At 46.1% G+C, this 286,521-nt stretch overlaps 2 protein-coding genes, 2 long non-coding RNA genes and 1 pseudogene across 6 annotated transcripts; 2 read left to right on the top strand and 3 right to left on the bottom strand.

The window, feature by feature from the left end:
• Positions 1-3,666: 3,666 nt before the first annotated feature.
• Positions 3,667-16,019, bottom strand: LOC123944253. Its single transcript, XR_006818765.1, has 3 exons — positions 15,860-16,019; positions 5,780-6,066; positions 3,667-4,822 (listed from the first exon to the last, which is right to left on the bottom strand). It is a non-coding gene; the product is annotated as an uncharacterized LOC123944253 (long non-coding RNA).
• A 14,424-nt stretch (positions 16,020-30,443) lies between these two features.
• Positions 30,444-44,317, top strand: LOC123943935. Its single transcript, XR_006818705.1, has 5 exons — positions 30,444-30,709; positions 32,697-32,765; positions 33,288-33,374; positions 38,779-38,848; positions 43,942-44,317. It is a non-coding gene; the product is annotated as an uncharacterized LOC123943935 (long non-coding RNA).
• Positions 44,318-45,736: 1,419 nt separating this feature from the next.
• CHD2 (chromodomain helicase DNA binding protein 2) lies at positions 45,737-165,077 on the top strand. 3 transcript variants are annotated; one of them, XM_046008465.1, is made up of 39 exons: positions 45,738-47,070; positions 47,414-47,546; positions 70,522-70,753; positions 74,447-74,533; positions 76,240-76,301; positions 82,431-82,538; positions 84,524-84,664; positions 85,895-86,028; positions 87,889-88,114; positions 89,639-89,739; positions 90,746-90,790; positions 90,962-91,140; positions 93,057-93,181; positions 94,455-94,671; positions 96,650-96,739; positions 97,534-97,724; positions 106,142-106,330; positions 110,898-111,060; positions 111,380-111,532; positions 113,872-113,943; positions 117,118-117,267; positions 118,020-118,168; positions 119,171-119,267; positions 120,130-120,222; positions 123,590-123,760; positions 124,713-124,888; positions 129,814-129,855; positions 131,133-131,272; positions 135,979-136,117; positions 136,313-136,463; positions 137,600-137,722; positions 138,964-139,092; positions 140,004-140,144; positions 141,838-141,972; positions 147,831-148,009; positions 149,953-150,052; positions 151,067-151,280; positions 156,835-157,078; positions 161,602-165,077. In XM_046008465.1, exons 2-39 carry the CDS (start codon positions 47,485-47,487, stop codon positions 161,933-161,935), a joined length of 5,484 nt encoding a protein of 1,827 aa, XP_045864421.1. In that variant the 5' UTR covers positions 45,738-47,070; positions 47,414-47,484; the 3' UTR covers positions 161,936-165,077. The 3 variants fall into 3 exon arrangements, with proteins under 3 accessions (XP_045864423.1, XP_045864421.1, XP_045864424.1); XM_046008467.1 differs by lacking the exon at positions 140,004-140,144 and having other exon boundaries at positions 45,737-47,070; XM_046008468.1 differs by lacking the exons at positions 45,738-47,070; positions 47,414-47,546; positions 70,522-70,753; positions 76,240-76,301 and having other exon boundaries at positions 74,453-74,533.
• Positions 165,078-176,567: 11,490 nt separating this feature from the next.
• RGMA (repulsive guidance molecule BMP co-receptor a) lies at positions 176,568-221,182 on the bottom strand. The gene is made up of 4 exons (XM_046010147.1): positions 220,862-221,182; positions 202,806-202,921; positions 186,455-186,969; positions 176,568-179,004 (listed from the first exon to the last, which is right to left on the bottom strand). The coding sequence occupies exons 1-4, from the start codon at positions 220,873-220,875 to the stop codon at positions 178,282-178,284; spliced, it is 1,368 nt and encodes a 455-aa protein (XP_045866103.1). The 5' UTR covers positions 220,876-221,182; the 3' UTR covers positions 176,568-178,281.
• Positions 221,183-242,001: 20,819 nt separating this feature from the next.
• On the bottom strand, positions 242,002-242,859 carry LOC123943267 (annotated as a pseudogene).
• Positions 242,860-286,521: the final 43,662 nt, after the last annotated feature.

Consider the following 286,521-nt stretch of genomic DNA (forward strand, 5'->3'; position numbering starts at 1 on the left):
TCTCTTAGGAAAGGACCCGAGTCACTGACATGGGTTCAGTTCTCATATTCTCTTGCCTGAGGTGAAAGCTTTCGGGGACTCTTCTTGAAAAGCCAACAGCTGAATGTCTGCCTCTGTCCAGCTTTGTTCCAAGATGTCTGGCTTGACTGTCAGCCCTCCGGGAGCCCCTCCATGATTTCCCTTCTAAAAGAGACACCAACACTGGGAAGCCCCAGCCTTCTGTCCCCAAATACACTCTCCCAGGACAGATAAAAAACCTTTCCGTATATTGAGGCCGTTGTCCCTACCCTCCTCTCAACAAAAATTAGTTGAAAGTGACCAATAGAAAGCCACTGATTAGGGGCTCCTGGATGGCTCAGTGGGTTAAAGCCTCTGCCTTCAGCTCAGGTCATGATCCCAGGGTTCTGGGATCCAGCCCTGCATTGGGCTCTCTGCTCGGTGGGGAGCCTTCTCCCCCCCCCCCTTCTGCCTGCTTCTCTGCCTATTTGTGATCTCTGTAAAATAAATAAATAAAATCTTAAAAAAAAAAAGCCACTGATTCTCCCCTCCCCGCCCTATTTTTATCATGAAAATTCCAAAACATACAGAAAACTTGAGAGAATTTTGCAGGGAACTCCTTTCTATTTACCCCTTAGATGCTACAATGAATATTCTGCTAAATTTGCTTTCCTTTCTAAAATATTCTCCCATCTCTCCAGGCCACTGATGCTTGAGGTTTTTTTTAAGAGCGTGGCCTAAAAATTCGATTCATTTGCTTTTAAAACTTCAGTCCAGGAAACTTAACGCCTTGTTTAACGAATACAGAATAATTTAGTTCCATTCCCAATTGGGCTGCATGGAGGGAAGAGAGAAAGGAGGTGAGAAGAAAGTGAGGAGCGGGGGAGAGAGAGGAGAAAAGGGGCTGGGGAGGGCATGAAGACAGAGGGAAGGTCTCGGGGTCACAAATGAGCGTGGGCCCGGTCACTGGCAAGACTCACCGAGAGCCGGGGTGTAGAGGTACAGCACCCCATAGACAGCTGCTACCATTAAGGACGCCGCTGGCCTCCCCCTGCCGCAATGGGGACAGCCACATGTAGGCGTCCTGGGAAAGCGGAGCACGCTGTCATCATTCCTTGCAGACTTCCTGGCCCGGGGGCTCCAGCTCGGAAGACAGCTGTCAAATGGTAAAACAGAGCAGAGCCGGGATCTGGAGAACCGGACATCAGCTGTGAATCCCAGTTCTGTTGTGACCACCCACACGCCAGCCCTCGGACACTTCTTCAACCTCTCTTAGCTACTGTATTCTCATTTGGGAAATGGGCGCATGAGGAATAGATGCCTCGTGGGGCTGGTGGGCAGGTACTCTACACGCTTTATCTCATGCCGTCCTTGTAAGGGCTCCAGGAGTGCATTTTAGAAATGTGGGAACTGAAACGTGGGGGTGGTAAAGTCACTTCTGCAGGTGTGCAGCTGGTCACGGTGGGGACAGGCTAGGCCCCCCACTGCTCTGCTGCTCTCAGCACTGTGCCTGGTGCTAACCCTATTCGGCATGACTACACAGGCTTGTTACAGCAGGTTCTTGCAAGGTCAAGGTGGGACAACCCATGTGAAAAAGCTAGTACTTAATAATAATGCTGGGTCCTTAAAAGCCTTGCTGAATGACGGACCCATGTTGGTGAGCTCAACGAATGCTTGGTTCTTCAGCTGCTTTCCCTAATTGCTCTCCCATCCAAGTACTCACCAGGCCCGACCCTGCTTAGCTTCCAAAATCAGATGAGATCGGGTGCATTCAGGGTGGTTTGGCTGTAGACTGCTTTCTCTAATTTTTTTTTTTAAAGATTTTATTTATTTATTTATTTGACAGAGATCACAAGTAGACAGAGAGAGGCAGGCAGAGAGAGAGGAAGGGAAGCAGACCCCCACTGAGTGGAGAGCCTGATGTGGGGCTTGATCCCAGGACCCTGGGATCATGACCTGAGCTGAAGGCAGAGGCTTTAACCCACTAAGCCACAGGCGCCCCTGTTTTCTCTAATTGTTAATGCCATAGAAGCTTCCCTCTGATCAGAATAACCATGGAGGGATGGGGAATCTCCTTCATCCTGAATTATACAAATGCCAGGTTTAACAAACAAATTACAGGGAGCTGATTTTCTTTGGTTTCTGACCTCATTTGTATTAAAGCGACATTGAACCTACTATATATATATTTTTTGCCTGTGATCATACAACAGGAAAGCAGATGAGAAATCAGGATCTAGGGCAAGCCCTTCTTTCACCTGTCTATTCCAACCTGGTACTGGACTTCTCTGCTGTACCACAGGCAATCCAGTACCCAGGGCTGTCCCGGGAGAACAGAGCTGGGAGCCTCCTCACTCTCCTTCCCTTCGATAAGGCCTCTCCACACACTGGTTACTGTGGCATGCTTTTGCCTGGTGGTTGTACATCTTGTACTTGTGATGTACTTCCCTTCAAAACTTGTCAAATAACAACCCTATGAATTTATCTCTAAATGCAATGAAGAAGATACATAGACTAAAGAAAGATCATATATGGAAAAGTACTTTCAAACTTTCTTTCTTTTTTAATTTAATTTTATTTTTTTAAAAGATTTTATTTATTTATTTGACAGAGAGAGAGAGAGAACACAAGTAGGCAGAGAAACAGGCACAGAGAGGGGGGAAAACAGGCTCCTAGCCGAGCAGAGAGCCCAATGCAGGGCTCAATGCAGGGCTCGATCCCAGGACCCCAGGATCATGACCTGAGCCAAAGGCAGAGACCCCACTCACTGAACCACCCAGGTGCCCCTCAAACTTTCTTTAAAATTTCTGTACAAACTCAAGGTTTTAAAAAAACCTGCTTAATAGAGGTGCCTGGGTGGCTCAGTGGGTTAAGCCTCTGCCTTCGGCTCAGGTCATGATCTTAGGGTCCTGGGGTCAAGCACCGCATCGGGCTCTCTGCTCAGCAGGGAGCCTGCTTCCTCCTCTCTCTCTGCCTGCCTCTCTGCCTACTTGTGATCTCTCTCTGTCAAATAAATAAATAAATAAAATCTTAAAAAAAAAAACCCCAAAACTGCTTAATAGCCAAATAGAAGTAACCCAAGTGTCCATCAGCAGATGAAGGGATAAGCAAAATGGGGTACGTTCGTACAATGGGGTATTATTCGGCCTCGAAAAGGAGGGAAATTCTGACACACGCTACAACACAGATGAATTTTGAGGCTTTTATGCTGAGTGAAATAAGTCTCAAAAGGACAAACTTATGTGAGGCACCAGAGTAGTCTAGGCAATGGATCCAGAGTGTAGTAAGGTGGCTGCCAGGGGCCGGGGAGGGGAGGAAGGGAATCGAGTGACTGCTTCATGGGCACCAAGTTTCAGCTCTGCAAGATGTGCTGGGGGTGGGTTGTTGGTGATGGGTGTACAGACTAGACCTTTAAAAATGGTGAAGGTGGTATATGTTAGGAGTATCTTTTCCCCCGTTAAAAATAATTAACTAATTAAAAATAAGTTCATATGTTTTATGATGGTGATTTTTTAAAAAAAATTTTATTTAAATTCAATTAGCCAACATATGATGGTGGTTTTGTCTCATTTTTGCCTAAACCAGTTAAGAGGACACTATATCTTTCCCTTTTAGTAAGATCCAGAGACCAGAGCTGGGAAAGAGACACTCCATGAAAAGGACAAAGTCCCAGGCTCGAAGCCAGAAGTTAGGGCCCTTAGACTCACCTGGGGTCCAAAGGTGATTCCAAGGGCTCCCTGACTGCCCCTCCTTGGAGTGAGAGGAAGCAATAGTTTTGGGGACTGAGTGAGTGATGACCAACTGAAGAGTCTTAGGACTGAAGGGGGTTCACATGGCAGAGGGCCCCCCAGGTGGGACCTCAGCACCCTACTCGGTGAAACCAGGGGCTTGACACCACATGGGAACCTACCTCTCAGCTCCTTCTAGCTCTAACAAACTGTCACCATCTACAAAGAAATGACTCAGCCCATACACCTTTGCTTTTAAACAAGACCCCATTAAGCCCGTCCCTCAAGTCTCAGGGATATGCGATGTTTCAAGAGAGAGCAGAAAATCTCAAGTTAAGTGTTTACAATTCGCCTCTGTGCGTGTAAACACTCAACTGTGTTACCATTCCTCGTCCTCTCTCTGGCTCTCTCTCTGTTTGTGTGTGTGATGATGATTTAAAATATCAGCAGATCCCTACAGTCTCTCTCTCTTTTTTTAAAAGATTTTATTTATTTATTTGACAGATAGAGATCACAAGCAGGCAGAGAGGCAGGCAGAGAGAGAAGGAGGGGAAGCAGGCTCTCCGCTGAGCAGAGAGCCCGATGTGGGGATGGATCCCAGGATACTGGGATCATGACCCAAGCTGAAGGCAGAGGCTTTAACCCACTGAGTCACCCAAGCGCCCCGCAGTCTCATTTTTGTATCATGGAACAATACATCTCCTTTCAGCTTTTCATTCCCAGGACAAACTAATGCTGTTTTTTTTTTTTTTTCTTCTCTTTTTTTCCAAAGGCTAACCCTTTTAGCATGTCATTATGACCGGTTGTAATTTCCATTCCTGTGTGTTCAGGATGGATGTAAAGGAGTTAAAAGCTTTTCCTTGCCCTTCATGACCTCTTTCCCAAAGGTGAAATTTAACTTAATATTACAGCAACAGTTCCGCAGGTCACGTCCCACATGTTGATGTCCCCTTCACACATCCGCACAAGCCGACGGACCAAACCGCAGCTACCGGCTGTCCTCTTCCTGGCTGTTGAATCTCCTCCTGTGCAATCTGGAAAGGAGGGTCCTAGCCTGGCTCTCTTGGTCCACGGCTGCAGCCTCAAGCCTCCTACACCTGTACAATGGGAATAAAAGTGGACTTTGGAGTTGTAGAGAAGAGAAAATGAGGTGACCTCTTTAACCGTCGGCTCCCCACCTCTTCCTTCCAGAATTTCTTCCTGGTCTCTTTCTCCTTGTCTTTCTTTCTTATTCTTACCAAGGGAAACACTGTGGAGACCACAGTTAATAGAGCACACCCTTCAATGACAAGGCATTTGTTTTATTTTGGTTTTGTTCCCTGGGTCACTTTTCCTGATTTCTGGTCACAGCCTGGCCATTGGTAATTGGTCATTTGTCAGTTGGTGCACTGACATCTGCGTACATGGCCTACTGTCACCAGCATCTCCGTCTTTCTTCTTGAGTTTAATAACATTTTCCAATTCCTACCAGCTAGCCTAACTGCATCCCAGCAAATCTGCGGGTCTCCTTCATTAAGGAATTTTGCAGCAAAATCCCTTCAACTGGCTGGGAGGATTTTGCTCGCTTTGGTTTGCCCTGAGCTTCGTCCTTTCCCCTCTCTCATTAAGAGACCCTGTGTAGGGGCGCCTGGATGGCTCAGTGGGTTAAGCCTTTGCCTTTGGCTCAGGTCATGATCTCAGGGTCCTGGGATGGAGCCCCTCATTGGGCTCTCTGCTCAGCAGGGAGCCTGCTTCTCCCTCCACCCCCCCTCCCCACCTACTTGAGATCTCTGTCAAAAATATAAATAAAATCTTAAAAAAAAAAAAGAGAGAGAGAGAGAGAGAGACCCTGCTTACATCTACACCTCCAATTCTGTTTTCACATTGGACCAGCCCTTTTGGTGAACATTTTCACCAGTGGCGTGCCTAGGACTTCACTCAACATCAAACTGTTTCCTTCGAGTCAGAAACAAAAACGGCTCCTTTGTTCAAAAGTGCCTTCATTCTCTTCCTCAGGCTTCTCCCACCCCCACCCCCGCCCTGGCTTTGTACTTTGTACCGAAGAGCAGCTGTACCTTCTGGAACAGTCCCGAACTGTCTTATGCTGCGCAATGCAGAGAATGCACTTTCTCGTAATCGGAAGTTGCTGGCAGAGCAGAAAGAAACAAAAAACAAAAGCTGCATTTCAGGAACTTCATTTAGTGAAATATACTTCCTTTTGATAGCAGGCCAGCTAATTTCTTCAGCAGGCAATGATATTTTGAAAGTAAATGACTATGGGGGGAGGGAGGGAGTCAGTGAAGGGAATCAATAAACCAAATCAGGTCCACTTTCAAGGGATGTTGTCCATTCATTCATGAAACTGTAGGAAAGAGATAAATTCAACGGTGAATGCCATATATTACCATAACAACTTTGTTCCCTGTTTCTCATATAGAGGAGAATTAAAAAACCCCCAAAACCCACCTGTATTTGATGACAAAGGAATTGTTACAGATTACAAATGTTTTACAGGGTATATTAATATTAAAACAAATCTAATCTCTTACAAATGCACAAAATAGACCCTATATTAAAACCTTGAGATTATCTATATGTTTCCTTGCTTGATACTGAAGGGTCTTTAAATCCGTGTATTAAGATTACAAGGAGATGCATAGGAATTAAAAGGTCATTTGGCAGATGCTGGCGAGGATTCGGAGAAAGGGGAACCCTCCTCCACTGTTGGTGGGAATGCAAGCTGGTGCAACCACTCTGGAAAACAGCATGGAGGTTCCTCAAAATGTTGAAAATAGAACTACCCTATGACCCAGCAATTGCACTACTGGGTATTTACCCTAAAGATACAAACATAGTGATCCGAAGGGGCACGTGCACCCGAATGTTTATAGCAGCAATGTCTACAATAGCCAAACTATGGAAAGAACCTAGATGTCCATCAACAGATGAATGGATAAAGAAGATGTGGTATATATACACAACGGAATACTATGCAGCCATCAAAAGAAATGAAATCTTGCCATTTGCGACGACGTGGATGGAACTAGAGCGTATCATGCTTAGTGAAATAAGTCAATCGGAGAAAGACAACTATCATATGATCTCCCTGATATGAGGACATGGAGAAGCAACATGGGGGGTTAGGTGGATAGGAGAAGAATAAATGAAACAAGATGGGATTGGGAGGGAGACAAACCATAAATGACTCTTAATCTCACAAAACAAACTGGGGGTTGCTGGGGGGAGATGGGGTTGGGAGAGGGGGAGGGGGTTATGGACATTGGGGAGGGTATGTGCTATCGTGAGTGCTGTGAAGTGTGTAAACCTGGCGATTCACAGACCTGTACCCCTGGGGATAAAAATACATTATATGTTTATTAAAAAAAAAATTGGAAGGGGAGGTGAACCATAAGAGACTATGGACTCTGAAAAACAACCTGAGGGTTTTGAAGGGTCAGGGGTGGGAGGTTGGGGGAACAGGTGGTGGGTAATAGGGAGGGCACGTTTTGCATGGAGCACTGGGTGTTGTGCAAAAACAATGAATACTGTTACGCTGAAAAAATAAATAAATTTAAAAAAAAGGTCATTTGGCTTTTTCTTATATAGTTTCATCCAAGAATTCATCAATTATCTTGTTTCCTCCTCATTTGAGATTAGCAAACTATGATATACACAGTAAGTGATATGCTTTATAACACACAATTCAGCATGAAAACAATACACAGAACTGTTGATTTTAACATCTATTTTAACTAACTTCTGAGTACCAAATTACATTATTTTCTATTCAACAAATATTTTTGAGCGCCCATTATGTGCAAGCATTGCATACACACTATGGGAGAATACAAAGAAATGTAGAATAGTCCCTTCCCTTGAAGACCATTCCACATCCAAGAAGACAGGACACCTATAATGACTTGAAAACACTAAAGTCTTATTTATGAGAAATAAGGTGATGTGTGCATGACATACTTTCAAAACGTTACCAAAATCCATGAACATATTTTAAAAATTCAGGATGGTACAAGAGCACTGTGAAACCCAATTCCCCTCCCCAGTTCCCCCAGCTCTTTCCCAAAAGGCCATCTCTGCTACGTGTTCCTTGTGTATTTCCAGTGATGATATAAGCAGATACAAGTATATACATAAGCTTACGGATCACCACATTCATCACTGATTTCTTTACACAAATTTCTAACCCACATTTTAAAAGAAGGTTAACCTAGAACAACTAGCCATTGTTTAGTAATCTCAGGGGATGATCAGATCCATTCATTTGGATGGCTAAATGAAAAAACCATTCCTCTCCGGTAGGACATTTCAATTTTTTACTATATGAAATAACGCTGTGTGAAACATTTTTGTGATCCAACCTTTTTTTAGGCAGCTTTTAATGAATTAAAATTTCATATTTTAATTCATATTTAAATGAATTTAAAATTCATATCCATAGGTGAATTAGGAGGTCAAGTCCTTATAGGTATTACCAAATTGTATTCGATAGCTATTTACTCCCAGCAGCACCATCAGGGATCATTTCATTTTTTTCCACCTTTGCTAACATAATCTCATTGGTAGATGGAAAACATAATCTCATTGTTGCTTCAGTTTGCATTTCTTTGAATTAGTGAGGTGGGATGTTTTTCCAGATGTTGGCTAGTCATTGTAGACTGTTTTTGAGCATTTTCTGGTAGGCTCCTTTGCATATTTAACTGTTGGGGTTTTTCTTCCTGAATCTTATGATCTCTTTAAATATTAAAACTATTAATTCTCTTCCTCATTATTAATGAATAGTTCCCCTCATCTAGTGTTTGCCTTTCGAGTTTTGATTTAATTAGCTTATTTTTGGCCCAGAAGATGTACATTTTTATCTGTTCACTGCTATCCATCGAGTCATTCATAATTCATTTCATTACCTTTGAGGCTAGAATAACCTACTTATTACATCCTTTCAAGAACTGTGTAGAGAGGAAGGGAAGTCCACCTTATGTCTATAGCCTGTCAACAGGGGAGTTTTCTAAGCATTCACCTGTAGAGGTAGGTTGACGATTCATTCTCTCTTTAGGTCTGATGTATGTGAATCTAAGAAAACATCTTAGACATCCTTTTTGAAAGGACTTTGCCTTATGGTGCAACTTCCAGTTGGGAAGCTAATCATGTGGAGTTGTGAAGTGCCATTATCTTTCTTTTCTCTTTCTCTACGACCCAGAGTTGAAAATTGCTGTTGACTTTGTTTCTAGCCTCTCAGTGTGTTCATCTCAAATCCTTTATTCAAACAGTTCTTCCTGTTCTCTTGGCCACCATTAAAAATAAATCTGAATCTATCAATCAGTTCTTCAGAGAAATAGAACCAGTAGGACACACACACATCCTCGTCATCATCATCATCCTCACCATCATCTCTCTATCCAGACAGGTTTAATCAGTTGGCTGAGGTGACTGGTTGGGGGAGTGGTTAGCAAGTTGGAAATCCAGGCAGATTTCCATGTTACAGTCTTGAGGCAGAATTCCTTCTTTGGGAAACCCCAGTTTTTGCTCTTAAGAGCTTCAGCAGATTTGGGGAGGCATTTTTGAGAGTAATCGTTATTACTTAAAGTCCACTGATTGTAAGTGTTCATTACATCTATAATACTCCTTCACAGTGACCTCTGGGCTAGTGTTTGACCAAACGGGGCACCATAATCTAGCCAAGTTGACACATGAAACTAACCTTCAAAGTGATCCTCCCATTGGATTGATTTCTTTCTCAGTCTGTGCTTCTATGACCCTATAAGCTTATTTGTGAGTGCGTAGTCTACTAGGGTTTATTAAACCTATTATAAGATTTTGATAGTATTCATTTGTGAATACAATCATTGCCAGAATGTTTCTATGGCTGGTTCGCTGGCTATACAGATGTTCTGCTCCAAAAGCTGGATTGAATTGAATGCCATTCTAGGAATTAGGAATACATTATGTCTAGCTTTGACAATATGGTTATTAGAGACTTTTGGATCTAGTAGGACATGTGGTAAGAGGAAGAGTTGAATGTGCGGTTTTGTACACATTGTCTGGGGGTGGTATGGAGGCTCTGGCTAAAACATCAGCTCTGCCCCTTAATAGTCTTCTTCTTTTTTTTTTTTTTAAGATCTTATTTTTATGTGTCTGAGATAGAGAGAGAGTGAGAGAGAGCATGAGCAGAGAGAGCAGCAAACTCCCTGCTGAGCAGGGAGCACAGTGGAGGACTCGATCCCAGGACCCTAAGATCATGACCTGAACTGAAGGCAGCTGCTTAACCAGCTGAGCCACCCAGGCGCCCTGCACCTTAATAGTCTTGAGGGAACAAGGCAAGACCTGGGAAAGGGAGGCTAGAGGCATTAGTTGGCTGGGGTGCCACCAATTCAGAGAAAGAATACGGAGCCAGATGTGATAACCTGCAATGGCGACCACACGGGTACAGGGCGGGTGAGAGGTGGGAGCTATGCCATCCTGGTAATGGGAATGAACTAAAGCCGTAGTTGCTGCCGAGCTGATCATGGAGACGAGCTTACGCCCAAGGATTGCAGTTGAGTGAGACAAAGGCCTCTGCCACCAGCACTGGCAAGGGGGTAAGGAGATCCTGCTTCCACGTACTTGTGTGAGCAGAAAAAGTGAAGCTGGGCCGGCTTCTCCCTCAGGCTATTCAATAGGACAGGCCAGCCCCTGTTCTCCTGCAGACACAATTCCTGGGAGTAAGAACAGTCACGATCACCCGCCTAAGAAACGAAGAATCTGAGGTCAGAGTGGGTAGGTCTCTTGCACAATGCCATGTGGTTATCTGTTAAGAAAAATGTATTCATATGTGTTATTGCTTGAATTGAGTCCATCCCCCCCCCCCCTAAATTCATGTGTCAAAATCTTAACCCTGGTATCTTAGAATGAGACCTTATTTGGAAATAGGGTCATTGCAGATGTCATTAGGTAAGATGACATCCTCCTGGAGTAGGGTGGGCCGCTAGTCCCACATGACTGGTGTCCTTGTAAAAAGGGAAAACTGGGACACAGGCTTTGTGCACAGGGAGAGCACCGTGTGAAGACAATGTAGAGATTGAACAATGCTTCCGTAAGCCAAGACACAGCAAAGATTGCCAGCAACCCCCAGAAGCGAGGGGAGATGCATGGAACAGATTTTTCTAACAATCCTCAAAAAAAGCCAACCCACCGACATCTTGATCTTGAAATTCAAAACCGTGACAGCATAAATTTCTGTTGTCAAGCCATTCAGTTGGTGGCAATTTGTTACAGCAGCCCGAGGAAACTAATACAATATGAAAACATCTATTGCTCTTTTTGTTTGTTTTTAATGAAAAAACATCTTGGAAACTGATTCAACTTCTTATTTTAAGTGAGAACAGGTTTTGCTTAGCAAGTGCATAAACAGAAGTTCTTGCAATTTAACAAAAATGATGGCACGAAAATTTGGACGCCGAGTATATATGTATCCTGTAAAGAAACCAAAAGATTTCTCGATGAGATACTCTGAAGGCAAACATTATTTTCCATTTATCCAGTCACAGGTGAAGATGTTTCGACTCCCCACAGAAACTCGGAGAATCACTGAGTTAGAATCACAATCCTGGATTATTCAGAAAGTTCAGAGACTTTCTCTGTAAGGGGAGTAGTCACCCAGCATTCATCCTCAGACTAAATTATATTTGTTTGCTTTTTATTTTCCTAAGCACTTTAAAAAAAAAAGGTTTTATTTATTTATTTGACAGACAGAGATCACAAGTAGGCAGAGAGGCAGGCAGAGAGAGAGGGAGAAACAGGCTCCCTGCTGAGCAGAGAGTCTGATGCGGGGCTCAATCCCAGGACCCTGAGATCATGACCTGAGCTGAAGGCAGAGGCTTTAACCCACTGAGCCACCCAGGCGCCCCCCTGAGCACTTTTTTAAAAAACAGCAATTTTAAAACTTACACTGAAATTCCATTTGAAAGAGCTGAAAGTTTGGTTTCTTTTATTGAAACACAGTTGACATATGATATTATATTGGTTTCAGATGTGCAACATAGTGATTCAACATTTATATACATTATGAAGCGATCATCACAATAAATCTAGCTACCATCTGTTACCATACAAACTTGTTACATATTATGGACTATATCCTTCTATGCTATACATTGTATCCCTGGGTCTTATTTATTTTGTAACTGAAAGTTTGTACTTTTTAATCCCCTGTCCTTATCTTGCCAGTCCCACAACTCCTTCTCCCATCCGGCAACCGTCATATTGTTTTCTGCATCTACGAGTCTATTTCTGTTTTTGCTTTTGTTTTTTTGAGAGAGAGAGAGTTTGAGCGAGTGAGGAGCAGGGAGGGGTAGAGAGAGAAAATCTCAAGCCTATTTGGCACTGGGTAAGGGGCCGGATGTGAAGCTTGATCCCACAACCCTGAGATCATTACTTGAGCCAAAATCAAGAGTCAGACACTTAACCGACTGAGCCAAGCAGGCACCCCTATTTTTGTTTTGTTTTGTTTTTTAGATTCAACATACAAGTGAAATCAGATGGTATTTGTCTTTCTCCATCTGACTTATTTCACTTCATTCATCCAGATTGTCACAAATGGCAAATTTTCATTCTTTTTTATGATCTTTATCCATTCATTCATTGATGGACGCTTGGGTTCTTTCCCTGTCTTGACTATGGTAAATAATAGTGCCCTGGCTGGCTCAGTTGATAGAGCACATGATTCTTGATCTTGGGGTAGTGAGTTCAAGCCCCGCGTGGGGTATAGAAATGACTTAGGAATAAAATATTAAAAAATAATAATGCTGCAATGAACAGGGGGGTGTCCATATCTTTTCAAAGTAGTGGTTTTATTTTCTTTGGGTAATACCCAGAACTGGGATTGCTGGAACATATCCATGGTCCCATTTACAACTTTTTCAGGCGACTCCATGCTATTTTCCGCAGTGCTGCCCTGATTTGCATTTCCATCAACAGTGCAAAAGGGTTCCTTTTCTCCACATCCTTACCAACACTTGTTATTTTTTGTCTTTTTTAAAAAAAGATTTTATTTATTTATTTGACAGAGAGAGAGAGAGACAGAGAGAGAGAGAGGGAATACAAGCAGGAGAGTGGGAGAGGGAGAAGCAGGCTCCCTGCTGAGCAGAGTCCGCTGCGAGGCTCCATACCAGGACGCCGGGATCAGGACCTGAGCTGAAGGCAGTCGCTTAACCAACTGAGTCACCCAGGTGCCCCTTTTTGTCTTTTTGTATAGCCACCTCTGGGTGAGGTGATACCTCGTTGTGGTTTTGATTTATGGGGACATTCATTTGAGTGAAATTTTTTTTTTTTAAGCATGCTGGTTCACGGATTGAAAGAATAATTAATCGTCTTTCCATAGGGTCAGCAGCAACTATCCAACAGAAAGTTTTCCCCTAGATCCCTGGAGAGAGAGACCTTTAACGTCTTCTGTCATTACACGGAATAATACAAAAGATGCAAAACTGATAGAAATACAAACACAGCTAGAAGGAAGAATTTTTTGGTGAAATCTATTGATGGGGAAACTCAAGTATCAAGTCAAGATAGAGGTCCTGTTTTGGGGATGTCTGGCTGGCTCAGTCAGTTGAGCATCTGCCTTCAGCTCAGGTCCTGTCTCTGGTTTCTTGCTCAGTCAGTGGGGAGCTTCCCTTTCCTTCTGCCTGCTGCTCTCCCTGCTTGTGCGCACTCTCTCTCTGGCAAATAAATAAATAATATCTCCTAAAAAAATAAAAGAAGTCCTGTTTTGGAGTTTTTTTAAAGTTTTGTCTGTTTTTTGGGGTTTTGGGGTTTTGTTGTTGCTATTGTTGAAAAAAGCAAAGGGTCATAAGTAGTCAATCACATTTACAATATGTAAACCAAAGGTAATTTGAACCATTCAGAGCTACTTTGGAAGTTTTAGCCTATTCTGTTGTCCTATAAAATCCAAGGGAGGACTTTGGGCTTGAGCACTGTTTAGGGGCCGGAAATGAAAAGTCACTTTGTTTGGTTATTTACTTTTTCATCTGAAAATGAAATACCATTACTGACAATCTTGCAGAAAGAGCAGGAAGAAAAATATTTGGAGAGTATTTCCAAGCTAATGCATACCTTTTAAAATTATTTTCTAATTAGATAAACTACATGTTGTTTTAATGCATTTTTCAAAAAAGTAATTTCTGTTGCAAATATTTTCTTCATAGAATAATTGATTCCAGGCTCCACATCATCTTGGTCGTTATCACCAAGATGACTGCTAACCTGAAAATGCTTGGATGATGAGAAAAATGCCACCAAAATGCCTCAAAGGAGTGGCCATTGACTCTCATGTGTTGGAATTCAAAAGCATCCAAAATACTCTGAAAGACCAGGAAACTGAAGAAATAGGGGAAAAAATATGTGAAAGATAGTAGAAAGCAACTGAGTCAGAAGACGGACTAGGTTTCCCACCACTTGTCCTAGTGCTGGGCCCAAACACAAGTCAGCCAGCAAAGTGACTAAAACGGCATTATCTTACAATTTCCTAGTGTTGTGGGTCCACGAGACTTCCCCAAGCTTCGAAAATTTACTAGGAGGACTCGTAGAACCCAGAATATAGTCATATTCACAGCTCTAGTTTATCACAGCAAAAGGTTGCAAAACAAAGTCAGCAGAGAGGAAAGGCTCTGAACTTGGCTCAGACCCCACTTCACAAACAGGGCTGGTATCATGGAGAGAAATCATGTCTACACGGGTTTGTTTTGTTTTGTTTCGGTTCCACCCTCCGTGTTGACTTGGCTCCATCTCTTTCAAGGCCAAACTGCAGAAACATCACCTCTGTTCCACCGCCCACATCTCTTCTTGCCTCTCCTCCCCCAGCAACAATAGCTGAGTCTCATAGCTTGGAAGACACACCAGGCACGGTCTGAGGACTTTATGTATTTACGTGACTAATCCTCAAAGCAACCCAATGAGGTGGGTGTTATTACCTCCATTTTATTTTCAGATTTTATTTATTTATTTGACACAGAGAGAGAGAGAGACAGTGAGAGAGGGAATACAAGCAGGGGGAGTGAGAGAGGGAGAAGCAGGCTTCCCGCCGAGCATGGAGCCCAATGTGGGGCTCAGTCCCAGAACCCTGGGATCATGACCTGAGCTGAAGGCAGATGCCTTCAGCTGAGCCACCCAGGCGCCCCTTTTATCTCCATTTTTAAAAAGAGAGGATAGAGGCACAGAGGGTTGAGCAGCCTCTTGAGGCCTTACAGCTAATAAGCGGCACAGCCTTAATTCAAAGCCCTACAGTCTGGCTCCAGACCCAGCTCCCAGCTCCTGTATACACTGCCTCTCAGAATTAACATACCCTGGGGTGCACGCAGTCAGGCCGTCGTGGCCCTACCAGACCCAGAGAACAGCAGGAACGCTAGAGAATCAAAGCCAGCCCTCTGCTAACTGCAACTCTTTCCTTACAGTCATTTCCAAGTCTCCCAAACAGCCTTGACTAATGTTCTCAACAGTGACCAAACAAGCCACAAAATCCTGAAGTGCTTCATGAACTCTTAAAGAGCAGGTAGAACAACGTGAATGGATTTGTGACTGAACTGTATGTTTAAAAATGATTAAGGTGGTAAATCTTATATGCAGTTTGCCACAATTTTTATCTATCTACCTATCTATTTATTTTTTAAAGATTTCACTTATTTATTTGTCAGAGAGAGCACAAGCAGGGGGAGCAGCAGGCAGAGGGAGAAGCAGGCTCTCCACTGAGCAGAGAGCCCGAGATGGGACTCTGTCCTAGGACACTGGGATCACGACCTAAGCCAAGGGCAGACACTTAATGGACTGAGCCACCCAGGCGTCCCTTACTCCAACTTTTAAAAACCAGACATAGGGGCACCTGGGTGGCTCAGTGGGTTAAAGCCTCTGCCTTCAGCTCAGGTCATGATCTCAGGGTCTTGGGATGGAGCCCCACATCAGGCTCTCTGCTCGGCAGGGAGCCCGCTTCCTCCTCTCTCTGCCTGCCTCTCTGCCTACTTGTGATCTCTCTCTCTGTCAAATTAAAAAAACAAACAAACAACCAAAACAGACAATTTCATGCAAAGCACTTCTGGAATATATGCTAGCGTGTAACGGATACCCCTTCCTTGTGCATCTAAGTATTTATTTATTTAATAAATAAATACAATACTTACTTGGGGAAAGAGGGTTTAGTTTGCTTGACTCTCCGTGCTGAACTTGGGAGCTCACAGATAAAGCTGTATTTGCTAATCCCTGCTCAAAGTGCAAGTCTGCAGATAAACTATTGCTAATTATTATTCCTTTTCATGTTTGTCACACAATGCTGTTTGAAAAGTGTTCTATTCCTACGTTATCTCATCAGATGATCGGTTGTAGTGAATTGCCCTGCAAAGAAAATGTAGCAGATATAATCATCTATATTGTATGGCAGAGGAAGTGATGGGGGTGAGGCCCGGGAAGCCCTGGTCTTGAAGCTTCTAAATGGCCGAGTTGAGGTCAGAACCAAAGCCTTTTTGTTACCACCGTCCCTTTTCTCCAATTCTCTAATCCCAGGAAGGCTGGAGTGAGGGGAGCCAAGTGAGACACTTGCCTGGGGCACAAAATTTAAGAGGCACCAAATCAAGACAAATTACGGTTTAAGGTAATATTTTTATAAGTTAAAATTAATGTTAAAATAGTTCCCAATGAACAAAATACCAAAATTGTAAACGCAGACCTCTGTTTGCTTATTTTACAATCCTGCATTATTGTGCAATGGGAACAGTTGTTTCCCATCAGCCTGAGAAGTTCCCAGACCCACGAGGCCAACTCCTCCTTGTCAGGTGGTGGTTATGAGGGTGGCCAAGAGGGTGCAGACAAGTGGGTGAAGTGGGGTTCTCTAGAGATTCATGATCTTTTACTGTAGAGGAGGTTCAGAACCCGCCTGGGGTCAGATAACCAGAGAGAATGGTCAAGTTCAGGTTGGATCCCAAAGTTCATGGTGCCAGGGACCCTGTGCTTTGCTTGCTGCTGGGTTGCCTCTATCCACTCTGCCTTCCTAGTGCCTACAAGTAACAAGGTGAAAACACCCATAAAGGAGTCACTCTACTGCGCACTGAAAATTATAAGAGCCTAAGTGAAGTCCCAAGGGGTGCCCAGGACGGAGATACTTATGGTTGGCCAGTCAGGGGCGATTGCATAACACGCCAGCCATTCCAGAGATTCTATCAGAGTGCCAGGGGCAAAGAACTATTTTTTACCACCCACATACAGGGTGTGTCCTACTTTGAAGGAACTCTAATAAATGGAAACCTATATTTACATTAAAAGTACATTAAGCTGTGATTATTTACTTGGTTTAAATCATGTCAAAGCCCATTCAATATCAAGTTCTCCTAATCTATTAAGTGGAATTTGATTGTGTGGCTGATGGGTATTTCGCCAACCTGTTGGGTAATTTTAACGTAGCACATCTTCAATCAGCTGTTATTTGAGCATCTACAATTGTGCCGTGATAAACAAATGAAAGTCGAAGTCAAGGTCTCTACCTCCAGTAAAGCCACACAGAGTCTACTTAGGGAAATAGGATCCCTAAACCCACATAGACAAATATTAACGCATGATAAGAGCCCCCTGAATACTGAATAGCATAGCCATTAACTCATAGAAATTCCAAGGGGGAAGCAATCACTTTGTTTTCTGGATTTTTCTTTCTTTCTTTCTTTCTTTCTTTCTTTCTTTCTTTCTTTCTTTCTTTCTTTTTTTTTTTATTCCGGGGGAAGAGGGAGAGGACAGTTGGCATGAACTGATTCTGCAGGATGGGTACCTAGTAGGAAATATGTGCAGCATGTATTGAAGGCTGTAGGGAGGGTTGTGCAAAGGTGGGGGGGCGCCAGGTGCCAGAGAAGATCCTATCTCCGTCCTGCTGAGTAGCAGCTGTATTAAGCTAGCAAAACACCAATCCGAGACCTGAAAGTGGCCTTAGTGCAGAGAGTTATAAGCAGATGAGACGTTTTAGGGAGCCCGTCAAGACGAGCTTCATTAAGCCCAACCAGAAAGATGACTGAGAAAGAAATGGTTGAAGCAGGTAGAAGAAAGCAAGGAGCGGCAGTGTCGGAGAGAACCGGGTTCCAAGAGCTCCACGAGGTGAGTGGCCGCTGTGAAGTGCAGGACAAAGGTCACGGAGAGAACCGTAGGAGGCGGATGGTCATATTTTTAGGGAAGGGATTTCCTGTTGGCATAGCTTCACAAGGACTGCACCAGTCTGACGCTGAGCATGACCTTGACTCGGCAAACTTTTCTTCTGTTTCTCCGGCTAAGGCAGCAGAAGGGATGATTACTATGTACGTGTCACATTCAGCCATAACTGAGAACAGAAGTAGGCCAGAATGGCACAGGTCCGGGGGAAGGGCCAGAAGGGACTGTTTTGGTCCCTGTTTTGGTCTGAGCAAGGTGGGTCTCTCACCAGGTCTCTGAGATCTGGTGGTAATGGATGTTTTAGACCCATCAGACAGGTTCTAGAAGTGGGCATGTGCCCAACAATTGGCGCTGGTGTCCCTCACCTCTGGCTTTCCTTGTTTCTGCTCCGGGGGCCTCTGTGGGTGCACAAGCTAGTGGTTTACTTGGACCTCTACCTTGTCCTCTGTTCTTTTCACCTTGCCTACACATTTGCTCCTTTCTCGACTTGGCTCTCATGGTGTGGAAGTTCCTAAGATGACCCTAAGGCCAAGAGCTTTGAGCCAACAGGTAAAATGCAATCTAATACAATCTAATTCATCCTAGTAGTATGTTCCATATAATAAAAACTGGAATATCCTTGGAAGGATACTTAGGAAACTAGTTACATGAACTGCTTTCCTAAGGGGTCCTGGGTAGATGGGAACAGAGATGGGGGAACTTTTCACATTCTACCCTTTTGGACTCTGAACTTTGAATGCTCAGCGTCAGACTGGTACAGTCCTTGTGAAGCTAGGCCAACAGGAAATCCCTTCCCTAAAAATATGACCATCCGCCTCCTACGGTTCTCTCCTTGACCTTTGTCCTGCACTTCACAGGTGTTAACTACTTAAAAAACTAAAAATTTAAAAAAAAAAATGGAAGGGTTGCCTGGGTGGCTCAGTGGGTTAAAGCCTCTGCCTTCAGCTCAGGTCATGATCTCAGGGTCCTGGGATTGAGCCCCGCTTTGGACTCTCTGCTCAGCAGGGAGCCTGCTTCCTCCTCCTCTCTTCTCTCTCTCTCTCTCTCTGCCTGCCTCTCTGTCTACTTGTGATCTCTGTTTGTCAAATAAATAAATAAAATATTTTAAAAAAATAAATAAAAGACTAGACTAGACTAGAACATGTGTGCTGAAAAAATAAAGGAATGAAATAGAAACAAATGTTTAAAGAGTACAATCTTCATAGGACATTCCATCAAAAAATAAGCAAACAAGCAAACCCTTCCGTCATTTTTAAAGGAATAGCCTTCTTCAGGTAGAGTTGACACACGTAATCTGTACCTGTTTAGGTTGCATAATTTGATGAGTTTTGACATGCATTTCCACCTGTGAAACCATCAGCATAATAAAGATAATGAATATATTCACTACCTTTGAAACTTTACTCATGTCCTTCGAAATCCCTCCTCCCTTCTCTCCCCACCTTGTCTCCCATCCTCAGGTCACCAAAGCACCAGTCTGCTTTCTACTGGTTTGAATTTTCTCAATATTTATATAAATGGAATTATATAGTATGTTCTTTTTAGCCAGGCTTCTTTCACTCAAGCAAAGTCATTTTTAAAATAGGATTTTATTTTTAAGTAAATAAAATACACCCAATGTGGGGCTTGAACTCACAACCCCAAGATCAAGAGTCACATGCTCTACCGACTGAGGCAGCCAGGTGCCCCAGGTGACATTATTTTTGAGATTCATCCACGTTGCATGTATCAGTAGTTCATTCATTAAAAGTTGTTGAGTAGGGACGCCTGAGTGGCTCAGTCAGTAAAGTGTCTGCCTTCAGCTCAGGTCATGATCCCAGGGTCCTAGGATGGAGTCATACATTCAGCTCCTTGCTCAGTAGGGAGCCTGCTTCTCCCTCTGTCTGCTGCTCTCCTTGCTTGTACATGATCTCTCTCTCTCTCTCTCTCTGACAAATAAATACAATCTTTTTAAAAACCCCCAAACAAAAGTTGTTGAGTAGTATTTCATTTCATAGATATGCCCTTTGAATAAATACCTAGGAGTAGGGTCATATACTAAGTATATTAAGACTTAAACAGAAACTCTTTTGAAGTGGCTATACCATTTTGCATTTTCACCAACAAAATCTGAATGAGTGTTCCAGTTGCTCCATATCGTTACTGCCTGGCAGGGACTTTTTTTTTTTTTTTTTTTAAGATTTTTATTTATTTATTTGACAGAAAGAGATCACAAGTAGGCAGAGAGGCAAGCAGAGAGAGAGAGGGAAGCAGACTCCCTGCTGAGCAGAGAGCCTGGTGCGGGGCTCAATCCCAGGACCCTGAGATCATGACCTGAGCTGAAAGCAGAGGCTTTAACCCACTGAGCCACCCAGGCGCCCCTGGCAGGGACTTTTTCTTTCTCAACTTTCTATTATGTGTATAGTGGTATCTTGTTTTGCTTTTAATTTGGATTTCCGTAATCACTAAGGATACTGAGGATGTTTTCATGTGTTTATTGGCCATCTGTATATCCTCCTCGATGAACTGTCTCTTCAAATATTTCGCCTGATTAAAAAAATTCTGTTGTTGGGGCACCTGGGGGGCTCAGTCAGTTAGGTGCCTGCTTTTGGCTCAGGTAGTAACTACCAGGAGAGAGTCCTATACATAGCCTGAGTCCTTTATTTCTCATGACGTTTTCTCCTCCTTGGTCCCCTGGCCCATTCCTGGGACTTCTCACCTAACATTCTACAGCCATCTGATTTGGGCTGATGGATGAGGTGGTGGCAGAAGACACTGGACAGAAAGTCACGTTGGGCAAAATTAGGGGTTTTGACACTCGCCATAATTCCTAGCTCACCCATCTCACAAGGCTGGCCTTCCCCAAACACTATCTATTTCTTTCTTTTTTTTTTTTTAAAGATTTTATTTATTTATTTGACAGACAGAGATCACAAGCAGGCAGAGAGGCAGACAGAGAGAGAGGAGGAAGCAGGCTCCCTGCCAAGCAGAGAGCCCGATGCGGGGCTCGATCCCAGGATCCTGGGATCATGACCTGAGCTGAAGGCAGAGGCTTTAACCCACTGAGCCACCCAGGCGCCCCAACACTATCTATTTCAATATAAAACAAGTACCTTTGCAGGGTGCCTGGGTGGCTCAGTGGGTTAAGCCTCTGCCTTCGGCTCAGGTCATGATCCCAGGGTCCTGGGATCAGCCTCCCATCGGGCTCTCTGCTCAGCAGGGAACCTGCTTCCACCTCTGTCTCTGCCTGCCTCTCTGCCTGCTTGTGATCTGTCTGTCAAATAAATAAATAAAATAAAAAAAAATAAAACAGTACCTTTGCAGCCTGGCGGGTACTCCTTCATAGTTTTGAAAACTCATTCCTGAGTTTTGAGTTCATTAGAATTAATTGTTCTCTTGTTTTCATTTATAGTTGAAAAAAAAAAATCACCTACAGAGGTCTCCCTGACTAGTCATCATTTAGTTTTGAAAAACTGAGTTGCAAGCACACACCTAGATATAATGTTGCCGGAGTCAGATAAAAGCACCTAGAAGACAAAGGGAATGGTCCCTAGGTTATAGTCTGAATTCAGCTTCTCTGGGAATTAACAAATGTCTCCTAGGCAAAGTCATGAGTGAATCCTGGGGAAAAGAGGGTGCTGCCTAGTCAGGGCACTGGAAGGGCAATAATAATAGGAGGCTGGTGTTAGATGTGTGGCAGTTATGTGGGGGGAGGGGAGGGTGCCGCTCTGTTTTTATCTGCTTCTAGGATCCGCACAGCCCTGCGGTAGATCAGAGCTGATCAGTTCTGTGGGAGACAACATGAGTCCTCGGCTGATCTAGGGTGGCCAGGCTTATGGGGGAGAGAAAATCTTTTATCAATACATGTTCCAAGATAGGTCATGGACAGACTAGGATCTGGGTCAGTTCCACCTGTGTATCTGGTCCTCAAGTAAAAAGGAAGGATCGATGGATGGCAGCACCTGGAAACCATCTTCAGCATGTCTGTCTCTTGGGTTACACTGTCCCAGTTCTGACTGGTGGCCATCTGGAACATGGAATCTCTCTGCACCATCCATCTAGGGACCGTTTGCTTGCTTCCTGCAAGGGATCTCCTCTGTCCTCTGTCCTGTGACTTCCTCTTTTTTGGTTTAGTGTCTTGTGGAATCCATTCTCTAGCAGCTCCTAGGAAAAGCACACGTGGGAGGTAACATTTTTCGAGATTTTGCGTGACAAATGTCGTTCATTCTATCCTCTTATTACTAAATGGCTTGGCGAGGTATAGAATTTTAAGTTGGAAATCATTTTCCCATAGCATTTTGAAGATGTTACTTTACTGTCTTCTTGATTCTAGCCATGCTCTTGAGAACCCCAAAACTGTTGATTTCCAGTCCTTTGTACATGACTTTTCTTTTCTCTTGAGGCTTGTACGATCTTTTTCTTCGTTCCCTGTGTTTTGCAATTTCACAGTGATGAGCCTTGGTGTGTGTGTGTGTGTGTGTGTGTGTGTGTGTGTGTAAGCACATATGTGTTGTAGAGAGAGCATGTGTGCACGTGGAGGGGGGGTGCCGAGGGAGAGGAAGAGAGAGACTCTCAAGCAGGCTCCATGCCCAGCATGGAGCTTGATGTAGAGCTTGATCTCATGGCCCTGAGATCATAACCTGAGCCGAAATCAAGAGTTAGATGCTCCTCCTACTGAGCCTTCTGGGCGCCCTTTGGTGTTTATATTGATCTGTTGGTCTTCTTTCTTTCTTTGTTAAAGATTTTATTTATTTGACAGAGAGAGATCACAAGTAGGCAGAGAGGCAGGCAGAGAGAGAGGGGGAAGCAGGCTCCCCGTTGAGCAGAGAGCCCAATGCGGGACTTGATTCCAGGACTCTGAGACCATGGCCTTAGCCGAAGGCAGAGGCTTAACCCACTGAGCCACCCAGGCACCCTGTCCTTTCATTTTCTCTCCTATTGCCCATCTCTGTCTTTTTGTTTTACTTTCTGTGAATTTTCTCCAATTTAATCATTCTTTCTACGGAGTTTTCTATTTCTGACATAACGTTTTCGATTTCCAAGAATTCTTTTTGGTTCTTTGAAATATTTCTTTATATGGCATCTTTTTCTTTTTTCATGGATGCAACATCATCTCTTCTGCTTTTGAAAATCCTGATGATAATTTTCTAAATTTATTTTTTGGTGTCTTTTCCCTGCATGGTCTGTTTTCCCTTCAAGTTACTTTCCCCCCCACCCCCCCTGCTGGTTTTAGTCCTTATCTTTCATGTGAGAAGCTTTGTTTAGCTGCTGGGCATTAGCTGTTTGCTCATGATTAAGAGTACAGTCTAAAAGGCCATTTAGAAGTTCTGAGTGTGGGTTCAGACCTTGTTGTGTATCTTACCCAAGGTGTCCCCCAAAGCGGGACTTTGGGACTTACATGGAGGTTGTGCATTCGTTAAGCAATCCAAAAAAGCAGGAATGAGGGATAGTGGGAGGGTAAAAAGAGAGAAAGTCAAACTAAGTGTTAAATGTGTTATCCCGCTGGCCATTGCTGTAGTGACTAGAGCTCCATTCCATGGGATATTCTGAGTCTTATGGAATTAGACTGTTCCCTCAGGGGATGAAAGGGGGAAATATTTATCTTCAACGGTAGCTCCACAGACATTATCTTCCCTGAATTTCTGGGTTGCACTTGCCTGAATGCGGATGCTGAGAGCTTCTGCAGACCCACATGGATATCAAAGAAGCTTTGGGACAGAAAGCTAAGATTCAGGGCTGAGGTGAGACTTTGCTTGCTGTATTAGTGTTGTTTTTTTTAAATTAACATATAACATATTATATATATATTTTTTTACTGACAGACAGTAGGCAGAGAGGCAGGCAGAGAGAGAAGGGGAAGCAGGCTCCCCACTGAGCAGAGAGCCCTTTTTTTAAATTAAACATTTATTAAATGTTTAAGAACATTTAAAAAAAATTTTTATTAACATATCATGTATTATTTGCCCCAGGGATACAGGTCTGTGAATCACCAGGTTTACACACTTCACAGCACTCACTATAGCACATACCCTCCCCCATGTCCATCCCCCCCCCCCCAACCCTCAGTTTGTTTTGTGAGGTTAAGAGTCTCTTATGGTTTGTCTAGACTTTGCTTGCTGTATTAGTTAAGGCTCTCTAGAACAACAGAAACATTAGGAGACAGAGATAGATATGAGGAATTGGCTCATGTGATGATGCTGAGAAGTCCCAAGATTTCCCACCTGCAAACCGGAGATGCGAAGAGCCAATGGTATAGTTCCAATCCAAGTCCACATGCCTGGGACCCAAGAGAGCCAACGCCCCGGCTCAAAAACAATAAGGCAGGGGCTTCTGGGTGGCTCAGTGGGTTAAGCGGCTGCCTTTGGCTCGGGTCATGATCTCAAGGTCCTGAGATCAAGCCCCGTATCGGGCTCTCTGCTCCGCTGGGAGCCTGCTTCCCCTCTCTCTCTCTGCCTGCCTCTCTGCCTACTTGTGATCTCTCACTCTCTCTCTCTGTCTCTCTGTTTTTAAAAAAAAAAAACAAACAATAAGGCAGAGAGAAAGAGAGAGCGCGTGTGAGCAAATTTCTTCTTCTTTCACCTTTCTGTTCTATTTAGGCTCTCAACAGTTTGGGCAAGGCCCCATATTAGAGAGGGCAATCAGTTTTACTCAGTCTATCAATTCAAATGCTAATCTCATCTGAAATAGCCTCACAGACTCACCTAGAAATAGAGATTACTATCTGGACATTTTGCAGCTGGGGCAAGTTGACACATGCACTTGACTCTTGTACTCGCTCTGGGAAGCCATATGGAACTTGATGGGATGGTGGCTGCAACTGTGGGCAGAGCAAGAGGTGAGACCAAGGGGGTTACAAGTGGTGTACGCAGGGTGTTTGGCACTCTGACCCTGAGCTTTACTGAAGGGTGACTTGGTTGGATCTGCAGGGAGATTCCCCAGTGTCAGACTCCATGGGTCTTTCCTCATAGACTGATAGAGTCTTTGAGAAGGGTTTTCCTGTCTCTTATCTAGAAGATGAAGGTCACATTGCCAGCATTCTGAGAGCCACATGGTGCAAAATAGTTGGCGTCTCTGCCTTTGGTGTATATCCGGCCTCTGGATGCCCCCATTTCTGCGGTGGTTCTTATCCCCCGAGTGTGCCTGGCATCTTCTAGACCAGAGACTCTCCCTGGAGGATAAACCTCCAGTCTTCTGCTGGGATCAGGGATGGGATGTGGGATCCAACTGCTTTTCAAATTGCTTTCCTTCAGTTCTTACCTTCGCCTTCTCCTCTCCCCTCAGGCCCAGTGATCCCTGGTTCTGCGAGTTTCTGAGTCTTTTAAGGTATTTCCAGTGTAAGCCAGTTGCCGCTCGGCTTTCTCGGATCTGCTAAATCAGTTACCACTCTTCCGTCTATTTTCCAGCTTCTGAAGTTGGGTTGTTCTTTTCTCTTCTCCTGTTCTCCTTTCCTTATGAGTTTAGGACTTAAAAAAGAAGAAAGAAAGAGGGGAATAAACGAAAGAAGAATGAACGAACGAACTTAAAAAAAAAAAATCTGTGCAGAGCAGTTTTGGGCTGGAGCAAAATTAGTTGCATGCAGACCATCTGCCATCTTAGCCTGAAACTCACATGCCGTTATACACATAGCTGCCTCCTTTGTGTGCTTCCTGCTTCCAATTTAAACATCAAAGAGGCCTTTCTTGACCACTCATCTGAAATTAGGCCCCCTCTATAGCACTTATCATTACCTGGTATTTTCATATTTATGGACTTCTGCCCCATTAGAATGTAAGCTCCCTGAGACCAGGGACCCCGGCATTCCCAGCTTGTAAAACAGTACCTCCAACATGGAAGGGGCTCATTGTTGAGCACATTATTTGAACCGTGTTTGGAAATGATATTTTGAGCATCAAATGAACATCAATCCTGTGCGTGAAGTACCCTGGGAAACAGAAAGACTGCCACACGGGAAGAGGGAGTGGGGTGTGTACAGAAGTAAGACAGAGTCTGCATGTAAATCATGCAGAATATAAGCAGCAAGCAAAACTGGAGAGTGGGAGCAGAACTCCAGGAATCTGGAAAGGTCTGTATTTGAAAACTGTGTCTCTGACCTGAGTCTAGGACATCCCGGGTTTCTGCTGAGTCTCCATCATGAGCTGGGCAGATCGTCTGAGACCAAGGGGGACACAGACGATGGGAAACCGAGACAAGCTGACCTCACTGGCGTCTCTTCCTTTTTAATTGCCGCATGAAGACAGGAGGGCACGGGCGCAGGGTGAGCAGCCCTGTAGTGTGGGAGGCCAGGTTACACTGGGATTGAAAGCGGCTGCCCATTTTATGTACCAACAATCCTTATCCTCAACCAGGGACATTTTAGGTGCTGTTCACATTCCTGGAGGTACTATTGTGTGAACTTTATTTCAATTAAAAAAAAAAGGTGTTAATTGTAACAAATGCAGATGTCACAATTAAAAAGTTAAAAAAAGGGCACCTGGGTGGCTCAGTCGGTTAAGCATCTGCCTTTGGCTCAGGTCATGATCCTGGGGTCCTGGGATTGAGTCCCACGTAGGGCTCAGGGGGGAGTCAGGTTCTCCTTCTCCCTCTGCCTGCCCCTTCCCCCTGCTTGTGCTTTCTCTCTCTCAAAAATAAAGAAAATCTTAAGAAAAAAGTTAAAAACAGTTACCTTCCTAATAGTGTTTTAAAAGATTTTATTTATTTATTTATTTATTTATTTGACAGACAGAGATCACACGTAGGCAGAGAGGCAGGCAGATAGAAAGAGGTGGGAGCAGGTTCCCCGCTGAGCAGAGAGCCTGATGAGATGTGGGGCTTGATCCCAGGACCCTGGGATCATGACCTGAGTCGAAAGCAGAGGCTTTAACCCACTGAGCCACCGAGGTGCCCCCTAATAGTGTTTTTAGCTCAGTAGATTATTTGAATTTTGTTCTTTTCTTTCTTTCTTTCAGAAAGGTAACATTCACATGGCTCAAATTTCAAAAGTCACCAATGGGTTGGATGGGAAAAGTGACGTTCTGCCCCATTCTCTACCTGTGAGGTCTTCTTGGAGGTGACTAGGGTAAACAGATCTTTGTATCCTTACAGAAACATTCTCTGCCCATCCATGTTTTCATTTGGTCACAATTATATAGGACAAGAACTACTCAGAGCACACACAGAGGTTTTTCCTTTAAGCGACCCAAGACTAAGGGCTCCTTATTTTCCCCTATATAGAAACAGCAGTAATAGGAGCGAGTGTGACTGGGGGAGGGAGGGAGGGATCTCCTCTCTGTTCATTGGCAGATCACTTTGCACGAAAAGGAACAGTGCAGGGGATAAGATGGGGTCCTTCAGGTGTCAGGTGCTTTTCATTTAGGAAAGAGCTAGTCTAGCTTTAACGAGGGATGGCCAAAGACTTGGAAAAGTTATAGCAAAAGAAATCATTGTTGATGTGTGGCAGGGAATAAAGTTTCACCGTGGCAGATGAGGGCTTTCTCTGAAGAGGATGTTGTGTGGGATGGAAGCTCGGGAGAAGAAAGATGTTTTATGTAAGCGGCCCAAGGTGTATCTTCATAAAAGGAAGTCACCGCACAGCTGAGCTGTGGGGGTCCACAATCAAAGATGGAACAAAACGAGAGCTAGATCATTCCCAGGTGGCAGGTCAGGAGATTGACAGTGGCAAGGTGGGGCCCACATCTGGGAATTCAGATAGAATGGATCTGACATTTCCCAATTGGTGGGAAGCCCCATTCTGAAGGTGGAACATTGCAATGAAGTAGGGGATGGGGCAGCTGGCAAGTCAGACAGCTTGGCATGACAGAAGATGTACTGAACCTATCTAGCTAGGGGGCAGTCCTCAAAAAGAAACTGGGAGAGGCAGAAGGGAATGGACTAGAGCCAGAGCATCTGGGCTCAATCCTGGTTCTGGTGTGTCTTAGCAGTGTGAGCCTGGGCAAGTTCAACTCCTTGAGCCTCAATTTCCTAATAAAAATAATACAGAGGAATAATAATAGTCTCTCACAGGGATGCTAAGTTAACCTACAATAATGGCTTCAAACAATGCCTGACGCATAGCTAACTCAATGCTTTTCAGCTATTAATTTTTTTTAAATTAAGATTATTTATTTATTTGTTTGAGAGACAGAGTGAGAGTGAGAGTGCCAGAGCAGGGTTGAAGGGCAGAAGGAGAAGGAGAGGCAGACTCCCCACTGAGCAGGGAGCCTGACTGACCCGGAGGAGCCTCATCTGGGGGAGCTCAACCTGGGGCTCGATCCCCAGACCCTGGGATCATGGCCTGAGCTGCAGGCAGATGCTTAAACAGCTGAGCCACCCAGGTGCCCGCAGCCATTACTATTTTTAGTAAAGGCCTGTTCAGGCCTGCTTTGCTGGCCCAGAGTACTTGGAGAAGAATATGGAAAAGCAGAATCATAGATGGATTTCAGGTAGTGGTCAGAAGGGAAAAGGGGAGGGAACCATAGCACAGCAATAGCAAACCAAGAAGCATGAAGACAAGGGATTCAGGGTGGGACTATTTCAGAGAAAAAAGTCTTGCTGCGGGTCTACAGTGCTCAAAGCCAGACTGTTATAAGGGCATGTCTCTTGGAGATTCAATGCAGAAAATTTAATTTCAGTTAAAGAAGCACTCTTTCTCTGTGCCCACTTAGAGCTCAACTTATATTGCTAAGACTAGTGGCCAGGTTACATAGAAGGAACCCAGTATCTCTAAGTCAGTAGACTTAGGTTCCTTGGCTCTGCCTTACGACCTCACGCCATACTGAGCTGTTAATAGCTGTGCCGTTTTTAAAAGAAGGGCCACAACTTGTTCCTAGGCCTGATGAGTATTTAATATACTCTGAGTCTTACCTAGGGGAAGGGTCTCAAGAGAATTGAAGAGTTGCCCCCAAGAACCAGCCTCTCAAAGAAATCTGTTAAAACCAAGAGCCTCGGGTGTTCCTTTCCTTTTCCCGAGGTCCCTTGCCAAAAGAAGCAAGATTTCCAAAATGCTGGCAGTGGGAGAGAGCTACGTTTTCTTCTCTCATCCATTTCGGGAAAGTCTAGGTTTTCAGTTATTCCTATTGATTGTCTAGATTGCTTCCAGATTTAAGTTGGAAAACCTAGTGAAAAATAAAACAAACAAACAAACGTGAGTTTCTTAAAGAAAATGAAGTTTGTTTTGCCGGATTCTCTGGGAGAGGGCTGGACAGGTAGACTGTGGTTAAAATGACCTCTTTAAACAAACATTGCCCAAAAGGCTGGTATGGGGCCCAACCAGGATTATGAAACACCGATTCACTAAATTCTAAGGACAATGGACATATGAATAGGCTGTCTTACGTAAATGGGCAACAGGAAGCTTACCACCCCTCAAACAAATGGCAACTCAATTTGGATACTGGGCTAGGCGATGCGCTTTGTGGCAAAACCACTGGTCCAGACTTTGTGACTCTTAGGGAGGACCGGCTGGTTAGAAGAAAAATCTTGAATCCTACAGTCGGGGAAATACGGCTTGTTTGCTCGTCAACCTGTCAGTCATTTTCTTTTTTCTAAAAAAGGAGGACAAAAATCTGAGCTCAGAAACACTGAATTCCTAGCTCTTTCCATAAGTGAGGCCCTTATTTCTAGGTCTCTGCACTAATGATTCTAACCTGGCCTATCTGGCGCCAGGAACCACCCTCCCGCCCCTCACCAGCCAGCCTGGAGGGGTCCGCACTGCGGGGCGCGAAGCAACAGCCCACCTCCAAACCCAAAGGTTCCATCACCAGCCAATCCCCGGCTGGTGCCCCACAAGAAAACCAGAAACACCTAAGCGCAGTGAATGGCACTTAAGTCAGCCCGTCCGCACGGCGGCAGCCGAAGGGGCGGGATCAGAGTCAGCCAATAGGATTGAAGTAGTTGTTGTTAGGAGGGAGGAAGACGCCTGCGAGCGTGCGTGAGGCCGCTCCCGGGAAGGGGAGGCAGGAAGCTCTCGGAGCCAATGGCCGAGGCGGGCGGGCGGCGGTGCGCTTGCGCGCTGGGACGTGGGGCTGCGGGCGGGAGGCGGGGAGGGTGGGGGAGGGGAGCGGGCAAGAGCGCGGCGGAGGCTGCTGCTGCCGCCGCCGCAGCCGCCGCCGCAGCGAAGAGGCCATGTTGTGTGGTGTGTGGGGCGGGGGGAGGAGGAGGAGGGAGTAAAGCCGAGAGAGGAGACGGGAGAGAGACACCACACACACACGGCACAAGATGGCCGGAGAGGCAGCAGCACCCCGAGCTGTCAGGCGTTCCGCCGCCGCCGCGGGGCCCGCCGGCCGGCGGGAAGCTGCGCCCGGGCGGCTCGTAGGCCCGCGGGAGCGAATCGGTCGCGGCTGGGGCGAGGCGGGCCGCGCGCGGGTGTCGGAGCCCGAGGCAGAGGCTCCCGGGGCGGCCGGGCCCACGACGCCGAAAGCGACGCTGCGGCAGCGGCCGCGGAGGCTCCCCGGGGCCCCGGCGGCTCGACCCGACGCGGGCGGGAGGCTCGGGCGGTCGGCCTGGCGCGGAACGCGGGTGCAGCCGGCCAGGAGGTGCCGACAGCCGCGCTCGGACCCGGTGAGTGGCTCCCCGGCTCCTTTTATTGTCCTTTGTCCTTGGGAGGAAAAGCAAAATGTCCTTGAGCGCGCGAGCAGGAGGGGGTGGCGGGCCGGGCTTCACCGGCCGGCTCTCCCCGGGCAGCCCCGCCGGCGTCGCCTGCTGGCTCTCCCGGCGGAAAGCGCCGGGCGCCGCGGGGCCGGGGCCGGGGCCCGGGGGCGCGCGGGGCCCCGCAGCAGACCCCACGGGGGGCGGCCTCGCTGCCCGCAGCGGTCCGGCGGGGAGAGGGGCGGCGGCGGGTGACCGCAGGCGGGAGCCCGAAGGGGACCGCGCGAGGAGAGCCCCTTTCTGTCCGGGTGAGTTATTTTGATATTTAGGGTAAGGAAAAAAATATTCCTTTCAGATTCTCCAACGGGGGAGCTTTTTAACCTCTTTCCGGCGAGGTGGGAGCTCATCTTCGTGGTCGAATTTAAAAGAACAATGGAAGCCTGACTACGTTTTAAACAAAAATAAAACTTGCTTTTTTTTTTTTTTCTTTTGGGTGTTGGCTTTTAACTCTTTCAAAGCCGATTTTGAAAACGGCTGCAGTGTTACAGATGAGAAGGTACTTGCTGCTGATTAAAACCTCTGTGACGTTAAGGTTGTCTTTTAAAAAAAAATGCAAGTTGGGGAAGTGCCGCTGGTATTTCAGAAATTACGGAGATAAGTTTACTATACCGTCTAGGCTGTTTCATGGAAATAGGTTTTAATTTCGATGCTAGACGATGACGTTTGATTAAGATAGTTTATTTTACCGACTAATTACGCCAGGATTAGTTGACATTCTCATGTTTGAATAAGGCTTAAATAGACTGTTTGCTACTTTTTAAAAGGTCATAAGGAGCCGTTATCTGTAACTTAACCACACCTGAATGTTAGAACGTACTTGGATCAGTTCCTGGACTTCTAAAAGTTGAAGTTCATCATTTTAGTATTTTTAACAATAATGTATGTTAGCACAAGCCATGGTTGGCAAAACTTTTACAAAGGAATATTCTGACGCCAAATCTCTTTGTGAAGTTACTTTCTCGTAGTGTAAATATTAAAGTAGGACTGTTCTCGGTAATGGGAGATGAAGAGGAGCCATATTTGTTGCATTTGTTGCATGCATAAAAATCTAGATATGCTTAAAACGGAGCAGTATTTTAGTAATAAATATTGCTTTCTCGAAAATTTGCAGAGCCCTGTATAGTTGCGAGTTTAAAAAATTGAGAGGGGATGTAAGTTTTATGGTTTGAAGAACAAACGACAGATGCACAAACCTTTGTGTATTTTAGAATATATTTGTCTTCATTCTGCGGTAGCTCTTGTGTTGTAAAGGTGCAGATCTACGTAAAAATAGTGTTGGGCAGATTTACGTAGTACCTAGAAAATCAAAGTTACTGGTGTAATCCATTGTATTTCTGATGGTATTTTTGTCAGTGAAATTGTTTTATGTTCCGAATAGCATTCATACAGTGCTACATGTTACATCAGTTGCGCATATCTTGATTTTACAGAATCTTTATCAATTTTGGTTTTTCAAAACAACATTTTTGAAATTTGCGAACATTGAAAGTAGTTTTAAATGTCTATTCTGAATCTGTTTTTTTCAGGCCCTTTTTTGAATACTGAAATACAAAATAATTGCTAGCAATTTTAACCTCAGAAGATCTTTTTACGGGAGAAATGGGGGAAGGGAGAGACTGAAAATGTTCAAGACCCTGGTTTGAAATTGAATAAAGGTCATAGATACTACATGTTTTAGACTTGCTTAAAAAACAAAGCTAATATCACACTTGGTGAGATCAAGTAACTTGTGGTTTAAAAATTTTAAAGTAACCAGTAGCCATTTTAACTTCACTAATTTCTCCTGGAGGAGTTAATATTTAATTGCTCATAATTGTAAAAGGTATTTCTAGATGGCAATGGGAATTTTAAGATGATTTCAGTGTTTAAAAAAGGTAACTTTTCCTTTGTTTGGGTGTATTAACCTGGCATCAAAAGAAAAATAAAAAAACAAGGTTATAATCCTAAATCTGTCTTGAGGATGTGAATTTTCTGGAGTTTATTTAATCTCAGTGCCTTAATATCTAGTGTTTGTCCATGCCACTAAAAGATGAGGAAAACAAAGATTGATATATCATTAAGATAAGAAATTAACTGCAACCTTAAATGTAAAGGTAGTGTGTGGATGAGCCGTTCCTAAATTTGTCCATAGATCATGTATTTGGAATATTTTCTCATTGTTTCATCACACTGAAACTTTGGCCAAGAACTGTTCAAAAAATCAAAACATTGATACCATCTTTTTTTTTTTTTAAGGTAACTTACAAGATTAAAATTAAATTTGGTTGATGATGGTTCTGAACAAATACAGCTCTTTTATTTGAGGTAAGACTGGGTAAATTTTTATTACTTTCACACAAAAATAAGCCTGTTTGGTTTTTATTTTGCTCTTTGATTTTCTAGGAAGTGGTGATTATGAGTATGAGTAAACTAAATATCTGGAATAATTTTAAAAAGCCTTTAAACCTTACCATTGAATGAAGAGTATGTGTGCTTAGCCATTGTAACTTAATGTGCCTTTTGAATAGTTTAAAATACTGAAGGTCTCTTAAGCCTTTGTTTAATTTTGGGAGCAAGAAAGACTGATTTTCTTTTTAATTCTCTAGTGTACTGTACAAACTCATTTTTTAAGTATTTAAAGAAATGAATTTATTGGAAAATTTGAACTAGTTACTATTCATAGTAGTAGATTTTAGGGAAGAACGGTTTAAAAATCAAGCTTTGTGAGCATAGCTTTCAATTTTTGTTTTCAGTTATATAATAAAAGTTTTAAAACACTATTTGCTGTTTGTTTTTCCATCAATAAATTGTTTAGAATATTGGTGTGTTTCCCTCCCTCCCCCAAAGGTATGCCATTTTGAAGACTGAGAACCGTGGAGTTTTATCCTTGAGTATAAAGGAAATATTCGCAGAAGTCTCTATTTTATACAGCAAGTAAGTAAACGTTTTATTCAGCATCTTAAATAGCCACCAACATTTGAGTAGGAAAATACCACTAAAGTTTGTCAATTAAACATAAAATGTAGACTCTTTAAAAAGGAGATGAGGAAAAAAGCCCATCAAATTCCTTTACCTTATATCAAAGCACTTTCGTTATTTTATTAAAAGTTGATATACGTAACTCATATCAGAGAGTAAGACAGTACTTTTTAGTAATATGCTGCTTCAGGATTATGGTTAAGTCAGCAGTTGAGTTATCACAATCATATGTTTTTATAATCTGAAATTCTTTAGCCATTTTTTTGATGATACAGATCATGTTTTTGAAATGCCCTAGAATTTTGTATTTGCTGATCTCCAATTCTTAAAAGAACTGTATCTTAAAAAGTGAAGATACTTTTCATATTTTAGTTCTTATATTAGATTTAATACATTCATTTTACCTGTTTTTACAGTTTTCTTTTCAAATAGGTAGTAAAATGAGTTATCTTACAGGAAATTAGAATAATGCATCTGAAGAGATCTGTAATCTAACCTTGGTAAAATTGTTTCTAAAGCGTAAAAGGGAGAAATAATTTTCATTCAACATGTATGGGATACTTCGACACTTAAAACTAGATATGTGAATGAAAAAAATTTGTCTGCTGATAGTTTTTAAGAAATGTTTCTTATGAGTTAACACTGAACATGGAAATTGCTGCTAAGCTGATGCAGAGGAAATATGTATATATAGTAAGAGATATCTTGGAAAATTTTAAGAGTAGCCAAATAAGTAATACGAAGGGAAGTTTATCTTTGTCCTTGAAATGTGGAAAGTCTCTTATCTCTTGTTGTTGGCTTACTGTATTTATTGAAGTAGGTGATAAAGGTAGTACTTTATTCTATTTGTTGTAGCTTAATTTTTCCTTTTCAGTCATTTTGCAGTTTCATCAAATTTGTGTTTAGTGTGCAAAAGAAAACAATGTTAAGACTTTAGTGTTTTTAAAGATCTAACATCATACAGGAAAAAAATGAAACATTTTTCATCTTAACCTTTAACATAAATGCCAAGGTTATGGTTTCTTGTATAGAAGTGATAGGATATTAGATTATTATACAAATGTGGTTGGGCACTGTTAGAAAAATTGAGAATTGGGCCTCTTACACACAAATGTATGTGAAGTATAATGTGATTTTAAGTTTAAATCAGCAATAAATTTATAATGGGCTACCGAAGAAGGTACAGTTTGCCCCATTAAAATAAAAAATGAATGGATGAACATTAGATGTGTTAAATGATGATTTGATTTTTTTTTTTACTTCAGTATCAATAAATATGAACAAAATCTAAATGATACAGTAACTTCTAAACTGGTCCCCAATCTGATGGAGTACAGCTTCCCTTTTATCACCAATAAGATAAAGGGTTATTGCAAATCACATTTTAAAAAGGTCTTACATCTACATCAACCTTCATGATGTTGCTTAATATTCAGTGTTTTGGTATTTGCTGCTTGGGCCAAGCTTGTAAAAATGGGCAATACATTTTTGATAGACGAAAGTAATGGACATGTGAGGGCAAATATAAATGTAGATACTATTTTAAATTCCCAAATTTCTTAAAAAAGTAACTTACTAGTTTACTACTGTATTTTGCTTCAGAACTGAAGTGATACTTAAGTATTTTTATTTTGGCATTTGAACGAACTTTTGAATCATAAAAATCACCTATCGAATTGGTGACTAGGTTTCATTGCATTGTTATCATGGTACTATTAAAAAGTACCTGAAATTCCACAGAAATGAAAGCAGCCATGTGTGCCCATAGTTAATTACAAGGTTTTCATGAACTATGGTATGACACTTAGAGGCTGCGTTATATGATATAGGTAACTTTGAATATAAATTTTCTTTCAAGTTGAATTGTGTTATTTGTAGTTTTTTGATTATTTAAAAATTTAATCTGGACAACCAATTAATTTACTTTCCCTCCTGAGATTTTTTTGTTGAGAGGCTTAAGGGGAAAAAGATAATAAGAGGACATCTCCATCTTCGTTAATGAGGTGTGTGTGATAGAGTGGAAAATACAGCTGTGATTCAGCAATCAGGAGGTGAACTTGTAAATGTAGATTAGCCCTGTAATCTCGACATTCTCTGTAGACATTAGTCTCCTAATCTACAGAAAGTGTTTGGAGTGTTTCTAATCTCTTGAGAAGACACTTTAGCCCTTAATTGTGTGGTTAAAAATAACAAGTAAGGAGTATCTTAACTCCTTTATGCAAATTGGAGAATAGTTTTTGTAATTTTTGCTGTAGAAATTATGTATGCTGTTTCTGTGAAGAAGCGGGTTGGGTAACATGAGACCCAGGTGATACAGTATACCCAACTTTTTTGATGGTATGCATTCCAAAATACTAATATAAATGCAGGTGTTAGAAGGTTGATTTTTAAAAAAGTAGTTAAGATGTGAAATTGTATTTAAACAAGTGGGGTTTAGAATACTGCAGTAAAAAATTATTGGATTTTCCCCCTAATGATTAAATATACTTAAAATTTAGTGTGTTTAATGTAACATTTGCATCTGGCTATCACAGTTATAAATGAGGATTTATTATTTATGTGCTTGACATAATCGACTTCTTTTAAGAAATTTTTATGCTTCAAAGATACGTATCTTCAATTTACCAGCTACTTTCCCATTCTTAGGTTGAGTGGCTCAATACAAACTTAGAATTTTCAAATTGGCTGTTATTTCTGAATGTAATTAACCTTTACAATTGAAATTCAAGGATGTTCTGAAGTTATAAATAAAAACTATATGACTTGTTTTCATAACATTCAGGTGGCATGTTCTCTACAACCAGATGAAGTTTTGATTTGTACATTGTACAGGCTAGATCTGTGTTTTAGAAAATAATCCTTTGCTTTTTGAAATTAAGCTATTTATTTGATAATGAATATTTCCCAAACAAGCAATTTATACCCAAATGTGTACTACATAATAATCATAATCATTTTAATTTAGATGATGAATATAGTTTGCTTAACTTTAATGGTTTCTGAGTTGACTTATGAATGTTAATGACTTTATTGCTACCTTATTTATGTGGAAGGTTTTATTTCAGAGTGCTCTCAGATTTTATTAATTTAAATGTAAAAATTGTTTTAAGGACTTTAACAGGTTAAAAGTTGATGTAATCTATACTTTAAGAAAAGCACAAGTGGGCTAATAAAGATAAGAGTCTTTGCCTTTTAATATAAAAAGGTCAGAAGTCAAAATATACATTACACCTATAATATATTAAATGAAAATCTGTAATATTGCAAACTCTTAAAGATAGGTAGGAATATAAGCACAATTACCAACTTTTGTAGTCTGCTTAAGCAAAATTTGGCTCCTTCCCACCCTTTTCAAAGGAAGGCAGAGTCCTACTTTCTCAGTTTTGGGGAAGGAGATGTTACGGTAGATTACATTGGTGTCAGTAATTTTTGAAGCGGTGCAGAGTGAGATCCAAGTCCTCTTTTGTTTTTGGTAGAGTGAGGCACGTACTCTTACTCATAGGTGTAGCTTTTTAATCACATTGTCAGACCAGTGTGAAGGATTTCCCTCAGACATTCCTTTTGCCAATGGAAGTCAATTCCACCTTTCTCTTAGGAGTTAAATTAGTTTAGTTCATTTGGTTGATTTAGTACTTGTTTTTGTTAACAAGCTGTATATTCTGTTAAGGTCAGATTAAATTTGGAAGCTTAAACGTAAATAATGCTGTTTCTTGTAAATTGCTTCATTTGTTAACTTGGTAGTATATTTTAGCATCGTAATTCTTAGAGGTAATTTTGAAGCAGATCTTTGCTATATTTCTTGATTATGATTAGTCAAAATGACTGAAGGGATTTGGATTTGGTAGTAGAATCAGGAACTTGCCTTATAATTTGAAAATTTGAAATCTTAGTCATGGAATAGCGTTTGAGTAGGTAACTTAAATCCTAAACTATCCTGCTTTCTAAAAAGCCTTAAACTACTACACTTTTTTTTTTTTTTTAAGATTTTAATTATTAGAGAGAGAACTAGCACAGGCAGGGGGAAAGGGAGAGGGAGAAGCAGAGTTCCTGCTGAGCAGGGAGTGTGACGCAGGCCTTATCTCAAGACACCCCCCCCCCAATATGACCTGAATGGAAGGCACATGCTTAAACGACTAAGCCACCTAGTCACCCCAGATTATTTCCCTTCAGTATTGAACTTAGAGGTTTTTGATAGCTCTACATGTTATGGTTATTATAATTATACTTAAGAGCAGAGTGACTGAAAAAATACATACCTTTATTCAGAGGGCATTTGAAACAAACCTCATTTTCCATGTATAGTTTATGGGGCATTTTTGTCGAACTAGTGAATAGCATGGATATGAGACTTTTGTTACCAGTTACGTATTTTTAAGAAGTGTTAGTGTTGCTTGAGTAGGTCTCTACAGTTGGTAATAAAAGTAGTTTGAAATTTTGTCTAAGATTTCCTTTCTATTTATCTTAAAATAGTTAAAGTACATGATGATGTGAAATAATATGATGGCTATTCATGAGTGAGAAACATCATGGCAAGTGGGTAATGGAAATTTCCTTTTAGAAGTCTTGAAAGTGGGGCATACCTGGGTGGCTCAGTTAGTTAAGTGGCTGCCTTCAGCTCAGGTCATGATCCTGGGGTCCTGGGATTGAGCCCCATGTGGGGTTCCCTGCTTATCGGGGAGCCTGCTTCTCCCTTTCCTCCCCGCTTATACTAGCTCTCTCACCATCTCTTAAACCAGTGAATAAAATAAAAACGACAACAAGCCAACTCTTGAAAGTGGATTAGATGAACAACCAGAAATTTTAGATAATCCTATACTGTTAAGTGATTGTTGGAGGGGCGCCTGGGTGGCTCAGTTGGTTAAGTGGCTGCCTTCAGATCAGGTTGTTATCCCATGGTCCTGGGATCCAGCCCCACATCAGACTCTCTGCTCAGTGGGGAGCCTGCTTCTCCCTCTGCAGCTCTGCCTTGCTTGTGTGCGCTCTCTCTGTCAAATAAATAAAATCGTAAAAAAAGAAAAAAAGTGATGTTGGGCTCTGTTAAACAGCTAGTCCTATACCCTGATGGTCCATTAAATTAGAAAGACAAATTTTATCTACTCTGTTGGAGTTCTTGGTGAATGAGACTTAGGCATGGTTTTTACAGTAACTTACTCTACAGGTGAGCCTCCTATATAGTCAGATTTAAAATCCTTGGGGTTAGAACTTACCTTCTGCTTGGACTATTTTGTTTGTAAATACATGTATGTCTTGGTCTTCTGGTCGATGATTCTTGTTTTGAAATTCTGGAATAAATCGTGGCATTTTAGTAGTCTATTTTTATCTACTTTGCATAAAATTATATTCTTTTTGTTTCCTGCAGAAATGTGATTCCAGAGACTGAATTCTCTAAAGGGCCTGTACAACGTAGTAGATGTTGGTGGAAGCATTTAGTAAGTTTTATTTAATTTTCATGTTTAATCTGTTTTTAAATTAAAAGTGACTTTGGAAATTTGAATAATTGAGTCAGAGTTCTAGAAACATAAAGAGATTTAGTGAAGCTCAAAGCAGTACAAAAATAAAAAATGTGGTTAGATGTGTGTGAAGCTGATTAAAGTTTTGCTTGTTTATTCCAACCTGTCATTTTCTTTCTTTAAACTCTGACAGAATGCAAAGTAACCCACATATGAACATACTTCCAACATTCACCCTAGAATTAGGGGGTGGTAAAGTCGTCCCCCCATGTTTGTAAATAAAGTTTTATTGGAACACAGCTAGGCTCTTTCATTTACACATTGTTCGTGTTTCCTTTCCCACTGTAGCTGCAGAGTTGAGAGGAGTTGTAGCTAATGGTCACAAACCCTGAAGTAATTACTACCTTGTTCTGTAAAGAAAGCTTACCTGTCCTTGTCCTAGATCCATCTCTTGTGTCAGCTTAATCCTTCCTATGTAGAACTCAAACCCTTGGGTTTTCCTTTGGTGATAGAAAATACTTTTAATGGATTTCAATGTAACATTTTAAGATATAAAGTAATTCTGAACTTAAAAAAAGGCACAACAAAAAGTTCTTTTCACAGTGAGATTATACTTTGATTTTAGAAGACTTGGTTACTACTACTGTGTAACATTCTAACGCCCAACATGAGAAAAAGTGAGAAGAGAGTGTAGAAATGAATTTGGATGACTCCTCCAAAGGATTTATTTATTATTGACAGGACTTTATAGGCATGATTATTACATCCTCTTTCATAAATATTTTTGAATCACATTTGGGGATGTAGATTTTAGAAGATAATTTTGTTCCTAATTAGTACTTAACTTCCATTGTATAATGGCTACTAGGTCCCGCAGAAGGTGAAGTTTTGGGTTTTTTTGTTAAGTTTTTATGGGGATAGTGAGGCCAGAGTTGAAAACTTCCTGATGTACAATTATTGATCTCATGTCTCATATTTTAAAGAGGTTAATTACCTGGCACATAGTGGATGCTCAATAACTACGTTATTTATGGTATATCATTTCTGTTAAACATTATTTGTCAACTATTGGTTTAGGTCTAATTGGAAAACAAAAGTTAAATTCATTATTAAGATAGAAATTTTAATGTTTTAATTATTTTTAATGTGTCTGAAAATGAAAACCTTGACTCAGTAAAGAGTAAAAGGGACAAGGAACTACAGCTTTCAGTCTCTTAACATGTACATGTCAGATTTTAAACTAATAATAGGGACAATGGGAAGGATTTGATTTGATTGTAAAACTTTAGATGATTCTTTCTCTTAGTTACCATAATTGATCTTACTGTCTTGGTGATCAACATTTGGCTGGTCTTTTTAAAACAATTTTGTGGTTAGTTTTTATGCCCACCGTATTTAGCACCCAGACTTATATTGTAATTCTATTGAGGATTCAGGCTACTTTTTGTAATAGGACAACCTGTGTGAGTTCAGTATTAAATATTTTCAAGTTTAAAGACCAGCACAAAGAAGACTGTTGTCAAGTCAAGCACCAAGAATCTGAATTACATGATGGGAAGGATCAGTTTCTGCTTACCATTCTTTTACATGCTTTTTGTCCCTTTGGTTTTGCAATAATTATTTGAGTTTCAAAGTGACATACATTAACGTTAGTTTATTGGTGGCATTATTAGAGCCATCTACTTTTAAAATTAAGAATCACTAATCACTTCTTTTTCCTTGTGCCCCTCCCTATCCCCCACATTTTTTGGTGGTATTAAAAATGGGAGTTGCTGGGAAGTAGAGGTAAGGAGATGGCTTATGCTTATTTTAGCAGAGCCCCTTGTAAGCCCAGTTCAGTAATGAATCTCATTTCAGCTTACGCCACTTGCTTGCATTTCAGCTGGCTGACTTTATTTTACAATATCTTTGATTTTGGAACAAATGTACTGAATTAGAATTTAAAGAGAAGACTGTGTCCAATTTTATATTCTTAAATTTCTGGATGTACAGTATTTAGGGATTTTAAGAGATAGCCGTTAGTACCTTCTTATCACAGAAACCTTTATTTTTGCTTTTGGGAATTTTCTTAGAACAATTTTCCTTAAAAAGAAGATCTCAACTGTGAACAGCAGGGTGGAAGAATTCTACCTGTTCATAGAATAAGCTTGAAGCCTGTATGTAAAATACACAGATCATCTAGATCTGTTTGATGGTGGAATTCTAGATCAAACCATCATCATTTCAGTATGTCTGCAGTAATTCACAAGTTACTGGAGAGATGTATAGTAAGGCTTTTTTTTTTTTTTTAAGATTTTATTTATTTATTTGACAGAGATCACAAGTAGGCAGAGAGACAGGCAGAGAGGAGGAAGCAGGCTCCCTGCTGAGCAGAGAGCCCAATGCGGGGCTCGATCCCAGGACCCTGGGATCATGACCTGAGCCGAAAGCAGAGGCTTTAACTCACTGAGCCACTCAGGTGCCCCTTAGTAAGGCTTTGATATTTGAACCATACTCAGTTTTCTGTGCCATTGTTACTTTAATGCATGATTAAATTCTCTTTAAAGCAGAAAGTGTCTTTAAATAATTGACCCCATTTATCCAGTGGATTTTTCAGAGGTCTTCTTGTTACTGGAATATAAATTATTTTGATTAGTAAGTTTAGTTTTTAGATCTCCATGTACTTTGGTTATTGTTATATGGGAATAGTAGCTGAATAACATTTATTGAGGTCTTTCTATATGCCAGGTAATGTAAAGCTGTAAATGTACTAATTTAATTCTCACTACTGCCACATGAGGTAGGTACTACTATTTCTGTTTTACAGATGAAGAACTGTGGATTTTGTTACTAAGAAAAGATGCAGGCTCACAGAATTCATGCCTACTTTCTTTTTTATTTTGTAACATAAATTTGGTTATTTGCAAATTTAGTCTTTTCAAGAATTTGGAATTCCATGAAAGTAAATGGCTTACTCACAAATCCCTCATTGATTTTTTTTTAAGGTATTTTGATGCTTGACTGAGCACTTTTGCATATTAATAAAATTCTCACTTTTTGCTTTTCATTGGCTTTATAGGAGTACAAGACCGATTATGACTTTTTAATGTCACAAGAGTTGTTTGCTCTTGTAGCATTTGTCTTTTTTTAGTCGTCTTAAACATGTAACGTGATAGAATATCAATATGCTAGTATTTTCTCACCTCTTGTCACACAAACTGTTGCATTTTATTGAACAATTTTAGAATGATTTTAATGTCATTAGGTTTTCTTTTGAAATTTTTTTAAAATAATGATTTTAAAAGGAAATTTCAGTGTCCTGGATAAATTTTAGCTCTTGTCCTGTGGCAAAAGAATATAAAGCATTGGGTTTATCATTTAATGTACTAAACTGAATACATTTCGCTTATAGCCATTGAAATAATTAAAACTTGTTATCAGTACATTAGTGTCATTGTTGATCCATAATCGTGTTTATATCTCCAACTTTATTTAGAGCTTGATCTTGCAATGTAATAATAGAAATTGGGGAGAAATTATAATAAACAGTGCAAGGAAAATGATGGTACTTTTATTTTTAATACTTCTGTATAGTAATCTATGTCCTTTTTAGGGAATGAGTAGTTCAAATGGAAGATACTTCATTGATACGAAGAATGGATGAGTTGTGTAGTTCTTACTTTTGGTGGAGAGAAACCAGTAAAGTATGTTAAGGAGAAACATCTTGCATTTCATGTTTATTACTGATGTGCCACTCAATTTTAGTTGTTTTTTTAATATGAGTGGTAGTTATCAAGTAGTTTACTACTTGTTAGTAGTTATCAGGTAGTTTGTTATCAAGTCGTTTACTTAAGTAGATACTTATTTTGTGTATGTAGACAACAGATCCTAATTATAGTTTAGGAGATAAGATTTAAGTACCTGAAGAGCAAAAATGCCTTATGTTTAATAATCTAGTCACCCAGACTTTATGTATACAAATTTAGTTTGAGAACTGCAGAATTGGTGAAGACCAGAGTTAAAACTTATCTTTGCAATTACATTTGCTCATGATGGATCAGATCATTTTTTTAATAGAATATCCTGGCTTCCCACTTAGTCCCTTTAGGTCAAATTATTTAAGTAATGGATTTGTTTCTCTATGAGGAACATTTGATAACCTTGGCAACAGAAGTATTTTACTTGCACTTAATTTGAAATCTGATAGCAATTTATGGCAAATACCAAATAGGCCACATAGATATTTTACATTTTTATCATTTTTTTTTTCTCTAGTTGGCTACATATTTTTCCTGTATTCTAAAATAAGTTGCTGAAGATGGTGGCATCTCTTTTGGCCATTTGTGTTACCTAAACAGAATTAATTAACATCTGTTGAACTGGAAAACTATGCGGCTATCCACTGCTTTGGGTTTTTGTTTTTTCCCCTTAATCTCAAAATTCTTTTCCATAATTAGTTTTATTTTATTTTATTTTTTTAAAGATTTTATTTATTTATTTGACAGAGAGAGATACAAGTAGGCAGAGAGGCAGGCAGAGAGAGTGAGAGGGAAGCAGGCTCCCTGCCGAGCAGAGAGCCGGATGCGGGACTCCATCCCAGGACCCTGAGATCATGACCTGAGCCGAAGGCAGCGGCTTAAACCACTGAGCCACCCAGGCGCCCTCCATAATTAGTTTTATTTGAAGAAGTTTGGAAAGTTTTCTGCATTGAGATTTAGAATACATAGTGTTGCTATAATTCAGCTTTCCAGGATTTTGAATTTGAATTTTTGTTTTTACTTCTCAATGTTGACAGTGTAATAACATTAAGTATGTAAAATTTGACTATTCAGTGCCACTTTTTTATAGTTACATATGTATCTGTGACAGTACAAGAACTTTGTTACTCGCTTGCAGTCTTGCCATGATTCTCTCCTTGAGAAGTGTGTGTAGTACCTAGAAACTTCAATACAGTTTCATAGTTTAAAGCTGTTACAAAATTAAAACTTTGTGTATGGTAAGAGTATCTTCAAGGTGGGTGGATGTTCTCTGTTTGAAGGAATAAGATTATCGGTATTCCAACAGCATTTTTTTCTTTTAATTTTTTCATCAAGCACCCAGTCAGCTTGAAGAGTCTCAAATGGACCCTACCACTGAGAAAACAAGATGGCAGTCCACTATGGGGATTTGAGGAAAATGGATTAATACAAGAGTGCTGTGATAATACACAACCAAGACAGGGTTCTTTTAACATGGATTTCATGAAATGAATGAAGACATAGGTTTCTTACCCAGCACAAATGGACAGTGGATTTGACTTTCTAAAGACTTTTTGTATCCCTAAAACAAGTACATTTTTGACATTTGGAGAAGAAAGATGGCACAGTAACACAGATGTTAGTTTGTATGCCTGGAAATTTTTGCAGTTGGATTTGTATTAGTATGATCTTGTGGAATGTTAACTTTAATAAAATTTCTAACACTTTAAAATTTCTCAGTTTGGGCTTTTTTTTTTTTTTTTTCAAGCCGAAGTTTCATTAAATGTTCAATTACTGCCTTAACACTTTGACCTTTACAGTTCCCCAGCAGTAGGTATACTGAATAAAGCTGGTAAAATGGAAATGGTGTGCTGAAAGAGGGTTCACTTGGTTAAGATTTATCTTTTTTCACAAAGTTGTGGAAATTTGTGCATTAAGAGATGGTTGTTTGGTTGAAATGCTATTTTGTGCTTTCATGAAACATCTTGGGAAATAACTTACCAACGGGTAATAATAGGAACTTTAATTTGCCATGAGATTGTAATAAGCTTATAAAACAAAATGCATTTTGCCTCAAAATTCAGAATGAGTGATAAAATATTTTTATGAGTTATTCTGTGTTGATGGAAAAGGTCTCTCTTACCTATGCTTTTTAATATAATATTTTACAGTAGAATATTCATCTGAACCTTTAAACTGGTGCCTCTTGTTGTTTTAGTGGTTAATATCAGGAAAAGAGGTATTGGGTTTATATGGCAGTGTCCTTAGGGTATTCATAAAAGGACTTAAGATTTTGGTGGCAATAATATCTATAATACATTTTATGTAAATATGAAGGTAGGTCTTTATCTCTATTTTTCTTACTCTGTTTAGGAATTTAAACAAATCATGCCGTGTCATAGATTGTTTGAATTCTAGGTGAATGCTGCTGTTCCATTTATTGATAATTGACTAATAATACCAGTTTTAGTAACAATGATAAAAGTGGGGTAGGCTTCATTTTGATAGACTAAATGACTTATTCATTGTATTTTCCCATTATACAGATAACAAGGAAGAGTTCAGGTTGAATTTTTTTTTTTCGTGAGAAATAATCATTTTGTGTGACTAATGCCAAATACCATAGTGTACACATCTCTGATCAATACATGTGCAGTATTTATTCTCATTGACAGATTTGAGGTGGTTGGTCTGTATAAATCAAAAGTGGACTTTTGGAATTTGATTCTGGTAGAAAATTTAATGTTTTGTAGAAGGTATAGAATTGAAACTAGGTTTTGATTATGGATTTTACTACCTAGATGCAACATTGTTGGTCTTGTTAGGTATAAACCTAAAATGGGTTTCTTAAATGAGGCGAGGACATTGTTCTGGTATACTAGAATGTAAGTGAGGAGAGTTGATTTTTTTTTGGATGCGTGAATGTTTTCTTGGGGTGCTTGTTTGAGAGAAATGTGTTAAATTGTTTTTGGCATTAGTAGTTATATTGTTTCCATAGATCTCATGGTTTCGGTATTTAGGAAAACTTGCCCTGTGACATTACTTTGATAACTTGCCATCAGATAGGACCAATTGCTACTAACTTCCCATTGTTGGAATGGGTGTATATGCTTAGAATTTGATTTGAAATAAAAGGGAATGGTTGGGATATATGTGTGTTGTATTGGTTTGAAGGTGGAGTTTCTTGGGTTTAGTAGTTCCATGCTCTTGAATTTAAGAACTTTGTTTTGCCTGACTGTGTGAAGTAAATACATTGTGGTTATGAGCATTTTTTTGGTGAAGTTTGCAAGGTTATATATAATGGGTTAAAGAATTTTATTAAAGTTTAAAGAAAGATTGAGGTTCTCGGGTAAAAGCTAGTTGCATTAATTTTTGCTCTAATGCAACTGAACACTAGGGAGGCGCTGTTGAGTTGTACCCCTTTTTCCAGTTGGGATGGAAAATTCCCCCATAAACTTTGTCATTATATAATTTTTAGGCTTCATAAAGAAGGCAAGACTTGAATTTAATTTATGAAATTGAGGTTTTGCTTTTATTTAGAAACCATTTTACCCATGGGGGGGTTAATTTTTTAAAAGATTAATACTTAAGCTTAGCTTTATATTCTCTAAGAATTATCCCTCTTTCAAAATGGCTTGATAAAACACCACTTCCTGTCCAGAGAGGAAGTTATTTTAGCTCAAGGACTGAAATATTTAGCAGATCTTTAGACAAAAGGAACAAATTACATTTCTCTCTGGCTTAAAAAGGGTGCTTGAGCCAGAGGGGGTTAAGAAACCCTCCCTCCTCCCCTTGATGGGGTGGTCTGGAGGGGCAGGGAGGTGTGGGGGTAGGGGTCCTCAGGCTCCCTGGGATGGAGGATCTTTTTTTTCTTTTCTTTTTTTTTTTTTTTTTTTTTTGGTGGAGATGAAGGGGTGGGTCTATGGTACATCACCTGAGTTGTGGGGTAAATGTAGAGAGTGTCAATCAAAGGCAGAGCTCTCAGAGCTGGGAAGGAGGCTCTAGATGGCGGCTGTGCCTTAGAGAGAGCGCGCTCTGCTCCCTGCCTTCGCCTCACTTTACGCAACTTTCCCTAACTTTCGGGCAGCCTCAGGGGGCCCCCGTAGCCCCCTGCCTCTCCTAGTGACTTACTGGGGTCGATTCGAACCTTTTTAAGGGAGAAAAGCAGCTTTTAGGAGCTTTCTTTTCGTGCCTTGTTGGAAAGAAGCAGCCGTACTGAGAGCCCAGGTCGTTGTTTTTTCCAGCTTAGAAGCCATGGCGCACCTCCATTTTTGTGCGCTCTCCTAATGAGGTTTTTTTCCTTCCGGACCCGTTTTAGTATTAATTGTTGCTTTATTTTTTTGGCCAGTTAACATATTGGAGGATTATTTTATTTATTTTTCGTTTTTGTAACGGAGAATTTTGTTTTTATTTTTAATTATTTGGGATCTGATATTTTTCTACTACTAGATAGGACTCTTGCTTTGGACCTACTACATGGATCAGGTAAGTCCATGATCGTTAGTGATAATTTTAAAGATTTATATGTATAAGTTTGCTTTATTTTCTGTAAATATGAGAAATTCCTGGATGACGCAATAAGATACAGAGATTGTTATTTGTATCCAGTGTGTTACTTTGAGAAACTTTCCTTATTGATAGTGATGATTCTCCCTGTTCGGTTTATCCGTTTTTGTTTTTTTTTAAAGGAAAAAATAGAAATATTTTGTTTTTTGGTGCTTACCGCTGTTGTATTATAAGAATATCGTTACATCGTCAGGACTTTGTTCCTGATAATAAAAACCATCGATAGAAGCTGGGACCTTACCTTTCTTTCAACTTTTGACAGTAAATACCTGGGCACAGGACTTCAAAGCAAACACAGATTCCCCCTCCCCCTTAATATTTAAGAATTAAAAGATGATGAGAAATAAGGACAAAAGCCAAGAGGAGGACAGTTCGCTACACAGCAATGCATCGAGGTATGAGCTATCAACTTTCTTCCTTTTTTCTTTTTTTTGGGGGGAAACCTCAGCTTACATTGTTTACCTTGACAGACAGGGAAAGCTGTCCGTTTTATTTTAAGTATTTTACTAATTTGGATTCGTTTTTTAAAGCGTGACCTTGAGATTGCTAATATGCCACACCCTAATTTTTTGGTAGCAATTTATGAAAGTTGAGTTGTGACTTAAGGCCTCTTACAGCAGTCAAAAGGTAAGGTACCTTTATTCAAAGGGGCCTTTCCTGTAAACTACAGTTTTTCTGTTAATAAATTTCAGTTTTTAGGTTTTTGTGGTGTAGAAAAATGACCTTGTCGGTTTAGCCATTGCTGCATTGCACCATTTTACATACAAGGCAAATTTTTTCTTTGAAGAATCTAGGATACCCAAACTTGTAACTGAAGGCCATAGAGGAGCCTTGTGGTAGTAAATTATAGTAAATAGACGTTTGAGAAAGTTATATGAATGAAAAAATGTACATTTTAAAATGAAATTGCAAAAAGGACTCTTTGACTGATGCCTCTCAGTTTATATTTTTACTTGACTCTATATTTCTTTTGATACTCTTGACATTTTAGGAAATTTTGATAAGATTTATCAAAACCTTTACTCCATGGTTATAGTTCCTGCATTTATGAAATCAAACCTGTGATCGCAGAAATCCTGGAATACTGTTAATATACTTCTCTTTTGTTTTTGTTACTGTGATTATATTTGTATATTTTGCATTTAAAATATTTTAAGGTTTGCATTTATATGCTTATATTCAGACAGTGCTTTCTGGTTGGTAGATATGTAGTATCTTATTCTTGCATTTTAGTTGTAGCTGCTTTAAATTTATTGATTTATTTTGACAGAGTCGCCTGGAATGCTTTATCTTCTGAAGCTTACAAATATACTGTTTGTTCAGATCACGATTTGTTTTACATTTGTTGGAGTATCTTAGTGACTAAGTAATAAAGCTTCTTAGACATTTTGTTGTATCATCTGTATATTAATTTTCAAAAGTACATATGAATGCATTTCTTGATGTGTGTCCTTACAAATTGTCATGTTATGAATTTTAAATCCTACAGTTAAGGATGTGATTGGTTATATGATTTTTCCCCCCCAGTTTTGCTTTTACTTTTATAATTTTATAGAAGTAATATACTTTATTTACTAGGTTAGTGAATTTGAAAGTTTTGAAGTGGTTTATGACAAATGTTGAAGTTTATGTTTCATTATACTTAATCTATTTTGACTCTTCTAAATCCACATTCTTTTGCAAATTGAGTTGTCATACAGTTTGGACTGCTGTCTTTTGAACTGAATTGCCCATGTCATTACTTAGGTTTGATTTAGAACAGAAAACTTCTCCACTAATCCTGAGATGATTTTTCTGAAAAGTAATGGCAGTTTGAAGAAATAGGAATCCCCAGGTGTATTTGACAAATTATTAAAGATTCAGTACCTAAAATTGTTACTCCCTTGGGTATGTATGATTTGCATATTCTCACATAGGTTTTGGCTTTCTTATGCAAGGTTTGTGGTTAACGTCATTGATGAGGCTGCCTTCTAATTTCAAAAATTAAGCAGTGTTGCTGTTTTGTTTTGTTATTTTAAATAATTTACTCCCTAGAAAACTTACTTGGAAGTTGTCATGCATTTACCTATTGGCAGTGGGGTTATGGTTAAGGAAGCACGTACTGTACTTTTAAATGCATTTTGTCAAGTAGTTTCATTCTCATACCTGATGGATGTTCAAAAATAATCAGAGACTCCTTGAAGATGGGAGTTCAAAATTCCTTACCCGAAATTGCATACCTTAATACATGTACATAATTATGACATCACTTCCTTTAAAAATTGTAAAGCTTAATGGGATGCTAGTGGTGTTTATTGTGGTAGATTAATGTAATTTTTAGGAAGTTAAAGTTCAGGAGACTGTTCAGGTACTAGTACTTGGTTCCAGTCTTTCAGAATTTCTTTGTAAGGACCTATTTCTATGGCACAAAGTCTAATATTTAGGGAATACTACAAAAATCATTTGTAGCCTGAGCCACAAGAGAGGAAGGGAGGAGTTTGCAGGTCAAGTAAATTGTTCTGAGAATTAGTTTAGGATCTGAAAGGATTGAGTGGGAGTTTAGGTAAACCTGATACTTCACTGTTTTTGGAAATAAAGCAATGACTTTAAGTTTGTTATCCCTGTATTTTTTTGTTAATGCTTTTAAATTTGTTGTGTGTTGTATATCCTGATTTCTGAAGATTAAAAAGTTCACTTTCAAAAATACGATTTTAAATACTTGATAAATCTGTAAAGTTTTTAAATATTTAAAAGTTTTAGTGGAGGGCGTATATGGAACCATATGCTACATACTTCTTACCTAAATAATTGGCAGCTTGGGGTAACTTCAGTAATACTAAAAAATGGAGACAGAAGGGATGTGAATGGAACTGTGTGCACACAAAGAGTTCTGTGTGTTCTAGGATGCTGCGTTTGCAATTTTATCTGAAGAACTGAGACAGTTTATTAAATTTATTTCTAAATCGTCTGCCTTTGAACCAGATTTATTTTGACAACCTGCGATGCGGGCAAAATCTTCTGCTTTTTAATCAGCCTTTTAGCAGTTACTCTAAGATCGTGGGTCTAATTAGAAATGGCATAATGCAGTTGCTTGTGGACTGAACAGGCAGTTTTTAAGTGGCAGCCATTTTATGATGCTGATAATTCTTAAGAATCGGGATTTTTGAAAATACTGAATATCGAATGGATACTTGAAATATCAAAACTCCTTCCCCCCCCCCCGCACGCCTCCCCTTTTTTGGTTCTCTGACTCTAAAATAAAGGGCAGCTCGGTAGTTAGCGCAGGCAGCAGCTCTGTGAGCCCCTGGCATCTTGGTGCAGGTCCAGCTCAGTCACAAAATGGCTGTTCCTTTGTGCCGCAGCGCTGACAGACATACTGCATTGCACTGTGTACTCGCCAAACAGCAGGAAGTTGCCGTGCCGAGTTCAAAGGCCGGCCGGCGCCGGCGTCGGCGCCTGCTGCTGATTGGCTGTGCGCACGCTTGGTAACAGCGGGTCAACAGCGGCGGCCTCCGGCAGGTCCCGCCCCGCGACGTAAGGCGCGTCGCCTCGCTCCTGGGAGGAGCGAACGCAGTGACGTTGGGTTGCGTGCGCAACCAGGGTGCTTCCTCCTCTTCTAGCGAGTCAGCAGCCTTCGGGGGCGGGGGTAGGAAAAGGAAGGGAGCGAATCTCTGGCTGGGACTTTCCGGTGGGCGGCCTCTAACCTGCCGATTTCGCCTCTGACAGTGCTCTGCGTCCTTCCTGCTAGCCGTCGGCACCCTGCAGCGTGTATTCCTTTGCCCATCCTTGGGAAGGGTGTTCCTCTCAGAAGCGGCTTCTACCTTTGGCGACAGTAAAAGGCGCTAATCGGAAACCTTCAAATCGAAAACGTGCCAGTTTTTACATTTTTTTCCCCCGCTTTCCTTTCTCATATCCTAGCGGGTCTCCCCCCCTTTTTTTCTGTTCAGTGTGAGCAGATTAGTAAATTTAATCTTGTTACCATTGACCAAAACCTTTTAACTCAGAGGAGATACTTTCGTTTAAAGTGAGACGTCTAACGGTGTTAACAGCTGTTACCTAATCATGGCTCATAAACAAAGGGAAGATTGTTTGAACTTGTCCCCGTGCATTTTTACTTGGTACCATACATTTTCTCAGTTGGCATTTGATGGAGGAAAACTCAGGTCAGTATGTGCAAAGTGATTTATTTCTAAAATTACGGGGATGAGTACAAAAGAGCGTAGGAGTTTTCACTTAACTATAAGTATTGTTTAAAAATAACGATACAATATTAGGCACCCATTACTATGCAAACAACTGTTAGACAACAACTCCTTTTAAGTGTTAATAGCACTTGGCTAAGGAACTGTGACTCCCCAAAACTTGGTTGATAGTGGAATGAATTACTCGGAAGAACCTTTGGAAACCTCTCAAATCCCCGATTCTGGAAATTTTAATTCAGTCCGGGTAAACTTGTTAAAATGCTGTGGTTATGCTCATGGTCTGTCTAAGTGGGAAACCCTTGGCAAGGATTTCTGGTTTAAAAAACAACAACAACAAAATCTAGTTTAGCAATTGATGATTTCATTATTCAGTCACAGGTAATGAATTTAAGTAAGAAGAAAAGACTATTATGTTTCCTGCTGTACCCTGCCAAAAAGTACCCCCCTCCCCCCATGCGATTGGAGTATTTTAGCAGTAACAGCAGTGAGTTTTAGGTAGTTGGCCCGTCAGAAGTTTCTTATTGAATGGAATATGTTAACTTCAAGAGGTGTGTGGATTGTAGGTAGAGAGATTTGCCTGGACATTTCTTAAGTTTCTGAATAAAGCTTTAAAAAAGACGAAATTCACTGTCATGGTTGGTTTTGTATGTTCACTTAGTTTTGATTCTTTAGGAAGAATTCTTTGAAGAGTTTATGGAAACTTTAGGTGAAACTGAATTTTCAGTTTGTTTTATAGACTTGCTCATCAGAGATTTGACAGGAGATTTTTAAATTATATGCTCAGGTATAAATTATATACAATAGAATTAGCTGTAGAGGTATATACTTGCAGAACTTGACCATTAACTGAGTTTCAAATTAAAGTGCATTTAAAGCAACAAGAACAAAGTTTCTGTGTATTGAGATTGAATTCTGGTTAGTTGTATTACATTTTTATTATTTGCTAGATGCCTTTAAATTCCTAAAAACTAGGGTAAGAATTAAGTAACATTGTATTCTTGTTCCAAGGTATAGATTACTCTGTTGAAGACATTTTAGCCCAGAATAGATACCATTACTATGTGAGTTAAAGTACATATTATAACAGTAATTTATGAACTGTTTGCATGTCCCTTAGAGCCAGTGAACTTCTTAAAGAACCAGAGTAATTAGGCCTGTTCATTAAAACTTCAGTGCATTTTCCTTCTGTGTGCAAATTGGCATGAAATGGCCAGAAAATTGTTGATTTAACTTCTTTTTTCTTTGGCGGCTTTTAAAACCTAATTTCCAATTGATATTTGGCACCTTGGAAATTAACATCTGTAAAGATTAAGTCCTCACAGGAACATGTATTTGATGAAGAATTTTGTGAAAGCTTTAGCAAGTTACTGTTTGAGAGGTGAATCTGAAGCTTGGTTGACTTTTATCTGACAGTATCTGAAATTCACCGATTTTTGTTGTTTTGAAAGTCAGAGAGGGAGCAGGGGGAGGGGAGAGAGAGAGAATCTGAAGCAGGCTCCACACTTAGCACAAGACTGAGGTCATAAACTGAGCGAAAGCAAGAGTCGGATGCTCAGCTGACTGAGACCCCCAGGTATCGCTCACAGATTTTATAGTTTACCCCTCTCCCTTCCCTCCTACAGCAAATCCCTAACAATTGTGATATGATTCTTGAGGTCCCTGGGATTTCCAAACTCATCCTTTCTCCTACTTTCTCCTATAAAATGTGGTAGTAAACTTGTTCCTGACCAAAAATTGATTGACTGCTCTGTGTGACACCTAATAAATTTTTATCTGTTTATGGGCCTTCCCCCCCACCCTTTTTTAAAAGACCGTTTAAAACCCTTCCCCTTTTTTAAAAGACCTTTTAAGAAACCTTTTTAGGTTCTTTCTGCAAACCTTAGAACTGGGCTTTTTTGAGGGGTGGGGTTTACATTAGGGAAGAAAGTTGTTTTTTTTTTTTTAATCTCCTAAGAATTATTTAGTATGCAAATAAACTATGCTGGCCAGATTATGCTGGGTGCTTGTTGTTATCGCTGAGCAATTGTCTCCTGCCTTTAGCCTGCCCCAGCATTGAATTCAAATTTATACCGTAGCAGAATTGCTGTTGCTTTGGAGCTTTAGTGTTACTAATGTAAAGCCAGAACAACAAAAGTTGACTCAGTTATCAGATACCATCAAATACCAAATACCATCAAATACCTAGACTTAAAGTCTGTTGTATGTTTAATTTGTAATCAGTAACTTAGGACAATGTTGCAACATGTTGTTTATATGTCTGCTATGACCTTTTCCCCTAAACAGTTTAAACTTTAATTGGCATGGCAAGCTTGGGGACAGACCTTTCTAAAAAGTTTGAGTGCAGTTTATGAGGTGGGGAATGAGCCTTTGCTTTGTGAAATAAATCACGGAGAACCTAGGTATATGGAAGCCTTTCATGGTACATCTTGGAACAGTTCCTATTTAGTATTTTATTAAGATACTTGGTTAGGGTCACCTTTTTTGGTTAGTTCAGAGGAATCATATGGATTATATTCCATACTGAAAAGTACTTTAAATTCTCTTTATTGGAGAGATCCTGTATTTTGGGGAAATGGTGCCTACAAGCCTTGGCTAAGGCATCATTCTAAGGATGGTCCTGATTTTATAGTTTGGATTCCATCTAATGAATTATTTTGTTATTTGTGATGTGTTTAACTGTTAACTTCCATACTTGGCAGAAGCTGTGTACCTAATACACACCAGTGCAGTGTTTATGTGGATACTGAAATTTTTTTTTCACAGTATAGGCCTGTGAAGTACTCATTCTTGGACTTCCAGGTTTCTTACTTAAAGATGTGGATAATGATAATTTTCATTGGGTTAGGAAGTTAAGTAATGTAATGCCTACAAAGTGCTTTATTAGCGAAGAGCCTGTTATATTGAAAGTGCTCTTTAAATGTAAGGTGTGAGTAATATTTTACTTAAGTTTTATCTTACTTTCTTCCCCCTCTTGTACTATGTCCCTTGTTAAGAGCCAGATTGTCCCTGAGTGAGTTTGGTGTCTTGGCCTCCCACAAGAGATCATTTAGGCCTAATTTAGACCCCTTTCCCTCCAGCTGATACAGTTATATTTCTAAATCATTCTAAAATTATTTTAGAAGGCAAGTCCCCTTTTAGTTAGTTGAAACCTTGGGTGTGTTTTCAGCTAATCCTCTCCTAGAATTTCCTTTTGAGAAAGCCTGCCTTTCAAAGGGAGTGTATGATTCTTCCTGGACCAGAACAGCTTCTTGTGTGAGTCACAGCCCAACTCTTGGCAGTCATTCTTGAGTAAGGTACCTTTTACCCACCTTCTGGAGCAAGTGATTATTGCCCTGGTTTACCCGCTGCCTCATTTCCCCTCTCAAGCTGTGCAAGACTGAATAATGAAGGCAAAGAGCAGTGCTGTTTGGGTGTAGATGTAACCGCAGTAATACTTAGAGCCAGTGTCCAGTTGTTTGTGGCTGGTTCTTAGTAATCCACCCTCACTAGGGCACCATATATTTGACTTAGCATATAGTCGTAGCAGACCCTGGAGGGCATCGTAAAAATATTCCAGTCCAGAGGTGTCTGGGTGGCTCAGACGTTTAAGCATCTGCCTTTGGCCAGGGTCTCAATCTTAGGGTCCTGGGATTTGGCCATACATGGGACTCTGCTCAGTGGGGAGTCTGCTTCTTCCTCTCCTCTGTACCCTCTCTCTTATTTTCTCTCTTTCTCTCTCTCGCGTGCCTGTACTCTCACTCTCAAATAAATAAAATCTTCAAAGAATACGCCAGTCCAGCCTGGCTCCTTAAGATTGAGTTAATTTTCCAAAGCTCTCCATGCATTTCAAATGTGCATGTGTTTCTGCATGTTTGTATGTGTTTTGAATCTTGACAGAGCGCACTCTTGTTGGATTCTTTTTATAATTCTTGATGTTGCTGTTCTATGTCTCTGTGCCCCTTTAGGGCAGTTCTGTCAGCAGCTTGCCTTTGGAGGTCTGGAAGCAAGTGTGTAGGGTGCTGTTACGGGCTGTTGTGTGCTTGATGGAATAGGAACAGTTGCTGCATTAAATGTAATGCGGGGGGCGCCTGGGTGGCTCAGTGGATTAAGCCGCTGCCTTTGGCTCGGGTCATGATCTCGGGGTCCTGGGATCGAGCCCCACATCGGGCTCTCTGCTCCGCAGGGAGCCTGCTTCCTCCTCTCTCTCTGCCTGCCTCTCTGCCTACTTGTGATCTCTCTCCTGTCAAATAAATAAATAAAATCTTAAAAAAAAAATGTAATGCGGGACTCAGCAGTAGTGTGTGCTGATGGACTTTTTCGACCCCAAGATTTTTGCATTCTTGTCCTAAATGCTTTAAATTGTAGTGCTGTCACTTGTTACAATTCTCCACCTGATGCTCCTTTTACCAGCTGATAGAGGTGACTGTCTAAAGCAGTGGATGTGGGCTCTACGGTAGAACAGTTATTTAGAGGGGTGCTTATTACCCGTTGGTGGGCTGTGAATTGTCACCAGTATTAAAAAAGAAAAATAGAATTTGATAATAAACCTCAGGGAATGGCATTCCCTGAGGTTTATTATTAAATAGGCTGGTAATCTTTAATTTTGGAGTTTATTATAAAGGAAAACTGCATGTGGTAAAAATTTTATAGGAAAATACTGGAGTAGATTTATGCCTTTTTGTCTACTTATTTGACAGGCACTAAATTTTAAGGTGTTTTGTTTTTCAAATGCATATTTTGTTAAATGTGTTGGTTAGTGTAGCAGAAATGCTAGTGACCTCCTCCTGGTTAGCGATCTCCCCAGATTAGCTGCCATGGAGCGCTTCCTTTGAAAGCCTGTGGGTGGTCTTGCGACCTGCTTAGCTTTCATACCCATCCCATTGTGTTCCTTCACTTGAGTTGTATACATAACAAGGATGTGCAGATCCTTGGTTTATACTGGTTTCTCTGGCAATTTTGCGTTTCAGTAACATACTAAACCAGTGGATGAGAGGATCGTGAGATATTTCAGTGAAAGCTTAGTTGTTTGCTTTGGAAAGACGCAATATATAAGGCCTACTGTGGGCCTGGAATTTGTTAGAGCAAGTCCTTTATATGTGTTAATGTGGGTGACCCTCGCAAGCCTGTGAGGTATCCCTATTTGGCCAGTAGAAAACTGAGGCATTGTGGGGAGGGAGTAGATGGTAGAATTGGATTCAAACACTAGTAGTTTTGTTCCGGGGGTCACTTAAGCATCTTGTCAAAACTTGCCATCAAATTAGATGGCTAAGAGGAAACTGTACAGTAGGGCAAAATGGTAAAAATCTAGAATAATCCTGTAGGCGGTTTCTTAAAAAAAAACAAACCAAAACTGCTTTTAAAAAAACCCTGGAAACTCAAAAATCTCAGTGCATTGTAGGGTTGATTGATGACGGAAACTCAGTGCTGCTCTGTAAGTCATCGTTTTGCATAAAGAGTTTCTTGTTAATATGTGGCTGCTGAAGTGATTCCCATGAGGGTGCTTGGGGACTTACGAGGAAAGAAGGGTAGATGGGAGGGGTATGTACTGGAAATCTCAGAAGAACCGTGTGTCCTTTTGCTGTCTGACTCCCATTGCCCCCATACACTAAGGATTTGGCAATGGATTATGAAGACTGGGCTTCTAATTTGTTGTTCTGTTCTAAGCTGAGTTCCCATACTTACTTCCCAGATAGCTCTTGTGTGAGAATCACTTGAGGGTTTTTTTGTTTGTTTGTTTGTTTGTTTTTTTAAGGCCCCATACCTGCTTGGATTTTAGGGCTTATGCAGTGTGGCAGGGGAGATCATTGGCATTGTCCAAGTTTCCCAGGTGGGTCTGCCATGTAGCCAGGATTGGGGACAGTTCTGTAGACATGCTCTGAAAGGAAACTGCTCTTGATTGTGGTGGGTGTTGAAAATCTTGAGTGTCTTCAGTTCCAGTAGATGTTATTTGACATTCAAATAGAACCAGTGTATGACTGGTTAAGTTGTGACTTTGAGGGAGGCGAGTGATGGGTCAAATTCTCCATTTCCCCTTGTTTGATTTACCAGAAAAAATTTCCCTTTGAATTTAGCTTTATAGAGGCATATAAGTCTCCAGATTTACTTGCTAAGAGTCACTTTGAGTGCTTGTTAAACATAAACATATTCTCAGACTTCTCACCTGGAAATTTGAATTCAGTCGGGGGTGGGAGGTGCCTGGGAACCTGTATGTTGAACAACCATCATGGTTGCTTTTGTGAGGAGGCTGGTTTGGGAAATAAGGGCTAATTGGGAAAGGGATTTGGGTCTCTGATTTGCCCCCCCCCCCCCCCCCCCCGCTTAAGATTTTATTTATTGACAGAGAGGGGAAGAGAGAAATCAAGCACAAGCAGGGGGAACAGCAGAGGGGAAGGGAGAAGCAGCCCGATGTGGGGCTTGATCTGATGACCCTGGGATCATGACCTGAAGCTGAAGACAGACGCTTAACTGACTGAGCCACCCAGGCGCCCTCTGTTCTGCTTTTTAGCTGTAAGACCTTGGGCAGGAACCTCTGAGCTTGTTTCTTTTTTAAAAAAGGAGAAAGGATAGAGTATGTGTCTCTAGGGGAAGTTAGAATTGAATAAAATAATGCTTCTGAAACTAGTGGTTTCCTGTTGGGGACATCCCCCTCCCTGACTCCTGGCAGTGTCTGGAGATATTTCTGGTTGGGTCTGGGGTGCACCTGGTGTCTACTTGGTGGAGCCTAGGGATGGTGCTAAACAATCTGTAACATGTAAGGACAGCCTCTGGAGAATGAATTATCTGTTCCCAGATGTCAGTAATGCCACACTTTAGAAACTGGTCTAAATATTGAGCATAGCCCTTGGCACAGTGAATATTGTTTGTTATTAAGAAAGTTGGGAGTTGGGGTGCATGGGTTGCTCAGTTGGTTAAGTGTCTGCCTTTTGTCGCAGAGTCCTGGGATCAAGTCCTGCATCTCACTCACTGCTCAGCGGGGAGCCTGCTTCTCCCTTACCATCTGCCATCCTCTCTGCCTACTTGTGCTCGCTCTCTGTCAAGTTAAATAAAATCTTAAAAAAAAAAAAAAGTTGGGAGTGCTCACCATTCTTACTGCTTTTCTGTGGCTTGATCCTGGGACCACACTTAAGTTCTTTGACACTGGACTGAAGTCATTTACTACTGAAGTTAGCATTCAGGCTTTTTAAACCTCCTTTGAACGTTGGAATTGCTGCCTTATGGAAGTCTAAAGATCATAGCCTAAAAGTAAGGAAACAGTAGTTAAGACCCAGAGTGCTGAAAGGAGTGTGGCCAAACTAGTCCATCTGCCCTCAGTGCTCTGAAATGGTTGTAAATAAACCACGTGAGATGGTGGGATATAGGAGGAGCTTTCTCCCTACCTGCTTTCAGTACTTGGTGGCTTAGACAGTCTTAATGTTCTTACCCCTGTAGAAAACATGTCCTGTTCTTGTATGATCCTTAGTAAATTGGCAGATACAAATTGGGTAGCTATTTGTGAAATGGTTGGTTTGTACCTCACCCAGGCTTCTTGCTCTCATTCACTTTTTTCTAGTGGTTTGTGTCTGTGGGTGTCATTTGTTTGATGCTTCCTGGGCTCTTTTTTTTTTTTTTTTTTTTTCTTCCTGGGCTCTTTAGGACTACTCAGCATTAACTGGTTATGGGGGAGCAGAGATAGCATGATCAAGAAAAGAGGACTTCCGACTCCATTTGAGAACGTTAGGAGCATGCTTATTACAGTGGATGCTTTTCCCGTGTTTGCACTGAATTTCTGAGTATGGGTCGTGCTGATGAGACTCTTTGCTTTTTACCATTCGAAACAGCATTTTTTTTTAATAGATACACCTTTTTTTCTGAAAAGAGCGATGTTGTTACCAGTGTTTGAGGTAACTTCCAGAACAACTGTCAGACCCCAAGAAGGTCTGCTCCTGAATACTGATCAATTCTGAAATGTTAGAAGTAGTCCTTTTTGAGAAATTCAGAAAAATGCAAAGAATACAATTAAAAGCTCTATACAAATTAGATATCGCTAAAATTCTATGTGCCCCTTCCCTTTAGTCACTTTCATGAACTCGGCATATAAAAACTGTTGGCATTTTAAAAATTACATGGTTTGCGTAATGTTTTGTGTTTTAAAAATCTAATAGTTTTGAAATTGCCGTGTTATAGATCTAATCCATTTCTAGTCTAACTTGTAGTTGATTGCATAATATAAATCCACATTTTTTCCCTTTATTTGTTTGGTCTTTATGAGCAGAGCCAGGAACATTTTTATACTTTCCCCTCCTGCACAAATTTAATAATTTGTCAGGTTATATACCCACAGAATGAATTTGCACGATTCATATGGCTGTTTTGAGGTTTACTTGGAAATGGCAAGTTACTTTGCAAAGCCTCTGCCAATTTCTTTTCTGGTAACAGTATATGAATACCCTCTTGCCTATTTTCTCTGCATCACTTAGTAGTAGCATACATTTTAATTTCTACAAAGCAGATGAATGTGAAATAATCTGTTGTAATAATACACTTCTCAAATCACCCCTGAGGTTTAATTTCCTTTTCATAAGTTTTCCTTAGTTGGTGTCTCTGACCTCTCAGTTTTCTGTGGATTTTTCTTTGATCTGTAATTCTCCTCATCTTATATTGAAATTTCTTTTCTCCATCTGTTACTTGTCTTTTAACTTTGTTTATAATGTGTGGCGTATTCTTCAGAATGGTAGGACTTGAACCAAAGGTGGAGGTCTTAAAACAAAGGTCTTAAATGTCGTTCCATTTATTTTAAGGAACTGGATCCAGTATTCTTTATCAAGAAGAAACTCATGGTTTAACTATCTTTGCCTTTCCTGTCTCCCAAAACTGCACAGAAGTTGCTCTGCGTCATTTGTGGGTGGTTCAGTGATCTGTTTAACTGAAGAATGTATCGGGGCGGGCACAGTAGTGTGAATGCCATACTGTGGGGCTGCGGGATGAAATCATGTGTATAGACACTTGAGCTAAGCCTCTTCTATAAAGGAGGATAATTTGTCTTAGAGGGTTTTTATAAAGATTGAGAGGAAAATTTTTGCATATGCTTGATACCTAAGTGCTCCATAAATACTACCTATTAAATCATCGATAGAATTTAGTCTGGAAATAAGTTTTAAGGAATTTCAGTGTACGTTGCTTGGTGGTTTTTACCAGATTTTGCTTTCACCGAGAAAAAAACCCATCCTCTGCCAAGCAGTTCAGCCATTTTGTAAAGAAAAGAAAAATAAACTTAACCAAGTGCTGAAATGGCAGCTCTTGGGCAGAGGACCCACAGGCTTGCTTTTCTTTAAACTGAAGTGTTGCTATGCTGACCTCTTGTGGCCATTGGGGGAAACAGCTGTAAAAAGATTGAAATGGGAACAATAGCTCTTACAATGCCACTTGGCTTTCAAGGCACAGTTGTAAAATACACTTCATGACATTTTTGCAAACTTCAGAAAGGGCTTTTTTTTTAAAGATTTTATTTATTTATTTGACAGGCAAAGATCACAAGTAGGCAGAGAGGCAGGCAGAGAGAGAGAAGCGGGGCGGGGGAGGGGGGTAGCAGGCTCCCTGCCGAGCAGAGAGCCTGATGCAGAGCTTGATCCCAGGGCCTCCGATCATGACCTGAGCTGAAGGCAGAGGCTTTAACCCACTGAGCCACCCAGGCGCCCCTCAGAAAGGGTTTTGAATACATACCAAATCCTTTTCTATGCACAAGTGAAAAGAGGTGTTAAACTTTTTTTTTCCATAAGCATTTGATTTCTGTTGGAATCTAAAATTCCAGTTTGGGGGGCGCCTGGGTGGCTCAGTCAGTTAAGCATCTGCCTTCAGCTCAGGTCATGATCTGGAGTCTCTGGATGGAGCCCTCATAAGGTTCCCTGCTCTGCAGGGAGTCTGCTTCTCCTTCTGCCCCTCCTCACCCTGCTCATGCTATTTCTCTCTCTCTCTCAAATAAAATCTTAAAAAAATTAAAATTACAGTTTTGATGAGTCCCCTTCATTATTTTTGCATTGTGTTTCCCATGTAGTGATTGTTTACAAGACTTGTTTGCAAATTAGATTTTGAGTAAGTTTAATATTCACGTATTTTTTCATAAGGATTCTGTATATTTGATGGATTCCTGAATATCCCATTTTTAATTGCTTTAGCGCTACTAATGACTTTGGAAATCAGGTAATTTTATGACTTTCTTTGTTGAGGTAAAAGCTTAAAGGACTCTCCCTCTCTCCCCCCAGTAACTCAGTTTGACCCATTTACTTGAGTCTTGTGGATTTTCCACATCTCCTCGTCTAAGTTGGCATTACAAGCTGTAACTAAGTATTGATAATGATTTAGTATTATGATCAGGCATTAATAACAAATCTGGATGATATTTAATCCTTTCTTTTGAGGGAATAATCAGATTAGGAGTGCTTTAATGTGGAGGTATTTATAGTTGGGGGTTTTTTTGTTTGTTTTTTTGTTTTTCAATACTTCTTTTTTCCCCCTTTTTAAACAAATACTGCTTTTCTTTTTCAGCATTTAGAAACTTGCCCTCGGGGGCGCCTGGGTGGCTCAGTGGATTAGGCCGCAACCTTCCGCTCAGGTCATGATCTCAGGGTTCTGGGATCGAGCCCCTCATCGGGCTCTCTGCTCCGCAGGGAGCCTGCTTCCTCCTCTCTCTCTCTGCCTGCCTCTCTGCCTACTTGTGATCTCTCTCTGTCAAATAAATAAATAAAATCTTAAAAAAAAAAAAAAAGAAACTTGCCCTCGTAGGAGAGAAGCATGCAAATTAGAGTTATACCTTTATTAAGATTTTTTTTTCATCGTATAGGAAGTATATTTACTTTTCTAGTTTTATTGAGGAAATAATTGGCATATGTCACTATAATTTTAAGGCATACAGCGTGGTGATTTAATTTTCACATACTGCGAAATGATTACTGCAGTAACATTTACCATCACTCTCATACTGATACAGTAAAAAAAAAAAAAAAATTTTTCTTCTTATAGTGAAAACTTACAGGATTTACTCTTTTAACTTTCTAATATATCCTACAGCAGTGTTGGTTGTAGTCATCATGTTGTATGTTACTAGTATTAGTTACTACTAGTAGTTACTAGTGACATACTAGTTGTATGATTATCTAGTACTTACTGGTTTTATAACTGGAAGTTTGTACCTTTTAGAAATACCTTCCTCCAGTCGTCCCCACATTCAGTAACCACCAGTCTTATTTCTCTTTTTTCAATACAAGTTTTTTAAAAAAAGTTACTAGTTTATTTCTTTTTTTTGGATTCTATGTGAGGCCACACAGTATTTTTTTACGTGAGACTGTATAGTATTTAGTATTTGTCTGTCTTAGTTGTTTACATGTGTTGGCTATTGTAAGTAATGCTGCCATGAACATGTGAACATGGAGGTACAGGTATCTTTTTGAGTTAGTGTTTTTGTTTCCTTTGGATATATTCCTAGAAGTGGACTTGCTAGGTCATAGGATAATTCCTTTTTAAATTTTTTGAGTATCCCCCATACTGTTTTCCATGGTGACTGTACGAATTTACAGTCTCATTAGCAGTAGACAAGGATCCCTTTTGTCCACATCCTTGCCAACCCTTGTTTGATCTCTTGTCATTTTGGTGATGGCCTTTCTAACAGGTGTGAGGTGATAGCTCATTGTGGCTTTAATTTGCGTTTCCCTACCAACTAGTGATGTCGAGCATCTTCTCATACACCTGTTGGTCTTTTGTATATCTTTGGAGAAATGTCTCTTGAGGTGTTTTGCTCATTTTTTAAGTTTTTAAAAATTTTAAAAAGATTTTATTTTTCAGAGAGAGTGAGCAAGCACAAGCTGAGAGCACAAGCAGGGCAGCAGGCAGAGGAGAAGCAGGCTCCCTGCGGAGGGAGCAGCCTGATGCGGGACTCCATGCCAGGACCCTGGAATCAGGACCTGGACCGCCCTGGCCCGGGGGTTTCAGTCATTAAGTGTCTGTCTTTGGCTTGTGGGATCGAGCTCTGCATTGTGCTCCCTGCTTGGTGGAGAGCCTGCTTCTCCCTTTCCCACTCCCCTGCTTGTGTTCTTTCTCTCACTGTGTCTCTCTCTGTCAAATAAATAAAATCTTTTTTTTTTTTTTTAAATATTTTATTTATTTATTTGACAGATAGAGATCACAAGTAGACAGAGAGGCAGGCAGAGAGAGAGAGAGAGAGGAGGAAGCAGGCTCCCCGCCAAGCAGAGAGCCCGACGCGGGACTCGATCCCAGGACCCCGAGATCATGACCTGAGCTGAAGGCAGCAGCTTAAACCACTGAGCCACCCAGGCGCCCCAAATAAATAAAATCTTTAAAAAAATTATGTATTTATTTATTTGAGAGAAAGAGAAAGTGTGCACCCATGTGCATGAGGGGAAGCGGAGGGAAAGGGCGAAGCAGACTCCCCACTGAGTGGGGAGCCCCCCATGTGGAGCTCAGTCCCAGGGTCCTGAGATCATGACCTGAGCTGAAGGCAGCCACCCAGGGCCCCCATTAATTTGTTAATTTTTAATGTATTTGTTTTTTGCCATTGAGTTGTTCTTTCTATATTTTGGATATTAACTCCTTATCTGATACATGGTTTGCAAATTTTTTTCCCATTCTGTAGGTTGTCTTTTCACTTTGTTGGTGGTTTTTTTTTTTTGGAAGTGCAGAAGGGTTTTAGTTTGATGTAGTCCCACTTGAGTTTTTGACTTTGTTGCTGGTACTTTATTTATTTATGTATTTATTGTTGCTGGTACTTTAGATGGTAATGATCACTACTGGCAAGGAGCTTTATTTTTGTGTCTTCATCTGGGAATTTCACGGTTTCAGGTCTTACATTTAAGTTTTTAATCTATTTTGCCTTTATTTTTGTGAGTGGGGCAGGATATGGGTCCAGTTAGATTCTTTTTTTACCTAGGGTATCCAGCTATTCTAGTACATTTATTGAAGAAATAGTCTTTTCTCCATTGAGTTTTCTTGTCAAATATTAGTTGATTGTGTATGCTTGAGTTTATTTCTGGCTCTCAGATCTGGTCCACTGTTTTTTTTTTTTTTTTTTCTGTTTAAAGGCCAGTACCATCCTGTTTTGATGCCTGTAGCTTTATAGTGTAGGTTGATAGTAGGAAGTGTGATGCCTCCGACTTCATTCTTGTTTCTCAAGATTATTTTGGCTCTTTGGAGTCTTTGCAGTTTCATACAAATTTTTAAGATTGCTTTTTCTCCTTTTGTAAAAAATACCATTGAAATCTTGGTAGGGATTGTACTGAATCTATAGCTGGCTTTTTGGTAATAGTGACATTTTAACTATATTTTTCCCACTTAATGAACATGGGATACTTTTCCATTTGTGTTATCTTTTTTTTTTAAAGTTTTTATTTTCAAGTAATCTCTACATCCAGTGTGGGGCTCAAACTTACAACCTTGAGATAAGTAGTCACACGTTCCACCAGTTGAGCCTGCCAGACACCCCCCCCCCCGCCATTTGTGTCGTCTTTTATTTTTTCATCCACGTTTTGCAGTTTTCAGAGTAGTGATCTTTCACTACTTAAATGATTTTTGTAAGTTAAATCTTAAATGTTTTTGTAAGTATCTTATGTTGGTGATGCCGTTGTAAATGGGATCAATTTATTTGTTTCTTTTTCAGAAAATTTGTTTTTAGTGTATAGAAATACTGCTGATTTTTGTATGTTAATTTTCTATCCTGCAACTTTCCTGAATTCACTGATTAGATCTAACCGTGTTTTGGTTGAGTCTTTAGGATTTTCTCCATATGAAATCATGTTATCTGCAAATAGAGACAATTTTACTTCTTTTTCAGTTATGTTGTATTTCCTTTTCTTGCCTGATTGCCATAGCTAGGACTTACAGTACTGTGTTGCATAGGAGAGGTAAGAGTGGGCACTCTTGTGCCTGATCTGATTGGAAAAGCTTTCAGCCTGTTCACCGTTGAGTATGATAGCTGTGGGAAGGCTTTTTTTCTTTTTTTTTTTTTTAAGATTTTATTTATTTATTAGAGAGAGAGAGAGCAAGCACAGGCAGACAGAGTTGCAGGCAGAGGCAGAGGGCGAAGCCGGCTCCCTGCCGAGCAAGGAGCCCGATGTGGGACTCGATCCCAGGATGCTGGGATCATGACCTGAACGGAAGGCAGCCGCTTAACCAACTGAGCCACCCAGGCGTCCCTTTTTCTTTTTTTTTTAAACACCTTTTTCCCCTGAATATTATTCTAAGTGTATTATATTTAATAAGTCATTTATATTTTAAAGTCATATTTGACTTGATGGTTTAAAAAATAATTTAAGAAACAGTCTTTCACTCATATCCTTAGCTCATCTTGTGTAGGATTGGGCGTACTTCTATCCTTTGCCTTGCATTTTTTTGTTCTTTTGTCTGGGTTTAATGTGAGCCATTTTAACTGTTAAAAAGACTGATACTTACATAATGAACAGTTGCGAACTCACCACTCAGCTTCAGTCATAAAACATCACCGGTGTCATTCTCTGATCACATCTGCCTTGCTCAACCCTAGAGGTAAGTACAGTTGTGAATTTGATGTTTATTTCTGTAGAGGTTTGATTTTCATACTCCTTTTATTTGAGATTACACAAGTAGTTTATTGTATCCATTAGTAATACTTCAAATAACTCATCCAACAGAATAAACCACTGTTAACAGTTTTGTGATTAAAATGTATCTGTGCACATAGATAGGTGTTGATGGGAAACATGGCTATTTTTTTTCCTGCAAAGCGATTTGTGTACACTGTTAGATTTCTAGGGGTCACTTTCCTACACAAACACAAGCATGCAGCTGCACAAGAAGGCATATACAAGGATATTTATAGCTTGTTGGTTACAGTGAGCAGTTTGGAGACCTAAATATTCTAGTCAGAAATACAGAAATGTAGAAGTGTATCAAGGATATTTGTAGCTTACTGGCTAAGAGAACTGTTTAAGAATATCCTCAATATCTCAGGAATAGGGGACGGATTAAATAAAATGTATCCATATTATGAGGCAATTAAAGGGAGTGGGGTAGCCTACTTGTCCACGCCCGGATGTGGGTGCTGACATGGGACATTTCCATCACATCTACAGTTATCACTTTTTCAGCACAAAAGGCTCACAGGATTTCCAGTTAACTGGGCCATTCTGGTTATCTTCAGCAGACTAATGCTGCTATTTGTGGCTTTCTGTTTCTTTAAGTTGAGAGTTGAATATTTTCTGTCTTGTGGGAATGTTTTGTATTTCATGGACCATCCTATGGTCTTGTGACAGTTTTAGTTGGTGGTGATTGTCAAAATGGGATTCTAGCCTTAATCTCTTGTCTGGAGATACTAAGCTTATAGTAAGTAAAAAACTATGGGGTGCTTGGGTGGCTCAGTGGGTTAAAGCCTCTGCCTTCAGCTCAGGTCATGATCCTGGGATCCGGGGATGGAACCCCGTATCAGGCTCTGCTCACCAGGGAGCCTGCTTCCTCTTCTCTCTCTGCCTGCCTCTTTGCCTACTTGTGATCTCTGTCTGTCAAATAAATAAATAAGTAAAAAATCTTTAAAAAAAAACAAAAAACCATTTTTCAAAAAAGGGTTTTAAAAGATTGCATATTCTAGCGAAGTCAGGGAGTCCCGCCGTCTGTTCTGTTCTCTGGCGTACTGGGTACAGGGAACGTCAAAGAAGACAGTTGAGCTCTCAAGTCTGTTAGGGAGGTTGACAAGTGACCAAGTTACTTGTATAGGAATGGGACACATGGGAGGCCGAGAGGCACAGATGTTAATATAATGGAGCCCGGCTCCTCGGCTGGGATGTGTGTCATTGCTCAAAAGGAGGAGAGCCAGCGGAGCATTGGTGGTGGGGGCTCATGCCGAAACGAGGCCGCCCGTTGAGTTCCCGGGGGCACTAACTGCTGTGGCAGAGTATTACGGAAGTACTTCGTAGGCACTGAGTTTAGGACTGGAGAGGGCACAAGGAATGTTTTCCGAGAGAAGGTAATAATACCCAAGGTATTATTTATTATAGTTGTATATTATTATATATATATTACATTTTGATATATATTCTGTATTATATCTCTGGTATACACTACTAGAGATATCTGTCACCCACAGAGATTGAGCAGTCCCCGGGCTTCCTCTGTGTCCTACAAGTGGTTCAGTGTGAGGCTGGAGCAGTGGGGGTGAGGGGAAGGAGGGCCGAAGCGCTGAGTCTTGAGAACTTGTGGAGGTTGGCCAGGTTTCACAGGCACGTGGAGGGAGACTGGATGTTCCCAGTGACCGCCCGGGGCGGCTGGGGGGAGGTGGGCAGCCAGCTCCTCATCCTCAGGCCTCTCTAAGCACTCAGGCACTTGGGTATGTAGATGCAGCCTCCAGGTACATTCCTAACACCCTTCCTAGTGAGTGGGAAGGGGTTTCTTTCTAAACTCCTCTTGAGGAAATTCTGGAACTGCCTCTGTGATCGAATGGTGGAGGCAAAGGTAATAAATCCTAACTTTTGCCATAAATTGTGTGGTACTGGTTGACTCATGAGCACTAGCCGGGGAGAACTTTGTGTTAGAAGGGGCACCTGAGCTTAGATGTGAACTTCTGAAAATCCTACTAACGTTTGGGTAAGTTCTTGTCATTTACAGGGTCTTGCTGTCCTGCCTGCCATTCGGTGCTCTCATGACCTTGCCAAGGATGGCACAGGTTAAAAAGTGGCATGGCCGTGAGAGAGGAGCTAGGACAGAGACCCAAGCTGTGGATGCTGAAGCCTGCACTTTAATTTTTTTTTAAAATAGATTTTATTTTATTTATTTGAAGGCAGAGATCACAAGTAGGCAGAGAGGCAGGCAGAGAGAGAGGAGGAAGCAGGCTCCCTGCAGAGCAGAGCCCTATATGGGGCTCCATCCCGGGACCCTGGGATCAAGACCCAAGCCGAAGGCAGAGGCTTTAACCCACTGAGCCACCCAGGCGCCCCAAAGCCTGCACTTTTTACTACACTGGCCAGCCTTCCTCTTTATTTTTTTTTTTTTTTTGCCTGGTAACCACCTTGTGCTTGGTCACAGGTGGAGAGTAAGTGACTTAAGATATCTTAGCTGGATTAGGCAGCCTTTACTGTCCAAAGGGCCAATGAGGCCTCAGTATATTGAAGCCTTGGAAGTGTTGAGTCACCTGTTAAGGGATCTCTGACTGGTTTTGGACATTGTGTAACAGGGACAAGGTTTATTTTCTTTTTTTTTTTTTTTTTCTTTTTTACAGATAGAGAGAGAGAGAGAGAGAGATTACAAGTAGGCAGAGCAGCAGCCAGAGAGGGGAGGAAGCAGGCTCCCTGCCAAGCACAGAGCCCGATACGGGGCTCGATCCCAGAGACCCTGAGATCATGACCTGAGCTGAAGGCAGAGGCTTAACCCACTGAGCCACCCAGGCGCCCCTTTATTTTCTGAGTTGCTAAGGTTTTGAACCCTTGTGGTAAAATAGAAGAATATGGGCATTAGAGCCAGGCTTGAGGGTTGGGATCCCTGCTGTCTCAGGTTTCTTAGTTTCTTTCTTTTCTTTTTTAGGATTTATGTATTTACTTATTTGTCAGAGAGAGAGAAGGCACGTGCACTGCACTGGGTTCACAGGCAGGGGGAGTGGCAGACAGAAGCCGACTTCCTGTTGACCAGGGAGCCCAATGTGGGACTTAATCCTGGGACCCCTGGGCTCATGACCTGAGCTGAAGGTGGACACTTAACCGACGGAGCCACCCATGTGTCCCTCAGTTTTCTCATCCTTCATATGGGGATAATAATTCCTAATAGGATTATTTTGGGTAATAAGCAAGATAATACATGTAAAGTCCTTTGAGTAACGCTGGGTACCTATTAGATGATTAAGCAGTTAATATGTGGTTTCCCCTTCCTTTCTCCCCTCCCCAAGTTAGACTCCCCTGCCCCCCCATCCCCATTCTCATTGATTGCTCCCTCATCTAAACTAAAAGGCTCCAGGGCTATAATGTGCTTATTGTGGATCACTTGGGATTTTGGGTGTCAATCCCAGTTCCCGAGTCCTGCCCCTCTCCGTTCTGTGGACGTGTTTGTCAAGTGATAGGCCCTCATTGCTAGTTGGGAAGATACAGTGGTGGTAAATTCGAAGCCTTCTTTACCCTCTTGGGCTTCATGCCATGGGAACTCAAGGCCCCTTTTGTTAAGTTACCATTAACCCTGGGCCTGGGTTTCTAATGCACTTCCCCTCCTGTGCTCCAGCTCTAAGCAGAAGAGTTGGACTGCTCAGGTGTTTTTCTGGAGTCCATTCAGTTTAGGTCTTTCCTTTTAAAGTAACTTCACTGATACCGATGTGCCCCTGAATTGCTTTTTACTCTACAGGGAGGGCATATTGCCTGTTCGACTCCTGGGGTTGATACCCCATCTTTCCATAGCCTTCTGGTGCTTCTGTTTTGTGGCTTCTGTGGTCACCTGCCTGCTTAGGTTGCTCTTTCCTGAGGGGTGTTTGGAATGAGGAAGGAGTGGGATGTGTGGTAGCCCATAGTGGTCTTTTTTGGATTAGGCATTCACGTCACACACTTTTTAGTTTTTTTCTGTTGATTCTACCAGGGCCAGAACTCACTGCCAGAGATTGCAAGGCAGGACGTCTGGTTGGGGGTATTGTGTATGTGTTTTCATACCGCTCTCCGGATAAGTCTGATTTGCATCTATGGTTGAGAGCCAGTGATTGGATAATTGAACCAGATTGTGTTCTTACTCTTGGGGTAACTTTGCTTTGCCTTTTTTTTTTTTTTTTTTTGTTCTGCATTGGGTTTTTCGTTTGTATGTGTTGGTGGTTGTCTTGAGGAGGGAGAGAATGATACTGAACAAATGAGACTTAGTGGATCCAGACTGGTTAACCTGCGTGTGTCACCTTGGGAGACTTGCTTAATTATTTCTGAGCTTTCGTTTTTCCTCATCTGAGTGAAGGAGAAAATAATATCCCTCTTTGGGAGTTTTATTAAAGAACTAACCTATACAAATTAAGTGGTAAATGGCATGATCTAAGCACTCAGGAAATTGTAGATAGTAGGGAGGTTGGGAGTGATAATAATGACATTATTTGCAGTATAAAAATACAAATCTGAATTTGAAGATTTTGATTTTGTATTACCAGAATTAATTCTCTGCTTTCATTTTACTGCTTTTTAAAAAAACAGATTCTACAAAAACAGATTTATGTGCAGTTCTTAAATCTTAATTTTTTTTTTCCCTTAAGTCACTCAGCATCTGAAGAAGCTTCCGGTTCAGACTCAGGCAGCCAGTCGGAGAGTGAGCAGGGCAGTGATCCAGGAAGTGGACATGGCAGTGAGTCAAATAGCAGTTCTGAGTCTTCAGAGAGCCAGTCGGAATCTGAAAGTGAGTCGGCGGGTTCCAAATCCCAGCCAGTCCTTCCGGAAGCCAAAGAGAAGCCAGCCTCTAAGAAGGAACGGATAGCGGATGTGAAGAAGGTATCTGCTTTGCTATACAGAGAAAGTGTGCTGCGAGCTAGGACCAGCTAGCAGACCTCTGTTTCCCATGGAAAACTTATGAGTTAATCTGGGTAATAAAAACCGTAGCTACCTTTTGTAATCATCTGTTGCCTGTGGATATAAACAGGGACTGCTTTGTGTTCTGTTTGATATAGTAGACACAGGGCCATAAGGAAAATAATTACATGAACCGTCAAATTACAAAGCAAAAAGGCACATTTTTATAATTTTTTTTTTTTTTTTTTTGAAGAGTGAGCAAGCTAGTTGGGGGAAGGGGCAAAGGGCGAGGGGGAAAGAGAGAATCTTCAGTGGGGTCCATCCCCAGCACGGAGCCGGACACAGGGCTTGATTTCATGATCCTGAGATCATGGCCTGAGGTGAAATCAAGAATCGGACGCTTAACCAGCTGAGGCACCCAGGCACCCCTATAGTTTTGGTTTTTAACATTTAAAAAGGTAATAGTCAATACTGAACAATACTAGAGAGAATTACTGATGGATGATTATGGAATGTTAGTTAGCTTAGTGATGGATGATAACAATTCAAGAATAAGGATAGTTTTTTTGTATCTGAAGGATGGAAGAGAAATACTTCTCTTCGGAAGAAAGTTATTTGCATCTAGGCAGTGTAGGTATTATGAACATGGAAGAGTCTTCTAGCAAAGAATGCAAACAAGCCAAAATTCTAAGTGCATAGTGTGGTCTCACTGAGGCACAAACTTTGAAGTGCATTCCTTTTAGGGAAAAATTAATGAGTTGGCCTAATTAATCACAAGAATGCAGCCAATCTTTTAAAATTCCATTTTGAGACAGTTGTATTTGAATCACTGAAAATAGAAAAGAATATTCTTTTAGAAATTTAAGAATAAAATGCCCTAATGAAATAAAAAGCTTTATGTTGAATCAGTTTTTATTCTTCTAAATAGAAATCTAAGCACACGTTTTTGTAGTACAAACAATTTAAAATTACCTGCAGGTTCTGCAGAAGAGCTTCAACAGATGCGCTGTGAGGGATGGGAAAAGGAAAGCTGTCCTTGCTACTTTAGTTAACAGAGGAGTGACTTCCAGACACTCAACTACTGTACCTGTTGCCTGCTCATTGTATGGGTGAACCTTTCACAAGAGGGAATATATGTAGAAACACCTGTTAGAGGTTTTGTTCTGAGTATCACTAAACTCAGACTTACTGCCCAGGTTTGTAGCGGAAGGCTTTTCTCAGTGATCTTCAGAGTGTAGTGTTAGAGCCTGGTTTCCTCTACATCTAGATCAGGTGCTCTTTTCAGAACACCACCACACAATTTTGAGGGAAATATAATGGGTGGGAAAAGTCTGGATATGACCTTCATCTGTGCAGTGGAGATTTCTTGACTTGCAGAGAGTGAAGGGAACCATGAAAACTATTATTTAACATAGTGCTTAAAACATCATTGAGATCATGTTGATCAGGATTCACAGTGGTTAAGTTTTAAGACCTTATATATTTAATCTTATATGAAAAAATAAAGGGAACTAAGAAGGGAAATCATGACTAAGACTGAATTTCATAATGGAAGTACAGCTTCAGTCAGAAATATCAGAAATATTAAAATATACTTCCAAAGTTAAGGTGATCAATTCCAAGAAGTTAAATAGTAAGGTTAATGCATGGATGGGTGTTCTAACCAGTGAGAATGATTGGATTTTGACTTTAAGGATATTATTCTAAAATGAGAACTTCTGAGGAATCTCTTCGTTTTCTGTATACAGAGAACAATGTCCCTTTACATGGTAGCTTTTTTACTGAAGGGTGAATTAGATGTTGTGGCCCTCAAAAGGACAGAGGTGAACTCAGGATGATATTAGTATTGTACATTATGGTATAATATAGTCCCAGGAGTTGAGCCTGGATTCCTAGCATTTTAAAATGATAAAACTCATCAATGGTCTTCTCAGTGATTTAGCAGTCCGAGTTTATAAAAGCTCCTTAAATACCTGTGCTGAGTAAAGAAATTTCATAGCCCTCACACAGGTCCAAGAAGGGGTCAGGGTTGAGGTAGAGGTTGGGTTTGGCATGGCTAGGTAAACCTTTTTGTCCCCTTTCTTTCTCTTCCAGATTTGTTCAGTGTTCTGCTGCCTCTCTCACCTAGATTTCCTGCCACTGCTTGTTCCTAACTCTGGTTGGGCACTTTGTCCTCTCAGCTCTGAGATCATTTTAAGGCCATTATGGATTTGTCACCTTTATAAACTGAGAACACTAGATTCCATGATAAAATTGGATTCTTGTTCTAATATGCTTTTTCCTAGAACATCTTGCTTGTTTTCTTTGGAGGCCTTGGTTTTCTTCAGTTTACTTGGCTTTTTTTTTTTTTTTTTTTTTTAAGGCACTTTAGTAATATCCTCCCTTGCGTTAATGACATTCTGTTTTTTCTGAGTTGTCTTTCATCAGTTTTGTATTTTTTGGGGTCCACACTTCATGAGTCTCAGCCAGGGGCTTCTGTGGCTTCACTTTCTAAATATTTTCATGAGATTTGCTGTTACCCATATTTTGACAACAAACTCACATTTCTAATCTTGGCTCTTAGGCATTTCTTCTACATGTTTATTAACATCTTCATTTCAGTGTTCCCACACTCCATCCAAATTCATTTTGCCTCTGTGTAACTGATTTCATTAGAAGAACGCCATGATATACTTGGTAATAATTATCTGTGGGAAGGAGACCGAGGTTGGGGTTATAGACACTCACAGAGGTTTTGTGGGGCCTTCTACATTTTTTCTATAGATTTGTTGATTTGAGTCTTTTTATAAGATGATGTTGGTATATTGTGGGGAAAAAAAAACTGTCTCTCCAGCTAAGCTCTCCTACTTAATTAATTTTTGGTAGAAAAAGGTGGTTTTATGAAGGCACGGGAACAGGACCCATAGATAGAAAAAGAGCTGCCTACTTACTTATTTTGAGATTTTATTTTATTTAAGTACTCTGTACAAGCAACTTGGGGCTTGAACTTAGAACCCTGAGATCAAGAGTTGTATGTAACTGAGCCAGCCAGGTGTTCCTACTTTTTTCTTTAATTACTAGTGAAGATTGTTACTAAAAATCAAGTCCCCAAAACCAGGCAGAGGGTAATTACTGTTGAGAATAAAATAGAATGATCCAGAGAAAGATTGGCAGTGGTGCTCATTTCTGGAACTTCTGGCTAAGTGTCAGAAATGCCCAATATGCGTGCTTCTGGCATGAATGCATCCTGAGGAATTTAAAGAAATAGACAAATGTTCTGATCCTTATTTAACTAGAATTGTCGGGGACTTGCTTGTTTTTTGAGCTCCCAGATAGGTCAGTGTACAGTCACACCTGAAACTGGAAAGCATTAGGGACTTAAAATTCATCAGTAAAAATTTTGTCTTTAGTGGAAACCTTGCCGTATTACTCAACCAAGTTCATATTTTAATGACCATTAATCAGCATGCCATGTAGTTCGAGAGCCATTCAGCAAAGAAGAGGCATTGTTAAACTTCACTGTGTTCAGGATAATACAGGTAGCACTTTATTATCTCTAAACAAAGCTAACAAAACAACCCTTTCGATACTTAGTTACTTGAATTTTTTTTAGATGGAGATATATGTTTCAGTAATGAAAATAGTAAATGGGGGATCAAGAAAAAAGGATTCACATATGGTCTATTAATTTTACAGATGTGGGAAGAATATCCTGATGTTTATGGGGTTAGGAGGTCAAACCGAAGCAGACAAGAACCATCACGATTTAATATTAAGGAGGAGGTAAGAAAAAGAAATGGGTTAGGAGGATACATTTAAACTCCTTGTCTTACCTCATCCTTTTCAACTCTGGTGTGTATGTTCCCATTAACATGAGCTTTAGGCCTGAGAATTAAGTGACTCTGTTGCAAGCTTTCTCAGCCTAGAACTTCAAGGAAAACCACAGGTGTCTTTTAAAGAAAAGAAATTTACCAGGAAGATTGTGTCACAACGAATGTTTTAGTAGAGTGTTAGAGTATTATACAGTATTGGCCTCACATCTTTATTTTCATTTTTTTTAGTGTTTCTGGATTTCAAGTGAAGTTGATGATTGCAAGAAGTTTATCTTTTAAAATACCTAGTTTCTAAATCTCCTAGATTTTGTTAAATGAGTCACTTGCTTGGTAAATGTGATAATGGACATAGTTTCAGATTTATTTTCTGAGAAAGGAAGGAGAGTTTGTTTAACCTAAGTAATGTGTTTTAACTAATTCATCAAATTTGCTTCTGTTTTTAGTGTGCAGTATAAAATACTTCACACATATAACTCTGATCTAATTGTGAGAGATTGAACGGATTGGTGATTTTTAAAAATTGGTATTATGCACTGGGTTCTTTTGTTTCTATAGCATCAGACTTTTCTCACCTTTCTCAGTTTGTGTGGTATTTTTGTCCATTCTTACCTCTATATTGGGTTTATAGACCACATTCTGAAGAGATGCTCTTTTATGTCTCCGTGAAATGGCCCCTTTCTGCGTTCTTAGGAGGACTTTGCTATTCTTAACTATGTAACATCCTTCTGATGAAGGTGAAATGTTAATATCCAGAGGTTAGTGAGTTGGGTGGATTTTGGTAAATGTACTTTACAGATCTAATTGACTATAATATCCACATTGCCTTCATGGTGTTTTATTTTGAATGACCTCTGAGTGGTTTGCCTTAGCTTTCTTTTTCCTCGGTGTCTAGGCCTAGGTTCCTGAGCATGTTGGTTACAACCAGTCCCATAGTTGAGTCACTCTTGTCCTCTTTTGTATATAAATTAACACATTCTCGGTAGGGCATAAGACTTAACAGCAGCAGGAATATTTGCCAGTTTCCCTAAGTTTGGGGGGAAAGAGCTGTTCAGGTGTTTCTGACTATATAAACTTTCCTTGGCCTAGTGCTGTCAGGCCATACAGCAGAGCACTGTCAGCTCGTGATCGAACATGCTCTTTAATGAGTCTGAAATGGAATAGATCAGTAGGTCAGCACCTTTAATGGCACACTAAATGTGGCATTTTCACATGATATTCGAGATCTGCAGTATCCAGTATGGTTGCCACTAACATGCGGCTTTTAAAATTTGTATTAAAGTCCAGTTAAAGGAAGGATTCTGTTCTTAGCCGCACTAGGCACATTTCAGGGGCTCAGCAGTCCCCTGTGGCTGCTGGCTACTAGATTGGATCCTGCTGATACAGAACATTTCTATCATCACAGAGAATTTTATTGGGCCATGCCCTTGTAGAAGTGAAGCCGAGAGAAATATTTCCTGGTGTTAGAGGTAACTCTGTTATAACAGACAGATTAATTCAAAGGAAAAGATGAGCGCCACCGAACACAGGGTTCTTTTGTCTGAAAGCTCATGTCGAATGATGTTATTATGGAGCAGATTGTTGAATCAGGGGTTCGTGTTGTCCCTGAGAACTGTGAATTAAAGCCTGTGATCATTTCTCCCCCCTCACACACTGAAGGCAAGTAGCGGGTCTGAGAGTGGGAGCCCAAAAAGAAGAGGCCAGAGGCAGCTGAAGAAACAGTAAGTCTTTCATGGGGCACGTACTTCACACAGGGGTTTTGAGCACGTCCACTTCTGTGGGGCTGCCTTCGTCATGTGGTAGTCCACTCCGGGTCCCAGAGTCTGCTGCCCCTCCTGCTGTTGTGGGCCACTGTCTGCTGTGTCCCGCTGCCTCAGCAGCCCAGAGGCCCCATCTTGTATGTGTCCCATGTGTCTTGGGCCACAGCTTATCCCACCTGGTGAGCCCATTAGCCCCACTGTGGTTTTCTTTAAAATGTGCACAAATTCTATTGTGATTGAACAAGGAACAAATGTAGATTTGCTTTTTTTCCCTTTTCATGTGGTTCTGACTGGACACCCAGTGTAGTATGAAGTTTCTCACTGTTGTTACTATGTACTTTTAATACTGCAGTTCACAAGCCAGAAAATTTTAATTCTTGGGCTTATGTGAAATTCCTTTAGAACATAGATTATATATTTATTATATATATATAATTTATATATTTATTATTTTTAAAATTTACAAATTCTACTTAAGGTGAAAAAAATATTTTTATTTATATTTTTTAGAATTTAAAAATCATCCTTGGAGGGGGTCTGGATCTCTGACAGTCTGAATTCTACAGCCCATCTCCTCAGGGGCTGCATTTGAAAATGGAGATACTGAAATCCTGGCAGACAAATTCGGGGTTTCTCATAGTAAATAGTTGTCCATGGTGCCTATTAAAATAGAACCCCAGTTGTAGATATCTCTGCCCTAAAATATTAGTACTCCTTAATAAGTTTTTGGCCTTAGGCAAAGGAGTTTGAATTTTTTAAACCCGTTTTCTCATTTTCCAAAATAGAGTAATACTTGTTCTGCCAACCTAACAGGGTTGTTGGAAACTATGCTAGGGAAAGTCAAGTATTTCGTATTGCCCTCCCTAGGGCACTTCCAATTTTCATTTGTGTTTTAAATATTTAATTAGCGTTGGAGGAGAAACTGTAGGTAGGCCTGTACTTCTTGACATCTTAAAAGGCTTTTGTTCTACTCCAGTCCCATGGCCTGCTTAGGAAGCTCTTCTGGTCTAATGGCCTTTTGGGGGCCTTTGGGAAGTCCACGCACGTGGTCTTTTCTCCACCCTCTGGCTACGTTTAGATACCTGACTGGTATCTAAATGGTGCTGTGCTTGAAAACCTCCATAACCTACTTTAAGGGCCTTCTCTGGGTGTGCAGAAGCCCACTGGCTTCTTATTTTCCTCCAGTCATTCTGAGAGTTCTCTAAAGTTGACAGCCCTCAGTGGCCTTCCTTCTCCTGAGTAGAACTTCTTAGTTTCCTTTCAGAGGCCTGTATCTTCTGTAAGGCTGCTTCCCGGCCCCAGGTTCTTCCTTAGGAACTCGTAAGAGCTGTGGGAGTTCCTTCCCTTCATACTTGTTTGTGTGGGAGCACTGGGCTAGCCTCACTTCCTGCCATCCACTGTGCAGCTGGTGAGTACTGGGGCTTATGAGGAGCTTTTCTCCCGAGTCAGTTAATGAGCAGGATTAATTGGAGGAGGTGGTGCTACAGTGACTAACGTTGGAAGGCACAGCACTAAAGGGGGCCCTCCGAGATCTGAACAAGCTCAGTAGAACCTAGTGTGGGGGCACATGGATTTCAGAATTGACTCAGAGAGTGGAGATTTTGAGTATTAGCACAGGGAAATGCTTTTCTGAAACCCTGCTGACTCTACCTCAGATTTTGAAGTTTTATTTTTTTTTTTTTAAAGATTTTATTTATTTATTTGACAGAGAGAGATCACAAGTAGATAGAGAGGCAGGCAGAGAGAGAGGAGGAAGCAGGCTCCCTGTGGAGCAGAGAGCCCGATGCGGGGCTCGATCCCAGGACCCTGAGATCATGACCTGAGCCGAAGGCAGCGGCTTAATCCACTGAGCCACCCAGGGGCCCCGATTTTGAAGTTTTTTTAAAGGAGCTATTTTTATTAACTTTATTTTTTGCATTCAAACTTTAAAAAAGCTCTGAGAACAAAAATAGTGTAAGGAATGCCTGTGTACTTTACCCACATTTGCCATTGGTTACTCCTTTTGCCCCATTTGCTTTATTGCTGTGGGTCCTTTTCTTTGTATATATTCATACATGCACATGCACATAATAGTTTTTCTGATCCACTTAAGACTAGGATTGACACACATTGTGGCCTTTTACCCCTAAATACTGAAGTCTGGATTTCCTTAGAAGACCACTGTTCTTCCTACGTACGGGGTAGTTTTAATATAAATTGATTTAACATTGCTAAAATACTTTTGTCTAATTCATATTCCCATTTTGTTAATTGACCCAGTAATGTCTTAAAACATTTCCTCCCTCCACTGCAGGGTCCCATCTAGGGTTAGATATTTTATGTAAGTGGTCAGGTTTCTTCACAGCACTTTCACAGTGCTTTCACACTACTTTGCTTTCATGACTTTGGCATTTTTAAAGAATAGAGTCTCACAAGGGACTAACTCCCTAGAGTCACAATAATGTGAATTAGCATTTTAAAAATTCAGAATTTACACAGTGTAATGTTCCTATATAATACTGAAAACATTTTTCAAGTTAGTTGGCAATGTTAAAATTTTGAGAAATGGTACTTAAGAGTCCAGATTTCTAGCTGCTTAGAAAAATCTGTCAGTGCTGGCCCCATAACAGTGGTCTTTATAACCTGATGGACTAGGAGTTCTCCATTTGACCCCATTTACAGACCTTGCCTGGCCCAGTGGGTATTTCAGTTGTAACCCCTAACCTAGTCATATTAACCAATACAATTTTTCATTTATTTAACCCATTCCTGCTGTTTCAATCATGGAACTGTTAACCCATGCCGTACTTATTAATGTTGTCCAGATTTGTGAAAAGTTGTATAGGATTTTTGCTGACTCATGGTCCCATCAGTGCTTCAAACCACTCTAGAATGGTTTCAGAACCTTTTCTTTCAACTGTAATTTAAAAAAAAAAAATGTGTTCACTGTAAGTCACTTGAAGTTTTTCTCCTGGGATCATAGGTTTTTTTTCCCCCCAGTGCTTTGAGTTGGAACTCTGTCACAAACTCATGACACAGTGGAGGAGAATCTGTTAGCTCCAGATTTTCCTTTTTCATTGGAACTTCTTCCTGAAAGGCCTTTTTTTCTGGGAAAATGTACTGAAAATACATTAAGTTTAAGCAGCTCTTTTCTTCTTTTTGTGATCTGCCTTCTAAAAGTAGAGGAGAGAGGAACCCCCTTCTTTGGGCTTTTAATGATGATTAGTAGGACTCTTGGCCACAATTTAGGCCTGTTTTATTTATGAAGGAATTTTGTGCATTCCCTCCTTCACAGCTGTTTAGATTTGATTTGTGTCGTAGGATCTGCGTTCTGCCTTTTTCCAATAAAGGAACAAAACTATACCTCCTTAGCTTGCATTCTGACTTTTTCATGTCTATTTACATTGCCTTGGAGCCTCAGTGGCCAAATCTTAGTATTTTTCTCCCCAGTTTCCAAGATTTTGGTAAACATTTCCTTGATTCCTTCTTAGGGAATCCCGCTGATGCCCTCTTAGGGCTGGATCTGGCAATTCAAGTCTCCTTTGACATGTGAAAATTTTATCAATCATAGTCTTGTATTTTATTTTTATTTTTTAAAGATTTTATTGATCTGTCAGAGAGAGTGAGAGCACAAGTGGGGCAGAGGCAGGCAGAGGGAGAGGGAGAAGCAGGCTCCCTGCTCAGCTTGGAGCCCAGTGCAGGACTCGATCCCAGGACCCTGGATCACGACCTGAGCCAAAGGCAGATGCTTAACTGACTGAGCCTCCCAGGCGTCCCAATCACAATCTTATATTTTAGACAACTTGTAATTGTAGCCTGACTTGTAATGTATGGCTTAGGGAGTCATCATCCTAAAATTTGCATTATATATAAGAAACCAATGATCTAAGAGAGCCCTTGACATCTGCAGGGTTGGGAAGTAATCTTTTTATAGCTGATCACTCTTCTCACCTCTTCTTTATACAAAGGGACTCAGTGTCACTAATCCTTACTTACTTTTTCCCCTGTTCTAGAAAGTTCAAACAAAATTTAAAATTATCCAGCCAGTTTCAAATACATGTACAAATATAGGCCAAAAGCCTTCAGTTGTTCAGATCTCCCGGAACGTGTAGCTTGTCTTCCTGATTCTGTGGTCTTCACTGGGTTATGATTGAAAGGAGGAGGGCTGGAGGTTTGACATGGAATGCCAAATACCTTGTTCTCACCTGGGCCAGTTGTTTTGCTCAGTTATTGTACATTCTCATACTGGAAGATGCTCAGTCTTCCCAGTTGTCCATAAGTTTATACACCTGCAATTTAACTGGAAAACTCTAGCCTCAACACAAAATAAGGTTACTGCCATTATAGTCTCAGAGTTGTAGAAGTGGACCCCTTAGCTGCCTTGATTTAGGTTCTCAGTTCCTGTGGCGTTAGGTAAATTATAAGTAATATTTGACCGTGGATCTTTCTCATCTGATCTGCTCTCCCTTACATCTTAGTTGTTTTATGTTCTTTCAAGCTGTTTTCCTGTGAAACCACTTTGGTTTGGCTATGTGAGCCCCTTCCAAGGGGTAAACTGTTCTGAACTTGGTCCAAGAAAGATTACAGCCTCGTGTGCCAGTCTCCCAGTGCCTGGAGACCTCTTCCTCCCTTCCGGGCTATTCCCTTCTATTCCTTTGATTGCTTAGCGAACAGTTCTTGTACTTAGTTCTAGGGAAGGGGATTAAGTCAGGTGTCCAGCGTGTAGTGAGACATAAGGAGGTCTTTGTTTAAATGAGAGAAGGAAGGCTACTAGGCAATATTAATAGGCCTTGGTGAATTAGCAGTCTGCTTCCAAAAAGTACCCTATCTGTCTGTTAGACTGATAGGGTTCATTCTTAATTATTTCTTTATTTAACAAAGCAGCATCTCCCTCCATTTACTTGCCTTTGTGCTAAGTGTGGTGCAAAGGTGAGCAGAAGTGACCCTGCACAGAAGCAGTCATCTATGCCAGAGGAGATGGATATGAAGCAAACAGTGCCAGTGGAACTTGAGTAATGTGTTCTGTTGGCTTTTCGTGAGTCTCCACTCACTCAGGTGTTAGGGTGGCTCCTGGACTAGGAAGATTCTCAGGAATCCGTTGATAACCTTCTTGCAGTAAGCTTCCTTTATTCCTTTTACCTATTCTCTTACGAAGAATGTTGACAGGACTTCGTGATTCTCTAATAGTTGTCTTTAGCATAATCTTATTTCCTAGTCATGGGCTGGAGGTACATTGGTGATTGTTTTGTAAAAGCTCAGGTACTTGCCTGTGAGTTTGGTGTCCCCCCCCCCACCCCCGGTATTTCATGCCCAGTGGCTGTTACATGTTCCTTCCTTCTTCCCTAGAAATGAGCTTAGCCCCACATTTGGTCTTTAAACCTCAAAAACTCTGGGGTGGTAGGAGAGACCTATAAGATTTGGCTCTTTAAAGCCTTCTAAGATCTCAAGGAGCAAAGGAACATTTACTGTGTCTAATAAATAATTATTAAAGACTATATCTTTAGCTGAACAGATTATTTAGTAGGTGGTAGGTTTATTGTGCAAAATAATTTTGGGACTGTTTCATCAAATACATTCTAAACATGTTAAAATACCCAGCATAGTAGTTCTAGAATGAGTCTTTAACCAGTATTAGCATCGTCTTTAAATTTGGTAAGATTCAAGTTTTTAGGCCTCTTACTAGACTTGCTGAATAAGAAACTATGGCTGTGGTCCAAAAATTTTTAGTAAGTTTTTCAGGTGGATTCTGATCATCTTAAATTTGAGACTAGTCTAGTATATATTATGGCTTCAATCCATTCAATGATAGTAAATAAAAATAGAGTATGAGAGATTTAATAGCCTTTTTTTTTTTTTCCAAAATAGTTTAAAAAATGCTATTGTAGTATCCATTTTCATTTATTTTTGTCATCAGAGAAAAAACAGCCCAGGAAGGAACACAGCCAAAATTTAAATGGAGCTAGAATAAACCTTTTTTAGCCATAATGCCTAAAATACACATGCTCTGCCTTTTGGAGAATCCGATTGAAGTTGGCTTTGTCAGATTCTTCAAATTAAACAATCTTGCGTTCTTTTAGAAAAAAAATGATTTTGTTTTGCTTTTGATCACAGAGAAAAATGGAAACGGGAACCCTCAGAAGATGAACAGGAACAAGGCACCAGTGCAGAGAGCGAACCAGAGCAAAAAAAAGTGAAAGCCAGAAGACCTGTCCCCAGAAGGTGCAGTGTTTGCTTGAACATCTCTACTTCTGGTGGCACTTAATTTGTTAGATGGTAGATGATTTGGTGTTAGAACGACAGCCTTAAGTGATGGGATACGACATGTGGTGACTCTGGGCTTTGGAAGTCTGTGTTCACTTCTTGCCTGTCTACCTCATTAGCAAGGGATTAAATGGTGGGGATGCTTACATTTGACTGGGTGTTTGCATGGTATGTCTCACAGAGCAAAGCTTTTTCTTCCTCCATGGCGTTGTAGTTAGGAGGGGCGGACTTGTCTTCTGCTTTTAAAAAAACCTCCCTGTGTATTTGAGTAGTGTGTAGGCTCTTTTTGGGAGAAGTAATTCCTGAGTTTAAAACACTGGCTGGTTGAAAGCATGCTTCACTGCTTATTACCTCGTTCTTAGAATCTATCACGAGCAGAGAACATGATTGTGCAGAGAAGGAAGTAGGCTGAGGTGGTAGGAAACTTTGGTAATTTTTGTTCAGATGTCTGGCAGCAGGGGTACTGGTATTGAAGAAAGGAAGGTGGGAGACAGGGATCGCAGGGAAATTTACCTCACAGTAATGCTTAGGATGGGGTTGACAAGCTTTTGCCTTTGGGCCAGATGCCACTCACCACCTATTTCTGTATGGCCAAGTGTAGCTTTTATAGATAAACATTTATAGTCTGATGGTAGGGAACACTAAATTAGAACCTCAGTTAAAGAAATGTTATCCTTTCAAAAAGAATTCTGTTCTCCTTAGATGTGTATCACAGAAAGTGTACTGAGTGATGATTATTCTGAGTGTTATCAGTAAATACTATGTGAAAATTCATTTTCCTCGTTATATCAGTGCGTGGGTAGTGGCCTCAATTTTGCTTCTTGTCTGGGAAAGCTAAAAATATTTTTGCTCTGTCCATTTGCAGCAAAACATTTGCCTGCCTCCTATTTAGGACATTGTACAGCTGCCCCCACCCCAGCAGGGAAATTCACATCTGAGTTTGGTGTCCTTTTGTCCAGGTTTAAGTGCTACCTCAGCTTTCTCTTCTAGAGTTTACCTGTCATTTACTGACCCTGATCATCGGTCTGTGTGGCATTGGTTATGGAAGATAAAAGAGAGACAGGATTGTGGGTTTCCATCTCCCCCTTTCTCCTTTTGTCTTTTTATCATGGGTAGCGTATTTGGGGATTTCCTTCCGAGTGCCCAGGCTGTGGCTTTCTGCCCTGGTTGTTGCTGAGAGTCACGCACGGGGCTGTCTCTGCAGCCTGTTCGGCTGGTGTGCGGCAGCGTGCGCACGCTCTCAGGTCGTCCTCCGGGTATACTTTGTGTACACGTAACAGAAATTCATGTGGAGTGATTTCTGTCCTTTGCTCCTTCTGTATAGACAGCATTTCATGTGTCTTCCTCTGCATTTTTTTTTTCCTTCTCTGGGAAATCTTTCCTATCAAAACATGGAAACATTTTGGTGTTTTTTTGCCGGGGTGGGGGGTGGTGGGTGGGTGCTGGCTACCTAGTATTCTGTTCAGGAACTGATTCCCAGCTGGTGAAGATTTAGCATTTTCCTAATTTTTTGTTATTGCAAACAGTACTATGGTGAATACCTTATTACGCCTGTATCTGTGTATATCTGTAAGAGCGATTCCCAGAAGTAAAATTGTTAACGTTTGTGAGTTTGATATTTTCAAATTGCCCACCAAAGAGATACCATCAGCAATAGATTGCATGTGCAGTAGTCCTGAGGAACAGTGGAGAACCATTGCCTAGGAATCCACTGTGTCTCTTTATGTGATTGAGGATTCTCAGCATTAGGATCACTTTTGTGTTGAAAATACAGATTTCTAGTCAATTAGAATCTCAGCAAATGGGATCCAGGAATGTACATGGCTGACACTCCCCAGGTTAATCCTGTGTGTGTACTGCTGCTCTGGGAAATTATAAAGATTTGAAACAGATACCAAGGGATAGAGTGAAAACTTTGCTATTTTTTTCTCTTCTCATTTCAGAACAGTGCCCAAACCTCGTGTTAAAAAGCAGCCGAAGACTCAGCGTGGAAAGAGAAAAAGGCAGGATTCTTCTGATGATGATGATGAAGATGACGAAGCTCCTAAAAGGCAGACTCGTCGCAGAGCGGCTAAAAATGTTAGGTGGGTCATGCCCCAGAAGTCTTTCACTGGCGTGAGGGTGATGGTGTAGTTGGCTAGAACTTGGTCGTGGTAAGGGCAGGATGTTGCATCTGATAGGCAGAAGTAATGACCCATGTCCGGAGGCTGCGCTCAGAGATGTGACAAATGTTCTTGTAGAAGGAATGATGTGGGCCAGTGGGAATGTGGAAGGAAGAGCGGCTCATTCGAGGCCTTCATTCCTGGAAGGAAAACTGCTTCAGGTTGATGCCTTCATTTCATACCTTCCTTTCTCAGGAAAGATGTTTGGATTGTATTCTCAGTTCTAACTTGCTCCTTCAGTCAGATTCTCCTGAGGATCAGATTACATATTCGGTATAATAGTTTTATTAAGTTTACTAATAGGGTATGAAGCACTAACAGGAAATAGAAGAGGAAAGGATACATGCCAACATCAGTATTTTATTTTATAGGAGTCAAGGGCATTTCATTTTCTTCTGGAGGATACACAGGTTTCTTCTGGTCTACTTCAAGGTGGTGAAGCTAAGTCCTAGAGACACTAACCTGGCCGTGTGTCCAGTTAATGACTCCACAGCTAGACTAGGTGCCGAGTATGCTAATGTATAGTCAGCACTTTGTCCTCCTCTACCTGTTATACATTCAGGAGCGTGTTTTTCTCTTGTGTGACTCCCAGACCATTTATTGCCTCTGTATGGTGGGAGGTTACATTTTAATATTACCAGGAAGTATGTTAGTTGAAGTTTTCAACAGTTTGAGAATACTCACATTTCATCTTCTTCAAATATCACCGGGAGACAAAATATAGGGTTCAAAGGGTTTAAGTGTTTAGTCTTGGAAATACAGCTTTCTTTTTGCCTAATGAAACAGTAACTGATTTTTCATTTATTATGCATTTTCTTTGTAGTTAGTTGTTCCCTTGTTTATGTAGTCATGATTTCATATCACAAAACGAAAGCATAGCTGTGTCCTCCTGTATCTCGTTTACACAGATCACTGCAAATGTAGTCTGTTTTTATTTTAAACTGTGAGTAACCCTTCTTGCAGTTCTCGGTGAACATGCATTACTTCTTAAGTTGGATGAAAAAGAACTTTGAGCCCACTTTAACTGTGGTTGATCTTAAAACAACATGTTGGATTCAGAAGGGTATATGGTTCTTTAATGATGTTATTATTTGGTGGTGTTTAAGTCTGAAAAGGCAGTTTCTCATGTATTCAGCATTATTCCTCACGCAGTTACAAAGAAGACGATGACTTTGAGACCGACTCCGACGACCTCATTGAGATGACTGGAGAAGGAGCCGATGAGCAGCAGGATAATAGTGAAACTATTGAAAAGGTCTTGGACTCAAGGCTGGGAAAGAAAGGAGGTATGTGTCTTTGGGAAATAAATTACTACTGTTTCTTTTTTTTAAGATTTTTTTATTTGTCAGAGAAGAGAGAGAGCATGCATGTGCACAAGCAGGGGGAGCAGCAGGCAGAGGGAGAAGCAGACTCCCTGCTGAGCAAGGAGCCCAATGTGGGACTCGATCCTAGGATGCTGGGATCGTGACCTGAGCTGAAGGCAGATGCTTAACTGACTGAGGCCACCCAGGTGTCCCCAAATTACTTCCTATATGTGCTCAGTGGGGCCCAAATCTTCTGTATTTCAGCTCTGAATTTCAGTCCGTGCTTATATTGGTTGTGAAGGGTGGAAGTTTTTCTTTCTTTCCTTTTTTTTTTTTTTTTGCTTTTTCAAGTTTTAATTTAAATTTCAATTAGTTAACATACAGTGTAATATTAGTTTCAGATGATTCAACACTTCCACACATTACCTGGTGCACATCACGAGTGCACTCCTTAGTCGCCATTACCTGTTTCTACCCATCCCCGCCCACCCTGCCTCCATTCTGGTAACCATCAACTTGTTCTCTACAATTAAGAATCTGTTTTCTGGTTTGCATCTCTGTTTCCTCCACGTTTATCTGTTTTATTTCTTGAACTCCACATGAGTGGAGTTACATGGTATTTGTCTCTGACTTATTTTACTGAGCATAATACTCTCTAGTTCCATCCCTGGTGTTGCAAACAGCAAGATACCTTTTCTTTTTTATGGCTGAGTAATATTCCATTTTCTTTATCTATTCATTTATCAGTGTTTGTTTGGACTCCTTCCCTAATTCGACTGTTGCTGGTAGTGCTGCTATAAACACTGGGGTGCTTATGTCTCTTTCAATCAGTGTTTTTGTATCCTTTGGGTAAATACCTAGTAGTACAGTTTGCATGAACTGTGGGAGTTTTTTTGAGCCAGTCTCATGGTTCATTGTTGAGGATATAGGGATATGTGCAATATGCCTTTGAGACTTAAAAATTAAGATGGTAAAGATGTGTTAATCTCTTGAAAAGCAGTGATATAGCAGAGATTCTTGCTTACAAACATTAAACAAATTTACCTTCAGTTAGGTGTTTCTGAATCTCTTTGTGCAATGTATCAAACTGGCTAAATACATTTGTGGATGATAGCAGAGATTTTTTTATATCTAATTTGAGGTATCTCCTAACTCAGTTTCTTTGAGGTAACCTTCCATATAGAAAATATCAAATCTTTGCCTTTTTTTTTTTTTTCATCCAGCCTCACTTGAGGTTAAGAGAGTAAACAGAGAACTTTGGATGGGTTGGTAATTGGCATTGGGTGGTGGTGGGAATTTTTATTTTCTTAGTATTTCTGGGGAGATAGACTTGTTTTATGAGTCAGGAGGGACCAAACCAAAAGGATGCTTCTCTTCCATTTTAATTGTTTGGACAAAAGGATTTCTTTAACTTCACCAACAAGTTCTGGAAAATACTTTTTATTTTATTTTTTTTAAAGATTATTTATTTATTTGACAGAGGTCACAAGTAGGCAGAGAGGCAGGCAGAGAGAGAGGAGGAAACAGGCTCCCTGCTGAGCAGAGAGCCCTATGCAGGGCTCGATCCCAGGACCCTGAGATCATGACCTGAGCCAAAGGCAGAGGCTTAACCCACTGAGCCACCCAGGCGCCCCTGGAAAATATTTTAAAGTATAGAAATTAGGTTTGGACTTTGAAAATATTTGAAATAACAGATCTTGCCCATCCTGTATTGTTTGTGAATTTCTGCATGTTTTTAAGTCAGAGGACTTTGGTGTTTCATCCAAAAAAGGATATGTGCTTGAGAAGCTTTCAATGTCTGGTTTAATGCACTTTTTAAAGTTTACCCAAATCCTTTTGTAGCCACTGGAGCTTCTACTACTGTATATGCGATCGAAGCTAATGGAGATCCTAGTGGTGACTTTGACACTGAAAAGGATGAAGGCGAAGTCCAGTACCTCATCAAGTGGAAGGGTTGGTCTTACATCCACAGCACATGGGAGAGCGAAGAATCCTTACAGCAGCAGAAAGTGAAGGGCCTAAAAAAATTAGAGAACTTCAAGAAGAAAGAGGATGAAATCAAGCAATGGTACATTTTTGAAGCGGTGGTATATTTGCAGCGTTGAGGGAAGGGAAGGTTTTTCAGTAATGCGTGGAGCACACAGCTGTCTAAGAACTTGAATTTTGCCTTGATTATCTGAACACTGAGCCAGCTATAATTCCAGTCTATAAAATTGTGACCTGAAGACACTCTGTACTTCCTATATGGCCACCAAGTTTGTAGAGTTTAATTAATAATAAGTAGTTTATGGAGCATTTTGTGCACACAGTATTTTTAATCCTCACAATAAGCCCATGAGATTCTCTCTGTTGTACGTAACACATTTTATAGATAGGAAGAGTGAGGCACAGTGCAGCTTTTCTAGGGGGACCCAGGATTGGAACTCTGGCAGCTAGAGCTCCTAAGCGCCTTGTTACTTCCTGTGTTTTCTGGGGTAGCTTACATGTCAGGAGCTCATATTCTAGAACCGTCTGGGTTCTGGTGCACTTAATACACTGTTCTTAGTTTTATACAGTTCGCAGAAATGGTGAGACAGAAACACGTAACTTCTGAAGCTGTGATAGACTGTTGTGTTGTTAGTTTTCTTACAACGTTGAATGTGGCCGAGTTGCCTATGAGAAATAGGTGGGGACGGTAGCAGCCACAAACCTAAACTAATCATCAGGTTGAACCCTGAAGACACACCTGTCTGTCAGTGTAATGGGGTCAGGTGGTTTTGTGTTAGAACTGGGGCCAGATGGGTCCTAGTTTGCCTTTCACCACTATGCACAGGATGTTCCTTCAGTTAAATCCCTTATTTTTCCTTTGAGTGTCCTAAAGATGGGGTTGGTTGTAAAGTGGTTAGAAATTTAAAATCCTCAGAAGGGCAGTAGTATTTCATTTCAGGTTGTTCCTGTCAGCCTTCTATAGAATTTTGGTGCCAGGCATAACTAGTTTTCCGTAAAAGCTACATCGAATCATGCTTACAGTACATACCTACATGAAAAACAGGCACATTTCCTTTTAAATCTGGAGAGCAGTTTTATTGCCTATTCTGTTTAGATATATGAATTTATCACACAAAGTTATTTTTAGGTCTTTATAAAGAACAACTGGTGTGTCCTATGAGTGTAAGATTTTCCTTTTTTTTTTTTTTTAAGATTTTATTTATTTGACAGAGAGCACAAGTAAGCAGAGTGGTAGGCAGAGGGGGATGGAAAGAAGCAGGCTCCCCTGCTGAGCAGGGAGCCTGATGTGGGGCTTGATCCCAGGACCCTGGGATCATAACACGAGCCAAGGGCAGATGCTTAACCAACTGAATCACCTAGGCACCCCAGAGTTCAAGGTTTTCTAAAAGTACGTTTTTTATGAAATATCTGGCCTAATTACTCGTAAAGGGATTGCTAAAGGACAGATGGAAGTAGAGACTCAGTTTCTTTTCCTCTTTGTGACTTTGAGAGATGTGTATAGGTCTCCCAAATCTTTTTTTTTTTTTTTTAATTTAAAAAATTTTAAAATTTTTTTAGGTCTCCCAAATCTAACTAGGATGTATTTTTTCTGTCTTCTGTCTAGGTTAGGAAAAGTCTCTCCTGAAGATGTGGAATATTTTAACTGCCAACAAGAGCTGGCCTCAGAGTTGAACAAACAGTATCAGATAGTTGAAAGAGTAATTGGTGAGCACATGGAAACTTGTTTCAGCAGTGTTTGAGCTCCACGAATAATGGCTTTTGGTTTTGGGGTAATGTAAATTAAAAAATGTGTTTTGTGGGTTTACTTTTTGACACTGTATAGATACCTAGATTTATTTTGAAGGAAAAGTTAACGAGATTTGCTGGTATATTTGGATGTGGGGGATGAGAGAAAAAGGTGTCAAGTATGATGCCATGATTTTTGACCCAAGCAAATAGAATACAGGTATTATTTACTGAAATGAAAGGTTAAGACCTAGAAGAGCTGATTTTTGGAGTGGAAATCGAGAACTTGGTTTGATACTTCTAAGTTTGCTCTACTGCTTAGTTGTCTGAGTGGGAAGTATTGTGAAGGCTGTAGCACCCGTGAGCCTGGAGTGAGGTCTCTTAGCCTGTGCTGGAGATTTAAATTTGGGCATTTACCGCTGCGTAGGTAGTATTTAAAGCCCAGGATACACTGAGATTATCAGAAGTAGTATACATAGTGAGAATAGAAGTCTGAGAACATTCCACGTTCTGGAAGTCAGGAAGAAGCCACAGGAGACAAAGAAGAGTCAGTGAGATTGGACAGCGGCTGAGGGAGTATATCCTGGAAGCCAAGTGATACATGGGGCTCGGGAAGGAGGAAACGCCACTAGCCGAATGTGGTGAGGACCAAGACGTGATCCTTGAGTTTGGCCCCCGTGTGGTGCTAGTGAATTGGATCCGTGGAGTGGTGGGAATACAGGCCTGATTGGGGTGGCTTCAAGAGACAGTGAGGCAGACAGTGAGTAGGAACAAGTCTTCTGGGGAGTTTTGTTGTAAAGAGGGAACAGGAATGGGGTAATAAATCCACAGGGCTGTGAGCACAGAAGTGTTTCCCCTTCTCCCTCCCCCCGTTTTGTGATACAACATTGTAGAATATATTTGTATTCTTACTTGTAGGCCCTAAAACGTCACTCTTTTCTTGGTTATAGTGAGAATTTTTCTGTTTTATTTTCCATTTGTTTAGCTGTGAAGACAAGCAAATCTACCCTGGGTCAGACAGATTTTCCAGGTAAGCAAAAGCTCTGTTTAATAAATGTTAGCGTTTAAGAGTAGTTTGTGTTTTGCAGAGTATTCACAGGTTTGCCATGTGGCGGTTCAGTGGTTACATGTAAAACAGAATTGTCACTCCCCTTCCTTTAATGACAGATGCTAATCTGCAATTTTTTTGTGTATAAAATAGCTCATAGTCGGAAGCCGGCACCTTCAAATGAACCTGAATATCTATGCAAATGGATGGGATTGCCCTATTCAGAGTGCAGCTGGGAAGATGAAGCCTTGATTGGCAAGAAGTTCCAGAGCTGCATTGACAGCTTCCATAGTCGGAACAACTCTAAAACCATCCCGACAAGAGAATGCAAGGTGTGATTGCTGGCTTTTGTTTGTCCAGGGGAAAGAGGTATTGATAGGGTTGGTCACATAGATATTGGGAAGAGAAAAATAGTACAAAAGTAAATAATTCCCATTTTGAAGTGAAAGAAGATGAATTAACCTTGACATCAAAGTTCAATATTAAAACAAAGGGAGCGCATGAGTTGTATGATGGCTCTGCTGATCTCTTTATTCTTAAAATTCACAGACCCGGGTATGTCTGATTAGAGACAGTGTGCAGAATATTTGAAAGAATGTAAGTCCTTTAAAGAGAAGTGACAGGAAAGCGGAGAGGCTCTGAGTTCTAAGTTAGAGCCCAAATATATAGGCTTTTTCAGTTGCTAGATTGATTGTTCAGATCCTTTCCCTTCACCGGAATCCACTGCCCATGTAAAGTGGTGTGCCTCCGTAACAAAAGTCTGCCTAAGACGTGGCTCTGTCTCTGAGAAGTTGACATCCAGTTCATGGCACCAAGCCCCTGTCTGTGAAATGCAGTGTATGACTGAGGGGGCAGTGAGTATAGTAAAGAATTTGTGGTTCGAGAAGCACAGAGGTAGAAGTCACTGAGCTCCGGTAGTCCTTGAGGAGGTTTGAAAGAGTTAAAGAGGAGGTTGTATTGCATTGCCCTGGTCCTTGGAGAAGGGGTTAGTGCCTGGGAGGCAAAGGGGGGCCTGGTTTATTGCCCTTCCACGAAGGATGCAGGAGAACGCTGTTCTTTGAGTGGGAAGAGAGGAAAGTGACGTCAGCGAGTGCATTTGGGTCCGAGTTCCTTGAAGGTGCTTGAATAGGCACCTTGAGTACTGTGAAGGGTATTTTGGGCTTTACCCTGTGGGTTCAGATGTGAGAAGAGCAGCAGGATGGAAGCTGTATTTAGCCCCATCTCATAGCAGTGTGCAGGAGACTCTGGAGGCGGTACTTAAAAAGCCAGAAGGTCCAGCCAGGAATATGCCATACAAGTCCCAGAGGGAAGAACAGTGTGAGGACAAGGGAATCTGTGGAGGGATGGAAGCATCAGATGGCAGAAGCACGATGGGGAGACTTGGCAGAAGTGGATGCGGTGTTTGGGGGCTGAGCGCAAAGAGTCAGATTTGTTTACTGTGGGCTGCTCACAGAGGAGCGCTGAGATGATCTGTGACCACCTTTTCAAACAGACTTTCAGGGTGATACTTCGCATAGTAGGGTGCTAATTCCACAGAAACCTAATCTTCAAGGCAAATAGTCCCTGAAAAAAGACTTTATGGCCAATGAACGTTGGGAAGCATTTCTAAATGAATTTTCCCTATAAATTCACAATATGCACAAGCATTTTAGACTTGGAAAAGTCACTAGTAATGAAATTTATATAACTTTTATTACATTGTTTCCCAAATGGATATAGCCGTGGAAACTGTATTTCGTCAAACCATAGAGACATGGTCTTACTAGATAGACCACTCCATCCTTCACACCCTTTCATTAAGAAAACCAAACTCACGTACCTGGGGGTCCCAGCTAGATGAGGGTTGCATTTCAGAATTTGCAAATGCTATCACGGTAAAGTTCTGCTGGGTTTAGTATGTGCAGACTTTCCCAGAGGTGTCGTACGGTTTAAATGAGGGAACATAAAGATTATAGTACGGCACTCACTGCGTGCTGTAAGATAGAGACGTTATAAAACAAGTGCTGTGTAATGTTCGCAGACTGACTGCAGGACCAGGAGCAGGCCAACCAAGAACTATTTGGGATGCTTCAGGCTTTGGGAATACAGACTACAATGAAAGGAGGTTGGGCTGGGCTGGTTGGGGTTCGTGACGCAGAATTTAAACTTTTGTGCTATGGTTCAGCGTACATAAATCACGGCTAGCATTGTAACATAGGAACAGCAAGAAAGTCTTCTTCAGACCGGGGCTTTAATTTTGGTTTTTCAGGCCTTGAAGCAGAGACCACGATTTGTGGCTTTAAAGAAACAACCGGCATATTTAGGAGGGGAGAATCTGGAGCTCCGTGATTATCAGCTAGAAGGCCTCAACTGGCTTGCTCATTCCTGGTGCAAGTAGGTAGAAAAATATGAAATTTTCTTTACGGTTTCTGGCTTCTTTATTGTTAAGTGCAAATAATTGTTTTTTTCTGTTGTGTATTACAGAAACGGAAAAAGTATTGTGAGGGAAGGCTCTTCTAGGAGTTTATACGTGTGTGTAATATTTTAATCTTAAGTAAAGAGTACTTGGTTAATTAGTTATTTGGGGTAGATTGCCTTTTGCCATACATCTATTCCTGATTCCATGCCAAATGGGCTGTTTTCTATTTCCCAACATACTTACCTACTCTGGCCATTTCTTGAGAGCTTGTTTGGAGGTTCTAGCAGGGGAGCGCAGCTACTCGTATACCCTTGACCGAAGAACGGTCCTCTCCTCTATCGGGGAAGGTCGTCCTCTTCGACTGAGCGCGCAGCTTCGGGAGGGACGCACATGGAGCGGTGAGGGAGGAAGGGGACACCCGCCTAGCCAGCCAGATCAGCCGAATCAACCCTGGCGATCAATGGGGTGACAGATGTCGCAGCCAGATCGCCCTCACATCCACTCTGGCCATTTCTTTGAGTGTTTTTCTACCATCTGGACAGTCCTCTCCTGTTAGTGTCCAGTTGAAATCCAGACTGTTTCCTAGAATGGTGTTTCTCAAAGTGTGATCAAAGGAATACAGCTGCATCAGAATATCCAGAAGTGTCTGTTTAAAAGTTCCAGAACTTTTAAAGTTCTTTCCCAGATATTCTCATTTCGTAGGTGTAGGGTGGATTCAGAAATCTAACCTTAGCCTACCTCTGGTATAGATTATCCTGTATTTAAAACAAGCCACAGGCCCTGCAGCACATAGGCCTAGGGAGTGGTGTGCATAGCATTCAATAACCCAGTGGCCTGCAGTGCAGTGGGTGGGTGCTTTGGGAAGAAGCACATGATAGCCAGTTTTCCTCTGCTTTCTGGAATGGTGGAGCCCAAGGTCATGTTCCTGGACACCTCAGTATAATAAAACCTGCCTGCTCTGTTATAAGGGGTAGATGTAAAAGAAAGACCAAAATGCAAGGTAAAGAACATAGTCTGGATAGGCTCTGATGGAAACCCAAAGTTTGGCTATACTCAGATCACTTGTTACTTTGCTGTTTTATAGCTTCTACTTTGTTTATGTAGGAGAGGGAATTCGGTTGGGGCTTGGGACCAGTGCCTTGCTTGGTGAATTCTGAGGCTTTAATGTCCTTGTTCTTAGTGTGTGTCTGTGTATGTGTGTGAACTAATGATTTTGTTTTGTTTTGTTTTTATTTTTCCCTTCTGCAGAAGTAACAGTGTAATCCTTGCTGATGAAATGGGCCTAGGAAAGACCATCCAGACCATATCATTCCTCTCCTACCTGTTCCACCAACACCAGCTGTATGGCCCCTTTCTTATAGTCGTCCCTTTATCCACCCTCACCTCATGGCAGAGGGAGTTTGAAATCTGGGCACCAGAGATTAACGTAGTGGTTTACATAGGTGACCTGATGAGCAGAAATACGGTGTGTAAACAAAAAGAATTGGGATAGAATCTGTGTTATAAATGTATTTTGGAAATTGACCTAAAGCCGTTACAGTCTTTAGTAACATTATGATTCTGACACTGCCGTGCCCCCAATGTTGGGAGATTTATGTATCACAAAAATGCAACGCAGATAGTCTTTAAAACATGGTTACTATGTTAAGGGAAAGCAGTGGCAGTATATGAATGGGAATCTCTTTTAGTTGGATTGTAGTATTTTTCTTCTGTCTTTTGTATTTCTAAGACCACTTTATTTAGAGATGGAATTAATACCTCATAGAATGTTAATATTATTTTTGCTGTTTAAGCAGAGAGCTGCTGCTAAAACTGAATTCTTAAGAGTTTGTTTCTCAGCCTTTTAACATGACGAGGTTATAGAACTTGTAAGGAAGGAATAAAGAGAAAGGACAATGAGCCATGCTAGGGCTATAGAAATGAGAATTACTTGTCTGTTTTCAACCTTAACATGAGTAGTAGGAACTCAGAAAACAGAGGCTTGGTTTGCTCTTTGTTTAGCAAGTCATTTCTTTCTTTTTTTTTTTTTTTTAATTTTATTTATGTATTTGACAGATCACAAGTAGGCAGAGAGGCAGGCAGAGAGAGAGAGAGGAGGAAGCAGGCTCCCTGGTGAGCAGAGAGCCCGATGTGGGGCTCGATCCCAGGACCCTGAGACCATGACCTGAGCCAAAGGCAGAGGTTTAATCCACTGAGCCACTCAGGCGCCCCAGCAAGTCATTTCTTGATAATAATTGACTTTTCCAAAAGTACCTGTTATGTGCGAGGGCCCATGCTGGGTGCTTTGTGTATATTACCTGTAACCCCCACGATTGTCCTCGAAGTAGATGCCACTCTTTCTAACCAATTGATGAAGTAAAGGACTTTAAGAGTTTAACACTCGTTCCAGGCCAGCTAGAATGTGGCAGAGCTGGGGTCAGGACAGAGAATGGTCTGGTCCCAGACCTTCGCTCTTTCATTACTGTATGTTCATTTCATAACTGTATGTTAGAGTAAACTGTTTCTGGGGGATTGCTTATCACAAGAGCAAGCCATCAGGATTCCTCAGACCTTTGAGACATATGTTGTATATTAAATATTTTCATTCAAATTGTCTAACTAAACCCTGGCAGATTTCATGGCTCTGATTTTGAGTTTCTAAGCATATAGTCGCTCTTAGCTTTGCAAATCCATTTGTTAACTATTACAAAAGTTGAAAGAAAAAAAACCTTAGATTATGCAGAATGGCTTCAATCACTGCATTCAAATCTGAAGACCAAGTGAACTCTGAAAATTTGTGGAGTCAGAGAAGTTTTCTTTGTGAACTCCCAACATTCCTTTTCTCTGTTCTTTCTTCCCCCTTGGTGGTGATCACCACCCACACTCCTTGCCCTGTTGTCCAGTCACACTGCAGTATGAATATGGTAGTTTTTGTTTTCTTTTACATTCATTATTTTCATTCATATGAAATTACATTTATCCCATAACCTTCCGTTTCCTTTTCCTTGGAGGCCACATCTTTCTGCTCTAAATTAATGACATTTCTGACCGAGGTAGAGGTTGGGATTTGTTCTGTTTGTTGTTAATAAAAGTATTGCCCTACCAAAGAACAAAGAATACTAAAATATTCCTAAGAAAATTAACATTTTGGGGATCACTAGATAAGTTCAACTGACCGGGATTTAATTACAGATGCAGTACATGTTTTGGTCAAATATTTTGGGGCGGAGGTGGGGGAAGATGACAGTTTATTTGAATTCTGGCAGTAAAGTTTTTGCTGCTCAGTGATCTATTAATTCTCTTATGGCTCTATATTGTGGTTGCTTAGGTCAGTTTAGAATGTATAAAATAGTCATTAAATTCTAGTCAGGTTTGTTTTTTATTTGGCATGTTTATCACAAGACTACTGGTGATACAAAAGGTAAAAGTAGAAATTGTATCTTAATTACTGATTTCTCTTCTAGATACGGGAATATGAATGGATTCATTCTCAGACTAAAAGACTCAAGTTCAATGCACTTATAACAACATATGAGATCCTCTTAAAAGATAAGGTGTGTAATTTTGTAGTGTGACTTGTCCAAATGGTGGGGTCTGTGCTTCCTGCTTGCCATGTTACTTCTCTGTATTTATTTTAAAAAGCAAACAAATGAACAAACAATGCACAAAGAATATTAAGGTTGTAAATAAAAATCAGAATCTTAGAGTTGAAGGGGACGTTAGATTGCTTAGTCCAATGGAATTAAACAGGATGAAAGGGTACTGAGGCCAGTAACTTACCTGAGCGCCATCCCGGGCATTTCCCATCATATCTTTGTCAAGGAATTTCTCCACAACAGATGATGTGAACGGTCTCTGAATGAAGGTCTTTACACCATCTCCTTTCTGCAATTACTAAGAAATGTGGCAGTTGGTCCCGTTGGTGATAAGAAGTGTAAATGAGTTCAGTTTGGTGGCTCTTGGTGTTTCTGTGCTTCAGGGTTGGGGTGGAGAAGAGGCAGAGAAGAATTAATGATGAGAGACTACACGGTTGTGTTCTGTTTTTGTATTGTTTTTGCCCAGCATACCAGTTTTTGTCTTCTTGCTGTAGGGCATGCGGCAATGCCTGGCCTAAGAGACTCCCCCTCCCCCGAATACCTTTTGGATGGTGATGTGCTCTTCTGAGTAGACACCAGTCTAGCCAGAAACAGAATAAACAGAGGAGTCCTAATATAATTGAAGTCCGTGAAGAATAAATGTTTTCTATGTATACTTTGTGATGGTATTTGTACAGAGATAATTAACACTTGAAAGTACTTTTGGGTTCCCTTCTGACCTGGTGGCTCGTTCTGTTTTGTTTTTACTTTAGACTGTGCTGGGCAGTATTAACTGGGCCTTTCTGGGAGTGGATGAAGCCCATCGGTTGAAGAATGATGACTCTTTATTGTATAAAACTCTGATTGATTTCAAGTCCCACCATAGGCTCCTGATTACGGGGACCCCTCTTCAGAATTCCCTCAAAGAGCTCTGGTCCTTGCTGCACTTTATTATGCCGGAGAAGTAAGCTCCTTCCTGTGTATTTTGAAAGATGCAGAATGTCTGAAATGCCAATGCTTTTTAATTTTTCAAAAACAGACCTTAGGGGAAACAGAAGGCATGATTTGGGGAGAGCAAAACGTGAAACTGGTGCAGGAACAAAATTAGTAAACTGCTCCGTGATAAATGTGGGGAGGCACAGAATTCAGCATGATATCAAGGAGGAAAAGCCTGTTATCTATCAGATGTTGAAATCAGCTAATGCACTGGGGAAAAAGCTGGTAAATAGGAAACCTCAGACTTCTCTGTTAGAAGGTAATCAGTAATTGAAATGTATATAAGATACGGAGTGTGATAAGCATTAGTATCTTAAACCCAACCTTTGATAACAGAAGCCAGCAGCGTTAGGTGTTACTCAGATCTTTAACTGAGTAAAGAATCATGGAATGTTTTTATTGAGAAGATTTTTATGGGAGAGATGCTATGCACGTTTCCTAAAACTTAAAGTTATCCAGTGGTATTCACTGATCCTTAGAATGAAATCTGAAGTTGTTACCCTAACTTGGAGACGTGGGTCTGTGTGGCCTCTCAGAAGTCCTCTGACTCCTCCCATCCCCCTTTATTCACCACTCCTTCTGATTCAGCCGTTCTGTCATCTTTCTGTATCTGTACCCTGCCAAGCCCCTGCCGCTCTTTTTGTCTGGACTGTTCTCCCTCCTCCTCATCTTCATGTGGCCAGTCGGGTCTTAACATTTTTGCCTCAGGCTATGTGACCACCTCCTTTTTGATGTCTCCTGGGTCCACCCAACTGAAGCTGCCTGTTGGTCAGGCTTATCATCTACCCTGTCTTATTTTCTTCAGGGCACCTCCCTTTGCTCATTTCTTCCCAGTTCATCTCGTGTCATTAGATTTACGCATCAGAAGTTGCAGGGATCGTGTTCACGTAATTCATCGATGGTCCACATTGCCTAGAGTAGTTTCTGGCATGTGGTAAGCAGCCAAGGGTTGTCACATTGACAGGGAAATGCTCCACAGTTGTTTTTTTTTTAACTCAGAAAAGATTTGAGTGCCTGCTGTGTGCCATAAATTGAGCAAGGCGATTTTGATAACGAAATGAAAAACATAAAAGTGCTCCCCTCCCCCATGTGTTAACTTTTGGTAAACACTGTTGAGATACTGTTTACATACCATAAAATACACAATTGCAAGGATGCCATTCAGTATTTTTTAGTAAATTTCTTGAGTTGTGCACCCATCCTAATCTAGTTTTGGAATATTTTCTTCACCCAGAAAAGTTTCCTCTTATCTGTTTGTAGTTAGTTTCTGCTTCTGCCTCAAGCCTCAGGCAATCGCTAATTGGTTTTCATCTCTAAGAGATTTAACTTTTGTAGAAATTTCATATAAATGGAGTCCTAATAAGTAGTTTTTTGTTTTTGGCTTGTTAAATTTAGCATAATATTTTTGAGATTCCTCTGTGTCATAGAGTATATTGGGAGTTAGTCTGTTAAAATGGGGTAATATTCCATTTTATGTGTGTCCGGTCACTAGTTAATGGACATTTGGGTTGCCTCAGTTTTGGGCTGTCGCGTCTGTGTGTGGACATATGTTTTTATTTATCTTCGTTAGATACTTGCTGAAATTGCCAAATTGTTGGGAAAGTATATATTTAACTTAAGAAGCTACCAGGCTGTCTTCCATTTGCCATTCTTACCAGAAGTGTTTGAATTTTCAGTTTCTCCGTATCCTCACCAGTCCTTGGAAATTGTCTTTTGGAGTCTAGTCATTCTAGGAGGAGTGGCATTTCATTGTGGCTCAGAGTCGCATTTCTGTGATGACTGATAATGTTGAACATCTTTTCATGTGTTCATTAGCCATTTGTCTACCTTTGGTGAAATATCTGTTTAAGCCTCTTTCCTATTTTTTTTTTTTTTTTAAAGAATACTTATTTATTTAACAGAGAGTTCACAAGTAGGCAGAGAGGCAGGCAGAGAGAGAGGGGGAAGCAGGCTCCCTGTTGAGCAGAGATCCTGATGTGGGGCTGGATCCCAGGACCCTGAGACCATGACCTGAGCCGAAGGCAGAGGCTTAACCCAGTGAGCCACCCAGGCGCCCCCCCTTGCCTATTTTTAAGTTAGGTTGTCTGTCTCATGGGTCAAAGACTGACTTCCTTCCTTCCTTCATTCTTTCCTTCCTTCATTTTTTAGTATTCCAGATTCAGGTGCTGTATGTTTTGCAAGTATTTTGTCCCAGTTTGTGGCTTGTCTATTTTCTTAATGTTGTCTTTTGAAGAGCAAAAAGTTTGTAAGTTGATGAAGTGTAATTTTATCAATTTTTTAATGGATTGTGCTTAATGTCATAAAAAATTGGACATAGTCCCCTAACCTAAGGTTGCAAAAACTTTCTTCTTTCTTTTCTTTTCTTTTTTTTTTAAGATTTTATTTATTTGACAGAGATCACAAGTAGGCAGAGAGGCAGGCAGAGAGAGAGGAGGAAGAGGCTCCCTGCTGAGCAGAGTACCTGATGCGGAGCTTGATCCTAGGACCCTGAGATCATGACCTGAGCCGAAGGCGGAGGCTTAACCCACTGAGCCACCCAGGCGCCCCACTTCTTTATTTTCTTAATGGGAATTTTAATTCTTACATTTAGCTCTCTATTCCATTTTGCATTTTTTGTTACAGTGTGAAGTATGTGGATTTAAGGTCCTATTTTTTTTGCAGTGGGATTTTGGAAATTGTCCCAGTGCCATTTATTGAAAGGAATATTTTTTCTTTATTGAATTGCCTTGGTACCTTTGTTGAAAATCAGTTGAGATCATGAATATAAGGTTCTGTTTCTGGCTTCTCAGTTCTGATTTGTTGGTATGTATTTCTGTCCTTACGCTGATGCCACACTGTCTTGATTACTGAGGCTTTACACTGATTTTTAAAATGGTGAGATATAAGTTCAGTTTTGTCTTTATTAAAAATATTTTGGCTATTCTTGATCCTTTGTATTCCCATAGGCATTTTAGGATCAGCTTGTTGATGTCTGAAAGGAAAAAAAATCTAGAAGTTTGACAGGTATTATGTTGAATTTAGATTTATTTAGAGTGATTTAGAGAGAATTGAGAGAGAATTATTTTAACAGTATTGAGCTTTTTAAGCTATTCACCACAGAAAGTTTCCTGTTTATTTATATTTTCTGTAATTTTTCTCAATGGTGTTTAGTAGTTTTCAGCCCTTAAGTCTTATATTTCTTTTGTTAAGTTTATTCCTACTTACTTTGATTTTGATTGGAACTTTTTTAAAGTAGTTTTCATATTGTAATAGAGTTTTTTATAGAGATCTTGAATTATTTCCACTGTTTTTGCTGTTCTTTATTTCCTAGTGTTTTCTAGATACAGGATCACATCTCCAAGTAAAAGAAGTTATACTTCTTTTACATTGTGGATGGATGTCTCTTATTTCTTGCTCTGTGGTATTCTCTAGAATGTCTGTGTTGACTAGAATTAGGAACAGGAGGGCGCCTGGGTGGCTCCGTGGTTTAAGCCGCTGCCTTCAGCTCAGGTCATGATCTCAGGGTCCTGGGATTGAGTCCCGCATGGGGCTCTCTGCTCCGCAGGGAGCCTGCTTCCCTCTCACTCTCTCTGCCTGCCTCTCTGCCTACTTGTGATCTCTGTCTGTCAAATAAATAAATAAAATCTTTAAAAAAAAAAAAAAAGAATTAGGAACAGGATATTGGCTATAGAATTTTTGTAAATACCCTTTATTGGGTTGAGGAAGTGTTATTCTATTCCTGATTTTTGTGAGTTTTTATAATGAATGAGTGTTGGATTTTGTCACATGCTTCCCACCCCCCCTCCCCGAGTCTCTTGAGGTGACTGTGATTTTTGTTCTTTATTTTACCAATGGTATATTAGTTACTTTGTAGATGTTAAGATAACCTTTCATTCCAGTGATAAATCTGACTTAGTTATGATGTTGCATCCTTTTTGTGTTTCTGCATTCATTTTGCTAATATTTTGTTAAAGACTTCTGCATCTGTGTTTTTGAGGAATATTAGTCTCTAGTTCTGTGTTTGTGTGTGTATGTGTAATGTCTGCCTGGCTTTGGTATCAGCGTAATAGAATGAATTGGAAAATGTTCTTTCTTCCCTTATTTCCTGAAAGAATTTATTAGGATTGGTGTTTACTTCTTCTTAAAATATTTGATAGGATTTACCAGTGTAGCCATGTGAATGGGCCTAGTTTTTCTTTGTGGGAAAATTTTTAATGACTAATTCAGTTTCTAGTTGTAGACCTATTCAGGTTTTCTGTTTCTTTTTCGCTTAGTTTTGTTCATCTGTGTCTTTCTAAGAATTTGTCCATTTTGTCTAAGTTGTCTGATTTGTTGGCATAATGTTACAGTGTTTCCCTATAATTCTTTTACTTTTTGAAGAATAAATTGTGATCGCAGTAATTTTTGTTGTGGTAGTTTGTGTCTTATTTTTTTTTTTCTTGGTCATTTCAGATAAAGGTTTGACAATTTGGAGGATGTTTTCAAAGAAAACAACTTGTGACTTTTTTTCCTGTTTTGTTTTCTATTTCATGTATCTCTTTTCTCATCTTTATTATTGCCTTTGATTTAATTGTCTCATTTTCTCTTAAGGTAGAAGCTCAGATTATTGATTTAAGGCCTTTTTTCCTTTTCTCAGTATGGGTGTTTAAAGGTATAGCTTACCCTCCACAGGCTACTTTTGCTGCCTTCTCTGAATATTGATCTCATGTGTTCTGGCTTTCATTCAGTTTTACCTTTTCCGATTGCTCTTGTGATTTCTTCTTTGATGCATGGCTTTTGTTTTAAATGTGCTGGTTAATTTAAAATATTTAGGTATTTCCCTAATGATTCATAATTTATTTTTGTCTTAATATGTTTTAAATGGACTTACTGTTACTTATTATATGCTATAGTATGCTTTCTGTTTTGGAGAATGTTCTTTGTGCACTTGAAAAGAATAATACTTCGGGGCACCTGGGTGGCTCAGTAGGTTAAGCTGCTGCCTTCGGCTCAGGTCATGATCTCAGGGTCCTGGGATCGAGTCCCACATCGGGCTCTCTGCTCAGCAGAGAGCCTGCTTCCCTTCCTCTCTCTCTGTCAAATAAATAAATAAAATCTTTAAAAAAAAAAAAAAAAAGAATAATACTTTGCTTTCATAGGGTAGAGTTCTGTTCATTACATCAACTTAGTTAATAGTCTTAGTCAAGTCTTAGCTTTATTGACTTCATGTCTAGTTCTGTTATTGACAGTGACTAACATTTCGGTATTTAACTATAGTTGAATGATCTACTACTTTCGGTTCTGTGAGGTTTTCCTTCATGTATTTGAGAGGTTTGGGTGTTAGGTTTGTGCACTTTTGTAATTGTTCTGTATTCCTGATAATTGATCTTTTTATCATGAAATGTATGTCCCCCTTTATCTCTAGTAATAGTTCTTGTTCTTTAGATCTGTTTTGTGTGATATGACAGCTCTTTAGCTCTCTTGGTAACTGCATGGTATACTGTTTTCCATCACTTCACTTTCAGCTTCTTTTTATGAGTTTAAAATGTGATTCTTTTAGACAACATACGGTTCATCTTCCTTTTTCAATCTGGTCTGACAGTCTCTGCCTTTTGAGGGTTTAGTTCATTCACATGTAATGTTATTCTTGCTCTGGTTGGATTTATGTATGCTATTTTGCTCCCCCCGCCCATATGTTTTCTTTCTTTTTTGTTTGTTTCTGTTACCGCCTTTTTTTGTTTCAACGGTTATTATCTTTTTTTTAAAGTTAGTTTCTAGTGTGCCATTTGAATTCTTCTGGTTTTTTTTTTTTTTTTAAAGATTTTATTTATTTATTTGACAGAGAGGTCACAAGTAGGCAGAGAGACAGGCAGAGAGTGAGAGGGAAGCAGGCTCCCTACCGAGCAGAGAGCCTGGTGCAGGGCTCGATCCCAGGACCTTGAGACCATGACCTGAGCTGAAGGCAGAGGCTTTAACCCACTGAGCCACCCAGATGCCCCTTGAATTCTTCTGTTAATTGATTTTTTAAAGGTTATTTTCTTACTGGTTGCTAGAGTTTTTGACATGGATCTCATCACAGTCTTCTTCTGATTATTGCTTACCTATTTCTGGTAAAATATAACAGCTTTTCTCCAGTATGGCTTCGTTTTCACTTCCTTCCTTGTGTTGTAAACGCAAGAATACAGTGATAAATTTATTGCTTCATTTAGACTTGTCTACCTCCTCCCACCCCCCCGGTTTGTCTTTCATATTACACATCTATTTTATCATTTCCAGTGATCTTTATTTCTCATCTTGCCACTGGGTATCACTTCTTTTAGCCTAAATGACTTCTTTACTATTTCTTGTAAGGCAGACCTGCTAACAAGAAATTCTTTGTTTTCATTTGTCTGTGGCTGTCCTTTTTTCACTTTTATTTTTTAAGGCTAGTTTAACACTCCTCAGAAGATGAGTAGAGAAACTTGACCACTCTGAATACACTAAAATAATCTGAAATAATCTCTAAAATAATCTCTAGGCTGTGGCATGATGTCATTATTAAGGTTACTCCTATAACCCTATATCATATGTAGTATTTTAAGTTGACAGTTTTCTATTGCAGGGAACAGCAAACTTTTTCTTAGAGGACCTAATAAGAAACATTTCTAGCTTATAATAGGCATTACAATCTCTGTTACAGCTACTCATCTCTGCTGTTCAGAGGAAAAGAAATCATAGACAATTCATAAATCATTCAGCATGTATATAAAGAAATAGTGTGTCACATTAGCTTTTAATTTACTAAGAATACTAAACAAGGCAGGTGAAAATATTTGTTGCCTAAAACAGTAGGGGAAGTAAATTTTGTAAATAAAGTTCATATTGAAACTTTTCTACTAACATAGTTTTAATTCATGATGAATATTATGTGAATTGAAATAGTCTCTTGAAATTGTCACCCAGCTTTTCAGAGAATAGCCTGATACAGTGATAGTCCCTGATTTCCAGTTGCTTTGTACATTTTGTGCGTGAGGTGCTATCCCTAGCATTGAGACTGTTCAGTTGGCATTGTTCCTTTTCATCCTCTTAACCTAGTTTTAAGTACTCATTTAGTTTTGTTCCTGGAGTCATTGCTTAGCAGTGTGACAAAACTTAGGTTTATCAGTTTGTAAGCTTTAGTGATGTTTTTAGATTTCTACCCCAAACGGTCTCTTTGTCGGCTTCCGCGAAGAGGGCAGTTCACGTGTTAGCAGGTGTTACGAGGCTGGTGTTGATCCACGTCCCAGCACGTGACGAATCGCCTGGCTGTTTCTCAGTTCAGAACCGGCAGCAGACTGGTGACGCTGTTGTGCTCTGCGGCGGCGCTGGCATCCGCGCCTCACTTTCCATCTCAGAGGGCAGATGCTTTTGAGTCCTCCAGGCTCTGGGTAACGTGGAGCCATTCTGTCTTCTGGAGTGTGACTGGCCTCAGCAGAGGAGGGCCACCTGGCGTCAGAGGACAAGCGGTGGCTGACGAAGCTTCTGGTTCTAGTGTCTTTCCATGTCCTGCTCTCCCGTGCTGAGCGTCTGCACACAGGGCCCAGCTGGTTCTTCCAGGTGCTTCCCTGGCCTTCTAGTGGCAGGACAGTGCACATTATTTTCAATCATGAAAGAAGTGTCCTTCAGTCTTTTTTGTTTTTTGAAAGAAATCTGTTCCCAGTATCCTGTTCTGGACTTCTGCCATGGGTCCTGTAGTAAATCAGAGATGATTAGATTAAGATTTAAACATGAGAAACTTTTATCTATAAATTGAGGCAGAATTATTATGGTGACAGGTTTTAAAATGTATTAGTAAAATTTGTGTCTGCAAGTTCTAATACTATTAAATTGGTATCACTTGTATTGCTATTCTTATTTGGGGACCATAGTCTTACTTACTGTCATTATAATCCATTAACTTTTCATCTATGAAAAATGAGGATTTTGATGGAAATTGCGTAACAAACTTTTCATCTTTATTCAGTGACAGCTGTAATATCGCCACTAATTATTCTCTTACCTCTGAATTTGTTTTCCCAAGAAATTGCAGCATATTAAAGATGGCTTATTAACTTTTCTGCAGAATGTTTCATGACAATAACTTATTTGTACTTATGTACTCATTGCATGTCGTACTGAAATATCTTGAGAACTGTACACCTAGTCCGAGAATTGGAAACTTAATGTCATCACATTGTAGACAGATGGGATTGATTCAGTTGGTTTTTTCTCCTTTCCTTTTTGTTTTCCCCTCTCTTGTGTCCATGAGCTAGTGACTGGTAAAATTAATATTTTGTTAAAGGGAAGAGTCTTTTTTTCTTTTTTGTTTTAACAGATTTTTTTTTCCATTTAGTTAATTGAAATTTTAGTTTGAAAAATGCTTTTTTCCTCCTTCCTGGTGTAATAAATGCTGTCTTGTTTTATTTCTAGGTTTGAATTCTGGGAAGATTTTGAAGAGGACCATGGGAAAGGGAGGGAGAATGGCTACCAGAGTCTCCATAAGGTGCTGGAGCCCTTCCTCCTCCGGAGGGTCAAAAAGGACGTGGAGAAATCCCTTCCTGCCAAAGTGGAACAGATCCTCAGGGTAGAGATGTCGGCTCTGCAGAAGCAGTATTACAAGTAAGCTGTGGGCTGGATCATGCCACCGTAGGGTTAACATCTGTATAAAGAAGCCGTGAGATACACAGTTGACAAACTGCTTTTTTCATTGATGCCTCAACACAGATGTGAGTAGTAGTATATTCATGGTTAGAAAGAGGAAGTTTTATTGTTCTTCCCCACTGCGCTAAGAAGGCTATATAGAAGTTTTATTGTTCTTGCTTTCTTATTTGGGTGAGAATTTTCACAGCACTTTTCATTCTGTAGGTGGTCTGAAGTCTATGTTAAATCTCAGGGCTAATCCCCCTCCAACAGACACACATTTTTCACTCATTCATCTTTTTTTTCTCTGCTATTCATTCAATCATTTATTAAGCTTTTGCAGTGTGGTAGGCATTCTGCTAGATGCTGGGAGTATGAAGATGAGTGGAATGTGTTCCTGCCACAAGGAAGACAGAGTAGAGACAAGGGGTCAGAACAGTGTTGTTTAACAACCAAGGTGCACGCAAGGCACTGTGGGAGTAGAGAAGGAAAGGTGCTCAGCTCCATGCTGCAAGGGGAAGATGCTCTCCTTTCTGGCACTCCAAGGGGCCTGGGCAGGTTGTGGATTTGGTTTAGGTTATGATAGAATGCTGCCTTTGGGACGGGGTGGTATAGAATGTACTTTAGTTTTTGTTTTTTTGTTTGTTTTAGAATTTATTTGTGTGTGAGAGAGTGAGGGAGAACACGCACACGCACAGGCAGGGAGAGGGTGCACACAAGCGGCAGGCAGAGAGAGAAGCAGGCTCCCCTCTGAGCAAGGAGCCTCATGTGGACTCTATCCCAGGACCCTGGGATCATGACCCAAGCTGAAGACAGCTGAATAACTGACTGAGCCACCCAGGCATCCTGTGCTTTAGTTTTGATGATTTAAAGTTGAATCTGGAATGATTGGAACTAATTACATGCCATGAAAATTACAGTCTTTTACGGTTAAAGATCTGATAATTTTTCTGATAATATTCCTTTGTTGTTCTTAATGCAACTGAGTAAAAACAGGACTTTAATTTTCAAAAATTACCATCTGACTTTTTAAAAGATTTTAAAAGATTTTATTTATTTATTTGATAGAAAACGGTACAAGTAGGCAGAGCAGCAGCACAGGGAGAGGGAGAAGCAGGCTGCCCGCTGAGCTGGGAGCCAGATACCGGCTCTTTCCCAGGACCCTGGGATCATGACCTGAGCCAAAGGCAGGTGCTTAACTGACTGAGCCACCCAAGCACCCTGCCTCTATTATTTTTTAAATTGAAATATATTTGACATATACTGTGTAAATTTAAGGTGTATAACACGTTACTTTGATATATTTATTTGTAAAAAGATGGTTGTCCTGATAATTAAGCACCTCTATCAGCATTACATAATGACCCTTTGTTTTTAATGGTTGGAATCTTAAAATTCCAGTCTCCTAGCAAGGTTGATAATAATATGATATTATTGTCTGTGTTCACTATACTGTGCATTAGATATCTGGGATTATTTATTAATGCAGGTTTGTACCCTTAAACAACATCTGTCCCATTCCCCCATTTCCAGGTAACTGTTGTTTTACATTCTCTTTTTCTGAATTTGGCTTTTTCAGATTCCACATGTAAGTGATATCATACAGTACTTGTTTTTCTCTGACTTTTCTCACTTAGCATAATATGCTTAAGGTTCATCCATGTTGGAGTTTGACATCTTTAAAAGAAATGATAAGGGGGTGCCTGGGTGGCTCAGTTGGTTAAGCGACTGCCTTTGACTCAGGTCAAGATCCTGGAGTCGCAGGATCTAGTCCCGCATTGGGCTCCCTGCTCAGCAGGAAGCCTGCTTCTCCCTCTGACCCCTCCCTCTCTCATTCTCTCTCTCTCACAACGCAGAATACTAACCACTATACAATCACAGCCTCATTCTTTCTCTTTCAAATAAATAAAATCTTCTTTAAAAAGGGGATCCTTTTTTAGAGGTTTTGACCAGTGAGATTTGTTTTGGTATGATTTCCTTCTCTGACAGTTACTCTTTTATACTCCTGGTCTAATGGCTCCATTTTTAGCCAGGAGGAGCTCATTCAGGTTGGTTTTGAGTCTTTTTGACACAATCCTAGTTGTAGCTCATAGCCTTTTGCTTTCTGGAATAAAATGTTCACATTCATCTTGTACATTTCCTGCCCCACAGCAGGAGTCAGCCATATATCCAACAAGTTCTTCATACTGTTTTATTGTAAAGTGGGATTTGGAGACCTCAGACTGGGTAGGGGAGCTGTGACTTTTGACTGCACTAGACATCAGTGGACAGAATTAGGAAATTCGTTTTTGTTTTTTTTAAAATTTATTTGTTTTTAAAGATACATATCATAAATTTTTTTCAGTTAAACAGTACAAGATAGATATTTTATTTGACCTTAATGGTCTTATACCCATACTAAGAATTCCACTTCTTAACTTCACCAACCTACTTAACACCCCACACACAATCCTAGTAGTAATAGTGCCTGGATTACCATCAGCAAATGTGAATTATAAAAACAGAGTAAGGGTAAAATTCTTTAATGGCAATTTTTTTTTTTTGTTTTTAAAGGTATATTCCACTAGAAATGGATGAGTCTTAAAGTACTTTAAGATAGTTTTTCTTACCTGTGGCTAGATAGAATGGTTTATTTTATTTATATTAGTCACCAGGCAGTACATCATTAGTTTTTGATGTAGTGTTCCATGATTCATTGTCTACGTATAACACCCAGTGCTCCATGCAGTACATGCCCTCCTTAATATCCACCACCAGGCTCACCACCCCCCTCCAAACCCTCAGTTTGTTTCTCGGAATTCACAGTCTCTCATGGTTTGTCTCCCCCCCCACCCACTTCTCCTGATGTCCTCCATGTTATTTTTTATATTCCACATATAAGTGAAACCATATAATAATTGACTTTCTCTGCCTGACTTATTTCACTCAGCATAATCTCCTCCAGTCCTATCTATGTTGATGCAAAAGTTGGGTATTCATCCTTTCTGATGGCTGAGTACTATTCCATTGTGTATATGGATCACGTCTTCTTTGTCCATTCATCTGTTGACAGGCATCTCAGCTCTTTCCACAGTTTGGCTATTGTGGACACTGCTGCTATGAACATTGGGGTACAGATGGCCCTTCTTTTCACCACATCTGTATGTTTGGGATAGATACCCAGTAGTGCAATTGCCAGGTCATAAAAGTTGGCTTTGCTTAATTTTGCTTCATTATTATTTGTAATATTTGTAGAGTTCCAAAGGCAAACCTACAAAGCCTGCCATGTTCAAAGATATCTAGTATCTTTCCTTGTCCCCTTCATTCTAGTCCTTCTTTCCCTTAGGTAATAATAATGACCAGTTTTAAAATTCTTTTTTTTTTTTTTTTTAAGATTTTATTTATTTACTTGACAGACAGAGATCACAAGCAGGCAGAGAGGCAGGGAGAGAGAGAAGAGGAAGCAGGCTCCCTGCTGAGCAGAGAGCCCGATGCGGGGCTGGATCCCACGACCCTGGGATCATGACCTGAGCCGACGGCAGAGGCTTTAACCCACTGAGCCACCCAGGCGCCCCCAGTTTTGAAATTCTTAATGTTTACCTTTCCTTTATTTTTTAATTTTTAAAACATAAGCCAAATGTATTTTAACTTTTTTGCTGTCTCCTTCCTCCTACATCAGCAGCATGCCATATACATTTTTCTGTGCCTTACGTTTTTCGCTTACATTGAGGAACACTCCACAGTGGGTTATAAAGCTCTTCCTCTTCCTTTCTACAACTGTGCCATCCTCTAGTGTGGGTCTGCAGCGGAGTGTAGTCAGCTCAGCCCCCAGTGGTGGACAATTAGCTTATTTCAGATACTTCTAGAAACAGTGCTTCATTGAAAATCCCTTGAGCATTCTACTTTGAGGTAGAGTCTTGAAAGTGGGTTTGCTAATGGTGTAAAGAAATGCCATTGCTCAGAAGAAAAGGTACTTTCAATATTTTATAGTATATGGTTAAAGCTTACATGTGGATAAATATATGTATTTCTCCTTCCCTTTTTTAAAATCTGGATGTAAAACATAGTTACCGTAAGCACTTTATCATGTCAAGTGCCCTTTACTACAGTTTGTAAATGGGTACAAAGTTTTCATCTGATGATAATCTTAATTTAAGTAGTCTCATCCTGTTAGCTTACTTGCGTTTGTATGTTGTGAGAAAAGGCTTCAGTGACCCATCCTTGATTGACACGTGTGTGTGTGTGTGTGTGTATGTGTGTGTGTATAAATATTATTTCACTGTCATTCTTTCCTTCTAGTTTCTTGTGTTCAGGTTGAAATGCCCAGTAGAGCGGTGTTTACCCTGTGGTTAATATTCTGAATCAGACTGAAGATGTCAGTGGTCCCAGCTAGGTGGCAGGGGGTGAAAATACCAGATCCCTCCACGGCTTCTTAATGGTCTTAGGTCTTTCCTGTTTTTTTTTTTTTTGTGTGTTCCAGTAACACTGCTCTCTCTCACAGTCTTCTAATGCCTCCAGTTCTCTGTTCCTTCAAATTGAGTAACATCAGTACTTTCTTAAATTGCAGATGGATTCTGACCAGGAACTACAAGGCTCTTGCCAAAGGGACAAGAGGTAGCACATCCGGTTTCCTGAATATTGTGATGGAGTTGAAAAAGTGCTGTAACCACTGCTACCTGATCAAGCCCCCCGAGGAGAACGAGCGCGAGAATGGGCAGGAGGTTCTTCTGGTGCGTGGCTACCTTGTCTGTAGTTAAGTTCTCAAACTCTGGTGTCGTAGATGCTCTTGATCAGAGCCCTTTGCTCCTTCGGTGACTCTTCAAGGAGCATCAGGAGAAGCTTTGAAGAGAGGTGAGGAAGGGTCACTGGGAAAACTGGAAAGTATGATGTCGCAGATGCCAGGTAAAGAGCATTTCAGGATTTGTCAGCCAGACTGCAGGGGGCTTCCCCAAGCTGAAGAGTAATTGTCAAACTAGGAACAATTAGCAGTTAAGGGCAGATTCAAGTACGGTTTGAGTGTGATGATTGGAATGTCTTTTCAATCTCCAGTCCCTGATCAGGAGCAGTGGGAAGCTGATTCTATTAGATAAACTACTGACAAGACTTCGAGAAAGGGGCAACAGAGTCCTAATTTTCTCCCAGATGGTCAGAATGTTGGACATCCTGGCCGAGTACTTGACGATCAAGCACTATCCTTTCCAGGTAAGGATGCTCAGTGATTGGAATCCCTCCCTGTTTCCCTCCCTCCAGGTTGAATGCTTTGCTTGCTCAATTATCCTAAAGTTAGGAGACAAGTTTTCTGGCTGGAAACAAATTGAGATGAAGGTTCCAGGACAGTGTTTATATTTACATCCATACCATTAAGCCACCTATAATGAAAGTGGTCACGTGAGGTCATTCTGTTTTTCAGGGAGCAGTAAGGGAATGGATAATAGAGGAAAAGCAGACAAGAAAGGTATTTTAGATGGCTCGAAGTCTGGGTTAAGTGTAGAGAGGAAGGAGGTGTGGACCTAATTCCAGAAGCCCAAATCCTAGGAAGAAAGAGAGGCGATAGTTCTGTGCGTTCACCTCAGGGCAGGCTGACCCTGGCTGTGAGGCTGGGAACTCAGCAGGGCCGTGCACGTGAAAGCTTGCTGGGCCCTGAAGCTGGTGGTGTGGCCCCCTTGTCTCTGTAAGATTGTTACTATGGATTTTCATCTTCACTCCATTGTCTCCTACAAGATAAGGAGAAAAACAAGATAAGGGGGAAATGAGTTTCTGCAACACAGTATTTTTTCTGGGTGTTAGATTGTGTGAAACTTCTCTCTGGTTTATTTATGGATGTGTATGCTCTTTATCTTGACTTTCTGCATAACATTTTTATAGTGCTTTGATTTTTAAGATTCACTTAATAATTTTTCTATGAGCGGTTGGACTATTCACCCAACTTATGTAATTATGTTGGTATTGAAGAAACTGGGGGTCAGTGATTCTCTGCTAAGAAGGCCAAGCTTTAAACTCACTAACAGATTGTCTTTTTAAAATGCTCTGAAAGGCATTGTCCTATCCATAATATCTTACGTAGTCTTTCAGCAGCTGGCTTAGAATATGGTTTGATACTGTGATTATTTTAGGAATAAAAACAAAAACAATGGGTGCCTGGGTGACTCAGTGGGTTAAGCCTCTGCCTTCAGCTCAGGCCATGATTGAGATCATGGGTCCTGGGATCGAGCCCCACCCCGCCCCCGTGCCTGCTTCTCCATCTACTTTTGATCTCACTCTCTCTCTCTGTCAAATAAATAAAATCTTTAAAAAAACAAAATAAAAACCCAGTGCACTGCCAGAAGATTGTTGTCTCTCAGTGCCCGGAGCTCTGTGAGCTTTTCAGGTCAGACTAATCAGTTGATATCAAGTAAAATAAGAATGCATTGCTTTTCTCTGTAGGGAATATTTGGCTGGAGTCCACTCGGGTCTGTCATGTCTGCTGTCTCCTATTAATGGGAATATTAAAAGAAAGGTGTTCGGGTTTTCTCATACCGAATACAGGTTATGAACTACCATTTAAACATCTCTTTGGGCTGAGGCTCTGAGTAGAGCTGGTAGAAAGACGAAAGGGGTTTCCCTGGTATGATATGACTTGTGTTCAGGTGGGCCTGGGTCTGGTCAGCAGAGCTCTGAGATGGGGAGAGGTAGGTCCTTCTACAGATTATGTCCCCAGCCACTTGGCCATCACTGGACAGATGACATCATCTCTTGCGCCAGTTTTGCCTTCTGTAAAATGAGGTATTTTGTTCATCTCAAGATATGATCGTAAGGGGAACACATGTAAAAATGATTTTAAAGAGTAAGAAGCACTTCGTATGTACACCACATAGCTAATGATTCTCAGGTACTTATTTGATACGTGGTTTTCCATGGTGACGTTGTTTGGGACCTAGAACTGACACATAACTCTAATAAAAAATAACGAGTAAATGCCAGAGGCTTTCTTAAACATGCATTTTGATTACTTAAACACTTTGCTCTGACTTCAGAGTGTAATTTTTGGAAAAGCTGGAATATATGATTGACTTGATTTTAACACAATGTTATGGCAGAATGTTTCCAAACTTACATAACTGATTTTTTGGTCTGTGTAGCACTTAATAACTGTGCAACTTATAGTCACATTAGATAAGAAGGATCATTTTCTGCATGAGCTAATTATTAGGTGAGCAGTGGTACGGTGACCTAATCTCTCCATCCTATAGAAGCAAACATCATTTTTGAGGACAGTGTGGGTTGCCATCTTTCTCGTTACAGGTCCTAGCAGTCATTCTGATCCTTGGATAAACCTAGATAGCCCTTTGAGTCAGAAGCTTCTGACCTTGAGTTTGTAACTGGAGAGCTTGGGCAAATAGGATATGCTGCCTCAGCACGGTCTCTTGACAGCACGTTGCCAGTGCATTCCGGTTATTTTTACTAAGTGGGTGTTGGAGCGATAAAGGTTGCAAGTCTGGTGTTCTGTTCTGAATATAGCTGATCTTCCTACCTTATGATTTTCTTGTGGTCTATTTTTACAGCGTCTGGATGGTTCCATCAAGGGAGAAATCCGAAAACAGGCACTGGACCACTTCAATGCAGATGGGTCTGAGGTACACCATGCATGGCTTTTACTGTTTGGGCTGTGTGGGCGCTGTATCCAGGGGAAGCCTTTCTGGCTTCATGTATTTTGTTTCAGAAACAGTTCACGGTGAAGTTCTCCTGCTTTGGGAAGGAAATAAGAAATCACTAATATAAAAGATGCTTCTTAATTTTATTGTTTGTTATTCCAGAAAAGCATATGCATGCTTTTGTTGATCTGCCCTGGCCTGGATTAGTGGCAGAGTAGTTCTAATAGCAACTGAGTGTTGCCTGGTGGCTTCCAGATAACCAAATTTCTGGGCCTGGGAGAGCAGCAAGGCAGGAGTTGGGAAGGCTGGCCAGTAGGATTAATTTTGACATGTATGTTACATCAGAAGGTTCTGAACTGTACTTTTTTGGTGACTGAGCCTTGAAAAGTACATTGGCCATGTCTCAGTTGTGTTGGATTGCTGGTACGATTGATACAGCTTAAGTTCTACTGTCCAGCTTGGATTTGCAGTCTAAGATGGGTTTTAAGGCACACATACAAGGGGTGCTTAGGAAAAGTGAGAAACCATGGTGACATTGTAGTTGGTGCATGTCAAGCTGAGAAATGCTGGGGGAGTTGAGAGACGTGGGAAGAAGAGGTTGCGCAGAGATAACGCTGCAGCACCGTGTGCGGGTGAAGGCAGCAGTGGAGAGAGCCAGAGCAGAGCTCGTGTTTTGGGCAGAACATGAGCGCTTCTGAAGCCTGGGCCACTGCTTCGTAGGTAGATAGAACAGACCTCACCTTCTGCTTTCTGAAGGGCTTTAAAAACTCTGTGTCTGTTTCTCCAAAATGGTGGTGCATCTTCTGCCTCTAGAAATGCACATGGTGCCAGTTCAGCTGTAGCATTCTGGCTTCTTTAGCCTTAAATGTTAGTTCTCCTTGCGGAGCTTTGGCTGTGGATCTGGACAAAACTGAGGCTCTGAATAGTTCAGGAGAAGAGGAGTTGAATTACTGAAGACTGCTCACCCTCTAATTCCTTTCCCTTCGTTTTCTTGTCTGTTTCCTCCTGTAAAATCATGATAATTCGAGTACCTGCTGTGGGGATTAAATGCAGTGACCAGCACACAGCAAGCACTAGGCTCATTGCCTGGTACATCGTGAGCATGCAGTAAATGCTAGCTAGTTTTATTATTTAGTATTTACTGAAACTGGTTTTGTGTTCCCTACTCTTAGTTTAAAAAATGGTGTGAATGTTTCATATTGCCCTCTCTCAGAGAAACACTATTAAAGCTGTCTTTTCTTTATAATTCTCAATTCTCTACCCCATAGCTATTTATAGAATACATGTTCTCTACCATTAGTCTGCACATCTGAGCCTTTTTTATTAAGAAAAATTAAATACTTTATCATTGGGGGAAATACTATATGCATAATTAGAAAATTTAGGAGATAGTGAAGAGTACAAAGAAGAAAAATGGCACAATCCTCCCTCCCCTTCCTCCCATCCCAGAGACGACTTTTGCTGTTCACATCATTTGGGTGTGTTTCCATTCATAATTGCTTATTTCTCTGTGTATTCACCAAATTGGAGTCATTATGTAGTTTTTTTACGACTTGACATGCAAAATTCTGTTAAGCATTTTTCCCATGTCATTAAAGATTTTTAAAAAAATTTAGTTTCTAACGTTTCCTCGTGCTCGTACCATTTTTTTAAACCCAATGATTAAACCTAATCACTTGTTGTGTGTTAAGAGTGGTATGAGCTTTTTAAAAAGCATTTTAAAAATCTACACTGCACTAGATTTCCCAAAGCAGTTTATTTTCATTCTGTTTGTGTATGAATATTTTCATCTCACCCTTAGCAGCATTGCATTTCATGGAGTTTGTTTTCAGTTTGATAATAGACACAAATAACATCTTATAATTCACATTATCTTTGGTAAAGAGTGACAGTGAAGGGGCACCTCGGTGGCTCAGTTGGTTGAGCATCTGACTCTTGGTTTCGGCTCAGGTCATGATCTCAGGGTCCTGGGACCGGGCCCCACATTGGGCTCCCTGCTCAGAATCCCCCTGAGCTCATCCATTTCCCTCTGACCCTGCTCCCTCAAATAAATAAATCTTAAGGTTAAAAAAAAAAAAGAGTGACAGTAAAAATTGTTTATATGATTTTTCAGACCCCAGATTTTAGTTGGTTTAGGTATCTCATTCTCCGGTGTCCACTGCTTGCTTCTAGGCTTCTGTAATTTAGTGTGATGTCACTCTGTGTCTCTACCAAGGATCACAGAGTATATGTGCCTCCACATTTGTTTAAAGTTCTTCTGAGACCATTCTCCATTTTTATTTCTGTGGCAGGATGCTGGTGAGTGTGACTTGGTTAGAACGCATTGTATCTGCGTATATTAAATACACCCACTGATCAAAGCGTAACTCAGAGCTACCCGCATCTGAGCATCACTTGTGTGTCAAGAGTGTCACCTTTGACATACTTGATCACATGCCCTAAAAATAGAAATCTCTGTGGCTTTCTTTTCTTCTGGCTCATATGACTTACTCTCTGCCTCCTTCCTGCCCCCTATTTGCTGAGCTGTAAGGTGCAGGCAGGTGTACCATGCCTGCTCAGGCTCTGTTGTTGCTGAGGAAACTGGAGTATGTCAGAGCCTGAGTCTTTCCCACATGTGGCTCTTCAGCCACAGGTGCTCTGGTTTGCTCTGAGCACGTGCTGTGCTGGTCGAGGACCCCGTGCTTCCCAGCCGTCCCAGCAGGCAGTCTGTTAGTGTGGTGGTGGTGTATTCCTCACGCACCGAACAATAAAGTCCTTGCTCACACCGACTACCTTACATGGTGTGATCCACCTTTACCCAGAAAGTAAGTGTGTAGACAACTTGCTGGAATGATCCCCTTGCTATTACTTTCTGGATTTTGTTAATTGCTTGTAACACTTATTTTAGCCAGGAGAGAACACTAATTCTTTTGTTCTGGTTGACTTATCAGAATCAGCTTTACTCCTTCGTTCCCTGCACTGACTTTTTCCGCTTAATGAAATGAAAATTCCCTGTACCATCAAGTCCCTGGCATTCTTGTAGCCTCCATAAAGTTTGTCCATCATATCTCACTTTTCTTCACACCTGCAGGGGTTTCCAGGTATAAGGGCTTATTGGACTGTGAAAGTGTTTCTGAGAAGGCCACTGCATAAAGTAGTATATTGCATTGTGTACAGGACTTCTGTTTCCTGCTCTCGACAAGGGCTGGTGGCCTGGGAATCAATCTGGCTTCGGCGGACACAGTTGTTATCTTTGACTCCGACTGGAACCCCCAGAACGACTTGCAGGCACAAGCCCGAGCCCATAGAATTGGTCAGAAGAAGCAGGTTGGTGGAGACAGACATGTGGACATGGTTTGGGGGAATCAGAAAAGGAGGGGGGTGGTTATTTAGCCCTTTCAAGATGTTTGTAAAATGCTTCTTTCTTGTTTTGCTTTCATTTCCCCAAGGGTAGTGCCTGTCTGTTAACTAGTACAGAGAAGGTGTCTTTGGGGCTAAGAGGAACTTACTCGGGAACTATTCTATTTTTCTGTTTGGAAATTATGTCACCAGTGACTTTTAGGTTTACCCCAAGAAAGAGAGATGATGAATAGATTTAGAACTGGAATGTTTTTCTATTTTAATGTGGATAAGTTGTTACTAATCTAACATCATTCAAGGTGGTCTACTTTCATTATATGTGACAGTGTTAGCTCTGAGCTATGTTGGGGAAATACATGCTTGTTTCCTTCATGTGTGAATCTCAAAGTCTACTGTAGTATTGGGTAACTCCTAACTAAGTTTCATACTCGGCCAAAGGTTTGGTTTGGTGAATCTTTATTATCATGAAACTAATTATTCTTTAGCAAGATTTTTATCATTAGAATAGGCTGTAGTAACAGTTTTTTTGAGGCAGTTTTATTTAAGATTATAACCTGTTACAGTAAAAATATTGGGTTTACTTAGGCCGCCTTTTGGATGAATGGCTTATTGTCATTTCTGGTAGAAGAGAAATAAGTTCTTATTTCTCCTCTTGGTTTTAGATAGAGGTAATTTTTTTCGGTGATCAGGTATAAACATAACATTTCTTTTTTCTACAGGTAAATATTTACCGCTTGGTTACAAAGGGGACTGTGGAGGAGGAGATCATCGAACGGGCCAAAAAGAAGATGGTATTGGACCATCTGGTGATTCAGCGTATGGATACCACTGGCCGGACGGTTCTGGAAAACAACTCAGGAAGGTCCAAGTAGGTTCTAGAAAGGTGGAAGAGGTGGTCAGAGCCAAATCAGTTTTACATCAGCATTTGATAGAATTCATCCTTCTAATAGGATTCTCTATAATTGATGTTATCTGTTAATTACCTTGAAGAGGCCAGGTCAAGACCACAAGAGGGTGTCGTTTTCATTTTATCATGCTTTCCGTGTTTTTTCTTTTTTGCCTCTAAACCCTGTGCTCTCCTTCTTTCTTGGCCTTCTCTCTTGCCTTTTGCTTTTGGCTCTGCAAGTGACATTCGACACAGCGGCAGTGGCAGGTGTGTGTCCTTCCTTAGGCTTTCAGCCCGGTTTCAGCCCGGTGCAGAGTTGCCTTGAATGTATCAGTAGCAAGAATCTGCCGGATGCAGTTGGCGGCTCTTTTCTTACTACTGGTAAAAATATTTGTGTGGAGGTTACTTTTCCAGTTGAAAACAGAAGGGTGTAGAAGGAAAATAGTCCAGTTTCAGTTGACTTTATTTAGAAGCACAGCTGTTTCTCTGACCGACTTTACATTTTGACCAGACTGTTCAGTCTTCTGCAATAGTCCTGAAGCTGTGTCACAGGTAGAAATCAAATGAGCCCTTCCCTAAACCCATTCAAAAGGAAGCTAAATGGTAAAAGCTTGGTTCTTTTATTTTAGTCCAGAGTTGAGAAGGTTGAAAATTCTTGGTGAATGATAACTTCCTGAGTCAAAAGACAAAGAGCAAAAAACTTTGCTTTCATGTTGCTAATTAAGTTTCTTGCTTGCTCGTGTAATAGATGAGCCATCAGGAAAACAATTCATTTTCTAGTCTTCTGCTAGGTTAGGTTTACCATCACAGACTCATCCTGGGGATTAAAAAAAAAAAATGAAATCTTGGAGAGATCATTTTTCTTGGGGCAGAATTTATGTTTTCACCCCTCACCGCTTTATGAGGGGTGGCTATTTTATCGTAGAACTTGATGGTGGTTATTTGACATTCCTGAGAGATTATAACTACCTTTTCCTTCTATAGCTCAAATCCTTTTAATAAAGAAGAGCTGACAGCTATTTTGAAATTTGGAGCAGAGGATCTCTTCAAAGAGCTGGAAGGGGAGGAGTCAGAGCCTCAGGTAATTAACAACGAGGAAAAAACTTTTTTTTCTTTAAAGATTTTATTTATTTATTTGACAGAGATCACAAGCAGGCAGAGAGGCAGGCAGAGAGAGAGAGGGAAGCAGGCTCCCTGCTGAGCAGAGAGCCCGATGTGGGGCTCGATCCCCAGAGCCTGGGATCATGACCTGAGCCGAAAAGCAGAGGCTTAACCCACTGAGCCACCTAGGCTTTTTTTTTTTTTTTTTTTTTAGATTTTATTTATTTATTTGACAAGTAGGCAGAGAGGCAGGCAGAGAGAGAGGGGAAGGAAGGAGGCTCCCCGCTGAGCGGAGAGCCTGATGTGGGGCTCAATCCCAGGACCCTGGGATCATGACCTGAGCCAAAGGCAGAGGCTTTAACCCACTGAGCCACCCAGGCGCCCCCACCCAGGCTTTTTTGACAAGTATTTGTGAGAGTCTCAGTTTCTCTGGAAGCAGATTCTGAGTCTGTGTTAGAGGCTTTCGTAAAGAACAGTAATTACTTGAAGGATATAGTTTTTTTAAATGTATTATTTTTTTAAGATTTTATTTATTTATTTGACAGAGATGACAAGCAGGCCGAGAGGCAGGCAGAGAGAGAGGGGAAGCAGGCTCCCCGCTGAGCGGAGAGCCTGATGTGGGGCTCAATCCCAGGACCCTGGGATCATGACCTGAGCTGAAGGCAGAGGCTTTAACCCACTGAGCCACCCAGGCACCCCGAAGGATATAGTTTTTTTAACCCAAGTACTGTATAGGTGAATGGGATCCCGGGAAGGAGATTTGGTTCATTTGCATCGAGTGTTTTCAGTCCATACTGATGATTGCTGCCCCTTTACCGTATTGTATTATTGGTGTCCCTTAGGAAATGGACATAGATGAAATTTTGCGCTTGGCTGAAACCAGAGAAAACGAAGTGTCCACAAGTGCAACAGATGAGCTTCTGTCGCAGTTTAAGGTATGGAACTCACTGTGGGAGGGGGTCCTCGGCGCCGGTTCTTAACTAGCAGCCACTGATGTCTGCGAGTACTTCCTGCGCGCAAGGCGCTCTGCTTTTCCTTTACCTGACTCGCCTCCTTTCTTTCTCGTCCTGAGTTCCAAGGGTGTTGTGAGTGTAGATGTAGTCTTCCACGTGGAGGTAATCGCTGACGTGCTCTGTCCTGCCCAGAGTCAGGGGATAGAGGAAAAGTTACCGAAGAGGGAAGAGTGTGCCTCCACGGGACAGGTGGAGACCCAGATGGTGCGGAGCTCTGGGAAGCGTGGACGGTGTTGTGGGAGAGACAGTGATAGAATCAGCTGACAAAGAGGGGTCAGAGGCAGAAAACAGAAAGTGACAGTAAGCACTTGCCGACTTGGTGTTTTTTGTTTTTTTTCTTTGTGTGTGTGTGTGTTTTTAAAGGCATTATGGGTAGTATCTGATAGAATAAAATTAAATGAGATCAGGACTAAGTGCAGAAGCTGGGATGAAGAGGAGGGGGCAGCATTGAGTGTGGTGGAGGTAATTCAAAAGCTCGTAAGGAGTACAGTGAAGGTGATGAATGAGGATAGAAGAGTCAAGCAAGGCAAGGGTTTTGAAAGATGTTATAATGTCTCCAGGTTGAGGAGAGAGCTGGAGAATAGGGGGAGATTGGAGGTTCTAAGGCAAGGAGGAAAATTTGATAGTACATTGCCTTAGAAGAGACTGGAAGGGATATAATAAAACCAGGTGGCGCAGTTGGCCTGCAAATGAAAAAGGAAGGTGCACTTTAGGGAATAGGAGGGAGGAGGGGAGAGAAGATGTGGGATTCCTTCCTTCGTGACCATAATTCCTAGTCAGCAAGTAAAGTAGAAATGATTTGGGACAGCCACGGGTGGTGCCGGGAAGGAGGAACATGATAGGGAGTGAGCTGTATTTGGAAGGTAAGACTTCATGTTGGAGCTGCTCAGCAGGGTCCTATGACTTTCTCCAGCAAGTACGTGAGGTCAGAGGGACTGATCATTTCATGGTCCCAGTGTGGTCCCAAGATGGGTTTGGGAGACTAAGGAGAGTCAAATTGGCAACGGTTTCCTAATCTCAGGTGAGAATATGGTTGAAAGAATTGGCAGGAGTTTGTTCTTTATGGGTTAGAGAAGCAGGAGAGACCTGAAGGTTCCAGGGATGGTTAAGTTCAGTAGATTGTGTAGGATTGAGGGAGACATGGGTGAGGTGTTGGAAAGAAGCGGTACTAGGTCCAAGGCTGGCCACAGGTAGAAGTTGTCTCAGAGGAAGAACACAGAAGGAACTGTTGAATAGACCAGAGAGCTCTAGGATCAGAATCAGTGTGTTTGAGGTTTAAGATGAATTATTACCTTTTCAAACGGATTCCACTTCCAGGACTATTGCTCCCTTTTATTTTTTATTTTAAGATTTTATTTTTATATTTGAGAGAGAGAGAATGAGCAGGGGAGGGACAAAAGGAGAAACAGACTCCCTGCTGCAGGGAGCTTAATTCTGGGCTCTGTCGTCCCAGGACCCTGGAATCCTGCCTGACCTGAGCTGAAGGCAGACATTTAACTGACTGAGCCACCCGGGTGTCCCTATTTGCTCCCTGTTAAAGAGAAGTAATCTTCATGATAATGTTTTAGTCAGAATGTTACATGATGACTTAGGTATAAAAATGTCTGCATATTAACAGGTTAGTCGAAAGTGGTCAGCTATTGACTTTTGCCTTGCTAAAGCTCTTTTGGCTGTTAATTTTAGCACCTGGTCAAGTGATTTAGTTCACAGTAGGAGTTTTCCTACCTAGGGGCTCTTTTATTTCTGGAGTGCTTCAGCTGAGTTGACTTTGTTTTTTCCACTAATCCTTTCTCTTTTTCTTTTTCTCTTTTTTTAACTCTAACATGTTGGAAACACAGCAAAATTTTTTTTGAGATAACTTAAGATTATAGTTTTCTTAAGTAATCATAACTAATAGTCTTATCCCTTACTGTGTGTGTCAAGCCCTGTTAAAACCGTAGGATGAATCGGACATTATTTTCTTCCTTTATAAATAAGGAACCTGAGGTACAGACAGGTCAAGTAGATTTCCCAAGGTCACGCGTGTGGAATTGAGATCCCATCCTGGCGGTGGTCTGGCCTGTAGCGTGTGGCCCTTAACCATTCTGCATCCTCAGAAAAGTTCATTTCTCAACTGTGTGAACCACTAATGTATACATTTACATCATTTATGTCATTTTCATTTGGCTGTTTCAAAGGTCAGATCTAAAGTAATTATAAATACTAGTTAATTTAAGAGATTGGTCAAATGGTTCATTTTTATAAAACAAAAAATGTTTTCAATCTAAGAAATTACACCTGTTCTCTTTGTCTTGGAGTTTAAAAAAATCTGATCGTGAAGATGATGGTATCTATGATGGAAATTAGAATTAATTGTGGCCCCAAGTCATAAACTTAAGACTTCACTGTCAGTTCCAAATGACTTTGAGAATGGAAAATCCAGAAGCTCTTTGTACTTGATTGTACCCTTAAAGACTGTGTGGGAAGGAATAAAAAAGATGTGGATCCCATGCCTGGGGCCTGCCCACCACTGCTCATAAGCCAGCAGAGCTGGTAGATGTATCTGTGTGTAGCTGCAGCCTGAGTCTTTGAAATATATACACTTACGTGGTTTTCTTTCTGGGATATGCATATCTTTTCAGTTCAGATTGATGCCAGATATCAGGTATTTGGTATGTTGTAAATGGAGTATTCTTCTAGGTTTGTTTGAGTTTTTTGCATCTTAAATTCTCATTTTGATTTCTCATAGTAGAGTGTACTTTTGAGTGTATGAAATCATTACATACTTTCAGTTTCTGTACTTCTTTTTTTTTTTTTCCAAGTTTCTGTACTTCTGATAAAAATGAGTAAGACAGGTAGTTGGCTACTGATTGCTAGGGCTTTTAGTTATGCATTGTTCCAAATGAGTGCTTTTTAATAGCAATTTATAGTTTAGAACTGTAACTTCATGGTGGATTGGTATTAAGTATTCAGCATTTGAAATCTAATAAGTAAATCTAAATTTTCCAGTTAGTATCATATTTACTAGAAAATATGTATGATTTAACTTATAAGACCATCTTATCCTTATATCTGTTTCTCTAATTTTTAGTAATTTCTGATGAACTTGGGGATTTGGCAAGGTATTTGGGGGGAGGATAAGGGAGAGATGAGCAGAAAATTGATTATCTGACTGTATAACATCACAGGAATTCTGATATTACATACAGTGTCTTACTTTGATTAAAAATGCTGGGTGGGTTGGTATTTTAGCAGATGGTGTTTGGGAAACAGGGAAACGTCAGACAGTGAGTTGTCCATTTGTTTTAAGGTTGCCAACTTTGCAACAATGGAAGACGAGGAAGAGCTGGAAGAGCGTCCTCACAAGGACTGGGATGAGATCATCCCGGAGGAGCAGAGGAAAAAAGTAGAGGAGGAAGAGCGTCAGAAGGAGCTGGAAGAAATTTACATGCTTCCTCGAATTCGGAGTTCCACTAAAAAGGTGAGTGAGGGAGTTGGAAGATGGGAAAGGACTCTTAGGTTGTAAAGGTTACAGTAGTGCTGATTACTCAAGGAAGAGGCTTTGCACTGTTGCCTGGTCACGGGAGGCAGGTATTTTATAGCGAACCTAGCAGAGGAAGATAGAAAAATGTGGAATGCCCCTGAGAACACCCGTGAGACGTTTGAGCTTTGTAAATTGGCTCTTGGTGAGACAAATGGATGGGATCTGAATTTGGCAGACATTTGCATTTTGCTGTGGAGATCAGAACCTGTAATCCTAGTGGTTTGGTTCTAATCGACAATGCCTTTGACTTTCAGAGCCAGCCTCTTCTTTTTGCCTTTAAGTATTTGTGGCACTTGTTATAAATACTTACTAAGAAATTATATAACCATAGACCAAAAACATGCATATACTTCACAGCTTACAAAGCACTGTTACAAGCATGATCTCATTTGATTTTTGCCACAACATTGAAGTAGTTTAGAATAAGTTTTATCAGCCAGTTTGTTAGACCTAGCAGATTTGTCCAAGATTATAGCAAATCCGTATTCGCTAATGGTCGCTGGTATTGTTTGAGCAGTAATTGTGTGCCAGGCATAGTTGTGCTGTTATACCTGTTGACTCATTTAATCATGAAAACCCCAACAATAGGTAGTTATCCCCATTTTACAAATGGAAAACCAAGGCACAAAGGGGTAACTTACCTAAGGAAGTAAACACAAACCTACAATTCAAACATTTTATTCCATTTCACTTGTCATTATGTTGCACTACATCTGTGGGAAGATAACTGTCCCAAGCAGATCTTCCTTCTTTACGTGACACCTGCCTCCACATTGGACTTATCCAATATGATGAAAAGTTCTGAGTTCTAAGGAATTAAGATGGGCTGGTTTTAGTCCCTTGAACTCTTGCAGCTGGCCCTTGCTACAATGTGACTTTGCCTTTTTAGGCTCAGACAAATGACAGTGACTCTGACACTGAGTCTAAGAGGCAGGCGCAGAGATCCTCTGCCTCTGAGAGCGAGACGGATGACTCTGATGATGACAAGAAGCCGAAGCGCAGAGGGCGCCCCCGAAGCGTGCGGAAGGACCTTGTCGAGGGATTTACTGATGCTGAGATCCGAAGGTTGGTGGAGGCTCTGCTCGCTCTCTCTGGAGCGTGCGTGGAGGGTATGCTGCGAGCGGTGGGCCGATCGCATTCCTGCCATTGAAGACGGGGCGGGCAGAGGCTGGTACCTTAAGGCAGGCAGGGGATGGAGTCATGCCCCAAGTCTTCAGAAGATTCTGCCCTGCAGTGTTTTCCTCACTTGAGCTCGCTCTCGCATTGCCCAGCTCTTGTTTTTTTCCTGTTCTCTGGTTACTCTGAGCGATTTCACCAAAGTCCAGCCAAGACAAAAGAGACAGTTGGAGGCAAACTTGGGCTGAGCCTTTCTTACTTGTCTTTATTTAAGAATTGGAATACATACATGGAAACATACACAGAGACTTACACACCTGTCTGTGTGTATTAAAGAAAGAGTATGAATATAAAAAATTAAAATGGTACGGATAACGCTGCCCTCATACCCCTCATCTCCGCAGTTCACTGCCTGTCCGTGTTAGCACTGATACCAGTTTGGTGGTGGTTTGGTTTATGAGTCCCCAGCATACTGTTCTGCAGCCTTTTTCTCACCTCTGGTTGATTTTAGTATCTGATTGATTTAGTATCTTTCTGTGTCCGTATGTACTGCACATTGTTGGTATTTAATTCACACACAACACCCTCCCAGAAGATCTAAAATTGTTGCGTAAGCCATTTTTCCAACCACTTTGCGTGATATTTTTTATTTTAGGCTAGAAAAACAGTATGAAGGCAGCTTTCTGAGCCAATCCATATTACAATTATATGAGATAGTCTTCTAGGTCAATGTGTTTTCAGCTATGAAGTCTTTATTCTCCCCTAAATGTCACCATTGTTCTTTTCTTCTTGCTTTGTTTAATTATTAGGGAAAAGTGTAAATATATACAAACATTGACAGATGAGGGTATTTACCCCCATACTTACCATGTTGTCATCTTAACCATTCTGAATTTGTAGTGGGTCTTCTATATAGCATCCTCTCCCCTCTTACCCTCAGTATTATTTTCAAAAGAATATGTATTCTGCTCTAGATGGACACAGTGTCCTACAGATGTTTGATTCTGGGTTGAGTCTTCCATTTCCTTACTCACCGTCTCCCTGCTGGTTCTAGCCGTTATTGAAAACGGGGTGTTGAAGTCTCTACCTGTTACCATTGTGTTGTCTGTTTCTCCCTCTGCTTTGGTCAGTTTTTGCCTCATGTATTTTGGGGCTCTCATTAGGTGCATGCATTTTATAGCCGATATGTCTTCTGTCTGATGGATAGGCCCTTTTATCTTCATAAAATGTCCTTTTGTCTCCAGTAATAATTTTTGTCCTAAAGTTCATTTAAAAAATCTGATAGTATAACCACTTCAGGTCTCATTTGGATATCGTATGCACATTATCTTTTTCATTTCAGTATGCCTGTCTTTGAGTCTGGCTTGTGTCTCTTGCAGACAGTATGTAGTTCCATCATTTTTAAAAAAAATCTATTCTTTCAGTCTCTTCCTTTTGAAGACTTTATTTATTTGACAGACAGAGATCACAAGTAGGCAGAAAGGCAGGCAGAGAGAAAGAGAGGAGGAAGCAGGCTCCCTGCTGAGCAGAGAGCTGAATGCGGGGCTCGATCCCAGGACCCTGAGATCATGACCTGAGCCAAAGGCAGAAGCTTAACCCACTGAACCACCCAGGCGCCCCTCAGTCTCTTCCTTTTGATCAGAGTCTTTAATCACATTTACATTTCATGTATTTACTGACAAAATAGAATTTATATCTGCCTTTGGCTATTTATGTCTTGTGTCTTTTTCCTTTAGTCCCCTGTTACTACCATCTTTTGTGTTATGTAGGTTAGTTTTTAATATACCATTTTAATTCCCTTGTTTTTCTTTGTGTTTCTCAATTTCTTATACAGTTTCTTTTACTGTATTTTCAGAGTTATTTTCCTAGTGGTTGTCTTTGAGATGATAATTAGTACCTTAATTTGGAATTGTGTAGTTTGGATTATCATCACCTTAATTCTAATGGTATATTAAAAATTTACTCCAATATAACTTCATTCCTCTCCCCCCTCCTGTGTTATTATTGTCACAGAAGTTATATCTTTACCCTTTATAAACCTGTCAACACAGTTTTTTTTTTTTTTTTTAAAGATCTTATTTATTTATTTGACAGAGATCACAAGCAGGCAGAGAGGCAGGCAGAGGGAGAGGAGGAAGCAGGTTCCCTGCTGAGCAGAGAGCCTGATGCGGGGTTCATCCCAGGATGCTGGGATCATGACCTGAGCCGAAGGCAGAGGCTTTAACCCACTCAGCCACCCAGGTGCCCCTCAACACAGTTTTATAATAACTGCTTTTATGCAGTTTTTTTAAAAATCAGGAGAAAAGAGTTAACAAACAAAAGTACATTTATGCTATCTCTATACTTAGTTACTCTTCTTACTTCTTTGTGTGGATTTTAGCTACCTGTTTGGTGTCCTTTGATTTCTGCCTGAAGGATTCTTCAGTATTTCTTTTAGGGCAAGTCTGGTAGCAGCAAGTTCTTTATCTTTGTTTATTTGTGAATTTCTTAATTTTTTCTTGGTTTTAGAAGTCCAGTTTTTTAAGTTCAACTTTTGGACTTTCTCAGGGACTATTTTCATTGATTTTTTTTTTTTTTTTCCTGTGTATGGGTCCTACTTTTTTGTTTTTGTGTTTTTTATAATTTTTTTTTTTTTTTTTTTTTTTTTATAATTTTTGATGAAAACTGGACATTGTCAGTAGTACAGTGTGGCAGGTGTGGAAATCAGATTTCCCCGGACAGCCAGTTTGTTGTGTTTGCTGTTTGCTTTTTGTTCGTTTAGTCACTTTCCTGGACTAGTTCTGTGAAGTCTGTATTCCTTGTCATGTGGTTTCAAGTCTCTGCTCATCTAGCTTAGCCATTAGCTAATGGTTGGACAGAGATTTGCTTAAATGCCTCGAGCCAGTAAGTCTACCGGCTTTTGCTGAAGGGCTCCGTGTGTTTATCAGGGGCACGTTTTCAGTGGTCTGGCAGGCATGGCACGGCTCTGCCTTGTCATCAGTTCTTGGCTTGCACAGAGCCTGGGGCTGGTTGGAGGTGACAGGTGAACCACCTCAGGTCTTTCCTGTGCGTGCACATGCCCTTGCTCTCATGCGTGGTTTTATAGGTTTTTAGGAACACGTCAGCTTTCCAAAACTCCCTGTGGACATTCCCATCAGTTTTTCCTTTTCAGTTTTTTGGTCATCCTGTTCTTACCCTAAATTGGTTATGTTGCCCAAGTAGCTGTGGTCTTAAACCTTTGCTTCTAATTGTTTTCAGCAATGAACTATGGACCGTAATTTTCACAGAGAGGTCAAGGAAAGCAGGCCTGTGAATGGAGTTTCTCAGGGTGTTGCCAGGTCAGATAGTGTGTTCTCATGGAAAAGAGCTTTGGGGTCACTCCAGACCTGTTCTCCCTCCTCTGGGGCTGATAGGCTGCTGCTTTGGACAACTACTGTAGTTGCAAAGGTGTTGGTTTTCCAGGCTGTCATGGAGCGTGGAGAGAGGAGCATGGGAATAGAGCAAAAGTAAAATGCCAGAGAGCTTTCATTTCTTCCTTAACTGAGTTCCAGCCGTGTGCTTGAGTAAACGCCAGAGTTCTAACAAAGTCCATCGTGACAGTGTTTTGCCAGTGTTCTTACTACTTTCGTGGAGGAGCAGATTCTCAGAAGTTCTTACTCCACCATTCCAGAAATGCTTCTCCCTCCTAGGCTTACTTCGAAGTAATCCCCAAACATCGTATTATTTTATACATGAAATATTTCAGTGTATATTAAGAAGGAGAAAGGTAGAGTTGAGGAACAAGCTTCACGTTCACTTTCCCATGTAACACTTTCCTAGTCCTGTCCGTGCTCTTCCTTAGTATTGATTCCCAGCTGTGGGCCTGCTCATTCCCGTCCCCCCCCCCCCTTTTTTTTTCTAAAGATTTTATTTTATTTATTTGACACAGAGAGAGAGAGAGATCACAAGTAGGCAGAGAGGTAGGCAGAGAGAGAGGAGGAAGCAGGCTCCCTGCGGAGCAGAGAGCCCGACGCGGGGCTCCATTCCAGGACCCTGAGATCATGACCTGAGCCGAAGGCAGCGGCTTAATCCACTGAGCCACCCAGGCGCCCCATTCCCGTCCCCTTTTTTTTAGTTGCTGTGTTCTCTGTTTCCATTTATCTCCGCAAAGTATCTCACCTTACATTGTTGCCTAACCAGATGATTTTAGTGATGTGGACGAGTACAGTGATTCTCACTTTTCAGTGAAAGTGTTAGTGATTGGTTCTAAGGAGGGAAACAGATGACACGGTTGACGTACAGTATAGTTTAGGGGTAGAGACCTGTGGAAGGATTGTTTGGAGACAAGGTCGGGCAGAAGAAATCAGCAGAGTTTCCAAAGTAGTTTTGTCTAAGAAGTTTTAAATCACATGTTTATTTTACTTTGCCTTATTCCCATAAGTATTTAAGGCAGTCTTAAAAATCGTACAGTTGTGTTATGGACCAGAAAATAATAAATATTACTGTATGGAATTGATATTGACAGTCCCTGGATAGAGCTGTTAACCATGTTGGGGTCTTATCACAGGAGTTGTGGTTGAATCATTAATTACGTGTTGAACTCCATAAACTTGTACCTTCTGAAAAAGGGTACTATTAGAGTTAGATCACCATTATCTTTTACATCCCTTAACGGTTTCTTGATCAGTCATTGAGAATAACGTTGATCTTTAATTTTACTGCATCTTTAGCACTCGTTATTTTAAGTGGATCAGTTCAAAAACATTCAGCATTCTTCTGCTGAGTGGCAGTTACATGGTTTGGGCTCAGTCTGTTCTCACACAGTGTGTGCGGCATGGTCCATTCACCACAGGATACGTTGCAGTAAAGAGCCAAAGCCTCTGTTTTTTAATGTGCTTTATTGATTGTGTTCTCAGGTTCATCAAGGCATATAAGAAGTTCGGTCTCCCTCTTGAACGGTAAGCTCCTTAGTCACCTGTTTCTCATTTTTATTATGTAGCAGGCTTTTTTGGGGGGGGGGGGGGGAGATGTACTGTTTCCCACTTAGTACTAATGCTGGGAACTTTTTTTTCATCCTGGAAACATTCTTTTACAAATATTTATATCTTGTGTGATTGTACACGTCCTTTTGGGGAGGGATGCCAAAAATGACCATCTGTACAGAGATTTTGCTTGAGTGGAACATGAAGCAAGTACATGCAGAATACAGGGAAATGATTTCCAGAAGTGATAGTCAGATAATTCCATTTGGAAAAATGCACGTATTTAGTCCTTATTTAGTAATGTAAATTCGTGATTTTGTAGCCTTCTGCTTCTTAGTAGGGTGTCATGGGGATTAAATGTAAATAACATCTTGCCAGCAGGAACTTACTAGAGGGTTGGCTGACATTACTATTTTAAGGCATTCAGGAAATGAACTCAGAAGTTGGATTTTAACAAAAGACCACCTCAACTAGCTCATTATTTTGCTTTGTCCAGAATCAGCAATATAGCCCATAAATAATAGTATTGACTTGAAGGAAATAGCAGATGCCTTTCTCTTCTTCCTGATAAACTCATGGAGTGGAAGGAAATTACAGCCTGTGTGTTTTGCATTTGTCCTCTCATTTGGAGAGGAAGCCGTGATGTGTAGCGGTCGTAGCAGTGGAACCAAGAAGGTCAGGTGCACCTCTCCAGGGTTGTTGCTGGCCACCCAGGATAGAATGCTTGTCTGAGGTAGGGACCATAAAAACCACCAAGGTGTGGAAAAGTGCATCTGGCCCCTTCTGGCAGCCTGATTTTTGGACGTTGGTGTGTTTCATGCTCCATATAAGATCACTGAGACGTACTGTACTCTGCTTCTAGGAATATTGTAAAGAATGAAAGTAGGCTGGAGGGAGGAAAGTGAGCATAAGGCAGCAGATGAGTGCAGACAGCCTTGGCGCTTCTCCTACTGCCACTGTCAGGCAGCCCATCTAGTTAGTAGAGAAAGCCGGCTCCTTCCCCTGTGTTCTTTGAAATTACTTTGCGGACTATTCCAGATCACAGTTCCTGATGATGGAAAATGAGTGGGTTAGCCCTCAGTCACTCTTGGAGGCTTTCTTGCTGGAGCCTTGGAATGATCAATAAAGTCGAGAAGAATGTAATGTTTTTATTTTTGCAGGAGCAGGCTTATATGAGCCCACGGGGTATCTCATGGGACGTTAGAGAAGTGGGCACAGGGCCTTGATCTGTCCCTGTATTTGTCCTTCCTCAGGCTGGAGTGCATAGCACGAGATGCGGAGCTGGTAGATAAGTCTGTAGCAGATCTGAAACGCCTGGGGGAACTGATTCACAACAGCTGTGTGTCAGCCATGCAGGAGTATGAAGAACAGCTGAAGGAAAACGCCAGCGAGGGTAAGTTCTCCCAGACCCGGCACTTTCGGACTGGGGATTGTGCTTCTGATGGGCTTTGTTTTTGAAGAACAGGCCTCTATCCCATGCATCCCTAATCCTTTGAGGTATGTATTCTGACCTGCCCTTACGTGAGCTCAGTGTTGTAAGATCCCAGAGATCTGCTCACAAACGAAGTCGATTTGCAGAAGGTGGGGAATGGAGAGTAATGAGCGATGTGAGTGGTTTCTTCTGATGTTGCTACAGAAACCTTAGATTGGCTTGAATGATGTAAAGACTTGAGTGGGCAGAGCCGAGTGGATACATCTGTATTTTGGCTGCAGATGAGGACATTGTAGATCACAAGCATCACGAGTCATCTTGGATATACAAATACGGATTGTGTTATGGCAGACTTAAAGGATTTAGAGAATTAATTGGAATAAATAAAATATGGGGTGAATATTATAAACATTTTTGTTATAGTGAGATTCTCATGGCACTAGAATTTGTTATAATTGGGCTGGACGAGTTATACCCTCACAGCTGTCTCATTTGCAGAGGGGAAGAGCAGTGCCTGCCTCTGAGGGTTTGAGTGGTTCCTGGCTGATTCCATTCACAGGAAGTGCTTAGCATGGTGTCTGGCTTGCAGTGTTCACTGACACCAGGAAAGAATTATTTGTGCTTTAGATTTTCTTTTTAAAGATACTACTGAAGGAAGTAGAATTTCAAAGTGTCCTTAGTCAAAATTTTCTTTAGATTTATTTTTCTCTTTTTTTTTTTTTTAAGAAATTGATGTGGTTTGGACAGTGCTCCATGTACATGCTTTTATTTATTTTATTTATTTTTTAAAGATTTTATTTATTTATTTGACAGAGAGAGATCACAAGTAGGCAGAGAGGCAGGCAGAGAGAGAGGGAAAAGCAGGCTCCCTGATGAGCAGAGATCCCTGTGTGGGGCTCAATCCTAGGACTCTGAGATAAGGACCCAAGCCGAAGGCAGAGGCTTATTAACCCACTGAGCCACCCAGGTGCCCTGAGAATACATGCTTTTATATAGCATTCAGAATACACCCGAGTCAACTTTAAGTTTACCATGTTTTCATTTTTCATTGTAATTATTGTGAATAAATTTTACACTCACAAGGTTCCAAATTGGAAAACTGGTAACCCTATTTCTTGTATCTTTCTAGAAATGAGAAATTCATATTACAAAAAATGAATAGATCATGTTTTGTCCCCTTATAACACAAATGCAGCAAGCACACTCTTCTGCACCTTGCTTTTTCCATCTCATGGTATATTTTGGAGATAGTTCCTTCTTACAGTCTCCTGCCTCCCACATCCCTCTTTCTTGATGCACTTTCTTTTTCTGGATCTATCTGGCTGATTGCTTCCTCCTGCCATTGCATAACTTGTTGCCCCTACCTGTTATTTGCTATGAACTGGTCTTCAGTGTACTCTGGATCTAGGGTGGCATTTCTAATTCAGATGGAAGATTATTATTTTTTTTTTTAAGATTTTTTTATTTATTTGAGAGAGCGAGAGAGAGGGAGAGAAAGCGAATGCATGAACTGGGGAAGTGGGAGAGGGAGAAGCAGACTCTCTGCTGAGTGGGGAGCCTGATGCGGGACTTGATCTTAGGAACCTGGGATCATTGTCTGAGATGAAGATTCTTCACTGTTGAACCACGCAGGCGCCCCCTCAGATGGAAGATTATTGATAACTCTTTTCTTAAGTGGAAAATTTTTGTTCCTAAAAATGCTAACATAATTATATATTTGTCCTATCCTATATTAGACGCGTTTCTAAATATTAGTGCCAATCTAAACTTCTTGAGGTTTGAATTTTTTTTGCCTTTTTTTTCTGTCTTTAGGAATACATCCTACTAGCTCTGTGCAGTTAAAATACCATGTTTTCACGTTATTACAAGACTTTTCTCGTGTAGTTAGGCCACTAACTTAATAGATAATGCCTCCTCTTTCAGTTCCAGTTATTTTTAAGTTTTTAGGGATTGCTCTTCTCATTTTGACTTAACTCTGAAACATTTGAAGAAACTTTTGTGCTAGCATGGCCTCCTGCCCCTCCCCGGCCCCAGTCCTGCTTTCACGATTTTTATTAATTTTGGGTTTATCTTTCCACTGTTTCTTTGTGAGAATTTCGGTGCGTGTGTCCCTCTTCTATAGAAAATAACATACCGCGTATTGTGTTCTTCACCTGCATGCTTCACGTGTGGAGGTGACTGCCTACCGTGTAGACATCCTCTTTCTTTCCTTCTGTAATTTCAGTGTTCCACCGCTTGGGTAGATGTTAATTCAGACTTTCTTGTTCCTGAGTAATGAATATTTGGGTTGTTTTTAGTCATTGGCTATTATAAAGACAGCTGCAGTAGACGCGGAGTCTAATGGATATACTGTTTTGTATCTCTACGAGCATGTCTTCTGGATAGGTTTCTGGAAGTGGGACTGCTGGTCCTGGGGAAGCATGACTTGGTTGGATTTTACCAAATTTTCCAGCAGTCTGCTACCATAATTGCCACCAGCAGTGGATACTGGTACTCGTTTATAAGCCTCACAAACAGGATATTGTCAAATGGTTGGGTTTTGCCAAACTGATTGGTGAGAAATGGTGTCTTGTTTTTCTTTTAATGAGTTAGGTTGTAAATGTTTTCTAAGAGCCATTTGTGAACCACCCATTTTCTCTTCTGTCCATTTTATTAATTTTTAGGATTTCTTTTTCTAATTAAGGTTGCTGGTTTTCTCCTATAATTTGTGATTTGTCTTTCTACATGGCTTAGGGCATTTTAAGAAAACATTTTAAGAAAAACAAATTTTTTAATACAATTTAATGTATCAGTATTTTCCCTTATTGTGTTTAGATTTTGAGTCTATTAAAAATAGTGCCTCTACTCCCAGGATAAACAGAAATTCACTGTTACTTTTCTCCTCTTGTGCTTTTGTGATTTCAGTTACTTCTATATCTCTGATCCACTTGGAGTTTTTCCTGGTGTATCGAGTTTTACTTATTTTTCTTTATGGTTAGTATATGTTTCAGTGCCATTAAAAATGGTTAGTCTTGGGATGCCTGGGTGGCTCAATGGGTGAGCCTCTGCCTTTGGCTCAGGTTGGGATCTCAGTGTCCTGGGATCAAGCCCTGCATAAGGCTCTCTGCTCGGCAGGGAGCCTGCTTCCCCTCTCTCTCTGCCTGCCTCTCTGCCTACTTGTGATCTTTCTCTGTCAAATAAATAAAATCTTTAAAAAAAAAGGTTATTCTTTCCCTCACTGCCTAATTTTTTTTTTTTTTAAAGACACGCATAATCCATTATGGATATACTGTATGTTAAGGGACATTCAGTTATATAACCTTTTGCTTTAGTGTTGTGGTAAATAATTTTGTATGCATGCCATTTTGCACTGTGCTCTCCCACTAGGCATTGCATGAGGGTGTCTGTTTCCTTTTGGTCTCTTCAGTGTAATGTTTTCAATTTTTGAGTTTTTCAACATGATAGGTTAGAAATGGTATGTGTATATACTTAATTTGCATTTCTCTGATCACAAGTGAGGTCAAGTATTTTTCAAATGTTTAGGAATCATTTATTTTTCCTTCTCTGAATTATCTCTTTTGCCTATATTTCTGTTGCAGTCCTTTTATTTTACAGATGTGGAAACTGAGACACAGAGAGGTCAATAACTAGGAGTTAGAGGGGAAGAGAGAAGGGAGCAAGGGGTACTTTGTGTAGATTTGGGAATAAATCTCAGGTTTCTGATTTTTGGAGAAGTGCCTTTCCCATTTTCACACATTCTCTTCCAACTGTCTTCAGAATTACTGGGAATAGCATTTGCAAGTGAATTCTAGAGAAGTACAGAAGAATATCTAAATATTTATAATTTTAGCACCGTTTCATCAACTTGAATGTTAAAAAAAAATATTTTCTCAGGCTTTGAGCCATCTTTCCTCTCACAGACAAGTGTCATTATCTTGTGCCATCATCTTGCCAACATCTGGCTAGAGTTGACTCGGTTTCATTTTTAATTCTAGGATTATTTTAATTTATTACTAGGGCTAAGGAAATAGTTGCATGACACCTTTTATTCATCATTTCAAATGGTATTAACTTTATCTCCTATTTTTTAATAGAGAAAATCATCTTGAAGACACTTGGGTTTCTTGAACTCTGCTACTAGGATAGTAAGAAAACAAAAGGAAAAACTTCAGTGTTACTACTAATCCTTCAGAATCTCCTTTACTTTCGATTTTTGGAACCAAAGTATAAAATAGGAAGATTAAAATAGAATTGTAAATACCAGTGGGTTAAAAAAAATCCTGAATCTTCAAAAGCTGAATTGTTTAGAGATTATTATTACTATTATTTTTAAAGATTTTATTTATTTATTTGACAGAGAGAGCACAAGCAGGGGGAGCAGAGAGGGAGAGAGAGAAGCAGGCTGAGCAGGGAGCCTGATGTGGGACTCGATCCCAGGACCCTGGGATCATGATCTGAGCCGAAGGCAGAGACTTAATCATCTGAGCCACCCAGGCGCCCCTGTTTAGAGATTATTTTATGAAAGTTAATTGAGAAACTTTTTTGACTTTAGATTACATCTTTGAACTGACAAAATAAGTCAGAGATATATATATATGGAGTGAGTAAGCATTCAGCGTTTGCTGGTAATGTTTTCTGTGGAACTCAGCACATTCTCACTTAATGGATGTGAAATTGGTATCCTTTAGGGAAAGGACCAGGGAAAAAGAGAGGCCCAACAATCAAAATATCGGGGGTCCAGGTTAATGTGAAATCCATCATACAGCATGAGGAAGAGTTTGAAATGCTGCACAAATCGATCCCTGTGGACCCCGAAGAAAAAAAAAAGTGAGTCTATTCTGGGCACACGCTGAGTGGTTGTGCTGTAAGAAAGAGCTGAAGTTCTAGTTGTGTGTTGTTACGTAGTGTTTTCATTGTCTTTTGTGTAACACATTAGGATAGTTTGTCCATGTTCATTTGTGTTCATTTCCAAGTTCGAAAGGCCCTTCTTCTCATGTCTTCCTGTTTTTGAAATTCCATTAGATACTGCTTAACCTGCCGAGTGAAAGCTGCACATTTCGACGTGGAGTGGGGGGTGGAGGATGATTCGCGACTCCTGCTGGGAATTTATGAACATGGCTATGGAAACTGGGAGCTAATTAAAACGGACCCGGAGCTCAAGTTAACTGACAAAGTAGGTAAATCTGTGATGCTGGAGATTTCCAGAAGATTTGTTAAATACAGTATTTTTATATGGATAACTTATTTTTTTACTATTTTCTGGGGGTTGGGGGATCAGATCGGAAATTAGTACAGTAATACATTCCTGGGATTTCTTTGTTTTGGGGAATATTACCTTCTTTAGTGGACTGTGGTACTGTTAGACGAAGATAATAGCCAGGTGAAATTTTGGGGAAATCACAGGAGAAATCTTAAAATTTTAATTCTTATACGTCCAATCTCATTACAACAAATACCAGGGTAAGATCATTAAAAATACAAGAAGTCCTCGGCCTTAAGTGTTGGCCTCTTGTTTGAAACCATTTTTGAAGTCGTCATGTTCCAGTTCTCCTCACAGAGAAGGAGCCACACCTTGGTATTTTTTGTAGTGGAATTAAACATTGGCCGTACTTCTCCCACAAACTGAGCCTCCCACCCTGTCCGTTGTGAATCAGGCTACCCGGTAGTAAGGCCGTGCTCAGAGCTGTAAGCAGGGAAAGCTGACTGGCTCAAATTTTAGTAGGATGCGCTCCATGTTGTGCTCCTGGCAGGGCTTTTCCTGGCACGTCAAACAATGCTCATCCCATGTGCGGTGTTCTCAGAGGGTCACAGCACCCCGCCATAAGCGCTGAGACCAAATCCAGTCTGGCCTGAGAGGTCCAGCTGGGGCAGCAGGGACGGATCATGTCCTGGCATAGCTCAGTGCTCTCCGGCAATGCTCTAAGAAGCATTTTCAATCTAAAACGAAGCTTTAACCTAGCTCCAGGGATTCCCTGCTCCTGGAAGGAGGAAATCCACGACGGCTGGGATGCTCTAGCAGATGAAGCCAACAAGCCCCTCCTACCTGAGTTGTTCTACCCTGTTAACAGCACAGGTAGGAGCCAGTGGGAGAGCTGGATTTCTCCATCCCATTTTGTAAAATGAGAACGGCTCATAAGGGATTTTCAGTGACTGGGAGCCATGGACATGAGATAGGATCTGAGGCTTTATCTGTCTATTGGGTGGTTGGGGAGGGAAAGGACTGCACAGTTCTTTATTGTCTCTGTGAATCCGGATCCACTAACCGGGACATGGGTGGTGGCGGGTGCTTCTCTTCCTTTCCTGTTGAAGATTCTGCCCGTGGAGACAGATAAAAAGCCTCAGGGGAAGCAGCTGCAGACCCGAGCGGACTACTTGCTGAAGTTGCTCAGGAAGAGTCTGGAGAAGAAGGGGGCCGTGACGAGCGGGGAAGAGGTGAGCGCGGCTGCTAGGCGGGCATCCTTCAGAGGTCCGAGGCTCCGACCCTGCAGAGCTAGGGAGGAGAAGGGACCTTGCGCTCTCCGGGCGCTACACTGCACGGTACCTTCCGCAGTCAGGTGTCGTTTTTGAGGTTCCAGTCATGATGGTTTGGTTGATGATAATAGAAATGTTCATTTGATGATTGGCCTAGACATCTTGGCAACTTCCTTACAAGCCCATTCTCCTCCAGTTTTGCCTCAAAATAGTCCTCGCCTCTGCCAGTCCCTTTGGTCCAGACAGGCACTGCCGCTTCTTTATGCTGCTTCCTCAATTCTGGAACATAGTTCTGCTTACTGTAAGGCTACCGCCGGCTTCACCTGGTACAGCTGACCCTGGGCTGCTTGTAATGATGGATCCCAGAGGTGACGTTGGGTAGTTAGAGTCCACGCTTCCTTCAGAAACTGGCCTTCAGCTGTGACTGCCTTGTTTACTCAGTACAGAATACCCGCGAAGTTGCTGATGAGCTCATCCGAACCTTATCTCCGTTTATTTTCCCAATTTTTCCTTTCAAAATCAGGCCTAGAAAGATGAGAAAATCGCAGTGAAATGTTACATCTGGCACTCACAGTCTTGGTGGGTTGTGTGTGTGTGCTTAGTGTTCCTAGAACTCAGCCGTTTACATAAATTTCCTTATATTAGAAACAAAACGAATTTTAGGGGGGAAAAAATCACCCTAATTCCAGTTCCATACCTTGTCATAAGTAGTGCCATTCTCCAGATAACACGTTGAGTACGAATTATACGTTAGGTTCTGGAGGGACAGATTAGACCATGTTTGTATTTGTTTTAGATCTCTCTATCATAGTTGAGTAGATTGAGAGCATTTTATCCTTCGCCTTCATTTTTAGGTAGAATGTAAGTCTAGATTTTTAAATGTTACTTTAATGTCTCATAGATTTATTTGTATTTTTGTGCGTAAATGTGCTTTTCCTTCTTTTGAATTCTATCTTTAGCATGAATGCTGCACACTGGAATCAATAGATTGAAGGATATTCATGCTTTTATGTGGTGTAGGGACATGTATGGTACATCACTGTTTTCCTTTTTCTCCCCCAGGTAGAACTGGTTACGCTTCTTTGAACTGCCTCTGAACTTTCTCGTTTGAGTTGGGCTGCTGCTGCTCTGCAGAGTCCCAATGTTACTTGGTCATGCTTCCTGAGGTTTGTGGTTTTATCGTCATTTTTTCTCCTTTCCAGGCCAAATTAAAGAAGCGGAAGCCTCGAGTAAAGAAGGAAAACAAAGAACCCAGGCTGAAAGATGAGCATGGGGTTGAGTTTTCATCTCCTAGACATTCAGACAATCCATCGGAGGAGGGAGAAGTGAAGGTACGCCGCTAAATTCCAGTTGAGGGTTCTTTTAGGCTACACGTATTGTGCCGGCTGGTTTAAAACCATTCAGAATGTGTTTGGTTTACATCACAGAGTCAGTAAGTGAAAATAGAATATATATGTCTCTGCTTCCCCTGTAAGAGAGTGATTTGTTCATTCAAGCCAGCCGTCACAGTTCCATAGGTAATGGAAGTCAGTGAAGGGAACCCTGTGAGGTGTAATGATAGATGGCCCGTGACACCCAGCCCTCTGTTTGAAAAAGGTAGGGAGTGGTGGTGGGGACTACAGCTTACCAGAGACCTCATGCCTCTGCAGTTCAGTTCATTGTGGGCCAGCAAAACACATCGGTGGGTCAGGTTGGCTCACGGCCTGCCAGTTTGTGACCTCTAATTTGAGCAAAGTGAAAAATTGGTAGCATTCAGTGTGTTGTTTCAGTGAGTGACAGCTTTATGGGATTTTATGTTGTTGCCCTTCAAGTGTGATGATACTTTGAGATTAGCTCCAAGAGCATCGGCAGTGGGGACTGAAACTGGCATAAGTTTGTCATGCACACATGAATTCAAAAAGTAGTAGCAACTGTGACGGTTACTAGGTGATGGGTATGTAATATCTCTGGTCCTCAGTTTTTTCCATCTGTGGAATGGAAATGATAATGCTTATGGTTGAAGCGTTGCTGTGAGAATTAAAGAGAGGATGTGAGTTGCAGAGCATCTGTGGCTACAGCCCTACCTGGTTATTACCAGAGAAGCTTAGCATTGTGTGAGCGAGTGCCGTAGGGCTGTGTGCTTGAAAACAAGCTCTAAGTGTAGATGCAGTGATGAACCGTTGCGGACAGTGCTCCTCTCCAGAAAGCAGATGAGCAGATCTAAAGTTTGTGGCAAAAGCTCACAGCCCTGTTTGTTTTCTAGGATGATGGCTTAGAGAAAAGTCCAATGAAAAAGAAACAGAAGAAGAAAGAGAACAAGGAGAACAAGGAGAAACAAATGAGTTCTAGGAAAGACAAAGAAGGGGACAAGGAAAGGAAGAAGTCAAAAGATAAGAAAGAGAAGGTATTGCTTACTGAGATACCCATAGTATCTGAAATTTCTTCTAGAATTTAGACAGAGTGGGGCTTGAGCACCCTGAAATAATCGTCTCTTTAAGGGTCCGTCGAAGAAGGAAGGACGGGGCTGTCAGAGGGATGCCTACACCTCTTCTTACAGAGAGGGGAATGTGCAGTTGGGGAGTTGTTTGTTTGTTTTTTTAAACTATAGATGGCCTTTAGTTGATCTCTTATTACATGTTTCAGAGGGGAAGTTTGGATGAGATAGGACAGGTGAGAGAAAGCTGCATTTACAGGTAATGATGTCAAATATGTTCTCGTATGCTGGTGGAAGAGTCCAACCCACAGATGATGTGAATATTTGAGAAGTACAGGAGTCAACCCAGACATATCAAGAGAAGCTTTTGGAGTAGAAATGGATGCTATTATATAATCTTCACTGAGGGACTTCTGTGAGGTTAATTGCAAACCACAGATTCCTGGTAGAATGTTGCGAAGTATGCTTGCTGGCTTCGGATGAAATTATTTTGCAGTTAACCCTTAGTCATTAAGACATAGAAACAAGTAACAGCTCTAATTCTGCCATTCACTGACAATCTCTAATAGATTTCTTCATCTTCAGAATTTTTGTCTTATATGTGTATGCACAAGTATAAAAAGGAGATCAGATCAGACTTTGGGTAGCCCTTCTGCTCTCCCCTAAGCAGTACATCAGAAACAACTTTCCCAATGAATAAGTAACTGTTAAAATCACTTCAAATAGATAAAGAAGATTCTATTTGATTATAACATCTTGGAAGCAGTGTAGACTTCCTATATTGAAATCACTTCCAATTTCTTAAGTTAGGAAACGTGCTGTGCCAGAGGCCTTTGCATTTCTCCTCCCACAGAAAGATACTCAAAAGAGTGAAATATTTCCAAAATAAAAGCACAGGGAGCCATTTAACAGACGTCGACTTATCCACCACCCAGGATGGCACTGTGGCCAGCATTCTTCCGCATTTGCTCTAGGTGCATTTTGTTGGGCCGGTGTATTTCGTGTTTGTGCACATCTTGCCAATAGTATTGAAGCATCCCCCTCCTGCCCCCCATATTCCTCTTTCCTGATTTCATTACTCTGCCTAACTCCTTTTCCTCCCATGGTTTGCAATCTTCCTATCCATGTTTTTATACTTTTACTATATTTTACGTAATTGTAAACAAAGCATAGTAATATTTTTTTAAATGTTCATCATACATGTATGTATCTCCATCCTTCTGTATCCAGATTCATGTACATTTCAATCATTTACAGCATCGCAGTTAATGCAGATTCCTAGGTCAAAGTGTATGATTATAGGCTGTTAATAAAAGATGCTACATAATAGAGTACAAGAGTTCTGCCAGTTTATAATCTCTGCCTGTTGATGATGTTTTTGTGCATTTTATGGATGAGGGAATAGAAGCTGAAATAGCATTGTCCTGAAGCTGAAGTTATAATTGGGTGTGTTTGGAGTCAGAAATGGAAATGATGTACAGTTAAACCATTCATTTGTCATGTAGATTTGATTACGTGATGTTTCGGAAGACTTTATTTTACCGTTTTTGTAAACTGAGCCTGTCACACGGACCCTCTGGAGTGGTGTGACATAGCTAAGATGTCCAGCTCGCAAGGCAGGATTGCACAGTGACAATGATTCCTTGTAACTCTTTCTTAAAAGCCTAAAGGTGGTGATGCCAAATCTTCAAGTAAATCGAAGCGATCTCAGGGTCCCGTCCATATTACAGCAGGAAGTGAGCCTGTCCCCATTGGAGAGGATGAGGATGATGATCTGGACCAGGAGACATTCAGCATAGTAAGTCTGGAAATTGAGGGGTGCTGGTGTGTGCGGCCACGGCGCCTGCTGTGGTTCTGCCTTCCCCAGGTCTAGCCACATGGCCTCCGCTGGCCGAGCAGTAGTACGTTACTGTGGAACACATGGCTTCTGCTATCTAAAGACCTTTTGCTCTGGGATAGGCAGGCAGGAAGAGGTTTTCTTACCCTTTGGTGAGGAAGAAGTTTGGGGAATCTATTTCTTATCTTGTGCTCCCAGTCAGAAAGGCTGTGGTAGGGGGTCGGTGGGTGTGGCTCAGTTGGTTAAGCATCAGACTCTTGGTTTTGGCTCAGGTGGTGATCTCAGGGTTGTGGGATTGAGCCCCGTGTTGGGCTCTGTACTGAGGGTAGAGCCTGCTGAGATTCTTCCCCCCTCCACCCTGTCCCGCCCCATGTGTGTACATGCTCTCTCCCTCTCTCTCAAATAAAGTCTTCATAAAAACAGAGAAAGGCTGTAGGGGCCCTGAGAGGCATTTGGGAAACAGAGGTGTTCACTGAGCTAATATTTACTGAATACTTTCTTGTGCCAACCCCGGAGTTCTCTACCATGTTGCAAAGAGAATTGCTTCTGTTGCTGCTGACTTCACATTTGAGTAGGGGAGATAGATAGCCACAGGGGTCATGCTCGTGCCACTGTGGTGGGCTGGGGGGTTTCTTTAGCAGATGGCTCTAAAGATCCTGTAAGAAGGGGATTGACCCAGGCAGGGGCTATTGGGAAGGCATGCTTCAGGTGGCGATGCTTGAACTGCATTCTGAAGGAGGAGGGAAAGGTCGTAAGAGGTGAGGGGAAGGAAGAACATGTCAAGGCAAGGCAGCTGCAAGCACAAAGGCCATGTGGCAGGACCACCAGTGGTGCAGTGAGGTCACAGAAGGCCACTGTGGCTAGTGTGGTGAGAACCAGGGGACATCACATGAGACAAGGTCACATGAGACAAGGTCAGGGTTCTGGCGGGGTGAGTGAGAGCAGTGGCGAGCGTGAGTGTGGTGTGTCCTCCATGCTGCCACACTGTGGTGCTCGGGGCTGAGACATACCCAGGACACGGTCTCTTTCCTCATATGGGACAGGCAGTGTGATGGGGAGGGGGAGCGCATGGACCAGGGCTCGAGTGGGAACGGAAACAGGCCGGCAGGTCCTCAGGGACCTTAGCCCCTCACTGGAGCTGCATGGTCTGCATTGTGTCGTGCTCCACGATTCCCCCCGCCTCCTCTGCCCAACCTTCCACAAATCACAGCTCCCTTGAGCAGTTAATTCAGTCTCAAAGAGAACCTCATCTTCTAAATCAAAAAATACTCCTGCTGCATGGCAGCAAAGGATAGAATATTGACCTCACCCTGTAAGGTAGTCGTCTCTCTCATTGCTCCTTTCTCTGTGTTCTCAAAAATCTGTACACACATATATATTTTTTCTTTTTCCTTAACTCATATTTCTTAATTCTCTGTACTGTTCTGTCCTTTGCTGTCTGACGGCGAGTAGCGATTCTTATGTTAAAGTACATTTGGGTGTTAGAAGTATTTCTAAAGAAAAAGGTCTATCAGTAAATGCATAAACTGACTGAATAAATTCATTGTACAACCAGTTTTTGATCTGATCTGTTTCCTGGTTTTTCCTTAGTCTGGTATGTATGTATGTATGTATGTATGTATGTATTTTAAAGATTTTCTTTATGTATTTGACACAGAGAGAGAGACAGTGAGAGAGGGAACACAAGCAGGGGGAGTGGGAGAGGGAGAATCAGGCTTCCCGCTGAGCAGGGAGCCAGATGCCAGGGGCTCGATCCCAGGATCCTGGGCTCATGACCTAAGCCAAAGGCAGATACTTCATGACTGAGCCAGCCAAGGCACCCCTTAGTCCAGTATTTATAAGAGAAAATCCTAACCTAATGCTTCTAATAATAACCATTTATTTTTAAAAAATGCTTTCACTTATTGGCTCTTCTTGTCATGTTTTAATATTCTAAAATCTTTTAAAAATGTAGAAAAACTTAAGAAATATAATAGACATTGATAACAAATACCACGAAGCCTTGTCAAATGTGAGTTTTTAAGACTCGAGTTAAGTTGCAGCCCCTGGTGTTTCCCACGCTTGTCCTTGTTTACTTCCCCAAAAGTAAGGGTAGTAGTTTTAGATCTCGTCACTGTTCTTGTGCTTGGTTTTAGCATTTTATGATTTCTGCTTGTCCGTAAAGACAGTAATGACTCACACAAACAGCCAGGCACTGTTTGTGCTTTTACGTCTTTTTTCTCCACAACAATCCATGGGATAGGTAATTCTCTCCATTTTACTTATTAAAAAATAAGATGAAGAGGGTTACCTGGCTGGCTGGCTTAGTAGAGCCTAACTCTTGATGTTGGGGTTGTGAGTTTGAGCCCCAAGTTGGGTGTGGAGTTTACTTAAAGATAAAATAGGGACACCTGGGTGGCTCACTCAGTCGGTTAAGTGTCTGACTCCTGGTTTGGGCTCAGGTCGTGATCTGAGGGTTGTGGGTTTGAGGTCTGGGTTGGGCTCCCTGCTTAGCAGGGAGTCTGCTTGAGGTTCTCTCTCTCCCTGCTCCTCTCCTCCTGCTCCCTACTCATGCGTGCTGTCTCTCTCGCTCTCTCAAAGAATAAGTAAATAAAAATAAAATCCTTTTTAAAAAAATGTAGAGTCACAGAAGCTATTTGTTAGCATAGGTAAGCTGTAGGGCACAGATTTGACCCAGATAGTTTGGCATGAGCACCTGGGTTCTTGACCTGTCTGCTGCACAGCTGCCTCTGCGGCCCTACACGACAAAGAGTTTTGCTTTCCGTGTTGAAAGACTTTATCAAAATGCCACACTGTGTAATATCCTGTAACTTGATTTTCCTCTGCAGCATCTCTGTTTTTGAGGTTGACCCTTGTTGGTACTTTAAACCGTTTCAGGGGCACCTGGCTGGCTCACTTGGTAGAGCACGCGACTCTTGATCTCCGAGTTGTGAGTTCAGGCCTCACACTGGGCATAGAGCTTACTTAAAAATTAAAAACTAAAAAAAACCCATTTCATAGTATTTTATATCATGATTTCCACAATTCGTTGTTTCTTGTGTAGATGAACCTTGGGGTTTTCCAAAGGTTTATTACCAAAAACAGACAGCAGCACAGTTCTTGTAAATATTTTCATTTACACGTGTAAGTGCTTCTCTAGACTGTACAGCGTGCGCAGAGCTCTGGGTCTTTTCCTTGGGCGCGCACATTAGTCACTTCAGTGACTGGAGCTACCCCTTCCAGCTCTTGTGGAGATTTATACGGACTCCTAACAGGGAACCCGAGTTCCGGTGGCCTCCCAGTCACAGAAACACTTGGTCATTTCTTTTTCTTTTTCTTTTTAGATTTTATTTATTTATTTGACAGACAGAGATCACAAGTAGGCAGAGAGGCAGGCAGAGAGAGGGAGAGGAAGAAGCAGGCTCCCTGCTGAGCAGAGAGCCCGATGCGGGGCTCGATCCCAGGACTCTGGGACCATGACCTGAGCTGAAGGCAGAGGCTTTAACCCACTGAGCCACCCAGGCGTCCCCACTTGGTCATTTCTGACTTAATTTTTGCCAACCTCTGAGGGGTATGAAATATTGATTAGTGATCAGTGGCGTCATTGAGTGTTTGTTTTCATGTCTGTGAGACATTCATGTTTCCAGTGGATTATCTGTTGTATCCTTTGCCTCTTTTGGGGTAATTTGTTCTTACCTTGCCTATAGCAGTCCTTTATACAATCGTGATATTGATCTCTTTCTTACTCGTTAGAGTCATCATAGACACCTTCAAGGTTGTGGTAAATCATCTTCTTTTGTGTACTTTTTGAAAATTGAGGTAGAGGGGCGCCTGGGTGGCTCAGTGGGTTAAAGCCTCTGCCTTCGGCTCAGATCATGATCCCAGGGTTCTGGGATCGAGCCCCACATCGGGCTCTCTGCTGAGCGGGGAGCCTGCTTTCCTCCTCTCTCTCTCTGCCTGCCTCTCTGCCTACTTGTGCTGTCAAATAAATAAATAAAATCTAAAAAAAAAAAGAAAGAAAGAAAATTGAGGTAGAACTCCAAAAAGTAAACAGAACTACCACAGAGTGATAGAAGTTTGTAGGGTTTTCTTTGTTCTGAAATTTTGTGCTCATGTGCCTTAGTAGTTTGTTGTACCAGATGCCTCATGGTTGACAGCCATGCTCTATGGGTCTGAAGCGTTTTCTTGAATTATTTTGTCGTAGTTTCCTCCCGATTCTTAGTTTTATCTTTACAGAACTTTTTGTTTTGGGAAACTGGACTTTGGGAGGGGTCCTTAATATTACTACCTTTTTTTTTTTCATTTCTGTCTTTTAAATTCTGCGTTCTAGGGGCACCTGGGTGGCTCGGTTGCTAAGCATCTGCTTTTGGCTCAGGTCATGATCCCAGGGTCTTGGGATTGAGCCCCACATTGGGCTGCCTGCTCAGCAGAGAGTCTGCTTCTCCCTCACCCACTCCTCCTGCTTGTGTTCCCTCTCTCTCTGTCTCTTCCTGTCAAATAAATAAAATCTTAAAAAAAAAAATTCTACTTTGTAGGAGATTTCCCCCCCACTTTATCTCACATGACTATTTCTTTTAAGCTTTTTACTTCTCTTGTCATGTTTATATCCAAGATCTTCCCCCTGCCCATGGTTCTCTGAATGTTTTTTATATTTTCCTTGAACTTGTTTTCCGTCATTCATGTTAGATGTTTTTTTCAGATGTCTTGTAGTCATTGGTTGTCTGCATACACATTTGGGAGCAGGGGACTCACCATCCGACTAGCAGGTCTGAGCGTGGGGTGGGGCTTGGTGGACGGTTGACTTCCGGTGCTCACTGTCTGGTGATGTGGCTGGGCTGCTTCACTGGAAGACTTGCAGTGGGTAGTCCCTTGTCTTTGTTGGTCAGATTTCGTGGACGAGGACCCTCCAGTCTCCTGAGTGAAGGGTGTAGGCCTGGCTCTCCTCATTCTGGAGTCTCCCTGGGAGGCAGAAGGCCAGGTGCTGGCTCCTGTGGTGTGTGTCCGCTCATATGCTCCTGTTTCCGTGCACAGCCCAGTTCACAGACCTCTCCTTTATCTTCTCCAGAGAATAACCTCTTTTACTGGGCACAGTTGGAAATTTGGGTATCTTTTGTGAATCTGGGTATTTTTGTTACTTCTAAGCATTGTTGAAGAAACCACTCCTTAGTTTTAACCAGAGGTAACTAGCTCGCCTCTTGGGGTGGGGGGGTGGGGGGGGGATGTGGTAGTATAAACCAGCTTGGTTCTCATGCAGGTCCCTTAAGTCATTTCCCTCGCTGCCAGTATTTTGTTGCCCTTGTTTTCTCTTTCATTTTCCCTTCTTGGTGGGCCTCCCTCTTTTTGAAACACTCCCTTTGCCGTTGTTCATGGAGTTGGGCGGGGGAGACAACGACTTGTGTTCAGCTCACCATCTCCATCTGCAAGCCTTCTCCGTAGTTCGGTGCAAGCCCAAAGGACTTGTAACTTTTCTATCCTGCAGTTTTAGATAGTTTATCTGGTGGTGGGACGCTTCTGGGTTAGGCCTCTAGTCTTGCTTCTCTTCGTAATGGCCTTCTGAGGCTTTATCACACCCCCTTGGCGATGAGGAAACAGCATTTTGAGCTATAATAAAAGGAAGGTACAGAAGCCATCCCTCTGAGAGGTGCTGTTGGGACCTGCCCCTCGGGTTTCCCCGACTTGACAGCTGCACTTGCTCCCAGGGCTTTATCCCGTTCCTCCTCCAGGGGTACAATGGCACGAGGGATAGCTGGGTTTTCTCTGGGCATTCAGGGCACAGGGAACAAAGACAAGATGTCTTTGCTGCAGGTGTTTTATGTCTCTACTCTGTTGGCCTGTTCCAGTGCAAAGAGCGGATGAGGCCAGTGAAAAAGGCTCTGAAGCAGCTGGACAAACCCGACAAGGGGCTCAATGTGCAGGAACAGCTAGAGCACACCCGAAACTGCCTGCTGAAGATCGGAGACCGGATAGCCGAGTGCCTTAAAGCCTATTCAGACCAGGAGCACATCAAACTCTGGAGAAGGTAAGTGACCGCAGCCTCAGACTGCCTGGTGCGATTTGGCAGTGTGTGTGTGGGGAGGGTTCTGGTTCTGTTTTATAAAAGGTGACACGGCCACCTAATGAGCCCCCCCCCCCCCAATAAAAACCATCCATTGTACCCGCAGGCTTCAGTTTCTTTTTCCTGCAGTAGACCATTCCACTGAGACCAGCCTTTTGAATAGGTAGGATGATGTTGTCATTTTTTGAGAGAACAGCAGGGAGACTGGATTTGCTGGCCTGGTCTCAGAACAAAGACTTGGTCTGTAAACCTGGAAGGAATAAAAGTCATCTAGTCTCACTACTCACTACTTCACCCACCTCAGGCTGATAATAATAACTGTTTGAATAGTTCTCTACTGACGCAGAAGGGGAAAGAAAGATTAAAATCACCAGAACTGTGATGTTTCCATTCCTCTCTGATAATTGAAGAACTCTAGTAGTAATTTGTATTAATGCAATTTAATCCAGAACCTTAATTTGTAAGGCACATCATGGCTCACACATACTCATTTATGTGTCCACTTTGGATTTTTTAGGATAACACAACTGGAATTTCTTTCTCAAAGATAATTGTAACATTTAGTCTCTTTCCATAATCCAAAGTGACCTTGAACTCATGTACTTAATGGTGCATGTAATTATCCTGGTATTATATGCCCAATCCCCGTGGATTGGTTTTGAAAAAATGGATTTAAGAGAACTTTGTCATGCTGCTATCCATAGCATGCTTCACACCCATTTAAAAAAATTAAGTTTCAAAATGTTATTTTTGTTCCCCTTTCCACGTCACCAACTTCTTTGTGTGCCTGGCCACTGGGCTGTTTTTCTAGCCAAGTTAATCCTTGCTGGAAGAGAACAAAAGGTCATCCTAGTACGTAGATCTGTGAAGCTAGGCTTTCTGCCAGGCACTGGCACCTGTCTGTGTTGAAGTGTGTGGGGGCACTGTAGACCTGGCTAGCAGTCGTTCGTAAGAAGGTCCTTGCCCATTCCAGAGACACTGTCCATGCTGAAGTGGGCATTGCAAGACCAGGTATGGTAGGTGTTCGAGAAGGAGGTGGGGCCTGCAGAGGAGTGGTGCGGGAGGATGCCCTTCTGAGAGGCAGGCAGGTGTATTTGAGCAGGGCAGACTTGCTTACAGGAGAGTTTTCAGGCTTTGGCACAGGCTTTGGCAGAGGCTTACAAGTGGGCTGGTGAGGGGGGGCTGGGCGGGTTTTAGGGTTTAAAGGCAGTTTGTTAAGACCACTGAAGCCCACTCTGGAAGACCTTAAAAAGGAAGGGACGGTGCAGCAGGTTTACGGCTTTGGGAGCCAGTCCCGTTTCTGTGGGTGGTGTGTTGTGGTCAGACTGTTCTCTCCAAAGCATGGAAGCTGGTGAGACTCCTTTTCCAGCTCACCATGAGTACTGCTGCCTCGTTCTAGACGCCCGCTCTGTCAGTCACTCCGCTGGCTGTGGTAATGCTTGCCAGGATGAGTGCAGTGGTATTGCAGGGAGGCACTACTTGGAGTTTTCAGGAAGAAATGAGAGATCCTGGTGGTGACAGCTGGGAAGGAAGAAGGGACAGCAACATGGGGATGCCCGGATATATGTAGGTCCCAGCTGGGAAGATGGGGATAACGAAGGATTGTGTGGCTGAATCCGGAGACTTTAGGACTTTCCTGGGTATCAGTGAATTAAGGGATTTGAGCTAGGAGACCCAAACCCTTTTCTCCACAGTCCTTGGTCAGACTCTGTTCAAACACTGGCATCTAAAGACGTGTTAATGTAGCGCAGACCTGAAGGAATGTTTCTGTTACTTAATTTCTACACTTGGGTGAGGATCTGTGGCAGAATTCAGTAGCTTGTCGTCAGTAAAGAGAACAAACAAAGTCATTTAACGCATTCTGTAGTTTACGTAGAGCTATTTTTTTTTTTTTTACTTTTCTTTAGGAACCTATGGATTTTTGTTTCCAAGTTTACAGAATTTGATGCTCGAAAATTGCACAAGTTATACAAGATGGCTCATAAGAAAAGATCTCAAGAAGAAGAGGTAAAATAAACATTTAATCCTAATTTACACAATCAGATAAAAACCAGTTCCACAGAATTCTTTCATTACTTTTTTTCCCGGGAAGATGGTCAGGGGAGGATACTGTTGGTGTCAGAAAGGTCCTTGGTTCTCTGCCCTCAATACAGAGGGAGGGGGAGGTGCAGGAGAGGGGAGGTGCCCAGCACGGCCCTGCCTGTCCCCCACAGTGCGCCCTAACGCCGTGTTACTTCTGCAGCATCTCGACATGCTCTCCTACTGGGGAAAGTAACAGTGACACTTGACGGGTGAAATAGCCCACGGATTAGAGCCAAAGCGAATTAAAACTCTGACAGGGAGTCGTTCCCGTGTGTTTCTTTGTCCTGGAGTCATTTATTCACCAATCTTGTGGCGGCTTACAAACCTGGCTCCTGATAAGTAACAGGGTTGTAGGCAGAAAGTACTTTTTCTGTTCTTTTCTGGGCCATGTGTATTGGTGTCCTTCTAGCTTTTGTATGTAGCGTCCCGACTGCTCACATAAGGGAGCAGACACGAGAAGGTACCCAGAAGTTCCTTCCCTTCTCTGGCATGGGGCGGTGGGGGGGGGTGGTGGTGATGGGCATGTAAGTGGCTTCCCTGATTGTGCAGGGGCTGTGTTCCCGAGGCCAGCATGCCTTTTTCCAGATCTGCTGACCTGCCATGTGGGCCCTCCCCATATCAGCCACTCAGGGCCCATCTGTGAACATGGAACACCTCTGCCACTAAGATGTCAGTTACATGTTAGTCCGTGACACCTGCTCATGGGACTTGCCAGCAAAGGGCGACTTCCTTGTTGGGGCAGCAGGTGCTGCTCTGAGAGGCTGGCGTGCTGCAGGGGCTCAAGGCAGTTCCTGAACAGGGTTTATGAGCGTGTCGTAGACAGCGGGTTCGAAACCACGAGGGGCAAGAGAGGAATACTTGGAGGGTGCTTTCTGTACTGTTCTTGGGAATTCTGCCAGCCAGGGGCTTAAGAAGCTTTGGTTTCTTTTTTATTCTCAGGAACAAAAGAAGAAAGATGATGTGATCGGTGGAAAGAAGCCGTTTCGGCCAGAGGCCTCGGGCTCCAGCCGGGACTCCCTGATATCTCAGTCCCACACCCCGCACAACCTTCACCCTCAGAAGCCTCACTTGCCTGCCTCCCACGGCCCACAGATGCACGGACACCCACGAGATAACTATAATCACCCCAACAAGAGACACTTCAGTAACGCAGGTAGGTCATGAAGTGGAGTTTTAAGAAGAGATGCCAAAAGAATAATTGTCTTTTCCAAAGACGGCAGCTAGACCTGTGCTCCGTTCTCCTTCAGGACTTCGTTGTCTTCCGCCTCAGTGAGACGGAGGTGAAGTAAAGATCCAGAAGGCTGGTCGTACTCCGGCGTGAAGAAGAACATGGCCAAACAAATAAGTGATAGGCCGAGAGGAGCAGTTTACATTATACGGGACGGTCAAGTGGTCACACCTGCTAATGCTGAAAGAGCCCTTGTAAATTGACAACAGAAGAATGGGCAGAGGTTAGGAATAGAGAATTCATACAGGAGGAACTTCAGGGGGCCGGTATGACAAGTGACCAGCACTGCTCCTAGGGAAATGTAAATTCAGGCAGTAGCAAGTGAACTAATTTTTTTGCCCATTCAGATCAATAAAAGTTAAAAGGGTGGAATACATGGAAATTGCTGAGAGTGTGAGTTGCTGCAGTGTTCCCAGAAATTAATCTGAAATATCTAAATACATAAGCCTTTTATTTTTTGGTATGCACCAGGATGTAGGAGGATGCCACTCTGGTCTTAGAATGGCAAAAAGCGGGAAATAACTTCGGATATCCATTAACAGGAGTATCATGAGATAAATGGTAGGACATTGGTGCTTTATATATTATTTATTTATTTTTTTAGATTTTATTTATTTATTTGACAGGCAGAGATCACAAGTAGGCAGAGATCACAAGTAGGCAGAGAGGCAGGCAGAGGGAGAGGAGGAAGCAGCCTCTCCACTGAGCAGAGAGCCCAGTGCGGGGCTCGATCCCAGGACCCCGGGATCATGACCTGAGCCAGAGGCAGAGGCTTTAACCCACTGAGCCACCCAGGTGCCCCTTATTATCAGTTATTATAAAGAACAAGTTGGCTTTAGAAATAAAAAAATGGGAGAGAAAGCAACAACAGCGAAATCTGTATATGTCTGTTTAGCTTTATTAAGATGACATTTACATAATATCTACTTTTTTAAAAATTTTATGTTGTGTTTTTTTTTTAAGGATTTTATTTATTTATTTGACAGAGATCACAAGTAGACAGAGAGGGGGCAGCAGGCTTCCTGCTGAGCAGAGAGCCCGATGTGGGGCTCGATCCCAGGACCCTGGGATTGACCTGAGCTGAAGGCAGAGGCTTTAATCCACTGAGCCACCCAGGCGCCCCCTAAAATTTTGTGGTTTTTAAAAAAGATTTGATTTATTTGAGAGAGAAAGTATGAGAGAGAGCACGAGGGAGAGAGCAGGCAGGAGCAGGGGCAGGAGGACACCCCACTGAGCAGGGAGCTGGACGGGGGCTCGATCCCAGGAGCCCGGGATCATGACCCTGGTGGACAGCAGAGGCTTAACTGACTGAGCCTCCCACGCGCCCCATAGTTCACCATTTTATTTATCCGGTTTAGTGGCATTTACTACATTCACAGTGTTGTGTGTAACCACCACTTCTCTCTTAGTCACTAAACATTTCCATTGGCTCAAACGGAAATCCCACGTCCGTGAGGCAGTTTCTCCCCGTCCCCTGCCTGCAGCCCCCAGTGTGTATTCTGTCTGTGTGGATTTTTGTGTTCAGGACACTGCCTGTTAATGGACTCGTTCTATATATGTGGGTCTGATTCATTCACTTGGCATAGTATTTTGAAGGTTTATCCACGTTGTAACGTATGTTAGTACTTCATTCCTTTTTGTGGCTGAACTGTGTGGACACAGGCCACAGTCTGTTTATCCGTTCGTCGGTGGATGGACGTTTGGGTTGCTTCTATTTTTTGGCTGTCGTGAGTGGTACTGCTGTGAAGTATCTTGTGTGTGAGTATTCGAGGACCCGTTTTCGAGTCTTGTGGGTATATGCCTGGTAGTGAAGTTGCTGGGCTATATGGTAATTCTAATTCAGTGTCTTGAAGAGCCACCAAGCTGTTCTCCATCGTGTATGTTTGAATAAGCACAGAGAAAGACGTGAGAACGCACCCAGTACCAGTGATCTTAGGATGCCGGGAATGGAGGGGGGATTGCAGGAAGTTAATAATTTCTCCATCTGTTGCTTCACTGGTTACTACTGAGCATGGATTTTAAAGATACAAGTAAGAAGAAAGGGAAAAAAGCATATAAAATCAAAGCCAGAAGTACATAGAACATATGGAAGTCATAGTACAGGATTTTACGGAAGGTCAGGTATTCTGTAATAATCAGAAGAAGTGGATATTTCTTTCTAAACTTCGGTTTTAGGATTTCCATTTGATTCTTTTGAAAAATACATTTCAGTCTTTCAGTAAAATTCTCAAGGTTTTCAGAAAACTTAATTTTCTCCATCTTTTCCTCTTTTTTTGAACATACGAATTACAGTTATTTAAAAATCTTAACCTGCTAACTCTAGGGTCTAAGTTATTGTGCGTCATTTTCTGTAGTAGGTTTTATTTCTCTTGGTTTTCAGTCCTTGTTTTAGGCATGCCTAGTTAGTTTTGATTAAATGGGGGAACCTGTGGGGCGCCTGGGGGGCTCAGTCGTTCAAGCATTTACCTTCGGCTCAGGTCATGATCTCGGGGTCCTGGGATCGAGCCCCTCTCCCTCTACCCCTCCTTACTGTTTGTGCTGTCTCTCTCGCTCACTCTCTCTTGCTCTCCCAAATAAATCTTTAAATATATACATACATACATGTCGGTGGGGGGGGGCATCTTGTAGAAATTCTGCAAGCTCCAGATGGTGTTCCTTTCCTGGGAGAGGATTCATTCTTCCTCCCCTGGGCACATGGAGTGTGAGGCGATCATTCTTTTTTTTTTTTTTTTTTTTTCCCATTTTATTTATTTCTTCAGCGTAACAGTATTCATTCTTTTTGCACAACACCCAGTGCTCCATGCAAAACGTGCCTTCTCTATTACCCACCACCTGTTCCCCCAACCTCCCACCCCTGACCCTTCAAAACCCTCAGGTTGCCCCAACCTCCTACCCCTGACCCTTCAAAACCCTCAGGTTGTTTTTCAGAGTCCATAGTCTCTTATGGTTCGCTGAGGCGATCATTCTAATCTAGTGTCTCTGGTCCCTCATCCTGGGGCCTAGCTCTTAAGGGTGCTCAGCGGAGAGCCTGTAGTAGCATTCTCTGCCCTCTCCCCTCCTGCAGGCCTTGACCTCCAGGCTTGGTTTTCTCAGTACCGTGAGACTGCCCCAGACTGCTCTGCTGTTCTGAGGCTTCCGGTTTAGGGTTTTTAGCCTTCTGCTCCCTGCAGACTCAGCACGTGACCTAAGGGAAGACTGGTTGTGTGTTTGAGCCCCTCAGCTCTGCCATGCCTCTCCAGCCTAGAAGGACCTGGAAGGCTCTGCTGGTGTCTCTGGTCCTGTGCTGGGAGCAGCTCAAATGTTCAGCCTCTCACCTGTGCTCAGAATCACAGCCCCCCCACCCCCCCCCCCCCCGGCCTGCAGTGGCTTTGGCGGTCACCTCCTACCTCTCTGAGCTTTTCTGCTCTTTAGAGTCTTATTCCTTCTAATTGTGATGGCTCTGGCTGTTTGATGTCTTCAAACAGGTAGTTTTGTTTACATGGCCTTCCTTACTGTTCTTGGCGGAGTGTGATTCAGCAGAAGCTGCTCTAAACTACCTGGAACAGAAGTTCATGTCTTCTGATCTTAAAAATCCAAGTAGTTCAGAATTAATTGATCACTATTTGATTGAGGGGGAGGGAAGGTAATTAACTGTACAAGGTGACTGGGCAGTGTTTCCATGTTCGTAGATATAATTATATTATTGGGTCTGACTTTTTCCTGGGATCAGACCAGTTTTTTGTTATTTGTGTGACGTCACTGATTTTACATTCTGATGCTTTGAAAGAACTCTCCTTAGTCTGCTCACTGTAGTCTTTTATTTAAGTCTTGGAGTCTTCACCCATCTCCTTAATAGCTCAGTACTCCCTAACTAGCAACCTACCTCATGGCGGAGTCAAGAAGAAAGAAAAGCACTGTTTGGTTTCTCTGGAAATAAATGGCTTGGCGTGAGTCGTGAGCATCTCTGCCATACCACAGACACTGACACCCTGTTGGAAACACTGCTTTCCATTTGGTCTGAAGCCATCTTCAAGTGATTTGTTCTCACGTTGTGAAGGTGTCGCATTTTTGTCGTTGTCCATTAAGTTAGTTCACTGGAATAGTCAGTGTTTTTTATTTGTTGGTGGTCTGGCCCAACCCACCTTGGATCAGCAGTGACGTGAAGCTACTGGTTGACTGTATGTTACTTGAATGATGCCAGAGTCTAAGCTGCACAGGTTCCTTCATGGTGTAACTCTTTGGCTCTATACAGAAGTGCTTAGAAGACCAGCAAAATGAGTAGAGACATCTGTCTGGTGGCATATTCTTGGTGTTAGCATAGTTGTAGATAGAAGTTGGGTTTCCTGGATGGCCATGGGTAGGGGCATATATGGGCGCATATATATATATATATAGTATATATTCCTTCTGGTTAAGCCTAAGGTTGCCCATAACAAAGGACCACAAACTGGGTGGTTTTAGAACAACAGAAATGTATTCTTTCACACTTTTGGAGGCCAGAAGTCTGAAGTCGGTGTCAGCCGGGAGACATAAAGGAAAACCTATTCCCAGGCTTTCTCCGGCTGTGTAGTGCCTGCTGGCAGTGCTCTGTGCTCTTTGACTGGTGGCTCCCTGGTCCCCGTGCTGCCGCCCTCGCTGCATGGCTCCTCCCGTGTCTGTCTCAGACCGCCCTCTCCCTTTCTCTTAAAAGAATATCTTGGATCTTGGGCCCAGTCTAAATCCAAGATGTTCTCATCTTGAATCCTTAATTACATCCGCAAAGACCCTATTTCCAAGTCAAGTCACAGTGTAGGTTCTGAGTGGACATATATTTTGGGTCACACTGGAACCACTGTAGCCTCCAGTCCTGGACTTCTGTGTGTTCACTACCTTTTTTGGTTCACATCCGTGCAGTTCTTCTCAGGGGAAAGGGAGGCTGCAGAAGCAAAAACATTTCAGCTTGGCCCAGTCCTTGAGAGGTAGCGCACTGATCCAAATCCACAGTTAAAGGTGTTACTTTTTACAGGAGGAGGTTCATCTCGTTGGTGTGGGCTGGGAAAGAGTAGTAAATCAGTATGAATAGTCTGGAAATACTTTCAGAGACCAGGCATGGCATATGGTATTAGCAGGTAAACAGACTTTCGACATGTAAACAGAAGGTACTGCCTTGCAGCTGTGAAACTCAGCAGGTTCTGTTTTCTCAGTTAATATTTGGTTTTCTTTTTTTGAGTGAAATCTCATTTTAAGGGTCGGCCCCAGACGGGAAGGTAAAGAGGCTTGGAAAATAAAAAATAAAATCTTGGGATTTCCTAAGAGAAAGGCCGTGAATTTTCTTTTGCCTTAAAATTTGAGGGAGAGAATGTTGGGACTGAGTGCTGGTATGTTTACCAGCAGCAAAAGGCGACGCAGGAGGAAATTTAATGTGTTTCTATCATACGTGTCAGCCTTTGAGTTTAAACCTCGGTGGGTGTGAAATTCAGCCGTTGTTGCAGTCGTGAAACTGTTGTTTGTTTTCCTGCAGATCGAGGAGACTGGCAGAGGGAAAGAAAGTTCAACTATGGCGGGGGCAACAATCCTCCATGGGGTAGCGACAGGCACCACCAGTACGAGCAGCACTGGTACAAGGACCACCATTACGGGGACCGGCGACACATGGACGCCCACCGCTCTGGGAGCTATAGACCCAACAACTTGTCCAGAAAGAGACCTTACGACCAGTACAGCAGTGACCGAGACCACAGGGGACACAGAGATTACTACGACAGGTAAGCTGAAGGTCCCGAGACACAAGGTGCTGACCTCTGCTGGGAGTTTTACTCTTTGAGGGGGAGAGACAAGTGGCATACACATGCGTGTACTTATTAAATGTCCGTTGAGCATCATGAGCCAGGCGTGGTCCCTAGTCTGAGCCGATGTTTTTGCCGTCAGCATCCTTAGGATGTTGGGGAGGAATCCTGGTGTAGGCAGCTGGCAGCATGTGCTGAGTGGAGGGTTGAAAGTAGGGGTTTTGGAGGGGAGGGGGGTGGGGGGTTGGATGAGCCTGGTGGTGGGTTTTAAAGAGGGCACGTACTGCATGGAGCACTGGGTGTGGTGCATAAACAATGAATTTAAAATTCATTAAATTAAAATTTTTAAAAAATTTTTTAAAAATTAAATTTAAAAAAATTAAAAGAAATAAAAAGTAGAGGTTTTTGAGTTTTTCTCCTGGGGGCTGAGGAAGAGAAGAGGTTGCTCATTCTTGCCTTGGGCCCTAAAGAGTCTGCTAAGCAAAGAGAAATGGAATAGGTTATCACAGGTCCAGGCCAAGGGTTGGCACCCAGAGAAGGAAGCCCAAAAGATGAACACTTTGGGTAGTAAGGGGTTCAGGGCCAGGTTCGAGGTCTTGCGTTGTGTTCTTGGGGTCATGGGAGCCACCTGCAGGGTCGTCGCTCTGCAATGTCACCATCCCGCACGTACAGGAAATGTTCCCTGCCTGCCTCTGAGGAAATGTAGGGAAGTGGTAGCTTTAAAATTAAATTAGAGTCTGCAGCCCAATTATTAAGCTTGGTGCGTGGTTCTCAGGAGGCAGGATGCTGTGATGGGTCCCAGCCCATGGTCCTTGTCTGCCCCAAGCCCACAGTTGAGGGGGGAAGGGCTTTTGAAGTTGTACCCTGTCTCCAGCCGTTCAGGACCATGTGAGCCCGTTACCGTTGTAACCTGTGAGTTAGGAGCTACAGGAAGGCTGAACTGGTTTTGTTTATTCTTTCTAGTTTTAGGACTTGACTGTATTTTAACCTCACAGCAGCTTTGGCTTTCCTTAGGCTAATGACTGCTTTGTTTGGACTTGAATTTAAATTTGGGAAGTTTTATATAAATATCTCCTCATTTCTGGAGGATCTGGTAACACATTAGCACAGTGGCTCTGGCCAGGTAGCAGCTGTCTCCTCTAGAGGCTCCGTGTCCCCTCAACCCCCGCCCTCCTGTGTCGTGTTGTCAGCTTCCAGTGGGCATTTGCCCTGTAATTCTATGTCTAGATCTGTATTTCCGTTCAGTGTCACTTTTTTTTTTCCTGCCTGAAGACCTTTTCATTTGGTAGGGGTCTGCTGGTTCTTTCTGCATCTCTGTGTCTAAGAAAGCCTTTGGCTGGCCTTCACGTATGAAAGATACCTCTGCTGGGTATAAATTCTGGATCAACACTTTCAGTATTTTAAAGGCGTTCCAATTCTCTCAGCTTGAACTGTTAATGAGGGGAAAGATCTGTCATCTTTATCTTTGTTTCTTTTTACATAACGTGTTTTTTTCCTTTGTTCCTAGTTTTTAGCAATTTAATTATAGTGCATCTTGCTGTATTTTGCCTCATGTTTGTTTTGCTTGGGCAGTGTTGAGCTTCTTGAATCTGTGGGTTTATCTTTCTTATCAAATTAGGAATATTTTTTTACCTTTATTTCTTCTGTCCTTCCTCTCTTTCACCTCCTTTGGAGATTAGACCTGTAATTAGGCTGTTCATGTTGGTCTCCCAGCTCACTGATGCTGTTTATTTTTTTTTAATTTTGTTTTCTCTCTGTCTCTGTTGGATAGTTTCTATTGCTATGTCTACAAGTTCACTGAGGTTTTTTGTTTTTTTTTTTTAAGATTTTATTTATTTGACAGAGATCACAAGTAGGCAGAGAGGCAGGCAGAGAGAGAGGAGGAAGCAGGCTCCCCACAGAGCAGAGAGCCCGATGTGGGGCTTGATCCCAGGACACTGGGATCATGACCTGAGCTGAAGGCAGAGGCTTTAACCCACTGAGCCACCCAGGCGCTCCGAGGTTTGTTTTTCGATGTCTAACCTGCCTTGAGGTCCATCCAGTGTATTTTGCATGTCACACATTGGAGTTTAATTTCTAGAAGTTGTATTTGCCCCCCCCCCCCCACCCAGTTTAAATCTTCCTCTAACCTTTTGAAATCTGGAATACAGCTTATAAATAGTTTTTATATCCTTGTTGGCTAATTTACCTTTTGGGTTAGTTTAAATTGGTTAACTTATTTCTTCATTATGGTCTTAGTTTCCTGGTTTTCTCCATGCTGAGTAATTTTTTTTTTAAAAGATTTTATCTATTTATTTGACAGACTGAGATCACAAGTAGGCAGAGAGGCAGACAGAGAGAGGGAGGGAAGCAGGCTCCCCGCAGAGAGCCTGATGCGGGGCTTGATCCCAGGACCCTGAGATCATGGCCTGAGCCGAAGGCAGAAGCTTTTACCCACTGAGCCACCCAGGTGCCCCCATGCCGAGTAATTTTTGGTCAGATGCCTCACTGAGTGCCGGATATGTTATATTCCTATAAATGTTCTGGAGCTTTGTCGTGAGACACAGATTACTTGCCAACAGTCTTGCTGTTAAAATTCTTTGGGCAGAATGGAAGCAGTGGTCTGGCAGGGGTTAATTGTTCCCACCACTCAGGCAGGAAGACTTTGTTGTACTCTACTGATGTCCCTTGAAGCTTGGTTTTTGGTATAGCTGGTGAGAACAGGGCACTGGGACCTCTGACCTTCCGGGGGGTTATTTCCTGGCCTCGGGTAGTTTCTTCACGTGCACACCTTGAACAGTGTTCACTGAATCCCAAGGGGGAACCCTTCGCATGTCTTTGAACTTCTTTCTGTCTCCCGAATTCTCTTCTGTGTTCCATCCTCTGAACTCTAGCTGCCTTGGTTCTGTCCCCACCTCTCAACTCTGGAAGTCTCCCCTTCCCTGTGCTGAGGCCTGGACGCTGTCTCAAGGCAGTGAGGGGGTTTGTTAACAAGCTTCATCTCCTTCGATTTCCGTCCTTCAAGGAATCACTGTTCTTTGTTACCTGACATCTGGTGTCTTGAGAACCATTGTTCTGTACATTTGTCCCCTCTCTCTCCCTCTCTCGTTTAATGAGGGGAAAGTGACATAGTATGAGTTAACTGTTTCAAGGTGAACAATTCGGTGACATTTAATACATCCACGGTGTTGTGCTATCATCACTACCTCGAGTTCCAGACACGGATCACCCCAGGAAAAACCCCAGAACCATTAGGCAGTCACCCCATTCTGCTGTTTCCCCAGCGCCTTATCACCAGTCTGTATTTTGTTTTCATGGATTTACTTCCCTTCGATATTTTGTATACATGGAATCCTACAAGATGTGCCCTTTTGTGACTGGCTTCTTTGAACATGTAGCGTCATGTGTGAGTCTCACTGCATTGGAGAATGTGCCTGTACTGTGTTTCTTTTCGTGGCTGAATAATAGTTCATGGCGGCACTGTTTATCCATTCATTTGTTGGCGGACATTCTAGTCATTTCCACCTTCGGTGCTTGTAAATAGTGCTCTGTGAACACAGGCGTAAAAGTATTTGTCTGAATACCCATTTTCAGTTATTTGGGGTATACACCTACGAGGGAATTGTTACTCACATGGTAGTTCTGTTACTGACTTCCTAGAAACCACTGGTTTTCCACAGTGGCTGAAACATTTTACCCTCCTACTAGCAATGTACAAGACTTGCCATTTTCTCACGTCTTTGCCAACACTTAGCTTCTTTGTGCGTGCATGTGTGCATGTGTGTTTAAACATGGCCATCCTCGTGGGTGCGAATCAGGGCTAGCTCATTGTGATTTTGATTTGCATTTCCCTGATGATTAATGTTCATTAAAGATATTGAACATCTTTTCAGGTGCTTAGTGGCCATTTGTAGGTCTTCGGAGAAATGTTTGTGTCCTTTGCCCATTTTCGAATTGGGCTGTTAGTCTTTTCGTTGTTGACTTGTACCAATTTTCTCCTAATGTGATAATAAGTAGTTTACTGTGGTGCTAATTAAAAATTTTAATATTCCTCACATTGAATCAGTTTTTAAAATAATTTAATTAACCCTTCAGTTATTGTTGACCGTTGGGGTTGATTGTAACTTTTGCTGTTACTAATAACTTCTCAAATAATTTCCGTGGCTCTTTTTCTCCTGGGCAAGGTCAAAGAATATGAAAATGTTTGTAGATCTTGCCAGTTTTCCTGAAGGGAGTACAGCTTTACAAAGCCACCAGTGATTCAAGTGTGTACTTGTTTCATTGCAGACTTGAGGCTTATGTCATTTCATAGGATATGTTTTGCCAGTAAGTGTAAAATAGCCCTTTGTTATTGCTTTTGTGGGGTTTTTTTTTTTTTTTTTTTTGATTCCTCGTAAAGTAAGCATTTACAAACTGAGTCCTTTGGAAGTGTCCTTGACTATGAATGCACAGGGAAGAGCCAGTGGAGGAGGGAGAAGGGGATGGGCTCCGTCTTTCAGCTAATCCTTGCATCTCCATTTCAGGCACCATCATGACTCCAAGCGGAGGAGATCCGATGAATTTCGGCCTCAAAATTATCACCAGCAGGATTTCCGACGAATGTCTGACCACCGCCCCCCTATGGGCTACCATGGCCAAGGACCCTCGGACCATTACCGCTCTTTCCACACAGACAAATTGGGGGAATATAAACAGCCCCTGCCCCCCCTGCACCCCGCAGTCTCAGACCCTCGCTCGCCCCCTTCTCAGAAGTCTCCCCATGATTCCAAGTCACCCCTGGATCACAGGTCTCCGTTGGAGAGATCACTAGAACAGAAGAACAACCCAGATTATAACTGGAATGTTCGGAAAACATAAAGGACAGCTGGGAAAGAAGGGGAGAGCAAGAGTCATTAAGCACCTGGATATTTTTGGTCTGATCCAATGGGAGCCAGTTTTCTAGACCAGTGAGTGGAGTTTCTGGACATGCTGCTGTCAGCTTGCCGGCCGAAGGAGCGCCTCACGGAGTGGGGGGCCTTTCACTCAGTCCAGCTTGGGTTTGGGTCGCCACTCCTGCACTTTGACACCCCATCCCATTCTAGCCTGGGTCTAGCCTGTCACTGCGATGGGTGCTAGGAGGAAGAGGTGACTTGTGTGTACCAGCTTCGTGGGCTGTGTTTCCCCAGTGAAGGAAGACGGGATCTGAGAGTGGTGATGTTTTGTTGCCGGGGTCCGCGCGCCCTGAGCCTGGATGTGGAGGGCTGGGTAGGAGTGTGTGTGTGCAGGCTGCCGGGACCTGCTGGACAGCACACGATTGCTTCACTGTGACGTGACATGCTGCTGACGGGGAGCGGGGCTCGGGTCTCGCCTCCTGGGACTTGAAGGGGAGTGGTTACACTCCTCAGACATGTTCTTGGGAGAAACCGTACACTTGGGCCTCAGCGTGACTTCTGTGGTGCAGGGGGACAGAGGGGAACAGCTTCCACGGCGCCCCTTCCTGACCGACACTAATTTTTCCCACACTATCTCTACATTTCAAAGGCTTGGTCTCCAGCGTGGGCCTCCTTCGCCCTGGTGTCGGGGAGGCGAGGGCCCGTCTGGTGGACTCCGGAGTACTGTGAGCAGCCGGCACGGGCGTTGGCGTGGGTCTTCCTTGGTTGGGAGTGGCTGCAAGCGGGGCTGGGGTGGGGGCGGTGTGGCCAGGGACCCGGAATCCCTGGTGGATTTCTGATCCTGGGACGAGCAGTGTCCGTTGAGGGCTGGGGGGGCGGCGGGGGAAGCTTGGTGCTGGCAGGTGCCCAGGGAGGGGGGGTACGGGTGCAGGTGGGGAGAGGGGGCTTGGGGGGTTGTGCCAGGTCAACCTCTGTAGCCGCCCTGTAGTCACTTTAGTTTCCTCTGCCCAACGTGACGTGGAGCCCACGTCTGCTGACCCCGTGTGGCGGGTGGACCGGTGAGGCTCAGCGACCTGCGGGGAACAGGCTCCCACAGCTGGGCAGGCAGCAGTAGACTTGAACTCCAGTGTTGTTTAGAATGAGATCAAATAAAGTACAAACCTAACGTCAAAGTTTGTGCAGACTAGGAAGCCTCCAAGGCCAGGGGACTGCGCCGGCGGTCAGAGTGTGCAGGGCCGAACGGAGTCAGAAGGCGAGTTGGTTGCACCAGTTCTCCTCTTTCGAAATACCGCTTGCCAGTATTGTGTGAATATCCAAAGGCCTTTCTGGGTGGACGCACTGACTTGAACCTACACCGTGCCTAAACGTGTCCAGGCTCAGAGCTGGTGAGAAGCTTCCCGTTGGGCACGCACAGGGTTCAACTCCCCGAACTAACCTGTGAGGACGTCATAAAACGATCATCACTTACCTGCCGGTACCCCAGGCAGCACCATTAATGCCTTTACTAGCAAAGCCCCCAGTCCCAGCGCCTTAGTGAAGCAGACACGGCTCTGCTGGGTCATTGCTGCCCGCTGTGCGCGGCGCCCTGGGGCTGGCCAGCATCTGGGTCCTCACAGCGTGTGCTGGGAGCAGTGGGCCTGCCCCGTCCTTATTTATCTCCTCATGGTACTCGGGATGTTCGCGTGGGCTCAAAGGGGGTCAGCATGCCCAGAGCACAGCGCAAAGGAACGCATAGGAGCCCCTGGCTGTGGTCATCCCACGGTGACTGCTCGGTGGGACAAGAATGTGTCTGCTGTGGCCACCACCAGCTCAGCTTCCTGCTGACCGTACTGACACGACCCTGTGTTTCTCTTGCCCAGGCCGAAGTGGAAGGCTCGGTTGGCTTGCCGGGCCCTTTGGGGTCGGTGGGGAGGGATGAGCGCCAGCACGGCTCTCCCCGCGGGAAGTCAGGCTGTGTCCTCTGGGAGGCGCGGCATCCCCCTTCCCTTAAGGGAACCTGGGAGGAATTACTGGAGGCCCTGAATTTCAGGGCTCAGCGAGGGTGATTGTCTCTGAGGTTGGTAGGAGATGTGAGTTATTCCCAAAGATGTCTCATCATGAAGAAAAAGGAACTTCCTTTTGTTTACATTCAGGACTTGTAGTGCCATATGATGTAGCAAAAGGCAATATTCGCCGGATCAGTGTTAAATTGATTACAAAATTGCAGTATCCCCATAAAAGCATCTGTTTTAGGTGTTGGAGTATGTTTGAAGACTGGGTTGGGAAAAAGGAGGCATTTCCTCATTGACCTAAATCAGTATGAATACTGTATGCTCTTATCAGAAACCGATTTGCACAGGTAGGAATTCTCCCCCTTGCGGGTGGGATAAACTGCCCCAGGAATCCGTAGGGTGGCAGTCCATGGAGCCTGGCTTTGAAGGATTTCATAACCGGGTAGAAACAGCGGGGGTCGGGGAAGAGGGGCGTTAGCATCCTCTGAGATCTGAATATGAACAAGGATTAACGTGGTGTACCACAGCCCTGGGAAAGGGTACCGTGAGAGCCCAGGTACATCACTGCAGTCTTCTAGAGATGGCTGCAGAGAAACAGCCAGATCCTCTGCAGAGCCCGATCTGATGGCCCCAGGGCGGCCCCCCCCTGCCCCTTCTAGTCATTCCTTTAGCCCTTCCACGGGAAACCAGAACACTGCGCCCACCGTGCTGCAGACATTGTAGCCTGATGCCCAAGAGCTGCATCAGGACGTGTGGTGCACACGCCAGTCCGCTACGAATTCACACAGGGACACTGGAAGCCTACAGACCAAAATCCACTCGTCAGCAGGAGCGGGGGCCCAGGGCCCAGCGCCAGCGGTCTTCCGGCTTGTCTGAGGGCTGCCGTGTCGGGCGAGGAGAGCCAGGCCAAGGGTCCAGGCTGCTTTAGTCCGTCCGGACCCCACGCGTTTGGGGACGGATGGTTTTTCTTTATTGTAAAATTGTGGACTTTTAAAACCTGTTGACTAAACAGTAATTAATTTATATTTGTGAAAAATGCCACTGTCCTAGTGATTTCTGATGTAAATAATGTTGTTTATATAGTATGTATTAAATTTTCCTACATTGTAAAACTGCTGTACTTTTGATTCTTGTATATTAAAAAGTGTTACTAAGGATTTCTAGAATTGGGCGAACACTGTTGCGTTGGGTTGGCGTGAGCCCTGACTAGCCGCATCTCTGGCTCCCTCCCTTCCCTTGGTCTCTGGGTCATTCAGACTGCTTGCCAGCTTGTGAAATGGAGCCTCTTAAAGTCTCATTGTTTTTCCTTCTGGGGCCAGTTGTGGTGTTGGGTCTGGGACCTGACCACGGGGTCAGGGGTCGGAGGGTTCTGAGATTTTCCCTGAGGCTCACAGCCCCTGGCCGAGCAGCTCCTGTCCTCAGTGTCCTCAGCACCAGGCATTGGGGGCGGGGAGAGCCCGAGGAGCTGCCGCCCCTGGTGGAGCAGAGCTTCCCTTAGTATCCTGTGGTGCTGCTGGTGGTGCTGGGGGTTCCGGGGAGGGAGCCCGGGAGCCCGGGAGCCTGGGAATGGCATGTGAAAACCTGTGTTGTCCAGACAGTGTCCTGCCCCGCCCCCTCCATCCAGAGGAAGTGACTGGGCCGTGTCTGCCAGCCCACAGCCTTGAGGGCAATTTAACAGTTGGGTTATATATTCATGAAGGGGGAAAGAGGCATTTTATAATGGAAACACTGACACAACGTTAACTCTAGCAATTTGGCACAGGGGCTTGCCCAGCTCCTGCGAGGCCCAGACGGAGGAAGCGTGGCACAGCCCGCGGGCTGAGATGCCGTCTGAGTGGGAGCTGGAGGGGTTTGCCAGACCCAAGGGGTTTTGCTGATGCTTAGGAGACTGCAAAACCGAACTCTGATCTTCACGGAGCTCTTGATTCTTGATACCCAGTAAACCCATACGTTCAGTTAACTCGTGTGACTGTCAACCCAGGAGGCTTGGCGGCGGGGGGCCTTGCTCATCCTGGCCTGGGCAGGAAGGAGAGGCTGGGATTTTTAGTGCGGCAGAGACTCAAGAGTTGAGGGTTGCTCCCGCCGATAAACAATTCACAATCGTGTTGCAACTCACAGCTCGGCTGGAACCTCTTTGGGAAACTTGAAAGCGCTGCAATAATCAGCTTATGATTTACAATAGCAACGCGGCTTCTAAACCAGCTGCTGCCAAGAAGCCCGCCTTTTACTGGAAAAAGCAGGCCCAGGCTCCCCGCCCCCCCCCCCCAGCTGCTCCCTGGCGGGGCCTCGCATGTCTGGCATCAAAGCAGGTCCTTCTCAATTAGCACCAACAGAAAGGTCACTTACTGAAACGCGAGGCCCTGCCTTTTGCCAGACCGGTCTGGACTCGGGATTCCAATCTGTGGCTCTTAAAGGGGCAGGGCCGGGTCTGACTTCGAGGCCCATCTTACCGCCCTCCCTGGCCTCCACCCTTTGAGGCTGGAATCCCGCTCAGCCCCCCGCCTCCAACCCGCCTGTGGTGTCTGCTCCCTGCCTTGGGGAAGAGACGGAGCCCAACCCAACACACGCTCTTGGTCCTGTAGAACTCGGGCCCTGCCTGGTGCTGGGGGACCCCCTCCTAGGCCTGAGGTCTGGGTGTTGCCCTGCCAGGTGTGTGGCGGTGAGATCTGGCTTCGTGCAGGAACACGGACACGGGCCTCTCAACTCAAAATCTGGCAGAATATCTACTGCTTGGGGCCAGCTGCCCCACGGAGGGTTTGCACTTGGGATCTTAAGTCTTTTTGTGAACAGTAAGAGGATGGTCACTGCTCTAGTGTAGTCCTTGCTAACCCTGTGTACCATGGTGGCCTTGGGGAGGCCCGGGGGTCTCCAGGGGGCCGGCAGGAAGGGCAGTGCGTGGTCTCCGTTTGGCCTCCCCCTGGGTGCAGTTGGGCAGATGGCCCAGACATCATCATTTGTACATGAAGGAGGCGGCTTCTGGGGTTCATGTGGTTTTACCGTGAGAGTTCCGTGTTGAAAGGTGTAAACCCCGCTATGGGCTACCCAGAAGGAGATAGTGTTCGCCAGCCCCTGCTGGGAACGGGGACAATCGGGACACCGAGGAGGGCACCTGCCCAGCCCGGAGGGAGGCCCGACTTAGCATTCGGCCCCAGCACGCATCACCCCAGAAACTTCTGAGACTATCAGGGCTGCCCTTGGATCCCAGCGTCCTGGAGGGCTCCGGAAGAGCGCCCTTGCTCGGAGATTAGACCCCGGTGGGAAGGCCTGGCGGGGTGCTCACCGTCCCGTGGGGACTAGACGGTCCTGAGAGAGAAGGTTTCTCCCTTGACCAAGATCTTAAGCACCCCCTGTGGGCCAGGCCCTGTTCTCGAAGCTGGGACTCAGACTCCAGGATGAGGGCCCCTCTGAGCTGAGGGTTGGCAAGGCACACCTAGACCAACAACAGAAGGACAGAATGTCACGAGCGCCAGGGAGAAAAAAGGAGAAGGGCGTGGGGACAGGGGTGCTGCTAGCTGAGCCCAGGGGAGGGGGTCGGGGAAGCTGTGGGTCCAGGAAGGGGACAGAGCTGGGTTAGAAGCCACTGGCCTTCTGGGGACTCATTCTCTCCCTCTGTGAGCCTCAAGTACAGGACACAGACAGCGGGAGTTTGCCAGGCTGCGGTGGGGTGAGTGAGGCCACTGAGGGTGGCTGAGCTGGGCTTGGCACCTGTCGTCATTCTCAGAGGGCAGGGTTAGGACCTCCCCAGGCTCAGCGGAGACCACTCCGGCCACCAGAGCTGGGGGCCTGCCCCTGCTGTTTGGAAGAAGAGTCAAGTTCCCGTTCATTCCCCGAGGGAGGGTCCTGAGTGACTGTGGTTCTAGACTCTTCCTGCAGGGGGCAGCGGATTTCCACAAACAGCCTGCCTCGCGGCCTGCACCTGAATTTACAGAACCCCCCGGCGAGGCTTACCGTCACTCCTCTGCCCTGGCGGGCGCCTCCCATACTCCAGAGGCCACGGTGGAGTCGGAGACGCGGAGTCACCTCACCCCTGCAGGAAGTGTGACGGGATGGGGAGGAGGCGAGGCTGCTGGGAGAAGCCGGCCTCACCTGCTCCACCAGCAGGAGGCCCCGGAGCAGAGCTGACCAGCCCTGGCCCAGCCCTCTTCGGGGCCTCAGCCAGCCAGGTGGCTCTCTCCCTATGGCAGCCCCTGACTCGGGGACACGCGGGCTCCGGCTCCTTCTGGAGGAGGTCCAGCCCCTCCTCCCATTCCCCCCGTGTGGCCACCAGAGGGACGTCTTGAGCCACAAGGCCGGGCATCACTGCTATTCCCCCGATCCTCACCGGAGCTCTAAGCTCCCTGGCTTGGGCCCTCAGCCCTCTGTGACCTGCCCTCACTGGCCGCTCTCTTGCAGCCCCCAAACTGCTCATGCAGCCTGTGGCCGGTCCTCGAGGCAGAGCTTGACCTCCCAGCTGCTGTCCCTCGTCCCTCTCCATCACCGCCAGCTGCCTGATGAATCTGGGTTCATCTTCAAGATGCAATTCAAACTTGGGTTCCTCTGAGCAGCCTTCTCGGCCCCTACTGTTCCCGCTTCCCTTCCTGTCTGTCCCTTCCCTGTGCCCACAGTTGCCACTGGAGACTCCGCGGGGCCCGTGTGGAGGCCGGGCTTGGAGCCCAGGGGGCTGAGTGGGGGGGGGGGTGCTCAGACCGGAGTTTGGGTCACAGCAGGCAGGCCCTCCTGATTCCAGGGATATTTCAAGAAGTCGGTTCTCTCTTCGGTTCTCTCTTCGGGAAGATGTTCCCTAATGCTCCTGGCATGCCAGAGGATAACCCTTTATTTGCCAGATTGAGGGAAGGTGCAGGGACCTTCAGGGAGCTGCCTGGAAGGGTGACGGGCTGCAGAGGCCCCAGGTGGGCAGTACGGAGAGGCGCTCACTAGCCATTACGGCCCCATTCCAGTTGTGCTGTGGCAGGTGGCTGGCTTCGCGGCCCCAGCTGCCTTAGCCCACGTCCTGGCCCTGGACTCCCTGGACCAGGCGGAATGGAGAGGAGGCAGGGAGGTGTGAAAGGGCTGAGTGGGCTCACAAAAGAGGGACCTCGGTCCCAGCAAGGAGACCCAGGGCTCTCATAGCAGCTGAGCTGAGAGCATGGGCTCTGGGGAGACATTTCACCTCCAAGTCAGGTGCACCATGGACTGCTGTAACCTGGCCAGGTGTTAACCTTCAGGGGCGGGGAGAACGTAGCCCCACCCACGCCTGATGGGGGGAGCCGTGCCAGGGACATGCTAAAGATGAGGCAAGGAGAACCACCACTACTGCGGCCGACTCCTCGAAGCTACTGTCCCCACAGGGTCCCTACCATGTCCCCACTGCCCTAAAGGGCTCGCTGCTTCCCTGCCATCCTCTCTGAGGCCCCTGTGACAGCAGATGCAAACAGCGATCAGAAGAGCTCATTCCTACTCGACCGTGCCCTGGCTCATCCGTTCCCAAACTTGGGGCTACAGATGTCTGATGGGGACAATAGTCCTTAGAGATATCTGGAAGAATTTAAATTTTCTGTTTTCCTTTTGATGAACATTTTAAAGAAGTAACTTCAGCAAACCCTGGATCATTGGGAAGCGTGGGAAGGAGAGAAGAACCCAGGACTCTAGGGTCATCTTGGATCCAAGGGGTCCGTCTGTGCTCCTTACCCAGGTGGACGCAGGGATGCCTGCTGTCAGCTTTCACAGGGTCTGAAGAGTGAAAATAGAGGGGACCGAAGTCACTCCCCGGCACCAATGACACGAGCCTGGACAACCCCACCTTTGTCACACGGTTTTTTTTGTACTTTTGTTTGGGCTTAATTAGTAAACGCATTTGGGTTCATGGTTGAAAGGAGCTATAATTAAAGAATTGGTGTTTAGCTTCGTGAATCATAAAAACTCCAGCCATGGAGGGAGGGCCTGGAGACATATTGGCCCCTGGAAGGGGTCCGAATGTACGTCAGGTATGTTTGGGAGCCCTGGGCTGTTGGTGGCCCAAACCTGAGAGTAAACAAGGCTGCCCCGGGGACACCCCTGTGAGCAGAGCCCACCGTCTGCTGACGGCTACTGGGACTCGAGCTCTGGGCCCGTCGCTTTACTGTATTTTAATAATCTTGTCTTCATGAAAATAATCCCAGAAAACCCTAGGAGGTGGGATTTTTCCCATTTTTCAGTGGAGCATCGTGAGGCCCTGAGACCGCAGGTCGCACATGTGGGAGAGTTGGAACTCGGACCCCACTGCAGCTCCTCCCACCTCTCGAGGGCTGCTTGTCACCGCCTCCTTCCATGGCTCCCTCCACGGTCACCCAGGTGCCTTTGCACCAGTGACATCGTATCCTGGCAGGCCCCGTGAGTCAGTCCTAACCCTTCCCCGCCGGGGCAGATGGGCGGGCTCGGAAGCCGCGTGGGACTGGCTCGGGGGCAGAGAACCAGCAAGTGGGGACGGCCAGCCTGCCATCCGCCTGGCCATGCCGTGTCCCCTTCCCTGCTCTGCTCACAGCAGCCTGACTCGTGCCCTGCCTGCCTCTGACTCCCGGAAGTCGGTCCTGGGATGGCGGGCACATTCATCTCCTGGGCTCACTGCTCTGTCCCCAGCGCTGAGCACAGTGCCTGACCCCTCACGGGGCCTCCGGAATCAATGAACGGATTCCCACGGGGCCCACAGGGGATGCTGCTAAAAACGTTTGTGCAAGGAAGGAAGACAGGGGTGGGGGAGGGAAGACGGGGGGTGGGCAGAGAAAGGAAAGGAGAGATGACTTCGTTGCTGTGTTAGACCAAGAGAGAGGACCCCCCGGGGGAGGAGCCTGGGGACACTTGCCTTAGGGATTCATTTCTGATCGTGAACAAAGGAGAAGGTGTGTTAAGTCAGCGTGGCGGAGGCTGCCATTATCCCGTACTGTCCAGAGGAGGGGGGCCTGGCCCTAACCTTGGCATTCGGTTTCTGGTGGTCCAGGCCCCCAGCCTGACCTGTGTTCCAGGCCCCTCTCTCACATGGAGCCTGGGCTTTGAGCCACCGGAACTCCGGGGCGGAGGCGGCCGGAAGGGGGCTCCACTGCGATAAATCCGCACTTGGATCAAATACTTGGCGGGATGCCCGACACCTGGCAGGAGGCCAAAACCTGTAGCTGTCCTGCTGGGGGGCTCCAGTCTCCGTGTAAACGGGGGTGGGCTCCATAGCAGCAGCTGGGTCATGTCTGGGACTGCTGAGGAGGCTTGCCCCCCGCCCGCAGGGAAGCAGAGGGCCACCCCTGTCCCACAGTGACCCAGCGGAGAACCCACTGGCACCCCAGCACCGGCTCCTTCTGGAACCCTGAGCCTCTCAGACTTCAGATCTCAAGGACCGTCTCTCCCATCCTTCTTCTCTTCAGGGTCCGGACTAGAAGGCCCTGCACCCACCCAGCCTTCCGGGTGGCTGGGGGCGTGGGGTCTGGCCTCACTCCCTGCTGACCCAGGACCAGAACCCTGGATTGACTCCGCGGAGCCCCTTCTCCGTCCTCAAGGGCAGAGCAGGCAGGTGGTGTGGGTGTGGGTGTTCACCGGGGAGTAGCCAGGCGTCCCCCTTTGGGGGCATCACGAAAACTGGCAAAGCAGCGGCACAACTCAAGGTCAGGGTCATCTGTAGGTGTTTGCTCCGCAGGAGGACAGTGTGGGGGAGGGGCTGCCATCATTGGCCCCTGGCAGAGGTCGCCGACACTGAGCAGGAGGCTGCCTCTCACCCCTGCCCCGTGGCAAGTAGGTTTGAACTCGACTTTAGACAAAGCACAAGCATCAGGCCTGAGGCGGGCTCTGGTTCCCGCGGGAGGGGGGCAGGAGTCGAGCAGGAATGGGTTCGAATGTGGAGGCATCCGTGAGCGGTCCCAGTGTTCCTCTGGGCAAGGACAGAATCAGGCCTGGGGATGTGCCGGCCTTGGCCTTGGGATCTAGGCTGCCTGGGATCGCGTCCCCGGATCCCAGAAACACCCCTGCCCCCACCACGCCAGCCCTTGGACTGGCGCTCTGGGATCTCTTGATTAACTCCGTTCTGCTGGGGGCCTCTGAGAGGGCGTTCCTCTCTGTTCCTCTTCTTCAGGGCGTAGCCCCGGGTCACGGCCGGAAGTGATCAAACGGTCAAAAGTGTGGGAAGCCCAGAAGGATGGGGAAGGTAGCCGAGGGGAAGCTGTTGAGACAGGGAGGGGGTCCTTGGCCCACAGGTTCGGGGGGTGGAGACCCTGGGGGTCTCCTTGGAATTAGAGGTCCCTAGACTCCAGCTTCGGGCATGCGGGGTTCCCACTGACCCCTGGCCGGAAGCTCGCCAAGTGTTTCAAGACTTGGGCAAATAAGGCTAATCAGACCAAAGAGATGTGGTTTCTGGATCATTCCTAAGAGATGAACCCGTCACACAAAGTAGGGTCCCCGCCCTTCATGTCTGGTGGGAGACCCCTGCGTGGGGGGCCAGAGGGTGGAACTCTCCAGATGGCAGTCAGCCTGGGAGCAAGCAGGGCCCGGGGTCTGCCTGGAGCTGGAGCGTCCCCTGAACGGCGGCCCAGGCAGTGAGCCCCGGAAGGCTGTGTGACCCGGTGGGATGAGAAGGGGAGGGAGTGGGTGCTTGTTGGGGTGTGTGGATTCCTGGGGTGGGCTCCCTATATTCTGATATTTCCTGCACCAGTCTTTCCAGGCACCCTGTAGGAGGCCATGACCTTCCTTGTGCAGACAAGGATCCTGAAATCCCAGGTCACCCAGCCAGCAAGAGGCAAGGCCAAGAGTGGGACGGGCCTCCTTCTAGCTCACGGACGCTCCTGCCCACCAGCCAGTAGCTGCGGGGAGTTGATAACCTCCCTCCCAGGATTCCTTGCTATTCTTTGATTTTTCCGTTTTACGATTTTTCCACCATTTTCCCCATCGGGATCAGAACCCTGGTCCCTGCATAATTTGGTATTTGGGGTCAGATCCCATCTTGGTGAGTCCAGCTGTGCTTTTCCAAGCATATGGCCTGCCCCCCAGCTCTGCCCCTCCCCCGAGGCATGGGGCTCTGGACCGTGGCCTTGGGACTAGCCTGCAAGTGACATCTGCCAATCTTACCAACCACACCATTGCAACCCGCTTGTTCAAGGACAACACCTTCCCTTTGTTCTGGGCGTTCCTTTATGAGCCCTGCACTCTGTAAACACTCGTTCCTGGGAAGTGTATATCATTTAATTTAAAAATTAAAGACAATGGGGCGCCTGGGTGGCTCAGTCGGTTGAGAGCCCGACTCTTGGTTTAGGCTCAGGTCAGGATCTCAGGGTCATGGGATCGAGTCCCGCGTCGGGCCCCGTGTTCAGTGGGGAGCCTGCCTGAGATTTGCTCTCTCCCTCTGCCTCTGCCCCTCCCTACCCTTGAAATAAATAAAATCTAAAATAATAATAATAATATAATAATAATAATAATAATTAAAGACAACTCAACTGCATGTGTTTTCCAATGTGTCCTAAAGTAAGATTTTGATTTTAGCGTCCTGAACGCACTCCTCTCGGGGCTCAGTAAGCGGTACCCCCATGGACCCAGGCGGTTGGCACCCTACCCTGGTTCTCCCGCTTGCCAAACCCCGCCTGCAGCACCCTTGTGCTGTGCCCCGAAGTGGGTTATTCGTGGTGCCTCTGGCACCAGCCCCCCTTCCCCCTTCTGGCCAGCTCTGCCCCGAGCTCCCAACTTCCTCTCCCCCCCCCACTTCATGCCATCTGGAACTATTCCTTTAAAACCCAAGCTGGGCACGTCCTACCCCTGCTCAAAGTGGCACATGGGTTCCTCTGGCAGGTGCAGCAAGATGTCAGGCCCCCCTGGTCACTGGTGGGCCGGGCAGGGCTCCCTCCTGCCGCTTAGCAGCCTCACCTGGACCCTAGTCCCTCGGCTCAGGGCGTCCCGTCCCCTTGTGTCCTGCTGCCCTCCTACTCCGCCACTGGGTGGCCAGGCCCTCTGTGCTCCCTGACCTCTCTGCATAGAAGGGTCTCCCTTGCTCTTGGTCTGGCTCGTCCCCCAGATCCATGCAGGTGATCCGGTCAGAGGTCTCCCTGGACCCTGCCAGAGCAAAGCTCCTCCCACTTCCATCCTGGGGTGGGGTGTCTCCCTCTCAGAGGAGCCCGCAGCCCTTGGATGCTTGTCGCCGTGGACACCTGGTCGCGTCACTGTGCACAGACTGGCCTCTCCAGTGAGAAGGCAAGGCAGTCCGTGCGGACTCCTCTGCATGCCCCCCACGAAGGAGTTAGCAAGGGACGGTGCAGGGTGGGCCGTGGCAGAGGGAGGGGACCGCCACATTGGGCAGCCTCCCGGGGCTCGAGGGCCCCTGTACCAGGCAATTTATGCGCATCCGCTCGCTGGATATTCTATAAGGACCTCAGGAGCTAGTACTCATAATTCTGTTCTACAAATCAGGAATCTAAGGCTCCAAAAATCCAAGGGAGACCACACAACAAGTGACGGGCAGAGCCAGTTTGGACGCCAAGTGGGCTGGCAGCCCGAGACCGAGGGCCACCCCCCACTCCACGTGGCTCGCTGGCATCCCCAAGGAGCCCTGGTCATACCTAGCTCATCTGCGTCTCTGCCCCGGGGGTCCCGGTGAGGGTCTTTACCCCGGAATGTGCCCCCTTCATTAGGGAGGACCCCCGTGCACGGGTTTCCAGTAGCCCTTTCCCTCCTGTCCCCTCTCACGAATTCTGTTGGCCTCACGGAGTCTCTGAGTCTCTGCCGCACGTCCGTGTGCTGGGGCCGCGAGGGGACAGGCATGTCCGTCTGCTCACGCGTGGACCTCCGGGCCGGCTGGCCCCGTCTCGCTGGCTCAGCGGAGCTGCTCCCGGCCCGGCCTGCAGAGCGAGAGGAAGCCGCTTCTTGGGGATCGTTTAGCTCAAGCCTCTGTGTTCCATATTCATGATGAAACGCAAATTTCCATGTTCATGGGCGACCAGTAGCATGGTACTGGAAGGAGTTCCAGCTGGTTAAGTTTAGGGTCCTGAACGCATTCCAAACCCAGAATATTCTCTGGCAAGTGCCGTAGCATTTTCATCTGATGGTGAGCGGAATTTTTTTTTATTTTTATTTTAATTTTCGATCCCGTGGGCCCTGGCTTCTCTGTAATCGGTTCGTCTGCCAGGGGCTCTGCTGCCTCTGTGGCGCCTCCCCTGCGAGCTGTTCCAACCCGCTACAACTGAGAGAGAGAGAGAGAGAGAGAGAGAGAGGCGTACCGGTCCCAGCAGCTTGGGCAATGGGATAAGAGGTGTAGGTATGTTTGGACTCTTTTGTCCCTTCCAGTCTGGTTCTTCCTGCCAATGCCCGGAATCCCACGCTCCCTCTGGGAGCCTGTGTGAGAGCTGGGTTCTAGAACGTTCTCCCTTCCTGCCCTTGACCTTCTCCTTCGCGTGCACTGGTTACACGTTCACTCTCCGGATTCCTCCCCTCGCTAGCTTCTCGGCTTACCCTCTCCCAAGCTCCCGGGGTCTGCGTGGCCCTTTCCCCTCTCCTCCCATGACCCTCTCACTCACCCCTCCGGCTCTGGGAAAGCCCTGTGCATATATCTACTGGATATCTGATATCTACTGTACTGATATCTACTGGATATCAGCCCTGGTACACTCCCTGTGCCCCGGGCCCCGTCCCAAGTCCTTTATAGGAATTCACTTGCCGCATCTCCCAGCCACCCTATGGGATAGGCACTCCCCACCTTACAGAGGAGGAATCAGAGGCTCAGAGAGGTTAAGTGACTTGCTCAAGGTCACAGGGCTAGGAAAGGGGAGAACCCTGGGATGTGGCTGGCTTAATGGTGCTGCTATTCCCCCCCCACCTTATTTTTAAAGATTTTATTTATTTCTCAGAGTGAGCACAGGCAGACAGAGTGGCAGGCAGAGGCAGAGGGAGAAGCAGGCTCCCCACTGAGCAAGGAGCCCGATGCGGGACTCGATCCCAGGACACTGGGATCATGACCTGAGCCGTAGGCAGCCGCTTAACCAACTGAGCCACCCAGGCGTCCTGCTATTCCCCCTTTTGACATCTGGTGCTAAGAGCAGGCCCAGACAGGGCCAAACGGACCAGGTGTACAATGTTGGCCCTGCCCTAAGGACCCTATGCAAATCAATTCATCTTTCCGAGCCTCTGTCTGTCTGTAAAATGGGCTTGAATTTGTTCCTGACTCATTGCCTGGTTTTAAGAGGCGAAATGTGATGACAGCTAACAGGAAACCTGTCCCCAAGCAAGTCTCTGTCCCCTCTGCCGAGCCATCGCTCTGGCCCTGGGCTGTGTGCGCAGGGGAGGGCGGCAGCCACAGTCCCAGCTCTAGGGCTCCTACATTGACTGGGGCTGCTGACACGGCCCCGCCCCATCCTGAGTCTGAAGCCAGCCCACCCAACCTCGTGCCCCCCACCTTCTTCCTGTCGCACCACGTGGCCATCATCTGTCCCCGAAACTGTTTCAGCCTCCTGGGGGCAAGGACACTTGGAGCCCTCAAGCCCCAGAAGGAGACAAAGTAATTTGAAGAGAAGTAGGGAGCTTGTGTTAAACGGCTTCGCCCTCCACAAACACCTGCCGCTCCCCTTCACGTGCGCGCACACGTGGGCCTCCCCCCCACCCCTCCAGCGGAGCCGGCCTGTTCAGAAAGCGAATTCCAACACGCGGTCCAAAAGAAAATAACAAAACAAAAAAAACCCGAACTTTACTTGCAGTTAGCCGTTAATAAATAATTTACAATATATACACGCGGTGACACTCTACACAGGTCGCAGACACAAGGACGCAGTGAGGGTCCCCACTTCCTAGCAGAACGCGATCAAACACAACCAAAATAAAGTGCTTCACTTTTTACTTCCAACATAGGGACCATCTAAAAACCAGCAGGGCGGCCGGGGCCGGGCCTCCCACCTGCCTGCCCTGGCGTTGGGCAGCGAGAGGGGACCTCTTGGAGGGGAGGCGGGGAGCCTCCTGGGCCAGTGTATGAGAGGTCCCTGGGGGACAGCAGAAGGGCTGCCCCGAGACCGAAGGGCCAGGCCAGTGCGGGGCTGTGGCAACCGCCCTCCTGCCCCTTTCTGGGAGTGGAGCCTAGCCCGGCGTGGGTCCCTGGGTTCTCTGGAACAGCAGCAGGGGCGGGACTGGCTCGGGGCTCCTCGGATGGGCAGCTGGGCTCACAGCAGGTGGCGGCAGGCCTCTCCTGGCTGTGTGGCCACGGGCTTAAGGGAGGGGACTGGAGGAACGAGACCAGCCCGGGATGCTCGGGGCTGAGAAGCTTGTGGACCCTGCTCCTCTCCCCGGCCTGCAGACGTGGGGGGGCGGTGGCGGGTGGGGTTCTGGGGGGACAGGGGAGGAGGACGAAGAGGATCAGGGCAGGCCAGCTGGCCCTGTCCGTGTGTGCCTCCTGCCCCCGCCCGGTGGCCCAAGCTCCTCCTGCCCAGGGACTCTTGCCATCTGCTGGGGAGAAGGGGACAGAAACCAAGGGGTACTTCTATTCAGACATTTAGACATGAGGATGTGACCTCCTAAGCACAGGGGGGCCTGGGGGGGCGGGGAGGGAAGGAGCCAGAACAGAGCGCTGGAGCCCGTGAGTGGCGTCGCACAGACCTAGGGAGACAGCACCTGCCGCTCCAGCTGCGGGCTCTGGGGCAGGGGCCTGCTAACTGGCCGGAGTCTCCCCAGCGTCTCCCCTCGGCTCACAGGCAGGCCACGGGCCGGAAGACACCAGGCGGGCACAACCTTGGGGTCAAGGATGACGGTTTGCTAAAGACGCCGAGCAGCCCCCTCCCCAGTCATCCTAAGGCCCAAGGGGAAAGGAGACCCTGCCTGATGGGGGGGGGGGTCCAGCCTCGCCGATGCCTCAGGTGCTCAGCTTAGTGTGTGCGAGTGTGCTCGTGTGAGTGTGTGTGCGTGTGGCGGGCGCGGGCAGCAGTCAGCTGGGCCTGTTTCAGTGCATTGCAGGGGTGGGGGGGGAGTTCAACTCTGATCAATCCCAGTGTCTCTGGCAGGGCCAGGGTGGGGGGCTTCGGCCTGAGGGGCTCTGTTTTGCACATTCACACTGCGGGGAGGGCGGAGGGGAGCGGCTCCCTCTCTCACACAGCTCAACCGTCACAAACATCACAGCACCAGTCACCAGGACCTCTCAGGGCCCCTGATGGAGGGTGCGGGCTGTGGGGGGAGGCCGCCCTCCTGCGCCAGCCCTTGCCGGCAGACAGCCCAGGGGAGCTCTGAGGTAACTGTCCCCAGCCCGCCGGCCAGCGGCTGCCTCCGCTCCTGACCCCTGCAGACCCTGGGGGGTCTCCCCCTCCCGACCCTCCCCCACCCGCTCACAACAGCCCCAGACCTCTTGTAGCCGCCTCCCGGCTCAGGGACAGGCAGCGGGCCCCCCCCCTCTGCCCTACGCAGCCACAGCCTCCAGGAAGGCGGGGAGCAGGGTGAGGAGCAGCAGGCCGCCCAGGAGGGGCCGGGGCGCGGGAGGCAGCCCCGCAGCGGCCGCCCGGCCCGGCGGCTCCCGAGTCCTCTGGTACAGGTGCAGCCTGTCCTTGTTGGAGTGCAGCATCTTGACGTCCTCCAGGGCGTAGTAGGCGGCCAGCGTGAAGTTCACGTCGCCCGTGGTGAGCAGGTCGAAGACGCAGGCCTGGTAGTAGAGGTCCTCCACGGGCAGCTTCTCCTTGCACTTGGCCACGGCCGTCTCGTACGGGAAGGTGTCCGGCGCCGCGGGGGCCGGGCTGGCGGCCTCCGGCCTGCGGGGGCCGGGGCCCTCGGCGTTGGCGCCGAAGGCCTGGAAGTCGATCTGCTGGTTGAGGGGGCAGCCCCGCAGGCAGAGGTAGAGGCCCTGGCTGTCCCTGTCCTCCACGGCGTTGACCACCTCCTCGGGCATGCGGACCGCGAAAGTCAGGTAGCGGCCCACCTGGCGCACCACGATGGTGGTGCCGATGTACTTGGCCTGAATCTCCACGTGCTGGCCCGATACCTTCTCCGTGATCTTCAGGCTGTTGGCCCCGTGCTTGTCCCCGCCGTTCTTGGAGCCGTCGGCAAAGGCGGCGGGGAGCTCGTCCATCTCTGCCTGGTACACCTTCTGGTCCACACACTCCTGGAAGTTCTTGAAGATGATGGTGAGCTGGTGGGGGGGAGGGGAGGGAAGGATAGGGAGACAGGTGGTCAGCGGTGCCGAGACAGTGGGGGGAGGCAGGCCCAGCCCACGCTGGCGATGCTGCAGACAGGAGCAGGCCCCCTCCAAGCCCCAAGCCCTCCCTTCCCTATTTGGGTCACCTTAGTACCACCTGCGTTATTACGCACTTAATAATTCTTCTTTAAAACACCTTGTTTTACTCTAGGACAAAGGGGAAAAAAGGAGAGAGAGACAAACCAAGAGACAGAATCTTAACGATAAGGGACAGACTGATGGCTCCTGGAGGGGAGGTGCGTGGGGGGAGGGGGGAACAGGGGAAGGGGATGAAGACACACTTACCCTGGTGAGCCCTGAGTCATGTATGGAATCATATATTGTATGTGAACCATATTGAAATTAAAAACTTAGTGAAAAACAAACAAACAAACTTGTTTTATTTAAAAAAAAAAACAAAACCTGACTTAGAATGGGAACTTTAGATCACTACCCTAAATAGAAAACCAGCTCATTTACTATATATAGAGGTGCACCATAAAAAGAAAAGCACAGCTAATTAAAAATAAAACTTCATTATCTATTGTAGTACGCTGAGTAATGGCCCCTAAGATATCAAGCCCTAATTCCTGGAACCAGTAAATGTTACTGTCTATGCAAAAGAGAGTTTGAAGATGTGATTGGGTTAAGGGCACCAAGATGGAGAATTTATCCTGGATTGGCTGGGGTAAGCCCTAAATAGAGTCACAGGCGTCCTCTTAACATGGAGGCAGAGGGAGATGGAACCATCGAAGAGGGGGATGGCTCTTTCCAGAGAGGCAGAGACTGGAGGGGGGTGACCACAGGCCAGAGATGTTGGCAACCACCAGAGCTGGAAGAGACACCAAACAGATTTCTCCTGGGACCTCTGGAAGAACTGACCCTCCTAATACTGTTACGTTAGCCCTTAAAGACGTATTCCAGACTTCTCGTCTCCAGCGCTACAAGAGAATACATTTCTGCTTGTGGGAAACCCTGAGTTTGTGGTATTTGTTACAGCAGCAACAGGAAACTAATACGGTCCACGACCATCTCACACGACCTCTCAAGCTGCCAGCGGACCTCCTGCCAAATGCCTTCAAAAGGGCTGTGAGCCACTGGCTGAACATCACGGCAGGTGGAAGGGGACAGAATCATGCTCAGGGAAAGATCGGGCAGGCAGAGGCCGGCAGAGGCCATGGGGGCAGGGCTGCCCTGAGGGGTCACCCAGCCAGGGCTCAGACGGGAGCTGGGGCAAGAAAGAGAGGAGGAGGGCAATAGTCAGGGAAAGGAAGATGGGGGGCTCGAGGCTGAGCATGCAGCCCTGGCCAGGGCAGGAGCAGGGAGGCCCGTGTCTGCTGGTGCCTGCAGCCGGGGTTGCGGAGCTGGGCTGAGCTGCTGCAGGAGAAGCAGCTGGTGGGGCAGTTCTTCCTGACGACCACAGACGCAGGCGCAGGTGCTGCTTCTCCTAGTCCTGTGGGGCGCTGCCGGGGAGGACGACATGACCTCCCATTTAGAGCAGAGAAAAGTCAGCCTCAGAGAGGTCAAGGGACTTGCCCAAGGTTGCACATCCACCAGCAAGAGGTAGAGCAGAGTTCAGTTGCTTGGTTTCCAACCCCTGGGCTCTTTCTGGCCACAAGCCCCCAGGGTAGGAGGCCTGGGAGAAGGCTGGAGACACACAGCCTGGGGAGCGAGCATTTCCCCTTTCATCCTGGGGGAAGGGCCAGGCTGCACTTTCCCCCTAATTCTAACTAGAATGATTGCATGGGCTGGAGACAGGAATCAGACCCCGGAGAGAGATGACCACTGCTCCTTCATTCCTGTTCCTAGGTGCCAGCTTCTTGCCCCAGTGGCTTTAAGGCCACTGCCCCCTGAATCAAGGGCAGCTGGGACCTGAACTCCAGCCCATGGCCAGGGAGGGAGGCCGGGTCACGGAGCAAGAGGGCACCCAGGCCTTTCGGTCCCATACCTCCTCAGACGGTCTGCAGGCTGAGGGGGCCCTGATGTCCTGGCTGTGGCTGAGTTTTGTGCCTGGGCACCCTGGGCGATGTGGCAGAGGGAGGGGGACACCTAGGACAGCCCTGGGAGTAGAGGGCCAGCTGCACGAAGCCCTAAGGGAGTTTCTGGCCAAACAGTGGGGTTATGACAAGTGCAAGGGTCTGGGTGTGCTAGAAGCCACGAGCAGGTCCTACAGGCAAGGGGAGGCAGGAGAGACGTGAAGGACCCCAGCTCAGGCCCAGGGTTCGGAAAGGCAGGGACCCAGGGTGCAATCTGGGTCCAGGCTACAGGCCAGGCAGTGTGGCTGCAATTCGGGGGCTGAGGGGGTGACCAGGGGCACAGACAGGATGCTGAGGGGGAAGGAGGCAGGGAGCAGTCTCAGCCTGGGGCCTCGGGAGCAGAGCTGCAGTTCTAGGCTGGGCCGTCCCACAGGGTCACGAGGGCCTGGCTGGAGCTGTCCGGGCTGTCCGGTCACTGCTCACACTGGTGAAGCGTAGGGGTGAAGCGGCCGGGAGTGCATGAGGGGCCTGGAGCCTCAGAGAGAAACTCCCCCTTCCCACGCTGATACTCAGAAAGCTGAGGACGAGAGCCAGGCCACAGTCGGGAACGTTGGGGACTTCAGACCCTTGGGCCTTTGTGGGTCTCCTTCTCCATCAAAAATACCGAAATTACTGTGGTGCCTGGGTGGCTCCGTGGGCTAAACCTCTGCCTTCGGCTCAGGTCATGGTCCCAGGGTCCTGGGATCGAGTCCCTCATCGGGCTCTCTGCTCAGCGGGGAGCCTGCTTCCTCCTCTCTCTCTGCCTGCCTCTCTGCCTACTTGTGATCTCTGTCAAATAAGTAAATAAAATCTTTAAAAAAAAATACTAAAATTACATTTTGTGACTGCCCTGCTGTCCAGATGAATACAGTCAAGGTTAGATGACGCTGATTTTTCCTTCTGATGTGAAAACAAATGAAAGTTTTCTCATGGGTCCCTGAAGTCTTGGGGTCCCTGGTGCTGTGCCTGTTGGGGCCCAGTGGATGGTCAGACGGGTGGGGGCACATTCCACTGTCTGCACGGGACATGAGGAGGGGCTCGGAAGCTGGAGGCTGCGGGACCTGCCAGAGTCCAGGTCTGGGGTGGGCACAGCCCCTCGGGCACCAGACTCGATTTCCCTATCCGCCCCTGCAAGGCCACTGCCCGGTCCCGGGGAAACAGGGCACCCCGGTTTGCTGTGGGATGTCACAGGTGGCCGCGGCCCCTGCTTGGAGCCCTCCTTGTCGGAGCCCAGGAGCCTGCCGCTACCCCACCATCCCTGGCGGACGAAAATGGCCACTTCATAGCTCCACCTCCCTTCCGCCCCATGTCCCACGGCGCCCGCCCCAACGTGGATGGAGGCTGCCTGTGGGGGGCCGGGAGGTACAGCCAGGGTGGTCTGGGCAGTGGGTGGTCCTGTCACTGGGGAGGGGGCGAGCGACCAGGGGCTCTGGTGTCCCTGCCCGGTGTGCTGGGGAGCAGGGCGGCGGTGGGGGGGGAGGTGCTGCTGGTTTCCAAGTGCCATCAGTCTCCTGGAACAGGAAAGGCTGGTTTCCCTCTAACCGTCCTCTCTCGTGGAGACAGGCTCCTGGACGGCTGACAGCCTGCTAGACTCTTCTTGGTACCAGTGCCAGGGACTCAACCACAAGTAACAGCATGAAGGGGCCTGTCGAAAGCCAGGCGGCTCGCTGCCAGCTTGGCCACGGGTGCGGCTACCACTCCGGCCTTTGCCGCTCCCCCCACTTCCCAGGGGGTGCCCAAGGCCCCCTCCACCACACCAAGCCTAGCGCTAGGGATGATCCACACACAGGGGCCGAGGAGTCCAAGAGCCTTGTCGTCAAGGAGCTCACACTCCGGGGGGGTGCCGGATCGAGTGCCGGATTCGGGGGGGGCTGAGTTAGGTGGTGGGACAGATGGTACGTTCAAGGCAGATCCAGCATGGGCGAGGGGGCAGGGGAAGGCAGGGGCGGGAGTTCCTCTCCTCCCAGTGCCTCCGTTTTCTCATCTCTACCCTGGGCTGCTCCAGGCGCAGCTGGAGGGAGGGCGGTGGAGATGGGGGCTGAGCTCAGGGCGGCGGGAAGCTGGCTAAAACATTAGTTTGGGCTGGAAAACACGACATCTTGATCACCTATGAGAACGGAGGGCCGGGCCGGGCTGGATAATGCCAGGATCCTGGGAAATGAGCCAAGGGCCCTCGGGGAGAGGGGAGGGCAGAGGGCATGTAGGTTCAAGTGGGCAGAAGAGGCTGGCAGAGGGCTCTTGGGGGGAGGCACAAATACCTCTCCGAGATAACAGCCCCTCGGCTCCGGGCGGCCCTCCCACGCTCTGCCAGGCTCTGCTGTCCTCCTATCCCCTACTGGTCTCCAGCCTCCCGCTCCTGTCCTCCCGAGCCAAGCTCTGCAAAGGACTTGAAGGAGGCCCTCCCCAGGGCTCAGGGCAGAGCGTCCTGCCCCCCGCCACAAGCACCCCTCGGTCTGCTTTGGTCCCCCACAATCAGCCCGGGAGCGGCCAGGAGGTAGGAAGCATGGGGCATGGAGGCTGGCTCCGAGGAGATGATTCGTAAATGTCTGCAGAACCAAAGAACGAACAAAACCAGGGCACCTGAGCGCGGAGGCCTATGGGAACAGGTGCTGGCTGGCCGAGGGCACCTCGGAAAGCAGCTGCTGGTGTCTCAGACCAGGAAACCCGGTCTGCCTGGGGGCCTGCCACTGACTTGGCCACACATACGGACCCTGTCCAGGCTGGGTCTCTGGGCGGTGACAAGCCTCATGCTGCCTCCTGGGCGGTGAGGAGGGAACAGAAGGTCACGGGGCTCTGCACCTGCTGGGAAGACTGAGGGGGCCGAGGTCACAGCAGAAAGCGGCAGGGTCTGTCAAGCTCTGTGGGGGATCCCCATACTCTCTGGAGCCCTCATGCCGGCATCGGAGGAGGGAGCTCCCATCCCTGACTGAGCACTGCTGCCCTATCCGGGCGTCTGGTGCAGACTGGACAGTCGAGTCACTAGATCATGAATCCAAGTGGTTTGGGGACAGCACAGCTGGGCTCCCGGGGTATGCCAGGGAAGAGCTAAGGGTGGTACGCAGGGGTTCTAAGCCCGGGCACGTCATCCCGGCCTGCGGGACCCGAAGGGATGTGGCCTAAAGGCTTTTGTTCCCACTGTCGCCGTCCCCCTCTCCCTCCAGTCAGTGGGGGCTGCAGCCCAGCCTCGCAGTCACAAACCACCGTCCCTCCCAGATCCGCACTGGGCTCTGTCATCACATCTGGAGCTCACACCAGCCTGGGTTAGGAGGGGCGGGCTTCTGAGGTCCACGTCGCTCTCATACCCTCAGATTCCCCTGTGTGCCCCGGCCCAGGGGGGAGTGGACAGGGAGGCAGGGGCCCCTCCCACAGTCTTTTTGCTGCTGGATTTAGAAGCTGCAGCCTCAGGCTCCTGGCGTTCATTTACGTTGGCTCTGGGGAAGGAGGGAGGTGGGTAGACGGAGGGGCCCCAGGGAAGGAGGCTGGGTCCCTGATGCAACCCCCCTGCAGAGGGCTGAGGGGGCGGCCAGGGTGGAGAGACTGTTGGCCGTAATTCTGCCGTCTGCTAGGCTTCACGGCCCGGTGCCAAGGGCCTGCTGGGGTGTTTGTGGGGCAAAGAACCACTTGTTTCTTATCCTGCAGCTGGGCCCAGAGACAGACCCTCTGGAGGCATGTGGCGGCCACCAGGGCAGAGGGAGATGGCGGGAATTTTCCTGGCTGCAGGTCACCTCGCTGTCCTCCTGTGGGGCAGGAAGGAACAGAAACGCCCTTTGTGGACCGGCCGGGTGCTGCCCAACGTGCCGCCTTGCAACGTGCTTTTCCTAGGAAAACAGAGCCGCTGCCAGTCCGGAACCCCCCAGGGGCTCTGGAGGGCCAGGCCCCTCGGCGACCCACAGGTCCCCATTCCCTGCACGCTCAGAGCCCACCAGCCTCCTAGCCATGAGGCTGCGCCCTGTGATGGCTGAGGTCTGAGGTCTGGTTAGGGGGTCAAAGGAGCCCTTCCTGGAAGCAGGTAGGGGAGGGAGAAGATGGGAGTGTCCAAGTGCCTGGGCCATGGGCCACATCTGTGGCTGCCTCTGGCTGTGGCCCCGTGAGCAGGACCTGAGACCTGCCACCCAGAGACAGAGGCCTTCTGGGGTCAGAAGATGACCAGCTCTCCGCGGCCTCTGGGGCTCCGGATGAGGACTGCCTCTCATGGCAAATGATAGCACGCCCCTCGGCAGAGCCACCTGGCCTCGGTCAAATGCTAGCTCAGCGTTCCCAGCCCAGTGCACTTGGGGCAGGGAGGTACATCCCACTTTGGGGATGTGTCCAAGGGAGCTACTCCAGGAAGGCAGGGCTGGCCCGAGGGAGGAGGGAAAAGCTGCCTGGGTGGCCCCTGGCATGCTCGGGAAGCTGCTTCTCTCTTCTCACTTGTTCCATCTCCCGGTGTTCCCAGACACCACGGCAGCTCAGCCTTGGGTCTGCAGCCTCTCCGGGGAGGCGCGGGGCAAAGAAAGGGCAGGGCAGTATCCTGCAACCCTGCTGAACCCATCAGCATCCTAGAGCCCTGGTCCCTGACCCCCTCCGTGGGCCAGAATCACTGCGGGCTTTAAAAACACGGATGCGTGTGCGCGCACACGCACGCACGCACGCACGGCCCCACCCAGAGATCTGGTGCCATACAGCCGGGAGAGGGGCCCAGAATCACCACCTTCTAAAATCTGTTCAGTTTGTAAACACTCAGTCACATGAGAACCCGTGGGCGGGATCACCCTCACCTCCGGGGGCCCTGGGTTCCTGTGTCCTGGGGGGGAAGGAGTTGCCCCCCCCTCCCCAGGGCAATGATGGAGACACACCTGTAAAGAGGATTCTGTCTAATTGGGATTTAATACCTGAGTTCTAACAAAGCCCAATCTGGGGGCAAGAAAAGAATATTCCCAAAGCTTGAAACCGAGTGCTCTGGCGAGTGTTTCTAAAATTTGCGGACAAGAACCCTAGTAAGAAATCACCCTTACACCCGGACCTGGCACTGGCCCGGGTGCCCGAGCACACACACGGGCACGCACACAACCAGAACTAAGCTTCCTGAGGAGTGTATCCTTCCCAGGCGCAACGCATTGGCAACCCGCCTTTCCTAGCGGTGTCTGGTTAGGCCGGCCTTTCTGCGCGCTGCCCAATGAAAAAAGAAAAAAAAAGTGACCGCTGGGTTCTGTGGGCAGCATCCAGCAGTCTGAGAACGCTCACACTCCCCACAACGTGAAGAGGTGGTTCCTGGCGGGTCTGTCTCATGACAAAGACCATCTAGAACATTCCTTTGTAAGGAACCAGCCCATTTACTGGAAATAAGAACAAGGAAGGGGAGGGTTGCAGGCGGTGTCTGGGTCTGGGTGCTGGGGACAGCAGGCCCTTACCTTGCTGGTGGCGGTGGCCGCCGAGCCGGGCAGCACAGGTGTGTTGGTGACCTGCACGTTCAGGTAATTATTGTCGATGAGCGGCCAGGCGCCCTGCACCTTGCAGGTCTGGAAGCGGTCTGTGAAAGTCCTGAGGTGTGGGTCCCCGAAGAGGCCGCAGTGCGTGTAGTTGGGGGCCGCCGAGTGCTTGTGGAAGCTCTTCTCGTAGTGGCAGACCTCGGGGCTGTCGGAGCGCTCCTGGCTGTCGCCCGGCGGCGGGAGGGTGCGCAGGCGCGGCTGCGACGTGGGGCCATCCTTGGAGCAGTTGTACTGGCTCATGAGGTCCTCTATGCCATGGACGGCCGAGTGGTAGGCCAGGTCTCCCCGGCAGGTGCGGGCCGTGCGCCGCGTGCACAGGGCGTAGGTGCGCAGCGCCGCGCAGAACTCGGGGACGTCGTCCGAGGCCGGGGAGTGGCTGCCGGCTGTGGCGCTCCAGAACTCGGAGTTGCACTTGAGGATCTTGCACGGGGACGTGGCTGTGGGGGGAAAGGAAGGGACACGCTGTCAAGGCCAGCAGGTGGGCTCCGGTCTCCTCACCCCCGTGGACCAGCGCCGCTGGCACGTGGCCCAAGGACATCTCCTCCCGGACGGCGCCACCCCCCGCGGCACCTTCGTGCCCGGATGGTAAATCGTGCCTGCAGGTGGGCGTGCGGTGCCGAACCTGCCTTCCTACCTTCCTTCTGCCTGGGGCGACCCCAAGGGGCCGGGCGCGCAGGAGCCACCTGCCGCAAGGGCTATGCAGGCTCCTCCCACAGTTCCCAGACGGTAAAGCAGGGCCGTCAGGGTTTCTGGGCAGTCCGGCTGTGGGAGCTGACAATTCACCCTTAGGCCTCTGACGTCTGCTGACACCGTCACAGGTACCCCCAAGCATTTTGCCAACCTCAACAGAAATGTGGCTGCGAATTAAGCCCCACTATGTGTTCTGGGCTCTGCTGTGTGACCTTGTCCAAATCCCTAGACTTCTCTGGGCCTCATTAGATTTACCTAGAAAATAAGGCATAGTAGTATATGTCTTGTGGGGTTGGTCAGAGTGGTAAAGGACCAAGAGCAGCACTGACTAGAGCAGGTCAGTGACCGCTGGCTAGTATGATTCCCCAAGGAGCTTTGGTCACAGGATGCCTGGGTCCGGTCTCCTTGTCTGCCAAGCACAGCAGTTTCCCTCTTGGTCGCCATCTCTCCCTCCCTCCCTCCTCTGTCCTGCTCAGGAGAGCATGCTGGGAAGCAACTGAGAGCCACTGCCTTAATTGGTATTTTTTTTTTTTTAAGTCACCCACAATCTTTGAGACCTGACAATTAGCTACAAATGACTGTGCCTGAAAACTGTGCCTTGAACACACCTGAATCTTGTACCTGGACACGTGGAGCCTGACCTTTCCTGGCCTCCCAGATTCTTTTGCACAGTGTCTAGTAACTTCGGCAGCCAGGCATGCAGACGGGGAGCAGGAAGGAAGGCTCTCCACAGGCTCCAAGAGCAAAGGGACCGGCAGACCAGCTGGGTTGCAGCCCAGCGCGAGAGTGATCGACAGGAAGATGGGGCGATTGTTCCCAGCCCGGCTCGTGAACCCTTGGAAAAGTCAGTTTGCTTCTCTGGTGCTGCCTTTTTACCTCCAAAATCAAGTTGCCCATAAAGCCAGGGGCAGTAATAGGTAAGGGCAGGCTAAGGAACATCTGAGCAGCTGCCCTGGGCCGGGACACCTGGATGGCCTCTTAGAGATCTGTTCCCTCCGCAGGCACCTGCGTGGAGCCGAAGCTGACCCGCCCAGGTCACACACCTGGGCACGGGGGAGCCTGCACTTGTCCGAAAATTCATGCTCCTCTCCCAGCTTCACTCGTATTTGTCACCCCTGCTGGCAAACGAGGTTGTTTCTAGTGGAGTCTGGACGGACATTTTTTCTTCTTGAGAAGTTATGTATTTACTTAAAAGTGTCTTAGGAAAAATGAAGCAAATTTGATATGAGAGCTACAGATTTTCCATTTTCACAGCTTCATTTGAAGTTGAAGAACCGTGCGGACTCCAGAAGATTTGGTTAATAAGAGGGGGTAATTGCCATGAAGAGGCATTTGGGGTGAACGGGGGAAAGGCACTCGTTGGGACCCCCCACCCTCCCTGCCCCCCAATTAAAATGTGTGCTCCTGGGGCAGGTGTCCCTTGAAAGGCAGTTAGACGATTCTCTGGCCCTGCTGTCTTCATATTTAACTAAGCCTATAGAAGACACCCAAGACCCAACCGACCTTGCAAAGGGGCTAATGTGGCCTGCGTGGGAGAAGGTGAAGGAGCCCCTCACGGTGGAGGTGAGGTGAGGAGAGGGGGTCAGTGTGAGTGGAGGGGCCGTGCAGAGGAACACGGTACAAAAGGCACTCGCTGTGGGGGCCACCACCTCTCCGCCTGTGGTCGGCGGCCCCCACGCACGGTCCCCTCAGGCAGCCTCGCCGGCGCCGGGCGCAGGGTGTGCTGACCTGCGATGCTGCTTTCTCAGAACCACGGAGATCGGGATGTCAGAGGAAACGATCTGAGGGGGACACAGCCTGTGCTGAGTGGTGGCCACCTGGGCTGCGCCCACACCGCCCACCAGCCCAGCAACCTCGGGAGCCCTGCCTGCAGCCAGGCTCGAGTCCCCCTCTGGTGCGGAGCGTGCCCGGAGGGAAGAAAGGCCTCCACCTGTCCCTTTACAACCAGAAGGCACAACCCCGAAGCAGGAGCTCTGTTGGCCTCAGCTCAGCCAAAGCGGCCCGGGGACAGCAGAGAGCCACGTCGCAGCCACCAGACTCTGTCTCTGGCTGGTGCTGCTGCTCGGACAGCTCTCCCTGCGGCCCAGGGCCAGGCCCCTTGGCCCTGCTCGCCTCCCTGCGGGGCACAACCAGGCTCACCCACTGGCTTCTCTGGCCTCAGGTCTCTGGGAAGGAGCTGCAGCAGGGTTTGCATCTGGCCTGTCGGGCCCAAGAGCCCATGCCCAGGGCAGTTCCCTGGCAATTAGCACATTAAGCATCGCCTCCGCCCCGCCAGCCGCTGGGCCCGGCTGGCCCTTCAAGGGCGCACTTTACCACCAGTGACCTTCAGCCTCTCCTTGTAGACCCCTCCTGCAGGATTCCCCCACCGCTGGGCACTCTGTGGGCTTCTGTGGGCACTCTGTGGGCTTGCCCCCAGTAGACCAGTTCCCAGGGGCTGCTTTGCAGGGTGGGCAGTGGCTCGAAGGCAGGGGGCGAGAACGGGGCCTCGGGAAGGACCAGCCTGCAGGCAGGCAATGTGGGGTATGCAGGGTGTCTCACTCCTGATCCCCATTTGTGGCTCTATCCCCACCCCGAGTGACTCCGCAGGTGGTGGTAAGAGTCTGATGTCTTCCCCACCTTGAAAATGGCTCAGAGCAGAGTCCCCGAGGCAGAACTCTCCAGGATGTCTGGGGCTCGTGACCGAAATCCTCCAGAGGTGCCCCCAAAGGGGGTCCCTCCCGTCCTCTGGGGTCATCAGAGGGGATCTGCCAGCACTTAATCCTCTGTTCAGAGCAGCGCTCTTCAAACGTCCCCGCGCACACCAGCCACCTGGGCAGAGTCAGCAGGCCTCAGTGGGCCCCAGGCCCTGCACTTCAGCCAGGCTCCCCAGGGAAGCCCGCGCTGCTGGTGCATAGGCCACACTTCTTTCGAGTTGGGCCATTTTCTTTTCAACAGTCCCAAAAGGGCCAAGTTAGAACCTGCTGGAGCCTGGCCAGTCTGGAGTGTGTGCACGGGGCATTTCCTTTGGGATGGGAGGGGCTGCAGAGGGGGCAAAGGGAGGAGCCCCCTCTCCCAGGGGGCAAGCCCAGCAGGGATGCAGCTGCCAACCCAGAGCAGTCCTGGGCACCGCCGCGGGGCCCTCCGCCCTTGGAGCACAGGCCTTTCATCAATGGGGCTCCTTCCCTTGCTCCCCTCCTCCTCTCAGAGTCTCCCAAGAGTGGTGATGGCGGCTCACGCCCACCACCCCCAGGGGGCGACCGAGGTCATTCTGGGGCTGCCCTTGCCCCCCAGGCAGGGTCCGCACAGGGGTGAACTCCTCCAGCCCCTCACTCCCCTGAAGTCCCGCCCGTCCCATTTCTCAGCCATCTGGAGGATGTTCCCGATGCCATCACCCGGAACTAGGGACAGACCTGGGAGGTGTGAAGGCGACAGGGGCCACACGGAGTGGTGGGCAGCGGGCACTGGACGGAGAGTGTCAGGCGCACAATCCTGCTCTGTCCCCTCTCTAGTTGTGGGAACTTGGCTCTGCCTCGGTTTCCTATCTATGAACTTAGAGAGTGGCCAAGGGTTGAATGAGAAGAGGCACTTGTTCTGCTGGGACCCCTTGGGCGATCGACAAACGGGGGCCCTGACAAAGGTCTCAGAGGGGGATAAAGGTAAGAAGTTAGAAGTCACAGGCCGGGACAGGGAGGGGACAGGAAGGGCAGTGGACCGGAGCATCCCTTCCCCCACCTCTCCCTCGTCCTCACCTTAGGGCCCTGGCTGGGCTCTGCCCTTCCACCTGGACGTGGGTGTGCTGAGTGTGAGTGCTCTGTGCATGGAGCACCCACCCCTGCAGCCCACCCGCCTTGGTCCAGGATCGTGACTGACGGGGCGTCACACGTCCCAAGGGCTCTGGGATGGCTTTGCCGGGGAGGATGCTATGGACTGAATGTGTCCCCCCCAGTTCTTATGTTGAAGTCCCAACCCCAGTGTGATGGTACTTAGAAGGGCAGGGCCTCTGGAAGGTGATTAAGTTCCCAAGGGAGATGTCCCAGGATGGGATCAGCGTCCTTATAGGAAGAGAGACATCAGAGCTCGGGCTCACCCTGGGCCATGGGAGGACACAGCAAGGAGGAGTGAGTTAGACAGCTGCCACCAGAACTCGTGCCTGGCACCCGGACTTGCAGCCTCAGCGACTATAAGCCTTGCCCCACCTCTCCTCCCCTTCCCCAGCCCTCCTGACTCCTCCTCTGCCCAAGCCAGATCACTGGAGACATTTACTTGGCCAGGAGCCAGAAGACCAGGTAGCCTTGGTTCCCCTTATTCCACTGTCCCCTCTCCTTGAAAAGGACCTGTGGTCACCAAGGGGTGACCTGGGCTGGGATGAGTCTCCCAGCACTTGAGGGGGAAAGGGCATGGGGGAGGTGTGAAGAGAGCTCTCATCTGCTCCACATCTCACCCCCCCTCCCCCCAGCTCCTGGGCCCAGTCTTTTCTTCCGGGGGCTGCAGGCCTCACCTTCTCTCCCACCCCCTGCCGACCCTTCCTTCCAGGTGTCTGATGTGCCCCGCAATGCCTCTTCCACCCAAAGGTTTTCTGAGAGATGGCGGAGTCAGAAACTTTGGGTCCTGAAGCACAATTGTAACAAGTTCGCCTTTGCTCTTGTTCATGAATAGAGGAACAGACCTTGGGTTCTGGGACACAAAGAAAAATGAGAGCGCTCGCCACTTCCCCACCCAGACAGAGCACCGGGGTGAATTTGGGCTCAACAAGGCAGCTGGTGACAGGTTCTGTGTGTCTGGGCAATCCCATGCTGGAGGTTCTCGGGAGCCGGGGGACCTCGCGTTGGGAAGCGGTGCTGGTGGGGAGGGTTTCAAGGGATGTAACTCCAAGGGCAGATGCTCGCGGTCCGGTTCCAGCTCTGGAGCTCAGCGCTGTGTGGCTACGGGCAAATCCACTAACCTCTCTGAGCTCGGTGTTGCTCTCTGTGCCGTGAAGATGCGTCGGGACTGTCATCAGTACTCCAGGGACCCGTGGAGCTGATGTAAGCAAACCCCGAGAACACGGGAAGGCAGCTCGGTGGAAATCAGTTTTGTGTTAACTTGGTTTGCTTAAATGGTAATCTGGGGCGGGGGGGGGAGACTTAGATGTACCTCACAGCTAATGCGTGCTGAGTGCTTACTGTATGCCACACATTGTACAGCTATCTCCATTAACCCTATGACGGCCCTAGGATTATGTTGTCCCCATTCAACAGACAGGCAAACTGAGGCCTGGTGGCATTACCTAGCCCCCTCCTCCCAGGTACTCTGACCGCAGCGGGAGACAAACCACAGCTCTCAGGCCCCAAGCGGCTCTCCCTTTAGGGACTTCCACACACACCGGGCCGATCCCACAGGCTGTGGGCCACAAAGACACTGAAGACGAGACTCTGCCCTTTGTGGGGGCTGATGGGATGGGCAGCACGCATGTACACGTGTGGGGGAGCGCCGTGGGGGCGCACCCGCAGGACACACAGGCTTCTCCAAAAAGGAAATGATGATGACAATAATGACGCCCCGATCTTCCCTGGCCCGTGTAGACTGCAAACCGCTGCAACGCCAGATCCTCACGGCCGCTCTGACTCGGCGGGCAAGAATTACCATCTGCATTTGCTGCCCGCGCGCATGCCTGGCTCACACAGCCGCCAGGTTTTGCCGGGCTCTTCTCTCTTCTTTTCGAAGTGCGCATGCTCTACCTTTCTGGGGACACCAGCTGAGAAGGATCCAGGTCCTAAAATTCCCGAGATGGGTTTTCTTTGACCACACCCAGTCCCTGATGTAGGGCCAGCACCAACCCTCGGTTCCCAGGACAGTGACCACCCCCCAAATGGACAGTGAGCTCTCGTTTAAGGTTCCTGGCCAAGGACTCCCACCAGATGCAGGAGCTAGAGCTCAGGGTGGGAGAATGGTGTACAAGAGGCCAGGGACCAGCTGGGACCAGACTTGAGGGCTCCCCCGCCCCACCCCACCCCTGCCTTCTCTCTTGGTGACAATGCAGCCCTCCTGGGTCTGCCTGAAGTGGTCATGCATGCATTTCCTGGGGGTCTCATGGAAGGGCTTCGAGCATGCCAGGGCTGGACAGTCCCCCCAGGGGGAGAGCGGAGAGGCCCTCAACCCCCCATTAGAGTTATCCTGTCGCCCCATGTCTACTCCGCTAAATCACGGGCTGGAGGCCACCCCAGGTCAGGAACCTGAATGTAACCTGGCCCAGCATCAAAAGAAAAAGCTCTTGGCTGCGATGTCACCTGCCAAAGAAACCACAGAGGGGCTGATTTTTATGTACCGTATTTTAAAAAAAAGAAAAAAGAAAGAAAGAAAAGCGCGAGACCTTAATTCCAGGCAGGAAGGCTTGGCCTTTTCCTGATGTGAATGTCCAAGAAAGGAAGCAAGGAAAGGAGACCAGGCTCTGCAGATCGAGGTGCCTTGGTGCTTTTGGGGTGACAGAAGCCGGCGGCTGCCCCCTCCTTGACTGGTTCCTGCAGACGGGAAAGCGGCCCCTTCTGGCCCCCGGCCACCTCTGGCTGGATCCAAGACCGCCCATATGAGCAGAGCCAGAGGATCAAGAATCTGATGGGAACTCAGCTCTCCTGACCATCATTTCCATCTCAGCTGCTGTGTCATTGGGCAGAGCGACCCTGGACTTGGGCCCCTGGGGCCGGAACTCCTTGCCTCTCTGTGCCATCAACTTAATCAAGATCGCCTTATCTAATGATCACTTAGATCATTAGATCTCAGATCACTGAGCCACCATGCTCAGCCTCTGGAGGACCCCCCAGCTGGGGGGTCACCTCATCTTCCCCACCCCGCACTCAAAGCATCTTAGCAGATCTGATGCCTTTTTTAAGTGCCCCACCCCCACCCCGGGCTCTGCTAGGTCTGAGGGTGGGGTGGGTTCTGGGGGCTTCTATGTGCAAAGGTAACATTTCACTTTTGGGGGGAGGTGGGCTGAGACATGCCCGCGAGAGGAATCAGAGCCCCACAGCCCGCCTGACTTAATTCCTTTCCTTTCAATAGTGACCCAGAGCCCCCTGGAAACAGCAAGCTGGGGGCAGGGAGCTGGGGGGGGGGTGCGCGGGACCCACCCGGGCAGGAGGAAAATATTTACGCACCCGGGCGGCATTCGCTGCTTTCAGAGACCTCCTTTGAACTGTTAATCAAGCCCAATCTTTCGGAATAATAGCCCGATTATTACTGCCCTGTTTGCATAACAAAGAAGCCCAATAAAACTTATTTCGCTGTGCGCGGAGGGGGTGTGAAGGGCCGCCCTGAGAAACGAGTCTCAGGAATGCAGCGAGCCGCTCCACGGCCAGAACCCAGGAATAAAGACAATGCAATTTGCCACCAAGAAAAGCCCAATAGACCAATAAATTACCCGCGTGCAAAGGGATTAGATCGGGTTTCAGTGGCTGTGTGGGAGGGGTGGGGTGAGCCGGGAGAGGGGAAAAACCTGCCTCCTCTTAAAGGGGTAAGTCTCGTTCGGAATACGAGCCCCATGATCCGGTCGGTTTTGTCCGACTTGGGGCAAGGCGTGTGGGGGGTGCGAGGGTCAGCAACTGCCCAGATTCATTTATTTGCTGAAAGTTCTGGACCCTACCAGTGCTTCAGGCTGTTGCTGCAAGTCCGTGGGTTTCTCTGCTCAGGTGCAAGCAGCTACCAAACTTCTGGAAGGCAGAGCAAACTCGTTTCACGTGAATCCTGAGTCGCAGCAAAGAGGGAAGGACGGAGGCAGGAGAGGGTACCCGGGGAAAAGCATTTCAGCCCGGTCTGGAAGGGCAGGTGGGATTTGGCAGGTGATGTGGGACAGAGGTCTGGAGGTATACTGGCCTCGGGAACAGCTGGAGCCGAAATACTGGTTGGTTGCTGGTAGCAAACGTCACCGAGCTCCAAAGCGCTTTCCTCAGCAGTGTGGGGGGCCAGGGGTCCCCCAGTTCCATTAGATTCCACCACAAGGGGGCGCTGGTATCACTCCACCCTCCTCAGAGACCTGCCCCCCCATTCCTCTTGCCTTGGTCCCCCACACCCCAGGGGGACCAAGAGGCTTCCTGCAGCGTCCGTGCTGCTGTGGGCCATCGTGGTCTCTCCCAAGGTGCTCCCACGAGCACTCAGCAATCCCCTAGACTCAGGTCCCTCCGTGGAAATACCCCCTGTGGTTCTGTTCTCCTGCCTGGACCCTGCCGCCCCAGCCTGATTTCAGACTCTGATGTGGTTGATTGTGGGGAGCCCCAGGAAAACGCTCAGGAAGTGCGCGGCATGATCAGAATACTATTTTTAGGAGGTGGTGGCTTTCTTCGGGGTCAAGCACACAGAGCACGCACAGAATGGCTTAAAAGAGCAGGGCCTTCCGGGTCTCTGTGGAAAGGTCGCCCACGAAGCCGGAGACCTGGTCCTGTCCCCGCTCACTCCGGGCCATGGAGGCACGGAGGGTAGCACCAAGCCCGGGGGGGGGGGGTGGGGGCGGGGGAGCCTGCCTGCACCCTGCATCGGACTCTGGCTTTGGCAGCCACAGCTACCAGCACTCTCTTCTGTCCCCTCAGCAGGGACTCAAGGACAGGGCAGCGAACAGATCTGGTGCCAGGATGGGGCACGCTCGGGCCTGGGCACTGTCCTGGAGTCTCTTAGAGTTCAGAGATGCCCGGAATCGGCCCGTCTGGGTCTCTCCCGCAGGACCTGCCCGGGATCATCGTGGCGTCACCACCGGCCTGTCGGCCACCAGATACCTCAAGAAGCACACCAGGTCCACTCCACCCACGGAGCTGACGCAGGAGGCGCTGCCCCCTCATCCCACCCAGCCCCGCAGGCCACGTCGCTACAAGAAAGCACGCCGAGTGCCAAGGAAAAGGGCACACGTCAGCTTGCCAAACGGGACACCCTCCCCCCACCGATTCCGCTGGGGCCATGGGGAGCCTGATTAATGGCAAACAGGGAATTCAAAAAAGCACCTGTCAGCGGAGGGCTCCTCTGGGTAAGAGGGGCCCATGCCAGCCAAGGGCTGAGCAGGGAGCGAGATGTCATACCCAGAGCATTTTGTCTTAGGGCACAGCACTGAGCTACCCGGAGTTCCACAAGGAGGGCGGTTATGGGCAGAGACATCACTTTTCCTATATAAATGAAGCTTTCAGGTGTGCAATTTGTCTTCCTGCTTTGAGGTATAACCCCGTTTCCTGAGTCTAGGGGCTGGCTCTCGTAATGATAATTTTCCATCCTGGCTCTGCCTCTAGGAACCCTGGGCTCATCTGCTTGGCCGCTCCAGGTCCAAGTTCATTTGAAGTGGCTCTTTTGCTCTCACCGCTGTCCACGGGCAGGCCTCCCTCCTCCACCTTCCTCATGCGGTGGGAGGGCAAACGCACGCCAGCTGGGCACACATGTGTGAGCCTGTGTTCATGGGCCATTCCTCAGCATGGGAAGCAATAATGGGTTCCTTTCTGCGGGGACCTGGGTGCAGACGGACCACTTTAATAGGCGTCTAGGTATTCCGACTGCTTGGGTGAAATGGTGCATGAAATGAATAAATAAGCAAAACCCAAAAGACATAAATCTGACTTGGGAAAATTTGCACAATGACAGCCCTGCCAACTAGTTTTCCTGACCTATGGCTGGGTGGCATCTTCTTTGAAATACTAAGCAAGGGAACAGATAGGGAACAGAGAGGGTCCTTGGGAGGAGGCAAAAATGCTAGGTCTGGTGAAAATGTGGTCTTTCTTCATTCTGCTATCGAATAGCTCCTGATTTTGTTCCTTATTTTTCCCCACCTTAAAGCCTTATAGGATCTATAGCACAAACTCTCAGATGCCACAAAACAAACTTAATGGGCTTGTTTATTCAAAATCAGGGATATGGATAAGGGCAGGGGTCTGTGTTCTCCCTCTGGCTCTGTCACTAGCTAGCTGTGTAATGTCAGGCAGCCTCTCTGACCCTCTGTCTCTTCAGGGCAGTGGGAGTGATGACGTTCCGTGAGGAAGGGGTGGTGATCTCAGGAGGTGTTGTATTTAAAGCATTTGGCTTTAATGAGCTTTAATGAGCTCCTGGTGTCCTGTGACCACTCAATAAATGAAAAGAGGTTTAAAAATTATTGTTCCCTGTTCAGATGATCATACTTTGGAGAGAACAACATAAGGTATTATATCTCTGAGGATGTGCGTAATCTTTGTGTGAGGTCGGAATTTGGGTTATTTTCATTTACTTATCCTTTTTGGTTTTTAGATTTAAAAATGAGGATTGTTTTTATAACCAAAAAAAGTTATTTTAGAAAAAAGATAGGGGTATCTGGGGGGATAAAAAGAAACCCGTGGTCTCTGTCTCTTGGGAGAAAATAAAACAGAAATACCCAAAAACCAAGGGCCCTACCATTCCCTGGATCACATGGGTTATATTCAAGGTGTGCAGCAAGGAGAAGGGTATGAAGAAACAGAAAATGGGGTTCTGCCCTTATTGAAAGAGCTGGTGATGTAGGAGAGGACAAAACCCCAAGACCCACAAAGCAATGACGCTGCGAGGAAGCACAGATGTCTGTAGCCAAGGGGACAGGTGTCTAGGTCATTGGAGGGATGGCACCGAACCCCGAGAGACAGCACTGAACTTGATCAAGGGGGCATTCCCATTCCAAAATGGGCAGTGGCATGAGCATGGAGGTCCTGGGGGTCGCCCACAGGGCGGTGGTGGGACGGTGGCAGACTGTGTCTGTGTGTCTGGGGGGCAGGCGTGACCTGGGACCTGGGGATTTGCCAGAAGCCATGGGAATGAGAACTGGGAGAAGCTCAGGGGCTGGGGCCAGAAGTCAGAGGGTCCCCCCTTTTGGATGCTCCAAAGAAGGTTACAAGGAGGCACGAGTTCCCGAGCAGGGCTTTTAGAACAACCCATTTGGGGGTGTGCATGGGGGTCGGGGGGCCGGAGAGGGGGGTCCTAGGGCTGGCCAGCTGTTGTAGCAAGGAGACAATGGGAACAGACAGGACAGGGTGTAGGAAGGAGACCCAGCCCCAAGCACCTGGACTGAAGGGACAGGCCCACGTCACACTTGGCGCTTCACCTTCACCGTTCCGGGCAGTTGCTAACAGACTCAAACCAGGCACTAGCCCCAGGGGCAGGAGGGGAGGAATCTTAGGTGAGCCACCATCCTGGTGTGTCCAGGACTGGGAGGGTTTCTAAGGACAGCAGACGCTCAGCTTTCAAACTAGAAAAGTCCGGGGTATGCTAGGATGTGTTGGTCACTCTAGAAGAAACCGCGCCTTCAGTTTTCTGCAGGTTGAATTCAGCCAAGTGTGGGAACAGCATGGTAGTCAACCACTCAGTCAAAACAGAAAGTTGGGGTTCTCCACCCAGTTCTGTGCCGGGCCTTGTCTATTTCACCAAAGGGGATTTTTTGCAGGAACCACGTGTCCCCCAATCTAAAAACTGGTCCCCACCTCATCCTCTTACCCCCACAGGGTCCTGGGATGCCCTCTTGCCCATTGCACAGAGCGTCCTTATCTGGGCCCATGGACCACCTGTCCCCACTTCTCTGTTGAGCTCTGGGGTGATTGCTAGCAAGTACTTGAACCTTGCAGACAGGTTTCCCTGTCTTCTTCAGCCACAAGACCAGAAAGCCTCTCCTTGGGGCGCCTGGGGGGCTCAGTGGGTTAAAGCCTCTGCCTTCGGCTCAGGTCATCATCCCAGGATCCTGGAATCGAGCCTTGCATCGGGCTCTCTGCTCAGTGGGGAGCCTGCTTCCCCCCCCTCTGCCCGGCTCTCTGCCTACTTGTGATCTCTGTCAAATAAATGAATAAATAAATAAATAAATAAATAAATAAATAAATAAATAAAATCTTTAAGAAAAAAAAAGAAAAGAAATCCTCTCCTTATTCCCAGTTCACCCTCAGGGCCTAACAGGTAAACCGTCCACAGGATCTTACATCCCGCCTTCCTGGGAGCCAAGGCTCTGCTGTGTCACACACGGACCTGCTAGCTGGCTCCTGCCACCAGACATCACTTCATTCTCTCCCTTTGGGACCCCAAGTCCCACTGGGAGAACAAAAGTGTGATAAGCAAATTGACTTGCTTGCACATTTCTAAGCACCAGCTCTGGGAGAACTTTTCTCATCCCTATAATGACCCAGACGCCCTTGGATGCTGCAGACGGCCCTTGGTCTCCACAAGCCTTAGTTTCCCTTTGAGGACTGACATTTCTGTAACCGGCGCAGTTTAAAAGTAAAGGGGAAGGGACGAGGGGGAAAGACAGGCTATAATTCTTAGGAGGGCAGTCTTCACACTGGAGGGCACATCAGAACCCCCTAGAGGGCCTGGCAGGGTACAGACTGCGGGGTCCCACCCTGGAGTATGGGCTTCGGTGCGTCCGGCGTGGGCCCAGAGCTTGTCTGTGTCTAACCAGCTCCCAGGGAAGGCAGAGGCTGCGGGTCCAGGGACCAGACTTGGAGAACTCCTGTGCGAGTATAGACCACACCCACCCACCCGATGTTGATAGGAAACAGGCCACCATATTTACAACCCTTTGACGGGTTTCTCTGAGCAATCTGTTCGAAGAAGTCACGGTGATTTAGAAGTTTAAGAAGCCTCTATGTATCTCTCCCCCACCCCTGTCCCTGCCCACAGCTTGACGTGGCCACTTGGTCCATCCCTAACCACGGTGGGCACAGCACGGTCTAAGCATACAGCCTTGCAGCCTGAGGACTACCACAGAACCCTTTCCCATCAGGAGGCTGGGGATCCGCCAGCCGTGCTGGGAGGAGGGTCCTGAAGGCTGCCACTGAGTCAGGAACCCAGCAGGCATGCCAGGGGGCCACAGGCACGGAGCGAGTCCCTGTAAACACTCTCCAAAGACACATACCCTCTCAGTCTACAGAGGTTAAGGCATCTTTCCCCACATAACTATGTCCAATTTAATTTGCACTCCTCTGGGTTTACTCCTGGCAGCCGTTCAAGCTAACTAGCACTGAACAAACCTATTCTTTCCTGAGCCTGCTCAAGCCAGATTCCACCTGTCTTCCGTGGGAGAGGCCCATGCAGGCAGGGCCCCTGGGGTCCCTACGCCTTACACTTGCCAGGGCTTTGGGTTTTCTCCAGCACCCCATGTCTCCCTGCTCTCCATCAGGCCCACAGTTTCTCGACTTCAGTCCAGAGCAGCCTCTCTGCCATTGGGTCCAAGAAGAGGATAGTCTGTCCGTCTTTCGCCGCGAAAAGGACCCATTTCATCTCTTAAGAAACTTGTCTTCTGACCCAGATTCCTTGCGCGCGCAAGTTTCTGGAGCCCCCGGTGTATCTGGAAGCTCAGATTTCAGTAAGGTGGGCAATTTTGACTAAATGCAGCTGTTAAGGCCTCAAATGAGAAGAAACACGAGCCAGTTGGCATGACGGTGCTGCGGCTATCTGTTCTATCTGCCAGGTTTTAGTTACCAGCCTTGAAGCCAAAAATGAAATGGGCTTCTAGGAAACAAGTGATGGAATGTGCATTGTGAATTATATAACCCACCCGCTTTCCTGGGACCGCGGTGGGGGGAGCAGTGTGTGTGTGTGCGGGGGGGGGGGGGTAGATTTTAAAATAAAGATCTTCAGATGGAGACAAGAAATGAGCAACAAGGAAAAATCCACCACTGGGTGCTGGCAGCTGCCTCCTTGGGAGTCCCGCGGGCCCTCCCTTTCCTCTCCCCAATTCCAGCAGTTAACAAGCGCTGCCCCTTTAAGAGCGGGAAGGTGTTGTTTTAAGGGCCTCTAAGCCCCCCTTCTCAATTTCAGCTCCAAGCTGAGATCACATCCCCCAAGGCAGCCAAGGGACAAAAGCTATTTATCAACCCATCTGATAAAACTTCCAACCGGCCGGATCTTTATCTAGACCAAACCGAGATGCACACCCGGCAAAGTCCTGCTCCTCCAAAAGGTGGATTTCTGTTTAAAGAAGACTGTCCTTTTTATTATTTATTATTATTATTGTTAGTTTTGGGAAGAGAATCAAATCAGCCTTTCAGTCAGGCCCTACTGTAAAAGGGATAAAGGTCTTTTAAAAGGTGGGTGAAGGGGGGAGGGAGTAGGCCACCCCATTGCTGGGTTCACTGTAAAGAGGTATTAATATTCACCGACGGGGGCGCAGGAGGGTCCCAGGACTCTTTGGGTCACTGACACCCCCCCCCCAATTCTTGTCCTTGGCCCTGGCCCCCCCAGTGGAAGCCAGGGCTGGGAGCAAGTTGTGGCTCTCCGGGATGCCCTTGGGGCGCGCAGCTGCTGAGTGAGCTGGACGCGCTGGACACGCTAGCGCCGGAGGCCCCCGCAACCGGGCTGGGGCGAGAAGGTAAACTGATCCCCTGCCCCTTACCGCTGCCAGCAGCGTCCGCCCGCCGGCAGCCCCAGCTTACAGCCAGGCAGGGGCCGGACTGCCCAGTTCTGCCAGTTCCTGAAACCCAGTTGGCTGGGAAGCAAAACACAACAACCCAATCCCAGTCTAACCGAAATCTTTCCTTGCAAAGGGCTCGGTTGTGCTCGGGGGCTGCGGATGCGCGCCCGGCTGCAGAGGCTCGCACTTCTGCAAACAGACACCTCGACACCCCGCAACACAATGGGGCCGGCCGAGAGATCCCGCCTTGCATCGGGGACCATTTGGCCCGTGACACTGGGTTTATTTGTATTTTTAGCAAGAGAAAAAAATGGGCATAAAGGATTTAACTGGCGTTTCCAGGCTGTGAGTAGCATATGGCCAAAATGAAATAAAGTTTTATGAAACATTATAAAGAAAACAGACTGGGGATTTAAGTTTCGTGCTTTCCCCCTCCCCCCCCGAAAGGGGAAAAAAAAAAAAGTGAAGAAACTGGAGCGTTTGGGAAGGAACAAATGCTTCTCTGTGGAGTTGGTCTCCCTTCCCCCAACAAAAACAAGAGGTCCGGGCTCCGAGGAATTTGAAAGCAGCGATCTGCCAAAAACATTGTGAAAAACTATGGGGGATTCATTGGAAACAGATGGCTTTTTCAGCTTTAATTCTGAAATTCTCTCCCTTTCTGACACAATAAAAACAAACAGGGGGCGACGCGGAATGTTATCAAACAGGAACCCGGGCTCGCGTGAGCCTAGTCCGTGGGCTTCCCCGCGTGGGCAGGCGCGTGGGGCGGGACGGGACAGGGTCCCGGAGGAGGGGGCGGCCGGGGACCCGCCTGGGACCTCAGGGGCGGCCCCGGCTCCACCCCTGGGCACCCGGCAGGTTCGCACTCCGGTGGGCGAGCAGCCGAAGAAAGTGCCCCCCGCTGCGAGTCCGCGCTCCCTCTCCCTCCCCCCTCCTTCGGGGCCCCTAAGGGGCGCGTCCCCGGCACCCCCTTTCTCGGGAGGAGGGAGGCGCCCCCGGCCCCTGCGACCTCCCTGCTCCCGCTCCTTCCCGTGGGACCCCGGCGGGGTCCTTCTACCCCCGCCCCCCCCGCCCGGGTCCCCGCGGGCATCCACCGTGCCCTCGGCGGGGCGCGGGAGAAACAAAGACCGGTGGAAACGGGAGGCGGGGGTCCCGGGGACGCCGGCGAACTTCGGCTCCGACCGGCTCGCACAAGTATGGCCGAGGGGCGGCGACGAGGCCCGGGAGCGGCGACCCCGCCGTCCCCGCGCGCCCGGGGCAGTGGCTTACCTGCCGGGAAGCTGCAGAGAAGGAAGGCGAGGGTCGGCCAGAATCCCAGGGCTGAACGTCCTGCCCCTCTCCCCATACCCATCCATCCAGCTCGGCCTGTTACCACTAGCCTCTCCCTGGAAGAAGAGTTTAGAAGAAAAGAAGAGGAAAATAAATCACGCTGCGGAGAAAGGGCAGCTTCGCTCCGCCGGCGGGAGCAGCGAGCCGGGAGGCTCGGTCCCTCTCGGCCGCGGGCGCCCGGCGCGCCCCCCCTCCCCGGGAGCCCCTCCCTCGACCCCCCCTCCCCCGGGTTCCCTCCAATGTCGGCGCGGCCCCGCCGCCCCAGCCGCCGCGCGGCCCGCCCCTTCGCGCTCCGGTTTCAGCGCGGCCCGCGGGGGGTGGGGGGGGGGGACGAGCTGGGCGGGGACCGAGGCGGTGGGGCTCCGACGCTGGCCGCGGGGAGCTCGGGAACCCGGGCCCAGGGGGTGCAGGGTGCGCCCCGGCTCCCCGATCCCCGCGGCAGCCCGGGCCGAGGAGGCCCAGCGCCCCCGGACGGCCTGCAGAGCGCCCCCCTAATCCAACCTGTAAATATCCAACCCAAGTAGAAACTGCGCTCGGAGACAAACCCCAGGACCCCGTTCCAACCAGACTGCGGTCCCGACGCCGCCACCCACACCCCCCTGGTTCATTTCTCTCACTCAGAATTGCCCCCCCCCCCCAACCATGCAGGAGGCTGGAAAATCCGCTTCTGAGTTGTCCGAGGGTGTCCGGGATGGCCCGCTGGCTGTCAGCCGCCAACGCACCTCGAGGCTCCCTCCCGCCGGGACCCCGGGCCACCCACCCCGCTGGGCCTCTGAGCCTCCCGCATCCCCTTCCCGCACCTCGCTGCTTCCCCGGTACTTGCCCTGGCTGCAGTCCCGAGTTGGGGGCCTGCGAGCCTGACGGAGGCCGCAGGACGGCTGCCACCCCGGAGGAGGTGTGGATACAGCGGTCTCTGCGGTGCACCGGGCCCGGCCTTCTGGGGCTGCCAGGGCAAGGCCACCAAGGCCGCTCTTGGGAGGGCATCAGGGTGGTGACTTCCCTTAACTCAGTCGCTTATTTTTCCAGGAGAAAAATGTCTCCTCCCCAAGGTTGCCTAGGACCTGCGGCTCTTCTGCCGCTGTTGGGATATTTAAGAGACTGGCAACTTTCCCCGAGAAACATCTTTTGGATGGAACGCAAATAGGCCAGAGCAAGTGTTTCTGCGTGGAACCAATCCCTCCCTTGGCCTCCCTCACCTCTCCTCCAAGCCTACTCATCTGGCTCTTTGGAAAAAAATTCTGAATTTTTATCCAATTTTGATGTTTCTCTTAAGCACTATCGCAGTCCTCACTTGCTGAAGGCCACACAGGCTGCAAGGCTTCGCCTGCACTTAGGACTCTGTCTGCCAGGAGGGGAGGGTAGCTCTGGGGAAGCAGGCTTTGGGCAAGGGGAAGAAAGCTGTGTGTCCTGTGAAGTCACAACCCAGTCAGCCTTCTAAATCTGGCTTCTGCAAAACAGGTGAGAAAGGGGGCTACTGTTTCAGCCAGCTGTGCCATGGGGCCACAGGAAGCTGTGGTCCCCTTGGTGCAAAAACGCCATGAAGACAACAGCTCATCTTTAAAGTTGCACTGCCCATTTCCCCCAAAGGGTGAGGTCACCACCCAATAGGCTCTAAGTATCCTTTCCCCAAACTGGGGTTCATTTTGAGGTCTGATTTGTAAAATGCTAGGGTTCTGTCCAGTGGAAAGTCCAGCACCTCCCAACCCGGGGCTCTCCTGGCATTCTTCTAGAGCGTGGCCCCTCCGTGGCCAGACCCTAACAGTTTATTCTAGAGAATCCTAGGACAGCCCTGGCCCACTGAGGTAGGCACAGAGCCCGACGGCACAGAGGTGCCTTTGAGGTCCATCCATTAACACCATTTGCAGGACTGTGTCCTTCCCAGTTAGTTCTAAAGCTTCTTGCTAATGAGAGGGGGGATCCTTCAGCAAGGTAGCCCCCACAGGGACTCGGTCACAAGCACCGCTGGGCTTAGAAGACCCGACAGCCTTTCCAGTGTGGTCCTTGCCTCAGGGTGGACCTTTGGAAGCAGGACTTGGAGTCTCTGTACTTCAATTTCATCATCTGTAGGGGCAGGCTGATAATATTGTCACCCTGAGACTGCAAACAAATACAGTTTGAGAGGGGCACCGGGCCATGGGAACGCCCGAGTTCCGGCTACAAGATTGGCCGCCATTTTGTGAGGCGATCCAATTCTTATGACGTAAGTCCATGATTTAGGAAAGGGATACAGACGGCTTCCTTCTTTTTTTGTTTTCCTCACGAGGAGAGATGTGTGAGGCTATATTTGGACATCATGAAAGTAGAGATTTGGCCTTTACATAGTTTAGACTATCAAGAGAAAGGCAGTCCCCCAAAAGAGCAGTATGGGGTCATGTTGGCCTTGAGCAACCCATCTATACTGGCCAAACCAACGAGCTTATTGACAATTCCGCAGGTCTTTACAATAAGAAATTCTTGGAACACCGGGTTATGGAACTCAGCACTCTATTCGCCAAAGAAACTCACTTAACTCAAAGTGTGGCTGACTTCTTATAAACAGTTCCCATTATAGAGCGTGGCCATTTCTGGGTTCTCCCCTAGGTTGTACTCTGAGCCTCGGGTTAAGGGATCTCCCCTTGCGTGGCTCTTGCTCCCTATCCTCCAACGTGGGCTCTGTCGGGCCCAGCACTGAAGCCTTGCCCCCCAGCCTCCACGGTTAGACAGTGGGGCTGTGTGGCGGAAGGGCAGGTCATTTCCGAAAGGCAAGGTTCTACGTAAGGCTGAAGCTCTCTCAGAGCCGAGGCAAGTCAGCAGCTCCAACTTTCCCTTCCTCTGGGTACATACAGGGTGTTCCCAAATCCAGGGCCTGAGTCCTCGGTCAATAAGTGTACATTCAGAACGATGGCATGCTAGATTTGCGACGATGTGGATGGAACTAGAGGGTATTATGCTGAGCGAAATAAGTCAATCGGAGAAAGACAACTGTCATATGATCTTCCTGATATGAGGAAGTGGAGAAGCAATGTGGGGGGCTTGGAGGGTAGGAAGACTAAATGAAACAGGATGGGATGGAGAGGGAGACAAACCATAAGAGACTCTTAATCTCACAAGACAAACTGAAGGTTGCTGGGGGGAGGGGGGAGAGAGAGGGTGGTTGGGTTATGGACTTTGGGGAGGGTATGTGCTCTGGTGAGTCCTATGAAGTGTGTAAGCCTGGTGATTCACAGACCTGTACCCCTGGGGCTAATAAAACATTATATGTTTATAAAAAAATTAAAAAAAAAAAGAACTACAGCATGCTAGTCCCTAACGGTTAAAGAAATAAATAAGACAGACCCTGTCTTTGCACTGTTGGTGGAAACCAGTATTAGAGGAAGGGGAGGGGTGAGTAACTAACCGCCGGGGGAGGCTTTACCAAAAAGGTGGTGTGTCTCGTGGGCTGTTCTGAAGGATTTGTTTTTACGAAGACTGACAGTAATCCTGGCTTGCATTTCGACGCGCTCTCACGTTATGTCACGTGGCTAAGTACGTTTCTAGACACTTTAAGCTAAGGTAGTTCTACAGCCATCCCCATTTTGCAGATGAGAAACTGAGGCTGAGTAAAGTCAGGTTCCCCTGATGACTGGCTACTAAACCAGAGATCTGAGCACCCCAAGCCCGGGCCTGATGTGCTGTCTGTGTGTGCCATCGATTCCGCGGGGCAGCAAGTCACGGCTGGACGACAGATCACTTAACAATCACTTCCAATAAAGCAGAACACAGACTCTGGCAGCGGAGACACAGAACATGGGCATCAGGGGACTTCAGCCCAGGATGGGGTGCAGGGTGGGGAGGGAAGTTTTCCAAGTGTGCAAGAGTGCTGTGGGGGGCGGGCGGAGGTGGTGGGCAAGGGAGGGGGAGCAGGGTAAGGATTCCAGGCATGTCCCGAGGTGTGACCTGCCCCAGGAGCTGGACAAGCCGGAGACGAGGCTTCAGGGAGAGCAGGGGCTTGTACAAGCTGGGCTGGGGGGTGGTCCATTTTTAGCACCTGGGAGCCCCTCCCAAGGTCTCAAGAAGAGGAGGGAGCAGTAATACTGCCCAGGAACCATTCCACAGCAGCCAAATCTGAATCCCTGGGTAGAGCCCAGGCATCAGCATTTTTTTGTTTGTTTGTTCGTTTGTTTTTCGAGATTTTTATTTATTTATTTGACAGACAGAGATCACAAGTAGGCAGAAAGGCAGGCAGAGAGAGAGAGGAGGAAGCAGGCTCCCTGCTGAGCAGAGAGCCTGATGCAGGGCTTGATCCCAGGACTCTGGGATCATGACCTGAGCTGAAGGCAGAGGCTTTAACCCACTGAGCCACCCAGATGCCCCTCATCAGCATTTTTAACGAGCTCTCCCAGGTGACGAAGTTGTAGGGATTTGCTAGGTTGGTAAGTCACATCACGCGTCATTGACCCTGGGTGCCTGCTAAGACTCAGGTCCAGTCCATTACTTTATTCTTTTAAAGTCAAGGCTGCTGAGACAGATAACTTAACAAGCACTTTCAATAAAGCAGTGACTGGTGCGTGACCCGGGCTGACCGATCAGAGTCTGTCCTGGGCTGTTGCTATGGGGGAGCCCCTTCCTGGTCTCTGATTCCAGAGGACGAGTCTGCAGGTACTACCTGATGGGGAGGCGAGTGGGTATGAGTGCTGAGGGACGGAAGTTGTGCTGGCAGAATTGGCATACCGTTTTTACTAAAATTGCGTTTTATCAGGTGAGCTTTTCTGGGGCTGATGCAGATTTTCAGGGCTCCCCACGCCACCCCAGCATGTGATTCTCCCTGCATCTCCTCTGAGTTATAGGAGGACCCGTTCCAGCTGTGGGAGCCAACAGAGCTCCTTACTTTGCTGAAACTGGTTGGATTGAGGATTCTCTCCCCGTGTGCACAGACTCCTAACAGGGAGGGAGCGGGTGGTCCAACATGGGTCCTAAGAAGTCCTTCCACCGGCCTCACAAGCACAGAGGTATGTTGTCAATGGCGTCTAACCCCTCATTCATTTACTGGTAAAATTTCTTGAGCCTATTCTCATGCCCCCCACGCCCTACCTGTGAAAACATTTTGGCTGTGCCATGTCTTAAGGAACTCAGTTGGTTCAACTGACAACTGAGCATGGGACCCAATCCTCTTTAATTGAAATCAAGGTTTACTTCAAGTTCCTCTTTCAAACTTCAAGGGCTCCTGTGGGGTCTGGTTGTCTCAGATTTGATGAACGAGACCTCCTTCACTCTCCTCATAACTGTGTTGAGAAGCCAGAGCTGGTGTATTACCTAAAGAATCTGCAGATTATGACCTGCTCCGTGAGGGGGCACCAGACCCCCCTCCCCTGCCACGGGTCAGCAGGGGGTCCCCTCAGCATCCAGACTCCCACTTTGGACAAGTGAGACCCACAGGGCTGTTTCTGATTGAAGGTGCGATTTCAATAACCCACATCAAGGAATTAGAATCACAAGATCTATTACTAACAGGTCCCAGAAAGAGTGGGATTGGTGGGATGCACAGGGAGGCAGGCGAGGGGCAGCCCTCCATCCCAGGTTGAGAGAGAGCAGGGGACAGAGAGCAGGGTAGCAAGCACCCACTTCTTACAGGGTGGTGGGTGTGGAGGTCACTCTCTCTTCTTGGGCTGAACTCTAAGGGTTAATTCAAAAGGTACCCTGGAAAAAGCAAAGCAGGGAGCCCTAAATTTGAGTCCTGACTTTAATGTCCAGGGTGTGAGTAGGGTTCTCCTACTGTAAAATGCATAGGCAGCAACTTGGAAAAACTAAGGTTGTTTTTCTCATCATAGTAATTTTCTTTTTTTTTTTTTTTAAGATTTTATTTATTTATTTGAGAGAGAGAGAGTGCAAGCATGGGTGGGGGGGAGGGGCAGAGAAAGGGGGAGAAGCAGACTCCCCGCTGAGCAGGGAGCCCAATGTGGGGCTCAATCCCAGGATCCTGGGATCATGACCTGTGCTGAAGGCAGACACTTAATAGACTGAACCACCCGGGTGCCCCTTCACCACAGTAACCTTAAAGGCTTGATAGGCTTTGACCATATCATCTTTTTGGCCTCATTCTTCCACACTGAAGAACAAAGCAGTCCAGCTTTTCAGACAAGTCTTTACTTACCTTTCTACAGTACTGAGATATTTTTCTCTGAGGGAAAGTCCTAAAACCCCCAGGTTTTGGTCTAGCCCGGGGAGAATCCTATTTTGGGCTTAGCTCCCAAAGCAGTTTCTGGAAGCATTCTGGCACTTTCTGAACACATAGTCCTGCATGGCTGTTAGCAAACGAACATTTTGCAAAGACCCCCAAGATCCCCTTCTGGGCTGTAAACAGGCTGGACGGAGTCCATTTTGTTACCGTTTGGATGCTGTGCTCCTAAATGCATTAACTGAGGCTTCAGTGTGTATTTTCTTGCTAACTCATGAGCGTGCTCTGCCGTCATCCGCCATGTGTCTGCCCTCCGTCCGCCGGCCGGGAAGCATCTGAGCATTCGCTCCTTCAGATGATCTATGGACACTGAAACTAAGTCTGGGAGCCCCAGTGATCCTTGGGGATCCCCATTGTTTATAATTCTCCCTCCAGCAAAGTACCTGTTTATCCTATCTTTTGTTTCCTGTCTCTAAGGACAGTTCCAATCTGTGGCGATTTCCCCGCACATTCTGGAGCCACTTACCATTGCGAGTGACCCCTGGGGTGGAACTTTCTCAGAAGGAATTCTGAAAGTCTAAACATAATTCATCCCTGGGTTTCTCCCTCATCTCCGGCCCTGTTTCTACCTCCTCCAAGAATGCTAATAGATTTCTCCGGTTTCATGTTCTCTTCTCAGAGAGCATGCTGTGCTCTGTCCAGTTCACTGGGATTTCCAAATGTGCTTGGTGATATTACGTCTTCGTATGTATTCCACGGAGTGGCTATTAAGAGTGACCCTTCCTAGATGGGGGAGCTCCCTTTGTGGGCAGGGGGCCCAGGGTGTACACCCTTGGGCGCAGGCCCAGTGTGGAAGGTCAGTGCCCATTCTGGCCATCGGGACATGGACGCCATCTTTAATTACCCTTGCTCCCTTCCTTCTACATGGCTGGAGGGTAGGGGGCCATAGAGTTTCCCTGCTCTTTGTTTCCGTGATGACTGAGGAGAGGACCTCTCCCTGCTCCTCTTCTTCCAAACCATTTGAGAGTCTTGTCCTTACTCTGGCATGAAAGACCCCTTCCCTATAGACTTCAGAAAGCCTCAGTGTGCTCCCACTTTGGCCAGTCTTGTCTTCTCAGTTCCTGCCGTAGGCTTCCTTCGTCCCGTGTGCACATCCTTCCATGTGCTTCTGTGCTCCCTCCCTCACCACGAGGGTTGCTAATTTTTAGTAATTAAAACGTGGAGACTTTATTCCAATACTTTAATGGTGTTCTGAAACACAGGTTCCCCTGGCATTCCAACAGCTCTCTTTAGAAACTGAAGAGGCATCTCATTTTTCTCCGAATTCTTTCCGATGGATTTAAGACACGTCAGCAGATTTTATTTGCTCTTGGGCATGGCTTTAAGCGGATGTGATCAGACCAGTCACATTGTTTGGCTCCCACAGAAGACAGATTCTTCCTATTTATTTACTGAGCTTCTGTTTTACTCCTTCAATGAGCATTCACGGAGCACTGGAGTACTCAGCTCTGAGTGGGGGCTTTGGGGGTTCCCAGGATGGGGGCAGATGGTCCCGGCCCCCTCCTGGCAGCCCAGGCGAGTGGTCAGATGTAGAGACAAATGATTTCCGCAACTCGTGCTCAGTACTCTGGGGTGGGCGTTCATGTGTCTCGGGAGACCCGCATTTACTCCCCTTTGTCGTTACTGCAAATCGACCTGGGACTCTGCAAAACTGGTAAGTCTCTCAGAGTTGGGGGTGATGAGGAGTTTATTTTATTTTAAAGATTTTATTTATTTATTTGACAGAGATCACAAGTAGGCAGAGAGGCAGGCAGAGAGAGAAGAAGGGAAGCAGGCTCCCTGCTGAGCAGAGAGCCTGATGCAGGGCTTCATCCCAGGACCCTGAGATCATGACCTGAGCCGAAGGCAGAGGCTTTAACCCACTGAGCCACCTAGGCACCTCGGATGAGGAGTTTATACCAGTAACTTCTTTAACAAACGGGACCACCGACAGTGAAGACTGGTGACATCGACATGCCGTTAGCCTCATGCTGTCTGGAACACCTTCCTTCCAATTTTCACCTGTCGGGACACTACCTCAGACTGCCCCTGGGTTAGCATTCCTGGTCATGAATCTGCTTTCAGGAACAGAGGCTGGAGATTTTCGGAGCCTGGTGAGCTGGCTGGGCTTGGGACAGTAATACGGGGCACCCCCTCCCCCATGGTAGGCATGGACATTTTCAATGTGCCCGGAAGATATAAAAGGGATTTTGTAAAAAAAGAAAATGCTAGAAGAACAATTTTTTCTGGGCTTTCCATGTCCTTCAGTCCAACATCAAGTTTATTTAAAAAAAAAAATAAACAAACTGAAAGAATAATATTGGCACATGTTAAAAAAAAAATCAACTTCCTGTCAAATGAAATTAGGTGACTCTCCCTGGAGGCAATAACTCTTAGCAGTTTCATGTGCATCTTTCTAGATATTTCTATGGGCATATAAACACATATAGAAAAGCAAACAGTCTAGCTTGTTAGCTATCATTTCACCCAAAATGATTAGCAACCTTCTGACTGTTCCCTCCCAGTAGGTATTTCCTATTTTATTTTCCTTTCAGTTAAACATTCCCGGGAACTCTTCCATTATGGAATGGGCTATGGAGTCAGAGAAGACCTGAGCTCACCAGCTGAAGGGGATCTGCAGATGTACGGACAGACAGACTTCATCCTTTGCTCTCCCTGGACTTCCATTCCTGTTTAAAGATGTTTGTTCTGTCCCCTCTCATTTGGAAGCTGGACAGCTCACAGTTGCCCCCACTAACACTGCAGAACGTAGGAAACTTCCCGAGGTCACCCAGCTGGCTTGGTGGCATAGCGGGGCACCGGTGACTCCCTGCTGTTACGCCACCTCTGATGAGCTCCCCAACTCCTTCCCAGGCACAGAGATGTCAGGTCTCCCCTGTGCCTCTATTGATCCTCCAAAGGGAGTTGCCCCCCAGCCTCCCCAGGCTGGGTTGGAGCCCTCCTGATCACCTGCTAACACTTTCTGGGGTCGCATGCCCGTGGTATTTGGAAATAAGCACCCCCTTCCCCCTTTTCTCACCTCTCCTTCCTGACTTCTGAATTTCACTGTAAACTCTTGGACGCGCCAATGCTTTTTCTTTGGATGCTTCTCGCATCTCTCCCTACGGACATGAGATGACGATACAGAGATGACGAACTAGTGGTCTAATTGAAGTTTTGTATATGAAAGTCTCCCCTCCCTCACTTTCCTCTTGACCCTCAGCATGGGGACGCCAGTACACACCTACTATCTGGTCTACAGCTTGCAAATTCTTCTGCCTATAAAGCCAGTATGAACAGGATAGCATTTGTTTGGTGCTTAGCTGTCAGAGTGGAGACCGAGACTTTCTAGACATCGCGGTGGATCTGGGGAAAGAGAGAGACCCAGGATTCAGGGCAGCTCTGCCTCGAGCTGGGAGGCCCCTGCATGGTCTGTCCTGTCTCTGGATCGTCAGCTTTGTAGTCTGCAGCATCAGGACCTGGCTGCCCCCTAAGGGGTCTGCCAGCTCCCTGCTCTAACATCTCTAGGGACCCAGTGAACCGTGCTGGCTCTGTAAGTCACCAGCCTTGCCCACACCTGACTCCAAGGAGCCATTCTGGGGCCTCATCTGTAACATTTCTGGGCTCCCCAAGTAAAAATGTGGCCGAGCAAGGAGGAAATGGTGCTTGAAGAGCGACATTTTTATGTTTGAGTGACACCATGAAATTCTTCAGCAGTAATCCCCAGCAATACCCGTATACCTGAAACCTCAAAAACACTTAGTAACCTGTTTTTTTTTTTAAGGTTTATTTATTTTATTTGAGAGCAAGCCAGCGAGCAAATGGGATAGGGACAGAGGGAGAGAGAACCTTAAGCAGACTCCTGACTGAGCACAGAGCCCCATGTGGGGCTTGATCCCACAACCCTGAGATCATGACCTAAGCTGGAACCAAGAGTCAGACACTTAACCGACTGAGCCACCCAGGTGTCCCAATCACCTCATGTTTTAAAGAAACGTTAGGGTACCCATACCAAGACACACCAGGTTCCTGTAATGGAGAACAGACCACCCAGTGTTTACTTTTCCCCATTCCAGTAAGTACTGGGGAGAAGCAGCAGCTTGGAACCATTTATCCACCAAATGGCAACTGTTTGAACGGACAGTGAGTCTGTCTCTCTCTCTCTCTCTCAACCGGCAGAAGGCTGGGGGATTTGGATTAATGAACAATTTGGTGCCAAGCACAAATACCATAGACATTTAGCAATAGAAACAGATAACCAAGTTATTCATCAAATTCAAAACTGTTTAGAACGGCTAATGCAAAGCTGAAATAAAGAAGATCGCTGGCTCATGGGAGGCGGGGGGAAAAGAGCCAAAGCAGAAACACAAGCAAATGTGTCCCTTTATGTGACAACCTCCCCCACCCCCACCGTTGTTTTCTTTTTTGCATTTGTTAGGAGGCTTCACGTTGATACCAGAGAGACCAACACAGCAGGCAGGCTGAGAATGTGCGGTCTGAACACCGGTTCCTTAAATCTCAGTGATCTCATCTGTGAAGTGGGGATATGCTTTGCTCCCTCCGAGGGTTACTGGGGAGATTAGATGAGTTAACACGACACAAACCATTGAGAACAGATGCTTGGCAGAGTGAGTATTGGTAAGTAGCTAACCATGTCAGTTTTATATCACGGACAAGAACCATTCTTTGGATTAGAACAGAGTGTCAATTGTCCACCCGATTCTGCCTTTGTCTGTGTGGAAACTTGGGGGAGATCTGCAGAATTCCGCAAGGATGTGTGGATATCCTTGACTCCTGGGTGGGTTTTAACTGCCTTGCTGATGACATTCAAATTCTGTTGAGCGACCACAATACCCCAGAGTTTCCCACGTAACTATCAAGTTGTCCCCACTGTGTCGTGGCATTTCATGAGTGAGGACACAGGGACACTGGGAGATTAAGTGACTTGCCCAAGGCCACTAAGAAGATCAGAACAGGGAGAGCCTCAGACCCTGGCCAAGGGATGCCAAGTTCAGAGTTCCCCACCCCAAATTACAGCTGCTTCCCAGCTTTTTCACCTGGGTTTACTTTTTTTCCTGTTCGTCCAATAATAAGCTCCATTTGTATAATAGTGGGTTATGTGTTAGAAATGAGAATACGGGCGTGGGGGTGCCTGGCTGACTCCATTGGTAGAGCATGTGACTCTTGATCTAAGGGCTGTGAGTTCAAGCCCCACACTGGAGTAGAGCCTACCTTAAAAAACAACAACAAAAAAAGAATGCAAGAAATGAGAATATGTTTAGAGATATGCTGCTTTCCAGAAGTAAATAAAAAATCTTAAAATATTTTAAGAAAAGAACAACTTCCCTGAATGATCTCCCCCAGCCCCTTAAAGACTTAGGAAGTTGAAATAGTTATAGAACTCCTTTTCTTTCTTCGGGATACTAAATGGTATTTTAGGTCAGGTTTTCACAGAGCGTTTACTTGGATGCAGCCTCTGACTGACAAGGTAGATACAACACAACAAGATGTTTAGTAAACCTATCTAGATTATCAATTTCGTTTTACTCCCTTCAGACCACAAGCCATCCACACCTTGTCTCAAATTCAAAGCCAGGTGGGATTTCTGCCCCTAGAGGCTGGTCACTGACCCGGAAAGGGAAGGCTTGGGTGCCATCTTGGCTTGGGTTTCCTTTGTCCTCGTTGACTCTTGGCCGAGGCTCAGGGGAGGAGACATATTTCTAACTAGGCCTGTGGAGGTCTGTGGAATCTGCCAATAGCGTCCATTTGCTCATAAAGAAATCAGACAGTTGGGAGTTTAGGGATCTCAGCAGAGAAAAATAAAAGCAAGCTAAAACCCTCACAGCGGAGAAAATGGTGGCATCTGGCTTTTTCTTACCATATGCTCTTGAGATACTTAAAGATACAAAGCCCACCGGGCTTCCGGGTAGGAAGGTTAAGCATTCTGAAATCAGTATTCTGAAAGGTGAATATCAGACTGTTTTAGCCACACCAAAGGGTGTCAGACAACATAGACGAATGTCCCACAAATCCCTTGTTCTGGGGCAAAATGAGCCGCCCACCTCAGCAGGGAGGGGTTCTTAGCAGGTATGGACCTGGGAGGGGGTGCCATCGTGAACCTCACAGTGTCTCCAGGTGAGCTTGGCCTCTAAGCTCTACATTTCTCATTGCTTTGCCTCTCTTGCATAGATGGACGCCCATCTGAGAAAATGCAATGGTATTACAAAATCTATTATTTATACTCTAGCCCTTTCTATACCGGATATTAAATTAAATGGAAATGAAAGCGCATTATACACCCAGATTTCCAAACAAACATGAGTTCTTACTGTTTCCAAAGTACCAGCTGTTTTGCGGAAACCCTGCCGTGTTTATGATTATGAGAATGAGGTACGCATTTCCACGTGCTGTTCTGTTACAAAATCTGTCAAATTAAGTGGAGCCCAGGGTGCTGGGTGGCGAGCCATAGTTCAAGGGCGGACCACAGGAGAAACTGAAATGGAGAAGTTTATCATTCACAGATCCTAGAGGACAAGCAGGGCCCACCTGGAGGGGCCAGGCGGGGTGGGGCCAGTGGAGGGGGCAGAGAGAGGCAGGACCAGGGCTCAAGCCTTTATTAGGGTGCATGGGTACAGCGTCTGAGGGTTTCTGTGCTAAAGCTAGATTGGTCCATTCAAACTAAAAGAGTGGGCTTTTGGTGAACCCCAGGGGGGGTCTTTTTCCAAGGGGTGCATCGAGGGACAGCCCTGGGAGGTGGGGGAGACTGTTTATCACAAATGCCACTGGGGAAAGTCATTAGGACTTACATCTGCTTGGGACTTGGTAGCTGCTGTCCAGGGCATGCATTCGCACGGGGGACAGGGGTCGGGGGAGGCTACAACCAGTCTAAGGCCTCCCCCCTCCCGGACACACATACAGGCAACGTGGCCAAACAAAACGTTTGCCGAGGCAGCAAGACCAACAGAGTAGCTTCAACTCTTAGCAGCCCAAGGGATGTACTATGACAGCGGTCTGTTCTCCAGGATGCCAGGGTCAGAAGTTGGAAATGCACCCTGGCAGGGAATTTCTAAGTCACTTTTGCCCAGCAGACGTTTTTTCTGAGCTACCCCCAGCAGCGGGTATCCAGCAACATCTGGCAGCACCTGGAACAATGAGGTAGCCTTGTTTTTAAGATTTTATTGATTTATTTGACAGAGAGAGAGAGATCACAAGTAGGCAGAGAGGCAGGCAGAGAGAGAGGAGGAAGCAGGCTCCCCGCCGAGCAGAGAGCCCGATGCGGGGCTCGATCCCAGGACCCTGAGACCATGATCCGAGCCAAAGGCAAAGGCTTTAACCCACTGAGCCACCCAGGTGCCCCGGTAGCCTGGTTTTTAAAGAGCTAACAGCTGGGAAGAGACACAGCAGGGCACAGATGAGGGAAATGCATACAAGACTACCAGGAGACTGAACTCTGAAGTTGAGTGTCTGCGCTGTGGCCACCAGGGCTGATGACACCAATGTTTAGGGGACCAAAGAGGTGACTCTTGGTGTGCTTTTGCGTATTTCCACCTAAGCGCCTTTCAGAGTCATCAATCAAGAGAAAAATCTTCACCACCCTAAAGAGGACGAAAAACTGTGTGCATCCATCTTCAGAACAGTGTATGAAGAATAACGGGATGATACCGAGGCTCTTCTTGGGGACTTGGCCAGAATATCTCTGCTCCCAAGAGCAGAAGAGCTGAGCGTTATCAGGACCCAGGACAAATGTTGCCATCAGCCGGGAAAGCTGCTGCGGAGACCTTGAGAAGGAGAGTCCCCGGAGATGGAAAAATAAAACATAAGTAACAGCCATGAGGGACGGTAAGCACTAAACAGGGCCTCAAAGATACAGATCAATAAGTTTTAGGGCATTTGTACTCACATCTGCTAATCTCTGCTCTGCCCCGTGGAGGCCGCAGAACCTATAGGAACTGGCCTTGATTCATCAGATAGCTGGAAGATTCTTTTGTTTTTAAGTTTTCAAGGGCCAGATTTTTTCAGACTCTGGCAAATTTAGTATCTTTTTTTTTTTTTCAGTGAGAGAGGGAACAAAAGCAGGGGGAGTGGGAGAGGGAGAAGCAGGCCTTCCCCTGAGCAGGGAGCCCAATGTGGCTCAATCCCAGGACCCTGGCAGAAGCTTAACAATTGAGCCACCCGGGCACCCCAAATCTAGTATCTTGATTCCAGAAAGTTCCTCATCTTGTAGTGTTACTTTAAACAAACAACTGAAAAACCAGAAGTAAACTCAACCGGTTGCTTTGTTATTTTTTCCTGCATCAACGGTGTTTGCTACGCTTTAATTCTTCACCTTAGTAATCTGGATATGATAATGTTATAAGCCAAGTTAGCACAAAGGGCATTTTTATACTCATCAAGTAGCAGTGACTTGAAATTTTTAAAATGAGGCTACACGAGATATTTGCATTTACTTTGTTACAAAATTGCTGCCCAAGTTTCAAAATGTCTTCTTCTCACTGCCCTTAGAATTAGAAAAATTTCACCCGTCAGCACGCATTCTTGCCTCCTGACCCCTAGGCTCTAATATGATGCTGTGTTTTCTGTTCCTAGGATCGCACCTGGCTGAGAAACTGGGCATCCTTTTAAAAGATGTTTATTTATCACCAAGGAAACGGACTTTGGCCTGACCTTGGATGCACGCACACTTGGGTAAGTGCAGTCCTTAGGTTTTCCATGGCCCCCCGTTCATTGCTCCTTCGTAGCTCTGTTGGTCTGAAAGGAAGGGAGGCTGACATGGGACTTATTCGGTCAAAATAAGAAAAACAGGAGTCTGTCCTTTGAACGGGGCTGGATACCAGACAGGTGGGAGAGCTTGGAGCCTCCCATTTTCAGGGTAAATTTATGTCAAGTCTCTTGCATGAATAAACAATGGATATTGTTCGAAAAGCAAAGCCATTGTCCTTGAAGAGCCACAGAAACACAGCAAACGCTTAGAAGTTATTTGAACTTCGGGATACTGTAAGTCAAGTTACAGAACAGGGATCTTTCTGGAGGGCCTTTCCATTTCACAGAGCCAAGGGATTCAAAGGAGACTGCGCTGGTTTCTGATAATCCCAGTTTATTGATGCTCTGTTTCACTTGGGTCTATCCCCGTCTCTTTCCCTGGATGGCAGACTTCTCAAGAGATGGGTGATCAGACCTCCTAAGGCATGACCGAATTTGGGGGCTGCGCTTGGAAGAAGCAAGTGCTTGGATTTAATTCACTTGGTAGCACCGTTGAAAGTGAAAGGGCACTTTCAACTTGCAGAACCGGGTCTCTACCCATCTGGACCTCAGTTTCTGTAGGGAAACGGAAATGCCGCCCTGTTCTGGAGCGCCAGTGCAACGGTGCCTTGAAAGACTTCCTGTCCCAATGTCAGGGATGCTCAGTACCTGTTCATTTTATTTTGCATCTCATCTAAGAATTCCTGTATTTGGCCCAGCGTGGGGTGGCTGAAGGGCCATGTCAAAGGTCCTATAGGACCTATAGGACCTCTTATTATAATAGGAGCCTCTCCCGGCTCTGTTGTGTGTTACCATGCACACTATGGGAATAGCAGTCATGCCTTGTAAGGGGTTTCTTAGCAAAGGTCAGAGAAGCCAGAGGCCTTTTGGTCTCTGCAAGATCCTTTTGGCCACAAAGCTGGTTATTAAATAAACACCTGCAAAGGGAGAGACAGCATGGGGGGGGGGGAGATACACCCCCCCCATTCCACATGTCTGTTTGGAATGTAAGCACCTGTCTGTCACCTGGGAAAGAAAAGGTAAGAGCAGGGCTATTGCAAAAAGGGATCTGGGACGTTCCTCCCCAGCACCACAGGAAAGAGGATTTCAACATGGCAAGGGTCTTCACCATATGAGGACCACCATGCTGCTGCTCTCCAAGGAACCAAGGTATCCTTTAGAACGGGGAGAACTCAGCTCATTGCTAATATCATCCGGCCTGGAAGGTGGCAGCAAAAACCAGCCACAGAGAACGTGGAGCCCGCCTGGTGTGTGGGTGCCCCACCCAGAGCCTTTGTCCACCAGGCTTGTCACCCAGCAAAGTCAGCCCGGTGGTTCACTGGAGACCATATCCCTTATAAAGGGGGCTTGCTTCTCACCTTCTGTGGCAGTGGAACATCAGGAAACCCTTTGCATTGTGTTTTTTAAAATGCCATTTTTGGTATACTATCCCTTCCCCGCACAGATCGCCAGGAGGCCCTTTCCCACTGGTCCTTCAGTTGCCCTTCTGGCCAATCTCTTTCCTAGGGGTCATGGCTCAAGATCCGCCCCCCAAACCCCCTTCTGTGATGCACTGGAGAAGACAGCAAAGTCCGTGCATCTTGTCTTTTTTTTTTCTTTCTTCTGAAATAGATGCCACTTAGTGGCAGGTACCGTTTTATGTTTTTGCGGGCGGACCCTCCAGCCAGACTGGAGGAGACAGATCTCCTCGAGGTGACAGCCTGCCCCGCAGGACAACCTGTAATTCTGTCCCTTGAGCTTGGCGTGCTGAGCTCGGGGTCGGGGAGGCTCTCGCTCAGCCCGACCCTAGATCGGCGCGTAACTACTCTTCCGGGAGGGCTCCTCTGGCCTCCCTACCTGGCGCTGGAAGTCTCCTACTTTAGAGAACACCCAACTTCATCGCCTGGAAGGAGCGCGCGGCTTGCCAGTTCCGCTAGGTGGCGCGATTTCCCCTGCTCCGCCCGCCGGCCGCCCGACTTCTAAAAGAAATAGAATCCAACGCCTCCCGAAACCACACCACATAATAGCGACTCGCAGGCTCCCATTAAAAATCTCAATCTGGGGGCGCCTGGGTGGCTCAGTGGTTTAAGCCTCTGCCTTCGGCTCGGGTCATGATCTCAGGGTCCTGGGATCGAGCCCCGCATCGGGCTCTCTGCTCAGTGAGAAGCCTGTTTCTCCCTCTCTCTCTGCCTGCCTCTCTGCCTACTTGTGACCTCTCTCTCTGTCAAATAAATAAATAAAATATTAAAAAAAAATCTCAATCTGGGGGAATTGATTCTGCCTCCGAGCAAATCTAATGCAATTACATTAACAGGATGCAATCAGGAATTGCAACCGAGCGTCCCTTACCCGCCCCCGTCGGCCCTCCCCCTAAATACACCTGTACCCCTGCTTCAGCTAGTTCCCTGGCCCGAGCCATCGCTCGAGCCGGGCGCGGAACAGCCTCTGTGCCCGCCCGCTGGGCCCACCCGTCCAGCTGGGAACGCCGGGGCCACTCGGGAGTCCGACCCCTTAGCGCTGAACCCAAGTCCCGCACCTTCCTGCGCGCTGCAGCTCCCAGTGCAACGGACCTCTCGGACCGGAGCGCAGACGCTGCAGCACCGACGCCCCCGGGGGCAGGCGCTTGTCCCGCGTCTCTGCAGCTGGCCTAGGCAGCCAGGCGCGGAGCAGAAGGGGGGAACCCGGTAGGGGTTCGCGGCGGGACAGCCCTCTGTCCGGCTCCGTCCCAGGCTGTGCCGGCCGGCGGTGCGGCTACCCGGAGAGAAGGTGACCGCGAGGGAGAAAGGGAGCTCCCAGCCCGCACACAGTCGAAGAGACGCTCGCCGGGTCTGTCCAAGCACGCGCGCTGCCGGCTGCCCGGGGAGAGCGTTTTAGGGTAAAAAAGAGCAAATGCTAAACCACAAAAACTTTACTGCTGCCAAGACTAAAGCGATCGAGGCGCAGCAAAGCTCCAAATCTGGGCAAGACTGGAGCTAGAGGAAACGCGGGGCTGGGGAGGACCAGAACAGTGCCGTGGCCCCGCAAGTGCGGGAGGCGCCTCGGGGATGTCAGAGCCGGGTCCGCCCCGCTCCCGGCCCGCGCTTACCTTGGCGGCTGCATGAGCCCCTGCGGCCCGCGGGGGGTGGCGCTGGCGGGGCTGCGGGCGAAGAGCGGGGTGCCGGGGCGCCTCTCGTCGGCCCCGGGGCAAGGTGGGAGGGGCTCGGCAGGCGCTGGTTCCCGCCGCCCCGGCCGGCTCAGCAGCGGCCCGGGGCACGCCGCCTGCTCCCGGGCTGCATGCCTGCGAGCGCCTGGAGGAGCCGGCCCGGGAGCCAACGGCTAGTGCTTCCCCAGCCCAGCGGCTCGGGCGGCGCAGCCCGCGCTCGGCAGACAACTGCGGAGTCGGGCTGCTCCGGCCAGCCCCCTCCCTCGCCCGGCCCCCGCCCGCCGCCGCTGAGCGAGTCGAGAGGTTCCTTTGCGCGCTAGGGGAGGGGGCGGGCCAGGCGCCCCGGGCGCGGGCGGGGGGCGAGCGCGGGCGGGGCTCGCGGGGAGGGGACGCGGGAGGAGGTGGGGGAGCGGGCTCGGATGGCCCCGCCCCGCCGCGGCCGCACCCTCCGGCACCCGCACGGGTTGGGGGGCGGGGGTGGGTGGCTGGGTGCGCACGCGGTAAAGTCGGGACTTGCCGAAGTGCACCCGTTGGAGGGGGGGGGGGCGGGTCGTAAGGGCGGCGACCCTCGAGGCGCCTCCAACTTTCCAGATTTCCCGTTGGGATGCTGGGGAGGGCACGTTTTCCACCTTCAATTCTCTGCTGGTCGACGGGGGAGTTGCTCTGAGGTTTCTGGAATATAGTCACAGCCCGAAGAAACGCCTCTGCTCCCTACGGAGACGCACCTTTGTTCTACTGAGATGTTAGTTTTGCCTAAGATTTTTCTTTAAAAGAATTTATACATGTATTAAATGCGTCATAAACGAATACCTTCCTGTGTACAATTCTACCCAACTTGGGCGTATCTAGAGTAAAAAGAAGAGCGTATCCCATGCCCTCCCCGCTGCAGCTGCTTCCCAGAGGTAACCTCAGGTCAGAGCGTGATCCTCTGCGGTTCTCTCCAGTCCTTGCTTTTACATGCAAACGCACAGACTGCAAGTGGATTCTCACGGGCTTTTCAAAAGAATGTTTCACCATACGTGCAGGCACACACTGGGAGGATAGCGGTAAAGCCCCAGAGGCTTCCGGAGTCGGGGGAGAGACCCTTGCAGTGAACAGCACAGAGCCACCCAATGCCGTGTGCAAATCTGAAACCCCAGCTGGGGCATGAAGTCAGCCTAAACACACGGCTCACGCCCAAATTAGCATTGCACGGTTAGAGAGATTTGCCAGTGCATTTGAGACACGGTTATGACCTTCCCGTTCCTCCTGAAAACAAGCTGTCTTGGATTTTGATACGATGAGAATTCGGATTTGCACAATGAAAAGGTATCCTCCGCATTAGAACACGATCGTTATTTATGCTTGTGGTCTCGAGGGATGTGGGTTTAACTCAATGTTCTGCGTTTTATTGGCCAAGTGTATTGAAATAATCTATGGTGGGGATGTACATAAAATCCATGTGATTTAGCAGGAAGGGATTAGATATTGGGATGGGCGCTTTCTATAATTAGTTCTGACCTTGGGCAAGACATTTAGCTCTGCTGGGCCTCAGTTTCTTTAGGTATAAATACAGGAGTTTTGCTGTGTGTGTGTGTGTGCGCACGCGTGTGTGCGTACGTGTGCGCGTGCACTGCAGACCTAATGGTTGGTGAATAACTGATCTCTTCCCCTGTTCTCATTTCAGCTCAACTCTGGAATCTGTTCTTTAAGAAATGGCTCTCCCAGCACCCCGTGCCTTTCCTGACAAACCCTTATCTCACTCTGTAATTATGTGTTCGGTAGGCTGACCTTTCCATAAGCAGGTCTCTCCCACCAGACTGTGAGCATCGCAAGGACAGGTCCTCATCCGATCTCCAGTGTCTGGCACATGATGGAACACTACAAGGATCTCTGAATGACCATCATCCAGATGATGGTGGATCTCTTATTGCTCTTCCAGATTGCTTGACGTTGATGTTGGCAAAGGATCTGTTAAGTGGAAACATCTCGTTTTAAAATGAAGCCGTTGGAAAGTACCCAGCAGGGTTTTCCCATCTTGGGGGACCAACAGTTTCACTGTCTCAAGAAAGGACAGATAATTCTTAGCTCAGCCACAGGCTGTGGAGACAACCAACCATTATTTACCTTGATGAGCAGAGGCTCCCATGGAGAAGACAACGAATATTAATGCTGCTCATTAAGTATTTGATTAAGTTGGAACCATGCGTAGGTAGTCGCAATGCACACATGAGTGCTCAGAGTTAAATGAGGCCGTGGGGTGTGTTTAGGCCACGAATTAACAAATGTACATGCTTTCAACGAACAATCTAGAAACATTCCTAATAGAAAGCTCCAGGGAATGCTTGTCTTTCTTTGCGGCAGAGAGCCTGAATTCCTTAAAAATAGGAACAGGAAATAGGCTAACCTGGGTTCGAGTGCTAAAAAAATAAGAAAAAAATAAGAAAAAAAGGCCATGAAGAAACAAGGGGTAGGGGAAGTGAAGGAAGTGAGGGTCTAACTCAGAGCAAGAGTCATGTCTGTGTTCGTTTCTCTCTTGTCCTCCGTGCACAGTTGCCAAGGGAGAGGTTAGAATCTGGACTCATATTTGTATAGGAGAACGGGAGAGCTGGGGTTCCCATCCTGTCTTGGCCACTGTTTCCTCTTCTCTTTTTCCTTCTCTCCCTCCCTCTCTCCCTCCTTCTCTCTCTCTTTTTAAATAAGAGATATGTGCAGTGGCTGGCTCCCCTTCTATTCCCCTTCTGGAAGCCCCGACTTTGTGCAGAGAGCTTTCGCCTGCAGAAAAGGGTGCAGCATCAGTGGGGCCTCTGGGCTCGAGCAGGAGGAAGGAGACCCCACACCCAGTGCAGGGAAAGAGGGTGCTACCAGGGCGTGGGGACAATTTGCTGTCTCTGGCTGCTTCAAACGAGGGGTGGCGGCTGCGGGCCGAGCGGGTACCCTGGGAAGGTGGATTCCTGGTGAAACCCATGAAGGGATTCTTCCCAGCTGACAAAACAATGCAAAGTGAATTGGCAGGATTCTTCACTCAGGGCTGGCATTGGGGGCTGTCCCTTTGGATGGGGGGGATCACCCCGTTATGGGTTCCTGGGAAAATGCAGTTTCTTTTTTTTTTTTTAAGATTTTATTTATTCATTTGACAGACAGACAGGGAGAGAGAGAGAGAGAGAGATCACAAGTAGGCAGAGAGGCAGGCAGAGAGAGAGAGGAGGAGGAAGCAGGCTCCCTGCCGAACAGAGAGCCCGATGCGGGGTTCGATCCCAGAATCCTGGGATCATGATCTGAGCCGAAGGCAGAGGCTTAACCCACTGAGCCACCCAGGCACCCCTAAATGCAGTTTCAAAAGTAGACGGGCAGCTTATAGGAGAAGCAGGTCAGAAGCTCTCTTAGGAGCCTGTTAAAGAAGGAGGGACTGGCTGTCCCACACTTGGCCTCAGTAAGACGTCAGGAGGGAATGGGTGCTGGAGACTTGTTTGTTCAGCACGGACTGGAAGAAGCTGTGCAGGCTGGACGTGTCTCAGGCATTATCTGCTTGTTATAAATCCAGGAGCTCTCCACAGCTGGGGTCGTGCTCAACCCTGCAGCAGGCATTTACTTAAGGAAAACAGCCTCTCCCCTTTAGACACTTGCAGTCTAGCGCGAGATGGGAAAGAAGGCTGAGAAGGTCTCCATGGCTGCGTGGCGTGTGTGGGGGATTGTGTGTGCCTGGGCCATCTGATCTCTCTTCCCATCTCATTGTAGTAACACCAATGCTTTTGCAAGTGTGGCTTGAAGGCCCATCTCCCCACCTTCCCTTCCCACCAGACCGTGCTCAAAAGCCCCCATGGACACTTAGGGTTTGGCACTGCAAGGTAGAGGGGAACAAGAGACAGAAGGAAAGTTAAGTGCAAATTCAAGGTCATGGGATTTAGAAGGTAGGTGTATTTATTGCTAGTTGGAAGGATTGGGAAAGTCTTCACAGAAGAGGTCTCCCTCGAGATGATCTCTGATAGATGGATTTGAGTTTAGTGTGTGGATGCATGGGAAGGAAGGTGAGAATTCCAGGGAGAAGAATCACATGAAAAAGGCATGGAGATGGGAAAAGGTCAGTAAGTTCAATAAGGAGTGATTAAATCTAGTGGGAATTTGGGTCCTGGAGGAGAGATGTGATAGGGAAGGGGGTCGAGGGCTGTATCGTGGAAAACGTTGGTTGCAGAATGAGTAATAGGGAGTCATCGAAGGTTATTGAGCGGAGGAAGGATGGAGATAAAGCTTCACTTTTGGTTGGTCAGTGGAAGACGGTTTGGAGACATAGGAGGTGGGAGACCTGCAAAAGGTCCTAAGAGTCTTGGTATGAGGTTACCAAGAGCATGACTCAAGATGTGGAGTGTTCAGGGAGGTAGGGGGCTGATGGAAGACCCACATGCTTCATTGGGAGCTGGAGGGGTGTCACAGTATCAGAGGGAGTGAGTGCTCGTTACAGAGACTGGGAAGTCATGAGGACAAGCTTGGAAGGAGTAGGTGTGGATGGCCATCAGACCGACCGTCATGGGCTCAGCATGGGAGGGAGCCTCAAAACCATCCTGAGAGCATGACTTGGTTTTCCATATTTGATATCATGGACATGGGTTGAGGCCAAAAATCCCATGCCCGTGCCCATCATGGAAAAAAAAAAAAGGGCCTAATGAATTCACTGTTGCTTTTTATAGCTTTTTTTCCTATAGGCCAGTTGTTCACTGTCTAACGGTAAGGACCATAATCAAGGCACGTGAAGGATTTTTTGGTTTGGTTTGGTTTTTGGTTTTGCACTTTGTTGTTGTTAAGAAAGTGGATGACCAGCCTCAGGAGCAGAAAGCACGTAAAGCAGTCCTTCATTGTTGTTCATGAATTTGGACAGCAGAAGAAGGTGACGGGAACGCAGACTTTCCCATGAGGCCTTGACTGTGCTTCGCTGGCTGGGTTAGCCATGAGAATAGTTGGAAGGTTTGAGCAGCCACAGTTGCAGGAGAACAGCTGGGATGTGGTCAGCGAGCATACCCACCCGCCCCACAAGAGCGCCCACAGAAGCCGGTCCTTGACAATTTAGAAACCTTGAGGCCAGCTGGCATGCTGCGTTCTTTCATGGCGACTTGGCAAAGAAGGCAGGCTTGCTGACTTCTTTATCTCGAGGCAGGATCGGCTTGGGTTTTGTTTTTGCAGTCACTGGCTCAGTGCCAAGTCTGCCAGAACATTCTCTATGTGCTATAGATACTTCCTCAGTCCTCATGACGCTCTTTGACGTGGGTGTCTTTCAGGGAACTGAGGTTTAAAGAAGTGACGTGAGTCGAGGAACATGTAGTAGAATCAGGATTGGAATCCGCATCCGTCTGAATCCCAAACTGGTACGTTTCTCACTACTAAGCATGTGGCCCCTCTTTTCCTTACTGTCCTTTCTCCATCTTTCCTGATGGCCTTATGGAAACACCTTCACTCGCCACTCTGGGGAACAGGCTTGTACCCCCTTTCCGCAGTGCTGCGGAAGCTGGTGGAGTATGACTGTATTGTCACTCCAGCCAAAAGCATCCAGTGTCCGCAGGGCAAGCTCTGCAAGCGGACTGGTTTCCTAGTGGACCCCGGAGAGCTTTGTCACGCTTGTGAACCATGGAGAAGCGCAGGGAGATACTGGGTTTATTTTAGTGTTCAGTGGACCTTACCAGGAAGTAACTGAGTCACACCTATTTCTGGGGAACTTAACGTTGGTCTCTAAATTTGGACCCTGTGGGAAGAAGCGCACAGTCTGATATAAATAAATTGTCATCATGATCGACTAGGGTTTTGGCTTGCTCCCTGACAAACCTACCCCGGTTTTGAAAAGTAAAATGATTTATTCACGTATGAAAGCCAGATCCCATGCTCCCCAGAAGCTGGTCTTTCTGGGACAAACCCAGTTCAATAATAATAATAATAGTAATAATGATAATAAATTGGTCTTTTCCCAGAAGATTTAACATTAGATTGCAGGATTGTTAAGTTTTGTTTTATCAATTGTTAAGCATTTATCTAGAAAGAATGTAACACTTCAAATATTTTTATAAATAATTGTATGTAAAAAATTTCTCATGCGTGGAGATGGAGGTCTTGTTGATTTTGGTTTCCAACTTAAACTGGGCTTTATGTATTTATTGTTTTTTAAGATTTATTTATTTTAGAGAGAGGGGTGTGTGCAAGGGGGCACACAGAGAAAGAATCTCAAGCAGACAGTCCTCACTGAACCTGGAGCCCAACGTGAGGCTGAATTTCATGACTCTGAGATCACGACCTGAGCCAAAATCAAGATTAAGATGCCTGGGGCGCCTGGGTGGCTCAGTGGCTTAAGCCTCTGCTTTCGGCTCAGATCATGATCTCAGGATTTTGGGATCGAGCCCCGCATCGGGCTCTGTGCTCAGCAGGGAGCCTGCTTACCCCTCTCTCTGCCTGCCTCTGTGCCTACTTGTGATCTCTGTCAAATAAAATAAAAATTCTTAAGAAAAAAAATATTCGGATGCCCAACGGACTGAGCCACGCGGGCACACCTCAACTGGGTTTTGAAGGTACTCCTGGGAGTGCATGAGGCATTGACTCTGTTCCACAGACTAGACACGTTCAGCCATGGATAGGAGTGGGGAAACTCAAAGATCTATGCATTGTCCGGAGGTACTGTTTGAGGGGCTAAATTAGTGTTCAACAACAGAGGCCACTGGTATTTAAAATATATGGATGGTGTCGAGGTGATGCATCAATTAACATGAGGCTGGAACACTGTACCAAGAGACCTGGCAATGGTATGACTTAAAGATTAGAGTTTCTATCCTTTCTCTCTCACACACCCAGGCCAGGTGGGCTTTCCAGCCTGGAGGCAGGCTCAGGGCCATGTGGTCATTCAGGGATTCAGGCTCCTTCTGAGTCATTATTCTGCAACCCCCACAAAGACTTACTGCGATCTGCCTCTTGAAGCTGGCACACTGCCAAGTTCAGCTTGCAGCCTGCAGGAAGGAGAAAGGGTGTGGAGGAGCCTCACTCTTCATGTCCTCTAAGACTCCACTGGAGAAAGTGGAATGTCCATACCAGCTGCAAGGGAGGCTGGGAAATTAGTGTGGTTAGGCGGCCATTGTTCTCCTTCTGTGCAACGAGGGAGCTGAGATTTTGGTGCTTAACTGGCTGAATTTGCTGGTCAGCTAGCAGCTAGGTACATCTCAGTGATCCAGCATGGTGGAGAGGAGGACGTGCTTGCTCTGGACCCTGACCGAAGTCCTGGGTTTGAATCCTCACTCTGCCATTCTGAACTGGGCAGGCCACCTCATCTCTCTGAGCTTTGCCTATTCCCATGGCTGTGCCCTCCTTACAGGACTGTTGGGAGGATTGTACCACAGCAGGTGCTCGATGGCCTCCCTTGCAAGGAATGAAAAGCAGCTGAAGGTAGTTTGAGGAGAGGAAGATTTAGTTTACGGGGCCGATCATCCCACAAAACCCAAAGGCAGGGGGTAAGGATGAACCTTGGCAGGGAAGTGGAGCTGGAAGCATCTGGAACAGTAGGGACGAGGGGAAGTCCTCCGAGTCACCCATCCACTAGCAAATACTGCTGGTACTGACTCCGCAATAAATCGTGACTATATCCATTTCTCTCCACTGCCACTTGCCCCTCTGGTCCAAGCCACCCTGAAGCCTGGCATGGACGATTGCAGCAGCCCCAGTGACCTGTTTCCCTGCCTCCATCCTTGGCTCTTAAATTCATTCTTGCACACAGCAGCCAGCATGAAGTTTAGTAACACTGATGAGATCATACCTCCCGTTTGAGACCTGCAGTTCTTCCCATAGCGCGTAGAATAAATTCCCAGCTCCTTACACTGGTTTAGCAAACCCCACATGATCCCGCTCCAACCCCCTCTCTGTCTTTCTCTACCATACTGTCCCTCCTTCACTTGGCTTTAGCTACATGGTCCGGCTAGATCTAACCATGTCATCTAAAGCTCAGTCCTGCCTCAGGACCTTTGCACAAGCTGTTTTTTGATGCCTGGACCACTCTTACTCCTTTCTCCTTCTCTTATTCAGATCTCAGTTTAAAATTCAGAAACATCTCTGTTATGTCCCCTACTTTAATTCCCTGCCTAGCAGTTTCACACTACAATAATTGTCTCACTGACTTTTTATTGTTGTCCAATCCCCAGGCCCCATCACCACAATAAATGCAATCTTTATGAGTGGGGAGCTATCTGTCTTGGTCTTTGATGCATTCTTCTTGCTTAGTAATATTTATTGATTGAAATGATGAATTAAGCAAAAAAAAATACACTCGCTATTATTTTTTTAAAAGATTATTTATTTATTTGAGAGAGCGAGAGCACGTGGAAGTGGGGGGAGGAACAGAGGGAAAGGGACAAGTAGACTCCATGTTGTGAGTACAGAGCCCGACACGGGGCTGGATCTCATGACCCTGAGATCATGACTTGAGCCCAAACCAGGAGTCGGATGCTTAACGACTGAACCACCCAGGTGTTCTTATGTTTACTATGCCTGAAACTCTTTCACAATGTAACAGTATATTTTGAACTGCTTTCCTTTTCAGCAAATACACAACTACCATCCTGTTATCCTGTAAGCGTCCACTGTTCCATCACTTAGGTATACCATAACTAATTTCATCAACTCCTGCTGTTGGGGTATTTATTATTTTTTATTTTTATTTTTTAAAGATTTCATTTACTTATTTGACAGAGAGAGACACAGCGAGAGAGGGAACACATCAGGGGGGCAGCAGAGGGAGAGGGAGAAGCAGGCTTCCTGCCGAGCAGGGAGCCTGAAGCTGGGCTCAATCCCAGGACCCTGGAATCATGACCTGAGCTGAAGGCAGACGCTTACAACTGAGCCACCCAGGCGCCCCTCTGTTGGGGTATTTAAAGACCATCCTTACATAAGGACATCTCTGTGCATTCGTCATTATTTCCTAGAATGCATTTGTGCAGGTGTCGTGATGGAAGATAGGCAGTTTTCTGAGGTTTGCTAAGTAGAGAAAAACTGACTTCTAGAAAAATGGACATTGTTTGTATTCCTTCTATGGGGTCAGCTTCCTCGGACCCTAGGACACAAGATCGACTGTAACATTATTTTGCCAATTGGATACACTAAACCTACACTCACTGTATCACTCACTGAATCTCACTGTTTCAGTTCACATTTTTAAAAAGTTACCAGTCCTGTTCAATATTTTACATCTATTTATCCGCCCTTCGTATTTCTGTCTTTTGTCTTTTCCTGGTGGCCTGTTCACCAGCTTGTCCCTTTTCAGAATGAGCCTCATCTGCAAGTGCTGTTTCTCGGTGATCTTTTTCCTCGTGTGTCCTCAGAGGCACACGTTCAGGTGGGAGAGCACTTGCAAGGAGGAGGGAAATTGATTCTGGCCTGGCCCGCCAAGCTCCCGAGAGGCCCTGTCCTTCCTCCCATTAGAATATAAATTGGCTATCACTGATGCTGCTGGAAGCAATGCCCGAAACGTGCCTTTGCAAAGAAAAGCCAACAGTGACTAAGAGGCCAGGATGATATAACCCGGGTCAGGGTGTGTCCCCCCTTGGGAATGACATGGGGCCCTCCCTCCTGGCTCAAAGTTGTGGCATCAGCACCTTCATTGGAACAAAGGCTTCCGTTTCTCCATTCTGCAGGTCTGTGCGGAGCCGCATACGCAGCGATCCGATGGGCATCCAGCGCAGACTACGTGGGGTCTAGTGATGCCTTACTGGGTCTTTGTGGGGCTTTTGGAGTGACTGAGGCTTGGCGGTAAGATGAAAGCAGGCAGCCTTCCTTGCACAGTGGATTCAGGAACTGGCTATACCGCAGAGCAGGCTGCCCTTTGGGCCAGGCCTCTGTCACGCCTGAAGTCAAAGCTTCAGACTTAAACTGACCTGGGAAACCCATCCTTAAAGAGTAAGTAACGGCCATGACATTTGGTCATCTGTCTTTCATGCCTCTGCTCTTTCTCCAGGGAGGGGATGGCTTTCAGGGGAGCCAATATGCTCTTATATACGTTTCCCAGAGAAGCTCCCAGCAGAACATCGGGGGGCTCGAACCCACTGCTCTTTGCTGAGCGATGATGGAGATGTAGCCTGGGTCCCTGCAAACAGCAGAGGGAGGGGACTGGTACTCCAAACCAGGCTTCTGGAACAGTGGTTGGCTTTTCAGAAAGCTTGAGGTTCATTGTCAACTGCTGGGCTCTTTCTTACTTGGGAGGGTTTCTCTTTCTGTATGTGTGTGTTTGTGTATATTTGTGCCCAAGTTCAAGTGCTTTTTCTTAAAAAGTACTAGCAGAAAGTAGTTCTTTTAAAAATATCCTTTCTTTTCTAGGGGTGGCTAGTGGGTTAAGCCTCTGTTTTCGGCTCGGATCATGATCGCAGGGTCCTGGATCGAGTCCCACATCGGGCTCCTTGCTCGACAGGGAGCCTGCTTCCCCCCATCTCTCTCTGCCTGCCTCTCTGCCTACTTGTGATCTCTCTGTCAAGTAAATAAATTAAAAATCTTAGAAGAATAAAAATATCCTTTCTTGACACAACAAAGAGCTAGCAGATGCATACGTATTTCTCCATTTTTCCCCCTAAAAATCTGTGAACTCCCCAAATCATTGGCTCTAGTGATTTCAGGGAGAGGCTCTCCATGTAATTGTGCCTACGAAATTCTGTGTTAACGGGAAGCCTGGGGGACTTCTTGCATTAAGCCTCAAAAGAATGATACCGCCTCATTTCAGTTGCCGAGAAGGCCTTTTCCTTACCCAGGGTGAGAACTGGGGCATCTCCAGCATCACTCGGGGGAGGGGGCAGTGATGCCAAATTCAGGTGGGCCCCTGGGCTGGCACAGCTGTGGGGGGGTGGCACGGGGTGTGTGGCGGGGGTGCGAGGTCCTTGGATCACAGGCCCGAGAAGATTCTGGAAGGAAAACCGAGGAAGCAAAATAAGAGCAGTGTCTTCTCGATGACTCTCTCCCTTTCCTTCCCTACCTCCCAGCTTCCTCAGATGGCTTCACTTTAGGAATCTCAGGGCCTCCAGGGAAATTTTATGCAGCGGAAGTTAACTTGCCTGTTTTTAAATAACCAGGGTCTGGACGTTGGATTTTTTTAATTTTAGAAAACTCCAAAAATAAGGCATCAAGACAAATATAAGTAAATCGAAGCTTCCCAATTTTTCCCATTGTTGGAAAAGCACGATAAAGCTTTCGGCAGCCAGAGCTGGAAAACAGAATCAGTGAAACGGTTGCAGAAGGACCGCAGGCAGGGGTCCCCTTGCTACCCCCGCGTCATCATCTTTGCTAATTCTCAGTACAGGAGACTTCAGGGGTATCATGACAAGATAAGAGCCCAGTGTCGCATTCCCGGGAGAACAATTCCCTCCGGTCTGCAGTTAAGATCTTGGATCTGACCTACGGCTTCCGTGTCACAAAGACTCAGTGATTGCAATAGAGCATGCCAAGCTCGCTTTTCCTTCCCCCTCCCCATCCCTCCCAAAGAGAACCTCAATTTCTTTGCAATTATATTTAAGCAGCCGTTTTATGAGATGCCAGAGGCAAGGCTGGACTCCATAGTCACTGTGTTTCGGCCAAGTCCAGTGCGTGCTATATTATACGTGGACAGGCACGGCCCGGTGCTTCGGGGCGCCGAGTCCGTCCTGCGGAAACCCCATGATTTGCTCTTCTGCCCGTCTTGGTGGCGTAGCTTGTTTTCATACTACAGAGGTGGGGAAGTGGTAGGGGTGGAGTGAGGGGGTTGTACTTTTGGAGAACAGAAGAGCTTAGGAAATACGATTCTACCATCTTTATAAAGGCAGCCAAGGAGATCTCCCAGCAAGTGTGGGGAAAAGCCCCTGGGGGGCACAGCTGGCAACATTTTCCCCAGAGGGCTGAGTGGGGCACGGAGGGGGGCCAGGCACAGCTCAGAGGGGATCAGCCCTAGGGCAGGTGGGCTTCTGCAAGGCGTCGTCTGGGGAGGGGGATTCTCAAGTTCAACAGGAAGGTCTACAGCCGCCTGTTACCTACAGAGGAACTGGTGGGAAAGCCTGGGGGCAGGCGGAAGGGCAGGGAGTCTCCCCGGGCAGCAGGTGGAAGGTCGCCTTCATTGAAAGAATATCGAGGAACCCCAAGGGCAGGGACTTCAGAGCAGTGGAGACCCCTTGTCCCCAGGGAGACAACTAGCCAGAAGTCACGGCCACTTCTGTTTTTTTTTTTTTTTTAAGATTTTATTTATTTGACAGAGAGAGATCACAAGCAGGCAGAGAGGCAGGCAGAGGAGGAAGCAGGCTCCCTGCTGAGCAGAGAGCCCGATGCAGGACCCGATCCCAGCACCCCGGGATCATGACCTGAGCCTAAGGCAGAGGCCTTAACCCACTGAGCCACCCAGGCGCCCTGTCACGGCCACTTCTAGATGATTAAACATTCTGCACGCTCTTACACCAGCTCGAGAGATTTTCTTACCTTACTGAAAAGTAGTCATAATGGAAAAATCTAAAATTACATTTTGTAAACAGATCTGTGAAATGATAACCCAATCTACATATAACTGAAAAATAACACTTAGGTGTGTGAGGGGAGTCATGTGCTCCTGGAAATGCTTGGTGTGCGTGTGGATTTCTGGGTCCTCTGCAGCGGTCCCCAGACGCCCAGGGTCCTGGCCTACCAGGGGAACCAGTAAACTAGAAGTTCAAAAAATCAGGTCCCTCCCCTGCGAAGTTTAGTGGAGGAAATTGGGAGCTGACAAATCCATGTCTTCAGCCCAGGTTCAGTCCTGATTTTGAACACTCATATCCAAATGCTCTGAGCTACCAGGATGTTTCGTAGACAAACCTCAACATTGCCAGACCGAATTCTATTCTGGATTCCTCTGTCTTCCTCAGCAGGAAGTCTCCTCCCCTTGTCTCACTAGTTCTCATGTTTGGCCTATTTTATTTCCTAAAGCTTTTCTGGAATCCTCCAAGCCCACCCCTCTCTGTCCATTGGCTTCCAAGGCCCGGCTCAGGCCCCCAGTGGCCGTCACCAAGGACTGTGGGAAACCCTTCCAACAGCGACCTTTCAGAAGTGTCCATTTTGCCACCCCACTCCCGTGCTTAACACACCCACCCCATGAAAAGAGGCTCAGCATCAGTCGTCACTAGGGAAAGGCACATCGGAATCAGGAGACATCACTGCACACCTTTCAGGATGGCCAACATAAAACCAGGGGCATCACCAAATGCTGCTGAGGATGCAGCCGAGCTACATCGCTCATACGTTGTGGGTGGGAATGTAGAATGGACCAGAGCTGACAAACACATTCTGGAAAACCCTCTGGAAAACCGATGGGCAGTTACTTAAAAAAAAAAAAACAACCCAGCAAGGGCATTTCTGAGCACTTACCCCAGAGGAATAAAAACTCATGCTCACCCAGAGCCCTATCCTCAAATGTTCAGGGCAGCTTTGTTCGTAATAGTCCCAAACTGTCCACCATAGGCCAGATGTCCTTTAATAAGAGGTGGTTAAGCAAACTGGAACACATCCGCGCCACGGAGTGGTACCCAGGAACGAGAAGGAGCCAACCGCTGAGACCTGTATTAGATTGGATGCATCTCCAGGAAATGATGCTGGGTGAAAAAGAACAAACAAGAAGTTCTGTATGAGTGAGATGAAGGTATGATTCCATTCACATACCATTCTTGAAATGAAAGCATTTTGTAAATGGAGGACAGGGGTTTGTGTTGGGGAGCAGGGCTGGAGGGTGTGGACGTGATAATAAAAGGGCAGCATGAAGGATCCCTGTGGTGGGACTGTCCTAGCTTCACTATGGTGACAGATACCCAAACCCACACGGGCAATAAAATTGCATAGACACACACACACACACACACGTACAAGTAGAATGGGGGAGTCAGAATACATTAATTGTACTATTGTAAATATCCTGGCTGTGATATTGTACCAGAGTCTTACAAAGAATTACCAGGGGACAAACTTTGCAATAGGTAAAGTATAAGATTTTTTTCCTTTTTTAATTTTTTTTTAGATTACAAAAAGATTTTTTTTTTAAGTAATCTTTATACCCAGCTTGGGGCTCGAACTCACAACCGAGATCAGGAGTTGCATGCTCTACTGACTGGAGCCAGCCAGACACCCCAGAAAATTTTCCATATTATTATAACCGTGAATCTATGATGAGCTCAATTAAAAAAACTGTTAAAATGTGAAAATGTTTTTGTGTTAAAATGTATTTTGGTGATGAAACATACATAACATGAAATTGACCATTGTAGCCGTTCTTAAGTGGATGGTTAAGCACATTCACATTGTTGTGCAGTTATCACCACCGTCCATCTCCAGAACTTCTGCACCTTCCCAGCTCACTCTCTGTACCCATTGAAAGCTAACTTCCCATTCTCCCTTCCCCTATACATTTGAAAGAAACACTAAACCCTCCAGAGCATCTCCACATCCACATCATCCACAGTGCAACCTTTCTCAGTGACCTTGAGCTGCCCTTGCTCCGCAAGCTCATCTGCCCACGGTCCCCTGCACCCTGTCTTGCCTTATCTCATCCTTGTCGTGATACCTCCTCTCCACCTTGCAGATTCTATTTCAGGGTCCTTCTGAGGTCTGGGAGGAGGCCAATGTGTTTGGACAGTCGTAACTTTTTGTCAGTTTGCAAAAATGAAATATTTTCATTGCAATCAGGAGACACCTTGGGCATGTCCTGTCCTTGTCCCCCACTGCCCCTGCCATACCTAAAGTTGTTGACTACTTTGTATGTTTTATCTGTTACATGTTTTCTTTTCAGGTTGGCTAAGCTTGGATTTCTTCTTTAAGGAGTTAAAGTGTCATGGGAATGTCTGCGCACGATGAAGCTTTTCGAGCCTTGCAGTGTAGGATGTGTTGAGAGTTCCAAAATATATTTTCGAAGACTTGGAAGAGGAGATCAAACATAAATGAGAAGCATTCAAAGCTTACGCAAAAAAGTTGATAGACCTTCAAAATGCATTTTTCTTAGAATTTGGAAGGATGCTTTGGAACACATCAATAAAAGAAGTGAGAAATCACAGACTCCTAATTTGGATGAAAATGAACCTATTGTGTCCTCTTTAAATTGATTAAAGAACTGAGAGCGGCGTAAGTATACAGAAATTGGATTCCTATGTTGTACGCCCAAAATGAATGTAACACTGTGGTCCACTCTACTCCAGTGAACTAATATAAAATAATAATGTGAAACCAAACAAAAAAGAGCTGAGAGCAAATTAACGGATTATATACAAAATGCGATTTAAAAAACCATGAAATAGATAGAAATCATTCCAACATTAAAGAATTGTGAAAAAATTTTAAAGATATGTCGAAGGTAGAAATTCATTAAGAGAAAGATATTCTCTTTCTATTGGAAGTGATGACTAAGCCCTCATATTTTTTTGATAACTAGATTAGTTAACTGAGAGGAGTCAAACATTTGAACACATCGGGAAAAGATTGAAGTTTCTTGCTGATTCGCCCGCAAACACAGATATCAACAATATAATTTAAACTTAAAACACATGCTATAATGAGGACATCGACAGCAAAGTGGCTTATGAGTTTCATCAATTCAGAGAATTTGAGGACAGCAAGATGAGTCACCGCCCAGGAAAACTTGGAATACCCTGAAATCTCACAGCTCATATATAAACCTTCGGAGGTTTTTCTCAGTTTTGACAACAATCCTGAAATTTACATGGCTGCCCTAGAAATTAGCGGGAAGTGCAAAGAATTTGTTCTAAACTGTTAAGAATAAAAATAAAATTTCTATCCACCATGGGAGAGGAAGGACAACATTATCCATTTTCTCTGTAAAAAATACGGCATTGTTAGAGGATGGGGCATCGAAGAGTGGGCAGGACAAATATATAGGGAGAAAAGTCTTGCAGAGGTGAATCAGGCAGATCGTGAATGAAATGATTGTGTCTCTTTCTTTCTTTCTTTCTTTTTTTTTCCAATCGTGTAATGTTTGCAGTATTTCATCAACTTTTTAAAAATTTGCAGTGTGGTGTTTCTTGTGCTAAGTGAATATTCATTTTGACACCTAATTTTGTGTTCTTAACTTTGTATCTGAAAGACACTCCCCAGATTTTTTTTTGAGATTTTATTCATTTATTTGACAGAGATCACAAGTAGGCAGAGAGGCAGGCAAAGAGAGAGGGGGAAGCAGGCTCCCTGCTGAGCAGAGAGCCTGATGCGGGGCTCTATCCCAGGACTCTGAGATCATGACCTGAGCTGAAGGCAGAGGCTTAACCCACTGAGCAGCCCAGGCACCCCAAGACACTCCCCAGATGACACGAGCCTCAGGCCCCACAAAATCTGGATCTATGTGTACCCCACTTCTCTGCTCACCTGTCTTAGCTGCGTAACCGCCAGGCACGTTCTAAGACTCTTGTCTCATATTGTCCTTCCTAACAGTAAAAAAGCCAACCCTGAAAACCTTTGCATATGCTTTTATTTTCCCTACTGTAAACAGTAGCATATGATGGACAGGGACACATACTCAGGCCCCTGCTGGCTGGGTTTGATTCCAGTAACTGGTCTGGTAGCTTTGTGACCACAGGCAAATCCCTTATGCTCTACAACTCAATACTTTCTTCTGGAAAACTGGGATAATAGTTACATACTTAAAATATCATTGTGATGGTAGTGATTTTAAAAAGTCCGGCATGTGTTTCCAGTACCTAGCAAGGTGTCTGGCAGAAAGCCTGGTATGCAGGGTTAATTTGAATGTGTGGACTGGTTGCAGAGTGGCTGAGGCCTATGGCTTCATAGGGTGTGACATTTTCTAAATTCATCTCTCTAGTCCTGGATTTTGCGAATATGAAACAGTGGTTTCCCAATTGAGATTTTCTGAGTTCCAAAATCCTGAGTTAGTAAACATAAAATAATATATGATTTTATTACCTACTAGAGTGAACATTTAGTGAAGCTCGATTTCAGTTCTCTTGACAATTTCTGGGTTTTTGCTCTTGACTCTGATTCTTCAAATATTTTCTCTAAGCAAGCAGGATATAAATAGAAACAACATCCCAACTTCAGACTTTGTGATTACGAGCTCATAGTAATCTTATTATTAATAGTTGTCCATCTTTAACATCCTTGTTTTCCTCCCCTTTAGGAGTATCCATAGTAACTTGCATTTTTATAAATCTCTAGATTCGGGAGGTATTGTTTGTGATAGTTCATTTCGCGTGTTCACTTGGCTAGGTTATGGTGCCCAGTTTGCTCAAACACTGGTCCAGGGTATTTTTTAGACATTATTAACATTTGCAGTCAGTTGATTTTATTTATTTACTTTTTTTTAGTCAGTTGACTTCAAAGAAAGTGTCTTTCATGATGTGGGTGGGCCTTATCCAACCAGTTGAAGGCCACTGAGAGGAAAGACGGGTTTAGGGATAAGAAGGCGTTCTGCCTCCACACTGAAACGTAGAAACCCTGCTTGAGTTTCCAGCCTGTTGGCCTCCCCAGCAAATTTTTTGCTAGCCCCCACAATCATGTGAGCCAATTTCTTAAAATAAATCTGCTTGTATATATCCGGTTCCATTTCTCTGGAGGCCGTGACTAATACAGCACTCGAACAGGTCAGCTCAAGACATAGGAGGATCATGCATTCATTCATCGGCTCATCTAGGCAGTAATAACTTCTATGCACACAGCATTCTGGAGGGCGTTGGACATGATTTGTGAACTATCACAGGAAGCATGACTGGCTCATGCTGTATGCTTCCCTGAATATGCCCTGTAGAATCTGATTAACCAACAAGGAAATAGGTATTACAGGAGCTGGGAGACTTACTCTAGGTTTGGTTAAAGGCCTCCTTTCTAGGAACTCCAGAGTCTACACTCGTCCCAGTTAGAAGATGAGACTTTTAGCAGAATGTTCCAAAAATGAGGTCCTGCCCCATGCTGCAGCAGCAGGGATGGACCCCAAGGTCATTATGCTAAGTGAAATAAGCCAGTTGCGACAAGACAAATGCTGTATAATTCCGCTTGTCTGAGGCGCCTGGAGTAGTCCCATCCACAGAGGCAGGAAGGATGGTGGTTGCCAGGGGTTGGGGGAGGGGAGAATGGGGAGCAGTTTGGGATGATGAGAACGTTCTGGAGACGGATGGTGGTGAAGATTCCACGACAGTGTGAATGCACTTAATGCCACTGAACTATATGCTTCGAAATGGTTAACACTGGTAAATTGGGTAAAAACGGTACATTCTATTTTATGTGTCTTTTATTACCACCGTCCCTCTCCCCCCCAAAGCCGTACAGGCTTTTCGAGGGCAAGGAGTCTGGGGACTCGATCCTGAGGCTACTTCATCATTCCGAAAGCACACGTGCCATCCTTTGGCTCCTAGCTTAGCCTGCACCTGTCTCCCTAACATGCCCATCTCAAGGCATTCATTCAGACAGGAATGTGGTCACAACCAGGACAAACCCATCGGTGCCTGGAAGGACAAAATGGTCGTAGCACTGGGAAGCAGAACAAGGTAAGCCAGGGGAGCCGGTGGAAGGCCTTCCTTCAAGCCACCCACTTGTCGCACTGGGGATTGGACAAGCATCCCCAGATCCTGCCTCCCCATCCTCTCCACCAGTCACCTTGGAGCTTGAGGATAGCAGTGCCTGGGGGACGTGAATGCCAGACCCCCCTGGGTTTCTGAGGCCACACTTCCCCATCTGTAAGGGTGAGGTGCAGCCTTCTCTCTGTCACCGAGCTGCCACCTCCCAGACATCAGTCGGGACAACCACTCCCAGGGCACCTCATTCTCATCTCCTTGGAGGGCCAGGGGAAACCGGAGCCCGCTGCCTTCCCCCTGGGAGACAGAGTGTGGCGGCTGTGGGAGATGGGAGGTCAGGAAGGAAACATAAGGCAGATTCCCTGGGACCTGCTGTCCTCTCAGCAGCCATCTGCTGCTGGCTGGGGCCGGAGCCACATTTTCCTGCAGACTTCTCACTTCTCCCAGCGAGAAATGTTGCCCTTGAATCAAGACAGTGGTTAAATACCTCTAAATAATTAATCGTTCTCTTGAATTGGAGTTCTCTGCCTGCTTATGCTTTTCGGGTTGCTTTTGCTTGTCTTTCCCCCTTTTTGATTCAAAGGTGGGATTAATAATTTATGAGCAGATGTGTGGTGCCATGCACTCGCGCTCACACGCACGGAGAGAGGAGGCCCCTCCTTCCCCCTGCAAGTCGGAATCGATCAGAGGGAAGTCAGAGCCTTCAACATCAGACTCTTTCCTGCTCTTCTTGGAACAGAAATGAGGGTCAAGTCTATGTATAGGTTTGGCCTGGTTCAGGCTCAAGAGCTTTTTATTCTGTTCAACAACGTTGACAGGCGCTGGGTCCCAACAGAACTTAAATAGAGCAATAATACATTCTGTGACAAAGAGCACCGAGGGGGAGAAATTAGGAAATGGAAAATGAATGTTATTTTTTTATTCAGCCAGGACTTCAAAAGGGGGGCAGGAGGGAATCTAATAAGGAGGCAGAGCTGCTGGAGGGAAGACTCTGGAACGTTTGCAGTCCCCATTACTGACGTAGGTGGCCCCCGAGAAATGGGAAGCAAAGCAGGATTGGACCAGGCACAGGGGACCGCTGGTGAATGTTTTAGATGGGCGGGTAAGAGACACCCCAAGGAAAACGGGAGAAAACTGTGTGTGGAGAATGCCCCATTTTAAAAACATCTGTGGGGACAGATGAAAAAGTGACCAACAACAGGTTTGCTCTGAGAAGGAGAATGGGGTCGGGGGACAGGACAGGCAGGACCATCCCTGTTAACTAGACTGTTTCAGAACCTTGAATATCAGTGGCACTTGTGTGTGTTACTTTCCTACAAAAACCATGACAGACAAATAAAGACACGAGGGCACAAATCGGGGGCAGATTTAAAGAGGCTTCTTTGTGGTGAACGAAGAGAAGTCAGAAATGCACAGATTGTGAGAGGACCTGTTTTCTGGTCTGTAAATATTTTGACAAAATAAATCTTATAAAGATGTAAAGGAGAGTTCCACGAGGCAGCACCGTACCCCGTGACTTTATGTGCCCATCAGAGATGGCAGATTTTCGGCCATTTCATAAGGTCAGACCCAGGATTTCTCCATCCTGGCACTGCGGACATTTCGATACATTTTGCTGAGCTGTGGGGCTGACCTTCGTGTTCTAGGCTGTTGAGTGGCATCCCTGACCTTGACTCGCCAGAGGAGCATTAAATCAAGTGCGGGGCTTGGGCCCTCCTAATTTGGGTGCCCCATTCAGCTGTGCGATGTAGACACCCATGAGGCTAACTCTGCTCTCCAGACATTGCCAAATGTGAGAACCAATGTTTTGGGTTTTTTTTAGATTTTATTTATTTATTTATTTATTTGACAGACCGGGATCACAAGCAGGCAGAGAGGCAGGCAGAGAGAGAGGAGGAAGCATGCTCTCTGCCGAGCAGAGAGCCTGATGCGGGGCTCGATCCCAGGACCCTGGGATCATGACCTGAGCTGAAGGCAGAGGTTTTAACCCACTGAGCCACCCAGGTGCCCCAGAACCACTCATTTAATCTAATAAACTTAGGTCTACTTAGACACCTACTCAGAGTCACAGAGAAAGTCCATCTTTTTTTTTTTTTTGACAGAAAAGACACATTTATTATAAAATAATGTTTGTTTCATGATGAGGGTAGAAAAATAACATTAGGAGTTACTAAAAAGGCTCTGGAGCTCGGTCTCTGAGGACTGAGGTGAGAGGCTTTTTCTTTACTCCGGGAGCAGAGCGTCCCGAGGCTCTCTGAGCTCATGGGACAGGTATGCACAGCACGCACGGGGAGTAAGCCGCTCCGGTCCTGCTGGAAGCCCAAGGTGCTTCCACGGTCTGGACAAGATGCTCTGGCCCCGATGATAAAAGAGAACTTGAGGGCAGCAGGGAACTGCTTTTGAGAAGGGCCAGGATGGGACAACCTTGTTCCTCCCAACACTGAATGTGAAACAGTCTCTCAGGCTGAAGGCTGATGGTCCTGGTCCAGAAGATGATGCCCAGTGACCTTCTGCTCAGTTTGTTGCCCAAATGTCTGTGCCAAAGAAGAGTGGAACCTTTCCCAGGACAGCCTGACCCACCAGTTCTCACTGGTGTGGTTAAAGAGCGGAAACATCTGTGGTCTCATCCCGTGGAGGGCTGCTGAATGAAATGTTTGTACTTCCAATCTGGTTCATACTGGAGAAAGCCATCAGGGTGAACTCCTCAAGCAGCAGCTCTGAGCCACAGAAGAAGAGCGAGATGCCGCTCATGATGGCTTCTGGCAGAGCACATAGGTCTGTGGCAGATAATAGGAGGCCACTGTGACAGATGGGAAGGTCAAGGCCATGCTAACACCAAGTGGCATCTTCTGTTGGTGGAGGTTTCCCTTTGTTCCAAAAAAATAGTCGAATTCCTTGTGGTGAAAAGAAGGGCCATCTATACCCCAATGTTTATAACAGCAATGGCCATGGTTGCCAAACTGTGGAAGGAACCAAGATGCCCTTCAACAGACGAATGGATAAGGAAGATGTGGTCTATATATACTATGGAGTATTATGCCTCCATCAGAAAGGATGAATACCCAACTTTTGTAGCAACATGGATGGGACTGGAAGAGATTATGCTGAGTGAAATAAGTCAAGCAGAGAGAGTCAATTATCATATGGTTTCACTTATTTGTGGAGCATAACAGAGAACATGGAGGACATGGGGAGATGGAGAGGAGAAGGGAGTTGAGGGAAATTGGAAGGGGAGATGAACCGTGGGAGACTATGGACTCTGAAAAACAACCTGAGGGTTTTGAAGGGGCAGGAGGTGGGAGGTTGGGGGAGCCAGGTGGTGGGTATTACGGAGGGCATGTATTGCATGGAGCACTGGGTGTGGTACATAAACAATGAGTTCTGTTACACTGAAAAGAAATAAATAATTTAAAAAAATAGTTGAACTCCTTCAACTCCAAGATAAAGGAGAAACATCACCACGTCTAGGACTAGATTCACTGTTGGATATGGTAACAGGAGAGTTTTCTACAGAAATATAAAGAGTTCCAACAGGAAACAGGTAACATAGTAACAGAATTTCCAGTGGTGGGGGTGAATGTCAGCCATGTCCGTCAGGAAACCATCTTCAGTCTCCATGGAAACTGTGTAGGCCACACAGCTGCTCCAAGAGCTTCTTTAATATATTTTTTTAAAGCATAAAATTGGATGAAGTCCTAATAAATGCTACAACAGAACATCTAGAAATTTGGCTGGCAGCCAAATCTGGCCCACCATCTGTTTTTGTAAATAAAGTTTTATTGAAACACAGCCATATTCATTTGTTTACATACAGTCTGTGGCCATGTTCCCCTAAGACAGCAGCATTGAGAAGTTCTAACCGAGACCATATGGACTGCAAAGCCTAAAGTATTTATTATTTGTCCTTTTACAGAAAAAGTTTGCTGACCCTGCTCTAGATGATTGAGTTTTCAACCTGTGATGGTGGTGGTGGTGGAACAGATGGAATTAGCTAGAAGCCCGTGGGTGTGTTGTCCTCTGGCCCCTATTCTCCACACCAGCTAGAGCAGTTAGAATTCTTATTGCAGAGATAGTAGAGAATTACTCTTGCTTAGGTAAGGGAAGGAAAATGTATAGGAAGGTTATCAGGGTGCTCAGAATCAGTGGGTGGTTTAATTAATGCATGAAATCATGTGTGGAACACACGAGAAGTAATGCCTTGGATTCTTTTAGTGTCTAGCTTCCTCAATCAGAGTTCACAGGAGAGAAAATGATCAGGATGGAGCTGTTTGAATGTTAAGAAGAGTTACAGGCTGAACAAATGTAGGGTCTGTGTTAGTTTTTATTTTATCTGAACAGGTTCATTTCATTCTTAATAAGTATTCTTTTACATTTTGGCTCCTTTTTCCTCCCATTTTTGAAAAATATTACATGTCTTGAAAGAAGTGCTTGGCGAAAACAATCGAAAGGAAGGCGGTCTGATGGAAACTCAAGTAGTTTTGCAGGAGTAATAATAATTATGTTGGTAGGTTCCCTGCCTAAGCCTTCTCAGTGGGCAGCATTTGCAAATTAAACACACTATGAAATATTCAGCCCCTTGCTACATCTCAGTTGATTTGTATAATCCCCCTGCCCGGCTCTGGGGTGAGCTATTCCCTAATTAATTATTAAATTCCCATCTGTACAGTGCAAACAGGATAATGAAATTCCAGCAGGCCCTAGGAAAAGCCGGGCACCGCCTTCTGGGGAAGGCTTCTGGCTTTCCCGGGCTTGACCCACCCTTCCAGCCAAGGGTCCCTTCCCGTGCATCTCCCCCAAGGACTAATTGTAGATTTGGCCGGTGACCAAAGCAGTTCCGACCTTCCTATAACCCGGGATTCCACGAGTCTCGTCTTAGCCCCATACCACCCACAGCTCAGCCACCAAGGAGTCATCATATGGCTTTATAAGGACATTCTCCAACCCATCCTACGCCTGTTTTATGGACGGCCCCTAAGGTTCATGGCTATTCCCCGATTACTTCATTTTTGGGTGCATTCTGCCATGTGGCAAAAAATCAGTTTTGCTCTAGTCATTCAGCATGGAGCATTTTCAAAGCCACGACCCCCTCCAGCTCTGTGGAAAACAGACCCAGGCCCTTGCCAAAGGTCCGGTGGACGTACTGGGTGAAGGGACCAAGTAGCCATGGCAGACGAGGCTGAGGATTGGCTGCAGGGGACCTGAGGATTTGGGGGTAACCCAGCGGCACCCAGGAGTGAGCTTGCTCACCTGAGAACTGAAGTTTCTGAGACATTTCACTGTGGTCCCCTCCAGGTGGTTCTTGCTTGGGAGCTGTGTTGCTGGGCAGATTTTTTGGGATTTAAAAATCAGCACTCATTAGTCAATGTAATCTTATTTATTTATTTGAGTGAGAGAGAGAGAGAGAGAGGAGTGAATGCACAAACCAGGGGGAAAGAGGCAGAGGGAGAAGCAGACTCCCTGCTGAGCAGAGAGCCTGATGTGGGGCTCGACCCCAGGACCCTGAGATCATGACCCGAGCCAAAAGCAAGAGCTGGACGCTTAACCAACTGAGCCACCCAGGCGCCCCCTCAATGTCGTCGTTAGACACACTGAAGAGAATTATCCACAAAATGGTTATATTTGACATTCCTTGGGGTCATATAGCCCAGTTCTCAAACTTTCCCCTGCACATAAGTCACCTGGCGATTTTGTTAACGTGCAGACTCTGATGCAGTGAGACTGGCTGGGGCCCGAGACCCCATATTCCTGGGAGACCCCGGGTGCTGCTTTTGCTGCTGGTCCACGGACCATACATTGCGAAGCGAGAGGCCATGAGGCAGGAGTGTACTTGTAAAGAGAGAAGAAATCAGACTCACCAGTGAAGGGAAAGAGCCAACATGTTAAGCTCATGTGTACCTTTTTGTAGCTTTCAAATTACAGGCATGATTTGCAGGGATTAGAGCAAAGCCAGCAGTAAACTTCTTTTCTTCTGTTTATTATAGTCCTCTTTTTCATTTCATGGAAGCCTGTGTTAAAATTTAGAAGTGGGTCTACAATTGCTCCTTGGGTCTGAGCTTCTGGTTGACCTGACGGAATAGTGAACTGCTTTTTTACAGGTGGGAGTGCGTGATGTGTAGGAAGTCTGGAACCTCTCTGGCCTCTTTCGCCATCTGTAACGTGGGGATAATCTCAGAACCCACTGATGTTGTACAACTGGAGTCACTGGGGGGTTGGACCCTGGGATTGTTTTGACTGGGGTCCAACCCCTAGCTTTACTGTTGGAGTGTTTTTCCCTTCTCTGGACCTCGTTCTTCTCATCCGTAGGAGAGGACAGGTTGGGACCTGTCTTAGAGGATTGCTGTGAAGATTGGATGAGGACTAGTACCGCTGCATGGCAGGCGCTCGGTGATGGTAGGTGATGGAAGGACCAGCAGAGTTGACCTGGCAGCTGTTCCAAGATGAAAGTGCCTGAAGAGAGGCAAGGAGAAGAGGTTGCGTTGAAGGTCTGGGAGGCCATTTGTACTTCTGCTTCACACTTACAGAATGTTTGTGATTGTGCCAATACTGTGTGGGGTTCTATGGGGCACCTGAAGAACCATCTGAAAGGAATTCTGTAAGGAAGCCATAGACATTCTGACGGAAGCAAAAGAAATGCCACATCAGACACGAACTGAAATAAAACCAAACACAACAGTCTCGTGGGAGGCTGACTGATCTGTCGGGCCCACTGGTTGATCACAGTGATGAGGTTCCTCGACCGTAAGCTTGAGGACATGGGTATCATGGAAGAACAGGAGGTTAAGTTGAAGTAGGGAGCCCGGTGGCTGAAGCCCACTGTTTGCATGTTTGAATCCTCAGAAAATCTGGTTCTCCAAGGGAAGTAACCATCCGGGTGATGCAGGGGACACGCTAGGAAACCTTGTGTTTCATCCCATTCTCTCGTGGCAAGATGGCGCCGTGTGAGTTGGCCGGGGCGCCGGAGTGAGGTAGATTCCTTTGCATTGGTTGATCTGATGTCCGGGAAGTGGGTCTACGTCAGGGGTTGCAGACTCCTGAACTGTTGGCAACATCCAGCTTGCAGATGGAATTGGCCCTCAGTTTCCTTTTTAAAATGTTTATTAGTTGCCAACAGGAAAAATGTTGGAGATTTTATATTAAAGTTGAGATTTCAACTATAAAACTAAAATGAGTAATTCTGGGCCTGGGTCCCTGTGTAGTAGCAATGTGTCAGCTCTGAATAAAGGATGTGCCCTTCAGGGGAACGTGACTTCCCAGGTACCACACAGTCCCTGCCTAGCCTACTTTAACCATTCACCTGCCCTGCCTGGCCTCTGTGGGCATTTTCATGTGTGACTGTGTCATATTTTGGGCACCTCTGCCCATAATTTATCATCTCATCTTCTGTTTGAGGGCAGGGAAGCTATGTTCTAGATTTTCACCCTCCCAAAGTCTTCATGTCCTTAAAGTTTTGTTACCTGTAGTCCCAGAACAGCGGAAGGGACACTCGACCCCGAAGATCTGGGTGTACATGTAGGTGTTGACCCTCACCAGCTCTGGAACTCTGGGCAGGCACAGTCATTCCAAGACTCAGCTTCTTTGTGAAGTGGAGGCTTCCCACCATGACCAACTGGGCAGTAAATGACAGGTCATCGTGAGCTCTGGAGGGTGGTGGGGACATAGAAATGCTGTGCATGTGGTGTCTCCAGACAGGACTGAGGCAGACAGAGATAGGAAATCATAAGTGCTATTATGCAGAGATGTTGCTGGCGGGGGGAAGACGAGTCAGCTTCAAGGTGGGAGGCAGGCAGGGCTTCATGGGGGCGCCTGGGTGGCTCAGTCAGTTAAGTGTCTGCCTTTGGCTCAGGTCATGACCCCAAGATCCTGGGATTGAGCCCTATGTCGGCTCTCTGCTCAGTGGGAGCCTGCTTCTCTCTCTCCCTGCTGCTCCCCCTGCTTGTCCTCTCTCTCTCTCTGTGTCAAATAAATAAATAAAATCTTAAAAAAAAAAAAAAGATAAGGCTTCATGAAGGAAGGGATCAGCTGAATCTTAAGGAATATTTGGCTTTGCCAACATGACCGGGTAATCTAATGCTTCTATTAACTGAAACGCCTTGGCTCCTAAGAGGGATGGTTAGGAGGTAATTCTAAAGGTACAGGTTGCCCACTAGCTGTGGGGGAAAGAGGGATCTGGTCAGCTTTCTGGGCAAACCCTCAGACATCCTGATGGAAACTGACCAGCTAAAGCTGGCTTGGGACGTTCAAGCTGAAAAACTGACATTTTCCCCACGGAATCACCTTTGTTCTTGGTAAGAAAGAAAAATGAGCATTTGGGAGAAAGGACCTTTAGAGAAACTTCAGGCAGTTGGTAAGTGTGAAGTCAAGACAGAGTTAAAAACAGGATTCTGGCCCTTTCCATCTGGAACCATCACTGTGCATTGATGGCTGGAGAAAATAATGTAGTCTGATTGTCCCATTGGGTCATTTCTGGGAATATGAAGACATTTTTCCAAAACTGGAAGTCCGTGTGCTTTAGGAGAGCATCTCGATGCTTGGTCCCACATCCTCCCTTGGCCTCTCCCTTCCCCGGCCCCCAGCTCTGTCCACAGCAGACACTAGTTCCCCCTGAAACTCAACTTAATTAGATGTGACCCAGTTTTTGCTACGTTGAACTCTGTTGGGGTTGAGGATGCCTTTGGCTGCCCAAGAAAACCCCAGCCTGCTTCTCCTCACTGCATTGCATTTGGCAAATGTCTTCTGCAGAAGGAATGTGGAGAATTTCCCTTTTCATCATGTCAGATCATCTGGCTTGGGCTGGCCCTTCCCCAAGAGCCCAGTGGACACAGCTGGGGCAGGGCGGGGCCCAGGCAGATTGCTGAGCCGGGAGCCGTGGCCTTCCCTTGGCTTGAAGGCTACCGTGGGACAGGGTTGACCAAAGCCAGTGGATCCCATGGGGTTGGAGAAAGCCCCCAGCCTGACGCACCAGTGGAAGGAGACCAGGTACAGGGAGGCCTCAGCCTGGGCCTCCGATCTAAGCTTTAATCCTGAGATTATGACCTGAAAATTCCCCAAGAATGCCACACCACTTGACTAGGAGATCTCCAAGAGAAGTCATTTCCATAGGGGTGGACCCAGGTTTTGGGTGGCCTGAACTTACAATTTTTGGAATTGTTTTTGAGAAAACAAAATCATAAATACAGAATGAAGTACCGGGGCCCTTGCAAGGGAGGGGCCTTGACGCCTCAGCTGTGTTCATGTCGTGGTGAATCTGCCTTTTTAATTTCCATTCTCATAGGCAGGAAATGCGAACATAACGGGAAGACATTTTGGATTGGGTTTTGTTTGTTACTTCATGGACCTGCTCTTGCTGGCCCGCTGTCGGTCAGGGGAGCCCTGACAGGTGGGCCAGTGTGGGCAGGAGGCCTGGAGGACCTGGTACTCATAGGGACACACTGGGGAAAGTCGGGGGGATCCGTCCAATGTCAGCCAACAAGGTCAACTGAAATGCCAAGTACCAAAGCGTAGGATGTCATTCAGAGAGGCCAGGCTTCTGTTTGCTAGATTTCGTGCAATCGTTCAGAGGTCCAGAGTTACCATTTCAGAGCCTCACAGATCTGGATTTAAATGTAGGCCAAACTCCCTCTCTTTGCGCAGGTGGCTGGGTCATTTCTTTAGTTGTAGCCACGGACTGGTGGAGGAATGCTTGCCTTTGAAAACAGACGTTTTCCAGCCCGGTGTCTGCCACTTCCTGGCATTGAACTTTACATTTCTTCATCTGCAAGACTCCTATCATACAAGTTTCTGAAGAGTTGTGATAATTGGGGCACTTGGGTGGCTCAGTCGGTGAAGCGTCTGCCTTCAGCTCAGGTCATGATCCCGGGGCCCCGGGATCGAGCCCTTTGTCCTGTTCCCGGCTCAGCGGGAGACTGCTTTTCCCTCTCTGCCTGCCGCTCTGTCTGCTTGTGCTCTCTCTTTCTCTGTCAAATAAATACATAGACTCTTAAAAAAAAAAGAGTTGTGATAATCAAAAATAACTGACACAGGTCAGGTCCTATTACTATAATATTAAACACAATTTTTTAGAAACCAGATTATACACAGTAGTAAGTATATACCACTTACATGCTTGATCTAATAGACATAACAGAGAATTCCATAAACAGAGACAATGCATGTTCCCACATGGTCCATTTCCATGGACTGACTGTATTCTAGGTCTCAAAGTCTTAAGCCTTAAAAATACAGGCTGACTCCATTCCTTGCAACAGCTGTATACGCCTTGTTCTGAAGCATAGACTCAGCAGTGTTGCTGAACTCACGTAGCAATCTTCACTGCCAGTACCACGGTTCTTGAACGCTCAGTGTCAAGTGAGAACACTAAGTGGCAGAATATAAATAAAACTTGATACCAGCTATCTAAATTAAAACACAATATTATGTGTCCTTTTAGGGATAGATACTTAGAAGAGTAAAAGCATGGAGACATGGAAGGATTTACCCAACCATAGCTGAATATTTCAGAAGTTCTGGAAATTTTATCAGAGATGGGTGTTTAGAAGATAAAAGCCTGAATTAAGCATGGCAAGTCTATATATGTTAAATCTAGCCCATGTCTACCTAGAGGATTGTCCTATGTCTTACTTCATATCCCCTTACACTCAGAATTTAAAAGAAAAGGGACCAATGGTGGGCATGTCAGTGGCATTCAGCAAATGTTCAGTTTTGTCTGGATCAGGCTTTAAGAGAGCATTCAATAAGCTAAGGTGGGTGAAAGTTCCCAGGGCAGGCACCCAGGATGGGGCTGGACCTTCCTTCTTGTCTTTGAGTTCTGGTGGAGCCTCTCATAGCTACACAGTTGCTCCCACTGGCCTGCTCCCCCACAGTCTGGGAGGCTCTCTGGGTACTGGAAACATCAGAGAGGCAGCAGCCAGAGGCTGGGGAAACCAGGCCTTAGTCCATGGCTGATCCCTACAGCCCTGCCTCCAAGGGGACAGCGAGAAACTACCCCGAGCCCTGCCCATCATTGCTGCTTGGCAGGTCCTGGAGAGATGGACACTCTCTAGCTGTCCCACTCCTCTTTTTGCTTGCTGTCTTACTCATTATTGCTCATTCTGATCTCTCCTGAGGCAGTGGGCTTTCTTACCTTTTTAGGATAATTAGCAAACCTATTATACAATAAAAACATGGCTTGGTTTCCATGGTGATCTGCATGCTCCGTCTCATGATGCTTTCTAAGGAGCCTATCTTAATCTTCGTCAGCCCTGCTGAGACTGGTCTCTGCTGTTATCTCATTACAGGGAAAGTTTCCTTAGGAAAACAGTGTTTTTCCTCATGCTTCTTTCACCAGGGCAAAAATTCCAGTGTACTGCCTGGGGACTAGAGTTAACAATTCTGTACTGTATACTTGAAATCTGCTTTGAGAGTAGATCATACATGTTCTCAGCACACACACATGAGAGAAACTATTTGAGGTGATGGACGTATTCATTAACTTTATTGTGATCATCTCACAATTCATACATGTGTCAAATCTCACGTTGTACACTTTATACAATCCCATTTGTCAGTTATATCTCCCTAAAGCTGGGAGAAAATAAAATTGGCACTTTGGAAGGAGAGACTTCCCAGGTTCAAACTCACTCATCTGCCTCTCTCTAATGCCTCCCGTAACTGAGAGTAACTGGTTTCTAGTCGTGAGTTGATATTATGGTCAGGAGATAATAAACCCTTAGCATCCATGCTGTGAAACAGCTTGAAGACACTGAGGATGTGTGTCTGTGGGACTACCCCACGAATACGGGCAGCAAAACCTTGAAGCCTGTGTTCAGAGACTGGTCAGAAATCGAGGGATTTCAATCCCCCGAAATGGCAAGTTTGCAGAAGGGCAGAGCTCTGAGAACGATCAGGTTGGTGGGAAGAAATCAGTTTGAGTCGGACCCAGCGGGAGCCATGCCGTGTGGGCAACCACTTAATGAATATAGACTTGCACTGCCTTGTGCATTATTTACCCAGCTGCGCCTGTTACCATTTCAATAATTTAAGGCAATTTGTTACAGGGGTACCTTGACTGATGGCGATCAATAAGCAAGAAGCCTAGAAGCCAATCTCCGCGGCATGAGGGCCTCAGCTGGTCATCTAGGGGTGAGACGTCTCTCTCTTAACCCTTTCTGCTCCTGGACCATCCCCAGAGAGGTCTTACCAAATGTCTCTTGCAGGAATGCTTGGCATCTTCCCATCCAGCGCCGGGATGCACTTGGCAGGTTCCCGTTGCTGAGCTACTCAGTGTGGTCCAGGGTCTGGCTGATTCCTTTTTTGCATCAGTATCATCCCGCCTTGTGAGGCCAGATGTGAATCCTGGGACCCTGCCCCAGACCTACTGAGGCAGAAACTCTGGGGATGGGGTCTGGTAAGCTGTGTTCCAACAAACCCTTCAGATGATTCGGATGCACACTCACGTTTGAGAACCCACTGGATGGGGGGAAAGCTAAGTGCAAGTAGATTTGTCTCAACAGCCAGGATTATCAGTTGCAAGGTATGCATCTTCTCCTCCCATACCCAGCAAGCACCCCTCCCCCGCCACCATTCTGCTCCTACCCCTCTGTGTCCCTCCAGCATGCCTCCACCAGGATAGTCTGTCTCTCTCTGGCTCTGCCCCCCAGCCCCACCAAGCATGGCATCTCCTCCACACCCGGCGGGGACAGTTCTGGTTTTGCACACATTGCAACTGCCAGAATTGACAGAAATGGCATGGACTTCATTTTATTCCAGCTCCACAACAGCCAGCCATGACATTCCTCCTGCCGCCCCTCCCCCTCCCACCATGAGCTTAGGAATAAAATGAATTCGGCAAGTAGTTTTTGAAAGCCATATTTCTTGAATAGCCTCCGCTCTCCTGTGACAGAGGAGTGCCTCTTACTTCAGTAATTGAATTAATAGCAGGCATTTCATCTAGAATCCCTTAGAATTAGTCAGGATCTATTCCCCTCCCCCCCACTCCGCCCATAACAAGAGCGAGAGCCTCAGCTCCCTTAAAAATATATATGACCGGGGCGCCTGGGTGGCTCAGTGGGTTAAAGCCTCTGCTTTCGGCTCAGGTCATGATCCCAGGGTTCTGGGATCGAGCCCAGCATCGGGCTCTCTGCTCCGCAGAGAGCCTGCTTCCCCATCTCTCTCTGACTGTCTCCCTGCCTACTTGTGATTTCTGTCTGTCAAGTAAATAAATAAAATCTTAAAAAAAAAAAATATATATATATATATATGACCGCTCTCGTGAGCTATCTCACACACCGTACTCTTTACCCTTCAAAGCATACAATTCAATGATTTTTAGTGTGTTCCCAAAGTTGGGCAACCATCACCACCATCAGTTCTAGAACATTTCCACCCCCTCAGAACACGCCCTGGACGCTTTCTCATCACCCCCTCCCCCAAGTCCCATTCCTTCACAGGCCCAGGTAGCCACGCAGCCACCTTCTGTCTCTGCGGATTTATCTACTGTAGACATTTCAATTATTTCATGTAAATGGGCTTATGCAGTACACGGCCTTCTGTAGCTGGCTTGTTACACTTTGCATGATGTTCATGGGCAGGGGCGGGGGGCAGGGGAGCAGAAATCCGCACTTCCTTCCCTGCCATGGCCGAACCCCAGCCAGTCTGACCTCGCTACTCTCTCATCATCGCCTGTCACTTTTTAAGTTGGATTTTAGTTCCAGACCATGTGCGTACATATATTTATTTTATTTCTGAAACCATCAACATTTATATTAGTTTCAGCAGCAGCATCGTCTCCTTTCATCCCGCCCCCTCCCCTTCTCCTGCCCCATCCCCCATGGTGGAGACTCGACTCTTACACTGAGTGCTGATTGAGCCATATGGATCTTACCCCCAGCTCTGAGCTTAAGGAATCAGGACTTATCAGGTAATTTTTCTTCAACCTTCCCCTGCCTTGGAGACAACACAGATTATAGGACACAGCACACACTCCTGTGTCCCAAGGGCTTCCTTGGCATGGCTATGCTGACGCCCCAAACTCAACATGTCCAACAGAAGACTCGGATTGTCCCCTCCCATCTCCAGATCCATCCCCAGATTAACTGCCTCAGTTGCTGGATCTGTAATACCTCTTCACTGACCTTCTTGCTGCTACTGTTGTCCTCCAGCAATCCATTCTTCCCCTAACTGCCCAATGGCCCATTTAAAGTATAACCTGGGGGCGCCTGGGTGGCTGAGTCAGTTAAGCATCTGCCTTTGGCTCAGGTCATGATCCCAGCGTCCTGGGGCTTCCTGCTCACCGGGGAGTCTGCTTCTCCCTCTCCCTTTGCCTCTTTCCCCACACTCAGGATCTCTCTCTCTCTCAAATAAATAAATAAAATCTTAAAAGAAAAAATAAACCAGAGAATGTCACTTTCTAGCTTAAGAGCCCCTGATGACCTGTGGTTGCTCCTAGAATGAAATCCAGACTCCTCTTGGCTTTAAGCCCCTCCCGGCTTTGTCCACTGTCTGCCACCTCTCTGTAGAATAAGAGCAGGGACTCTTGTGTTCCATGCGGTGCTGAGCCTGGTGGACTGGTTCTACTCCTGCCTTGGCCTCCCTATGCCTCTGTCTGAGCATCGGACTCCAGAGTCACTGTTGGTCTTGGGTTTCCTGTATTTTGAGCAAAGGCTGATGGTGGTGTGGTGACCTTCTGTGATGAAGGTGCTCATTGGAGATTATCAGTTCAAATATGTGTGTTTCATGATGCCTTTGGACAGGCTCTCACTTGGTGTTCTGGAATTTGTTGAGAAGTGTGCACTCTTTCTCTTGATCTCTTCCCTCATTTTTCAGCAGCGAGCTGAGCTGTCTTGGGAGCTGGGGCTTCTGGGTTCTGAGGGCCACATCCTGGTGGCTTTTCTGGAGGTCAGCCTGGGGATCTGGATCCTGTAGATGACTTCCGGGTGAAGTGATCCCCTAGGAATGAAGACTAGTCTTCAGGGTAAGGAGTCACTAACATTTCTGCATTTGAGAAGAACAGCAAACATTAAAACATAAAACGTTTTAATAGAAGGAAAAAGCCCTTAATAGTAGCATTCCCTACACTTATAAATACCCAGCAGTGTTCCTAGTGACCAGTGAGAATGCATGGGACAGGAGGAGTTTTCTGGGGACATACTGGGCTTGCTGGGGGTAGGGAGAGGGCTTGTACCATTTTCTCTTCCCCGAAAGGGCAGGCTCCCCTGCTGTAAGCTTTTGGGGCACTTGCTTCAGCCCCAAAATTTAAGTGTCCCATGGATTCTTGTCCAATGAGATCTGTGCACCAAGACTGGAGGTATTTTGAGATCAGTTGGAGGGCCATCCTAAGACTAAGGGCAACATTATTGATAAGGCAGAAACTCCTGACCCTTAGTTGGAAGGGACTTTCTGAATGTTGCTTAGATGCGGGAGGTTCCATCCGGGGGTAAAACCTGGACTTCACATTCCCGATGAGTGAGACTGATCCAGAAGTTAAGGACCACAAGTCACACGGCAAGTGCGATATCAGAGGAAAGCTTGAATGATGGGGGACCCAGAAGATGGAGTGACCAACACGGAGGGGAGGTGGCCCGGAGGAGCGCTGCCTGAATGAGGGTCTGCAGGCATGAAACGTCTTGGGGGAAGTGCAGGCAGATCTACCCTGGACCACCAGGTTTGGAAGCAGAGTTTATGCTAGAAGGTCAGTGTTGGCAGAGAAGATCACGCCTGCCAGAGGGTGAAAGATGGGGTGGAGGGGGAAATGAGGGCTAGGTTGGAACGCTATGGCTCTGGCCCAGCTGTGGGGATGGAGAAAAGTGAATGGCAGAGAGATGTCAATCATTTAGCACCAACGGGCTCTGGCAGTGGCAGCTGGTCAAAGGAAACGTTGAGGATGATTTTCATGAATATGCCTGGAGCTCATGTGTGGTTCAATACACTGAGACGGAAGCCATGGACTGATGATCAGGTTTGGGGAGAACAGACCAAGTTTGAGGCAACTGTGGGTTATCTGAAATTGCCCTAAAAGTAGGGAGCTGCAGTCTGGGGCTCAAAGACCTTGTCACGTCAGAGATGTCCAGACCTCGCAACAGAGCTTCAAAGCAGGGACGGATTTCATGGTGGATGAGATTGTCCAGGGAGGTTACAGGTCAGCGGACTCCGAGCCGCATTGGCCAACAGCGTTTGCCTTTAACATTTCTCACGCCCATTGCCTGATGACATTGAGGGGGCAGCGGAATCCCTTGCACCTGGGAGGGCTAGGGCCTGCCCCTGGACCCTCATGGAAATCTTACACGGGACACCTCTGTATGCAGGGCCACGGTTTCTGGTGGAAGGCTGGGGGTCATGAATCTGGTGTATTTACTATCAGAGTGTGTGTTTGTGGGGGTCAGTGAATACTTAAGCTGGAAGTTCATTGGAAACAAAGTTTTTTTTTTTTTAAAGATTTTATTTATTTATTTGACAGAGAGAGATCACAAGTAGGCAGAAAGGCAGGCAGAGAGAGAGGGAGAAGCAGACTCCCTGTTGAGCAGAGAGCCCTATGTGGGGCTTGATCCCAGGACCCTGAGATCATAACCTGAGCCGAAGGCAGAGGCTTAACCCACTGAGCCACACAGGCGCCCCGGAAACAAAGCTTTTAAAACAAAGAAAATAAGTTTCACTGCCACGTAGCCAGCTCCTGTTTCTTTCCCAGGCTGGGGACTGCATGCATCTGTTTTGTTGGAACAGGGAAGGGTGCAAGTTGCTAAACAGGAGGAGGCACCGATGAGCTGGACCCAGCAGCATGTCAACAATCAAAAGTTTTTCTCACCAATTAAATGTCCCCTGTCAACCCTGGCTCTGATGCTTCTGCTGGAGTGACAGGTGTAACAGGCAGATGGGACTGTGGGACTGTATGTGTTGCAGGCAGAGGAAGAAAAAAAAACACATTGAAAAAATGTTGCTATTTGCTTTTGAGCGATTGTTTCATTTTCCTTTCAGCCATCAGAGTCAAATAAGATGGAGAGAAGGGCTGGAAAAGGTGGCATTGTCCATCGTGAAAGAAGCATGGCCAGAGGAAGCATTGTGACAATGGCCCCAGGAGGATGGAAGGGCAGAGGCCTGGGAGGCAAGGTGCTGGGGACACTGAGCTCGAAAATTGCCCAGGCAAGGAAGGGTGCTTGTTTACCATATATTCTAAGGGGCACCTGACCTCTAAGTGAGGTCAGGAAGAGTTCAGCTGCTAGGAGGATTGTATTCATTTCCAACTCAAACTGGTTTAAGGAAAGGAAAGTAATGTTATTGGCTCCTATTACTGAGAAGCCCGGGGGTTAGACCAGCATCAGGCGTGATGGGATACAGATGCTGCGATGGACAGAGATAGGTCTCTGCCCATCTCGTTCCTTTTTCCTTTCTGTGACTCCACTGTGGGACAGGCTTTTCTCATGTAGGGGCCACCAGCAGCTGTGGTTTCTGCAGCTAGCAATAACATTTGGAAGGAAGTTCTGGTTGAAATCCCAGAACTGAATCTCATTTCTGTTGCCGGTTATGGGGCTGGGTGCTCCGACTGATCCAGCTTGGGTGGGGTGTCTCCATGTTGGGATGGGGACAGATGGAGTCAGCCCCATCCACGGGGGTGGAAATGGTTTGTGTGTGGGGGGGGGAACGTTACCTCAAGGAATATTAGGGTTCTGAACAAGCTGAATCAGTAAAACAAAACAATGGGAGTCTTGCAATGAGCTAGATAGGGCTCAGCGGCAGAAGCTTCGGGCTGCATCGTAATTCTGGGCAATCTCTCCTTTCCTGGTAGTGTAATGAGAAGTCGTGTAATGAGAAGAGGAGCCTGCCGGGGACGGGGTGGGTGGGATGGAGGGCTCCGGGGCCCAGCTAAGTTATTGCGGTTCAGTCAGGATGCTGGTTTTAGAGGGGCATGGGATAGCCTGAAGGATGCCTGAGCATTTTCAGTGGGTGGGAGAAAGTCAAGGTTCGAGCGCAGACTCAGGATGAAGGCCGTGGATTTTAAACTTCATGCCATAGGGCACCTGGGTGGTTCAGTAGGTTAAGCTCTGCCTTCGGCTTGGGTCATGATCTCAGGGTCCTGGGAACGAGTCCCATGTTGGGCTCTTTGCTCAGCGGGGAGCCTGCTTTCCCCTCACTCTCTGCCTACTTGTGATCTCTCTGTCAAATAAATAAAATCTTAAAAAAAAAAACACAAAAAAACCTTCATGCCATAAAGCCCTGTGGTTTGGTGATGTCTCAGGGGAGGAATGGCTGCTGAATAGGGAGGGGGTTGGATCTGGCAACTGTGCCCAGCCTCATAATAGGCTCCCATTTAAAGAAAGGATTTTGTTGTCCAAAAGTCTAAAAAAAAAAAAACCACAAAAAACAAAAAAACAAAAAACAAAACCAAAACCCCCCAAAAATGCTGGACAAGGATGGTGGGAAACTTGCCTCTCAGATGCCAGACCAGCCCAGCCCACCTCACGGAGCTGTCATCATGACAGGCTCGGGCTCTGGGGTAGCTCTTGAAGGAGTGACTGGCTGAGAAACAAAAGGCCCAAGAAATGGGCAGGGGGCGCTGGGATCTAAGGAGTGCCTTAGAGGCAGCAGGTGGGGGATGGGCCCGGTGGTGAACAGCTGTGTGCACGGGCCCATGTCCCCTGTGCTCCCGGGGACACTTGTTGGAGAACAAATCCTACAGGTGGTTTCTGCCACTTGCAGAGGATTTATCAAGAATTGTGATTTCAAGCCAGAAAGGTGGAGGGGGGGGGTTGAAATTGGGACCCCAACCCATGGCTCAGAAGACACTTGTCCAATAGCTGTTTTTTTTTTATTATCATTGTTGTTGTAGTCTTATCTTTCCTCTATTTCTGTCTTTTAAAAGGATTGGAGGTGACTCTGAGAAAAGATCCATTCATTTGTACATCCGTTGAGCCGTCTAGCTACAGCTCCATGTCAAACGTGTTTGTCACCAGGCACTGGGCTAGGCCTTGGGCACACTGATATAACACATCTGGCCTCCAAGCCTGGACCCTCCACGTGTTAGCAAACAATTGCTGTGTGGTAAGATAGAGACAATGACGGTGTGATGTAAAAACTGAGGGTTGCTGGAGGGCAGGTGGGTGGGGGGATGTAATTGGTAATTGGGGTGATGGGCATTCAGGGGGGCATGTGATGTGATGAGCACTGGGTGTTATACAAAAACTGGACACAGCCAGGGTCTTCATTTCTCAGACAGGGGGGAGCTCCTGAAGGTCTTGAAGCCAAGAAGTAGAATTGGCTGGTGGCAGGAGGAGGGATTTGGGTGGGGACTGTGTGCCTGGAAGCAGAGACAAGTCTGCGGATCTTTCAATAGGGGGGAAGGGTTTCCTGGATTCCAGAGATGGTCAGGAAGGATGTGCAGTATAAATAAATGTTACCAAAACAAAAAGAACAGAGGAGCAAAGAGAAAGCACATTGTTACTAAAGTCACCCAACTGTCCTTGAGGGGGTGTGTGTGGTCAATAGGGTGGTACAATTGTTGCCTCTCCGGAGACTTGAGCTGGCATAGATACTCCACGGAAATGGAGGAGCTCAGGTGATTCTTCCAAGTAGGCATTTGGGAATGATTGCAGACTCCTGCGTCCCTCCATGACTGCCCTGAGGACTTGGAGAGGTGCAGAGTCCTAAGCGGCGGGCTTGTGAGGTGCATGTCCTTGGAGAAGAGGGTCAAGAAGGACGGGGCTCTCCCTGCCTCAAGCCTGGCTGGAAAGGGCAGGCCTCAGAGCGATGCGTGGAGAATCCATCGTCCCCTGGATTTGAGGACACCGAGGGCGAGGACTGAGGTCAGCGTCCCCTCCCTGGAGTTGCGAGGTGCAGGGGTGATGCAGCTGGACAACAGCGGCCAGAGAACAGGTCGAGGCCCTTCTTCCCTAATCGGCCTTGCCCAGGAGGGTCACTACCCGGATAGGACCTGGAGGAGGAGAGAAACTCTGGAGAAGGGGGAGATAAAAGAAAGATGCTTCTCTTCCTCCCCCCATCAGCAGCCCGTTCAGCGCCGACAGGGGGAGAAGGGCTGCTGTTGAAGAAATCTGGAGTTACTGCCATTCGGTGGAGGCCGACATTCCAATTTCTGAATGATTTTAGGCGCGTGCGCAAAGTACCATGTTCAAAGCCTCTGCCCGCCTGCTGCTCGCTGCCACGCCATTGGCCGAGGCAGGTCACGTGGTCCGGCCCCATCGGTGGGCGGGCCCTCCCTGGAGGGAAGACACTCCTGGGGCTGGTGGGAGGAGGGTGTGAGACTCCAATCGCCGCATTCCCGGAAGAGGAGCCATGTCCTTCCGGTGGCCGGTTACTAGTGGGGAGGAGAGAGACTCAATAAGTTGGTGTCGGCTTCACCCCCTGCAGGACTTCATCCTAGTGGGGCTGGAACAAAAGTAACTTCCCCTCCTAACAGCGTCGGCTCACTGCACTCCGGCGACCCTCTCCTGTGGGTTGCACTACCTCGGGAGGCGATGGTGCCAGCCGCCGGGCCACCGCCCCTGGGCCCCCTCCCGCTGCCACGACCGAGGGACACGTCTGGGGTCACTTCCGCCTCCCAGGCCTCTGCCCCTCTCGACTGCTCGGGTCTCCACAGGCATCGCTGGGCTGGCCTTTCACTAGGGGCCGCGTGCCCACCCCGGGCGGGCCGCATGCCCAAGATGGCAGTCGCATGCCCGGGGGCCACAGGGCACCCGCCGAATTCCGGTTCCTCTCCTGGGGCCCCGGAACCTGTGTTTTGAATGTGCTCCTCCAGGCCTTCTTGGGTTCCCTGATTTTGGATCCAGTGCTAAGAACAAAACCCAGATTCTCTCCCCGCACACGCGAGGCCCCCTTGAGAGCTTCCTTCAGTCTCTCTGCGTGCAAATGAGAGCTCAATGCCTGGTCGGAAATTGTGGGATTACGGAATGAGTGCGGGTTTATGGGCTGCCCGGGAAACGCAGCGCACAGCTGGACCTGTGGAAGGTTCGACACGACGGGGAGCTCGCCCGTGCTGGTCACGGGGCTTGCGGTTCCTCTGGCTTCTGGAAACACCGGCTCACGGAGGATGGGAAGGAGACCCGCTGTGTCCATGGCAGGGTAAGCCATGCCTGCGTGCAGCTTCTCCGGGCTTGTGATTCACATTGATCTCTCTATTCCTGTCTACTGAGGCTCTCAGAACCCTTGGTGTCCCCTCTGGCAGGGGACGACGACCTGGCTCCCGAGCAGAGGCCTGGCACTCTGACACAGCTCCAGCTTCCAGAGTCACGCTGAGTTCCCAGCACCGAATGGCCTCCTCCGAGCTCGGTGCTCAATATCCAGTCTGAGCTGGTGATTTGTGGGGTCTCGGTTATTCTTCCTGTGCCCCCTGCCGCAGCCCCCATTTGTGTTCTGCCCTCCTCTGCTCTGCTCTGGCACCCAGGAGAGGCTGACCCCTGGGGACCATCCAGCCCCGTCACTCTGCCGGATTGCAGCAGGGTAGCTGTTAGGAGCTTGCTCGGGTCGTTGTTAACAACACACCCGGACCGGGAGGCTGAGACCACACAGGGATTTTCCTTTACAGTTCTGGAGTTCGGAGATCCGGGTGTCCCCAGAGCTGGTGCATCTGCTCAGCCACTCCTGTCCGCCTGCGGGTGCGGCCTCCTTCTCCTTGTGATGTCACATGGCCCCGCCCCGGCCCCACCCCTGTACCTGGGTCCAAATCTCCTCTTAGAAGCACACCAGTCCTGGTGCACTAGGGCCCACCCTAATGACCACATTTACATTAATGATCTCTTTTGGCCCCATCTCCATTCTGAGGTACTGGGGGTTAAGACTTGAACATATGAATTTGGCGGGGGACGGGACACAGCTCAGTCGGCAAACGGTAGCCACTGGATCCATGGCCTGGAGATCAGAGGAGGAGGGGGCCAGCATGCTCTCTGCCTCTTCTGTTCCTGCCCCTCAAATGCAAAGGCAGCATCTCTTCCTCCCCTGCTCCCGTGTCCTGTACGTGCCTTCCCTCTCCTCGCTCAGAGGTGGTAACAACCCTCCCCCTCGCCCCAGCGTTTGTATTTGCCTCTGGGTGTTTCAGCATCCCCTGTTTGTTCCCTAAACCCTGCCAGCACCTCTGAAACTCTCCCTCAGGAGAGTCTCTTTATCTGATCCACCGGGCTGAATTCTGTTTTCCGCTGGAATGTCGGTGGGTACAATTTGTTCATTCACGGTTTTTTTCAGTACTTGTCTTCTTGCCTTAGGCCCCCAGGCACATCACTCCCCCTTAACAGAGAGGGATTGGAACCAACGATCATGGAAACCTGTGACAAACAGGTCTCTAATGTAAAGAAAGGCTTCCTGGAGGAGGAGGCGCTACAGCTATGGGGGTGGGGGGGACAGAGTTTAGTGAGTGAAGAAGGTGGGTGAGGTAGCCCAGAAGTTGCAGCAAAAGCCAGAGCCAAGAGTTCTCAAAGCAAGTGGGGTTCTGCCCTGGCTGTGTCCATGGTGTCACCATCCACATGGTCACTGGGCTAGAAGCCTTGGCACGGTTCCCCTTCCCTGCCCTCCCATGCCTGGTCTATCACGGAGTCTCCTTCTGACATGCTCCTCCCCCGGTTGGTTCCCTCTTCTCTATCTCTTCTGCCGCTTCTGCATGGTAGCCCGGTTGGGGGGAGTGGGGTGGTGGGAGATCTTGCTTAGCCATTGCATGGCACAAAGAAATGCAAAGAGATGGACCCTTTTTGGGCATCTACTTGATGCCTTGCACTATGCTAGGTGGTTTAAATGTATTATCTTTAATTTTCATAACCTTCCTGGGAGATAAGGCTGGGGATTCAGGGGTTAACTAACCTCATTGCTCCCTCGGCTTTGAAGGTGCCTTTGAACTTTGACAAGGGAGAAGAGGATTGGCTAGTGTCCCTTCATGTTTCCCCCAGTCTCTGGGACTGGACTAGCAAGTTCCTGGGGCTGAGGCATTGTTCATCTGCTTAGAGACAGGGCTTGCAGAAGGAATGCCACAGAAGGTTCTCCAGAGCCAGCTGGAGACAGAACCTTGCAGGAGATCTGGAAGGTCCATAAGGGAGGTTTTATTTCCCTGGGCAACTCTAGGTGCATTTTCACCCAGCGGGCCCCAGGGGGGAGACGAGAGCAGGCTATTTTTTTTTTTTTTTTTGTCCTCACCGCTTGTGAAATTGAGAGTATTTTTAGTGGATTTGAAAGCTTTGGAGACAGATCCCATTCCTCAGTGCCCTGCTCATAGCAGGCACTCAATAAACCTTTGTTAATGTTGCTGCATGTTACTCATTGGCACAAATGGTCCTTCAGTGAATGAGCACATTAGGGCATTTGATGAAGATGTCCGCCAGCCTGACCATAAAAAGTAATCTTTACGATACCATAAAAAGGAACATGGACAATAGCTCGAATGTCATTCGTGAACACGATAAATATTTCCCTGAAGTTCCTCTGCCCATCAGGCAACCGCATCACACGCACTTTCAAAACCAGTGGCCCGTTTCAGCTCTATGTAAAATGCCAGCTTTTTATGGGAGCTGATTGGGTTTGCAATTAACCGAAGTGCACAATAATCATGTCCACCTAGATTGATTTATGGGACATAGAGTGTGCTATAGAGAGTTAGGAAAGGGATGGCGGGCCACAGGATTTTAAGCACTGTCAGATGTAGTCCTTTTGGCTTCAGAGTACTGTTGCCTGCACAGATTTAAAGAAGGGACCCATCTATGCTGGAGGGCGTGGTTGCTTTATCTGTCAGTGAGCGGGGCTTGTGGAGTGCCTACCTGGGTCAGGGCTGGTGCTAGGGACACAGAGGTGAGAAGACAGAGCTCTTACCCCCAGGGACCCACAGCCCAGTGGCAGGCAGGGAGGGACAACAAAGCATCAAGGCTGGGAGAGAGGCATGCCCAAGTCACTAGGAGAGGACAGGGAGGGAGCAACAAAATGCATCTTGAGCAGGCAAGGAGACACTGAGGAAAATTGAATGGGTGATTGGGGGTTGCTGCAGACAGCAGGGTGGGGGCATTTGGGCCCAGGCCCAGCTCCAGGCAGGTAGGAGGCCTGGCACTGTGGGGGCTGGAGGAAGGGACTGGAGAGGTAGCCAGGCGCTAGTGCCGAGTCTCTGTGACTGCCAGGGTGCTGGTGGGGCACCCTCCCCATTGTCTTAGAGACTCTGGTGGTTCGATCCCTCCTAACCCCGGACAGGGTCCTTTCATTACTTTAGGGAAGTCGCTGACACCCATAGAACCAATGCCTCCCTGCAAAGGTGGGCTCTGTGGCTGCTAACCAGAGCATTGTGACGACCAGAGGGAGACAAAGTTGTGCCACTCTTCCTCATGTCCTTTGCCATCAAGGGCCACCTGGGCACACATGACCCCTGCTGAAGGACCTGCCTGCAGAAGCCTTAGGTGCTTGGGGGAAGGAGGCCGTCACTGCCGCCGGGTCCTTTCCATTTGAGCTGGAAGGTGGCCAGGGTTTGGCTGAGAAATGTTTGTTGAGGGCTTTGGGGTATGGTCCAGGGCTCTTGTGTTCTGAGTGCTGATAAAGGAAACAGGGTCTCTAGGTCTCTGTGGGCCAAGCTTCCGATCTGGTCCAGGGGCTACTCAGCAAGGCGTGATGCCCTGAGTTTCGCTTCAGAGAGGAGTGTTCCCAGCAGCACTGGGCTTGGGCTCATCTCCAGACATGGGCACACTGGCTGGCCCCACTGCCCGTCTCTGGGGAGAAGGGCGAGTTTGCCTTCCCAACTTTTCCAAAGCCTAGGTTCCCCTGCCTTACTCCCACCCCCCTGTCCCACAGTTCTCCATCTATCCCCATGACCCCAAACCAGCTTTTTAGAATAGCATATCATACAAACATCACAGTGAATATTTTATTTTATTTTAAAAGATTTTATTTACTTATTTGAGAGAGAGAGTGTGAGAATGAGCAGTGGGAGAGGGAGAAGTAGGGTTCCCGTTGAGCAGGAGCCCAACTCCCGCTCGATCCCAGAACCCTGGAATCATGACCTGAATGGAAGGCAGACGCTTAATGACTGAGCCACCCAGGGGCCCCCACAGTGAATGTTTTAAATACTCAGCCTCATGGATATGAGTTTGAGATGCTCTCAGGCCCATACTGTTTGCTGATGACGCCAGCTATGGGCTTGCCTGTCTCCGCTAGCATTAAACAGACAGCTTTGGCCAGCCCTGGTAGGCAGGAATCCTGGAATGCTAGCATTGGATGGGCCGCCGAGGCCACTGTTTAGAAGCTGGTTCTACGGCTTAGTACAGAACATGGACCGGCAGCTGATCCGTGCTGGGCTGCCCCAGTGGATAGAAGGTGTCCTCACTTGGGACTGAAATCTGTCTCCCTGAGGTTGGAAATCAGTGACCCTTGTTCTGGCATCGGCAAGATCCCAGAATAAGCCCATCTTTCATAAATTACTACATTATTATTTGTAGCTTATGTTTGCAGGGAGTTGCAGGTTACAAAGGATACTCTGTGGATACGTGATAAGTGCCTTCTAAGTCTTCCCTGGGTGAAATATCACAACTTCCTCCACACAATTCTTTTTTTTTTTTTTTTTTTTTTAAAGATTTTACTTATTTATTTGATAGACAGAGATCACAAGCAGGCAGAAAGAGAGAGGAGGAAGCAGGCTCCCCGCTGAGCAGAGAGCCTGCTGCGGGGCTTGATCCCAGGACCCTAAGACCATGACCTGAGCCGAAGGCAGAGGCTTCAACCCACTGAGCCACCCAGGTGCCCCCTCCACACAATTCTTCAATGGCACACTTTTCCTTTCCATACGTACCACAGTGTTAGTTTTCATCTCAAAAATTTCTGTTTCTAAAAGTAATTTATGCTTGTTATGGAAAATTAGGAAAACACAGACAATTAAAAAAAAAAAAAAAAAAGGAAAAACACAACCTGTTTGTGGGGAATGTCTTTCAGCCAAGCTCTGGGATTCTCTGGACCAACAGTGGCCTTCTGGTCCCTCTGAGTCACCAACAGTCAACCTGCTTTTATACTTCAGTCTTCAATTCAGGTTAAATCCTACCACTTTGCCTTCTGCACAGACTCAAGTGGGGACCTCTGGCTCTTGGTCCTGTTACTGTCCCCTGCTGTCTCCTCCATTTTGGGGCTGCTCCTGCAGTGCATTGGGATGGGGAACAGAGAAAGGACAGTAATCTTCCTTCTGCCACCTAGTCCTGGTGTCTCTTTTTCTACCTGGTTGTCAGCATTCCCTCTCTCAGAGCTGAGAACTTTGGATACAGAGAGGAGTTATTTGGAGGGAACTGGGGAGCCCTCATCCTCCCGGACAAGGCAGCAGGCCCCGCCCCTCCATATGGCCTTCAAGCGATGCCTACCTCCTTGCTGTGGCAAATGGCTAGAGTGTGTGCACCCTACCGTGTCTCCCCAGAAGGTGCCACGGTCTTTTGTGTTGAATTCAACGTGCTAATATTGAATTAGGATTTAATTAGAGTCTTTGTATCTTTATTTCTTACTGAAATTAATCTATTCACTTTTCTGCTACATCCATTTTTTTTAAAGGTTTGTTCCTAGTGCTGTGCTAGACTTACAGAATAAATTGGATTGTTTTCCATCTTTTTCTGTACTTTGGAACACTTGACATACTTTGGAACACTTGACATAACGTGAGAATTATCTGTTCCATGAGCATTTGAAAGAACACTCTGTAACAATAGTCTAACCCGAAAGCCTTCTGGGGAGGAAGCAGTTCTTTGATACTGGTTTGCTCTCTTCCTTGCTGGTCATCACAGATATTTTTTTTTTAACTTCTTTTTGAGACAAATTTAGGAATTTGTGTTTTCTCAGAAAATGATTCATTTCATTGAGACTTTCAAATATATTAGCATGAGCTGTACCATTGTGTTCTCTTAGTACCAAAAAGTCCCCTTCATATCTGTTCTTACATCTTATTTTCCAGTCCCCTCCTTTTTTTGTGTGATTTCTCACTCTTTTCTTCCTTTTTAAATCTGTGTTAGGGTTTTTCAGACATTTCTCTGTTGAAATGCATGTTTGTAGAAGCTGGTCTTAGAATTTTCAATCATTTATACTGGTTGTTAATTTCCTTGATTTCTACTTTATCTTTATCATATCCTCTCATCTATACTCCTCGGGCTTAAACATTCTCAAGTCGAATGTTAAGTTTCCGTATTATTTTAATTAATGGAAACATTGAAATCTATGGCTTTATTCTCAGACTGCAACCTTGTCCCTTTCTATTGATCCCTGGCTTTCAGCCACAAAGCTTATACAATCTTGCAGATTTCCCCCAGACTCTCCTCTTCCCAGACTACCAGCAGCCGCTCGCTGTGAATCCGCCTTACTTTGAGGACCTGCTTGCTTTGGGGTGGCTACTGCTGCACTTGGTAGGTGGCCTTGGGTGCACTTGAGCTGCCTGTGTTGTTTCTGCCTTTTCGGTCGGCTCCTCGTGCAAGGAGTGTGCTTCACACCTTCACTGTCCTGGGTTCTGTAGCGACGCTTGGTGGAACTAAATTCTCAGAAGATGGCACACACACTAGAAAATTCCACTGTGAGGTGGAAATGGCTACCTCCAATGAATGCCCAAACCTGGCTTTAACTACTGCACAGACCATTGCTAATGACCTAACCACGTGGCCAGGCCCCCAGACATCTGGGATTGGGCCCCTGAGATCATCGCTCATGGAGGCAATTGCCTATGGAAATGAATGCAAGGAGCTGATCACGAACTTGATCTTGATGTCACTCATATTTGCATTACCCGTGTTATAAAGTATCTGAAACAACTGTACTCAGAGGGAAGCAACCAGTCTGCATATAAGACGATCGCTTCTGCTCCAGCCCTCTGGATCTGTGCTGAGATCCACTGCGAGAACAGAGCCCCCATCGTGGACTGGGATGCTGAAGGGGAAAGCCACTGTTCCCTGCAAAGGTGACCATATGTCACCTGGACGAGCATCTCCAGTGAGAGAGCGTGCTGGTCTGACTGGCTCTAGCAACTGTATCCTCCTCTCTTTCAAACAGGACACGTTTAAAGAAGAACCATTCGCCTCTCGCTTTTCTTTTTGTGCCTGCCTCGACCTCAGGAGATAGATGGTAATTTATGTTATGTCATCTGAGGGTTCATATTGCTCAGACTGAAGACATCTGAATAGACATGAACTTGGAACTGACTTTGCCTTGGGTGGGTTCTGCAGTCCCTTCCCCTGTCCTTAAGGTCACGCATGATGACAGACGGTGGCACGTGAATCCTTATAGACTTCCCTGCTGGGGAGAAGGGAAAGACTGTCTGGCTCATCCCCTAAGCTAGGGAAGAGAGAACTTGATAAGAAAGATAGGAGCACCTCTGTCCTGGGGAAGCATGTGAAGAGCTAATGGAGACACACAAATAATATTTCTTTGTCCAGGCATGGATTTGCACTGCCAAAATGGCTTTCCCCCAGGCAGAGACTCAATGCCACCCACTCCTGAGTGTGGCTTGTCCACCCTCCATCTGACATACCTGAGAGGAACCTTCTCGATGCCTTCCTTGCTCCCAGACAAGGCTTATGAAACCACTAATCCAGGTGTCAGCCAGACCCTATGGAGGAACACGGAGTTAATAAATCTCCAAGAGCCCAGGAGTGGACGGAGGGGAGATGTGTCTGCACAGTGGGAGGCTCACTTCCTCCTCCCTTTTGGCAGCAGCGAGCAGGCTTAGCAGCGGGCCTGACTTAAGTCAATGGCAGAACGACTGGAACCAGCCAATGAATTCTGGGTGCTGTCTGCTTTCTCTGAGCCGCAACTTGCTCTTGCCACATAGTTACCAAAGCACATATCTATCTCTAGCTGCCCGTGGCACAGTAAGAATGTGGGGCATAATGGGAAGTGGCTTCTCTCGTGCTGGAGCTTTGGTCCTGGGGCATGCAGTCTACCCTTGCCTGATCTAGGCTGGGGCGAGAGTTTGTGGGATCCACCACTTCCCCTGCTCCCAAATTTCTCCCAAAGAACCCGGTTTGATGTCTGCCCCGTGCGGTGCTAGTGTGTGTTGTGTGACAGTGCTCCTATACCGATCGTATTCTCGTCGTGGTCTTTCTGTGATGGCGAGGTTCAGTCTCGCATGGGTATGTAATCTCTTGCAGCAACAGCTAACAATCTACCATGCTTCTTAGAGCTTTGTATATATTAACTCACTTAACAGTTAGGTACAATGATTTTTTTGTTTTCTATGCATTTCCTTTCTTTTTTTGTTCTTACAGGACACAGAAGCACAGAGAGGTTAATAATTTGTCCAAGGTCACACAGCTATAAGTGGTGAGACCAGAATTTAAACTCAGGTAGTCTGCTTCTAGAGCCTGTGCTATTAAACTTTGTGCTGATGATTTGCAGGTCTGCTGGAGGGAGAGTTTTGGGGTAAAATAGAGTATTTTGTTTATCTTTAAAAACAGGACTCCAGGGTCCAAGATTGTTGTGCTACTTTCTGAGCACTTTCTCTGAATCCACATACTTGCTTCTTGTGTAGGACAAAGCCCTCTGCCGGCCACCAGGTTGGCCCTCGCACCCCAATACACCCTAATAGCACTTCTTTCAAGATTTCCATGGCAGGTCTGCTCTGAGTTCCAGACTCTCCGTGGTGCTATGGATTCTGGGTTTTTTGTTTGCTTGTTTGCTTTTCTGTGTGTTCTTAGATACATATGCAGGAAGTTGGGCAGGGCAGCTCCTGCCCACAGTAGTCCCGCATCCCTGCTGGAAGGCTCTGTATTCTTGTGGGTTCCTCACAGATTGGCTTTGGCTTTCCCCTAAACGGACGCGTCCCATGACATGTGGGAGGAGGGGGTGATAGGACACGTGGGCTACGGTTGCACCATGGCTGCCTCGTCATGGAGGTGTGTGGGTGCTCCCGTGACAACTGCTATAGAGGTCCCGGGCTCCAGCAGGTATGTAGGAGCCTGAGAAGGGTGTGGGGGGGCCCGAGTAGGGTGCCACCAGTTTCGCAAGGACCTGATCCCCTTTTCCATGTCACCTAGGAAGAGTGTTTCATGTGTCCTGCAACTTGTTGCTGATCTCTCGTGATAGATTGTTATTTATTTATTTAAAAGTTATTTATTTATTTTTTTATTTGAGAGAGAGAGAGAGAACACAAGCAGAGGGATGAGCAGAGGCAGAGGGAGAGGGAGCAGACTCCCCGCTGAGCTGAGAACCCGATGTGGGGCTCTATCCGAGGACCCTGAGATCATGACCTGAGCTGAAGGCAGATGCTTAACCAACTGAGCCACCCAGGGGCCCTATTTGTTCGTTTTTAAACACCATTGGTTCCTATTGAGCCCATGAGGAACTAAAACCCTCAGATTTCTTTTCCCGGGATACTGTCAGGATAGGGATACGCCCTTCTGGGTGTGCTGAGATCAGTTTAACTCCCCTCGGCTGTGTCAGTCAACCTTGCAGGTGAGGTCCTTCTGAGTCACTGTCTTTAGGGGAAGCCTACCACCAAGACCCACATTGTTTCCACCCGCCCAAACCTTGTTCCGTGGCTCCGTGATGCTGTCTCCCACTCGGTTTCTGCCAAAGATTTTCTTGGTTTGTTCTCTGTTCCTGGGAAGGAACAGCCTGATCCCTCATGCTGTGTTCACCCGGGGAGCCCATCAGTGTGGCCTTCTTTCTCACCGTCTCGCAGGTGACCTCAGGGCTCCTGACTCTGTTACCATTCCTCCCCTCCCCTGGGGTGCCCAGGCCTCCACATTTCTCTGGGCCTTCCTTATGTCAAGTAGGCAGGACTGCTAAGTATAGTCTGTTTGCATTTTCCCTCAAAATTCCTTTTGGAAAGGTGTCTTTTCTATATATATATCTGTATTTATGTATGAAATATACATATACACACAGATCTGTGTACATGAATATGTATGCATATATGATATACAGATCTGTATATATGAGACACAGAGAGATGGAGAGAGAGAGAAAGAGATTTATTGAGAGGAACTGGTTTATGTGATCGTGGGTGCTCCCTAGGCAAATCCAGCACAGGCCTGGAGGGAGAGCCGGCCAGACCTCACAGGGCCCTCTCTGGTCTCAAGCTGAAGGCTCTGTTTATAGGCAGGATTTCTTCTGCTTCAAGGAAACTTCAGCTCTGCGTGTAGGACCTTTCAACTGATCAAACCGGGCCCATGCAGATTATCTAGAATCATCTGCCTTATTTAAAGCAAACTGATTACTGTCCTTAATTACATCTCTAGAATGCCTTCACGGCAACACTTAGCCTCATGTTTGAATTACTGGGGACTGTAGCCTAGACATAGGGATGCATCAAACTGCCCATCAGAATAAGCGTGAGTATACCGGATGGTGATTACAAATAAATTTCTTGGTGTAAACTATAATTTGAAGATGCAAGGGGAAAATCACCACCTTCTCCTGCTGTCTGTTTTGGGGGCGGATCCATTCCGATCTGCCCCCTTTCCTCTGTCCCACACGCCAGGACTTTCAGGCCTCGGGAGAGAAGCCAGGGGGCTGACGTTCATCTCAGTTCTGCTGGAGCTTTCGGCTTCTTCCAAGGGCGCGAGGTCAGCCACCCGGAGCAGGGGCCTCTGACATGGGGGAAGCGGCTTGTTGGACTGGGGCCAGTGGGGACTCAGCGAACACTCCCCTCCAGGCCTTAGGAAGAGGCCTAAGTGTGGTCGGTGCACAAAAGGACACATCCGGTTCTTGTCCGTTCAGGGTGGATCCTCAAGTCCCCAGATTGAAAGCCTCATAAGAGCGATCAGTGAGTGGTCCCTGAGTGGGGACGTTTGCAGTCACACAGAACTTGCCAATCCTCACATGTCAGAAAAGGAAGCATCGCTAAGGAAGCAGTTCGGGCATGATACAAAAAGGATTGTTTCCCTTCCTTCGGTTTCTCGTCTCCCCTGAGTTGTTTTATAAAGGAACAGCTTACTCATAACTCCCCAGGCAGGAATATATGACCTCATGGAGAAACAGAGGAGTCCTAAATTGTTAATGCATATAATAGGAAAGAATCACAAGCAAGGGGCTCTTTAAATCGTGTGTTTCCTTAGGGAGTTCATCGTGCCGTAACGTCGGTGGGCCGGGCGGCGTGTGAGGTACTTGGACCATGAGGCTGCCCGAGACGGGCCTCTGAACTGCCCAGGAGGTGGCAGACAGGGAGGCAGGCTCACAGCACAGCGTAGCCAGAGCTCTGGTGAGGCGAGCCCCCTGTTCGGGGCAGAGGTGGGCCAGGCGGGGCAGGGGACGGTGACACCACGCACGCCTGCTCTGCTCCAGGTGCAGTACTTGGTGCTGGGGACTGAGTGGCGAGGAGGACAGAGACAAAGCTTAGGATCCGGGTGGGGAGACATCGTGAGTCACCCAACAGATGGAAAGTGGCGCAGGCCATGCTTCATGTCTACTGTGTGCCATCTTGCCGAGGTTCAGGGGTCCCCTGGAATTCCCCTTCTGGAGGGGCCTGCCAGCGCCCCCCAGGCACTAGCCTGGGTAGGATCTTATCTGAGGAAATAACATTCCCCCAAGTAATGCCACCAGGTTAGGGAAATTCCTCAGGTTTTCTTGGACAGTTGGTTCACTGGGACAACGGGTTTAATCAATGAAGTTCATGGAAACAACCATTCCATTTGGTTTTAGAAACACACCACTGATCTTTTTTTCTTCTTTGTCTCTCCAACGAATTTTCTTGGCCTATTGCATCTGAATACTTATTAGATTTTGCTTCTCAATCCTCCCTCCCACCCCCCAACTATCCTATTTATAACTTTCAGCTGTTGGCAGGTCTGCAGCGCTGGGCCTCTGGGGAGACATACGTAGGCCCAGATGCCTGTGAGTTGTCTGGGAACATGGGCTGGGGTGATGTAGACACCCAGGCCAGTCTCTTCTCTCAGAATTTATGATGCAAACTTGCGTTTGAGAGCCAGGGGTCTGTGATGGACAACAGTCCTGTGTTTGTAATGCGGGGAGGTGGGGAAGGCGCATTCCACTTCGGCTGGAACTGGCTGAAACCAGCTTTTTGACTCACAAATTAGTCAATAACTTTCTAGCAAAAATTAGAAATAGTGGTTTCAGTTACATGTTGCCTTAACGTAAGCAACTTTGTTTTTGAAAACGCAAAGTGAGATATTTGGGACAACATTTAAATAAGGGTTTTGGGCAGAGCGTGTTTTCCAGACAGGAGATGGAACCGAAATTGGGTCATTTTGTGGCGGGTAAGGGGTTTGGTGAGAAATGTGCTCAGGCTGGGGTAGGGGTGAGGTCAGCTTAGTGGACAGGGAGACAGATGGATGCTTTGGGCTGGGTTTAGGCTCAAATCATCCACACTAGCCTGCCTTGATTAACATAAATACAGGCATCTCTCTCCTGACCCTTCCTTCACTTTTCACTTTCAGTCACCCGAGGTCAGGCGTGGTCTGGAAGCAGATGACCCTCCTTCAGACGGTCAGAAAGTCACTAATAACCTAACGCTGTGTCCCAGCCCTATGTCATCCCCCTCACCTCATCTGATCACGTGAGCGTTTTATCATCTCACATCAGCCCAAGAAGATGAAGGGGGGGAGTACAAGACAATAAGATTTTGAAGAGAGAGAGAGGGAAAAAGACCACATTTACATAACCTTTATTACAGTATCTTGTTATGATTGTTCTATTTTATTATCAGTTATTGCTATTAATGTCTTCCTGTGCCTAATTTAGAAATTAAACTTTATCAAATGTATGTATGTATTGGAGAAACACAGCATACATGGGGTTCCTACTTTGTGTGGTTTCAGGCACCCTCTGGGGGTCTTGGAACACGGCCCCTGCAGAGAAGGGGGCCTGCTATAATTCCAACTTGACTTCTGATTTGTTCCCAGGCATTCGGAAAGCTACCTGCTCATTGTCAAGGCCCAAATCAACATTGGAGGACTTATCTCCAAAAGTCTGATTTCCCTCACCTGAAAAGATCCTGGTAAAGTCCTTCCTAAAGTTTCATTCACAATTCTAGCTGACAATTCCGTTTGGATTGTGATTCTTTTTTGGACAATGAATGAAAAGATACTATTGTAGCATTATTATCCTAACCTCTGGCATTTTTGTTTTCTGCTTGTGGGATTTACACTGATACAGTTTTTTTTTTTTTTTCATTCCACAGTCTCAGATTGAAACATGTGTTTCTGATGCTCAGTATCTTGGCTCATGAGGAGCCCCCCAGGGAGGCCTTCCTCCCCCAGATTTGTCTCAGGCTTTAGCGTGTCAAAATTAGTTGCAGTCAAAGTCAGCAGAACCCCAGACCTCCAATCTGGGAGAGTGGGGTGTGGGGCATTGACTCATTTGGCGGGGGGAGCCCGTGTACTACAGAGCAGCCTCGGTTCATAGATAGAACTCAGGCAAAGTGCCTGGAGGTCAAAGTCTTGAATCCAGAAAGCCTTGTCAAATGGATCTGTATTTACTGGAAAGGGAGAAGTGGCAAAGTTTTGTCTGGATTGTGTAGAGTCCCTAATGTGAACGAGACATTTATTACTCCTGCTTTCATGCTCTTTGATGATGATGAACAACTCGGGTGAGTTTCCAACCCAGAGAGTCACAACTAGTTGTGCACACATATCTCTCTCCTGCTGGCTAATACTGCCCCCCCCACCCCCCGCAGAGTGCAGGGTGTATGTTTTAGGCCAATCTTCAGTCTTCAGGCTGGTGAGTGATGAATAGTTGGCATCAATAGATCGTTGTTGAATGACTGAGTGAGTGTATGATGGTTAATTTTATGTGCCAACTTGACTGGGCTAAGGGATGCCAAGATATCTGGTAAAACATTTCTGGGTATGTGTGTGAGGGTGTTTCCAGAAATGATTAGCATTAGTATCAATAGACTGAGTAAGGAAGGCCACCATCACCAATGTAGGGGGTCATTATCCAATCCATCGAAGACCTGAACAGAACAAAAAGGTGGAGGAAGGGTGAATTTGCTCTTCCTACATGGGCTGGGTCATCCGTCTTCTCTTGCCCTTGGACATTGGCGCTCTTGGTATTCTAACCTTCAGGTCTGGGCTGAGATTTACACTATCTCCTCCCACCCCTGATTTTTAGGCATTTGAACTTAAAACTCACACCCCTGGCTCTTCCCGTTCTCAGGCCTTTGGATTCTAACTAAATTATACCCCTAGCTTTCCTGGTGCTGCAGCCTGCAGATGGTAGCTCGTGGAACTCCTCAGCCTCCATAACGGTGTGAGCCAATTCCTATAATAAATATCCATTTGTCTATCCTATTAGTTGTGTTTCTCTGGAGAACTCTAATGGAATATGAATGATCTCTCCCTGGCCTGTGGGCCAAGGTCATTGTTTTGCTGTTTTCCGCCTTTGGTACTCATCCCAAACCAGGGAGGTTCCAAGTGGGCCATTGGGGGCTGGGCAAAGCTGCCAGGGGCCAAGGGCACAGAGATGAGGCTTTCTAGGAGTGCACGAGGAGATACTTGTATATTCGTCCTGACTTTTCAGGTCCTCTGTTCCCTCATTTGCAAAAGGAGCTCATAGAAGATGCATTCACCAAATCCTAATAGAGCGAGTCCTCAGAGGAACTCATTGGGCATTTAATTTTTTTTTTTTTTTAATATTCCTGTGAAGCAGAGGGAGAGAGGGAAATTATCCGATTGTGCCGCACAGCGTGTATATGAGATGGTGGTGGTGGGTAAACCGGACCGGTGACAGGCAACCCTAAAGGGCCCGCCTCACCTCTCCATGGCCATCATGTGGCAATGCCTTGTTTACTCTCCTGAAATGAAATTCATAGTCCATATCACCTATTTACCCAGATAATTAAAAAATATGCCTTTCACTGCCAGATGAAGGAGAAATGAGAAATATTTGTAAGAGGATATTTTGTATTTAATAATGAAGTACAAAACTTACAGGAGAATGTAACTTACTTCTGTTTGTTTGAAATGTAAGATAATATTTTAATTTTGAAACTTAATATTTGACCTTTTGAAGTAAGGGCTAGCCAGCATCATTAGTTTTTGATGTAGTGTTCAGCGATTCATTTGTTGCATAGGTGAGGGCTAAATATATACATATATTTGCGCTCATTCATAGGATTACTGTTAGTGTGGTTACTTCAGACTATGGACCTGTTTCAGGTGTGTTTACTGGTGACATGCTGTGAGGGTCATTGCCAGGGGTGATAGGATTTTCTAAAACATTTTAACGCTTTAACATTTTACGTTAAAATGTTTTAAGAAGGACGCCTGGGTGGCTTAGTCGGTTAGGCAGCTGCCTTTGGGCTTGGGTCGTGTTCCCGGGGTCCTGTGATCAAGTCCTGCGTTGGGCTGCTTGCTCAGCGGGGAGCCTGCTTCTCCCTCTGCCTCTGTCTGCCTGTGCTCTCTCTCTGACTAAAAAATAAATAAATAAATAAATAAGATCTTTAAAAAAAATGTTTTAACATTTTCTAAAAAGTTTTAAAGAGAACACTTTTGATTAGAGTTGCATTTTTTGGAAAACTGTTTAAAAATGACCTTGTTTTTTATATCTAGAGTAGATTTTATTTTTAAATTTTTGATTTTTAAAAGTAATCTCTGCACCCAACATGGGGCTCGAACTCATGACCCCAAGATCAAGATCACACACTGTACTGGCTAACCCGGCCAGGTGTCCCTAAACTGGAGTTAGGTTTTAAGCTCAGATATTTTAAGTAGATTTTTTTTACCCACGTGAATGTCTGTAAGTATATTTGAAAGTGGTGGCAGATGCAAGATAATTCCTTATTGTACAGAAGAGTCCCTGGACTGAGACCTTTGGCATCCAGGTCTCCTGGCCACTAAATGATGGACAGTGGACACCCCCCCCCCCCCATTTCTAGCATATCCCCTGGTAGGATTTTCTGCCTTGTTGAGAATATTTGCCCTGGATGGCACACAAAACACCTAGACAGGATTGATTATGTCCTCAGGATCACCTAGAAAAGAAAGCAATAAAATATTCCAGAGAGGGAAAGTAGGTAAAAGGGATAATAGGGAATGCGCAAGGGGGCCAGCTGTGAAGATTCTGATTGATGCCACGGCTATTGATTAGAATGTTTTGGGCTGCAAGCAAAGAAAATTCATCTGGGGTCCGCTTAAGCAATAAGGACCTGCATTGGCACAGAGTTGTGGTAGACTCTGGAGACAGATTACCTGGGTTTGCACCCAGAGCCAGCATCCATTAGCGAGTTTTTGTGCCTTTGGCAAGTTTCCTGACTGTTCTTGTCATTCTGTCACCTGTAAAATGGGCTCAGAATTGCACCCACCTCCCAGGATTAAATGTTAATGTAGGTAAGGCTGCAGAACAGTTCTTGTTACCTGGTGCTCTGTTACTACATTATAATCAACAGTGGCATCAGCATCAAAGACCATCGACTTTTTTAGAATCACTTTGACTTTAGCCTAGTAAGACCCAGAGGAGAGAATCCAGCTGCGCTGTGACCGCACTACAGAAAGTGAGAAGTGATCCATTTGTCTTCCATGCTGTTAGATTCGTGGCAATTTGTTACACAGCAACAGGAAATGAATACGGATGCTTTCGTGCTGAGACTGTTCCTTAGGCGCTTCTAAGAAGGCTGCCAGGAGTAAGTGGGGCCAAATGCACATCCAGGGGTTAGAGAGGGACCGCTTCACGCTCTGATCTTCCTTAAGGACAAGAACACTTCCCCCAAAGTCCCCAGAAAACGTCCCGTCTCACAGCTCAGGGACCGACAACTGAGTCTGTGTGCGTGCTCCCGAGTCAGTTGCCAACGCCAGAACTGGTATTTACCGTGGTTTGTTGCACGTGTCAGGTTTTCAAATGAGACCATTAAAAATATACTTGAAATAAAAAAGAAATTGACCATGAAGTGATAAGATGAAGAACTGTCAGATATTTAAACCCCTCTGTGCATCCCACATTGCCATTGGCAGCCCGCTTTCCGGAGCATATACAATGCATACCCCAATCCCGTAAAATATGGATCTTTGGATTTAATGGACTTTTAAGATATTTAGGAAGGCCTGACAAAAGCAGCTGCTTTGGGGAAGGAAAGAGTAGGGGGGAGTCCAGGCTCCTGGCTGGTTTTGCGTATGTGACATTCCGAGGCATTTATAAGACATCAAGGCAACAATGTTTAGTGCACCGTCAGAAATATAAGTCGTGAACTCAGCAGTGAATGTCAGAGATAGACCTGGGCGTCCCTGTGGGGCTCTCGTCTCAGAGATATTCTTTTTATTTATTTTTTTTTCATGCAGACCCTCCAGCAGTATGTCTGGGTTGGAGTATTGGCAACTCTTGGGTAAAAGTCTGTCCCTAGAAAGGTTGCATAAAGCAGATTTAAGACATCTTTTAGAAGTTATATATTTACCCAGGATAAAGCTCTCCAGTAATTCTACAGCAGCTAACATTTTTCTCTATTTCATACCTGCCCTTACGTCTGTGCACCAGTATTTTGTCTCTCAGAGAGGAAGGTTTTTTTTCTAAGGGAACAGGACCAAGGAGGTGTGCCTTGCAGGAGATTCACGAGATCCGTGTGAATTGTGTCTCAATCAGAGTCCTGGCAAAGGGCAGATGGCACGTACCAGGAGGGTGGTTGGCAGGCTTTAGAGGAGGGAGTATTTGAATGTGAGCAGGGCTAAGGAGAACCGCTTGGGAGTGGTGAGCACCCGGAGGGCGCGGGTTCCAGGATTGGCGTTCTCGATGCAGGACAGACCCAGACTCCGCCCAGCCACAGCCCAGCATGCAGGGGGCTGGACAGCAGGTCCCCTGACCTCTCTGTTCTTTGACCTCTACTCTTTAGAGGATGTCCTTTGGAGTGAGGCGGTCTGTAGCGACCAGTCCCCTGGGGCACAGCACAGAAGGTGGAGAGTGGATTTGGAAGGGCTAGAAGACTGTCCCAGCATAGTTTGTGCAAAACACATTTGTGTAGGGCTTCTGGGTGGCTTGGTCAGTTCAGTGACTGCCTTTGGCTCAGGTCATGATTCCAGGGTCCTGGGATCGAGTCCTGCATTGGGCTCCCTGCTCAGTGGGGAGTCTGCTTCTTCTCCCTCTCTCTCTGCCCTTCCCCCCCTGCTCATGCACACTTTCTGTCTCTGTCTCTTTCTCAAATAAATAAATAATCTAAAAAATAAAACCCACATCTGTGCATATTCTCCATTGTGATTTTGTTTGGACACAGAAAGACATTTATGGACTTTCTGTCTCTTCGTTATCTACCTACCTGTCATCTATATCCATCCATCCATCCATCCATCCATCCATCCATCCATCCATCCATCCATCCATCCATGTATTCATGAATCTGTGTAACATCTTTAGATATATGTATATACCTACTGCTATCTATATCATCCATCCAGCATCTATATCCATGTATCCTCTCTCTTTTAGAAAATGGTAGCTTTATTGCGATACAAGTCACAAAAAATTATAAAATTTCCCCTTTTAGGGGCGCCTGGATGGCTCAGCGGGTTAAAGCCTCTGCCTTCAGCTCAGGTCATGATCCCAGGGTTCTGGGATCAAGCCCCGCATCATCGGGCTCTCTGCTCAGCTGGGAGCCTGTTTCCGTCTCTCTCTCTGCCTGCCTCTCTGCCTGCTTGTGATCTCTCTCTGTCAAATAAATAAATCTTTAAATAAATAAATAAATAAATAAAAAAGAAAGAAAATTTCCCCTTTTAAAAAGTGTACAATTAGGTGATTTTTAGAATATACATAGTTTTCTTGACTTTTTTAAAAAAGGAACGGACTGGTTCCATTTGATTCTGGAAACTGAAGTATCCAGGTTAAGGAAAATTTTTTTTTTAAATTGTGGAAAAATAGGGGCGCCTGGGTGGCTCAGTGGGTTAAAGCCTCTGCCTTCGGCTCAGGTCATGATCTCAGGGTCCTGGGATCGAGCTCTCTGCTCTGCAGGGAGCCTGCTTCCTCCTCTCTCTCTGCCTGCCTCTCTGCCTGCTTGTGATTTCTCTCTGTCAAATAAATAAATCTTTAAAAAAAAAATAAATAAATAAAAAAGAAAGAAAATTTCACCTTTTAAAAAGTGTACAATTAGGTGATTTTTGGAATATACATAGTTTTCTTGATTTTTTTAAAAAAGGAACGGACTGGTTCCATTTGATTCTGGAAACTGAAGTATCCAGGTTAAGGAAATTTTTTTTTTTTTAAATTGTGGAAAAATAAGGGCACCTGGGTGGCTCAGTGGGTTAAAGCCTCTGCCTTCGGCTCAGGTCATGATCTCAGGGTCCTGGGATCGAGCTCTCTGCTCTGCAGGGAGCCTGCTTCCTCCTCTCTCTCTGCTTGTGATTTCTCTCTGTCAAATAAATAAAATATTAAAAAAAATTGTGGAAAAATACACACGTGATTTGCCATTTTAACTATTTGTAATATCCATCAAGATTTTAAAAGTCTTACTGTGTGCCCTGAAGTGTGCCCATAGGGTAGGGAGACAAATGCAGTGGGTTATACAGCCCCACGGCAGTGGTTCTCAAAATGAACACAAAGAGCAGTTTGCCTGTTTCTAAACTCGGGGAGACAGATACGTGGTCCCAGTACATAGGGCTGGTCGCCGGCCGGGTCAGGCGCACCAGCTCTGTGCACGAGTTCAGCAGTGCCCACACTCGTCTACACCCTGCTTGACCAGCCAGGTCCCTTGATCTCATGTTGGCCATCACAGCAATTTCACATGGCTGCCCATGATCAAGAATGCTCATTCTCAGTCTGTGGACTGGTGCGAACAGGTCTCTCGCCAGCACTGATCTGTGAATCACACTTCCAGTAACACGGCCCTAGAGACTTCCGGAGATTTGTATGCTCACAGTTTTCCTCCTGGTTCTCTTTCTTACATACAGAGTCTTTTCTTCCAGAGGCTTCCCAAGTGCCTTAGTCACTTCCTGGGCTCAGCTGTGGGCCCCCAGCTGCCCAGCAAAGCCACCCAAAGTCGCCTCTACGAGGCAAGTCCTGAATCTGGGTGATCAGCAGTGAGGACCGGAGCTGGCGTGCGGCTAAGAGCCTTTGTCTGCAGGGCGGGTCCCTCCTGCTCCATGTTTCTGATCTGTGTGGTCACTCGTTCCTTCTCCGATGCTCAGCCGTCTGGGGACCAGGGGAAGAAGCAGAGCAGGGAGCTTCCAGGCCCTCAGGCAGCAGTTAAAGAGATCATTGGCAGGGCGAGGACAGTGGCTGAGGGCACGATCGTGCTAATCACGGAGTACTGGAAAACCTTTATTGAGATGTAGCAGTCAAACCACAGTTGTTAAATGACCATAACTGGGTCTTAAATAATCAGTTCAGCTGGTCTCTATTTAATATAACAGCTGCCTATTAAACCTAAATTAAGTACAGAGTTAAATGTCTCTAGGACGCAGAAACCCCAAAGTGACTGCCAAACCCAGAGCGAAACCTCTGGCTGGAACAGCTATGATCGCGACGCCTGGTCTGGGTGTGCTCTGGTTTGGATGAGGCAGGAGCCCCATCCCGCGGCCCAGCTGTCTGTGCTTGAAGAATAATACTTCCCAGGGTTGGGGTGGGGTGGAAGCCTTTGCCAGGCTTCGCGATATATTTCAGTCCTGATTCTGTCCCATAATTTTTTTTTTTAAAGCAATGACTTTTTATTTTTTTTATTTATTTGATAGACAGAGATCACAAGTATGCAGAGATGCAGGCAGAGAGAGGAGGAAGCAGGCTCCCTGCTGAGCAGAGAGCCCGATGTGGGGCTCGATCCCTGTCCCATAAATTTTTTAGTTTCACAGACATTCCCAAATATGCCAGAAATAGAGAAATGCCTCCAAAGAGCACTGAAAGGCCTCTGTGGCCTCAAATTCACCAGAATGAGAGTACGTTCTGTGCCTTCTCTCCACACCCATTCCCCTGCGGCGGACAGGTCCCTATCTTTTGCTCAGACGGTAGTAAGGGACTTCCAGCCCCAACCTCCTTCCAAACCACTCTGTACCGGGCCACTATTCCTTCCTTACTCCCCTGCCCCCCCCCCATCTTCTCTTCCTTCCTCCTTCCCTCCCTTCTGGAAGTACTTTGTACCTACTGTGCACTAACCCTTGCTGCAGTGGCAGCAAGCTGGTATTTTGGTGGGAAGCAAGCCGTTGATCAGGATGCTGTAAAGGGCCATCTGACTTCCCATGATGGATTTTTCTCCCCAGTCTCTTAGCCTCCAGGAATACAAGGCCTTGTTTCCCTCTCTACTCTCATCTCCTACATCTTCCTCCTTCCTCCCTGGAGGACAGCTATGCACACTGGCTTAATTTTATTTCTCAGGGCTCCTTCTGCGGACCACATGCATGGAAATGATCTGGGATGATAGCTCAAAATGCATATTCCCGGTTCCCCCAGATCTACAGAGCTGGCTTTTGTCGTCGTCGTTGTCATTAGGACAGAGAGGCAGGCTTTAATTTTTAATCAGGTTCCGCAGCTACTTTGCTGCATGCTAAGACCAGCGTTCCCCCAGTGTTTGCTGCATTCAGGCCTTTGCTGCCAGCCTCCTTCTGCCTGGATGTACCCTCAGTCCCCTAGATCTGCCTGGGGACTCCCATCTGTCAAGGTTCGACTCCATGCCACAACCTCTATCACTTTTCCTGACCCTCTCTCCCAGTGTCATGCCCCTTTCCCTCCAATGCACGGAAGTGTAGAGATGATGGCTGGCAGAGTGCCCCAAACACCCGTGGAGCTTTAACTGGTGCAGAGCTGGGTTCACCGGAACAGGAATCCGTGCAGGCTGGCTCCTCCCAGCACCCCAGCCCTTAGGTAGGGACCGGCCCTCTGCCAGCTCCCTCGAGTTCACAGCTCAGCAAGGTGAGCATCACCGTGGTTAAGAGGAGAGGTTCAAATCCTGGCTCCTCCCCTCTGGAGTGCTGGGCATGGAGCCTCTCTGAACCTGTATCCCCAAGTGTAAATGGGGGATAATCCATCAGACTTACAGGGTTGCCTTGAGGAATCAGGAATAAATGCACAGGATGTGTTCTCCAAACGAATGCCTTCAGACTTGAAAGTGCCCATGAACTCCCCAAGTGTCATGTGAAAATGCAGGCTCTGATCAAGTCTGAGTCACCGCCTGTCCTTCTGCGTCTCTGGCAGCTTCCCAGGTGACGCCATGCTGTCGCCGGGGGGACCTCAGTTTGGGTAGCAGTGCCTCCAAAGGTTGGTTATTAATAATGGTATTGATATGAAAGGCAGTGGGCATGTGAAAAAAGACAGTGAAGCTTTTCCTTACAATACAAAGAACCCCAGTTTGGTAAGGGAAAACCAAAAGGTCTGCTACCAGCCAGCAGGGCCCCCAAAGTGGCCCCCATTTCCTGCCAGTAAGCCACCCCCGGACATATTATTATTGTGTCCTCCCTGCTGCCCTGGGAGAGGAATGGCTCTCTGCTGAGGACCGAGGACCAAGGACTGGGGTGCAGGGTGTGGGATGCGGGACGCAGAGCCCAGCTTTGCCCGCTCTCTGCGGGTTCACGCATGCGCAGGATTTTGTAATGGCCCACGTTTAAGTACAAGAGAAGATATGGTTGATGGATCTTTGCAGCCCTTACACCTTCATTTCCCTATGGCCCCTCTGCATCCTACTGTGATCTTGCTTCTGTCCCCACCACACCCTGGAAACAGTTCCTACTGAAAGCATGAATGATCTGTCGTGTGAACACTGGGTATTTTGCAGGTCTCTCTCTTGAATGCTGCACAGTGTTGCACAATGACGGTCACTCTCTCTTTCTTGAATCACTCTCATTTGACTCTTGTGAAGTAACACTTCCCCGATTTTGCAGGATTGCTGGATTGCCCTCTTGTAACTGGCATTAAATGTTGGGAGTTCCTCAAGTACTAGATCCTAGGTGTTCTCATCCCCTCTGTCTCTCTCAAGCCTCGGGGGTCTCCTTCACCCTAATGGTGTCTGATCCTATTTCCATGAGGATGGTCCAGTCATTCCTATTTCAACTCAGACCCTCTCTGGAAGTCCTGACTAATGCCAACCGCCTCTTGGATGTCTTGGCTCGATGGAACTCAGAATGTCCGTGATCATAAACTGTGATCTTTCTGCCTCATCCTGTCCTTTCCCCAAATCGGTGACTCACCTCATTCTATAGGAAGGCGTCTACGTGTCATCCTCAACACTTCCTTCCCTCTCAGAGTGCACCTTATGCATGCTCAGGTCTCGTTGTTTTACCTCTTGAGTTTCTCTCAAATCTGTCCACTTCTCTCATCTCCGTCACCATAGCCTCACTAGGGCTGTGACTGTTATTTTGATTTTGAGGAGCACCTGGTTTTCTCCTATCCTGAAGGAAATTGGCCAAGTCAAATATCCCTCAAACTCGAAGACAAGCCCTGAGTATTTCTTCTGTAAGGATAGTTTTATTCAAAATGGCAGGACTCCATTCTCGTGGGATGGCTTGGACCAACTCGTCCATACTTAGTTTTCTTTTATGGGATGCGATTGGGGCTCTCCTCTTTCTTACTACCAGCCCTGAGTGTAGGCATTGCTGTTTCACGTGGATGACCAGACTGCTAAGGGTTAGGAGCGAGAAATGACCAGTGTCAGTTTTCCAATCACTTTTGCTTTCCACATTTTCATAGCAAATTCATTTGCTCTATATACCACATTGGACTCAGGTTTTCTTTGTTCATCCCTTTACTCGTTTGGGAAGATCTGTTTGGGGGAATAATTCTTGCTTTGTTGAAAAGATAATCCACAATGATAAATATGGCCCCTTCGTGCTGGTGCTGAGGAGTGGATGAGGGTGAGAATTACAAATGGAGAATGGCAGAGCTCACTCTCATCCTTGGCTTTGCCCCCTACCTGAGGGGCTTTATCTGGAACAGTTGTCCTAGCCCCCAACTCAGCTGTATGGGCTGAAAATCTGGGTTTTCCTTAGCATTTTGTTATAAATGCTTGCTCTAGGACACAATCTTTAGTCTGCAGTTTCCTTTAATTTAGCTGGAGGGAAGAGGTTAGTCTTTGTGGTCAGATTACTTGGTGTCAGATTCTTGTTATGCCTCTTACTAGCTGTGCATTCTTGGGCAGGCTCCTTACCCTTTCTTCACTGTGGTTTCAAGTATAAATTGGGGCTCATCATATTACCTCCCTGTCAGTGTGGTGGTGAGCATTCAACACGATGGCGTGCATTGTAAAACTTCACAAGACCTTGTCCTTGGTGATTCTTCTTTTTTGACAACACTTTTTTCATTTTTCTCCTGTTTCTTCCTTCTCATTGTCCTTTCTTGGCCTTCTGCCTCTTTCTGCCCCTTGGGCTTTCCTGAAGCTTCTTCTAGCCTTAATCTGTATTTTCTCCCCTAGTCCCCGTGTCTATGTGGGGGTGATGTAACTTAATCTTGTGGTGTCCATTCCCTTATCCTTCATTATGACCCAACAGTCTGGGCCTCCCGCCCAGCCCCTTCATCACAAAGCTCAGACCACATTGGCAAAGGCCCGCTGGACATTTGCACCTGGATGTCCATGAGCGCCTCCAAGGGTGAACTCATCTCTCCAACCCGCCCTTTCTCTTCAACAGCACCAACTCAGTCTTCTCTCCTCCTTTGGTGTCTAGTGTCTACTTCCTCATAACCTGGGCATCACCTTTGAACACACATCAGTTCCTCAATGTTTCCCTTATATGATAATCTTAATACATGACATCTAATACTTTTTTTTAAGAAAGTAAATCAGAGGATAAAACTCTTTTTCTTAAGACATGACAATACCTTTTGAAGGAAAAACTATTTCCTTCTTTTCGCTGAATGGGTGGGTTTTCCACACCGACCACGTCTCAGCTTTCCAGTACCAACTGGGTATCCTACAATTCAATTCTGTTCTGACACTCTCTACCTGGGATTTTTGCAGGCCCTGCCAGTTACGATCTCAGCCCCACAGGACTGTCCCCCACTTCAGATGCCAGTGCACCTGTGGGGCTCCAGGTCATTCACAACTTCTGTTCAGCTCGGCTCCAACCACTTGGAGGTTCCTATAACCTCCTTCAAGGGTTTGGTAGTTTGTTAGAGTGGCTCACAGAACTCAGGAAAACAGTTGACTCGTTAGATTACTGGTTTATTATAAAAGGATACAACTCAGGAGCAGCTAGATGGGAGAGATGCGTAGGGCAGAGTATGGGAGAAGGGGTGTGGAGCTTTCGTGCCCATCTGTGGGGTACCACCCTCCCAGCGCCTGTGTGTGTTTAGCAACTGGGAAGTTCTCTTAAGCCCTTCAGTTAGGATTTTTCTTAATGGAGGCTTCATTATGTAGCATGATTGATTAAGTCATTGGCCATTAGTGATTAACTCAGCCTTCAGCCCTTCCTCCTAGGAGGCCAGGGGGTGAGCCTGGAAGTTCTACCCGCTGATCACAATGTTGGTTTCCCTGGCAACCAGCCCCCTTCCTTCAGGAGTCCTCTCATTAGCAGAAACTCAGGTGTGGTTGAAAGGGGTTTGTGAATAACAAAACACATTCTTCTTACCCCATCACTCAGAAATTCCAAGGGTTTTAAGAATTCTGTCCAGGAACTGGGGATGAAAATCAAATATATATTTATTCTTTTATTTTTTTTTTTTTAAGAAGAATTTATTTGACACGGAGAGAGAAAGAGCACAGGCAGGGCGAGTGGCAGGCAGATGGAGAGGAAGAAGCAGGAGCCCTGCTGAGTAAGGAGCCTAATACAGGGCTGATCCCAGGACCCTGGGTCATGACCTAAGCTGAAGGCAGATGCTTAACTGACTGAGTCACCCAGATGCCCCTCAGATAAATATTTCACAATATATCAGAATAGCACACCTTTATTTTTTATTTATTTATTTTTTCTGCATGTGAATGAAATAAAAACACTTCACTGTGACCTCTGCGTGGTTTTATTGCATTGTCCTCCACTGGCTGAGCGCTGACAGATTCTATTGTTGAGCTATCCCAAGCGAAATAAGCAAGTGGAGAAATGATTCTTTTCTCTAAAGAACAGTGCCTTTCTGTCAAAATCAGAGAGCTTCCAAAGAGTTCACAAATGAATGCAGACAAGAAATCACTGGCAATCAGAAATCAAGATTACCTCTGAAAATGGAGAGAGACGGAGATAAGTAGAACCATGGATAATGTCAACATATCTCATCTCACATGTTTACATTGGTTTACACATCCAAGGAGTGAAGGGGCTTCACAAAGTTTCATCAAATGCTCTAATCCCTAACTTGAGAATGAGAAGAGTCTGAATTTCATCTTGGCTTTTCCTCGAACAAAGAACCTCAGTTTATACCTTTGTAATGAAGGGAATTGGGCTAAATCCTAGT

Source organism: Meles meles, chromosome 6 (assembly GCF_922984935.1).
Source record: "Meles meles chromosome 6, mMelMel3.1 paternal haplotype, whole genome shotgun sequence".
NCBI lineage: Eukaryota > Metazoa > Chordata > Mammalia > Carnivora > Mustelidae > Meles > Meles meles.

Bases quoted from the DNA above. Each gene is read 5' to 3' on its own strand.
- CHD2 (XM_046008465.1), top strand. From the start codon at position 47,485: ATGATGAGAAATAAGGACAAAAGCCAAGAGGAGGACAGTTCGCTACAC. The intron at 82,539-84,523 runs GTGCAGTGTTTG...TTCTCATTTCAG, and splicing joins AGAAGACCTGTCCCCAGAAG to AACAGTGCCCAAACCTCGTG. The intron at 124,889-129,813 runs GTTGGTGGAGGC...TTGTGTTCTCAG, and splicing joins ACTGATGCTGAGATCCGAAG to GTTCATCAAGGCATATAAGA.
- RGMA (XM_046010147.1), bottom strand. The intron at 186,970-202,805 runs GTAAGCCACTGC...TTCCCCCCACAG, and splicing joins TCTCTGCAGCTTCCCGGCAG to CCACGTCCCCGTGCAAGATC. The intron at 179,005-186,454 runs GTAAGGGCCTGC...CCCCCCCACCAG, and splicing joins CGGCCACCGCCACCAGCAAG to CTCACCATCATCTTCAAGAA.